Source organism: Schistocerca cancellata, chromosome 5 (assembly GCF_023864275.1).
Source record: "Schistocerca cancellata isolate TAMUIC-IGC-003103 chromosome 5, iqSchCanc2.1, whole genome shotgun sequence".
NCBI lineage: Eukaryota > Metazoa > Arthropoda > Insecta > Orthoptera > Acrididae > Schistocerca > Schistocerca cancellata.
The window spans coordinates 23,519,982-23,808,339 of NC_064630.1; the positions used below are offsets into that span (position 1 = coordinate 23,519,982).

At 40.2% G+C, this 288,358-nt stretch overlaps 1 protein-coding gene across 1 annotated transcript; it reads left to right on the top strand.

The window, feature by feature from the left end:
- The first annotated feature begins 87,761 nt into the window (after nucleotides 1-87,761).
- LOC126188337 (kinesin-like protein KIF17) lies at nucleotides 87,762-210,160 on the top strand. Its single transcript, XM_049929934.1, has 9 exons — nucleotides 87,762-87,872; nucleotides 90,951-91,103; nucleotides 115,277-115,562; nucleotides 129,476-129,730; nucleotides 162,136-162,275; nucleotides 187,257-187,454; nucleotides 194,210-194,221; nucleotides 207,263-207,466; nucleotides 210,035-210,160. The coding sequence occupies exons 1-9, from the start codon at nucleotides 87,801-87,803 to the stop codon at nucleotides 210,158-210,160; spliced, it is 1,446 nt and encodes a 481-aa protein (XP_049785891.1). The 5' UTR covers nucleotides 87,762-87,800.
- Nucleotides 210,161-288,358: the final 78,198 nt, after the last annotated feature.

The window sequence follows — 288,358 nt, forward strand, 5'->3', positions numbered from 1 at the left end:
GATGCCTCTTTAGAACCTGTCTCAGTTCTTCCTTTTGATTAGCTGAAATTTTATCGATTTCCTGCAATTTAGCTTCTATTTTGTCCAAAATAATTGCTTCTTCTTCTTCGTCTATGTTTAGCTTACTTTTACTAAGATTGACACCTTCGTCCCAATATCTCCTATTTTTCAGAACTCGTATAGGCAGCTCCCAAGTTTCATCATTAGTTACTACATGTTTATCAATAAAAGGTACTGTAATTACTCCGGTTATCGGCAAGACCATTTTTAACTGGCTTCTTTCAAAGTCAACAACACTCTGATATTTCGACAAGAAATCTATGCCACTCAAAACCTCAATACTGAGATTGTTTACAACTAAGCAGGGATGATCAATTAAATTACCATTAATGTTAAAGGGCAGCAAAGCTTCTTACTTTACCGTTTTTGACACTTTGCCAGTAGCACCAATTATTCTTTCTGAGTCCTGATACCCTCATTACTGTAATCTTGTCTTTACCAGGTAACGCATCAAAGAAGGACTGAGATATCGCACTCACCTCACTTCCACTGTCTAAGAGGACAACGTACATTGATACCCAACATATTCACTATTATTATAGGGTGGCTTATTCTAGTTTGTACAGGTGGTTCCTCAAACTCATCCAATAGCTCCTTTTGGATTTGTCTCCAACTAAAGTGATCGACACCTGTCTTCATTACATGTAGGTCAAAGTGTGTAGGGGTTTCCTGAATTACATTTTCAGCTGCCTTTTCTAGTCTATTAATTTGAAATCGAAACACCGCACGACTTCATTACATTTAGTTTGCTGAACATGACCCAAATTACTGTAGTCTGAGCGATTCTGCGCCTCCAGACCGGGCATAACATTAGTTACAGCTAAACCACTTTCACTATTATCGTCGGGTTCCTTCTCAAGTGACAACTGGTCACAGCTACTGGGTTCATCGACCCCTAACAGGCTACCCTCTACATTCTCACTTACCTCCTGTCCTAAATCTATTAGTACAGTATCAACATCCTGCACAGGCACTTTAGATAAGAGCACATCATCCTCATCGTAAATATAAGCATGAATTTCTTCTGCTTCTATACCTGACAATTCAGTATTTTGTAGCTCCTCCCTACCGTTACACTGCTGCGCCTTCTCGTTCTCTTCCCACTTAGAAAGCGTCTCTAACACGGTATCTATCAAATACTGTGAGTGATCTAATATTTCTGCTGTATCCTTAGATGCTACCGACCCTTCATCCACATGTTCAGTCTGAGTATTCTGATCTGTCTTACCAATTACTGTAATTACTGGCTTAGGAAAAGTAACCGCCTGGTGAGCGCCAGTGTCCTCATAGACGGGAACTAGTTTTTCTGCCTCGGCCTACTACTGTTTCCTTTATTTTCATTATAGTTAACTGGCACAGCATTGCTTTCCGCACTGTTGTTTACCTGCATAATTTTGTTCGGAACAAAATTACTATCATTTGGATGCCATTGTTGGTTCTGATAATTATTTCTCCAATTCCTACCTCTCTTAGGATGGCGAACACCTACTGTTCTGATGTTTACATTGCCATTCTGCTCGTTCTTAAAATTACTACTAGTGTTATTACCATTTCTGTTATTACGTGCTTGCTCCTCATTGGCAGCAACACGCTCTACACGTTCCAAATACTCAATGAAACGATCAAGATTGTCTCTAGGGGAAGATATAATTCTAGTTTGCCAATACCATGGCAGTTTGGCTTCAAGGCCTAGTATTATCATTTCAGGTTTCAGCTTTTCGGCCAAATGTGACAAACGTGAGATCCATGACCTGGCAAACTAATAGATTCCTTGCCTGCATTGAAGCGTTTTCCACTCCAAAATTCTCTCAACACTTCATTTTGCTTATTACTAGACCAATACTCATTAATGAAAGCTGTTTTAAATTCCGCTAATGTTTTACACTTCAACATAACATCAGCTGACCAACGCATGGCGTCACCTGCTAAATGGCTTCTAATAAATGAGATTTTCTCTCGTTCAGACCAAGCTGGTGGAATCACATCTTCAAAATCGTTCCATAAATCTAGCGGGTGGATATTTTTATCTGGATCGAACCGCAAGAACTGCCGACACCCGATAAAAGCGGCATTTGCAGCTACAACAAGTTGCATACTACCATTACCAGAAGTTACTGAAGCTACTTTACTCTCAATGTTAGCAATGTTAGCACTAATATTTTCTACTCTCATTTCAACATTATCTACTCTTTGCACAATATGAGTAGTATCAGTTTTGATTGAATCTACTTCTGCTTGACACATGTTTACTTTTATATTAACATCTTTAAACCTATCTGTGCACAGTTCAGATTCCGCCTCGATCTTTTCTGTTAACTTGTGCTCCAGCTTCGCATCTTCCATTTGGAAGTCTTTGCGAACCTCAGCAACTTCGGATTTTACTGTTTTATACATTTCAGAAAATTGTTGAGCAACCTTTTTCTTAATATCCTCATGGTTGTAATCAATTTTATAATTCAAACTGTCCAAATCCTCTTTCAACTTATTGCAACCAGCCTTGAAGGTATCGTCCATTACCTCCAATCGTTTATTAAAATTAGTTTGGCTGGCCACAATCCTGTTATTTATCTCAATTCTTTAGATTTTAATTCAGCATTACTGCTTTTGACCTGAGTTATTTCAGACTTTAATTCAGCATTACTGGTAGCTATTGCTTGTAATATAACATTTAAATCAATAGCCCCAGTATCTTTGGGTTGATCACTAGCTGGTTTCTTATCACACTCAGGTGACGAAAAACTAGCTCCAACACCAGAATCATCAAAACTAAATGAAACTTATGATTGATTAGTCATATCTAACTTCTCCTGTTTAAACTCTACCACCTCTGATGACTGTTTCGTTTTTAATTCATAAGATAAACTATCATCTAATAAATTAACAATTTCTGCTTTCTGCTTTACTACAGGGATCTCTATTATTGAATCATTGCCCCTTCTCACACTACTGTCAGGAGACATTACTTCATATTTCACTATAACATTACTATTTTCATGCATTTTTACACTTGAATCGTTGTCTGGATTTACAGTTCCCTCAACAGACATAGGTTCTGATTTAAGTTTAACCTCAGTTTCTACTGGCAGTTCCATTTCCGACAGTTTTTTAGTGCAGGTTAGTAAAATTTTTAACAGTTTTTCGCTTAACTTAGTTCCTTCTGCACGACGTATGGTGTTGCCGGCGCGGCGTACCAGGATTACTGATGCGACGCAGCGTGTTGAACTGCAGACGGCACTCCAACGGCTGCTGTGTGTTTGCGTGGCCCGCAACTGCAGGCGCGGTTCCGGTTGCTCCGGCGGACGACTGCGGTGAGGCGAAACTGGCTTCTCACGATACCGGCAGCGCTGCTAGACGCAGTGCCAGCTCCGTCAATCCAGATGCGTTGTTAATCCAATTGCGTCGTCCACATGCACACGTAACACTATCACTGTTCTATTACTCAGTTGCGTGTCGCATTTCACTCCCGAATCCGAATATTTAAAAAAAAATCACTTTCACTTTTACTCAGTTTCTTTCCCGGCCGATGCACCAGTAGTGGGGCGGCTGGTTGGAAATTAATTGTTATTTAAACGTTCCTATTATTTATGCTGTCTTTTTGCCGTTCTCAACACTGGCTCTCTAAATACAGTATTGGCACCCAGAAAGTGATTAGCAAAACGTGAAGCCTGTAATTAGAATTCCTAGTGCCCACTTCATCTGAGAAATACACTTATAGCTACAGCTTATAGCTCTGAGGAATTAGGAGATTGTCTGGGATTCATAATCAAAAACGATCGTGAAAAAACGTTCGATATATTCTGAAAGTCACAGATGAAAAAAAAAAAAAAAGAATTCCACACAATCCAACTAACAGAGCAGTTAAGAGTCTAATGCGCTGATACAACTATAACTGTTCAAATTAAATGTTTAAGTGAATGCTCGCCATAATTTGATGATAATATTCATCAAACGCCACGCTAAATAATGGTAGAATGTCTGTCCCGCAGCAGCACGTGAAAATACGACATACGCAAACGCGCAGCGTTCTTATATACACTCCTGGAAATGGAGAGAAGAACACATTGACACCGGTGTGTCAGACCCACCATACTTGCTCCGGACACTGCGAGAGGGCTGTACAAGCAATGATCACACGCACGGCACAGCGGACACACCAGGAACCGCGGTGTTGGCCGTCGAATGGCGCTAGCTGCGCAGCATTTGTGCACCGCCGCCGTCAGTGTCAGCCAGTTTGCCGTGGCATACGGAGCTCCATCGCAGTCTTTAACACTGGTAGCATGCCGCGACAGCGTGGACGTGAACCGTATGTGCAGTTGACGGACTTTGAGCGAGGGCGTATAGTGGGCATGCGGGAGGCCGGGTGGACGTACCGCCGAATTGCTCAACACGTGGGGCGTGAGGTCTCCACAGTACATCGATGTTGTCGCCAGTGGTCGGCGGAAGGTGCACGTGCCCGTCGACCTGGGACCGGACCGCAGCGACGCACGGATGCACGCCAAGACCGTAGGATCCTACGCAGTGCTGTAGGGGACCGCACCGCCACTTCCCAGCAAATTAGGGACACTGTTCCTCCTGGGGTATCGGCGAGGACCATTCGCAACCGTCTCCATGAAGCTGGGCTACGGTCCCGCACACCGTTAGGCCGTCTTCCGCTCACGCCCCAACATCGTGCAGCCTGCCTCCAGCGGTGTCGCGACAGGCGTGAATGGAGGGACGAATGGAGACGTGTCGTCTTCAGCGATGAGAGTCGCTTCTGCCTTGGTGCCAATGATGGTCGTATGCGTGTTTGGCGCCGTGCAGGTGAGCGCCACAATCAGGACTGCATACGACCGAGGCACACAGGGCCAACACCCGGCATCATGGTGTGGGAAGCGATCTCCTACACTGGCCGTACACCACTGGTGATCGTCGAGGCGACACTGAATAGTGCACGGTACATCCAAACCGTCATCGAACCCATCGTTCTACCATTCCTAGACCGGCAAGGGAACTTGCTGTTCCAACAGGACAATGCACGTCCGCATGTATCCCGTGCCACCCAACATGCTCTAGAAGGTGTAAGTCAACTACCCTGGCCAGCAAGATCTCCGGATCTGTCCCCCATTGAGCATGTTTGGGACTGGATGAAGCGTCGTCTCACGCGGTCTGCACGTCCAGCACGAACGCTGGTCCAACTGAGGCGCCAGGTGGAAATGGCATGGCAAGCCGTTCCACAGGACTACATCCAGCATCTCTACGATCGTCTCTATGGGAGAATAGCAGCCTGCATTGGTGCGAAAGGTGGATATACACTGTACTAGTGCCGACATTGTGCATGCTCTGTTGCCTGTGTCTATGTGCCTGTGGTTCTGTCAGTGTGATCATGTGATGTATCTGACCCCAGGAATGTGTCAATAAAGTTTCCCCTTCCTGGGACAATGAATTCACGGTGTTCTTATTTCAATTTCCAGGAGTGTATAAAGCCGCGGTGCGGACGGCTAAGGGAACGCCTGATCAAATCGGCTCTACCGACTAGCTGCTGGGCTAGTAATGCACCACTTTAAGTTATTGAATAAATCATCGCTTCCTTTGCTGATGGCCGATGAAGCTCTCAATTTAAATGTGCAATCAGCACACGGGTAAGTAATCATAATAAAAGTCTGACGTGGCTAAGTCAATTATTTTGGGTGAGAGAATTAATTTAATTACACTACACGTAGTAGACGAGCTCTGAATTTGCCCTTTGTAGTTACGCTATCGCTATAGTTATATAGTTATTCAATTGAAACTTCTCACATATTTATGATTATAGCTGATCTCCATTCTACTTAAATATAAACATGCTAGCCTTATTTATTAGCCTACTTAATCTATCTTGCTTCCTTAATTTTTAAGACAAAAACCAGAAAATATTGAATTTCAACTAAAATCTAAATTTGTGAGAGCCAAAGTACTGTTCCTACTAAATTATTATGAAAAAGGAATCTAAATATAAAATTTTAAGTCTCTAGCTCTTTTCTGTTGCGCCAATGATTTTTACAGAAAAACGTCCAAATTTCGAAAATGGTTAAAGTTATAGAACTGACATTCAACACATATTGATTTAGTATTACTCCTGACATGCTAGAACCGTTTCAGGTTATTTACTTGATTTTTAAAGTATTGTGCAACATTTATGACGTCAGAGCTAGGCTGGCACACAATGGAAAGACTGATGAGAAGGCGTGAGTAGGCTGCTTCCCTACACCCTTTTGACATGCAGGGTCCACGGATTCATGAGGTTGTCTTCATAGCCGTACACGTCCATCCGCTCGATACAATTTGGAAACGAGACTCGTCCGACCAGGAAACTGTTTCCAGTCATAGTCCGATGTTCGAGTTGACGGGCCCAGGTGAGATGTAAAGCTTTGTTTCGTGCAGCCATCAAGGGTACACGAGTGGGCCTTCGGCTCCGAAAGCCCATATCGATGATATTTCTTTGAGTGGTTCGCACGCTGACACTTATTGATGGGCCAGCATTGAAACCAGCAGCAAGTTGCGGAAGGGTTGCACTTCTGTCATGCTGAACGATTCTTTTCAGTTGTCGTTGGCCCCGTTCTTGCAGGATCTTTTTTCGGCCGCAGCGATGTCGGGGATCTGATGTTTTGCCGGATTTCTGACATCCACGAACACTCGTGAAATTGTCGGGCAGGAAATTTCCCATTTCATGGGTACCTCAGAGATGCTGTGTCCCAGTACTCGTGTTTCGACTATAACACCACGTTCAAACTCACTTAAATCTTGATTACCTGCCATTGTAGCAGCAGTAACCGATCTAACAACTGCGCCAGACACTTGCTCTCTTGTAGAGGGGTTGCCGACCGCAGCCCGTATTCTACCTGTTTACATATCTCTGCATTTGAATATGCACGCCTATGTCAGTTTCTTTGGCGCTTCAGTACATATGGCACTTATTCTCAGACTTCTTGCAAACTTTCGTTTTGTTTATTTCATTGTTTTGGAGTCATATTCATATTTAAATATAAGATTTTGCCGCCCGAAAAACCTGCCAACCTGGGCGGTGGTACGTTCGCTCCTCCTCTACCCCCCCCTCCCCCCCCCCCCTTCCACGCCTTTTTCACATAGCCGGCCATAGCCATAACTGAGATGTTCAGCTTCATAAGACTGTTGGGAAGCCATCTGAAGTGATTTGCGGTATATGAAACAGAGCTGAGCACTTCAGAAATGTTGAATTCCGACAATCATTCACTGACTCACACTGCAGGATCAGAAGAAAAGTTCTCAATCACTGACATCACAGCTTCAGTGCTTACTTTAGAAAATCAGATTTCAGTCCACGTTGCCCAACTTGTTCCCGCTGGCTTCAGGAACAGCCTAGACGCTAAGGACAGGTAAAGAAAATCATCTTCGTTACTGATACCAGTATATTTACTTTTGGGAATTGGTATCTGCTACTCGTTGCAATGCATGAGCCGTACATGTAACATGTTCTAAGTTTGGATAAAATACGAGGTTTGTTCGCGCGTATAGTCCCGTAGTTCGCGCGGACGCCGCAACAAGCCACCGCGCCACTTGCCGGCATCCTTCCCCTTCACACTCATGGAGGTACTCCTTATACCTCCATGTTCACACTGATGCAAGTTGCAGCTCTGTAGCTGACGTGTACGCATCGCTGTGCTACTTTATAATGTTCACGATTATTGAATCGCCCGCCGCGTGTGTGATACGGTCAGTGATACGTTTTTCGACCGCGAGAAGCCTATCAGTTGCAGAAATTCATCGTCAGTTAACAGAAGTTTATGGCTCGAATGCAATGAGCGAAGGTAAAGTGCGTCAATGGGTTAGAGAGTTTAAAAATGGCCGTCAAAACGTCCATGGCGAAGAACGCTCAGGCCCGCCCTCTGTGATCACTGATGATTTGGTGGCTGCAGTCGAAACAAAGATTCGTGAGGACAGAAGATTCACAATTTCCACTCTTTCTTTGGAATTTCCACAAGTTTTAAGATCGGTTTTGTGCAAAATTGTATCTGAAAACCTAAACTTTAAGAAACTGTGTTCTCGGTGGGTACCCAGACTCCTCACAGAGGACCACAAAGGGAAGAGATTTGCCACTTCATTGGACTTTTTGATTCGTTACGAGGAAGAAGGGGATGACATGTTGAGTCAAATTGTCACTGGAGATGAAACATGGGTATCCCATATCACTCCCGAAAGCAAGCGACAATCGATGCAATGGCGACACACAACCTCACCCGTCAAGGTCAAAGCCAAACAGACGCTGTCAAAGCGCAAGATTATGGCAACTGTGTTCTGGGACCGGTGCGGTGTTCTGTTAATGGACTTTATGCCACGAGGAACGACAATCAACTCAGATGCCTACTGTGCAACTCTAAAGAAGCTCCGCAGAGCAATTCAAAACAAAAGGCATGGCATACTGACAAAAGGAGTTTTGCTCCTGCACGATAACGCTAGGCCTCACACCTCTCAAAAGACTCGAGATTTGATTGATTCTTTTGGCTGGGAAGTTTTGGACCATGCACCATACAGCCCCGACCTTGCTCCTAGCGATTTTCACCTTTTCCGGTACCTGAAACATCACCTTGGCGGGCAGCGCTTCAATGACGATGATGAAGTGAAAGCGGCCGTGAACTCTCGGCTGTCGGAGCAGGCGGCCGAATTCTTTGAAGAGGGAATTAAAAACTTAGTTGTACGGTATGACAAGTGCTTAAATAAACAAGGCAACTATGTATAAAAATAGGTAAAAGTGTGTAGAATCAGAAAATAAAAGTTTTTTTACAAAAGTATTTGTATCTTTTTAAAAAAATAAAAACGGCACTTACTTAAAAAACAACCCTCGTACGTTCTGTGACCTCCTCGCTTTCAACAAGTGTGGAGTTTGCAATGCATGAGCCGTACATGTAACATGTATTAAGCTTGGAAGAAATACATCAAGCGATTTCCCCATTTTCAACATGTATGGACATGTATCTGTGTACATTACAGGACCCTCTCTTCCTTTACGCAATGGACCATAGTCCATCTATGGCAATTGTGCAACTATTTGTTGCTTCCAAAGGTTTACAATAAATTAAATAGGGTTTAGATGAAGCCTCAGAGTGCAACTTGCCCTCAGATTAGTAATGACATGGCCTGTAACGCCCGTCGTCTCATCAGCAGAAATCTATGTACATGGTTTGTCAACGTCAGTCCTGATTTTTTTCTAATATGTCAACTAGCAAGAACCCAGGTAATCCATTTTGAGAGTGGACTCATCAGGAATGTTGCAGTTGCAGTATTTCTATAAGAAGTTTGTTGAGGGTATGTTCCCTGCAACCAATGCAAAACACAGTTTTTGTTGTTTTTTTTATTTTTTCTATAATTCGCTATTAGATGATGCGGCTGTCCCTGCAAGTCGAACCTGCTTCTCCGAAGAAATCCGTTGTTTACTGCTAATATGTAGATTGCTTTAAAAATGTAGTTTAGTTTGAGGTTTCATCGTACATCCTATACATTTATGACAAGTTTGGCAGAGGACTATTTTGCCGTCAGTCGTTGAAACACTGTCAATAGAAAGCCATGGTTTCGGCTTTGATCAAAACCACGACGCAACCGGCGCCATGGTTAACTTAAATGCAGCTGACTGTTACACAGCGTGAAGTGCTTGAGAACAAGAAAGGAAAACGTATAAAAAGACTCATTGTTGTCTGTATTGAACTACTGCAATTTAGTTTTGAGTACAAGGGGACTGACGACAGTATGGGAAACACAATAATAAAACTTATTTTATTCCGTTCATGTAATGTAAGGAAAATATCTGGGACTTGTAAAAATGTATAATAATTTAGAATAATATTAAAAAATGCTGTATTATGTACTATTTGCGTGAAATACGTATTATACGTCAAAATATGTAAAAATATCTAATTTAAAACTTTGAAATAAAATTCCTTTCTCTGTAATTCGTTGACACTTTAGTTTTTCTTAAAGCTACATACTATAAAGGAACGGAATATCTAATTATATTAAATCCGGGTTCTAGTCATGACCAATGAATAAGGCGTGTAATAACCAGCGAAATGTATACTTTGTCTATATGTGTTTCATTATATTGTGTATAGAGTAGAAGTGGCCGTTCTACACCTGTATTCTACCAACTAAAGTGAAGAGCATGGCAGAGTGTACTTCCCACCGTACCACTTATTACAGCTTCTTCACTTTCCATTCATATCTGAAGCGCTGGGAAAATGACTGGTTAAAAGCCTCTATACGCACTGTAATTATTATCGTCTTCGCAACCCGCACGAGAGCGATAGGTGCGGTTGTGGTATACTCCTATACTGATAATTTAAAGCATGTTCTTGAAACTTCGTAAGTAGGCTTCCTCGGAATAGTTTTCGTCTATATTCAGTTTGTTCAATGTCTCCCACAGGCCAAACAAACCTGTGATAGTTGGTGCTGTCCTTCTCTGCGTACGTTCAATATACCATGTTAGTCCTATTTGGGATAGGTTCCATACGCTTGAGCGCTGTTCTAGAATAGGTCACAAAGGAGCTTTGTAAGAAATCTTCTTTGTAGACTCATTGCATTTTCCAGTGAACCGAAGTCTGCCAGCTGCTTTAACTACAAACAAGCTTATGTCATCGTTGTGTTCTATACCCCTACAAACTGTTATACCCTGGTATAATCTGTTGACTGATTCCAATTGTTACTCATTGATAATTAGTCACATGATTAGGGTTGCCATCCGTATTGGGGCCGTCACCGTTGTGAACATTCTTGTCCCGAGAGGACACAATTTTGTCCCGATATTGCAAAATACTGTTAGACGTTTGGCTCAAATACTGAAGTAACACCATCTTTAAGCCAAAATGTAAGTGCACCCTCATTTTGTTTTATTTATGTCAACAAGTTTATGTTGACAAGGCCATCTCAGAGATGGCGTTGCGTATCACGTATCGACGATGCAAGCAACTTCTAAATCTAGCGCCATCACTGGAGAAAATGCCAGACTTCTCCAATAGCATGGGGCTGGAAGAATCGGCCAGTTCACATTTTAATAGCGATCTGATAAGATTTTTCCTTCTAAACATAATATGAACAACGAGTGCAGGTTTGTAATGTCTGAAGTGTTTACCGCGGGTTGGAAAGAGAAAGTATCACTTTTCGGATGGTACACAAGAGAGTGGTCTTTTGTCAACAAAGGACGCACGGATCGCGAAGCGTTGTGTGAGATTTGTAGCTGTTTCACCTCAGTAACTCATAGAGGTAAGGCAGATGTGAGGCATCACATTTCTACGAAGAATCATACAAATAGATTCACGGTATCGACATCAAAGCGTATTTTCATATTCACTATTAAAGGAAATACCCAGGAAGAACTGTTCGTTGCTGTTGCAGAGCAACTGTGTCGTGAAACAGAATGCCGCCATGTTTCCTGACTCCAAAGGCGCCAAAAGCAGTATACAGCCAGGACCAAAGTTACAGCGATTTTTAAAAATATTCTCGCACCACACTGCGTATCCGAATGCATAAAACAATTGCAAGAAGTTTCATTTTACGGCATAGGACCGACACATCGAACCACAAGTCTGAGAAGATGCTTCCTTTAGTTGTTCAATACTTTACTGAAACTGACGGAATCCAATAGAAGCTGTTGAAGTTTTATTCGCTGAATTACGAAACATTGGAGACAATTCCAAAGTTTTGTCTAGACACTTTAAGACAATTGCAAATTCCCTTACATAAATTAACCGCCTTTTTCTGGAGACAAGACCAATACCAACTTCGGAGGACTTCGTCGAAGGGGCCAGCGAAATGTGTTTCACCAAATTAAAGAATAACTAGAAGTAATATAGAAGGAACTGGATGCCCTGCCCATATTCTCCTCTGTACTATATCACGCACTGCTGGAGTCTTAAGTGTTAACACTCGAATAATCGTCATAAAAATATTTAATTATTTTACAGAAACCGGCAGAGAAATTAAATTTCTTGTATGCAACTGGTTGCTTATTATTTCATTATATACGACTACAGTTGCTGAAGATGGATAAAGTAATAAAATTATTTTTTAAAATACACAGTAAGGACAGAGAAGCTGAAAGATTTCTGCTTATACGTTGATGGCAGTTCTCAGACTCTTCTACCTCACTCAAAAACTAGGCGGCTGTCGTTAGTGCCGGCAGTTGAGAAAATCTTCAGCTCTGAATTCTGTTAAAACAATTTTTTACGCCTAAGACATGCCACCTATAATAATTTCAGATTTTTTCAGTAAGTCGGATCAGTGAAATTTACTTCATGTTTCTGCTATCAAACTTGGCTCTGTTTGAAAAAAAAAAATAGAAAAAGCATGGAGAAGAGTAAGGTCTCGATATTGGAAATAAGAAATATATTAAGGGACACCATAAGTTGTCTGAATGAAAGGAAGACTGCTCATTTTATTGGCATGCGAACCAAGGTGAATTTAAACAAATTAAATAATGAGAACCCTAACCAAGAAATAATTAATTTGATATCGAAATCTGATGGAGAGACAATGGATTTCTACAGCATAGCGTTTGACTACTTAGAGAAATGGGCTATTTCCTTTAACAAATATCAAGTATTTGATTCATGACGCTATCTGGAAGCCCAGATCGGATGGTTTCAATAAATTATGGTGTTGTGGCATTGCGAAATGATTTCCTAATACTTCAAAGTACAAGGATCCCGAAAAACATTGAATTTCGACCTATAAGAGGCAGCAAATTTGCGATTTATCTCAATCTGAAATATCTTGCAAGGGTGAAATTCTTCCGTTCTATTTTTTGGTACGATTTCTTAAGTCTGCATTCCTCCTTAGGAAAAATAAAATGGCAATCGCATATAATCATTATCCACATTATATAGTGCTGAAATTTCCTACCATAACTAAAGCTTTGACCTGTGACGCAATGGTGCTATGACTTCATGTTTTGGTGTGTTTTTAACTGAATGTCTGTGTAGCCTTACATTCTATCGCTCGCAATCTCGTTGGTTAATACAGAAAGTAATTTGTTAGTCTTTGCGCGGGATTTGAAATTGCTTGTCAAGTATTAGTAGCATCGTGAATTATGAGGCAAGTGCGGGGCCAAGTACTGCTCATATTGAAGATGTGGGAAGTAGTGGTAATGGGGAACAATATATTCTTCATGTTCGTTTCACTATTGTGAAATTGGCTGATGAACTGAGGGAGCCAATGAATGGCATGAGTTTTGCCAGACACAGTACAATTTAATTTCATGCTATTATGCGAGGGTAACTCAATTTAGTTATAGTTTTGTTTATTTTGGTAGTACTGTCGTTTTACGTTGATGACGCATGCTTTGTTTATTTGTTGTTATATCTTTGCAATTTTCAAAGTGCTAGGTGTTATGTGTCGACAGAAGTGCCGACACAGTGTTATTTTGAGGGGGCCGTTATGCACGCTATAAGCTCACCCAGAATATCGTGAAGTCTGAAACAGGATGCTCAATGAATGCTAATAAGAAAAGAACGTAATGTCTGTTTACTTAACTTTAATCCATCCTTTTGGTATACATCGTTTATGGTGAATACAAGTAAGACTCTCTCCAGATATGGTTAACTGCGCCTTGCTAGGTCGTAGCTATGGACTTAGCTGAAGGCTATTCTAACTGTCTCTCGGCAAATGAGAGGAAGGCTTCGTACGTCTAGTCGCTAGCAATGTCGTCCGTACAACTGGGGCGAGTGCTAGTCCGTCTTTTTAGACCTGCCATGTGGTGGCGCTAGGTCTGCAAGTACTGACGGTGGCGACACGCGGGTCCAACATGTACTAATGGACCGCGGCCGATTTAAGCTACCACCTAGCAAGTGTGGTGTCTGGCGGTGACACCACATTCCTCCCCCGCAAATCGGCGAACGGTCGTGTTATAAGGCTTCCGCCCGCCGTGGGGAGGGCCCCATGTTGACGTATGCGATGAGGTGGGGAGCCTAACAACAGGCGAGGCTGTGCCACCCGCACCCGGCCATTCGGTCCGAGGGGAGCTAGGAAACGCCTGGAAACCTACTCCAGGGTGCACGTCAACATGCGGCGTATGCGCCCGTAATGAGACAGGAGGGGCCGAAGGCTCGACCTCCATTGCGTCGGGGCATCCGACGCGCGATGACGCCATGTGGTCCGGAGAGGGCAAGTGTTCCATGGCGGAGGACAGCTGGTCACGGGAAGCGATCGGCGGCGCGTGACCCAGGGAGGCGGTTGGCGGCTGCAGCGAAGCGTCCACTGCGGGCGGCGCCGGCGGCGGCTGCTGCGGCGACGGCGGCTGCGCGACGCCATGAGGCAAAATGGAAGGCATCGTCGGTAACACCTGGGGATGAGGCGAGCCAGTAGATGGGTCCCCAGGGCGCTGACCGGACGGCTCCGTCGCTGAAAGCAGACGGGGAGCGGCAGAACCCAGGCGACGACAGAGGCGCAGCTGATTGAGATGCCGACGCACCTCACCAGAGGCCCCCATAACCAAATACATCGCGCGGCCGAGACAGCGAAGAATGCGCCCTGCGAGCCAACGCCGTGAACCGCGATTGTTGCGATAGAATACAACGTCGCCTGGAGCAAAAGCAGGAGTCTGCCGCTGCACAGGAACCTGATGCGGCGGATGCAGCAAAGACATGAAGGTTCGATGAGGACGACCGTGAAGCAACTCAGCCGGCGAGCGACCATCGCGGGGCTGAGAGCGATACGAAGACAAAAAGAGCAACAACGCGTCCTCCCGAGAATGCGACTCTCTCAACTTCAACATCGGTGACTTGAAAGTCCGGACCAAACGTTCAGCGGCACCGTTTGACTGAGGCGAAAACGGCGCGGATGTCAGATGTTGAATACCATTGGCCTTGCAGAATGACTGAAATTCTGCGGACATGAATTGTGGACCATTGTCGGAAACAATAGTCTGTGGAAGACCTTCAATGCAAAAGATAGCGGACAACGCTTGGATGGTGGCAGATGACGTCGTGGAAGACATCCGGACAACAAAAGGAAAATTACTGAAGGAATCGACAACAACCAACCATCGAGCATTCCAGAATGGACCAGCAAAATCTATGTGTAAGCGTTGCCAAGGGGAAGTGGCTTTCGGCCATGCAAAGAATTTCCGCGGTGGCGCGGATTGTTGTTCGGCACACGCCATGCAAGAAGAACACATAGTCGTAATCGCAGCATCGATTCCGAACCAAGTACAGTGCTGACGAGCAAGTTGTTTCGTACGCACTATACCCCAATGTCCTTGGTGGAGAAGCTTTAAGACAAAGGACTGTAACGAACGTGGGACCACGACCCTAGACTGATCATTATCAGAACGCAACAACAAAACACCACGTCGTACCAAAAGTCTCTCCTTGTGAGCAAAAAATCGGCGAACCATCGGATCCTCGATCCGCGACTTCGACAAGGGCCATTGCGTAGCAACAAAACGCAAAACGGGAGCAAGGACAGGGTCAGCAGCTGTGGCTGTAGCTACACGACGAAAATCAATCGGAAACGATTCGACCACGTCATCGGTTTCCGCATCAATGAACATGCAAGCAAGTTCGGAAGAATCGAATGCTTTATCCTCGGCAACAGGCAAACGGGACAACGCATCTGCGTTTCCGTGCTTAGCAGTGGACCGATACAAGATATCGTAGCGGTACTGCGAGAGGAAAATAGACCAGCGAATGAACTTCTGCGCTGTACGTGGAGGTACAGGCTTGTTCGGATGAAAAAGCGATGTCAAAGGTTTGTGGTCTGTGATGATGGTAAAGTGACGACCATACAAGAAATCGTGAAACTTTGTAACACCAAACACGAGAGCCAAAGCTTCTTTCTCTATCTGGGAATAATTTCTTTGCGCTGACGAGAGCAATTTGGACGCAAAGGCAATAGGGCGATCATGCGAACCATCTTTGTGCGCAAGCACAGCACCGATCCCGAAATCCGAGGGATCTACCATCAACAAAAGAGGTTTCTGGGGATCGAATGGCGTAAGGCAAGTATTTGAAAGCAACGCCGATTTCAATTGGCGAAAGGCGCGTTCGCATTCCGTCGACCAGACGAACGGAACACCTTTACGGCGTAAGCGATGAAGTGGAGCTGAAATGGAAGAGGCATGAGGAAGAAATTTATGATAATAATTAACTTTTCCCAACACTCTCTGTAGCTGCTTCAAATTTTGCGGTGAAGGCAAGTCCTGTATGGCACGGAGGTGCTCTGGACTCGGATGTATGCCTTGGGCATTAATTACATGTCCCAGATATGGCAAGTCACGAGCAAAAAACACACATTTGTCCTTCCTCAAGCGAAGACCATTTTGTCGCAAGACCTGAAATAATGTTCGGAGATTTTGTAAATGTTCTGCTTCTGTCTGTCCTGAGATCACTATATCGTCCAGATAGTTTGCTGCAGTAGGGACCGACGCACAAATAGTTTGTAAATATTGCTGAAACAATGCAGGGGCGGATGCACACCCGAATGGCAGTCGTTTGAATCTGTACAGTCCAAGATGCGTGTTAACCACCAATACGCGCTGGGACTCTTCGTCCACCGGTATTTGCAAGTACGCATCTGCTAGGTCCAACTTTGAAAAATATTTTCCCGGGCACAGTTTGTCAAAAAGATCTTCCGGGCGGGGCAAAGGAAAAGTAGCAGTCACTAGTTGTGGATTCACTGTTGCCTTGAAGTCCACGCAAAGTCTCAATTTTCCGGAAGGTTTTTCCAAAATTACTAAGGGTGAGGCCCAGAGAGAAGCCTGCACACGTTCAATGACACCTTGGGATTCTAAATCGTGTAATGTTCTTGCGACCTCGTCACGCAATGCATGGGGAACATTGCGCGCTCTGAAAAATTTCGGTTGCGCGTTGACTTTTAGTTCCAAATGTGCTTCATAGTTCTTAGCGCAACCAAGGCCCGGTGCAAAAATGTCTGCAAATTCCTCACATAGACGAGAAACACGGGCTGAAGGCACAGTCTGGTTCACTGATAGGACCTGATTTACGATAGACAAGTTAAACAATTGAAATAAATCTAAACCAAACAAGTTCACTGCAGCAGAAGAACGAAGAACGTAAAATGACACAAGTTTTGTTTGTCCCTTGTATGTTGCAAGAAGGCTGCACTGTCCTAACACAGGGATATGCTGTCCTGAATAACTAGTTAGCTGAACTTTTGCGGCACGCAACGGAGGTGCGCCCAGTTGTTTGTACGTGGCGTGATTGAGCAATGAAACTGCAGCTCCGGTATCGAGCTGGAATGGTATCACTTGTCCGGCAAAGTCCAACTCTACAAAAAGTTTATTGTCCTGCTGACGACAAGAGCGACTGTTGTGTGCAACTTGAACAGACACTGGGACAGAATCACGTGCGACGTGACGGGATAGCCGTCGACGTCGACGCACACGTTTTGTGGGACGAACACAGTCACTATTAGAGAGAGGAACACTGGGCGGAGTGGCATTAACTACATGAATGTCCATGGGCGAATGTTCCCGAGCCCGAGTGTCCTTTGTTTGATTCCGGCGCGAAGCAAAGGGCCTGGAATGGTTAATAGTGTCCGATCGAAGCTTTTTCTGGCAAACACTTTGAACATGTCCTTTCTTATTACAGAAAAAGCAAATAGCTTGGCGTGACGGGCAATTCTCACGCGAATGTCTAGTGGCACACCGCAGGCATGATTTCAGCACTGCATGCGCTTGCTTTCGCGGGACACGTAGTGGTGCGGACGGGCGCGAAGGCTGTTTACAGTTCCTTGCAGCGCGCCCGGCGGGCCGGTTAATGCGACACACAGCTGGCGAAGTTTCAAATGATGCCTGAGCAAAGTCAAGTGTGTCTTGCCTGTCCAATATGTCTATCACTTGTTGAAGGGAGGGATTGACTAGTTTCAAAATCTGTTCCCTTATGCGAACATCAGAAACGTTCTGTGCTATTGCATCACGCACCATTGTATCTGAATAAGGAAGGCCACAGTCACATTCAAATGCGCAGTCCCTAGTAAGGCCTTGCAAAGTTGCAACCCACTCCCGATTAGTTTGACCGGCCGTACGTTTTGTACGAAAGAACGTATACCTTTTTGCAACGACACTGACTGTTTCTTTGAAATAGGCATCTAAAGCCGACACAATTTCTTCGTAGGACAGAGTTGCTACGTCGCGTCGGGGAAACAATTTCACTATCACACGGTAGGTGGACACACCTACACACAAAAGCAAAAACGGCTGCCGCTCATTACCTTGAATTCTGTAGGCGGCGAGATGAAATCCAAACTGGCGAGACCATTCCGGCCAGCTCTCCTGAGTTTGGTCAAACTGGCGAAACTGCGGTGCAACTGCATGTTGTGGCTGCGGGAGCGATGAAGCGGCGGCTGCCGCATCGGTTTGAATGGCACGTTGACCCTGGACGAGCTGTCCAAGGGCATCCGATAACGCCTGCGTCTGCTGATTCTGCAAGCGATAAAATTCGGACAGTACATCTGGAGAGTGTGGCGAAGCCATGACACAAGCAAATCAAACCAGAGCAAAGCAAGGAAAAAAAGAACAATCCGTTAATCCGCGTCGCCAATGTTATGTGTCGACAGAAGTGCCGACACAGTGTTATTTTGAGGGGGCCGTTATGCACGCTATAAGCTCACCCAGAATATCGTGAAGTCTGAAACAGGATGCTCAATGAATGCTAATAAGAAAAGAACGTAATGTCTGTTTACTTAACTTTAATCCATCCTTTTGGTATACATCGTTTATGGTGAATACAAGTAAGACTCTCTCCAGATATGGTTAACTGCGCCTTGCTAGGTCGTAGCTATGGACTTAGCTGAAGGCTATTCTAACTGTCTCTCGGCAAATGAGAGGAAGGCTTCGTACGTCTAGTCGCTAGCAATGTCGTCCGTACAACTGGGGCGAGTGCTAGTCCGTCTTTTTAGACCTGCCATGTGGTGGCGCTAGGTCTGCAAGTACTGACGGTGGCGACACGCGGGTCCAACATGTACTAATGGACCGCGGCCGATTTAAGCTACCACCTAGCAAGTGTGGTGTCTGGCGGTGACACCACACTAGGATAGTTTCGTTATCGCTGCCGTGCTCTTAATCATGGCTGCCCCGCTGTCTTTTTGCACCAAAGAAGAGCAACGTTCAGTGATCGTTTTTTTGTGGTCGGAAGGCGTATCAGGGGCCGAAATGCATCGAAGACTTTCGGTACAGTACGGGAACTGTGTTTTGCCACAACGGAGTGTCTACGAATGAATTGAAAAATTCCGAAATGGTCGCACAAGTGTTGCGCACGATGAAAGCGCCCGACGATCGGTTACCGCCACAAATGAAGAAACCATTGAGCGTTCACGTGAAATGATTATCTTAGACAGACCCATATTCAAGAAAGGTAGTAGGAATAATCCACTAAATTACAGGAACACATCGTTAACGTCGATATGCAGCAGGATTTTAGAACATACACTCCTGGAAATTGAAATAAGAACACCGTGAATTCATTGTCCCAGGAAGGGGAAACTTTATTGACACATTCCTGGGGTCAGATACATCACATGATCACACTGACAGAACCACAGGCACATAGACACAGGCAACAGAGCATGCACAATGTCGGCACTAGTACAGTGTATATCCACCTTTCGCAGCAATGCAGGCTGCTATTCTCCCATGGAGACGATCGTAGAGATGCTGGATGTAGTCCTGTGGAACGGCTTGCCATGCCATTTCCACCTGGCGCCTCAGTTGGACCAGCGTTCGTGCTGGACGTGCAGACCGCGTGAGACGACGCTCCATCCAGTCCCAAACATGCTCAATGGGGGACAGATCCGGAGATCTTGCTGGCCAGGGTAGTTGACTTACACCTTCTAGAGCACGTTGGGTGGCACGGGATACATGCGGACGTGCATTGTCCTGTTGGAACAGCAAGTTCCCTTGCCGGTCTAGGAATGGTAGAACGATGGGTTCGATGACGGTTTGGATGTACCGTGCACTATTCAGTGTCCCCTCGACGATCACCAGTTGTGTACGGCCAGTGTAGGAGATCGCTCCCCACACCATGATGCCGGGTGTTGGCCCTGTGTGCCTCGGTCGTATGCAGTCCTGATTGTGGCGCTCACCTGCACGGCGCCAAACACGCATACGACCATCATTGGCACCAAGGCAGAAGCGACTCTCATCGCTGAATACGACACGTCTCCATTCGTCCCTCCATTCACGCCTGTCGCGACACCACTGGAGGCGGACTGCACGATGTTGGGGCGTGAGCGGAAGACGGCCTAACGGTGTGCGGGACCGTAGCCCAGCTTCGTGGAGACGGTTGCGAATGGTCCTCGCCGATACCCCAGGAGCAACAGTGTCCCTAATTTGCTGGGAAGTGGCGGTGCGGTCCCCTACGGCACTGCGTAGGATCCTACGGTCTTGGCGTGCATCCGTGCGTCGCTGCGGTCCGGTCCCAGGTCGACGGGCACGTGCACCTTCCGCCGACCACTGGCGACAACATCGATGTACTGTGGAGACCTCACGCCCCTCGTGTTGAGCAATTCGGCGGTACGTCCACCCGGCCTCCCGCATGCCCACTATACGCCCTCGCTCAAAGTCCGTCAACTGCACATACGGTTCACGTCCACGCTGTCGCGGCATGCTACGAGTGTTAAAGACTGCGATGGAGCTCCATATGCCACGGCAAACTGGCTGACACTGACGGCGGCGGTGCACAAATGCTGCGCAGCTAGCGCCATTCGACGGCCAACACCGCGGTTCCTGGTGTGTCCGCTGTGCCGTGCGTGTGATCATTGCTTGTGCAGCCCTCTCGCAGTGTCCGGAGCAAGTATGGTGGGTCTGACACACCGGTGTCAATGTGTTCTTTTTCCATTTCCAGGAGTGTATTATGTTCGAACATTATGAATTACCTCGAAGAAAACGGTCTTTTGACACACAGTCAACATGGGTTTAGAAAACATCGTTCCCGTGAAACACAACTTGCTCTTTATTCTCATGAAGTGTTGAGTGCTATTGACAAGCGATTTCAGATTGATTCCGTATTTCTGGATTTCCGGAAGGCTTTTGACACTGTACCACATAAGTGGCTCGTAGTGAAATTGCGTGTTTATGCGATATCGTCTCAGTTATGTGACTGGATTTGTGATTTCCTGTCAGAGAGTTCAAATGGCTCTGAGCACTATGGGACTTAACTGCTGAGGTCATCAGTCCCCTAGAACTTAGAACTACTTAAACCTAACTAACCTAGGGACATCACACACATCCATGCCCGAGGCAGGATTCGAACCTGCGACCGTAGCGGTCACGTGGTTCCAGACTGCAGCGCCTAGAACCGCACGGCCACACCGGCCGGCTCTGTCAGAGAGGTCACAGTTCGTAGTAATTGACGGAAAGTCATGGAGTAAAACAGAAGTGATTTCTGGCGTTCCCCAAGGTAGTGTTATAGGCCCTTTGCTGTTCCTTTTCTATATAAACGATTTTGGAGACAATCTGAGCAGCCGTCTTCGGTTGTTTGAAGATGACGCTGTCGTTTATCGATTAATAAAGTCATCAGAAGATCAAAACAAACTGCAAAACGATTTAGAAAAGATATCTGAATGGTGCGAAAAGTGGTAGTTGACCCTAAATAACGAAAAGTGTGAGGTCATCCACGTGAGTGCTAAAAGTAACTCGTTAAACTTCGGTTACACGATAAATCAGTCTAATTTAAAAGCCGTAAATTCAACTAAATACCTAGTTATTACAATTACGAACAACTTAAATCGGAAGGAACACATAGAAAATGTTGTGGGGAAGGCTAACCAAAGACTGCGTTTTATTGGCAGGACACTTACAAAATGTAACAGACCTACTAAGAAGACTGTCTACACTACGCTTGTCCGTCCTCTCTTAGAATACTGCTGCGCGGTGTGGGATCCTTACCAGATAGGACTGGCGGAGTACATCGAAAAAGTTCAAAGAAAGGCAGCAGGTTTTGTATTATCGCGAAATATGGGAGAGTGTGTCACAAAAATGATACAGGATTTGGTCTGGAAATCATTAAAAGAAAGGTGTTTTTCGTTGCGACGGAATCTTCTCACGAAATTCCAATCACCAACTTTCTCCTCCGAATGCGAAAATATTTTGTTGACAGCGATCACCACGATAAACTAAGGGAAATCAGAGCTCGTACGGAAAGATATAGGTGTTCATTCTTTCCGCGCTCTATACCAGATTGGAACAATAGAGAATTGTGAAGGTGGTTCGATGAACTCTCTGCCAGGCATTTGAATGTGATTTTCAGAGTATCCATGTAGATGTAAATGTAGACGATAAACTATTGACAAAGTGGCACATCGTCTGCAAATTAGTCACGTTTCTGCCTACAAAATCATCCACAACAGACTTGGGTTTCATAAAGTTTGTGCAGGATGGCTCCTAAAACAGCTCACTCAGTTGCATAAACAAACGCTCTTGGACATGTGCGAAAAAACATTTGGATCGCTATAGTAACGAAGGGGATAACTTCTTAGACAGGATCATTACTGGTGACGAAACATGGATCCATCATTACGAGCCGGAGAGTATAATGGCAGAGTATGGAATGGAAACATCCGAATTCGCCGTGCAAGAAAAAGTTCAAGACCCAACCGTCCGCAGGAAAGCTAATGCTTACGGTTTTTTGGGACGCACAAGGTCCAGTACTGGAACATTATGGGGAAAGGAGCACAACAATAAGCAGTGTGCGTTACAGTGAGATGCTTACTGTCAGGCTAAAGCATGCAGTTCGAAGTAGACTTGGCCGCTGTTTCTATGTATCGATACAGTGTATCGATACGTGGAACTGTTTCAGTGTTTCGGAACGGCTACGGTTCATTGTTTCGAAACAGTGGTGTTTCATTCCACCCCTGTCTCGGATAACCGGACCAGATTCGGTCTCGAGCCAGACACAGAAACTGTATCATTGTTTCAAAATAAGGCTGTTTCAGTCCACCAGTGCTTGGAACGGACTAATTGTATAGAAACAGTGATGTTTCATTCCCCTCTGTGTCGGACGAGATTCGGGCTCGGCACAGGTACTGAAACACATTTAACATACCACTTCGTGAAACACTTTCAAGAGTGTCAAAATCTTTTTGACAAGCAATAGCATGAAGCTTAAGATATCCGAAAATAAAGCTTCGTTTCTAGCTGACTGTCCTATTACGAAATGGCGTAACATCTGCTTTATAAACACTAACCAAGCAATAAAACAACGCATACTATTCACATTCAAAATAATAAATATGTGAAAATCATTCAGTTAAATTACACTTTTTGATAACATACGCTTCTCTGTGCATGTACAGTAATCATATTAAGAAACGTAAGCAAGCCTACAACATTTTGAATGAAAAAAGGCGTAGAGTGACAGTTATTAGACATAAATTTGATGTAGGTATAATTGCAAGCAATCTGTTTGACATATCACTGATAGTGTAATGGTGAACGGGAAGGACTAGGAAATATGGTGAATTTTTAGTAACGGTTCGAAAAACCTTGAAAGACAAAATTTTTTTTGTTATTTTTGTTATTTATTCGAATTATTTGGCATTATTTGTGAGCCTATAGTCACTGTGCCTATTATCCACAATGATCCCCTTTGTGTGCATGCAAATTAGCAGGATGGGTATATTACCCATACTAACGGAATGTGGGAATCCCAGTAGCATATCCGTTGTTTCTGCAGTTTGCTCCCACCTCCAGTTCCGTTCGTGGTGGTTCTTCTGTCTTCAGCTATGGCTGTCCTCAGCCAATTGAAAAGTATGAAAGTCACACGACACGAAAGCAGCACATTTGCTGCAGAAATACGAAACTGCCAAGACGCCTAAGTGATAATTTCATACTTTCTGCGATATGATTAGCGCTCTCGCAACTCATTTGTGTTTATGTGGACATACTTATACAGTAGACAGTCAAGATGTTAAATGTGTAGGTTTATTAGATTACAAAACACAAACTGTTTCACTGTTTCGAAACAGCGTATCGAAACATTACATTGTACTGTTTCACTTGTTTCGAAACAGTTACATGTTTCAGTTTGCCCATCTCTAGTTCGAAGCAAACGCCGAGGATTGCTGTCAAAAGGTGTTGCGTTATTGCACGACAATGCCCGTCCGCATACTGCTGTCCACACTGTTGCAACGCTCCAGAAACTCAAATTTGAAGGATCCTCCATATAGTCCCGATCTTGGCCGTTCTGGCTATCACTTGTTTGCTTATATGGATATGGTGCCTGTTCTTTCGGACATGGCATGCAGCCGTCTAGAACGAAATTAGAATTATATATTAATACCTTCAGGTGCTGACGGGCGGTGATATATATCAACGCAGACAGGTGAAAATGTGTGCCCCGACCGGGATTCGAACCTGGGATCTCCTGCTTACATGGCAGACGCTCTATCCACCTGTCACCGAGCGCACATAGTATAGCTTGACCGCAGGGACTATCTCGCGCACGCCTCCCGCGAGACCCACATTCTCACTTTATATGTCCACACACACTACATCCGTAGTGTCCTTGCCCAACACACTCATTACTCGTGGAAGACATTCTTACCAAGTCCCGTAAGAGTTCGGGTCAATATGTTTGCATCCGTACAGAAGAGGGAGGTCATGGCCGTTACTGCCAGAACTACATGCTTATATGGATATGGTGTCTATTCTTTCAGACATGTCCGAAACGCAAGGAGACTATGTCGAAAAATGATGTTCTTGTAAGTTTACTATTTGATTACAATAAAATTTTATAACTACTTTGCGGATCCTAATTGACTTACCCTCGTAAGTGTAGTGCTTGTGGTAACGACATGACATTTTCCAAGGTTTCCAAGACACACACGAGCGATTTGTTTATGTGGCGATGTGCAAAAGATCGTGTGTGGCAGTCTGTTCGTTAGAGGGACGTGGTTTGAGAAACCAAGGCTTCCCGTGAAAAGTATTTTATTACTTCCTTACTTTTTTCGTTTAAGACCTCCTATTTGGCTTGTTGCTCGTGAGACAGAACCAGACCGTAAAACTGTTACAGACTGGCATTCGTTTTGCCGGGAAGTTTGTTCAGATTTGGTTATGAAAAGGCGCAAAATTGGTGGGCCGTGGAAATTGAAGAATCGCAATTTCCGAGAGAGTGGTTACCTCGTGATAGAACAGCTTAATGTTATGATAATGGACTGGTTCAGTGGGAGGTATGGATTATGATTGAATGTAACAATTTTGACGTGATTTGGCAAAGTCAACGAATCTTACAGCGGAAAAACTGTCTGTGTGACACACTGATCTGTAACAAAATCTGAGGTCTAGGTTACATTGAGATGCAACAGTTTGGTTTTGAATTGGCAAAGCCAACTAATCTGGCAGCGAAAATATTTCTGTGGTGATACAATGGTCTGTAGCGTAGCCCGAGGTCTAGGTTAGGTTGGAATGCAACAGTTTGGTTGTGAGTCGGCGAAACCAACGAATCTGACAGCGGAAAAGATTTCTGTGGCGACAGGCTGATCTGTAGTGTAGCCTGAGGTCTGTGTTAGGTTATAATTCAACAGTTTTCTCGTTAAAGCCAAGAAAACTAGATGTCGTAAGAGACTCATCTGTAGTGTAGCAAGAGATCGCTGTTAGGTGTAACGTGTAAATTTCGTTGAGGTGTTGAAGGAAACGAATGTCAACACGAATGTAAGGTGCTTGATTGATCTGTATCGTATGTCGTGATATATGATGCTCTTCGCAATATCCTAATTCTACACTCATGCTCATAAAGCAAGGATAATTGTAGAATGTGGCGCCACACAACGTGGCACCACACAAAACTGGCGCTAATAGCATAGGCACATAGGGAACACACACGAAAAGATCTGTAAGTCCACAGTATTGGCGATAAGTTGAGAAAACCGTCCCGAAACACATGTGCTACAAAACGCCACTGTTTCCTGCGGATGTACCCCGACATCAATATAGGGTATGATCACCATGCACACGTACACAGGCCTCACAACGGGTTGGCATACTCTGGATCAGGTGGCCGAGCAGCTGCTGGGGTATAGCCTCCCATTCTTTCACCAGTGCCTGTCGGAGCTCCTGAAGTGTCGTAGGGGTTTGAAGACGTGCAGCGATTCGTCGACCGAGAGCATCCCAGACGTGCTCGATGGGGTTTAGGTCTGGAGAAGAGGCAAGCCACTCCATTCACCTCATATCTTCCGTTTCAAGTTATTCCTCCACGATGGTGGGACCCACTGCACCCCTGAAAAGGCGGACATGCTGGTGAAAAATGACGTCCCGATGCACGTGACCTGTTGCAGTTCCTCTGTCAAACACATGCAGGTGTGTACGTGCACGAATCATAATCCCACCCCACACCATCAAACCACGATGTCCATACGGGTCCCTTTCAAGGACGTTAAGGGGTTCGTATCTGGTTCCTGGTTCACGCCAGATGGAAACCCGGCGAGAATCACTGTTCAGACTATACCTCGACTCGTCCGTGAACATAAACTGGGACCACTGTTCCAATGACCATGTACTGTGTTCTTGACACCAGGCCTTACGGGCTCTCCTGTGACCAGGGGTCAGTGGAATGCACCTTGCAGGTCTCCGGGCGAATAAACCATCTCTGTTCAGTCGTCTATAGACTGTGTGTCTGGAGACAACTGTTCCAGTGGCTGCGCTAAGGTCCCGAGCAAGGCTACCTGCAGTACGCCGTGGCTGTCTGCGGGAACTGATGGTGAGATATCGGTCTTCTTGTGGTATTGTACGCTGTGGACGTCCCGTACAGTAGCGCCTGGACACGTTTCCTGTCTACTGGAATCGCCGTTATCTTGAGATCACACTTTAGGTCGGGACACACACGTCCGGGCCGTGTCAGGGCCGAGCGTGGGACGAGTGACGGCCGTGCTCGGTCCGTTCCTGCAGGGGCCACACATGACCGGGGCACGTCCGTGTCTTTGTTGTTCCTTGTAGTGACTGGGACGCGGTGATCCGTGTTTCTGTTTGTGAAAGCTGTAAAACATGTTCACTAATTTTTGTAATAGTGAATTAGGACATATAGCACTTGCCTTAGACGAAGAGGAAAAAGAACGAAGGTAAACACGAAGAAGAAAATTATGGATCCACAATGCCTGGAAAACAAGACCAGTACAGGGAGAGTTTCGAACATTATTTTCTCATTTCATAGATGATGAGACTAAGTTTTATGAATATTTTAGGATGACGCAGTACACCTTCTGTGAACTTTTAAGAAACTAGAAGAAAGACTGAGAAAAAACGACACTTTCTGGAGAGTATCAGTTTCACCCAAAGAACGACTGGCTGTTTTTTTAAGGTAGGTTAAAGAAAAGTACACAGAACACAAATAAATAAGACGTTTTAGGGACAGCACTTTTATTTTATTACTTTAGTAATTGAAAGATAAATACATAAGTTAGTAAATAATACAGTTAAATTTCTACTACCCTAAGAAAAACAAATGAGGACTATTCAGTGAATTAGTTTCTGAAACTGATGAGGATGCAGGGGAACTTGGAGGATGATGGCTTTGGTTATTTATATACGAATTGTGGGAATCCCTTTGCAGATCCAAAAGCTGCTGTGTAGGTTGTGTTGACTCGTTTTCCACAGGTGAAGGATATGGTGTTGAAACAGATTTTGCTGAGGAATTGGAGGATGATGGAGTGAATTGATGGACTGATACGTCATTCGTGAGTTGCTTCAGTTCAAAGTCTTGTACAATTGAAAAAATCCTACTTTTAGCTTGACGAAAAAGTAGTCATGCAACGATTTTAGGGCTGGTGCTATACCAGCCAAAAAAGCATCAACTGGGTTTTGTATTTCTCTCTGTTTTTCAGCTCTTTTTTCTGCCAAAATGTAAGCCATGAGCTGGATTGATGCAGATTCTTGTGGTTTAACCTCACGCCGAAATTTTCGTTTTAGTGGTGGTTTCATAAACGTGTTCTTATATGAAGTGACGGACGAATGAGCTGAGGACGTCTGGGAATGCCGAGTGCGCTCTATCAAATTCTCTGTTTCACTACCCTGTGTTTTAATGATCCATTCTTCATCTACAATGTCTTCTTGTGTAGACTCTTTTTCGTTTTCAACAATAGACTGTTCCTCTTGGGAATCTGGATTTGATTCTTGTTTATGCTCATTATTGTCTTGCGTGTAAGGATCATTAGAAACTGTTTCTCGTTCTACCATGTAAGGTAGCAGGAACTTTAAGAGATCTTTATACTTATATTTATGTTGATGAACAGCAGCTTGTCCTGAAACAGTTTTCCTTTTCTGCAGGGTCTTCCTTAGTTGGTCACGAACAGATGCCCATTTTTTTTTTTTTTTTGCCTTCTTCTATTCCACCCGTAGAAAAAAATATTTTAAATCGCGTATTTATATTACAAGGTTTAAAATGCTGCAAATATTTTATAGATTATAAAGTATTTCTCATCTTATACAGTTCAATTTTTTTCAGGTTCCTTGCTACAGGAGATTCCTTTAAAACTATTTCCTTCAGCTGCAGGTTGGGAAAATCCACAGTTGGAGCTATCGTCCATGACACCTCTAGAGCAGTTATCGATTTATTGTTAGAAGAGGTGATGCCTGTGCCGAATGAAGAAAAATGGAATGCTATAGCTGAGGAGTTTTGGACAAAATGGCAGTTTCTAAACTGCACTGGATCTTTAGATGTAAAGCACGTAACAATACAGAACATGTTTTTTGCTCGAGTATCATGTCGTTTTTGGAAACTCAGAATCTACTATGTAGGAATCAACATGGATTCCGGAAACAGCGATCGTGTGAGACCCAACTCGCTTTATTTATCCATGAGACCCAGAAAATATTAGATACTGGCTCCCAGGTAGATGCTATTTTTCTTGACTTCCGGAAGGCGTTCGATACAGTTCCGCACTGTCGCCTGATAAACAAAGTAAGAGCCTACGGAATATCAGACCAGCTGTGTGGCTGGATTGAAGAGTTTTTAGCAAACAGAACACAGCATGTTGTTATCAACGGAGAGACGTCTACAGACGTTAAAGTAACCTCTGGCGTGCCACAGGGGAGTGTTATGGGACCATTGCTTTTCACAATATATATAAATGACCTAGTAGATAGTGTCGGAAGTTACATGCGGCTTTTCGCGGATGATGCTGTAGTATACAGAGAAGTTGCAGCATTAGAAACTTGTAGCGAAATGCAGGAAGATCTGCAGCGGATAGGCACTTGGTGCAGGGAGTGGCAACTGACCCTTAACATAGACAAATGTAATGTATTGCGAGTACATAGAAAGAAGGATCCTTTATTGTATGATTATATGATAGCGGAACAAACACTGGTAGCAGTTACTTCTGTAAAATATCTGGGAGTATGCGTGCGGAACGATTTGAAGTGGAATGGTCATATAAAATTAATTGTTGGTAAGGCGGGTACCAGATTGAGATTCATTGGGAGAGTCCTTAGAAAATGTAGTCCATCAACAAAGGAGGTGGCTTACAAAACACTCGTTCGACCTATACTTGAGTATTGCTCATCAGTGTGGGATCCGTACCAGATCGGGTTGACGGAGGAGATAGAGAAGATCCAAAGAAGAGCGGCGCGTTTCGTCACAGGGTTATTTGGTAACCGTGATAGCGTTACGGAGATGTTTAACAAACTCAAGTGGCAGACTCTGCTAGAGAGGCGCTCTGCATCGCGGTGTAGCTTGCTCTCCAGGTTTCGAGAGGGTGCGTTTCTGGATGAGGTATCGAATATATTTTTCCCCCTACTTATACCTCGCGAGGAGATCACGAATGTAAAATTAGAGAGATTAGAGCGCGCACGGAGGCTTTCAGACAGTCGTTATCTCGCGAACCATACGCGACTGGAACAGGAAAGGGAGGTAATGACAGTGGCACGTAAAGTGCCCTCCGCCACACACCGTTGGGTGGCTTGCGGAGTATAAATGTAGATGTAGATGTACAGCCTCCAAACAACTCAGGAAGTCTCTATTGGAATTACAAAAAACTATATTCCATTGTGCTTCTTGCTCTGGTTGACCCATGTTATAATTTTATTGCAATAGACGTGGGAGCGTACGGAAAAAACTCTGATGGAGGCATTCTAGCAAATTCAAACCTTGGAAAGTCATTGGGAAACAATACGCTTAGCGTTCCAAAGAGTAAAACTTTACCCGGAACTGAGGTTGAACTTACAATGGTAATTGTAGGCGATGAAGCTTTTCCTCTCAAAACATACTTGATGCGGCCATATCCTGGCAGGAACTTAACAAATGACAAGCCTATATTTAATTATTGTTTGAGTCGGGCAAGAAGAATATCCGAAAATGCATTCGCTATATTGCAACAGAAATTTCGAATATTTAGAAGAATTCTTCAGGGAGATCCTAATAACCTTACAATGATTGTGACGGCTGCGTGTGTACTGTACAACTTTATTCGAAAAATGGAAGGTTATAGGGTGCCCGAACAGAGGATGGATCAAAAGGAAACTGCTGAGGGATCCGGAAGGTCATCAAATCTTCGAAACCTACCTCGAATTCGTGGGAGATCTACAGATGCTGCATTTGCTGTACGAGAACAACTCAAAAAATTCCTGAATTCTCCACAAGGGACTGTGGAATGGCAAGAACATGTCGCCTTGGCTATGTAACGATGACATAAACCAAACATCTGTTTGTAAAATAAAAAGTAAATTAATATCTTTCGGGTATTAAAACTTGTACAGTTTTTATATTACCTTTGGCTTGTAGATGTGTTGCAATTGTCTTCCAAACTCTGTCTTTGTACTCGATATTCCCGTAGTTTTCACTTCCCTGATCGTAAGGAACAGGAAACTTACGAACTTCTTCTATTAGTCGTTCCACATCCATGTCTTATGCACAGAACAGTCTTGCGCAGTTGCACAGCTCACAAGACAGTTCTACCGTCAGGCCGTGTGCGTCACGTGAGAAATTAAACACGGCGAATCCCGCCCGGCCCGGCCCCGGCCCGTTGACGTTCCCCGTGCACGGCCCGGTCAAGTGGGGCCCGCCAGGCTACATTTGTTTTAATGATGTATTTCGTTGTCCGGGTGACGGCCGATACTCGGACGTGTCTCGGCACGGACACGGTCCGGACATGTGTGCCCGACCTTTTGTGGCACACGGAGGGCCCGTGCTACGACGTGCTGTGTTTGACCAGCCTCCAGTCGCCCTACTATTCTACCCCTCATAACGTCATCAATATGTGTTCTTTGAGCCATTTTCAACACACAGTCACTATTATCACGTCTGAAAACGTCTGCACACTTACTCGCTGCACCGTACTCTGACATGCACCAGCACACCTCTGCGTATGTGGACTACTGCCAGCGCCACCGTGCGATGACTGCAGGTCAAATGCACCGCATGGTCATACCCCGAGGTGATTTAAACCGGCAAACCTCCCGCCAGGGCGATGTTTCACCATGTATCAGCATTATCCTTAGTTCATGAGCATGAGTGTATTTACGATTTCGCCGAATATTTGGACTATGTGGTTCAATTATGAGTTATTGGTGGAAAACTGCAGCTGATATGATTTATGAATGAGTGCTATTGTCATTGGCTGACAACATACTAAAGATTTAAGATCATCCGTTTGTCCGTTGTGATAGTTGTTTGGCTTAGTTCCCAACATTATTCGATTTACGTGTAACTATTTATTAGAAATATTTCGCTATTTCCAAGTATAATATGAGCTTCGGTTATTTGGGAAGCGAATGTTATGTCCGAGAATCTTGAGAGCCATTGTCAACAGTACCAGACTTCGGATAGGTTCGCTGAGCTTGTAAGTGTTTATCTAGTTTACTTTTTATATGATAATTTTCGCTCCTTCGTTTGATTGCATTTTTTCAATAACTTGGGCTGTATTTTGTGAAAATTAATGTGTATTTTTTATTTTGGTAGTTTCTGGCATTTTAAGATACCGGCAGCTACAGTTCTCGGTTAGCCGACCGGGGTGGCTGAGCGGTTCTAGGCGCTACAGTCTGGAACCGCGCGACCGCTACGGTCGCAGGTTCGAATCCTGCCTCGGGCATGGATGTGTGTGATGTCCTTAGGTCAGTTAGGTTTAAGTAGTTCTAAGTTCTAGGGGACTGATGACGTCAGAAGTTAAGTCCCATAGTGCTCAGAGCCATTTGAACCATTTCAACAGTTCTCGGTTATCAATCGATTTAGTGTCCAACAGTCCGTCTACAGTATTTGTTAACTCGTAATGAAATGATTTTTTCATTTCTTTCCACTTTATATTAGCGCCTACTCGATTCTTTTTTCGTTCCAAAATCTGCTTCTTTCATTACAATATGCGTAATCTCAAGTATCTGTTTTGTGACATTGTCAATTGTTTTTTAACTCACTGTTTCTGTCTACTACGTTGCAGAAATCCACATTGATATGACGTCATACTGGACTTAATATTTACGACGTCTGTCGCATGGTTTTTACGTCACTCGCCAAGGCCTGCGACTCATATCGAAGATGCTGGAATTGTGTGAAAAATATATTTCGCGTGACACGGCGGCAGAGTGCATCATATGAAATATAATAGACCTCTCTGGTGCTACTGTACGCTCTGAGTTTTATGTGTAATATAATGTTCCTTGGTTGTTGTGTTCGATGTATTTTACCTGGAAGTGCAAATATAGTTACTGGCACTAAATGTCTTTTTCTCACTATTACATATTCAACTGTTTCGACTCTTAATAGAAGATGCGTCTTAATCCATCTAAAATACGGAAAGTGGCCATCTATAAAAATACTACTCCGTGAATGAAAATTGCTCGAAACATGTCACAGATTAAGTGGAAGCACACAACCTAATTTCTCGCGCTTTTATCATGTAAGCATATGGCCATATAACTGCTTTTTTTATCACACTATGTTTTTCAACACAAAACTATCACGGTAGCCATAATTTATGGTACTTACCCACCAGAAATAACGTTTTTTCTCAGATGTATTTCGATTTCCATCCATAGTAATAATAATTATTCGCCATTGCTGTAACTAATGAATAAACGTGTAAAAACAGGGCAGATGCGCGTAATATTAAAGCTTCAGTCTTAGCGCAAAATGTAAACGGACATGATACCGCGTTCGAAACACCGCACGTAACAATCCCAGTTTGATGTTTAAGCCATGCACAGTACACATTGCTCACACCAGAGATTTTGTTACTCTGTGACATTACTCTGTGGTCGTTTGAAGGTACTCCTTGGTTGTTACTGATGTCAGTTGTTCCTTACACAACGCTCATAACAGCATTATGGTAAGTACAGCTGTAACAGTAATTTTCATCTTTTGATCCTTCAAAGAATAACTGGGAGAGAAATGCAATATTATTTCTCGGTTATGTAAACCTAAGCCCTAAGTGTTTTCCGTTTTTTATCATCTTAAGCCGTAGTAAACAACGTAATTCATAGTGCACAGTTTGCGCACTAGAGTGTTATCTAATTAAAATATTTTGCATCTTCATACAGTTTTTCTCAATTTAAATATCTTCGCCTGTAATCAGCCAAACTTTTATTTTTGCTATCGCCATGAGACTGAGTTGCACTACTACGCTTGAAATCTGAAATACAGCAATGACAATCTTCCATTATTTTGTTTGTTAGCCCAGACCTCTTATATATAGCTTACATTTCTTTGATTTTGTCTTCATTTCTGTACCGTTACTATTGCATTTCGATTTGCTTTGCAAATTTTCCTGGTGCAGTGTATTTAAAGGTACGTGTCTATACGCAACTCGGACTCTTCGAACAGTTTATGTCACATCAAGGGAAATCTGATTCTGTTCAATCTTTAGATCGGGCTGCAATCTAGTGACCTTTGTCGGTACTATGACAACGACCTGTGTTCACGTTTTTAATGCACTTCGGATTTTAATAATCAGAATAACTGTGAAACGCGAACTGAAATATTCTCTAGGGCGCAGGTCACGCATAACAACAACTAATAAATATATAAAAGACTAAAATTATGTTTCGCTCGTCGCGCGATCTACTGACATCTGATGATACTATCTTTAAGACGGGTTTTGGTGTTACAATTCATTCTCGTGATAAAAGATAGTCAGTTTATTACGATATATTTCGTTTGTTCGATATTTAATTCTTGATTAATTTTCTTGACTGTTTAGTTTGAATGTTGCCGTCTTGTTTTTATACTGATCTGGTTAAGGTTTTACCTGTTTTTTAATATGTGAACAGGGATTCAATTGCCCGTCTGTAAGCTACTGGGTAAATGATTGCCCTCTCTCAGAAACAAATAAAATATTGTACTGATTTCAGTCAAGTTATATTTTTTAGAGAACAGAATTTTCGTCTCTGTGTGCTACCTGTACTTAAAATATCTGCATAGATATTTTTTTACATAACCATACATATCGATACTGTATAAGAAATCGTAAATTTGTTGAAACACAATAGTTTGTGCAGTGGTAGGATTTAGTGTTCTTTCCTCCGGTGTTTCACGAAATGGTCATTTCCAAGAATGATTGCCTATCGAACGCGTGGGCTCCTAACGATATATATCGAACTTGTGACTCCCATGTCAACCATACGATTGTGGTGGCGCGAATTATGGTAAACATGTGGTGCGTTGCCAGGGGGACATATTTTATCGTTTCCGGTGTGAATAGCAATAAGCGAAAGCGTTGCAGTTTCGAGTGCCGAGAGCTTCACATGACGTAATCTAATTCCTCGTTTATACAGCGTGGAAAGTTATATTTCTTCCGAAATCTGTATTTCTACAACTTGAGGTTGCCTGGAAAAATTGATCCTACTGATACTCTCCTGCTAACTATGACAGACATAGCAAAGAGTGTACCTAGGTTATGGGAAAAAGAATTGCTGCTGGCAGCTTACACAACACGAGCAATAGTGCACGAGTAAGACGTGGTTGACGAGTAAAGTAAGTAAAGTTACTACTCGTACTTTAATTTGTTATTAAGAATAACTTAATAAACGTTAGTCTGTCGTCGTTGCTCTAGTCGATATCCATAACTCACGCCACCGGTGTTGTGTGGTCGACATCGAGTCGCACGTTCGATAAATATCGTTCGAGCCCACGCGTTAGATATGCAATCATTCTTGGAAATTACCCATGAAATTGTCGAATCTTAACCACAGCCGTAGCTTGTTGTAGGGCTGTAGTTCTTGCGTTCATTGTAGAGCTAGTTCATAGTTTCTTGCGTATCCCTTGCAAATGTCGCGTGATTGTTCCAAAGAATCTAACTGTCGTAGGGTTGTTCGAACAAGCTCGATAACACAGTCTACACTGTGCTCGATAATGTATCGAACGCTGCGGCATATAGGCCCGTCCACACGCAACGATCTGTCTGTGCGCATCACATCTGCGCAGACAGATCGTTGCGTGTGGACAGAAGATTTGCACCGACCTGAGGTGTGTGCAAACCTGGAAGTTGGAGGTTTGAGCGAAACCTCTCAAATCTGTGGGTTCAAACCACATCTGCGCAGACAAGTTGGAGCGTGTGGACAGGAGATCGCCGCAAATCTGGCGCGAAAAAGCTATTTGCTCAGTCTAGTGTTTGTATTTGTGCGCACAGGGCATTAAAATGGCTGATATTCGTCAGTGTTCTCGAGAGTTTGTTAGGGAATTCATTGAAATATATAGAAACCACCATGTTTGTGGAAGATTAAAAGTTAAGAAGATAGTGACCGAGACAAAAAGACAGCACTATACAATGCTCTAATTGAAAAATTGCGGGCAGTTGACGCCATGGCTAACAGAGAAACAGTAATAAAAAAAAAATTCGTTGCGAACTGTTTACCGAAAAAGAGTTATCCAAAGTTCAGTAATCTAGAAGATCTGGTGTAGGAGTGGATCAAGTATACCAGCCAACGTTATGGTATTTTGATCTGCTTGGCTTTCTTAAGGTTCGCCCTGCAAATCTCGCAGTAAATTTACGTGAGAAAACTGCTTTCGCTTTAGCAGCCACTGTCTACACCATTTTGACCGCTTTCTCTGTTTCCTGCTGTTGGTCTGAATGTTTTTTGCAACACAAGAGAACTTCCTCCATGTCTATATTTCAAAATAACTGAATTAAAATTTTGACGTTTACGGGGAGCGTAGTCGCTTGCCACTGATACTTCTTTTCTACACCGACAGATGGCGGGCGAGTAGTAGATTGGGGTTTGTGTCCTGTGAACACACCACATTTGCAGCGGTCTTTCGCATGTACAGACATCTGCGCCGATGTCTGCGCAGACAGATCGTTGCGTGTGGACCGGGCTTATCGGGAAATCTCGAGCCTGTTTGGATGCATGCCCTTTCTAAAGGCCTGCATAGAGCTTATTACAGTGGTAACTGTGAAAGTTAATTTGATGGTGCCCCTAATGGTAAATGCGTTAAATTAAAGAAACTATTATATCGCTCTAGGGACACCTAAAGGACAGATTCGGGATTCTTGTGCATCCATGAAGCACATGATATTCTTCAGGTCTATATACTCACAAATTTCGTACAACATTCATACAAAACGAAAAGCATGTATTACCTCAAGTTTTACTAGCTTAAATCTGCAATCTTGTTCATGCATCTTCTAATGAGTTAGTGTTGTGAAACAATCAGGGTGTTCCACCAACTATCTTCTGGATAACTGGGTATTGCATCCAAGTTGATTTGTAGGCACTTATGCAGTTTAGCAGGTACGGAAAAAATTTTTCATTTTTTTAAAAAATTTGATCGATTATAGTCAAATTTGATACGCTGATTACGAATACGATATTTATTTTCGCCCCAGTCAATTATTTACATCAAAAAAATTGTTTTAAATTTTTTTTAAATTTTTTTATTTTTCAGTATTTTGTCGATATAGTGAATTCTGATGCGCTGATTTCGAATATAACATCCATTTTCATTTTCCCTTGACCGTCGGCGATATCTTCTGCCCGATAAGCGCGGCGCTGCCGATGACGCAACATTGCGTAATACACTAAATAATCAGTATTTTCAAATCATAGGCGGCCGCTGCCGCGGCCGCATTCCAAAAAAAAAAAACTCCCAACCTAACCTCAAGTGGGCTACGCTACAGATCACTTTATTTATGAAAATACAAAGTACAATCACCAACAAACTTTACATATTCACCCACAAAGCTCTCCAAGCCAGATACATTTGGAATGAAAAATTTTTTCCGTACCTGCTAAACTGCATAAATTGATCTGTAGCGTAGCCCACTTGAGGTTAGGTTGGGAGTTTTTTTTTTGGAATGCGGCCGCGGCAGCGACCGCCTATGATTTGAAAATACTGATTAGTTAGTGTATTACGCAATGTTTCGTCATCGGCAGCGCCGCGCTTATCGGGCAGAAGATATCGCCGACGGTCAAGGGAAAATGAAAATGGATGTTATATTCGAAATCAGCGCATCAGAATTCACTATATCGACAAAATATTGAAAAATAAAAAAATTAAAAAAAATTTAAAACAATTTTTTTGATGTAAATAATTGACTGGGGCGAAAATAAATATCGTATTCGTAATCAGCGTATTAAATTTGACTATAATCGATCAAATTTTGAAAAAAATTGATAAATTTTTTAAAATTTTTTTTATTTTTCAATATTTTGTCGATATAGTGAATTCTGATGCGCTGATTTCGAATATAACATCCATTTTCATTTAATGAGTTGATGATGAGAATATGCTGCTCATAATTTTAAACGAAAATAAGTAGAAATAAAAACAAAACGGATTAGTTTACAGCTTTGGGATACGCTAGGCAAAGGTTTAAACTAAAAAAAGGTTTAAACTGAAACAAATACACTGGTAGTCTGTCGTGTCGAATTCGTTGCTTTGAACACGATTTGCTAGTCGACAATATTCTGAAAGGTTCATTTGAATATGGCAAATAGATTTCCAAATCTTACGGAATTTCGCCTCAAAAATTTATTCGAAATATCGGCCACTAATGGGAAGGCGATTAACTGGGCTCAACAACACGGGTTGTTGAAAAGTGTGATGATTTGTGATGGCAACTGCGTGGGATACAACGAAATGCGATTAGAAAACAATAATTCTATGGATGGTGTCATCTGGCGTTGTTCAGCAGGTCGAGTTTGTAGGAAACAAGCATCAATTCGAAAATTTTCATTCTTTTCGGGAAGCCATATTGAAGTTTCCAAGATCTTGCAACTTATCTGTGGACTTATGATGTACATAAGCAGGACTTTTTACAGAGGGAGTTGGAAATCGGAAGTGCCCATACGATTGTTGATTGGAAACAATTTTGTAGGGACATTTGTCACGAATATTTTTTGCTCAATCCGATCGTTCTGGGAGGCAGAGGTCATATTGTGGAGATCGACGAAAGTTGTTTTGTTCGTCGCAAGTACGAACGTGGTCATCGCGTTAGAGAACAATGGGTTTTTGGTGGTTTCGATGTGGAAAAAAAGGAAAGTTTCATGGTGACTGTAGACAGACGCGATGCTGGCACTTTGTTGCCTATTTTGCAACAGTTCGTGCTCCCTGGTACTACTGTTGTCTCAGATTTGTGGGCAGCATACAAGACAGTGGGTAATCTGGGATATCAGCATTTGACTGTAAACCATTCGATTAATTTCGTTGACCCCCTTACTCACGCTACATCCAATCACGTAGAATCTGTTTGGCAGAAAGCCAAGGAAGAAAACAAACGCAGGTTCGGTACCCATCGTACTATGCTAGATAACTATTTGGCAGAATTTTTGTGGCGTCAGCGTTTTCAAAAGGATGCATTTCATAACTTGGTTGAGCACGTTCGTTTAGTGTATCCCGAAGCAGCACAGTGATTACGTTTTATTTTTATTTTGCTAAATTTAGTTAAAAGTTTGTTAATTTTGCACTGGCGTTTGATGAGCAAGAGTATTGATTGTGGTTAATTAGTAAAAATACGTACCTACCGTTCCGTTAAAATGAACGTATACTGAAATCGACAAAATATTGAAAAATAAAAAAAATAAAAAAATTTTAAAAAATTTAATACAATTTTTTTGATGTAAATAATTGACTGGGGCGAAAATAAATATCGTATTCGTAATCAGCGTATCAAATTTGACTATAATCGATAAAATTTTGAAAAAAAATGAAAAATTTTTTCCGTACCTGCTAAACTGCATAAGTGCCGATTTGTATCTGTCCAAGGACAAACCACTTTACAAACATGAACGAAAAGCTGTTAATCAACAATGGCCAAATTCACAGCACTTGCCCAAGGCAACTAGAAACAAGCACCTGCCACTGAAAACGCGTGAGTTGTCGGTTCTGCACCCAGAGCATGGAAAATTTCAACGATTATCAGTTTCTCTAGTAATTCCTTTGAACTGTGGGTCACGATATTCACGCGACACATTAGATACGAAATACATGAAAAGTAAGCCCTGCTTTGCTGCAGGTCCACTATGCAGCTGTCAAGGGCGCCAAAGAATTGATACCAGAAAAAAAATTGGGCGGAAATCCAGGAGTTTATTAGCTTATGCAGCTTCCTTTCCATCATAATCAAAAAGACATGTCTTTTGACCATGCAAGCATCATTCAACAGCGACTAAATTTGCTGATATGTAGGACATAAAAATATAGCATCCATGTCCAAAACCTTTCATATAAATAAAAAAATAATTTTCATTTTTTGCATTCCTAAGTGTTCCTTAAATTCGAATCAAAATGTGTTCACTTCCAGTACTTAACCCTGATTTCGTTAAAGCTTACTTAGCAGTTACATACATGATTATTGATTGTTGTTGCCGGTGGATTAGTGGTCAGGGTGTCAGTCTCTCATACCTAAATTCACGGTTTCTAATCTGTTTGACGTCAGTAACTGTTCTCCTCTTTTTCTTTTTTCTATTCACACTCAAAACTTTTATTACACGCCGTGTAATACGAAGTACATCCTCTAAATGAACCGTGGACTATTGTTTCAACCACTCATTGCCCTAATTAAAACTTGATTTAGCGCTGAACCGTTAGCAGTCGGTACAAGCGTGGAAACTGATCATTGTACTTTCCCGTGGTAGCTGGAGGTTATTCAACATTTGTATTTTTGTTACTTGACTTCCCACATGTTAACCATTTGCTAATTCGTTATTGCTCAACTATTTTTGCACGATGTTATTATACCCAATTTTTATGCATTATAATTGTTGTATTAGCTATCAGACAAAGTTAAGGTTTTTTTAGGTATGTGGGAAGATGACTATAACAAATATGGTCTGGTTGAGGTGGAAGGGCTACAAGAAAGATCATTATGATTTTACGTACTAAATTCACATCCTAACATGCCGCCTCGACATCAGCATCAGTTCATTATCAGTTTGTAGGAAGCCAGAACATGCAGTGAGTTTTGATGAGTAGTAAGTGATCCCAGAGCCATTTGCTGTGAAATCTCTAAACTATTTGCCGTCTGCCACTATTGTCGTTGCAACTGAAAATGCAATATGGCTCATTGTAAGGCCTTCCAGGATTAATGAAAAATGGCATACAACCTGTCGGCTTTGACCAATAATTTCACAAGTTACCAGAGATGATGTATCGCACAGATTTAACAGCAAAGCCGAATGTTGAGAAACAAAGGATTGCAGGACAGAGGAAACTGAAAGTAGACATAGATTACGCATATTCATACACTGAAGAGCCAAAGAAACTGGTACACCTGCCTAATACTGTGTAGGGCCCCCATGAGCACGCAGAAGTGCCACAACACGACGTGGCATGGACTCGACTAATGTCTGAAGTAGTGCTGGAGGGAACTGACACCATGATTCCTGCAGGGCTGTACATAAATCTGTAAAAGAACGAGAGGGTGGAGATTTCTTCTGAACAGCACTTTGTAAGGCGTCCCAGATATGTGTGGCGAGTCTGGTGGCCAGCGGAAGTGTTTAAACTCAGAAGAGTGTTCCTGGAGCCACTCTCTAGTAATTTTGGACGTGTGGGGTGTTGCATTGTCCTGCTGGAATTGCCCAAGTCCGTCGGAATGCACAATGGACACGAATGCATGCAGGTGATCAGACAGGATGCTTACGTATGTGTCACCTCTCAGATTCGTATCTAGACGTGTCAGAGGTCCCATATTGCTCCAGCTGCACATGCCCCACACCACTACATAGCCTCCACTAGCTTGAATAATCCCCTGCTGACATCAAGGGTCCATGGGGTTAATGAGGATGTCTCCATACCCGCACACATCCATCTGCTCAATACAATTTCAAAAAGTCTGACCAGGCAACATGTTTCCAGTCGTCAACAGTCCAATGCTGGTGTTGACAGGCGCAGGGTGAGGCGTAAAGCTTTTTGTCGTGCAGTCATGAAGGATAGAACTCAATGGAGTGACTGCATATCCAAAGACCTTCAGAGAGTAGGACGGCTGGAAGAATGGCAGAAAGGAACTGAAGACAGGCTGAAGTGTAGGCAATCTTCTCTCAAAGCAGTGTGTGGTCCATTGGGCCTGATCTCATAAAGGGGTGGAGGGGGGGGGGAGGAAGTCATGAAGGGTACATGAGTAAGCCTTCAGCTCTGAAAGCCCATTTTGAAGATGTTTCATTGAATGCTTCGCATGCTGACACTTGTTGATGGCCCAGCATTGAAATCTGCAGCAATTTGCAGAAGGGTTGCACTTCTGTCATGTTGTACAATTCTCTTCAGTCGCCTTTGGTCCCGTTCTCGCAGAATCTTTTTTCGGTGCAGCAATGTTGGAGATTTGATGTTTTACAAGATTCCTAATATTCACAGTACACTTGTGAAATGCTCGTATAGGAAAATTCCGTTTCATTGCTACCTCGGAGATGCCATGTCCCATCACTCATGCTTCGACCATAACACTAGGTTCAAACTCACTCACATCTTGATAACCTGCCATTGTAGCAGCATCAACCAATCTAACAACTGCAGCCGTTGTTCAGTTGACCTGTGGGGTTAAAACAGGATACTAGTGTTAGCAAAGGCGAAAAACTCGACATACGTAAAATTTGTATCCCTATTATCGGTTGAATTATATAGGTCGACTGAAGAATAGGATACTAGTATTAGTCCCGGCGAAAAATAGCAATATTAATAAGATTTGTATCCCGTACTTCAGTTGAGCTGTATAGGTAGGGTGACGAGATGCGATTGTTTAAAAAGGAGGACAAAGAGCTTCAAAAAGGAGGACAAAGGAAGAAAAAAGAGGACACATCAAACAGGTCAACTGCAGCTTTGGACAAGTCACGTGACTCGGGAATTACCGGTAAAACTAGTAGTTAATTGTTACTGATGGTCAGGCGGTGGTTAACTGAGCAATACAAAAAAAATTAAAAACATTGATTGTGGTGACAGTGTGGCGCCAATTGTTTTGTTATGTCAACAAAAAATGCAAGACCATTCACCTCCCTTCATTCGACGCACCGCTACCAACATCTACAATTCAAGCAGCAGCTGACGACATGTAAACTGCACTTTAACTTTCCGAATACAAATAAATTGAATGACTATGAAACAATGAAATAAAACCATGACAGTTAATCTGTCGAGTTATTTCTTACCTTTATTGGCCACTGAGACGTACGTTCCAGCTCCACATATCTTACATTCCGCTTCAAATTCATTTCTCCCTTTCTTGAAAGCTGGATGTTTGCAGGAAAGGACATCAGAAAATGTCCACTTTCGTTTAGGCATAGCCAAATATCGCTTAAAAATTACACTCACAAATCACACTTGCACTACAGGAAGCAAAGTGAAGATACGAAACGAAAATTTTAAATAATCGATATTTGCATTCGCTTATAGGTGGATCAACGATAACATCAACGGTCCTTGTGTCGCCTACTAACATCGTGCGTGTTTATCACGAAGGCTGTGCCAATCGTTATTTAAGTATTTAAGAAAGCCCGCATCTCGTGGTCGTGCGGTAGCGTTCTCGCTTCCCACGCCCGGGTTCCCGGGTTCGATTCCCAGCGGGGTGAGGGATTTTCTCTGCCTCGTGATGGCTGGGTGTTGTGTGCTGTCCTTAGGTTAGTTAGGTTTAAGTAGTTCTAAGTTCTAGGGGACTGATGACTATAGATGTTAAGTTCCATAGTGCTCAGAGCCATTTGAACCATTTTATTTAAGAAAACAGCAATAGAGCGCGACGAATTGTAAATTTTGCTGTATTACGCTCAACTTTCCGAAAAAGCCAGACACTGTAAAAATCCGCTCGGACCATGGACAAAGAGCTAAAAAGGAGGACATGTCAGGATTAATCCGGACGTCTGGTCACCCTATGTATAGGTGAAATCTTATGTATGTTGCTGCTACCTTCATATTTCAACTGAGGTACAAGATGCCGCTGTTAAGTATGTCGCTTTTTTCGTCTTTGCTAGTACTAGTATCCTGTACTTCAGTTGACCTATATAGGTGAACTTAAGTACAGGATACAAAGTTTTTATATGACAGTCTTTTTGCCTTCCATAGTGCTAGTATGGACTGAAAAATATCGTAGTAATACTAGTGCTAGTGAAAGCGAAAAAAAAGCGACAATTGTAAAATTTGTATTCCGTACTGTTGACGAATCCTTCAAGTCTTCCATATTCATAGGAAAAGATAAAGTCATACCTACAAACGAAGATCCAGAATGAAAGACAGTTCTTCCAAAATATTTCAGTCTCACTAAGAATGAAAATAAATACCGAATCAATTGGAATGAACAAATGATTTAACCTCTTGAAGGATGAATTTTTTTAATAATTTCCATTTTGACAATTATTTTTAATACAATATTTGAGATGTAAGGAAGTCATTACAAATATATTTTTTCCACAAATGCTTCAATTTACTGTACAACAATGAAAATAGGAAAGTGCCACATTTGTGTACATGGTGCATAGCTGGTTACATGAGAGCAAACATGGTGAAAACATAAAGAAACCAAAAAATGTGATAAATAATTGCAAAATTCAAGTAACAAGAAATTGTTCACATCATGTATTGCGGAAGAACTCTATACATTCTGGACAAACAGGAACCTTTCATTTTTTGCAAATGTAGCTTGTTCTTCTTTTTCAGTTTTTATCCCTGCACCTAGGAGGGTTCTTACATTCCTTTTTTTTTAGGGTAATGGGCTATTCTATCCAGTCTTATATCTGCAGAACATCCAGTGCGTTGCCTTTCCTTCATGTGAGCATGGCAGCGGTGTTTGATGATCTGCCACACTTCCTTTGCAGGCTTCCAAGCTCTATAAGTGTTGTAGCAACTGATGCCTTGAACTCCACAAAAGAAATATTCCCTTCATTGTCTCTTTTGTAAAGAATCCATGTATTTACTAGTGCCACATTATAAAAGTGGAAAAATATTCTCAAATAAAACTTCTTGCACTTCATTGTATGATGGTAGTGTGCAACCATCTGGTCAGTCATGTCTACTCTGCCCATGAATTTGTTGTAGATGCTACAACGTATGGCCCCTCTATATCATGTGAGCATGGTTCTTCACTTCCTATCTTTTGACAGAATCAGTTGGTGTCCCTCCAGCAAAGGTAGATGCCATGTGGACAATGTTCCTATCCACCCATCGCACAACTGTAATATTGTCATTAGAAGTAGCCATAGACATTGAACCTCGACCTGATTTCATTAGAGCTTTGCTGTTGGTCAATTTACTCACTGCACCCTACCGTCTGTTCGACCTTATGGTTTCCAATACATGAATTTTCTTTTGCTTCGGATACGGAAGCAATGGGATTGTTGTGAATAAATTGTCAAGAATGATCTTGTGATTCTTTCCTGCTAACCCCTGGCACAATTTTATAACAGTGTTCGCAATAGGACCAATGTTAGGAGTCAGTGTGTTATTCTGTTCCTGCCTTTTCCCTGGTAAATCTCAAAAAATGTCACGTATCCATCTCAGCTAGAGCACACCCATGCCTTGAATCCCCACTTTTTGGGTTTAGACTTAATTACTGTTTTGCCCTGCTCCTGCCCTTGAAGGAGATAATCATTTCATCTATAGATTGATATTCAGTACAAGTTACTGTCCATGAAAATGTCTCTTTCAGTATGTCCAAAATGGGTTTCACCTTCACAAAGCATGTCAGTGTTGTTTTCGGGGATTTCGTCTTTGTCCACAAAATGTAAATACATTTTTATTTTTTCAAATCTCTTTAGTGACATGATGTCAGCAATAAGACCCATTCTCAAAGCTGAGTTACTTGACCAGTACCTACAACAGTTTGGGTACTTTATATATGTCATAATAAAATTAATAGCAAAGAGGCAATGAATTTTACTTACTGAGACAGAGAAATTCCATTCACCATTTGAAAAAGCATACTGTGTTGCCTCTCTATCACATCCAGTGCTTCAGGAGTGAACATGTTGCAGTAGTAAAAATATGGTGTCTTTTCTACTGAAGAATCACTATTACTTTTGTAAACGCCACAAAATGCAGGAATGTTACCAACAAAGTCATTGTTCTTGTTTGGATACAATATAATACAGGAAGATGTTAGAGAATTCGAAACTGTGGAACTTGTAGTTGCAGTATTGGTCAACACTGTTATTGACTGAATTGACAGATTAGTTTGAATGGAATAAATTTATTTATGAAAATACACAGTACAGTCTCCAACAAACTTTACATATTCACATACTCCTTTACCTTTAACCCAAATGAATACAGACACATTAACAGATATTTTTCTCTTATTACGAGTATACAAAGACAATGCTGAAGTAGACATATAAGCTGATTTACCAAAGTCTTTATTTGCTAGTTCTGCCATATGCTAGGTGCGATAGGAAATAATGTCTCTATCAACAAAACTTTCAAGTCCACCAACACTAGGTACACCACTACCACCTCGTACAACAGCTACAGTAAGCCAACCATTACCATGTGAAAATGTATCATTAAGATCAATACTAAAATTAAGTCTGCAACCACAGAAAACACACGGTCCGTCGACAAGTGCCTGGGCAGCAACACTCTTAACTGGTATGCGATTCTTCTTGTCTCCAGCTGTTGTGGCGAACTCGATGTTCTCGATGGTTTTATACACTGTTTGTTTGGAACGACGACGAATTCTCCTCCTCGTTCCAAACAAACAGTGTATAAAACCATCGAGAACATCGAGTTCGCCACAACAGCTGGAGACAAGAAGAATCGCATACCAGTTAAGAGTGTTGCTGCCCAGGCACTTGTCGACGGACCGTGTGTTTTCTGTGGTTGCAGACTTAATTTTAGTATTGATCTTAATGATACATTTTCACATGGTAATGGTTGGCTTACTGTAGCTGTTGTACGAGGTGGTAGTGGTGTACCTAGTGTTGGTGGACTTGAAAGTTTTGTTGATAGAGACATTATTTCCTATCGCACCTAGCATATGGCAGAACTAGCAAATAAAGACTTTGGTAAATCAGCTTATATGTCTACTTCAGCATTGTCTTTGTATACTCGTAATAAGAGAAAAATATATGTTAATGAGTCTGTATTCATTTGGGTTAAAGGTAAAGGAGTATGTGAATATGTAAAGTTTGTTGGAGACTGTACTGTGTATTTTCATAAATAAATTTATTGTCATGCAAACTGATCTGTAGCGTAGCTGAGAACCGGATAAGGGTACATCTAGAACCGGCGGCTCAAGGATGCAACAGTTTTGTTATGTAATCACTCTGATCGCCTGACCTTGTGACGTCACGCAGCCGGCTGACGCAATTGTGGCGGTGCGCCAGCGGACGGGAGCACAATCTCCATTAGCTACGATGTCATCACCAACAACAATATCATCATCAGAATTGTCATCAGGAATATCACTGCCTTCATGACTTGTAATTACATCCAAATCAGAACTATCATCAACAGAATCTAAAATGAGTAAAATTTCGCCTGGGCTCAATGTTTTCCTATGAGTCATTTCTAATAATGTTGGAAGAGAAACTGTAAAATAAATGAAAGTAACAAAGTGACAAAAATGGTATTTTATGACCGATACACTGGTGGTTACGTTGTATTTCAGGTTATGTCACCTATTGCACTGTGTCCACAAATGTGTAGTTTGTAAACAGTCGATTTATACAAAATAGTTACCAGATCTCACTGTTTCAACAGTCACATTATAATAATAAATGTTCAAAGCACACAATAAAAAATTGTAGACGAAAAATTCCACTGTAAAAAAGTGTAAATTATGATTTCAAATGCATGTACTGAACAACAGGCAGCCGCTGACTATCCACAGATATAAAAACATTTCTCACCATAACAGTCAAAGATAATGAACTATGGACAGGCTAGCCAACTTATGGGAACACGATGGCCACAAATGTAACCACTGCCCATTACAGGACCTCATTTTCTTCAATATATTCAGCATAAGGTTAATGGCCACATATGAACCAATATCCCTGAAGAGGTTAAATTAATACAAGCGACGAAAATCGTACACAATGTCTAGCATTATCTTTTAAAAACACATTCATTTATTTCAATTTACAGTGATGACACCTCGCCATAGACAATAATTTATTATCTACAGCTCGAAAATAAATACATTAATATCTATGGATTAACTATGACGTTATCGCTCAAAGCTAATGGGTTGTATCCCATTCTTCAGTTGACCTGAGCTTCCAAAAACACTGTACATTGAAATACCAATATTTCCTTACGTGTTATCAATAACAAAATGTTCTTAAAACGTGGATACAGAAATTGTTTGTAAGATACCTCTCTGGCAAATAGTAGAATAGACCAACGAATTTATTGTTGGTGTGTACCATCTTTTCATTGATTTCAAATCTGCATATGAGACAATAAATTGGGCTAAACTTTATGAGGCACTGTGGAAATTTCGGGTGCCTAGGAAGTTGGCGCTTTTGACAGCGATCACCGCAAGGCGCCACCAGTGTACTGTGTGAGTGCAGTCTAGGCTATCAATGCAGTTTTCCACATGCACTGGTCTAGGACAAGGGGACGGGCTTTCCTGCCTGCTCCCCTATCTGGCACTTGAAAGTGTGGTACGTGAATCGGGTATCCACACAAGGGGTACTATCTACTACAAGTCTGTACAACTGCTGGGATATGCAGATGATTTGGACCTAATGAGTAGAACATATAGAGATCTACGAAGTACATTCTCAGCTCTAAAACTGAGTGTAGAGAAGATGGGCTTGAAAATTAATGAAGGAATGATCAGAGCTACTTGCATGATGCGGCATTTTTTCACGTATCTCGGTGTTTATGACGTTACATCTCCTGAACTATGTGTTGTACCATTGCATTATTTTGTAGGCGCATTTAGCGGCATATGTGGACACTGTCCGAAAAATTCATTACGAATAGAGTTGGTAGCACACAAGTAATAAATTTAAACGTCTTACACGATACTGCAGACTTTCACATATGTGATTGTTTAAGACAGGTAGGTGGTCCTTACCACAACAGATATTGTTGTGTGACAGTAAGGGGGTATATGTACCAAATGTGTTTGAAATCGGTCCAGTAACTTACGAAACGCGGAACATACACAGTGCACAGTCTTACATGACCAGAAAAAGGCTTCGATCATTGCTGTTCACAAAGAAGGTAAAAGCTCGAGAGCAAATAATTACAAACCAATATCGCTGATGCCCGCCCGTTGCAGGCTCCTAGAGCATATACTACGCTCAAGCATTATGACATTTCTGGGGAGGGAAACAAGCTCCTCTCAATGAATTTTGGAAAAACCTCTCGTGAGCAAAACGTGTTGCTTCTTTGTGCACGATACCTTGCAGACAGTAGATAGTGATGAACAGCAGATGTCGTCTTCCTAGATTTCTGGAAGGTACCGCATTTTCAACTCCTAACTAAGCTGCTATCACATGGAAAATCTTCGCAAACATGTAACTGACTCGAGTAATATTAGAGAAATAAAACCCAGTACGTTATAGAGGACTACATTCGGTGAGCCTCAAAGGACGTTTGATATTGTCAGTCTATGTATAGGCCGTAAGACTGAAACGTCCCCTTTGAACATTTATACATGACTGTGCTTCAACTGACACACAATATTTTTTAGCGCAACGCAATCTGACTTTCAGAAATCCCTACAAAGGAATGGCTGTGACTAACATTAACCTGTACCTTTCACAAATCACTTACCTCACCAAAAATCTTCGTTACTCGAACTATTGCAATACAGTGAGCGCCACTACTGCCAGCTAAATAAAAGATTCAAACTACGGAAGTCACTAACTACTGATAGGCATAGTTAGCAAATGAAAGATTTTAATAGAGAACAAACAATGTATTTACCTTAATAGTGTTGAAAAAGCATAATATACATAGCAGTTCACAATATCCAGTATAACAAATTTCAAAACTCCGCCATCTCTCTCCCCACATCCACCACTGCTGGCGGGTCACCTCCAACTGCGCAACGCTACGCGCTGTTTACATCCAGCTGCCGCTGCCCAACACTACAATGGCAGACAACAATGCAAACTAGCTAGCCACAGACTGCACACAGCACAGCTAGTGATTTTCATATAGAGCGCTACGTAACGTTGCCAATAAGAAAACATAAACAGCCTACTTACATAAAGAAAACATAAACAGCCTACTTAAAGCCTACTTACATAAAGAAAACATAAACAGCCTACTTACATAGCCCCCATGCTCCCCACAAAAAATTTTACAAATTGTTTTGGGCAGTGGCCAATAATGATTTGAAAAAATTTTTCATAATTACAATAACAAAGATATCAAATGCACACACTTATTTATACAATGTTGGTCAAAAGCTAAAATTTTCTTACAGTCCATAAAGACAGTCCAGATTGTTCATCACAGTAAAATTTCAGTGGTTTTTTTTCAAAGTCTGAACAGTAAAAGACAATGCACACGGAAGTAGTGGATTTCCATGCAGTCTTTAAGAAGTAGTGTTGTCCTTCGAACTGAAAGACAGTGCTGACTCTTGACGTGCTGACAGGTAATGGGCCACAACAGAGCAAACCCACAGCAGAGTCATTCGACGTTTTGAAGAAGATTGGTAGGTAGGTCATCACAGAGTAGACCCACAGTAGTCCTGGTAGAGAATATGGTATTGGTGGGCCACCAGAGGTGCAGACCCACTGCAGTCCTTGTAGAAATAATGGTATTAGTGGGCCATCAAAGATGCAGACCCACTGTAGTCCTTGTAGAGATGGCCAGCAGCCATCTGTTGTGACTGTGCAGGTGCACAATCACCATTGAAGAGTCTTGCAGTTAATATAGCAAGTCCATAACCACCACTTGTGCACTCACAAAGTTTTTGGAACTGTCCTTAGAACCAGCAATGCTGTTATCCAGTCCCTTGCTGAATTATTAACACACGTGCAAACACTAACAGTCCCTAAAAAGCTTCAATGTCGTCTTTGCAACGTCCTGCCAAAATAATATGCCGTAAATGTTCAGGTAATTTGATTAAGCAAATGCGTATGAGTTCTGAGGGGCTGTATGGGTTTGAAGGTACTGATTCTTGTGCAACATGTCTTCAAAATATTTCACAAGACTGGAAAATTCAGATTGTTCGAAATGTTTCATCATTATGATGCTATGTTTTACTCGGTCTTGTGTAGCTTGAGACCAATATGCTGAGAGGAACGCATGGTAAAATTCTCCTTCACTGTGACAATCGTGAATGACCGATCGCATTCTTACAGCTGGTTCATTCTCCAAGTAGCCACACACAAATTCTAACCTGTGCTCCAATGACCAGTTGGAAGGAAAAAAATGAGAGAATTGATGGAACCACGCTTGTGGATGATTGTCGTTGGCAGAATTCTTTAACGTTTTGAATTTACGTGTATTAATGAACAGCTTATAGTCAAAATCATCATGTCGGCGAGTAGCATATCGGTCATTGTTACATCGTGTCGGCGGTTCCATCTCAAAATCCGGTGCACCTTGCCTATTTCTTTCATAATTTCCGAAATGTCCTGTGTTATTATTTTGTGGTTGTTTCGTATTTCTATGTCCCTCTTCCCGTACTGGAGCGTGAGTGTCCTCTGAAATATGTAATTCTTGTATTACCTGCGTCAACTGATCTTGTACTTCCCGGATTTCTCTTTTGTACTGTGTATTGATTTGATTTTGATTTTGTTTGAATTTTCTAATTTGTTCATACTCTTCTGTGTCAGTGAAGGCTACAGGTCTTGTGTCATTCAGATCATCATCTACCTTTGTAGATAAGTTAGTGAACTGATCCGAAAGTTCGGCTACTTTCTCTGATAGTGTACTTATTTCCTCAGTGTGTTTTTCTGAACTAAGTTTCAGAGTGTCCATTTGTGTTGAAATCGTATCTACTGTGTCCTTTAAGTTTTCTTGAGTTTTTGCAAGTTGCGTAACCGAATCGGTAGATGCAACTGAGTCAATTTTAGCTTGCAAGGTGTCGTGATTTTCATGAACAATAGTTTGGAGTTCTTTTATGGCTGCTTCGTGATTCTGTAATGCATTTTCATGACGCGAAAAAATAGGTTGGAAATGCTCACAAATTTGTGTTTTTACATCATTACAGACTTTTTGACATTTCGATTCAATGTTATGTAACTCAGCAGTTAAATCTTCACGTGTTTGTTCGAGAGTTTGTTCCAATGAGTCTAACTATTGAAGCTTTTGCTGTGTTTGTCTCTGATTTTGTTCCATTGTGTGTAACTGTTGCTGTGTTTGTCTCTGGTGTTGTTCCATTGTGTCTAACTTTTGCTGTGTTTGTTTCTGATTTTGTTCCATCTGTTGCATTAATTGCAATAATAATGTATTAGTGTCTGGAATCTGTTTCTCTACGCTTTTTGGCAGTGCATTTTCACCGGCAACATTCACATTTTGACAAGCAGAAAATGTGTCTTGACTCATTTGCGAAAACGGTGAGGACCCAAAACCTAAGTCTACAGTATTTGCAATATTGTGTTCTGTCATTTTGGATTCCTGAGGCGAGCTGTTGCCGACCGATCGATCGATAACGCTTCCCTGTTCACTAATTGTTTCACCGTCTACACCATTGTTTGCAGCCCGCTCCATTTCCCTATGTACAATTACCAAATTACTACTTTGAACATTAGTTAATCATGGTGTCTACGACCCGGGACAACCGGGAGATCCGGGAAAAACCCGGGATTTTTTTCATCCGGGAGAAAACCGGGAAAAACCCGGGATATTTTTAGAATTCCGGGAATTTTTCATTGTTTTAGTTTTCAGTTAAATTTGTGTAATTTTGACTAGTAAGAACCGACACACTAACAAGGGATATTACTGTATCCCGCTACTGCAGAATAATACTTCAACAATAAAACATAAACGAGAGAAAGAAACGAAAATAAATTGCAAAGGAAATGCGCCATATACAACGACGACACAAGTGATCATGCAAGCGTCTGCCGATTGAAAATGTGGCAGAGGCTTTAGGAAGACTATGCAGTGCTTCATAACAACAAATTGTCTCCAATGAGCGTGAAGTCGCAACTGGTTACATTCGATTTGTTTTAGCAGTTAACGCGCGGGCTCATGCGCATGCGCAGTAGAGTCACGTTTGAGTAGTAGATTCATATTCTTGAGGGGGGAAAAAAACTTGTTTCACAAAGCACCTAGCATCCAGTGCACATTTGCCTATCAATTAGTCATATGATTTGGAAACGCTTTTCTGTTGGTATTTGAACACATTTTAAGTTGATTTCTGAATGAATCATAAGCTGACTTTTGAATGCATGCATAGTGTACGTGATGTCTCTGTCAGGAGAATCCTCGTCGGATCTAGAAATAAACTTACCACAGACAAAAGGGGACGGGGCTATACGAGCTGAGTGGAGTAAAGCCGAATGGATGAATGGCAATCGCTGTCTGATTATGTGGCTGATTGGGTGTGGGAGTGGTCAGCGTTGTTATAATTACTAGCGAAATCCATAGATTCATACTATCAGAATGGAAATAAACGACTGACAGGAATAACAGGTGAGAAAGATTATGTATTATCTTCTCGGTGTGTCCAAGAAAATGAAGTTTTGACAGAAAATGTTTGGCCAGATCGCTACACAAGTATAAGGACCAGTAGTACAGTCCCCGGCTACCAGCCGCTTAAGTTCTATTATGGAAGTAACGCGGAAAACGTGTTGTACGAACACGTAACAACGAATAACCGGAGAATAATTGCGGGAGAACTAAACCAGTGATTCTGGTAGAGTTAGTGAAGTTAATCGGCGAACAAATTTTGACAGTGGCAGCAATAGCTACAGAATTGGTGATGACAGGATTGTTTGTTAGAACGAGGACGGAGAAGAAACGAGGACATCACGCAAATTATGGAAGAATAAGAAGATTCCAAATTTATATAAAAATTTCGTAATACTAGAGAAGCTGGTGCATATGAATGAAACGTGAAACTATTTCCTAACATAAAGCTTTTTGCTTGTAGTAGGCCTAATAGGCATTTGATATTGAAACTTATTGGATTATATTCTGTCGTGTTATAAAAATGACCATTTGTGCCAAAACAGTCTCGTTTATTTGGTGTGTTATAAAATTGCTGCCGTATTAGAAAGGCCTATTTTGTTTTATCTAGCAGACAGTGACAAAATAGACGTAATCAGATCGAGAAACCACACCAGTCTTGGGTATTGTTTGTATTAACAGCTTATTCAGTATTAGATAACTACATTTCGATTTTCCATGTAGCAAAACGTTTGACAAACTTTGATGAGGTAAAAGATTCTTTCACAGAAAGGAAAACACGCCATGTAAAGCTGATTAGAGAGAAAAAAATGCTAGGAGCAAAGGTTTGAAGAAATGTGTAATTTCTTGCTTATCTCTTGTCAGTACTGGTTTTATATATCCTATATTTAATTTTATGACACACAAAACAGCAAGTTGTTAACTAATGGGCAATGAAGAATTCAGATTTTCCGAAGAGTTCTTGTTCTCTCGATTACAAATAATCCCATCCGCTATTAATTGCGAGATTGTTTTTTAAGAGGCTGCCAAACCGGCCGACTGGGAGCAGGAGAGGCACCACAGGACATTTCAATTTCCACTCTCCTGAATATAGTTTGGACGTGTAGTAGAAAAATGCTTTATGAAGAGGCATGGAACTGCACTTGGGCGTACTTACGACCAAATTATATGTCTTACATTTCTTCGAATACATACGTTTTATGCTTCAGACTTTTCAGAAAGATGTGCGCTACAAGATGAACATATTTTGAAAATTCGAATTTTTTTAGTATTGACCCGGTTCGCAAATGTCGTAGATCCGGGGCTGATGCGCAGAGCAGTCTGAGCTGTAGTGGACAGCCTCCACGTGAGCCGTGTTTACGTTCAGTGATTTTGCTGTTTCCCCTTCGTTTACTCTCACGTCAAATGAAAACAAAACGGATATCCGTGGCCGGGAGCTATCAAGTGAATTAAAACACATTCACATAATTACTAAAGGCTGAAATATGTCATTAGTCTCAGATTTTTTTTTTTCCACCTTTCTGACAGTCAAGCATTAATCGCCTTGCGGAACAATGAAGTTATTTTTGTCTGTTTGCTAAAGAAATTTGACTTTTGCTAATCTTTTCCGCAGAGGCAGTCAGTGTATCTGAAACGAAATGTTTAATTCCACAGTACTGGGTAGTTTCAACTGTTCGCTGCATTTCAAGTGCACGTTTTCATTTTCTAGCACGTATGGCATTATGCCATAATAAAGAACCAAACATGATATAATACAGTACTGGTGCTCCAAGAAAATTTACATCCTGAAAACCACACTTAAAAGCTTAATATCCGGTCGGGGTCTACGGTACTTCATTGGGAATCTGGACATACGAGTGTGCCTTTAAGTATGCACTTTAAATGTGCACATTTTAATATGGTTCACGAAATTCCGATGCTCTTGCAGTATCATCTTTCATTGATGATCTTTTACACGTACGTACATACGGGCTTCCTACGTCATGATATCTACCCAAGCGCGGTGTCGCCTGTTACCTGAGCTCTCTGGCAACTGCTGAAACGAACCTATTTGTAACAGGTCGCGGGAAAATGTTACGATTGGTGGTTTGAAAAGTGTTACTTTCAAAGTAAATATCCTTTTACGTAAGTTGAACTGCGTACAAGAATGGACCGTGAATTTATTAAATCACAAAGCGTTTGACTCTCAGTTAAAAATCAGGTGTCAGATGACGAGCCATTTAGAAGCATTTCGAACCCTCGAACCCTGAAGATCAGATATTTATGTCATTATTAAAAATTTTGCAGGTGCATTTGTATGATCTCTCTTAAAGTGTAACGCGCGCAAAAAAGGTCAACAGTATATGCGAAAGCTTAGCTTCTCTTGCAGCTTGAGACCAATATTTTATGTGAAAGCTTTGCTTTTCTTGTAACAACACTATGTATATTAACTTAAACTATTAACTTTCCCTGTTTGGCGCGCTACTTAACATTGATGTTGCTATTGGCTGACTAAATCACGTGTCCTATGCTCTGAATATCCTCTGTCATCGGCTGGCGAGATCACGTGACATGAGTTACGAACGGCTTACAAAAGCGCATCGAAATCTCGGTGTCAGTGGTTCGGAAAGTAACATGCGGTGTTTGGTGGATTTTCTAATGTATGTTTTCGTAATACGAAAATACGCAGCGTACATGTTGCTGCACATCAAAGATATTTCCAAAACGTGTCTTTTTCTCTGAGTTTCGTTTTCTAAAGTGCCGGGAAATTGTACGCCCGTGTACAAAACCATAACCATTCAAAGGAGTGATAGGGGAAAATATACTGTCATCCGGGAGAAAGTGTGTTTTTAACCGGGAAATCCGGGAAAAATCCGGGAATTTTTTTTCCTTGTCCACGTAGACACCCTGTTAATTCATTACTCGGTGGCGCTAACACACTGCTTTCAGCTTCACTGTCATTTCTCAGTTTACTTTGGAGCCTAGTATTACGTTTTTCACACGTCATTATTGTCACAATATTTCACACGATAACACAGAAAAACACAATTTGAAGAGCAAAAATAAGAGAACACATTAACATAGCACTGAAAATAATATCTAGTTAATTGCAGCTGCGAAATACTTGGTGCAAATCTACATGCATGCCACAACTGTTTTACTGTACAACAATGAAAGGCTGCAACTACAAAGGAGATTCTCTCTACAATTACGCGCTAGCAATAAACAAAATCTACACTAATTACACAAACTACAAGAAAAAATTAGAAGATTCCAGTGAGGTATCCTGGCAGGGTCGCCATATGAAACGTCCCCTTTGAACATTTATACATGACTGTGCTTAAACTGACACACAATATTTTTTAGCGCAACGCAGTCTGACTTTCAGAAATCCCTACAAAGGAATGGCCGTGACTAACATTAACCTGTACCTTTCACAAATCACTTACCTCACCAAAAATCTTCGTTACTCGAACTACTGCAATACAGCGAGCGCCACTACTGCCAGCTAAATAAAAGATTCAAACTACGGAGTCACTAACTACTGATAGGCATAGTTAGCAAATGAAAGATTTTAATAGAGAACAAACAATGTACACTCCTGGAAATGGAAAACAGAACACATTGACACCGGTGTGTCAGACCCACCATACTTGCTCCGGACACTGCAAGAGGGCTGTACAAGCAATGATCACACGCACGGCACAGCGGACGCACCAGGAACCGCGGTGTTGGCCATCGAATGGCGCTAGCTGCGCAGCATTTGTGCACCGCCGCCGTCAGTGTCAGCCAGTTTGCCGTGGCATACGGAGCTCCATCGCAGCCTTTAACACTGGTAGCATGCCGCGACAGCGTGGACGTGAACCGTATGTGCAGTTGACGGACTTTGAGCGAGGGCGTATAGTGGGCATGCGGGAGGCCGGGTGGACGTACCGCCGAATTGCTCAACACGTGGGGCGTGAGGTCTCCACAGTACATCGATGTTGTCGCCAGTGGTCGGCGGAAGGTGCACGTGCCCGTCGACCTGGGACCGGACCGCAGCGACGCACGGATGCACGCCAAGACCGTAGGATCCTACGCAGTGCCGTAGGGGACCGCACCGCCACTTCCCAGCAAATTAGGGACACTGTTGCTCCTGGGGTATCGGCGAGGACCATTCGCAACCGTCTCCATGGGCTACGGTCCCGCACACCGTTAGGCCGTCTTCCGCTCACGCCCCAACATCATGCAGCCCGCCTCCAGTGGTGTCGCGACAAGCGTGAATGGAAGGACGAATGGAGACGTGTCGTCTTCAGCGATGAGAGTCGCTTCTGCCTTGGTGCCAATGATGGTCGTATGCGTGTTTGGCGCCGTGCAGGTGAGCGCCACAATCAGGACTGCATACGACCGAGGCACACAGGGCCAACACCCGGCATCATGATGTGGGGAGCGATCTCCTACACTGGCCGTACACCACTGGTGATCGTCGAGGGGACACTGAATAGTGCACGGTACATCCAAACCGTCATCGAACCCATCGTTCTACCATTCCTAGACCGGCAAGGGAACTTGCTGTTCCAACAGGACAATGCACGTCCGCATGTATCCCGTGCCACCCAACGTGCTCTAGAAGGTGTAAGTCAACTACCCTGGCCAGCAAGATCTCCGGATCTGTCCCCCATTGAGCATGTTTGGGACTGGATGAAGCGTCGTCTCACGCGGTCTGCACGTCCAGCACGAACGCTGGTCCAACTGAGGCGCCAGGTGGAAATGGCATGGCAAGTCGTTCCACAGGACTACATCCAGCATCTCTACGATCGTCTCCATGGGAGAATAGCAGCCTGCATTGCTGCGAAAGGTGGATATACACTGTACTAGTGCCGACATTGTGCATGTTCTGTTGCCTGTGTCGATGTGCCTGTGGTTCTGTCAGTGTGATCATGTGATGTATCTGACCCCAGGAATGTGTCAATAAAGTTTCCCCTTCCTGGGACAATGAATTCACGGTGTTCTTATTTCAATTTCCAGGAGTGTATTTACCTTAACAGCGTTGAAAAAGCATAATATACATAGCAGTTCATAATATCCAGTATAAGAAATTTCAAAACTCCGCCATCTCTCTCCCCACATCCACCACTGCTGGCGGGTCACCTCCAACTGCGCAACGCTACGCGCTGTTTACATCCAGCTGCCGCTGCCCAGCACTACAATGGCAGACAACAATGCAAACTAGCTAGCCACAGACTGCACACAGCACAGCCAGTAATTTTCATATAGAGCGCTACGTAATGTTGCCAATAAGAAAACATAAACAGCCTACTTACATAAAGAAAACATAAACAGCCTACTTACAAGACTTATCAGATAAAATCAGTAGCACTACCAGATGGTTCGCTGGCGATACACGAAGGTATCATCGTTGAACGATCGCAAGAAAGTACCTTCTACTTCGACGAAATTGCCAATGGGTGTAATGATTGGCAGTTCTTTTTAAATGTAGTTAATGCGAGATAATGCCTATAACAAATAGAAAGAACACAATAGAAACATTAGTGTTGAACACCTCGAGCATATAGTAAGTATTTAGGCTAATATTAAGAAGCTACAATGATATAGGACGATCACATAAAATCAGTGCAGTATTACGGGAGACGAATGAGAGACTTAGATTTGCTGGAACGATTTTGGGATGATGCAATGCATCTGAAAACAAACTCGTATTCGAGACGATAGTGCGGCCAGTTCTGGAGTATTGCTTCTGCGTTCGTAGTGCTTATCAAGCAGGGCTAACATCAGAGTGGCAGTGCTAGGATCGTGCCGGGTATGATTGTAGACCATACGAAAGTGTAACAGGTATGTTCAGGGAATGTGAACGGGATTCTTTGTGAAAAAAAAGCTATGCAGTTCTTACGAAACCCTGCTAGGTAAATTTAGAGAATCACAGTTCGAGAAAGACATTGTGCTGCTACCATAGTAGCTTTCGTGGGGGGGTCATGGCAGTAAGATAAAAGATACTATAGCGCATCCGGTTACATTTGGACAGTCGTTTTTCCATCGCTCAAGACGTAAGTGAAGCAGGACGAAAAATCAATGATACTGACACAAAGCGCTCTCCGTTGCACACTTTACAATGACTTGCGGAGTATGTATGTATATATAGATGGACAGCACTAATGGTGGGGCAGGACCTCCTCTCCCTCGATCCCCACACCCACAGAAGTAGTAGTATTAGTTCCGTACCAGTAAAAGTGCACTTATGGTGTCGGCGGATTTTTCCGTTGAATTATGTTGTTGGTGAGGGTTCGCACGATGAATGATGGATAGTCAACGGTATGAATTATCAGTAGGATGAAGCATATGAGAATCTCGTTCATAATTTCCTTTGCTTCGTAAATGAAGTTTACTCATATTATATTTCACTCGCAGCAATTTAAAACCAGCTGATGTTTTGTTTCACTTGCAGAAATTTAAGCTGGTTCACAGAGGTTCCTATCTAACCAAAACCTCGGAAATCGTGAGATACTTGGATAAAACAGCCACAAATTCGTGATAAGCAAGACTATAAATGTAATTTCTGCTCGCTTCAGTCACAACAATTTAAGCTCTGTTATTACGTCACAACCTTACCACAAACTCGGAAATCATGTCGTATTCGAAAAAAAAGGTCAGAGATTTGTGATAACCAATATTATAAGATTGAGTTGTTCTCCCATATACTATCATCTGATTGTTTACGACCAACGATTACGAGTTGCTCAGATATACTCGTAGTAATGATCAAGGGTTTGTTTGACTCACGCAAGAACGTCAAAGGAGTACAAAAAACCGTAAACTGGCAAATCACTAAAGACAGTCGCCAATTGTCCCTCGAAAACCTACGTAGCAAAGGTCCTATGACCTTTTATTATGCGAGAAACAGACGGCAGACCCCTAAGCACCAGTCCCGTAAAACCGCGAGGGCAAGACAGGCTAATTATAGCGAGCAGTGTAACTGGGCTGTAGGACCCTGCTCAGTGCCCTGGGGTCCGATAATAGGAGACCCCTGGCGCCCGAAAGGAAGACACGGAAATAACAAGAAATGATTAAAACTGAAAGAAATATGGATGAGTCAGAAAAATCGGATAAGTCAAGTGACATGTTTTTCTGTGTTAAAATAATCAAAACCGGTTCCGGAAATCTTTTAGAGGTAGAGATACGCGAATCTTTGACATCCTTTACTCAGGTCAAAGACGAATTTGCATTACAACTCGTACATTAATTAATTACATCCGTAGAACGACAGGGGCTAGACGTTAGCAAATGTGGCGCCCAGGGACTTGACAGAATTGGCGACTTCAACATATATTTGTGAAATTTAGACTCAAAGGATGATCTACACAACACACTTGGCGTAGATGAAAAATGAAATATAGGTTATAAGCTTCGAAAAAAATTCCAAAAAGTTAATGCATTTATGTGGTTAATGCTTCTAAATTCTGCGCTACGAATAGAATCACCAAATTATTCAAAATAAGCATCAGTGGACATGGAGGGTTACAGGGTTAAATCATATTACAAACTGAACTGTAAAATTCTAAGGAAATTCGTCATAGATTTATAATTCAGGCATTTTCCCGTCTACAACAATGTAATTACAGTTGGAGTAGAAGCTCAAATTGGGGAAGGAAAGGGTCAGGACCGGCGAAAGGCACGTGCGAAACGTGCGGCCGCACTTTCTGAGGGGCGGCAAATCTGCCGCCCCCGCCCCTTATACATTCATGCCCAAGAGGGGATGAGGGGATTCGAAACCAAACCTCCGAGGGAGCGGCTTCGGGAACTGTGGCATGGCACCTCGACTACCTGCCGGCCTATCGAACAAGGTGATGCCACTGTGGCAGCACCGTCGTGTTTACGCCGGAGGAACAGGGAGGGGGAAGCAGTCTGGCGTACATGCCAGTATTCTTTTAAGTGGAGCGCTGGCAGCGTGTTACACGCCGTGCGTTTACTCACAACTAATTTTGCAGAAGACGAAATCTAATTTGGAAATTCGAATGCAACGTCCGATACTACGGTAACATGTTAAGCCTGAAGCAATTTTGCTGAGCCCTTCAATGGTAGTTTCCGAGTGTTTTATTGTTCCCCCATTATGGAAAAAAATGGTTGAACATTACTAGAGTCAAACATGTCCAACACCTACAGTGGCTAGAAGTATTCAGAATGGGTAAATACGCTGAAAGCAATTACGAGGGATAAAGACATTGCGAATAAGCCTGGCATAAGTTGGGCTTCGACGTATTTTTGAAAATTTTTGCTATCCGTTTCTTAGTGATAGTCGGACGTTTTGGTTTTTGAGCCATGAAACACCTGTCTCCGCCTGCATGAAGAACAATTAAACTCTGACCGGCACTTTTGTTTGACAATACTACTCACACACTGACTTAGCCACATTTATTTACTGTATAATGCGTGTGAATCCATGTTTCATCTTAGTAAAATACTGGTAGCTTTGATTCTGATGAAAACCTGAGAAAGTATGATCTTTCAGCAACAATGCCCTCTCGTCTGCACAAAACAAAACTTTTATTTTGACACCTTCTAAAACGAAAATCCATAGACAGAACATTGCTTTTAATCTAAGGGTTTCCATGCTAGCTTTGAAGCTCATTTCTGTTTGACAAAAGTTGCGCAGTTTTCGCAAAGTTCGTATTTCTTTGTATTGTTCGTAATGCCATAGAAAGTGCTGCCTGATAATACATTTATCCATATCATCGGTCACATACCTATTGTGCACTTCTTGCTTCTTCTACTTGGGTGCTGGTTTAACCGTGGCCTCGCTGTACCTCGTCACGTGACCTAGTTCCTGACACTGCCGCGTCACTTCGCCTTTCCAGGCAATAGGTATTGTTGCGTTCTCTACAACGAAAACTACAGAATTCGTTTCGGTAGTTGGCCGAGGGGGGTCTACTATTATTCTTCTATTATTTTTTAAATATAGTAACCACATCTTTGGATGAGAAATTCAATCAACTGAAATCTCATTCTGATTATTTTGATTTTCTCTATGGCATCGGTGATCTAAAGAATGCACCTCCTGACAGCCTGGACACAAGGTGTAGAAACCTCGCAGCGATTTTGCAAGATCATGAGTCAAGCAACATTGATGGACTGGAGTTGAGGGAATAACTAAAAGTGCTTTCAACATTGTTGAAACATGGAATAGGTCCAAAAGAGACTCTGAAGTTTATAGGAAGACATAATTTTTGCCCTAATGTTAACATTGCTCTGAGGATTCTCCTAACACTCCCAGTGACAGTTGCGGGTGGAGAGAGGAGTTTCTCAAAACTGAAATTGATAAAGACATACCTCCGATCAACGATGAGCCAAACTCGTTTGAATGATCTTGCAACAATATCGATTGAGCACGAGCTTGCAGAGGACTTAAATTACACAGATCGTGTGAAAGAGTTTGCACAAGCAAAAGCCAGAAGGTTCGATTTTTTTAAAATTTTTATATTATGATCAGTGTCTTGGTTATTTACTGTGGTGTTTCTTAATTTGTTCAACATTAAATAGTTATTGTAAATATTTTTGTTCAAACCAAATTATCGTTAATTGTAAATATATTTTGTTTCCCCTTGAATACATTGTCGTTCACAACCATAGAAAAATGTTTATTTACGTTAACTGCAAGTTCATGCCGCGCGGGATTAGCCGGTCGGTCTAAGGTGCTGCAGTCATGGACTGTGTGGCTGGTCCCGGCAGAGGTTCGAGTCCTCCCTCGGGCATGGGTGTGTGTGTTTGTCCTTAGGATAATTTAGGTTAAGTAGTGTGTAAGCTTAGGGACTGATGACCTTAGCAGTTAAGTCCCATAAGATTTCACAGATATTTGAACATTTTTATAAAGTCACAAGGCTTATTAAAATTAGCTAGAATTCTTCAATCAGGTTTGACTTCATTTTTGAGCTAGTGCCCTCTGACTGTTTTTTTTTTTTTTTTTTAAATCTGTAGAGAATGTCACCAATCAGTCGCAATTTTTGTTTTTATTTTCCAGATCTACATAGATTTCGGGCACAGTGTGGCTATTCTCAATGCTTTGACTTATGTTTACATCCATACCGTCATGCACAACGTAACTGTCAACATGATGGTTTAGATGTAAGCACATACTGAAAGCTTTGAGACTGGCCATTCAGTGGCAGAAACCTAGGTAGATCTGAAAATCTGAAAAGTAAAAACAAAAATTGCGATTGATTGCTGATATTTCCTACAGATTAGTTTACATAAAGTTCCACAAACGTTAAAAATAGCGTTGGTGGGGGGGGGGGGGGGCGGCGGCAATTTAGCAGCTCGCACAAGGCGGCACTTGTGCTTGCGCCGGCCATGGAAAGGGTAATATGTCGGGCGTGGTCTTTCAAAGAAATCATCTCACCCTTGGCCTTAGCGATTTTCGGTAATTGCGGAAAACCTAAATATAGTTTGTGAAATGGGACTTTGAACAGCCATTCTACGGGATATGATTAACATCCAACCATTACATGCATTCTGGAGCAAAAAATACATTGAACCATCCTGGCAGATTAAAATTGTGCAGCAGACTGAAAATTTCATTCCGAAAAAATACCCTATTTCAGCAACAACATAAACGTTATTTCTGTGGTAAAGACTTTGTCAGTAAAATGGAATCAGGAAACTGAGGACATTTTTAAGGCTAATAATGAACTAATCAAAGATAGTCTGAAAATTGTGGATACTATCAATAATATTTTTCTAATGTAAGCAGCAGATAATTCAAGTCTGAACACTTACTTGTTGGATAGACTAGTTACCACTCAAAAACATACAAAAATGTAATACAGCCACTCATTCGTCGTTCTCTGGGTGTATATAAGTAGGAGCCACGCCAGTTTCACTTGTCAGACAGAGCTCTGACGACGATGACAAATGTAGTCATCCAGAGCTTGGTATTTTACCCGAATTTGTCACGGCAAGTTCACTGAGAACGTTTTCTCCAAAGACTGTATCGCCATACCAAACCAAATTTAATACACTCATGTTTAGAAAAAAACAGAACAGGTTGAATGACTAGAGAGAGGACGTTCATATTCACAGGACATGTACATTAGAATTTTCTGCAGAAATGATTAGCATTTCAGTCACCATGATTAGTATGAGCTCTGATAACTTGTTCCATGCGTGATGGCATCGATGTGTATAAGGCGCGAATGGCATTATCCATGCTGCGTTCACTGGTTGCAAAGTTCATCTGTGGTGGTTGGAAATGCGTCATAGATTCAGATTCAGATTCTTTATTAGTCATTCAGCATTATTACATGCAATAGACTTCGTCAGTTCACTTAACCTATTAATTTTATAAAATAAATTTTTACATATTTAAGTTGATATTGGGCATTTCTAAAAATTCTTCTAATGAATAGAATGGATTAGTTAACAAGAAGTTATGAACATTGTCTTTAAATAATTTGTCAGGCTTGATTGACCCATTTTTAGACAATTTGTTATATATTTTAATTGCCATATACTTATGACTATTGTTAGTTTTAGCTAATCTATTTTGTGGCAACAGCAGAGAAGTACACGTTCTTGTATAGTAGCCATGCCTTTCATTTGTTACACTTAAATTAGGTAGTTCAGCAAGTATGTAGTTAACACTGTCAAGAATATATAAATTAATTACTGTTAAAATTCTATATTTAATGAACAATGGTTTACAATGTGCTCTATTATCTACCTTAGCCATTACTCTGATTGCTTTCTTTTGGATCACCATAATTTCATTTATTTTATTGCTGTTTCCCCAGAGAATTAACCCATACCTTAAAACAGATTGAAAAAAGGCAAAGTACGCTGTCCTTACATACTCAAATGTCACACAACACATCAGTCTCTTCAACAAATATATAACTCTTGACAACCTAACCACTATGTGATCAACATGAGAGTTCCATGTTAGACTGTTGTCAAGTACAATACCTAAAAACTTTGCCTTTTGTTTTTCTATTTTTGTAGTCTTTGATAGACTGAACCACATATTCTGGGTCTTTTCCTCATTTAATAGCAGACCATTGGCATTAAACCATGATGTTGCATTTTCTTTTGCCAATTTCCTATCACTTACAAGGTTATCAAGTACATGGTTTACAGATAGAAAAGTTGTGTCATCTGCATACATATATGTCTTTACATCTATATTTCCTGGTAAGTCATTTATGTGTACAAGGAAAAGAAGTGGTCCCAATTTAGATCCCTGTGGCACACCGTGATGAACCTCGAGTATGTTTGACAGATGACTTCCTGAACTCACCACCTGCTTCCTTTTATTGAGGTATGATTTGATGAGTTTTAAACTTTTATCACATATTCCATAGTACTCAAGTTCAGAGAGCAGAAGTGAGTGGTCAACACAGTCAAAAGCTTTGCTCAGATCACATAAGGTAACCTGTGCGTGCGCATGGTCCTCAAATGCTGCTAGAATGTCTCTGACTAAGAGGTCTATGGCATGCATAGCTGACCTTCCTTTTCTGTAACCAAACTGTGATGCACTTAACATACCATTTAGTTCTAGGTACTCATACATCTGCTTATATATTATGCCTTCAAAGACTTTTCCTAGTACTGGAATTAGTCAAATTGGTCTGTAGTTTGCAGGATCTGATTTGACACCCTTCTTAAAGACTGGAGTTACCTTGGATAGTTTGAGAGGATCAGGAAAAAACCCTTCTATGAGACACAGGTTTATAGAATATGTTAATGGTGCTGCAATGTAATGTATGATTTCTTTCAATAGATTGTTTGACATATTAAAAATATCTGTACTGAATGAATTTTTCATTTCTTTGACTATTTTAAGAACTTCATGTTGGCATACCTCTTTGAAGTGTTTCAATGATGATCTGGCCCTATTATGATTTAGGTTTGCTCTCTTCAGATAATCTAGACATGTTACATTGGGTTTACTGATCAGCTTTTTGATATCATCAGCACAGCTTACAAAATATTTATTGAATGTATCTACTGGTATTGGGACTGTCTTGTCAAAGTTTCTGACTTCACCTTTAACAGTATTAATTACTGACCAGGCTGTTTTGCATTGGTTTCTACTATTTTTTATGAAATTTGTGTTGTATCTTAGTTTCGCCAATTGCAACTGTTTCTTATACAGTTTCTTAGTGATTTTTCGAGATCCTTAATTTCATTAGAATTGTTTACTTTGGCAAGGCGCTTCAACAGCAGTAGCTTATTTTTTAGATTCTCCAGTTCTTTGGTGTACCAAAATTTACCCTTTCTTGTTTTATGGTATTTCTTTTGAACAAGATGGGCTTTTAAAATACCTGATAAGTAATTGTGGAATGTTTCATAAACTGTTTGGGCACTGGAATCACAGTTTTGAAATAATTTGTCCCAGTTTGTTATGCTCAGCTGGTGTGTTAGTTTTATGAGATTGTGTTTTGTTAATATTAAGATATTAGATTTTGTTAACTTTTGTGCAGCCTTGCTCTCATCCCCTTTTATAAAATGTCTTAACTCGACTGTTAACATGGAGTGGTCTCAGAAAACAAATTCCTTTACCTTGGTGGAGTACATATCACGTGCACAGTTGACAAAAGCATTATCCAAGCACGCTTGTAGTCTTGTTGGTTCTGAATTTACATGATGGAAGTTGTGCTGCCTTAGCATATTCAGTAACTTATTTACACTGGGTTTGTTACATGTTACATCAAAGCCTGAATTAAAGTCTTCCCCAATTACAGTTACATACTGTTTCCATTTCGTTATGTAGCAGAGTACACTGTCTAAATTATCTAAAAAAGTTTTATCATCTGAGTCAGGGGAATGGTAGATACATACTATGATAAGTTTCATTATATCACATATGATCCCGGTAGTTTCAAAGTGTTTCTCTACACATACCCAACTAAGATCTAGTTCTCTACACTCTATTTCATTTGAAACATAGATAACAGTACCACTATTACGGTACTGAGATCTGCAAAAACTGTTTCCATATTTATAACTTTCTGGTACATAGTATTGTATTTGTTCTGGTTTAAGCCAATGTTCTGATAGACATAAGAAAGAATACTTATTTTGTGGCAATGACTCCTCCAGAATTTCAACTTTATTTTCAAGACCCTGAATGTTTAAAAATAGGATGTTGTTGTGACTTATCTGTGAGTTAGCAGGCTGGTTTTTCACATTTTTATTTTCTTCTTGGCTTGAAACCATAAAAAATTATCACTGAATGACACAGATGTATTTTTCCTTTGGCTCCTCCTTAAGCGTTGCTGTGTTGCTGCTCCAGTCGTTGTTGGTTCTGCTGCTGTTGCTGCTTCTGCTGATAATGATGGTGCTGCTGCTGTTTCACTTATTTCTGGTGTTTGTTGTTCCATAACTGCTGTGCCTTTCTGTGAATTATTAACATTTGGAGTGTTCACTTGCATTAATAAAATTTCACATTTGTCTTGGAGAGGTGTAGCTTCACTGACAGCTGATTTCACATTGGAGTCTACAGGATACACACACTTCCTGTCCATGAGAGGTATGACTTTTCTATCACCACACGGCACATTTGAGATTTTATTTACAAGTTCTAAAATTTTTGTTACTATTACGTTTTTTCCAAGTACATTTAGATGGGAACCATGTGTTGTATGAAATCTTTTCCCTAAATTGCTGATGTTCACAAATGTTACATTTTCAAACCGCTTGCAAATATTTTGCATCTCTTTATTTGCAGTTTCAATTTCTTTATTTACACAGGACCATTCTATCAAGTCGTAACGGTGTGGCACTGAAAAAACAATAACATTTGTTCCTCTCAGCTCATACAATTTTCTTTTTAGCGAGATTAAGAGATCGTTTTTTTCGTTCCTAGCTATATCATTTGATCCCGCCAGGAAGATGGAAAAGTCCTTTTTGCTCAATGAGGAAATTTTTTCTTGACTCATTGACGTAGCAGCACTGAATTTTGCTCCTGGTTGTATTGTACACTTAAAACTAAAATTCTGACTACTTGTACGCCGAAAATTCAGCGGCTGTATTTCGTCCTTGGCTGTCGGCATACAGTTCAATTTTACCGGTACTTGCTGTTCCGAGATTACCTGTTTTCTGCCTATCTTTGCAGTAAGCGAAGTCTTGTTTGGCACTATTTATTATGTCTTTTTTGCTAACACATGTCGATATTGTCTCAGTAGAGCAGCTTAGAGGTGGAAGATTTTTCGTGAGCACTTTCGCATATGATCTTTTACTTAACTGCTGCTGAAATATTCCATGTTTTACCTTATTCACAAAGTCGTTTGGTTTTCCACATGGTACACTCGCACTGTTAACTTCACTTTCACAATCCGTAGTCGAAAGAGCTTGAGAGTAATTTTCGTTCACTATATTTATGTTTCTTTTGCCGTTTTCTGTATCTTGTATTATCTGTTTGCGTCTTTTGTACTTCACTTCCGTCCAATTCTCCGACATATTCGTATTTTCATGGCGCGAGTTTTTCATGTTCCGTTCACTTTTTTGTTCTTTAAGTTTCTTGATATCCATCTTCAAGGAACTGATAATAAATTGTAAACTAGACACCCATTTGCTGAGCTTTGTAATTTCATCCTTACAACTGTCACAATTTTTCTTTTTCACGGCAAAATTCACACTTTTTCTCGTGCACGCACAACGAATTTTTACACTAGCCGCCATCTTGAATGTAGATAGCGCTGCACCTGTCGTTTCTCCATATCCCACACGTTTTCGGATGGTGTCAAGTCTGATAATCTGGCGAGCCAGATCAAAAGGCTAACATCCTGTTATACCAAGAACGCACGTGTTCGTGCAGTAACAAGTGGCTGTGCATTGTCTTGCTGAAAAATATGGTCTGGGGTGTTGTGTAGCAAGGGTAAGGCCATGGGATGCAGGATGTCATTCACGTAGGTCACACAGCTCACAGTGTCCTGGACAGGCACCAACTGTGATTTATGGTTGTACCCAATAGCAACCCACACCAGAACAATTGAGTTGGCACTGTGTGTCTTCTGTGAATGCAGTCACTATGATGCCGCTCCCCCCTGTGTGCAGTGAACCAAAATGCGTCCATCGTTTTCGAACAAACAGAACCTGAATTTGTCTAGAAATATCTCATGCCATCCCTGGCCCCAGTGACGCCGTTCCATACTCCATTGCCACCTAGCATGTTTCTGCACATTCGTCAGTGGTAGGTGGAGTAGTGGACATCACACACGTAATCCATGCCTAAATAAACAACTATGTATTGTCGCCTCTGATAGTGTACAATGTATTACACTGTTGCACCAGAGCTGAGGAGGACACAGATCTGTCCTGAAAAGCCATTCAGATGAGGTTTCGATCTTCTTGGGATGGTGGGGGGATTACCTGGTTCGTGCGACCTGACCTATCTTGTCTTGTTCTACGGCCTTCATGAACCATTCTGCACATACCTGTCGCATTGCCAAAACCCTTAGTCCCAAACAAGCAGTAATTTCCCAGATGAATGCATCACATTCTCTCATGCCTATAAGGTGTCCTCTTTCAGACTCACTGATTTGACGGCACAATATGCACATATGTCTGCAAGACATCATGCACATCTGTTCAAGTCACACTGATCCAGTAACTTCAGTTCGTAGCGACAATGAGAGCTGCACATGCTACTCTGTCCTCTGCAATCTTCTTCATCTCCAAGTAACTAATGCTCCCTACATCCTTCTGAATCTGCTTAGTGTATTCATCTCTTGGGCTCCCTCTACGATTTTTACCCTCCACGCTGCCCTCCAATACTAAATTGGTGATCTCTTAATGCCTCAGAACATGACCTACCAAGCGATCCCTTCTTCTAGTCAAGCTGTGCCACAAATTCCTCTTCTCCCCAATTCTATCCAGTACCTCCTCATTAGTTACATGATCTACTCATCTAATCTTCAGCATTCTTCTGTAGCACCACATTTCGAAAGCTTCTATTCTCTTCTTGTCTAAACTACTTATTGTCCATGTTCCACATCCATACATGGCTACACTCCATACAAATACTTCCTGATAAATCTGTATTCAAAGTTAACAAATGCCTCTTCTTCAGAAACGCTTTTCTTACCGTTGCCAGCCTACATTTTATATCCGCCACACACCGTTAGATAATTAATTATTCAATAAGCATCTGATGCAAATGCACTGTTTAATTTTCTGAGTCAGTCATTCTCTTGGGTAACACTTATATGTTTCTACAGAGTGATACAATGAAAGTTTGTTTTATTATTGTTTAATGAAACAGCACTTTAGCTCATATAATGTAAGTTTACATTATTGTCGCTTAATTGAAATGAAGTTAAATTGTGCTCTTGCTCATACTTGTTTACTTTATTAACATAAAAACAGCTATTGATCTTTTGTAACCACAGATAAACAGACAGGATGGAGTATCTCAAAATTTCTTCCTCTGTTTATTTTTTTCATGGAGTGAATAATTCTGTTACATATTACATTTTATGGAATAAATGTAATCTTACAACTTATCTACTCAAAAAATGATATTGTTAACTTTCTTTTGCTATGTTGTTGAATTTCCTGAATATTGGCAATGCTTGAGCTTCCAAACAGAAGCAACAACCATTGATACTAATTTACATTATTTTCTCCAGCGTCTCCAGTTTGATTCAAGTGTGGTTCAAAGTCTTATTCTTAATCAATGTCTTAGCAACAAAATTAGTTTTGAAGTTAAATATGTTTGATGGTGAAGAAGATCCTTCAAAGACTCCTCCACGAAAAAAATTTTGAATCTCAGTCCAAACATAACCAAATTATCTTAAAAAATGGGAAGATATGTTTTCATAGGTAAAGTCAGGCCCAGACTAGAGCCAAGGATTTTGTACTTTGTGTAGTACACATGATAGTATTTCACACAGTGGAAAATGTGACCTGAGGCAACTTGCACAGTACAAGAGACATCCAAGCTCAAATAAGCTACTAAGCTATTATGTTAACTTAATCAGTAAAGACTGAGCTCGGTTTAGTGTATCATGCAGTGAAAGTGTTGTGACTCGCCGATTATTCAAAGTGCCGCCGCGCAATTACGCACGTCCTCTACGTGCGGCGCTATCTGCCAGTCATGCAGCAGCTGCGCCACCTAAGCGGCCAGCCGAGCAGCGGCCGCTAGACTGAGACTCAGTGTTAGTGATGGGCTAAACTGCGATTTTCCGATATCAGTGATTTCTGTGAATGCTACTTTTCAGTATCTGTTATTCTTAACTGTGATTTGTCGCAGTTAAGAGTCGCAGTTAAGGAACCTAAGTCGCGTATCCCTCCGCCACTGCTATTTCTGCGATTTCTGCTACTTCCGCGATTTCTGCGACTTCTGCTACTTCTGCGATTTCTGTGACTTCTGCTACTTCTGCGATTTCTGTGACTCCTGCGATTTTTGCGACTTACCACCGTATGAAGAAGCTACATCTGTCCACACAGAAAATTGCATCTCAACAAACCTGTCATTGGTAAGTATGTTTTACGTTTGTTCTTCCGTTGGCTTTAATCCTGTATTAAAGAAACAACTGTGAAAATATTAATAGTGTAATTAATATGTAAGTAGCCATACAGTACCGTAAAAGTTCGTGTTTAGAAAATGAATTCTAACATATTGTTATGTTCTCAGGTACCCGAACTACATTTCAGTCACTCAGTAAAGTGATACCTCAAAATATCATTGTCAGCAGATCTGGAGAAATTGCCACTGCGTCTTTAGACCGTTTTCGTCAGACGAGAGCTTAGTTTCTAACTGTTTCGATGGACTTAATTACTTAAGTGAGATCGTTCTTGCAAATGTGATATATACCCCATTGAGTGGCTTTCATTACAGCAAATATTAGCAATCTACTCTGTCAATTATATTGCTTGTAATTAGTGACAGCAAACATTGTTTAATAATCCTTGTGATTTTGCAGACACAGTTTTGGTTGCTGTACGTATCTATTCACATCAAGGCTGTTGGGAGAGACTCGTGAAGATTCAAGAGAGCTCTTAGAGGATTTGCAGTTTAAAAGTGACATTATTGCGAAATAAGTGTGCAGATGAGTGATTAAACTGTGTTTTATCGAAATTGTTGTGCGATTTTAAAGGAATAATAAATGTTAAATACAGTGAGCGAATAATGAAAATCTCATTTTCCACATGTTAAGCTGTCCTATACCCGTAATTTTCCGCCACATATTTATTGGTAAACACTTGTTGGAGAGTGACATGCCGCCCGACCCCCCCCCCCCCCCCCCCCCCCTCTTTCTCCACAATCTTGGTGTGACACCGACCTGTAACATATCCCGAAGTCTACAATATGCATTTTGAGGCTGTTGATACGAAAGTGGGAAGTACAGATCTTACAGTTAAATCAGGAATGGCTTAAGTGAATTACTTGAAAGTAACACAGGAAAAGCTTACTTATGTAGGTGGTAGTAGTGTCGGCAAAAAGTTCTTGTGTGTGAAGTTTCCATGTAGAACACCAGGTGTAAAACTTTTCTGAGTCTTGAACTGTGTCGGAACAAAAGTGAGGCATTCATCTGACACAATAATACTGCTTTTATTTCACTACACTTATACAGGTGTCTGAGTTCTGCTGTGTTAACATTGCAAAGTCCTGTAGGCATGTGGAGTATTAACCAAAACTGTCATATTGGAAGCAGAATCAAACACATTTGTTACGTTACTTGATATTTTCAGGAGAAAAAGGCAATGTTGCTTCTTATTCATTCAGAGTCACAGCTGTGTTTGACCAACCATAACTGATGCTGAATGTGCATGTCGTCATATAATATGAAGGGCTTATTTCAATAGTGGTACAAGTCCATTACCTCCACTTTTCTGTCTATAATGCTTCTGAAATTAATGATCCAAACAAACATAAATAAAGGTTCATCTCTAGCAAGAAGCCATATGCTTGAATATTTCTGGTATCTCAACAGCAGATTTTTCAGCACTCAATTAACTTTACTACTCTGTATCTCAAAATGAACAAAAGTGAACTTGTACCACTATTGAAATAAGCCCTTCATATTCAGTATTATGCACACAGTCACACACAGCGCGTCGATCTCGTGAGGCACAAGGCTCTCGTAACGAAGTACGTTCGTCGGTCAACAGATGGCACTAGGAAAAGAATGTTAACTGCGCTCTTTAGTTGCTACTTGCGACTCTTAGTTGCGATTTGTCACAGAAATCGCAGTTTGACTCGGTAGCGAATAGCATAGTATGAACTTTGCTCAACAGATGGCACTGCTAACTGCGCTTTTTAGTTGCTACTTGCGACTCTTAGTTGCGACTTGTCACGGAAATCGCAGTTAGACTCGATAGCGTGTCGCAGAGATGAGCGTAGTACGAACTTTGGCCAAAAGATGGCACTGTTAACTGCGCTTTTTAGTTGCTACTTGCGACTCTTAGTTGCGACTTGTCACGGAAATCGCAGTTAGACTCGATAGCGTGTCGCAGAGATGAGCGTAGTACGGACTTTGGCCAACAGATGGCACAGTTAACTGCGCTTTCTAGTTGCTACTTGCGACTTCTAGCCGCGATTTGTCACTGAAATCGCAGAAAGCAGTATGGAATTCGGCCAACAGATGGCTCACGGCGTTGAATGTGAAATGCTACTTGCGACTGCTAACTGTGACTGAAATCGCAGTTAGATTTTGTAAAGTTGTTATTGAGATATCTGTGACTTCTCAATCACTGTGATTTCTAACAGATACGCGATTTCCTACCCACCACTACTCAGTGTTTAACCGAATGCCGACTTGTACACAGGTCAACTTACTCAGTGACTTATATATGTTGTTGTGTTGTCCGAAATATGTGTTGAATTTGAAGATTTAACAATTGGCGACGAGGATGGGATTTTTCCTTTTCACCGTTGACTCACAGGGTTCCATGGCTACTATCGAGCAGCTCTTGAAAAATCTCCTTCAACAGCAAACACTTCTAACAGCGGCGATTCGCGATTTCGTCGCGGCGTCAAATGCGGGGCGTTTCTCGTCGTTGGCTGTACCTCCTTTTCCACCTTACGACGAGACGGCGGAAGACTGGTCTGATTATGAAAAACGTCTTCGACAGCACTTCTTGGCATTTCACGTCACGGACGAACAACCATGTAAGTCTCTGTTCCTTTCCTGGATTTCACCTCAAATGTATCGGTTGTTGTCGCAATTGGCTCCTTTGAAGGATCCTGCGTCTTTGTCCTTTGCTGAAATGTGCTCCCTTCTGTCTGCCTATTTTCAAAAACAAACGCATGTGGTAGCCTCTCGTGTTGCCTTTTATCGTTGTCAAAAACAACCAAATCAGTCCTATCGCGCTTGGGCTGCTGAACTTCACGGCCTCAGTCGAAAGTGTCAATTTGTTACTGACGTTCACAAAGAATCCTATGCCGATTCCATGGTACGGGATGCTATTATCCGGTCGGCGCCCGACAAAGAAGTTCGGCAACGTGCCCTTCAGTTGGCGAATCCGACTCTAGATGAAGTTCTCTCCATTGCGCAGTCTTTTGAAATTTCTCGCGCCGCTGGGGCACAAATAGAGGCGTGGGGTGACGTCGGGGAAATACAACCTTTGTGCGCTGTTGAGGACGCGTGCGGCGCGTCCCCGCCGGCCGACGTGGCCGCAGTACGCTCCCACGCGCAGCCTCGGCCTAGCCGTAAACAACCCGCTAAGAAACTGCAGCAAAATCCTCGGCAACTTCCTTCATGTCCGCGGTGTTTTACGAAACATTCACGCGAGGATTGTCCCCAACGTTGGGCTGTGTGTCACAATTGCAAAAAGAAAGGTCATGTGTCTTCCGTTTGTAAATCCGACCGCATACATGATGTTCATGAACATGACGCTGATTCTGATTCTGTGTTGTCTGTCAATTGCACTTCTTCCCTTTCAGGGAAGTTATTCCTCACTGTCCAAATCCTTCGTCGAGATGTTCGCATGAAAGTGGATACCGGTTCTGCTGCCACTATAATTAATTCTCAGACGTATCTTCAGCTTGGTTCTCCACTCCTGTCCCCTGTCACTCGGCAATTACGGACGTACAATAAACAGAAGATTTCTCTCTTGGGACAGTTTAATGCTGAGGTATCTTACAAATCCGTCGTTCGCACTGTTCCCATATTTGTGGTCGACCAGAGCAACGCAGAAAATCTTTTTGGTTTCGATGTCTTTCGCGTTTTTTGGGTTCTCCATAGATGACTGTCAATATTGTCTCTGACGCTATTCCTTATGCTCAACTGGATTCCTTGTCGACGACATTTTCGTCCCTTTTTTCGCCTGGGATAGGCCGTGCAACCGACTTTGAAGCTCATATCACGCTCAAACCCACTGCTCGGCCTAAGTTTTTTCGGGCTTGGCCCATTCCTGTGGCCCTTCGTGATCGGGTAAAACGGATCGTCTCACTGCTTCAGGGGTCTTGCTTCCTGTCACTTCCAGTGAGTGGTCCTCTCCTGTCGTTGTAGTTGCTAAGCCCAATGGTGATATTCGTCTCTGTGGCGATTTCGAAGCCACTGTAAATGCCCAATGCCTCATCGACACTTACCCTATGCCCCGTCCTGAAGAACTGTTAACTAAACTCGCTGGAGGACAGTATTTTTCTAAAATTGACCTGTCGGAAGCTTATCATCAACTACCTCTCGACGCTGCTTCCCGGCAGTTTCTGGTCCTTAACACGCCTTTCGGCCTCTATAAATACCAACGCTTGCCATTCTGGGTGGCTAGCGCCCCTGCTCTCTTTCAGCGATTCTTGGAACAATTATTGCTCCCTGTCCCGGGGTGTATCAATTACATGGACAACATTGTTGTCACTGGCTCCACCACTGAAGAACATCTTCAAAATCTCCGCACACTTTTTCATGTCTTACAGACTGCCGGTCTAAAGTGTAATCTTCAGAAATCACAATTTTTTCAGGCATCTATCACGTACTTGGGGTTTCAACTCTCTCGGGATGGTATTCGTCCGCTTCAACACACTGTTGCTGTGATCGATGCCCTTCCTCGCCCTACATCTGTTAAGGAACTGCAGGCCTTCTTGGGGAAAATAGCATACTATCACAAGTTTTTACCGTCTGCGGCGTCGGTGGGTCAGCCGTTGCATCGCCTGTTGCATAGAAACGTGCCTTTTCACTGGTCCGCGTCATGTGACACGGCTTTCCGGAAATTAAAGACTATGCTGAAACAGGCCCTGTGCCTGGCTACTTATCGACCTGGCCAACATCTTGTTCTTGCCACAGAAGACTCTCAATATTGGGTTGGGGCAGTCCTTGCGCACCGTTTTTTCTGACAGTTCGGAACAACCCATTGCTTATGCCTCCAAAACGCTCACGGATGCCCAACAAAAGTATTCTCAAATTGAGAAAGAAGCTTTCGCCATCATTTATGCTCTTCATAAGTTTGGTGTTTTTCTCTATGGCTCAAAATTTCATCTTGTTACGGATCACAAACCACTTGTTTCCCTGTTTCATCCATCAACGTCACTTCCCGACAAGGCTGCACACCGCCTCCAGCGTTGGGCTCTTTACTTGTCCCGTTTCAGTTATGAGATTCATTTCTGGCCAACGGCTCAACATGTGAATGCTGATGCTTTCTCGCCTTCCCATGGGTCCTGATCAGGCATTCTATAGGGACTAACTTTTGTGTTTCCACCTGGATGTTGCCGAGCAGCGGGTTGTGGACGGGTTCCCCATCACTGCGGACAGGCTGGTGCTGCTACGGGTTCTGACCCTACCCTCTCCCGGGTTTTATGCTGTATTCAGAAGGGTTGGCCAGATCGCCCGTCTGCTAAGACTTCTGATCCGTTGCGGAACTACTACACTTTGTGCTACCGCCTCACGGCTAGGGATGGTGTTATCCTCCTCTCCACTGACAATGCTTCGCCGCGTGTTGTGGTATCTGCATCTTTGCGTGCTTCGGTCATGCGCCTACTTTACCAGGGGCACTGGGGTGTGTCTCGCACAAAATCTCTGGCGCGCCGTCATGTGTACTGGCCTGGCATTGACTCTGAAATTGCACACATGGTCGCTGCCTGCGGCCCTTGTGCGTCACAGGCCGCTGCCCCGAAGTCATCATTGTCACCGTGGCCTTCACCTGAGAAGCCCTGGGAGCGCATTCGTGCTGACTTTGCGGGACCCTTTTTAGGTACTTATTGGCTCCTCGTAATTGATGCCTACTCTAACTTTCCTTTCATTGTCCGTTGCACGTCGCCTACCACCACGGCAACAACCAGTGCTCTCGCCCGCATTTTTTCTTTGGAAGGCCTCCCCTCTACTCTTGTTACTGATAATGGTCCGCAATTTGCCTCTTCCGACTTTGCGGATTTTTGTGCTCGTCATGGCGTTACACATGTCACGGCCCCGCCGTTCCATCCCCAATCCAACAGTGAGGCTGAACGACTGGTCCGCACATTTAAGGCTCAGATGCGGAAACTTCTGACTTCTTCTTCTGCTGCTGATGATGCGCTTCTCCAGTTCCTGGCATCTTACCGTTTCACCCCCATGGGTGATCACAGCCCGGCTGAGCTCTTACATGGCCGACAGCCCCGCACACTACATCTTCTGCGGCCTCCCACCTCACAGCCACGGGTGCCTTCACTTGGCCGGTTCACCTCGTCTGGGTACGGGGATATGGCAGGCGGCCAAAATGGAGCCCGGGCCACATCTTACGACACCGTGGCAGACGCCTGTATGAAATCCAGATGGACACGGGTGTTGCAGTGCGTCATTCGGACCAGCTTCGGCCTCGGGTGCCAGCAACGCCTGTTCCGAATGCTGCCACACCACCTTTGGCTCTACCTGACGCTCGGGATCTTGGCATCTCTCAATACTCACAACACAGCCCTTTCACCGTCATCGCGATGCCAGCACCAGAACGGATGCCACCAGGAGACGTGCCCATGCGGGAATTGGAGGACCATCCTCTGTCAGAGTAAATCTACTCGCCTCCTCCTCCAACGGACGCCGACACATCGCCCATGTCTCCTGTCATATTAACTGGACTTGCCGCAATGGGCAGATTGGTGCATGGGGCCCCAGCAGATTCGACCCCTACGTCTCCTGTCATCTCGACCCGTTATCATCGGGGACACTTCCATCCGTACGGGAAGCCTCCTCCTCGAGACTTTACGGCGAGTCAAACAACGCCTATGGACATTAGCCATCTCCAGGACACCTCCATCAAGAGCAGTGCAACAATTTCAAAGGGGGGAAAAGTGTTGTGACTCGCCGATTATTCAAAGTGCCGCCGCGCAATTACGCATGTCCTCTACGTGCGGCGCTGTCTGCCAGCCATGCAGCAGCTGCGCCACCTAAGCAGCCAGCCGAGCAGCAGTCGTTACACTGAGACTCAGTGTTTAACCGAATGCCGACTTGTACACAGGTCAACTTACTCAGTGACTTATATGTGTTGTTTTGTTGTGCGAAATATGTTAAATTTGAAGATTTAACAGAAACATAACCTAAATTATTCACGTCTGGGCTGTGGAAACAAAACTTGTTTCCCATATTTTTAGTATTCTGCAATTGCTTTCAAACTTTCATATGGACCCACCAAAGCTGAAATGATGTTCTTGCTCCTCAAAGTGTTAACAAGTTTGTGAATATTTTAAGGTGCCTAGAAAAGACTTCAACAATTTTCATTGGCAGTCGATGCATCAAATAAAAGCCACCAAAAAATGTTCTCAGTTTGTGTCAGGTACTTCGATGCAAAGGGAGTGCAGAATAAACTTCTAGATTTGGTAGAAAATGCTGAGGAAACATCAATGACAATTACTGATTTGGTACAACATAGCTTAGGAAACCACAATTTGGATGTGAATTATGTGTTCTTCTTACTGTGGAGAATGCCAATGTGAAATTTGGAAAAACACATTCCATGTATTAATCGCTAAGAAACAAAATCTGTAATTTATTGTAAGCTAATTATTCTAATTATGCTGTGCATAGCACAATTAAGTTTGCAATTGACAGTTTAGATATTGATGTTTACAATCTAGTCTTAAAGGTATATAATTACTTCTCTATCTCAGCCAAAACAAGAGGGAATTAAAATCATTCTTTGAATTTGTGAATCTGGAGTGTGTAACACTGAAAATGCATATAAAATACTTTCTGCACCATCCAAAATTTTTTCCGTTTAAAATCCATTGATAACTTATACTGTACTTATGATTCTGAAGCTGTGAGCTGCATTATAGAAACTCTGTTTAGTAATAAATTGATGTAATAGTGTATTTATTTCTGACTGTATATAATTGATTGTAATTATAATGAAAATATTGTAAATTGCTGGGTAATAGCCAAGGGAACTTTATTTAATGTATCAATAGCAATGACAGTGGAGGCATGTCTGATTCGTTAACCCACAAGTACAGGGCTATTACAAATGATTGAAGCGATTTCATAAATTCACTGTAGCTCCATTCATTGACTTATGGTCACGACACACTACAGATACGTAGAAAAACTCATAAAGTTTTGTTCGGCTGAAGCCGCACTTCAGGTTTCTGCCGTCAGAGCGGTCGAGAGCGCAGTGAGACAAAATGGCGACAGGAGCCGAGAAAGCGTATGTCGTGCTTGAAATGCACTCACATCAGTCAGTCATAACAGTGCAACGACACTTCAGGACGAAGTTCAACAAAGATCCACCAACTGCTAACTCCATTCGGCGATGGTATGCGCAGTTTAAAGCTTCTGGATGCCTCTGTAAGAGGAAATCAACGGGTCGGCCTGCAGTGAGCGAAGAACAGTTGAATGCGTGCGGGCAAGTTTCACGAGTAGCCCCTGGAATATTGGCTCATGCCACAACTGGAGACCGACAGCGCCGACTTCATCATTCAACAGGATGGTGCTCCACCACACTTCCATCATGATTTTCGACATTTCTTAAACAGGAGATTGGAAAACCGATGGATCGGTCGTGGTGGAGATCATGATCAGCAATCCATGTCATGGCCTCCACGCTCTCCCGACTTAACCCCATGCAATTTCTTTCTGTGGGGTTATGTGAAAGATTCAGTGTTTAAACCTCCTCTACCAAGAAACGTGCCAGAACTGCGAGCTCGCATCAACGATGCTTTCAAGCTCATTGATGGGGACATGCTGCGCCGACTGTGGCAGGAACTTGATTATCGGCTTGATGTCTGCCGAATCACTAAAGGGGCACATATCGAACATTTGTGAATGCCTAAAAAAACTTTTTGAGTTTTTGTATGTGTGCGCAAAGCATTGTGAAAATATCTCAAATAATAAAGTTATTGTAGAGCTGTGAAATCGCTTCAATCATTTGTAATAACCCTGTATTGAGAGCACAGTAGAGTGGACAGGTGTAGGAAGCTGCAGTTCTAACTATTGTCTGTCCCGTAATTATCCATGGCTCTGGAGACGACTCGGGGTTCTCAGACAGCAGCAGCAGCAGCAGCAACAGCGGCAGCTCAGCATTGTCGTCGGCTACTTTCTTCATTGACTGCACAGCTACAATATCATAATACTGTCAAGTGACAGATATAGTAATGCAGTCGATTTTCTTTCACAAAGTATGACTGACTCGGGGTTCTCAGACAGCAGCAGCAGCAGCAGCAACAGCGGCAGCTCAGCATTGTCGTCGGCTACTTTCTTCATTGACTGCACAGCTACAATATCATAATACTGTCAAGTGACAGATATAGTAATGCAGTCGATTTTCTTTCACAAAGTATGACTGACTTGAATAATCACTTGTAATAGTTACAATTTGTAGGTCACCTGTGTTGTCATTGTCTTCAGATGTTATTACCAAGCAGGGCCCTTTCCATGCAATCACGGAGTGTTGTAAGAATATGAAAATTGATCAAATATTCACTGCCAGTTTTGTGTGTTTCCAAATGAACAGTTTCAGTCTAAATTTTCTTCCTCAGTAACTGTTTATTCTGGTATTGCAAAACAGAGGCTACTTAAAGTAATATAAAATTTCATGGCAAAACTTATAACTAAAGATACAGCACAAATTAAGAGTTTGCAATTTCGTTTATTATGTATTTCGCTTAGCGAGTGACATCTGTTGGCTTATGTATTGTGTTGTTATTTTAAAGTAAAATCAGTTGCTCATTTGCTTAAAGTAAATTCGATTCAATGTTTCGATAATCAAAAGTAAATTGCGTGCCTATTTCTAAATTTTGCTTTATGTTACACTGAGGATAATGAAAGTCCTTTTTTTATGTAACAAAGTTTAAGTTAAGCCAGTCATTCATTTAACCAGTAACTCCATTTAATTTTACTTTCAAAATTTAATATTTCAGAATAAGTAACTGCAGACTCAGTGCTTTCTGATTCATTTATTTTCTTGTGAACTGAACTGTTGTGCTGTGGAAAAGTATGTTGCCACTCCAATGATTATTTGCTTAAGTTTCTTTCCCATTACCTATCTCAAGATTCTGGAGATTCATTGCCCTAATGGCTGGTAACCAATTAATTATCCGCTTTTTAGATAATCAGTGATTTCTTTGTCTTATCGGTAATTTTTGTAGTAAACATTACATGGTACCCTTTTTCCCCCTGTGCAGTTCGTGAGCAATTGCACTATTCTCCACCCATTTCAAAATTATCATCAGTATTTAGCTTCAGTTTAGAATAGATTCTTCCTTCAGAGGAGTCTGTTTTACACTGTCCTCCAACTAACTGGCGTTCGTTTCCTTTGGAAACGACAGCCTTACCCATTGACAAATTTCATTAGGCATATGTGATCACGATCAGTTATATCACAATCTAGTAGGCTGATTAGGAAGTGGGAGGATACAAGTGGACTGAAAGTTTGAGTCATGTGCTGAGTAGGTGACTTTCATTAACACCAGCCATTTCTGGACTCCTTCAGGATTGGGAAGCACTTGAAACTTACTTCAATAGTATTCCTTACTGTCCAAAATTACTGTTTAATGATTTTATGAAAGATGACTCAAGAGAAGCAGCATTACATGAACTCTACTTTCGTTTGTTTAATTTGGGAGTCAGCTGGAAATGCTAGCTAAGGCAGGTAGATAGGTATGCCTTTAATGTATTAGAGACACACAAACAAATGAGACTTCTTAATTCTAAAATTCAGCAGAGAAGGAAATACAGCACTACACTGCCTTCTGTTTGACCTACTTTTTATCTTCTTTTCTGCTCCCCTCTTCCACTCCTGCCCTCCCTCTAACCTATTGACTGCACTTAGCTGCCCTACCCTCTCTCCACCATGTTCTTGTTTTCTCCCACAAACAGCACTTTACCATCCATCACCCCTACCCTGCTATGTCTCCCTCCCTGCCCGAACTTCCTCCTTATCCCCACTACCCAGATTGCTTCTCCCATCATACTCTGTTTGCTTGCAGTCTGGTCTCAGCAGCCAGTGACAGTGATCATGTACATATGACTTGTGTTCGAGAGAGAGAGAGAGAGAGAGAGAGAGAGAGAGAGAGAGAGAAAATGAGCAAAAAGGTATGATATGAAAGATGACAGCTCCCGATATGTCCCTTGCAACACTTTCTCTGCAGGAAGGGGCTAAGTTCAAAGATTAGGAAAAGGCTGTAGAACTGTTTTAACTAAGAGAAAATATTTGCTTAGATGACCTATATAAAAAGTTCAGCAGTTCTATTTATTAAGTAATAATTTTAAGAATAATAATTGCAATGGGAATTTTCTGGTACAGCACAAGAGGTGCATCAATAGTGAGTTTGCTTGGGAGCATGTTTCTTAGCTAATTTATGTATGAGGATGCACACTCCAGATAGTCAGACTCATGATTTTTCGTGTAAACAAAAAATCTGTAACATATAGTGTTAGATTATTAGATGATATTTTTTCTAGCCTTGAAGTTATTTACCTCCTCTTCTTCTTTGAAGAGAATGTCATGATGTCCAGCTTGCTCTGCTTAAGTTTCTTGCTTGTCCAAAGCATTAAAGGTACTGGTGATACAGATACATAGACCAGATGAAATAAAGAACTAATAATGACATTGGCTTATTACTATAAGAACTAATGTATTTCACACTATTAGCAAACTAAACAGAAATTCACATCCTCTCTTTATCATGGATGGGAAAAGACAGACAGTACAAGATTGATGAAACATCTGATAGCATTTTTTTTACAAAACATAAGAAAATTAATGTTCATTTCTTAGTATCTGCACAGGCTTGATTGCTGTGGGCATACTGCATTTTAATCTTTGCCATAAACTACTTAGGTGAATTAGTGGATAAAAATAAACAGAGAAAAATAAAACATATACCCGTATAGATAAACCAGCATAAGTCCCAATACACAGTCATAGAGATTACCTTAGCAGCAGTGTGAACAAACATAATGATTATGTTGCAAAATGGCTTAAGTTCTTTTTTTTCAGTACCTGAGTTAGATGTACCAAATATTTCTAAAGTGTTAGTATTTTTGTTCAGGATCTCTGACTCCAATGCCTTCTTGGAGTGAACAGTAAGTGGTGTGGCACAAGAAACAGATATTCAACAGATGTAATCAGGATGGAACTCAGGTGATGGTGAACTATGAAAACTTGGCCTGTTTAGATTTTTTAAATTTGCAAAGAGTGATAATCAATTACTAACAAGTGCCAAAAGATCAGTGAAATACAATTATAATCAATTCAAGATTAGATGACTAGCACTTGAAAATGATAAATATGTACTTTTTACATTCTTTAGGCATGTACTCCCACACTATTAATATTTTGTGCATGCTATTAAATATGTGGAAAGGCTATGTAATTTTTTGTGTAATCTAATGTGTAAGGAGTGACCAGAAAGTTTTGTGTTCAAAGACCGTACAGTGCAGAATCGGTATGCTAATTGGGCAAAATTTCTGTGAGCATTTAGGCAATCATTCCACCAATGCACCAGGTTGAAGTTACCTGCTTGGTAAAACACTGAGTCCTGCTACATGAAGGAGTCCACAACTATCTGCTACACCATCCTTATTCAACAGGAATCGTAAACCCTTTTAAGGAATTGAAGGTGTGATAATTACATGAGGAGAGATCAGGACTATAGGGCAGGTGCTTGAATGTCTCCTACTTGATTTAGGATTGATGAGGCTGATTGACTGGCATCTTGTGTCGAACTGTCTAGTCAATATGGGCTCAAAAGTGCATACCTTTAGAGCTGTGAGCACCTCCAGTGTCACTTCTGTGAAACACATATTCATTTTAGAGCAAATGTTTACTGGACTTTTTTTCTTGCTTTGATACATACTACTTCCTCCCAAAATATGGAAAGCAAATAGGAGAGATGGGTTTCACAGTATCGAAGATGAAGAAGTGCTCATATATCTGAAGGTATGTATTTTAGAATTATTGTTTATTGTTTCTTTCTTCTTTTGGTGGGCAATATCACCTCTCGAAATATTTGACACTTTTTTTTTTTTTTTTTTTTTTTTTTATCACTCTGTATAGGGTAAGATACAAGCTGGCGACTTAAAAAGAATATTAGAATTTAGAAAAGAGAAGTGAAGTGTATACAAAAAATACAACCCAGATAGTGCTTTAGTACACTATAATGTTATGACAGTGTACTCACTGTATATATGGAATACAATGGCAACAAGAGCATATGATAAATATCTCCTAAATACAGACTTACATGACCATGCAACAAGAGGAAAGGAAAATTATTACACAAGACAATGAAAGTTCAAACCAAGTGGGCAAAACGTTTTTTAACAAGTTAGTGAACTCAATTGAGGAAGAAAAGGAATTAATTTTTTTGAATTGTTTCAAGTTGTATCTTGCAGAGAAGTGTACACAAATCAGCCAGAGCATTATGACCACTGACCTACTATCAATATAAACCCATCCAAGGGAAAGCATCACCACCTGGTGATGAATGACTGCTAGTTAGACACACACACAGTGCATGTAATTTTGGTGGGCGTGCTGTCTATCTGTAGAATTGGGAAGATGCATGATCTATCTGAGTTTGATCAAGGGCAATTTGTGATGGCCCAGAGGCTTGGGATGAGCATTTCAAAAACTGCATGACTCGTCGGGTATTTGAGGAGTGCTGTGGTGAGTGTCTTCAAAATATGGTGAAACCAAGATGAAACCACATCCAGAAGTCATCGGATTAGACAGCCACCCCTCATTACTGATGTCAGATGTGATAGGCTGAGTAGACTGGTCAAATGGACAATTCATGAACTATGGCAGAAATAACATCAGACTTTGATGCTGGGCTGAGTACAGGTATATCTGAACACACAGTGCGCCAAACACTCTTTAACGATGAGCGTCCGCAGCTAAGACTCATGCATGTGCCAATGTTAGCACCACAACATTCGCAACTACAACTGAAATCAGCATGTGACCATCGGCACTAGAATTGGCGCAGTGGCAGAGCTTTGGATGATCTGATCAATACACAATACCTTCTTCATCATGCCGATGAGAGGGTGCAAATCTGTTGTCTTCCAGGGGAACTGCTCCTTGACATCTGTAATGTGGGAAAGAGACAAGCCGGCGGCAGCTCTGTTATCTTCTGTGAAACATTCACATGGGCATCCATGGGTCCAGTGGAGCTTGTGCAAGGCATCATGATGGCCAAGGAGCTATGTACACAGGTTGCAGATCACGTACACTCCTTCATGACAATCATGTTCCCCGATGGCAGTGGCATTTTCTAACAAAATAATCTACAGCTACATCTACATAGATTCTCCGCAAGCCAGTGTATGGTGCGTGATGAGGATTAGCCTGTACCACCACTAGCGATTTCCTTTTTTGTTCCACTCACAAATAGAGTGAAGGAAAAACAACTACCTATATGTTTCTGCATGGGCGCTAATTTCTCGAATCTAAATCTTGATGCTCCTTACGTGCAATGAACAAGCGAACAAGTGCACCATATCATGAGATCAAGAGTGTGGTGGAGTGTTTGAAGGAACACAGTGACAAGTTCCAATTGATGTGCTGGCTCCACAACTTGCCAGATCTGAATCCGATTATACACATCTGGGATGTGGTTTAACATGGCATCAGAGCTTATCACCCACCTCCCTGGAATTTACAGGAATTTAGTGACTTATGTGTGCTAGCTCCCTCCAGTGATCTACCAAGGTCTCATTGTTTCTATGCCATGATGCATTGCCGCTGTTATCCATGCCAGAGGTGGACGCGCTAGCTATTACATAGGTGGTCATAATGGTCTGTCTGATCAGTGTATATAAACAAGCTGTGTGAGTATTGAAAAGAATATTGATGTTATATTGTAACAGAAAATATGTAATAACCTTTTATGCGTCTGTAAAGTGTAATCTTATTTCCTTTAATGTACATTAATTGCACATACTCTTTACTTAAGTTTGATTTAATTTAAGATGGTAAATGCAGTTAGAACAGATACATTATATCTGCCTTACTCTATTGTCTACAAAATTGTATGGTGTACCCAAGAGGCCTACTCTCAGTTGAAATTTATTGGCTATAGTCCATGGGCAAAGCATAAATAAATTAATTTTAAGACCTTAATATCCCTCGTAACCACATTTTATTTCATTTATGAGCCAGGTCCAAAAGAATAACAAAACTGAATATGCGCTACTCCTTTCAGAGTTAAGTCATATTGTAATCTCCTGTGAAAAGGAAACACTTGCTGTAGTTACAATAACTAGGTATCTCCATAAAAGACACTTAATGCAAACCTAAATTCTCCATCAATAGGTGCTATAGTGCACATAAGCACTATGTGTACTCTGCTGTGTCTGGAATAGACCTGTTTGAGTTCAAAGAAGGGCAGCACATTTTGTGTTATCACGAAATAGGGGAGAGAGTGTCACTGAAATGATACAGGATTTAGGATGGACATCATTAAAACAAAAGCATTTTTCGTTGTGGAGGAATATTCTCACAAAATTCCGATTTCTCTTCTGAAAAATTATTTTTTATTGCCGACCTACATAGGGAGAAATGATCACCATGATAATATAAGGAAAATCAGAGCTCATACAGAAAGATATAGGTGTTCGTTCTTTCCGCGTGCTATATGAGTTTGGAATATAGAGAATTGTGAATGTGGTTCGATGAACTCTTTGCCAGGCACTTAAATGTGATTTGCAGAGTATCCATGTAGGTGTAGATGTAGATGTAGATGAGGAAAGTTAGTCCTGCATTGCTCTGCAGCTGTTGTGATAGATGGTTTTTCGAGGTTGTGGTAACTGGGGGCATGTGGTAGGTGTAAAATAATGAGATAAATAAGAATTTCTCTATTAATAAATACTCTGTTCATGGGATTCCATGATTATGTAATTTACATTAGTGCTGTAACAATATGATATTTGGTAACTTTAAATCATTCTGTTGTATTGCACTGAAGTAAAATGTATGTAATTAACTTCTTTCCACATCCCATAACCTTCCTTCTGTGGTTCAGATTATGTAAACAGAATAAGTAAATGTAGCATGGCAGCTTCAAATACAACATACATTTGCATTTGAAAATGTTAATGTCATCTCCCAACAACCAGGGAAAATTCCTTAATGAGCACAGTGCATAGCACTTTTTTAAAATTGGGTTGCATGCATGTCAGAAGAAATCTGGACTTACATGTATACCTTGAACTGCCTTTGTGGGTGCTACTTACTAAAACAGCTTAAACAACTCAAGCTTTTTTCTATACTTGAAATTAAGTAACAGTATTTAAAAAATTAGGCTGCTATATTTACAGGTCTCATTGTCTTACTGTTGCAATTATGATGAAATGTCAAATGATATTACAAAACTATTTATCATTCATAATACTGACGTTATATGTGATATCTAAAACACAGTTTCGCCAGGCAACAATATCTCAATTGCTGTATATTTCACAGGGTCTTCTCACAAATAAACCAAATACTGGTGTCTCTATCAGTAAGTTGACAACCTGCTGAAATAATCACCAGTGAAGTGAAGAGTGCAGAAGGATGTCTGAAAGGGTGAAAGTCATTGTTCGATGTCGACCACTCAGTAGGAAGGAGAATGAAGAAGGATGCAAGGTAAACATACTAGAATGAAAGTGAATACTTATTATTGGAACAGAAGCCATTGGGTAGTGTCAGTAATATGCTGCTTCAGTCTGTCTCTGTTATTTATTTACATATAGTGAAGAAAGACACAGCTGCTTGCAAGAAAGCAGCTCATTGTCGATTTTAGCAGAAGCTCGTATAGGATGCACAACTGATACGAAGTGCTGTCGCAAAATGTATATGTCTTTCAATCCATGTTGTTTTGTGAATGCCAGTAAAACAATATAAAGGCTTAAGTTTAAGACTGATCTGTCATTGGGGCCATTACAAGAAAAGCCCTAACTCAGTTGACTATGATTGACAAGGATATATACTATAAGTTGGTAATGCTGTCTTGAGATCCACATAAAAAGGGTTGAAAAACAGTGCTGCATTAAAATATGGGTGGCTCAATAGAGCATTGGATACAGCACAAGCACAAATATTACACAGATAGGATGCCATCCACTGTCATCAGTATTACAGCCATATTTGATTACTTTAACTTGTTTATGACAGCAAAACTAACAAGAACTGTCTGAAAAAATTATCAGACTGCACTGTTTCATGTGATATTACATGTAACAGCAGGACATCTGTTTGGATGAAATAATTATTGAGCAACTTCCCTGAAATTTGAAGTGGAAGACCTAACAGGGCTTTTCTATCAATGCTGTCAAATTGGCCACTTGACAAAACTAACACCTTAGATACTTCCCCATCCCGAAGACTCAATTCTGGCATATACACCGTGACGTTGTTGGACCCCTGCCAGAGTCAGAAGGATTTCGTTACCTCGTATCAGTGCTTAACAGGATGTCACTGTGGATTGAAGCTGTACCTATCTGTGACATCACAACCAAGATAGCTGCTAATGCATTCATCAAGATGTGGGTTGCCTGCTTCGGCACACTAAATGCTGCTGAACAGGGCTGTCAATTGGAGTCAGCCTTCTTCAGTGCCCTGTGTTCCATCTGTGGGGTCACTCATGCAGACTGCCAAGTGTCATCTGCGAAGCCCCCTTATCCAGGCCCATACAGGATGGTCAAACATGGTCCACAGACATTCGACATTCTAGAGTGTGGCCAGCCTATTACTGTCTCACTCATCCAACTTAAACTTGCGTGGGTGCTACAGGACACCTGTATCTCAACACAACCAGATTCCAGCGTGCTGGTCAGTGGGAATGATGACCAATACTCATCACCGATGTCAACCCCATCATCAAATTTGACCAGAGATGGACAAGACTTCACTGAGCTTCCATTGTCAACCCCAAATTTTTGTAGCACCATGTGAGTTGCCCCCACAACACCTGACATGGTACCACTTCTACAGCATCATCACATCATACAACAGTATGAGAAATGGCCTGATTGGGGCTTGCACACACACTTGCCACAGCACGATAGGTCATGTGCATCTATGTACTACTTCATCGAGAAACAGTCCGGCTATGTCTTGTTCACAAACCTGTCATGGCATGACTACTCACATGCATGCCTATGTCTGTGGACTCACACTTCCCCCCTCCCCGTAATCTGTACTGTGGGGATATTGACTTCCCACAGTACTCCATTCTGTAGGGATATTGACCTCTACACAAGACTCAAACACCTCTGATTGATGCAGAGTGGACAATATTTAGACAGAGTGAAAGGAAAGACAGTGAGTCCTTGGTTAATGTATGAGTCAGATGTGTGTAAAGTTGCTCTCATGAATAAAGTTATGTAATGTAAACTACACCTTATATGATTGGAAGTAGTTCCTACCATACTGTGGCTGCCTCTTCCTATAAACATATACATGAGGTCTTTCATGTAACTTCATAAAAAAATAGAAAGAAATCCATGGGATTGGCCAAGAACAGAACACAGTGTTCTCATGTTGTAAGCTCTCTACTAGTAAGTGGCTATCACAGTTTAATTAATTTTTTGTCAATGAGACTATTTAATCAGTAGCAGAACATGCATCCATGTTCATATTTGCTTCTAACAATGACTACATGTCCTAACCAATATGATCACAGTTTAAGTATGTATTATTAATGATTGTGAAAGAGTGAATAACTATTCAAGTCAAGTCTCTCAACACTTTTGTAATTTTTTATCAAATATCAGACGCTGTGATTTCTAGCTCTAACATGCACACTGTAAAAATCACAATTTTACCTTTCATACAAATAAGTCCATTATCAACAATAATTCTTCCAGTTGTTTTAAATAATCAGTGTAACATATGTTCTGTGTAAATGACTCGCAATATCACTTCATATCACTCCTATTAACGAACTGTGTTGTATTCACTTTCATTTCTTCAACACAACCACACATCATGCATCCATACTCTGACTCAAGACTTGACAGACTTCTTACATTTCATTCTAACAATGTCTATCATCCACATTACCTCTGACACAGTTCAAAGAGAATAATCAACAGAAAATGGAAATGAGAGTTTGGTGTCATTGGCCAGGAGGCCCCTTGCGAGGCAGGTCCATCTGCCTTGGTGCAGTTCTTATTACATTTGACGCCACATTCGGTGACCTGCGGGCTGGATGGGGATGAAATGATGAGGAAGACAACACAACACCCAGTCCCTGAGTGGAGAAATTCTCCAACCCAGCTGGGAATCGAACCCGGGCCCGTAGGACGGCAATCCGTCATGCTGACCTCTCAGCTATAGGGGTGGACATAATCAACAGAAGAAAGGGTACACCACTGTGGCTAAGGTGTGCAGTATGTCTACAGTGTTCAGTACAGTGAATCCAGTAGTTTGAAAATTGATGATTTAAAAATGTGTGAACCTCCTCACCCTAATGTTTGTGTGTGTGTGTGTGTGTGTGTGTGTGTGTGTGTGTGTGTGTGTGTGTTGGGGGGGGGGGGGGGCAGGTGTTACCTCTGTGTGTGTGTGTGTGTGTGTGTGTGTGTTGGGGGGGCAGGTGTAACCTCAGCTTTTGTTTAAATGAAGAGTCATGTCAAATGTATTACTTCACCTGTGCCTTAATGATTTGAACTTACATTGTAAATATGTTATTTGGATGTTAAAATTTATTGTGTATATTTACAGCCCATTATATCTATGGATTCCAGTTATCATTCATGTTCTATACGGAATCCTAGTGATATTGCTCCTCCAAAGACATTCACTTTTGATGGAACATACAACTTCTCTTCAACAACAGAACAAATATACAATGAAGCAGCATTTCCACTTGTACAGGTAAGTGTTATACATCTATATGAATTTAATACCACAAGCTACTTATAAGATAAATTATTTGTGGGAAAAATATATGAATTTAGTGCCACAAGCTATTTACCTTCTAAATTATTTATGAAAAATGACAGAGACAGAATGGCATAGCAGTACATACCTTTATGATGTGAAGTTTCAAAATTGCCATTAAAGGTGAATAAAATTATTTTTAGCTTTTCAGACTGTTAGCACATTCTTCAAGGAGGAAAGAGATATAAGGTGAAGAAGGTTAGAAAGAAGGTATGGGTCGCTGAGACAGCAGGATGAGATGACCCACCTGTTGTGAAGATGAGGGGAAGCAAAGATGAATATTTCTTGAAGAAATACAGCAACCAGCCAATTTTTCATATAGCTTTGTTTTATGTAAGAATGTGTTTTGGGCTTACAGCCATCATCAACTTGCATAATACATTTAGATTTTCACCAGTACAACTTTTTTGGCCAGTATTTAGAATGCCACAGTTGCCTTTCATTCTGTAATTTATGGTTTCCAACTTAATATCCATCGCACAAACACCTAGTTCACCAGTGCATCACAGCATTCACCACCTGACCAACTAATGCAGGAGAGAGCTTTGATGCACACTAGCTTATTACAAGAAGGGGGATAAAGAGATACCATCAAACTATCAACCAGTTTCACTTTTACTGACTGTTTCAAAAATATTTGAAAATGTTGTGTTCAAGCATCTCCTTAAATATCTGACTGCAAATAATATATTTTCCAAGTCACAGATTTGGTTCCTTAACGGTTCATGATATAGAGCTGGGTATTTGCACGTACAGTGAGGATGTACTTAATTTGTTCGATAACAAATTAGAGGCTACTGGCATTTACTGTGACCTGTCAAAAGCCTTTGACTGTGTGAATCACAGCATTCCTGTAAGTAAATTAGAATGTTATAGTGTCACTGGCTGTGCTGCAAAATGATCCAAGGAAACATGAAACAGATGATGTCATTGCAAAATACCTGTGAAGTAAGCAATCAGTCTACATCTGGTTGGGAATGATTTACATGTGGTGTTGCTCAAAGTTCCATCTTGTGTGTGCTGCATTTTCTTTTGTACATTAATGACCTCTAGTCCGCTACATCACCAGATGCTATGTTGATTTTGTTTACAGATGATACAAACACTGTAATAAACAGCAAGTCAAGTACAGATTTAGAAATGGCTGCTAATCAAATTTTCACAGACATTAATAAATGGTTTAAAGCTAATTGACTGTCATTAAACTTTGAAAAGACTAACTATATTCAGTTCAGAACCTGTAGCAGATTTCCTTCAAGCATGTGTAAAACATATGAAGACATGCAGATAGAATAGGTTGACAGTGTTGAATTTCTAGGACTACAACTTTATAATTAATGTAGCTGGGAAGAGCATATCACACAATTGATGAAGTGCCTAAACAAGTCTGTATTTCCACTATAATGATGTCAGATGTAGGTGATGTAAATATAAAAAAAAACTTATTTTCCTTCTATTATGTCATATGGGATCATAGTCTGGGGTACCTTGTTAAACTGAGCAAATGTTTTCAAGTGCAAAGTGTGTAATAAAACTCATCTGTGGTGTAAATTCAAGAACATCATGTGGAAACCTGTTCAAGGAACTGTATATTCTAATTACTACTTCTCAGTACATTTATTCCTAAATGAAATTTGTTGCAAATAATATGTCTGTATATCCGACCAATAGATCAATACACAGTATCACTACTAGGAATAAGAACAATCTACATAAAGACCTAAAAAACACTTACCTTGGTCCAAAAAAGGGTCCAATATTTGGGAACACACATATTCAATAAATTGCCAGCAACCATTAAAAACTAGGTTTCAGGTAAAGCACAGTTTAAACAGAGTTTGAAAGACTTTTTAGTAGGCAACTCTTTCTACTCTATAGAAGAATATCTTAACAGATACTGTTAGACCAGTTCCAGTAAAAATGACTGTTGGATTTCAGTTTTGGCAGCACTTGGTCACAACTATCAAGATAAGGTATTTTTTGTATAATAAATTTATTTAATGTTCATTGTGATATTTCATTCTGATAGTGTATCAGTTCTGTAAATATTAGCAGTTCCAGTTTACGTAATGTATTCATATATCTTGACAATCTCCGGACAGACTTTCTGGGAAGTGAGTATTGTACTCAAGTGTTCCACGGTTTTTTATGTTCTACTTTCTAATGTGTTCCATAGTATGAAAGTCATCTCATTTTTGAGTCTGTGGATCAAAAACTGAATGTGATCTAATGTAAGCTAAGCAGTAGTGTGAAAGATGTGAGTGAAGATGCAGTTGACTGTGGTACACAGTGAAGGAAACAGAAAGTCTTAAACTGTGACCACCTTGGCTGAACACTACCATACTGACATATCAGTATTTCCATGTCTGTGGGATATGTTGCTTAAAATTTCATCCCTATGCAAGCTTGTTTTCAGTACCGAAAAAAAAGTCTTCCTATCAATGGAAACTGTTGTGAGTACGTAATGGCTATTGAGTGTGTCTAACATTACTGGAACTTTTCAGGCAGAGGTCACAACACAGGATGTCAGAAGACATTTGCTGCTTAACACCATCTTCCAGACTTTGAGAAAGCCTGAAACCTGGCATGAGGGAAGACATGGTAGCATCATAATGACAGTTGGCTGTAGTGCATTGACTGCAGATGACTGGTGATTAGATGGACATTGGACAGCAATGGGACAAGAAGAGTGGGCTCAAGTCCTTCCAGAAGCACTGCAGTGTGGTAGTATTGTAGGAGTGTTCCACTGGCTCTGATGAACAAACAGATGGCAACAGCTAAAATCCAAGCAGAGGTTATGGGCAGGGTGCCACCATGAGCTGGTGGGAACAGATTACAGAACATTGTCATGGGAAGATTTATACCTGCATACCAAACTCTGTCTACTTGTAAAAAGTGATAAATTTTTGTTATAAAAATTTTACGAAGAGGATAGGAGTTTTGTCCAATGCCTTTCAGCTGATGTGACAACAACCGATGGTTTTACGCAGGAATAGGCTGAATCTTCAACAACAAAGACACCCTGCCAGTCAGATCACACCACAGGATCACCTTCCTTATGAGACTGAAGGCTCCCGGAGCTGCTACTGAAAATGTCTCTTCTGTTCCAAGCCAACCACCTAGAGCAGACACTAAATGGTTTAGTATTCTTCCTTTGGCATTTCCCCTCTCCTCCAAGATTGGTCTGGGCCTTCTGGAGCTACCTTCTCTCATCCCCTTGACAGTCCTCATCATGCGATCCCTATGAGCAAATAAACTGATAATATTTCCTTTTCTGAACATGAGTACATTATATTAATTACAAGCCCACACTGCTTTCCTATTGTAACTAAACCCGCAAGTGGGTGTACACAGCATTCATCATGATCTGGACAAATATGCGTTTCAGGTATGTTAAGAAACTCTCCCAAATAATGTTTACAGGTTGTTTGCTTCCCTGTTACAATGAGTACAAGAATGTATTTGTGCCCATGGGGGTCACACATTATACTGGTGTTCATGATGAGGCCTCAGTTCCAAACTGAATGAAGGTTTAATCACTTAATATGTTATGTGATGTACACATCCACAAAGTTTAATAAACTTCAAACTGTAGTTTCGTAGTGAATGACTAATTGCCACAATGTATGTAGAATGTTGGTAGAGAAATTCTGGTATGTGGAGGACATACACTGACAAACCAAAATATTATGACTACCTGTTTAATATCATGTTCATCAACCTTTGGAAAGCAACACAGCAGTGATTTTGCATTACATGGATTCAGTAAGTCTTTGGCAGACTTCCAGAGGTTTCTGGCACCAGATGTCTTTTGACAGGCGCTGAAATTCCTGTAAATGATGGGCTAGTTTTTAGTGGGTATGGAACTGACACCTCAGATATATTTCATTAGAATCAGAGTAAACTAGTGACCTATATATCAGCATGAGTTCACCATCATACTCCTTAAATCACTGTAGCATGATTATGACATTTTTATATGGGTAGCTACTCTTCCAGAAGATACCATTGCTGTCATTTAGGGCATCAAGCATGAAAGGATGCAGATGGTCTGCAATAATATCTATGTACTCAACAGCTATCATAGTGCCTTTGATTATGACTACTGGTTCCATGAAAGCCCAGGTGAACATCCCCCATAGTAGAACATTACCTCCATCAGCCTGTGTCAGGGGATGGTGCATGTTTCAAGCAGCTATACAGCTGGAAAATGGTGAATCTGGACATGACCATCAACCTGGAATAGGATTACTTATCTGACCAGGTGACGTGTTTCCATGTACAGCTGGAAAATGGTGAATCTGGACATGACCATCAACCTGGAATAGGATTACTTATCTGACCAGGTGACGTGTTTCCATTAATCAAGGGCAAAATTTCTGTGATAATATGCCCACTGCAGTCATAACTGATGATGCCACTGGATCAATGTGGGAATGCAAGGGGGTCATCTACTGCTAAGCCCAATATTCAACAATATGCACTGAATGGTGTCTCTGGAACACTTGTGCTTGCATGAGCACTGTACTCTGTCATTACAGCTGCCATAGAGCACCACCTGCACTCCTTTATGAAGTGGGCAAGCCTTCAACCTCCACATTATGTGATGTTCCTTAGAGTTCCAACACCTTGTCACATACTTGTGTGTTTTTTTTTTTTTTTTTTTTTTTTTGTTTTTTTTTTTTGTTTGTATTTCAACCACTTTCAGTATATGCTCACAAGAATTGCACATGAACAACCAACCAGCTTTGCTGTTTCTGAGATTTTCATTCCCACGTGATGGACAATAACAATCCGCTCTTTGTTGAAATCACTTGTGCCAGTGGATATCCTCATTTGTGGCCTGTATTATTGCTAGGATGATTCATCATTCATCTGTCCTCTACTTCTGTACTTTTCTTACAGCCAAACAGCAGATCATTGGTCCCATCAGATTAGGGAAGGAACCATCCTGGCATTTGGCTGAAGCAATATAGAGAAATCATGGAAAACCTAAATCAGGATGGCTGGACACGGATTTGAACCATCATCATCTCGAATGGAGCCCAATGTGCTAACCCTGCGCCACCTCGCTCGGTGAAGTGAGTAGGCCAAAGAAAGATATGCAGCTTAACATTCATCATCATAATATAGCTTAGGAGAGCAAATTCATTTGCATCAACAGTGTAGGCAGTTACTTGCTGTGTCAACGATGCAGGTGTATACAGGTGGCAACTAGTTCTACATGCCATCAGCACTTCTATCCGAGCTCTTTTGTGTAAACTTCCACTGATTGTTGTCTTCACCAGGCATGTTTTAGGTTTAATGTTAGAATCAATCTCTGTAACATGCTTCTTGAAAATATTTTTAGGAAGGTAACTTTGACCATAAGTAGTTGTCTCCCTGAGTGAGGTTCATCTTCAACTTTTCTAGGGCTTCCTAAAATGGTTTGTGCCAGCGAAAAACCTGTGCTCTTGATAAGGAATGTTCCCAAGAGATCAGTTTCAACTTTTCAAAGGTGACACTTGCAGATTCCCCAAGTTTAACAGAAAAAGTGGATTGCATAACATTTCTCTAAATCAGGTTACCTTGCATTCAGAAGGCTGTTGCATGCAGCGACTGTTATATTGACTTGTAAATAATAGATTTCAGCTGTCAGTCGTCCTTTTGAAATTTTATTGGCAGATCTAGATTTCAGCTAGAAACTAGCCATTCTCAATGCACTATCATTTTTGATCAATGCATTTAATACCTGTTAGTCAGGCTTCATCCACAGTTCATTGAATGCTAATGTGTTGATGTGCATGATAGTGCATTGAGAATGGCTAGTTTCTAGCTGAAATTTAGATCTGACAATAAAATTTCAGAAGAAAGACTGATAGCTGAAATCTATTATTTACATTCCTCTAAATTCCACTGTTCTATTTTTGTAACACAGAAAAGAAACCTGTTCCATTTTCATAACACACAAGGGAAACATGACCTCACTGATGGCTGTACTGAGCTGAAATTTGGACTGAGCATCTGGAAGATTTGAAAACACCTATCTGTATAAGCTGAACAACATGGTATTGACAGATTAGTCACAGTGTTATCAGTCTCATTACTGTACTCACATGCCTTGTACATCTCAAATTCTCAATCAGTTATTAAAATACATTTAAATGATATAGTAAGAAACAAAAATTATAACCACCACTTTTGTTGTGACTAGACAAAACTAGAATTGTCCGGCCACAACTGAGGGTTCTTCAATTGCTCGGAGAGGTGGCACATTAAACTGAACACATGAAATATTAATTCTCTCCATTACATAAATGAATGACACAGACCTTTGCCATGGTAATACTGGATAATTTACAACCATCATGGAGTAATAATGCATCACATGATGCACTAAGCAACAATCTGTTCTTTTGAGAAGGTTCAATATTCAACATTTACAATAGTACAAGTTCATCTGAAACTTTAACTGTCACTGCCCTTCACAGTGATGTTGACTGCTGTAGCTGATGTTTTGAACTGAGGGCCAGCTCTTGCCTACTCAAGACTATATTGACCTCAGTGTGAGGTGCTGAATTTTATGGGTGAGCATCACTCCAATCCCATAAGATGATGTAACAACAGCTAATGTGATAGGCTTAGCTGGAGTCAAAGTGAATCTATGACTTAACAATGCCTCTTTCAGTTACTGACATGTGTTATGGCATTCTTTGGACCACACACCACCACCAAAACAGCAATATGCACAGAGTTTGGAATAAATTTTATATAATAGGCATGCTTCCCCATGACTGATTGTAGCTCTTTGATGTTATGGGTCACCAGCAGATCACTAATCACAGCCAAGTGCAATGTAGTTGGATGTATACCCTGTGCATTTATTAGTGACCTAAATAGTTCACTTCTACCGGAAAGAAATAGCTCCTCTCCTTGTTGGACGTTAAGCCAGCAGCAGAAAGAACTTGAAACAAACAGTCTCAATGCCCAAACTGTGATGACAGTCTCGCCTAAATAGTTTGTACAGGAAGGGACTATCACTGTTAACTGATCCAGGAGCCAAATTGTAGGAGCTGAAGCACTTCCAAACGATAGTCTTTGAAACTTTAACAAACCTAAGTGACTGTTTATCACAAAGTATTGCTTAGACTGTTCTTCCAGCGGTAACTGTACATATGCCTCATGTAAATCTATTTTCGAGAAGTATCTGCCCTGTCTATCAGTTCCTGTGGACATGGAAGAGGAAAAGAATCCACTGCTGTTTGTGGGTTTGCTGCTGCCTTAAAGTTCGCACACAGATGTAAACCATCTGAAGGTTTCTTCAGAATGACCAAGGGTGATGCCCACTGGCTTGCAGAAAAGGGGTGGACAACCCTGTTGTCTTGCCATCTTTGCAATTCCTGAGCAGGTTCCTCATGTAATGCATGGGAGGCATGTCATGCATGAATAAATTGCAACTGCATACTGTCCTTCACAGTTCTGTGCACTTCAAAGTCTTTATCCTTCACTGTTCCTGGGTCAAGTAGTTCCTTGTACTTACTATACAAACCAAAAAACTTAGTGTGAGGCACAGAAACACTAATTCAAGCATATTGTTCTGAATGCATGTACTGAACAAAAGAGATAAATTGAATCCAAAAATACACTCCTGGAAATGGAAAAAAGAACACATTGACACCGGTGTGTCAGACCCACCATACTTGCTCTGGACACTGCGAGAGGGCTGTACAAGCAATGATCACACACACGGCACAGCGGACACACCAGGAACCGCGGTGTTGGCCGTCGAATGGCGCTAGCTGCGCAGCATTTGTGCACCGCCGCCGTCAGTGTCAGCCAGTTTGCCGTGGCATACGGAGCTCCATCGCAGTCTTTAACACTGGTAGCATGCCGCGACAGCGTGGACGTGAACCATATGTGCAGTTGACGGACTCTGAGCGAGGGCGTATAGTGGGCATGCGGGAGGCTGGGTGGACGTACCGCCGAATTGCTCAACACGTGGGGCGTGAGGTCTCCACAGTACATCGATGTTGTCGCCAGTGGTCGGCGGAAGGTGCACGTGCCCGTCGACCTGGGACTGGACCGCAGCAACGCACGGATGCACGCCAAGACCGTAGGATCCTACGCAGTGCCGTAGGGGACCGCACCGCCACTTCCCTGCAAATTAGGGACACTGTTGCTCCTGGGGTATCGGCGAGGACCATTCGCAACTGTCTCCATGAAGCTGGGCTACGGTCCCGCACACCGTTAGGCCGTCTTCTGCTCACGCCCCAACATCGTGCAGCCCGCCTCCAGTGGTGTCGCGACAGGCGTGAATGGAGGGACGAATGGAGACGTGTCGTCTTCAGCGATGAGAGTCGCTTCTGCCTTGGTGCCAATGATGGTCGTATGCGTGTTTGGCGGCGTGCAGGTGAGCGCCACAATCAGGACTGCATACGACCAAGGCACACAGGGCCAACACCCGGCATCATGGTGTGGGGAGCGATCTCCTACACTGGCCGTACACCACTGGTGATCGTCGAGGGGACACTGAATAGTGCACGGTACATCCAAACCGTCATCGAAGCCATCGTTCTACCATTCCTAGACTGGCAAGGGAAATTGCTGTTCCAACAGGACAATGCACATCCGCATGTATCCGGTGCCACCCAACGTGCTCTAGAAGGTGTAAGTCAACTACCCTGGCCAGCAAGATCTCCGGATCTGTCCCCCATTGAGCATGTTTGGGACTGGATGAAGCGTCGTCTCACGCGGTCTGCACGTCCAGCACGAACGCTGGTCCAACTGAGGCGCCAGGTAGAAATGGCATGGCAAGCCGTTCCACAGGACTACATCCAGCATCTCTACGATCGTCTCCATGGGAGAATAGCAGCCTGCATTGCTGCGAAAGGTGGATATACACTGTACTAGTGCCGACATTGTGCATGCTCTGTTGCCTGTGTCTATGTGCCTGTGGTTCTGTCAGTGTGATCATGTGATGTATCTGACCCCAGGAATGTGTCAATAAAGTTTCCCCTTCCTGGGACAATGAATTCACGGTGTTCTTATTTCAATTTCCAGGAGTGTATTTACACTGTTTTTAGATTTGAGTACATGAAAAGAAACACACTTTGTCACTCCCTGGAGAGTTGCTGACAAACTACACATGCCAAGGACTGGAATTTCTTGTCCATTGTAGGCAGACAAAATAGAATTAGGCTGCTGTAGTGGTGGGCTACCGATTCTGTCATGTGTGTCATTATTTATCAGGAAAATGGAAGCTCCAGTGACGAACTGCAGCTTAATTGATCTATTTTACACTTTTAAATGAACAAAAAGTTTGTGCACCTTCCTGAGTATAACAGTGAAAGAATTCTGTGATGTGGGAGTACTTGGTTAAGCTCACGTTTGAGTGAGTGGCATAACCTGTACTTGTGTGCACTTGTTGACAGTGTTGTTGTGGCTGCCATATGCTAGCATTCACGGTGGCTGTCACATTTCCCTTGCCTCCACTGTAAACATACAGTCTGAATGTGACCTTCACTACCACATTGAAAGCAGTTAGCATGGACAATCCTCCCGATCATACCTCTTAAAACACCGAGGACACAACTTTCTCCCAGAAGTTTGTTACACATGCTGTGTGCAATGAGACCGAAAGTTCTTACTTCTACTGTTCTTACTGTTTGTCAGAGACCTATTCTTAATTACTTGAACACTACGCCATACTGGAAACTGAGCGTCTGGTTCACTACAAACAAAAGAAATGCATGGAGTCTCAAAATCAACCTCTGTTGGGTCCTCAGTTATTTGAGATTCCACAATAGACAGTACTGTTTTTAAATCAGGGTCAGGCAGTTTCAGAATCACACCATAGACTTGTGGACCTAAGATATTCTGCATAACAGCATCGTGTAACATTATGCTGCTATAGTTAATTCCACATGAACATTTAAACTTGCAGTGCTTGGTGAGACCTTTGAGTGCTGCTGTCCACTATTTGACTGTCTGAGCAGGCTGCTACCTAAGATAAAAAATTTAAATTGTGCTCCTGCTACATGGATATGACTGGAAAAATATTCATCTAGCAATTTCACATACTCGTCATATGGGACTTTCTCAGGAACAGTTTCGACACAGAGTTTCACACAGAGGTGGTATTCCCTGGGACCAACGGTGAACAAAAAGTAACCATTGGGCTTCATACTTGTCATAGTATGGGTAGTGAAGTATGCTTCTAATTGTGCCCTGTAGTACAACCATTCTTCAGCCTGACTGGTATGGGCAAAATTATGGAACAGTTATTGGTTGTGGTGCAGCTTGTTTTTTGAGTTGGAATATCAATAATCCAACAGTGAGCAGCAGGCATTCTATCTGTGCACCTGAGACTGTGCAAATTCAGTTAGCAACATCTCCTGTGACAGCTCAGACATGTTGAAATATAGTAGGATGCACACTAATGGAACTGACTAGAAGCAGTGCAATTAAATTTAGAAAAAAGACCTGTGCAACAGACAGGCAGCTGTCATGGAATATGAGCTGATTACACACAGATCATCATTGCCACTTGTTGTGACCAGACAAAACCACAATCATTTGGCCACAACTGTGGGTTCTTTGATTGCTTCATGAGATGGTATACCAGACTACAACACATGAAATATTAGTTCACTTTGTTATATAAATGAAGTTGAAGATAGAGATGGGCAATAGGTTTCTGTCTGTGGCAGTACATCTGGGGTTGTTGATTGCCAGTACAATATAGGATGTAAGGAGACAAGCATATTGAAATGATAGGATTGAAGTAAGGTTTTGTTTAAGAGGAATGTTCAGTATCTATGTTGTGTAAACATGTGGGTAAGGAAATATCACATGCATATTTAAAAAATCTACTGACCATATGACAGCAGACAAAAATGCATAAAAGATATGCATATGCACAAACTTTTTGAACCAGTGGCTCCTTCTTCTGGCAGAAAGGTTGAAGGGAAAGGAAAGTGGATGAAGGAAAAGGACTAGTGAGGCTCAGGAAATGGGAACAGAGTAGAAAGTTGCTGAGAATATGACCCAGGCAAGATGGTATGGATAAAGGAGTTGCTCTTGTAACATTTTCCACGCTGTCACGTAACTCACATTCTTAGTTTCTGCTATTTCTCTGGTACTGATGTGATTATTGTCCTTAACATGATGAAGTAGCTGATCTCCTAAACCATATGTTCTAACACCATTTGGTCTCCCACAAAGAAATGACCTTTCCTCAACAGAGCCTGTCTCCACAAGGAGATAATGTATTCTTTGAAATAGAACCAAGCTGAAATTTAAAAAAATGAAAAGATAGAAACAAAGTAAACATATAACAGCAAAAAAGTGTCTGTAACTAAGAAACAAAATTTACCATATGTATATATGAATTTTTTTGCTTATATCTAAGTTGTGTACCCATTCCCCAGAGTTTTACCACATATTAGTTAATAACCAACATAAGGTACATGAACAATGTCAGATACTAAGTAATCACTGTGAAGGACACAGAGGCGCCACATACTCATTTGAGATAGTGTTGTCAGCACCTGACAAAGCTTGAAGGAATTCTCACTGTAGGTCATAGTTTCCCCAGCTGGTCGAATTGTGCAATATCCAGATGTGACAGTGGCCTGACATTTCCAACATGGGAATGTGTGGACAGGTACACTAATCATCAAGTTTCTGATTGACCATGTCTGACCAAAACAAGGGAGAGTCATCGAATTGTGCACATAGCTCATCGTAACCCCTTCACATATGCTCCTTACTTCCAATAACATCTAATGGACTTATAGCAGCATTCAGGTTAAGGAACTACCGTATTTACTCGAATCTAAGCCGCACTTTTTTTCCGGTTTTTGTAATCCAAAAAACAGCCTGCGGCTTAGAATCGAGTGCAAAGCAAGCGGAAGTTCTGAAAAATGTTGGTAGGTGCCGCCACAACTAACTTCTGCCCTCGAATATATGTAGCGCCACAAAGGCATGCTTTGTAGGCACAAAGATAAATACTGGCGCCAAAACCTCTGCGTCAGTAAATAAATTTAAAAAAAAAAGGTGGAAGACGAGCTTTTTTTTCTCCGCCCCGAGTTTCGACCACTGCATTTTCATACATTATCCAACGAAATAAATACAAATTCCGTATTGTTCATCTTCGAATGTAGTATAATTTCAATGTACTACGAAAATCCGACTGGCAAGGCTGTTTGGGATGTTTTTCAATATGGCCAACTCTACGTTCTGAATTTTTTCCTACCTGTGAGAAGAGATGGTTGCTAATAGTAACCTGATGAAATGTGAATCACAAGCAGTATTCTCTTCACCATTCACCATAAGAATAACACGAATATAAACATTTTGCCATGTGTTCTTCCGTGTTTGTTGCTATCTCATTTAAATCCTGTCTGCCTAATAAACTACGAAACTAGAGTGAGACAACAGCAATCGCGGAAGAATACACTTACCGTGTCATGTTTATATTCATATTATTCTTAGCCTCATAGTGATACAGTCAGAAATGAACCACGGCAACTGACTTAGATTTTTAAATCTGAGATGACTCTAATTTCTGTGCAGAATTTGATGTACTAAAGAAGCGGCCGCAAAGATTTTCAAACGGAGAAAAATTTTCGCCTAACTCTCGTTCAGAACATGTTCTATCATACGCAGCCTATTATTTGGTTCTTGTTGATCATTCTCAAAGAAAGCAGCAGTGTAAGTAACAACAAATAGCAGTCTCTTGACATTGCTTCGCTAATGAGACGATTCGCCTCTTTTTAGTTGTAAGCGGCGGTAGCGCGCACAAAAGCAAGCCATGCCGCGAACGGCGACAGGCCGTAAACACGCACTATCAGAATGCAACAAACAATGCATGACACAGTACAGTGATGCATTTTCAGCTTAGAGTGACGTAAACACCTATAACAGAGAAAACGGCACTTATCATATCAAACAAAATAAGCAATCGATTCAAACCAGACAAAGCACGTGAAAAAGAAAGGGTACCCGTATAAATACGGACGGAGCGCCTGACGCATAGCAATGGCTACCTGGTAAATCTTACGACTCGAACCAAACTACTGTAGCTGTATCGTCATTCATTCGACCTAAATTGTGTCTCATATTACAATGGACCAACTTTGTCTCGATTTGGAGGTGCGGCCTAAAACTTTTCTCTCCCCTTGAATTTAGAGTCTCAAATTTCAGGTGCGGCTTAGATTCGGGAAATCTTTTTTTCCTTTGTTTCGAGTCTCATTTTTCAGGTGCGGCTTAGATTCGAGTGCGGCTTAGATTCGGGTAAATATGGTACTGTCCCATGTGTAGGCTGCATGCAACATTATTGACAAGTATGACAGCAGCCATGGGAGAGCTCCCTTTCTTACAATACGTGGTATTACTCCTGATGTCATGGTATGAGGAAGCATCAGGAATGACTTCAGGTCAGGGCTTGTGACTGATGGAGCCTTGATGCCACAACAACATGCCATAGACATCCTGCATCCCCATGTATTAATCATGCAACAGCATTATGGCGCCATTTTTCAACAGGACAATGCTCGTCCATACATTGCACATGACTGTATAAACTATCTGCTTGATGTTGAAATACTTCCGAGGCCAGCAACAACCCCAGGTCAGAACACATGTGGGACCAGCTCAGATGCCAACTCTGTCCCAGTGCCAATATCGAGGATATCAACAACCAGTTACAGTACTTGTGGGTCAGTCATTGCATGAATCCAGGTCAGAGGATGTGATAACTGTACTTGTACTGCCGAGTTCTTTGTAAATTTGACTCGATTTTAATATCACTGAAGTACCATAATTAGAAACCGGATTATATGGATTTACATGATGCATATGCATTTGCATATTTGGCTCCTTTCCATCGGTTATTGCACATTTTAACTGAAAACTAGTGACAATGCATACTTTTGCTCTATGTTTACAGTATTTTAAAAATTTAGGTGGGCGGTCTCTAGCTCGATCTAATTTTGTTGTCTCACATATTGCTCACGACCTAGAACTGTGTGCAGTCACTAATGGAGAGGCCACTGTGGAGCAAAATCATTACAGAAGAGGAACAGGAACAGGCAGACAGTCAATGCTCCTGCGCCCACACCCCTGGTTAATCCCCTCTGCTGTCGTACCGAATTTATCGGCAACACAAATTAAACTATGCAAGGTATTAGTCACACCTCCATTGTTTCAGTTTAGCCTCCTACACACATCAAAAAAAGTTTTGCATCACCTCAGTTCCATGAGTTCCAGAACCTGTACAGAAAATTGGAATAGAGATCAACATAAACATCATTCCCACCCTTTTTATTGCTCATGAAAACCACAAGTTGCATGTTGTATCACCATACAGTGAGACCTTCAGAGGTGGTAGTCAAGATTGCTGTACACACCAGTATCTCTAATACTCAGTAGCATGTCCTCTTGCATTGATGCATACTTGTATTTGTCGTGGCATACTGTCCACAAGTTCACTGGGGCACTGTTGGTCCAGATTGTCCTACTCCCCAACGGCAGTTTGGCGTAGATCCCTCAGAGTGGCCAGTGGGTCACATCATCCATAAGCAGTCCTTTTCAATCTATCCCAGGCATGTTCGATAGGGTTCATGGCTGGAGAACATGCTGGCGACACTAGTTGAGCAATGTCGTTATTGTGACAGAAGTCATTCACAAGATCTGCACGATGGAGGTGCGAATTGTCATCCATGAAGATGAATGCAATATGCTGCTGATATGGTTGCACTATCGGTCGGAGGATGGCACTCACATATTGTACAGCCGTTACGGTGCCTTCCATGACCATCAGGGGAGCACATAATGCCACCCCAAAATAGCAGGGAACCTCCACCTTGCTGCACTCGCTGGACAGTGTGTCTAAGGCGTTCAGCCTGACAGGAATGCCTGGCAAACATGTCTCAGACGATTGTATGGTTGAAGGCATATGCGACACTCATTGGTGAAGAGAACGTGATGCCAATTCTGAGCGATCCATTTGGCATGTTGTTTGGCCCTTCTGTACCACGCTGCATGGTGTTGTGGTTTCAACGATGGACCTTGCCATGAATGTCAGGAGTGAAGTGTCACATCATACAGCCTATTGTGCACAGTTTGAATCGTAACATGACACTGTGTGACTGCCGAAAAGCATTATTCAACATGGTGATGTTGCTGTCAGGATTCCTTCGAGCCATAATCCACAGTTAGTGGTCATTTACTGCAATAGTTGTCCTTGGGTGGCCTGAGCAAGCAAGGCATGCTGTCGACAGTTCCTGTCTCTCTGTATCTCCTCCATGTCCGAACAACATGACTTTGGCTCACTCTGAGACGCCTGGACACTTCCCTTGTTGAGAGCCCTTCCTGGCACTAAGTAACAATGCGGATGCTATTGAACCACAGTATTGATCATCTAGGCATGGTTGAACTACAGACAACACGAGCTGTGTATCTCCTTCCTGGTGGAATGACTGGAACTGATTGGATGTCGGGCCCCCTCCATCTAATAGGCGCTGCTCATGCATAGTTGTTTACATCTTTGGGCGGATTTCGTGACATCTCCGAACAGTCAAAGGGACTGTGTCTGTGGTACAATATCCCCAGTCAACATCTGTCTTCAGTAGTTCTGGGAACTGGGGTGATGCAAAACTTTTTTTGATGTTTGTTTTACTTGTATATAATTGAACATGTTTACGACATTTAGTGTGTAATGTGTTGTGTGCCATGCCGCCCAAAAAAAGAAACATTGTTTCGTGGATAGCTGACCATCCTGGAATATTTACATATAATGGAACCGTTTTATATTGTCAAGTTTGTGAGAAAATTGTTTCTTGCACAAAAAAAAAAAAAACGTTTCAAATAGACCAGCATGTCAAGACAAATCTTCATATTGCAGGAATGCAGAAGAAAGGACCATGACAACTTCTGATGACAGCAAGTTGCAGTAGCTGGGATTTGTCCAAAGGTAACCAAAAAAGTCAGTTTAACATGGATCTATGTGAAGCATAGACCACAATCTATTGGTTATGAACTGCAGATTGAAACTGAAGAAACTGCAAAAAGGTGGGAATTTAAGGAGATGGGACCTGGATAAACTGAAAGAACCAGAGGTTGTAGAGAGTTTCAGGGAGAGCATTAGGGAACAATTGACTGGAATGGGGGAAAGAAATACAGTAGAAGAAGAATGGGTAGCTCTGAGGGATGAAGTGGTGAAGGCAGCAGAGGATCAAGTAGGTAAAAAGATGCGGGCTAATAGAAATCCTTGGGTAACAGAAGAAATATTGAATTTAATTGATGAAAGGAGAAAATATAAAAATGCAGTAAATGAAGCAGGCAAAAAGGAATACAAACGTCTCAAAAATGAAATCGACAGGAAGTGCAAAATGGCTAAGCAGGGATGGCTAGAGGACAAATGTAAGGATGTAGAGGCTTGTCTCACTAGGGGTAAGATAGATACTGCCTACAGGAAAATTAAAGAGACCTTTGGAGAGAAGAGAACCACTTGTATGAATATCAAGAGCTCAGATGGCAACCCAGTTCTAAGCAAAGAAGGGAAAGCAGAAAGGTGGAAGGAGTATATAGAGGGTTTATACAAGGGCGATGTACTTGAGGACAATATTATGGAAATGGAAGAGGATGTAGATGAAGATGAAATGGGAGATAAGATACTGCGTGAAGAGTTTGACAGAGCACTGAAAGACCTGAGTCAAAACAAGGCCCCGGGAGTAGACAACATTCCATTAGAACTACTGATGGCCTCGGGAGAGCCAGTCATGACAAAACTCTACCATCTGGTGAGCACGATGTATGAGACAGGCGAAATACCCTCAGACTTTAAGAAGAATATAATAATTCCAATCCCAAAGAAAGCAGGTGTTGACAGATGTGAAAGTTACCGAACTATCAGTTTAATAAGTCACAGCTGCAAAATACTAACGCGAATTCTTTACAGATGAATGGAAAAACTGGTAGAAGCCGACCTCGGGGAAGATCAGTTTGGATTCCGTAGAAATGTTGGAACACGTGAGGCAATACTGACCTTACGACTTATCTTGGAAGAAAGATTAAGAAAAGGCAAACCTACATTTCTAGCATTTCTAGACTTAGAGAAAGCTTTTGACAATGTTGACTGGAATACCCTCTTTCAAATTCTGAAGGTGGCAGGGGTAAAATACAGGGAGCGAAAGGCTATTTACAATTTGTACAGAAACCAGATGGCAGTTATAAGAGTCGAGGCGTATGAAAGGGAAGCAGTGGTTGGGAAAGGAGTGAGACAGGGTTGTAGCCTCTCCCCGATGTTATTCAATCTGTATATTGAGCAAGCAGTAAAGGAAACAAAAGAAAAATTCGGAGTAGGTATTAAAATTCATGGAGAAGAAGTAAAAACTTTGAGGTTCGCCGATGACATTGTAATTCTGTCAGAGACAGCAAAGGACTTGGAAGAGCAGTTGAACGGAATGGACAGTGTCTTGAAAGGAGGATATAAGATGAACATCAACAAAAGCAAAACGAGGATAATGGAATGTAGTCAAATTAAGTCGGGTGATGCTGAGGGAATTAGATTAGGAAATGAGACACTTAAAGTAGTAAAGGAGTTTTGCTATTTAGGGAGTAAAATAACCGATGATGGTCGAAGTAGAGAGGATATAAAATGTAGACTGGCAATGGCAAGGAAAGCGTTTCTCAAGAAGAGAAATTTGTTAACATCGAATATAGATTTAGGTGTCAGGAAGTCGTTTCTGAAAGTATTTGTATGGAGTGTAGCCATGTATGGAAGTGAGACATGGACGATAACTAGTTTGGACAAGAAGAGAATAGAAGCTTTCAAAATGTGGTGCTACAGAAGAATGCTGAAGATAAGGTGGGTAGATCACGTAACTAATGAGGAGGTATTGAATAGGATTGGGGAAAAGAGAAGTTTGTGGCACAACTTGACTAGAAGTAGGGATCGGTTGGTAGGCCATGTTCTGAGGCATCGAGGGATCACAAATTTAGCATTGGAGGGCAGCGTGGAGGGTAAAAATCGTAGAGGGAGACCAAGAGATCAATACACTAAGCAGATTCAGAAGGATGTAGGTTGCAGTAGGTACTGGGAGATGAAGAAGCTTGCACAGGATAGAGTAGCATGGAGAGCTGCATCAAACCTGTCTCAGGACTGAAGACCACAACGACAACAACGACTATGTGAAGCATTCATTGCAAACAATATTCCTCATCACAAACTTACAAACCCTATCCTCAAAGGCTTCCTGCGCAAATATTGCTTAAATCAAAGTATACCAGATGAATCGACATTGCGTAAAAATTACTTACTGAAAATTTACATAAATGTTCTGGGAGAAATAAACAATGAACTCAAGGACAGCATTATCTGGATTGCAGTTGACAAAACTACAGACACTTCTTATTTAGAAGCCTGTAAAGAATTTGAAAAAGTAAATCATTGTACGATTGCTAGATTTGTGAATGAGGGTATTATAAAAATTTTCCCAGGCTCTTCTGCAGACAAAAGGGTGTTTGTGTTTATTTCAGATACTGCTCCATATATGACCAAAGGAGGAAAAGCCATCCGAGTATTTTATCCCAATTTGATTCATGTGACGTGCTTTGCTCATGGAGTACATCGCCTTGCTGAAAAAGTACATTCTACATTTGTGAATATAAATAAACTGATTTCATCCACAAAGAAAGTGTTTCTAAAGGCTCCTGCTCGCATCAAGACCTACAAAGAAAAACTACCAAATATGCCTTTACTTCCTTAACCAGTGGTAACTCATTGCGGTACGTGTGTCGAAGCTGTGTTGTTTTACAATGAACATTTCAAGGCCATTAGAGGGGTAGTAAACGACTTTGATAGTGCAGAGGCTTTGGCAGTTTGCCAGTGCAAGGAAGCTTTCAATGCTTCCAGTATTGAAAAGGACATTGCTGTGATTAGCACTCATTTTTCCCATATACCTGCAAGTATTAAAAAGCTTGAAACTCAAGGTTTGGTGTTGAATGAATCTATACAGTTAATGAATAAAATTATTCTAGTGAACTCCTCATTGCTGGAGGTATTTCCAAGAAAACTTAAAGAAAAGTTTGAAAACATTTTAAACAATTACCCAGACTTTGAACACTTGTGCCAAATTAACAGTTATATTAATGGGACAGGTGAACTTCTACCAGAAACAATAAGTGCCTACATAGCACCCATATTCAAATACTGACCAGTTACCTCAGTTGATGTAGAACAGCCCTTTTCTGATTATAAAGTTGTTTTGAGTCATCGAAGACACAATCTACTACTGAACATTTGGAACCATACTTGGTCGTTTATGTTTACAGTAGCAGAAAAAGGTAAAATAAATCGTAAATGAGGCTTTGGTCCAATTGTATTAATTAAAAGTTAATGCTGTTCAAAAAAATCCATGGTTGTATGCTGTTTTTTAAATAAAATATTATAGAGTTCATGAGTGTACCTCTTTGCATGCATTATATCTTGAAGTTGGTCCTGTACATATAGATTTTTTTGCTGTGACTCACTCACATCGTATCCACTTGTTGCTGACAAAAATAGAAAAGAAGGAACAATTCTTGAAACATGGTATGCATCCCCATTTTGCAGATTTTTAGGCAACAATCCCAGAAAGCCCCCCCCCCCCCCCTTCCTAACCTCTACCAGAAAGTATTCAGAAAATATCAGCATCCTAAATGTACCGATTTTTCACATGGCTGGTGCACTTCCTCATAATTAAATGCACAGGTTCGACTTTGAGATATAATGCACACAATAACTAACATGTTCTTTTATTATTTGATCTTGCACCATTTTCAAACATTATTTAAGCATTTTCCATGCATATTTGCATGAGTAGTTTAAGGTTTTTATGATGCATATAATCTGGTCTCTAATCATCACATTCACTCTCTGCCCTTGAGGTTTCATTTGATTTCCTCCTTCCACTCCGATTCTTAACCTTTTTTGTCAGGTAGTGTACATTACATTGATGTTGGAGAGAGAGAGAGAGAGTGGGGGGAGAGAGAGAGAGGGGGGGGGAGTCAGATACGTTACTGCCTTTCATAATGTTTGTGTACAGAAGAATGACAAAGGAAGCTACAATTTTGTGGAATTCTTCCTTTCCTGCAGTCATGAGGCTGAAATGACAGCTTTAATTTCAACCTAATAATACTCAGGAGGGGTAAGTCAAACAGTTTAGTGTGACAACTAGAAAACCAATACAGCAGACACATGTATAGAACTTTGCATCCAGCATAATGACTGGGAATACAATAAACCCAAACACCACCCAGTAGTTACAGCTTATGTATCTTCATACAAGCTTTTCCATCAGTGCAAAATGCAGAAAAATTCTAAATTACTGTTTTAGTGTGCCTAAAACGTTACACTGATTGTCAGAAATCATGTATGAATTTCAGGGTTGTGATTTTACAGTAAGAATACAGTAGTACAGAGGTGTTATCCATGTTCTTCACATAAAAGACCTGCTATAGTCTTTAGGTGCACTTCAGTAATGAGACATACCATATAAAGATCCTGAAGACTAGCTTGAGCCTTTACCTCAACAGGTGGGGTTAGCTCTAAATATAGCAGTGGTGGTGGGAGTGTAACAGTATGACTGAAACATGACTGTGCTTGCATAGTGAGATTGTACAAAAAAATTGGGCTGAATATACTATAATGGAGCCTATAAAAAGTTCTGAAATAGCAGTTTGATGTTTTGTTGTTGTTGGGAGAAGAATCAGTACTGCAGCCTCCCCGTTGCTCATTGTAGGGCAGCAATTAGAGGCACTGATTTGTGATATATAGGGTGCAATACACCTTCAATTGATATTTTCTGAAAATGTTTGTAATTTGATATTTAACTGTTGTGGAATATTCTGAGATCTTATTTTTAATTTAATATTGCTATGATTTCAGAATATTCATGTGTTGTGCATAAATACAAGCACTCCTCTTTCAGCAAGCAATTCAGCTCCATCTATGCTTGGTGCTAAGTTTGTGTAAAAAATTGGTCTTCAAACACTGGAAGGTCCGGAGTAACAACAATATAATGAAAAGGATAGATTGCTACTCACCATACAGAGGAGACACTGAGTTGCAGGCAGGCACCTTGAAAAGAGTCATACACATTTTAGCTTTCAGCCAAAAGGCATTCATCTGAAGTAGAAAATACACATGCCATCACACTACCACAACTCTCACACAGCCAACTACTGTCTCTGGCCATTGATGGGAGACTTTGACCAACTTCACCTGATGGGAGAAGTAATCAGGTTGGTTGTGATTAAGAGAAGGGTGGGCGACAGCAGGGTAAGGGTGGGGGAAGGTAAAATGCTGCTTATTGGAGGATGTATAGACATGGTGGGGATAGTGTAGTGCAACTAGGGGTAGTCATGAGGTTTGAGGGAGGAAGGGGGGTTTGGAGGGGAAGCAGAGAAGCAGAGGAGGGAAAAAAAGATTAGTGGGTGTCTTGGTCGAATAGAAAACTGTTTAGCTTTGAGTGGGAGTAGGGAAGGGCATAGGTGTGTGAAGCGTGGAGACTAACAGAGGTTGCGACCAGGGGGTTAAGGGAACATAGGATATGTTGCAGGGAGAGTTCACACCTGCACAATTCAGGAAAGCTAGTTTTGGTAGGATCCAGATGGCATAGTTTGTGAAGCAATCATTGTCACAAGAATGTAGTGTTGGTCAGCATGCTCAGCAGCAAGGTGGTCCAGCTATCTCTTGGCCACAGTCTGTCAGTGAACATTCATGCTGACAGTCAGCTTGTTGTTTGTCATGCCCACATAGAACACAGTACAGTGGCTGCAGCTTAGTTTAACACAGCACATTGGCAGCAGCTTAGTTTGTAGATCACATGACCGCTTTCACAGGTACCCCAGCCGTTGATGGGATAGGTGATGCCTGTGGGTAAACTGGAGTAGATGGTGGTCAGAGGATGGCCTCTTGCACCTAACTCTTTTACTGGGATATGAGTCATGAGGCAAGGGGTTGGGGTGGAGGGGTGAAGTAGGGATGGATGAGGATATTGTGTATGTTTGGTGTGCTGCAGAATACCAATGTGTGGAAGGTGGGAAAGATAGTGGGTAGGATATTCCTTATTTCAGGGCACAACAAGAGGTAGTCAAAACCCTTCCAAAGAATATGATTCAGTTGCTCCATTTCTTGGTGGTTCTGATTCGTTAGGGGAGTGCTCTGACTGTATGGTGGTACATTAGGAGGTGATAGGTGACTGTAGAGATAAGGCGTGGGAGATCTTTTTATGCACAAGTCTGGAAGGATAATTTCAGTATGTGAAGACCTCGATGAGACTCTTGGTATATTTGGAGAGGGACTGTTTGCCACTACAGATGTGATGGCAATGGGTGGCTAAATTGTGTGGAAGGAACTTGTTGGTATGGAATGTGTGGCAGCTTTTGAAGTGGAGGTATTGCCGGTGGTTGGTAGGTTTAATATAGATGGTGGTACTGATGTATCCATCTTTGTGGTTCAGGTCAACATGGAGGAGGAAGGTGGCTTGTTGGGATTAGGCGGAGTGAATGGGAGAGGAGGTGTTCAGGTTCTGGAAGAATATGGATAGGGTACCCTCACCCTCAGTCCAGATCATGAAGATATCATCAATTAATCTGAACAACAAGTTTGTTTGTGTGGTCATCCTAAAAATGGGCTTTTATTTACAAAACAAGTATAATCTGATCAAGGTGAGGGGTTCAGGATTCTGCGTGATTAGGAAGGATTCCTGTAGACAGCCCATGAATACAATGGTGTCATGCTTTTGCCCATTTGTATCCCATGGATTTGTTTGTAAGTGATGCCTTCAAAGGTGACGCAATTGCTCATGGTGATGGGAATGGGGTTGTAGGTCTGGAATCAGTTGGGTGTTGGGAAAGCTAGCATTCAATAACAATTAAGGGTATTAGCGTAGAGAGAGGTGGCATCAACAGTGATGAGCAGGTGTTGTGTGGTAAAGGAGCAGGAACAGTGGAGCTTCAGTGGAGGAAATGTTAGCTGCCTTTTAAGTAAGAGTGTAGGTGATATGCTGAAGGTGCTGGTCTAATAGCAGAGATTCTCTCAGTGGAAGCACAGTAACTGGCCACAAAGGGATGTTCTGGGTGATTGGGTTTATGGATTTTAGGAAGTGTGTAGAAGATAGGAGTATGGGAAGTGGTAGTGGTGAGGAGAGAGAGAGAGACTGAGGGGAGAGGTTCTGGGATGGGCCTAAGGATTTGAGGAGAGCCTGCTGTATTTCTGGAAAGGGATCACTGTGGCAGGGATTGTATGTGGATGCATCTGACAGCTGGTGAAGTCCTTTTGCAAGGCAATCCCCATGGTTCACAACCACAGCACTGGAGCCTTTCTCAGCAGGTAGCATTATAAAGTCAGGATCAATTTTTATTGTGGTTCTTTGTGCAGGTGTAAGGTTAGCTAGCTTCCCTGTTAACGAATTTGGGGAACAATAATCAGGTAAGGTTTGAGGTTAAGAAATCCGGGAATGTTAACAGGGGTGATTTGGGGGTGATGGGGATAGATTACAGTTGGATGGAGAAGTGATCTGAGTCAGGTATGGTTAAATAGGCTTTGGGGGTTGAGCCTGATTGGTAGGGTTGATGGTGAAAATGTGCTCTGTTGTATGGACCAGAAGAAGGAGAGTAGGTCTTAGCAAGTCCAACATATCTGAATTTGGGAGTGAGGCAAAAGGTAAGGTCTTTGCAATGGACTGATGCTTCTGTGGGACTTCGGCTTTTAGAGGAAAGGTTCATGTCTGTGTTTCAGGTCTGTTTAGGTTCTGGATTCTGTATGGTTGTGGGGGAGAGTTTCTGAGTGTGTGGTAAAGGAGGTAGGTCTGCGAGGCAGAGTTTGTTAGCTATGAGGGGAGATTTTGAGGGTATTCTAGAGGTGGTGGATGGTGGTAGTCCTGGATTTGATTTTGAAACTGTCAGGTTTATCTGAGACACAGATACATAACACACCTCAGGATTGGATTTTGTTTTAAAAAATGCAAATTGCTTTAGCTGTTTTTACGTAATTATAAATGGTTCTCTCCTCATGATAACACAGCAGAATGATGTGTGTTTACTGTTTTGAATGTAATCCATTTTGTCTGTTCTCACAGGATGTGTTAAATGGATACAACAGCACAATATTTGCTTATGGTCAGACTGGATGTGGAAAAAGTTTCACTATGCAAGGATCCTACGATAACTATTCTGAACGCGGTGTCACACCACGGGCCATAGAGCAAATTTTTGAAGAAATAGCTCTTGCTGAGAATACAAAATATCTTGTTCTTGTCTCTCACTTAGAGATTTATAATGATGAAATAAGAGATTTGCTTGGAAGTGGCAGAAAAAATAAGCTTGAGCTCAAAGAACATTCAGAGCATGGAGTATTTGTTCAAGGTAATAAAGGAAATACTAAATATCAGTGTTTGACATTATACAAAGAGCATTCAAAAAGTTTTGCACAGTCATCTCTAACTTTTTTATTTTTTTGCAGGAGGAGAATGAAATCTTTTGTGAACATACTTGGAACACTTAGCTATAAGTTGGTTTATAAAAGTATTTTCTTTCATTTAGAGGTGAGCCATAATGGACTGTGAAGTGGATGTCAGGTTGCAACAATGGTCAGTGATGGAGTTCCTCTTCAAGACCGACGATGACTCTGCCACAACGATTCACAGGAAGTTGTTCCCTGTTTATGGGGAGGACACAGTGGATTGCAGCAGTATCCAGCAGTGGTTGCAGAGGTTTAAAGAAGGTGATTTCTCTCCACTGAACAATCCACGATGTGGTAGACCATCGACGGCAGTAAGTGATGTGAATAGAGAGACCATTGATCAAATAATCTAAAATGACAGACATGCGACGACATGACAGCTTGCTGAAATGACTCATTTGTCATTGGGGTAGTGTGGTATCACTGGTACAGTCACTAGGGTACAGAAAAATCTGTGCACCTTGGGTGCCTAGATTATTGACAAGAGAAATGAAAATGATGCGGAAGAATGAGTGCAAGGGTCTCATGAAGGCCTTTACTGAAGAGTGGAAACAGTGTTTTTATGGTGCCATTACCCAGGATGAAACATGATTGTTTTTGTCTGAACCTGAGAGCAAAACCCAATCAATGGAGTGGCGTCATCTGGGTTCCGTCGGAAGAAAAAACCAAGGCTTTCACGAACATCAGGCCGAAAGATGATGGTCTCCTCCTTCTGGGATCAGTGTGGTGTAATTTTCATTGACTTTTTGGAACCTGGCTGCACAATTAACCAGGACCATTACTGTTTGTCATTGGACAATCTGTGATGTGCCATCAAGGCCCACAGACCACAGCTTCAGGGTCAGCTCATCAGACTACACCATGACAATGCCAAACCCCATACAGCCCTTATGACGTAGGAGAAAATCAAGAAAATGGGTTGGAAAATTGTTCCTCATCCTCCCTGCAGTCCATACTTAGCCCTGTCTGATTTGTACCTCTTTGGTCCTCTGAAGACCCACCTGCACGGTAAAACTTTTGATATTGAGAAAAACCTTATTTCGTGTGGCAAGTGATGGTGTAAAAGTCAACCCCCAGAATTTCACCAAAGTGCATTTACATCATGGAAAGAACATTGGGCCAGATGCGTCACAGCTGATGGAGGCTACATTGAGTAGGCTAAATGTATAGCTAAATGTTCCAAGTATATTCACAAAAAATTTTGTTCTCTTCCTGCAAAAAATAAAAAAAATTAGAGATGACTGTGCAAAACTTTTTGACCACTCTTTATACTATCTGTATGTTAATGTTCAGAATCGCATCAGTTCAAAATTAAAATAAAGAATATTACTTTTCTTAAGCATATTGATATTAGATAACAGCCAATGTATTTGTTGTAATTTGTATAAGTTTCTTTCTCTTACCACCACTACACACCTTTCTCATATTGCAACTATACATTGAAACCAGTGTATAGCAGCTTATGACATTGTGTCTGCTTGATTGTTTCATTATTAATGTCTTTCAAGTATATGAATAGTCATTTTGTGGTTAATACCTCTTCATTACCATTTCTGCTGGAGTATCAACTTACTCAGGTCTATAAGGCATGTTGAGAAAGTAAGTGTACTGTGACCATAACAGGCTGTGTTTCTTTGTTCTTGAGGGTTGGAAACACTGTGTGGTAGAGGGGAATTCCTTGACCTGAGTAAGTGTCACAGAAATACGGTAATATGTAAACTCATATTGTAGTGTCCAGTTGCGTGAAAGATGTTGGTAAGAGATCCCTCCAAGTGCGAGCCACCTGTTGTGATCCGCTTCCTATTCATGGTAGGAATAACAGGTACTGGAATTTTTTCATGAATCAAATAGTTTACAGCAAAGGCGTTATGAACAGAAAAAAATTTGTTTAAGTAGTGAAGGGAGTTTGGTGGAGGCAAAACAAATATTCATAACGAACAGAGGAGTGGAAGGCCTTCCATTTTGATTGAGGAGTTGGTGCAAAAAATCGAGTAAACTGTTGGTGAAGAGCACCATGATTGACAGTGGATGAAATTTCTGTGATGTTTCTGCAACTCTCCAGAATTCTCTTGTATGAAACACTCACGGAAACACTAGGATAATGGAAACTGTGTGCAAGATTGGGCACAAAACAGCTGACACAGCAGCACAAGAAAAATTGAGTCAGTAGTGCCTGCATGTTTCTTGAGCTATTTGAGTTGGAAGATGAGAATTTTCTGAGCTCTGTTGTGACTGGAGATGAAACTTGTGTGGCTCATTACATGCCTGAGACAAAAAAAGTGTCATCACAGTGGCATCACACCAATTCCCCATCTGCCAAAAAATTCAAATCCACAATTTTGGGCAAAAAAATCATGGCCTCAGTGTTTTGGGGCCAAAACAGGTTTGTTTTGGCCAAATTTCTGTCTCATGGGGAGACCCACAACACATGATGATATTGTGAGACACTCAAAAATCTCAAAATGAATATTCAGAACAAAGGAAGGGAATGCTGACAAGAGGAGTGTGCATGTTGCATGACATTGTCTGTCCTCACACAGCACTAGCCACCAAGGTACTATTGGATTCCCTGATGTGGTTACGGGGACTACGAAGCCTGAAACAATGAAAATCTCCTGATGCAGAATAATACAAACTGTGTTTCAAAAAACGATAATGACACATCCTGTGAAAACAATGCAATGAAAATAAGAAATATTGCTGCCTAGAGATGAATATGTGTAACTTATTCATGAAGAAAACTGTGACTCAAACTAATCCCAAGAAATGATCGATGCCACAAGGAAGTACACCATTTGTGGAGAGATACAAATACGAGATCCCTGTGAAATGGGCATTTCACGTCACGTGAATTAAAACAAAGTGCAGACTCAGTAGCCATAAATACTATGCATAAATGGACAAGTGAAATGTTCAAGAACAAAAGAGGAAGACTTTATAGCATCAAAAGTGTAGTTGAAAATGAATTTCTCATAATTAGGGAGGACATTTTGAAAAATGTCACAGTGACAATCTGTGAAATTGATGTCCGCCTAACTTCTTTATAAACATTGAGAATTAAAGAGAAAACTTCAAAAAAGAAGTGAACAAAAATAATAAAGGCATTTTCATCCATGTTGGGATGCAGTGTACAAGGAATGGGGTGAAACTGCATTAGGTGTTCCACAGGACCTTCTGTTCTTGATCTATGTGTATGACCTTCCTTCTTATCTGAAACAAGAAGCTAAACTGACACTGTTTGCTGATGATACAAGCATCATTATTAGTCCAGTAAAAGAAGCTCTAATAGAAAATGATACAAGTGATGTGTTTGGAAAAGCTATTAATTGGTTTTCTGCAAATGGGCTTGTCTGAACTTTGTAAAAACATGGTAAATCCAATTTTCTGCTGCTAGGAGTACAGTTCCTTCAATAAATATAACACACCAGCAGAAGTCAGTAACCAGGGTAGAGCATTCTAAGTTTTTGGGTGTACATATAGATGAGATGCTTAATTACAAAATTCATATTTTTGGCTCTCCTAAAGCAACTAGGTTCAGCAACTTTGGCAGTCAGAATAATTGCCAATTTTGAGGAGATAGAAATTAGTAAGCTGATGTACTTTGCTTAGTTTCACATACTTTGCTTAGTTTCACTCTCTGATGTCATATGGAGTAATAATTTGGGGTAACTCAACACATAGGCAAAAAATATTCACATTGATACAGGAACCATTGGTATAACAGTTGTAAATTGTTGCAACTGTGTTGGAAAAGTATCAGAGCTCCAAGCACTAATAGAAAGCACTGATGCTCAAATCGTCATAGGCACTGAAAGCTGGGTAAAGCCAAAGATAAGTTCAGTCAAAATTTTTGCAAATTACCTAACATTGTTCTGAAAGGATAGGCTAAACACAGTTGGCATCTACATCTACATTTATACTCCGCAAGCCACCCAATGGTGTGTGGCGGAGGGAGGGCACTTTACATGCCACTATCATTACCTCCCTTTTCTGTTCCAGTCACATATGGTTCGCGGGAAGGACGACTGTCTGAAAGCCTCCGTGCGCGCTTGAATCTCTCTAATTTTACATTCGTGATCTCCTCGGGAGGTATAAGTAGGGGGAAGCAATATATTCGATACCTCATCCAGAAACGCACCCTCTCGAAACCTGGCGAGCAAGATACACCGCAATGCAGAGCACCTCTCTTGCAGAGTCTGCCACTTGAGTTTGCTGAAGATCTCCGTAATGCTATCACGGTTACCAAATAACCCTGTGACGAAATGCACCGCTCTTCTTTGGATCTTCTCTATCTCTTCCGTCAACCCGATCTGGTACGGATCCCACACTGATGAGCAATACTCAAGTATAGGTCGAAGGAGTGTTTTGTAAGCCACCTCCTTTGTTGATGGACTACATTTTCTAAGGACTCTCCCAATGAATGTCAACCTGGTACCCGCCTTACCAACAATTAATTTTATATGATCGTTCCACTTCAAATCGTTCCACATGCATACTCCCAGATATTTTACAGAAGTAACTCCTACCAGTGTTTGTTCCGCTATCATGTAATCATACAATAAAGGATCCCTCTTTCTATGTATTCGTAATACATTACATTTGTCTATGTTAAGGGTCAGTTGCCACTCCCTGCACCAAGTGCCTATCCGCTGCAGATCTTCCTGCATTTCGCTACAATTTTCTAATACTGCAACTTCTCTGTATACTACAGCATCATGTGCGAAAAGCCGCATGGAACTTCTGACACTATCTACTAGGTCATTTATATATATTGTGAAAAGTAATGGTCCCATAACACTCACCTGTGGCACACCAGAGGTTACTTTAACGTCTGTAGACGTCTCTCCATTGATAACAACATGCTGTGTTCTATTTGCTAAAAATTCTTCAATCCAGCCACACAGCTGGTCTGATATTCCGTAGGCTCTTACTTTGTTTATCAGGCGACAGTGTGGAACTGTATCGAATGCCTTCCGGAAGTCAAGGAAAATAGCATCTACCTGGGAGCCTGTATCTAATATTTTCTGGGTCTCATGAACAAATAAAGCGAGTTGGGTCTCACATGATCGCTGTACCCAGAATCCATGTTGATTCCTACAGAGTACATTCTGGGTTTCCAAAAACGACATGATACTTGAGCAAAAAACATGTTCTAAAATTCTACAACAGATTGATGTCAGAGATATAGGTCTATAGTTTTGCACATCTGCTCGACGACCCTTCTTGAAGACTGGGACTACCTGTGTTCTTTTCCAATCATTTGGAACCTTCCGCTCCTCTAGAGACTTGCGGTACACGGCTGTTAGAAGGGGGGCAAGTTCTTTTGCATACTTTGTGTAGAATCAAATTGGTATCCCGTCAGGTCCAGTGGTTTCCTCTGTTGAGTGATTCCAGTTGCTTTTCTATTCCTTGGACACTTATTTCAATGTCAGCCATTTTTTCATTTGTGCGAGGATTTAGAGAAGGAACTGCAGTGCGGTATTCCTCTGTGAAACAGCTTTGGAAAAAGGTGTTTAGTATTTCAGCTTTACACGTGTCATCCTCTGTTTCAATGCCATCATCATCCCACAGTGTCTGGATATGCTGTTTCGAGCCACTTATTGATTTAACATAAGACCAGAACTTCCTAGGATTTTCTGTCAAGTCGGTACATAGAATTTTACTTCCGAATTCACTGAACGCTTCACGCATAGCCCTCCTTACACTAACTTTGACATCATTTAGCTTCTGTTTGTCTGAGAGGTTTTGGCTGCGTTTAAAGTTGCAGTGAAGCTCTCTTTGCTTTCGCAGTAGTTTCCTAACTTTGTTGTTGAACCACAGTGGGATTTTCCCGTCCCTCACAGTTTTACTCAGCACGCACCTGTCTAAAACGCATTTTACGATTGCCTTGAACTTTTTCCATAAACACTCAACATTGTCAGTGTCGGAACAGAAATTTTCGTTTTGATCTGTTAGGTAGTCTGACGTCTGCCTTCTATTACTCTTGCTAAACAGATAAACTTTCCTCCCTTTTTTTATATATTCCTATTAACTTCCATATTCAGAGATGCTGCAACGGCCTTATGATCACTGATTCCCTGTTCTGCACTTACAGAGTCAAAAAGTTCGGGTCTGCTTGTTATCAGTAGGTCCAAGATGTTATCTCCACGAGTTGGTTCTCTGTTTAATTGCTCGAGGTAATTTTCGGATAGTGTACTCAGTATAATGTCACTCGATGCTCTGTCCCTACCACACGTCCTAAACATCTGAGTGTCCCAGTCTATATCTGGTAAATTGAAATCTCCACCTAAGACTATAACATGCTGAGAAAATTTATGTGAAATGTATTCCAAATTTTCTCTCAGTTGTTCTGACACTAATGCTGCTGAGTCGGGAGGTCGGTAAAAGGAGCCAATTATTAACCTAGCTCAGTTGTTGAGTGTAACCTCCACCCATAATAATTCACAGGAACTATCCACTTCTACTTCACTACAGGATAAACTACTACTAACAGCGACAAACACGCCACCACCGGCCGCATGCAATCTATCCTTTCTAAACACTGCCTGAGCCTTTGTAAAAATTTCGGCAGAATTTATCTCTGGCTTCAGCCAGCTTTCTGTACCTATAACGATTTCAGCTTCGGTGCTTTCTATCAGCGCTTGAAGTTCCGGTACTTTACCAACGCAGCTTCGACAGTTTACAATTACAATACCGATTGCTGCTTGGTCCCTGCATGTCCTGACTTTGCCCCGCACCCTTTGAGGCTGTTGCCCTTTCTGTACTTCCCCGAGGCCATCTAACCTAAAAAACCGCCCAGTCCACACCACACAACCCATCCCCTGCTACCCGTGTAGCCGCTTGATGCGTGTAGTGGACTCCTGACCTATCCAACAGAACCCGAAACCCCATCACCCTATGACGCAAGTCGAGGAATCTGCAGCCCACACGGTCGCAGAACTGTCTGTCTCTGATTCAGACCCTCCACTCGGCTCTGTACCAAAGGTCCGCAGTCAGTCCTGTCGACGATGCTGCAGATGGTGAGCTCTGCTTTCAACCCGCTAGCGAGACTGGCAGTCTTCACCAAATCAGATAGCCGCCGGAAGCCAGAGAGGATTTCCTCCAATCCATAGCGACACACATCATTGGTGCTGACATGAGCGACCATCTGCAGATGGGTGCACCCTGTACCCTTCATGGCATCCGGAAGGACCCTTTCCACATCTGGAATGACTCCCCCTGGTATGCACACGAAGTGCACATTGGTGTGTTTGTTGCTGTTAGAAGTTACCTTGTTGTGAAATTGAAGTAGATAGTTCATGTGAGTATTCGCAGAGGTCATTCTTGGCAACCAGAATAAAATAATAATTGGATCTTTTTACCAACTTCTCAATTCAGATGATACAATCGCTGAAAGGATCAAAGAAAACTTGAGTTTGATTTCAAACACATATTCGACTCATACAGTTATAATTGGTGGTGACTTAAATTTACCCTCTGTATATTGGCAAAAATACCTGTTTAAATCTGAAGGTATGCATAAAACATCATCTGAAATTGTGCTAAAAGCATTCTCTGAAAATTATTTCGAGTAGTTAGTTCATGAGCCCAAGCAAATAGTAAATGGTTGTGAAAACACACTTGAACCCTTAGTAACAAATAATCCTGAGCTAATAATGGAAATCAAAATGGATACAGGGGTCAGTGAACACAGGGTTGTCACAGCAAGATTGAATGCTGTAAACCTCAAAACCTCCAAAAATAAACAAAAAGTATACCCATTCAAAAAAGCGAATAAAAATTCGCATGATGCCTTCCTGAGAGACAATCTCCACTCCTTCCAAATTAACAGTATAAGTGTTGACCAGATGTGGTTTGAATTCAAAGAATTGAGAGATTTGTACCAAATATATTAATAAACACTGGAGCTGCTCCTTCTTGATACACAAAATGGGTCAGAATATTGTTGCAGAAACAATGAAAAAAACATGCCAAATTTAAAGAGACACAAAATTTCCAAGATTAGTGATCTTGTATAGAAGCTAAAAATTTAGCGCGGACTTAATGCGAGATACATATAACAGTTTCCACAACAAAACTTTGTCTCGAAACCCGGCAGACAGTCCAAAGAGATACAAGTCATATGTGAAGTATGTTAGCGGCAAGAAACAATCAATGCCTTCTCTGCACAATAGCAATGGAGATACTATCAAAGACAGTGCTGTCAAAGCAGAGTTACTAAACACAGCCTTCTGAAATGCCTTCACAAAAGGAGACTAAATAAGTATTCCAGAATTTGAATCAAGAACAGCTGCCAACATGAGATACGTAGAAGTAAATACCCTCAGAGTAGTGAAGCAACTTAAATCACTTAATAAAAGCAAGTCTTCTGGTCCAGACTGTATGCCAATTAGAGTATGCTGATGCAATAGCTCCATATGTAGATTAGATTAGATTAGTACTTGTTCCATACATCATGAATACGACACTTCGTAATGATGTGGAACGTGTCTGGTTAATAAAAGGTGTCTATACAAGATATTACATTACACAAAATATTACGGGAAACATTCCACGTGGGAAAAATATATCTAAAAACGAAGATGATGTGACTTACCAAACGAAAGTGCTGGCAGGTTGATAGACACACAAACAAACACAAACATACACACAAAATTCAAGCTTTCGCAACCAACGGTTGCTTCATCAGGAAAGAGGGAAGGAGAGGGAAAGACGGCCAGCACCGTGTGGCTAAACATGCCTTGATGCATGGCCAGAACATCTTGGCACAGTGTTACACCGTCCGGGTTATCTGGATACTTCCCACTAACACCAACCTGTCAGAACTCCGGAGATGGGAACTTGCCCTTCAGTATACCCTCTCTTCTCATTACCTGCCAGGCCTCAACCTCCGCTAATTTCAAGTTGCCGCCGCTCATACCTCACCTGTCATTCAACAACATCTTTGCCTCTGTACTTCCACCTCGACTGACATCTCTGCCCAAACTCTTTGCCTTTACAAATGTCTGCTTGTGTTTGTGTGTGTGCGGATGGATATGTGTGTGTGTGCAAGTGTATACCAGAAGTTTCAATAAAACAAATATTGAAATATTCTACGAGAAACTAAGTAAAGTTAAGTGGTCTCTTGGGGATGGTGATTCAACAAATGAAAACCTTAGTACATTCTTAAACAGTTTTCTTGGAGTATTTAATGAAATGTTACCACCAAGATCATATTGCAATAAAACATCAAGTAAGATAAGAAGAATCACACCAGAAATAAAAATTTACAGTGAGAGAAAAAGGAAGCTACACAGTCAGTTGAAATACAACATATCCTGATTTTGTAACATGTTAGGAACTATAAAACTATTAAAAAAAACTTGCTGTTAAAGCTTTAAAACAAATGGAAAATAATAAATTCATGCTGGGGCAAGAAATAAAACACGGGCAGTTGTGACGAATCAAGCTGGGATCTTTTTATTTCCTCTCTTGTTTTGCCATCTTACTCCTTAAATTTATTTTTTCATTTTAACTAATTACTAATTAATCTGCATTTTCATAAAAGAGAAAGGTTGGCCCTCAGTTTTAAAGAATGTAGCACCAGATCTAATTTTGTGCTTAGTTTTACATATGTAATTGATTTTCTAATTTATTTTGACTATTTATAGTTAATATAATTCATTATAGGGTAAAATCAGTAATTGTTCTGTGACTTAAATTCTGTTGTTGACTTACACACAAATATAAATTATGTAATAATGATAAACATTTGGAAAAAGAATCACTAGGAATCTTAAAGTATTTATTTGGCTCTGTTCGAAAACATGTTAGCAAAGCCAGCTCTTAATTAATTCCAAAGTCATTACCAGTGTCTTCAAAAGTCTTCTACATTAGCATGACTACCACCAAATTATCAATTAGGATGAATGGGCATAGGCAAAGGATATATACTAGCAACTCACAATATCCTGTTGCAGAGCATGCTCTACAACATGACATTCATGACCTTGGCACCTGTTTCACCACACGCGCCATCTGGATTCTTCCCCCAGACACCAGTTTCTCAGAACTCTGCAGGTGGAAACTAGCACTACAACATGTCCTAGGTTCTCGCCTCACACCTGCCCTTAATTTACGTTAATTTTTTCTGTCTCAGCTTTTCTTCACTGTGACTACTCTTTGCTTCACTCCGTTTTAATTTACCACATCTTTCATTGTCTTTCTCGTCTATTTTTTACCACCCCCTCCCACCTCTGTTACGTACAATGCACTTAGCTTCTCAATCTTATTAACTGATGCACAATGTTTTAGTAGTAATCTCTGTCTTGGGTCTTACGCTGTCTTCCACCTTTAAGCTGTCACGTTTCCAAACCTTGCCCGATGCAGTCTCCAACAATCAGTCTTTCCTTCTCATCTTGTATGGTAAGTCTCCTCTGACCCGCTGTTCTGGGTGACTTTCCCATAATCTATCCCTTTTTCCTAGACCTCTCCAGGCCTTTTTTTCACCCTTCTTCCTCCCCCTTCAACTCTTCTGCCTGAAGAAGGAGCCACTGGTTCCAAAAGGTTGCCAATCACAAGTCTTTTATGTGTGTGTTCTGCTGCTGCTTGGTGAGTAGATTTTTTATCTATCCAATTAAATAATTTTATCAGTAATTGATAGCTTAATATGATTTATTTCTTTAGTTAAACATTTCATTCTTGATAATGTATCCTTCTTGTTTCGTCTGAATGTCAGCATCATGTTCTAAAGCTTATTAAAAGCTGGTAACATTTTTACCCGGTATTGTAATAAGTGAATAGCAACCGAATTTCTCATTTGCAACCCAGTTAGTAAATCATTACAGTCTCTCATAGTCAAATAAAATGTTGATCTGGGTTTGGAATCAAAAAACATTTTTGAAGGACGACTTTTCCACTTTTGAATGTTACCTGTACCTAAAAAGCAGCCTTATATATCTACATGATTATCCATACATTTATAAGGACTTTTATTGTAAACTTGTTCAGATACAAGAAGAAGTTGTCAGATGGCAGATTTTGGTGCTATTTCCTGCTGTGTTTCACAAAACTGTCAAATTTTTAAGCAGAGCAATAGACCGTTGTAGTGGATACTTCATAGTTTCTTGTATATCCCTTGCGTTAATACCATGTGAGTCAAATGTCATGTGATTCTTCAAGCAATGGCCATACTGTATCAAGTGCTTCAGCATACTAGGACTTCTTGAACCTGTTCAAAGGTGAGTACCATTTGCCGAGTCCTGCCCTTCCAAATTCTTCAAAATATATCTGCATGTGACCTCAATAATCAAAGCTTTATCAAAAAATATAAGCTGAGCCCTGTACCTTATTAAACAATGTAAAAATGTTAACCTTGGCAGTAATAGTTTAATCTGCAAATATGACAACACACTTTCCAGAAACCATTCATTCAATTTGAATCTGGCAGAGACAGTTGTTTACCACTGCTGCTATTTTACTCAATATCTCCATATATTCTTATATTAGCTAGATTATAAATAACTCAAATCAGAGCTTCTTTCTGTGTACATTGTCTTGGTCATTTGAGTGTCTGATTACTTTTAGGAAACCATTTATTTATTTATCCATCTTTAAGCATTTACATGCAATCAATGTCCTAATGAGTAATGTACAATTTACATATTAAGAAATATAACTATTTTGAGGTATCACACAAAGCTAAAGTATACATTTTAAAAGAACATACATAATAAAGGAATACATTTGATACATAAAGATATCCCACATAACTAAAGTTTGCATTTTAAAGAATGTGCATAATAAAAGAATACATTTCATACATAAGAATTTCTCCACATGTTTAACAGTTAAATGTGGAACTACAGAGACAAAAAAAGCTTAGGAAGAGGTACGAACAGAGTTGCAAGTTGTTTTGTAAGTCAGGTCTATTTTTGAAGAGTTTTCAAATTATTTAACACTATAAAAAGCTTTGTCTTTCAGCCATTTTTTAGTCTTACTTTTAAATATATTAAGAGAGACACAATGTGCCTGCACAGGTAATGTGTTGAAAAGCCTTATTCCCATGTATTCGTAACTGTCTTGTGTTTTCTTGAGTCGAGTTGTTGGTATGTCTACCTTAAATGTTGGACGAGTGTTATGATTATGAACGGACTGCCTAAGGTTGTAACTGTTAAAGTTTTTTTATGTAGAAAAGGCAGCTGTATATAAAAAGAGAAGGGACTGTCATTATCTGTAATTCTTTGAAGTATGACCTACATGATATGTTATTTTTGGTAATCCCAGAGATGCTCCTGATGGCTTTCTTCTGCCAAATAAATATTTTCCTGGACCCTGGAGAATTACCCCATAGAAGAATACCATAGCTAATATAGCAGTGAAAGAATGCATAATAGCAATTAATCAGCAGGCTTTCAGAAACACAGGTGCGTAATTTTTTCAGTAGATAGATAACTCGCGAAAGCGTTCGAGATATGTTGTATTGTGACTCTGCCAGGTTAATTTCGTATCTACGTATATGCCAAGAAGTTTGGTAGAAGTTTACTCAAATCAGCATTGGATAAGCTGAAGGATATATTTACAGTCTTTTCATAGTTAATAGCTAACTCATTGGCTTCGAACCACATATTGGATCATCTGAGAAAATCTTTACTTTGCTCCTTCAGTTTATTTATGTCCTCCCCTGAATTGATGAAAGTTGTATCACCTGTGTAAAGCACAGATTTGCATGGCATATTGCTGGGCAGGTTATTTATAAATATTATAAACAGTAATGGCCCAAGCACTGATCCTTGGGGAACACCTCTAGTGACATTCAGTAACTGTGACTTTTGACCATTGTAGCTTACAGTTTGCTTTCTGTTACTGAGATATGATTTAATGAGGGAGAGTTCCAGATACCTAATGCCGTAACACCTTAGTTTTTCCAGCAGTATTGTGTGGTTTACAGAATCAAATGCTTTGTTTAAGTCCACTAGTGTGGCTTCAGCAGATAATTTGGATTCAAAAGAAGATTGCACAATAGAAACAACATTTTCAACAGCATTAATTGTTGATAACTGGGCCCTAAAACCATATTGAGACTTAGTCAGTATATTGTTTTTTGACAAATAAATGTTAATTTGCTTTTGTATACAGTATTAGATTATTTTTGGAAAAATAGGTATCAGAGAAATTGGATGATAATTATTAGTGCAGGATTTATCACCCTTTTTGTGTAATGGAATTATTACTGTCTTCTTTAGACATTCTGGAAAAATACCACTGTCAAATATCCAGTTTATGAGTGTGCAGAGAGGGAATGATATCAAGTCAATTATTTTTTTAATCACAAAATTTGAGAGACCATAAATATCTTCTGATCTGGAGTCACTTAACTTTGCCAATGATTTAATTACATCACTTATTTCCACATGTACCCAATTACAGGTTGGCACGGTATTAGCAAAGTTTTGTAAAAACTGGTTTATATAAGTAGATTGTGAATTTGATTTTGAACTCTACTTATGAGAAGATGAGGGATTAAGGTTTGCTGCATTGATAAAAAAGAGGTTAAATTCATCTGGGGTCACATTAACACCAGTTGTAACTTTTACACTATGACTACCTGTACCTAATTCTGGTTTAATGAACCTCCACACAGCCTTACACTTATTATAGATGATGCAAGCATGACTCTTTATGCAGTTCCTTCATGAACAAATAATCATGTCTCTGTTGGATGTGGGATAATGATCAACAGCTGATCTGACAACAGAGCGAGTATGGGATACTTATGTATGTGGAGGCAATGAGATTGTTTTATGGCATTCTTTGTCTTGTTCTCTTTATATTTCAGGTATATCTCTTCATTCAGTTCAAGGTGTACATGATTGTGAGAAACTCATGCAAAAAGGTATCAACAATAGGATAACAGCAGAAACACAAATGAATTATGATTCTTCACGCTCGCATTCAGTCTTTACTATACATGTAGAAATCGTCCCTGTTAATACATCAGAAATTGATGGAATGCAAATGAAATTTCAAAACATACGAAAGGGAAAGTTAAATTTGGTAGACTTAGCTGGAAGTGAGCGTCAAGGTAAAGCAGGTAGGTGCAAAATGAGTTGAACTCTATATGTAGAATGTGAGTAGAATGTAGAATGTTGTTTATTCATCCATAACGTACAGTTACAAATCAAAGATTTTTGTACTGGAGACATGTCAGATTACTTTTAAAAAAATAAGGTTACAATAATTAACATATTCAAGCAGGCATTACTGAATTTTTAGACATGAACAATTTAACAAGAACATATATAACACTTATGGTCATTTTGCAGCTTGCAATACAATTTACACAATATATTAACAATTTATTATACAATACATAACCTTTATTGTTTCTTTTCTTTTCAAATTGCCAAACTGTTCTGCAAGAATTCTTCACTTGAATAATAACATTTATATAAGACTCATGGTCATTTTGCAGCTTGCAATACAATTTACACAATATATTAACAATTTATTATACAATAGATAACCTTTATTGTTTCCTTTCTTTTCAAATTTCCAAACTGTCCTGCAAGAATTCTTCAATTGAATAATAACATTTTTCCTCTAGTGTATTAAATAGCAATCTTTTTAGTGGGTCAAACTCTTTTCCTCTAGTGTATTAAATAACAATCTTTTTAGTGGGGTCGAACTCCATATTTAACAGATTTGTGTTATTAAATTTATTGTAAATTTTTAATCCCGTGTACAATGGTGTTTGAGCATGAAGTTTTAAATTATGAGAGGGAAATTTGAAACTGGGTCTGCAACAAATACTGCAATTGTGGCTGAAATGAAAATTGTCAAGTGAGTTTTAATTTTTATATATGAAAATAAAAATTTTGTAGATGTACAGAGATCGAATGATTAGTATTTTTAATTTTTTAAATAATGGGCAACATGATGTTTTTTTCACACTAAACAATTGTTTCTTATGATTGTCTTTTGAAGTTCAAGTAATCTTGAGCTGCTCATGGAGTTTTCCCAGAAAATTATTCCATATCGAATACTAGGCTCAAAGTACCTGTAGTAGACTATCTTCCTGGTGTCCGAGTGTGTGGAACCAGACAAGACATTCATCATATAAGCTAGGCTGTTTAGTTTGTTTCTTAAGAAGTCAACATGTCAACATGTGCCTTCCAATTTAAATTTTTGTCAATATTTAGACCTAGAAATTTTACATTACTTGCTTCAGTCAATTCCTGATCACCATGCACTATTTTTATGAGAGATGCTGACGATGTTTTAGCACAGAACTGCACAAATTATGTTTTTGTGACACTGTGTTTTAATCCATTGTGCTGAAACCATAATTCTAGGTTTCCCATTATATTTTCCACAGTATCATGAATTTGCTCTAAATTGTCATTTTCAATTAGAACTGAGGTGTCATCAGTGAATAAAACAGAGTGAACATCAATGCTTAAAGGTAGATCATTTCTTAACAGTTGAAAAAGATAAGGTCTTAAAATTGAGCCCTTAGGGGCCTCTGTACAAATCTTTTTCCAGCCCAAGAATGACTTTTTTCAATTTGAATTTAGAATAACGCTCTGTTTTCTTTCTGAAAAATAAGATTTGAACCACTGTAGTGCCCTTCCACAGTCCCATATCTTTCTAACTTGTGCAGAAGTAGTAAGTGATTGACATAGCTAAAGGCTTTGGTCAAATCACAAAAAATGCCTGTGACCTTTTCACCCTTGTCTAAAGCAGAGCTTATCTTTTCAGTGAATTCCCTGATAGCATTTATTGTATTTTTCCCCTTTTGAAACCCAAATTGATTTTTAGCTATAATATTGTTTTCTGTTGTTCATGGTTCCGGTGGTTCATGGTGTGGGTTCCTGTAGTCATGTCCTAGTTCATGAACCACGGGCAACGTATGAGTGGCCAAGTAAGTGGTCCCGACAGTCGGGATACCAGTTACTTTGGAATAAGGCTGGGCATCTCGGACATATTCTGAGTCGTGGTCACCTTTGTGCTCATACGGCAAAGACTACCAAATCCACCGGTTAGTCCCTCAGCCATTAGGGGTAAAACCCAATGGGACTCGGGGCAAGTAAGGCTAGCAACCTGCTTCCCTGGTACTTTAAATATGATGCTGGCTACAATCAGAGCAAAATGCCTCGGACCTTTGGAGGTGACAGAGTCCCACCTCTAACTGACAAACCAGGGACTCCTAAGATACGACTTGGCAAACAAATGGTAATGAGATGGGGAGTTATTAATATCAATGGGGGCTACTCTGGGAAGAAGGTAGAGCTGGCAGAGGCTGCAAGTAAGATGGGGCTGGACGTTTTAGCTGTTAGTGACATTCGGGTAAGGGGTGAGAAAGAAGAGGAAGTGGGAGAATACAAGGTCTACCTGTCAGGAGTCAAAGCAGGAATAGCACAATGGGGTGTAGGGCTTTACATCAGGAAAGAAATGGAACCCAGCGTAGTTGCAATAAGGTATGTAAACGAGCGACTGATGTGGATAGATTTGACAGTGTCTAGCAAGAAAATTAGGATTGTGTCAGTATATTCGCATTGTGAAGGGACAGATCAAGATAAGATGGATAGCTTTTATGAGGCACTCAGTGATGTAGTTGTTAGAGTAAAGGACAAGGACAGTGTTCTGCTCATGAGTGATTTTAACGCCAGGATTGGAAATCGAACAGAAGGGTATGAAAAGGTTATGGGTAAATTTGGAGAGGATATGGAGGCCAACAGGAATGGGAAACAACTCTTGGATTTCTGTGCCAGTATGGGCTTAGTAATCACAAACTCCTTTTTTAAACATAAGAACATTCACCGGTATACTTGGGAAGGCAGGGGAACCAGATCTGTCATTGACTATACAATAACAGATCAGGAATTCAGGAAGGTTGTGAGGGACACACGTCTATTCAGGGGATTCTTTGATGACTCTGATCATTATTTAATCTGCAGTGAAATTGGGATTGTGAGGCCGAAAGTGCAGGAGGTCAGGTCCATATGTAGGAGGATAAGAGTGGAGAAACTTCAGGATAAGGAAATCAGGCACAAGTACATAACAGCGATCTCAGAAAGGTACCAGTTAGTTGAATGTAGTCAGTTACAGTCATTGGAAAAGGAATGGACAAGGTACAGGGACACAGTACTAGAAGTGACTAAAGAATGTCTTGGAACAGTAGTGTGTAAAAGTAGGATGAAGCAAACAGCTTGGTGGAATGATACAGTCAAGGCAGCCTGTAAAAGGAAAAAGAAGGCGTACCAAAAATGGCTACATACCAGAACCCAAGTAGACAGAGAAAGTTATGTTGAAGAAAGAAACAAAGCCAAACAGATAATTGCAGCATCCAAGAAGAAATCGTGGGAAGACTTTGGAAACAGGTTGGAGACTATGGGTCAAGCTGCTGGAAAACCATTCTGGAGTATAATTAGCAGTCTTCGAAAGGGAGGAAAGAAGGAAATAACAAGTATTTTGGACAGGTCAGGAAAACTGCTGGTGAATCCTGTGGATGCCTTGGGCAGATGGAGGGAATATTTTGAAGAGTTGCTCAATGCAGGTGAAAATGCGATCAGTAATGTTTCAGACTTCAAGGTAGAATGGGATAGGAATTATGATGGAAATAGGATCACATTTGAGGAAGTGGAGAAAATGGTCAATAGATTGCAGTGCAATAAAGCGGCTGGGGTGGATGAAATTAAGTCGGAACTCATCAAATACAGTGGAATGTCAGGTCTTAAATGGCTACACAGGATAATTTAAATGGCCTGGGAGTCGGGACAGGTTCCATCAGACGCGACAAAAGCAGTAATCACACCAATCTTTAAACATGGAAACAGAAAAGATTGTAACAACTACAGATGTATCTCTTTAATCAGCGTTGTGGGTAAAATCTTCTCAGGTATTGTTGAAAGGAAAGTGCGAGTATTAGTTGAGGACCAATTGGATGAAAATCAGTGTGGGTTTAGGCCTCTTAGAGGTTGTCAGGACCAGATCTTTACCTTACGGCAAATAATGGAGAAGTGTTATGAGTGGAACAGGGAATTGTATCTATGCTTTATAGATCTAGAAATGGCATATGACCGGGTTCCTAGGAGGAAGTTATTGTCTGTTCTACAAGATTATGGAATAGGAGGCAAACTTTTGCAAGCAATTACAGGTCTTTACATGGATAGTCAGGCAGCAGTTAGAGTTGACGGTAAATTGAGTTCATGGCTCAGAGTAGTTTTAGGGGTAAGACAAGGCTGCAACCTGTCTCCACTGTTGTTCATATTATTTATGGCTCATATGTTGAAAACAATAGACGGGCTGGGTGAGATTAAGATATGTGAACACAAAATAAGCAGTCTTGCATATGCGGATGACTTAGTTGTGATGGCAGATTCGATTGAAAGTTTGCAAAGTAATATTTCAGAGCTAGATCAGAAATGTAAGGACTATGGTATGAAGATTAGCATCTCCAAAACGAAAGTAATGTCAGTGGGAAAGAAATATAAACGGATTGAGTGCCAAATAGGAGCAACAAAGTTAGAACAGGTGGACGGTTTCAAGTACTTAGGATGCACATTCTCACAGGATGGCAACATAGTGAAAGAACTGGAAGCAAGGTGTAGCAAAGCTAATGCAGTGAGCACTCAGCTACGATCTACTATCTTCTGCAAGAAGGAAGTCAGTACCAAGACTAAGTTATCTGTGCACCGTTCAATCTTTCGACCAACTTTATTGTATGGGAGCGAAAGCTGGGTGGATTCAGGTTACCTTATCAACAAGGTTGAGGTTACGGATATGAAAGTAGCTAGGATGATTGCAGGTACTAGAAGATGGGAACAATGGTAGGAGGATGTCCACAATGAGGAAATCAAAGAAAAACTGGGAATGAAGTCTATAGATGTAGCAGTCAGGGCGAACAGGCTTAGATGGTGGGGTCATGTTACACGCATGGGAGAAGCAAGGTTACCCAAGAAACTCATGGATTCAGCAGTAGAGGGTAGGAGGAGTCGGGGCAGACCGAGGAGAAGGTATCTGGATTCGGTTAAGAATGATTTTGAAGTAATAGGTTTAACATCAGAAGAGGCACCAATGTTAGCACTGAATAGGGGATCATGGAGGAACTGTATAAGGGGGGCTATGCTCCAGACTGAACGCTGAAAGGAATAATCAGTCTTAAATGATGATGATGATGATGATGATGATGATGATGATGATGATATTGTTTTCTATAAGAAAGTTTTCAGTCCCTTCTATCACCTTAGCAAAAACTGGCAGCAGGGAGATAGGGGCGTAGTTTCCCATGTCATCTGCTGAGCCTTCTTGAACAGTTGTCTTATTTCAGCATTTTTTAACACATCTGGGAAATATCCTTTCTCAAATGACTGATTAATAATTTTAAATTATGGATGAAAAGTGACATTATAAAGAGTCTTGACTACAGTGGTTGGAACTTCATCCCACCCAGCTAATTTCTTGTTTTTCAAAGACACTATAGCATCTTCTAAATCTTTTGGGGTAATTCTTTTGAATATTTTCAGGCCTGCATTTTGTTTTATATTTTCAAAGTTGACATCTACCTTGTTCTCATGTGTTGTGATATCTACTTCTGGTTTTGCCACACTTATGAAAAAATCATTGAAACAGTTTGACATTTGAAAAGGATCTATAATTATATAATTTTTAATTTTAATTTGAACAATTTCTTGGCACTTGTTCTTTACTCCCAAAGCTGATTTAATGACACCACAAACTGTCTTTGATTTGTTTTCATGTTTACTAATACACATGTTGTTAGGCAGTTTTGGTTTATTTTATTTGCCACTCTTTGTCGCTAGGCTTGAGGGAGGAAAGTTTCATTGAAAACATCTAGGAAACAGTTTATGAATGTTTTGAAATTTTTTTTTCACTTGACACACAGTTATCTACAGGACAGTTTATGGTTCTTAGTTCGTTAGAAAATATATTTCCATTCTCTTTGCTAAAGTTCCTTTTAAAACATGTTTTCACATATTTTGATTTCTCTATTTTTGGGAACTCTATGAGCAGTGTTGCATGATCTGATATCCCTAAATCTAAACAGAATTTATTTCCATCCTCAAACTTATAATTTGTCAGAATATTGTCAATACATGTTTCAGAGTGGCTATTTGTGGCTATTTCTTCTAGTACATTCAGTGAAATTTAAATTAAAAGCATATTTCTGAGTCAGAAAAATTTACAGTGTCATGATTATTATTTAATACATTTATATTTAAGTCTGCCTCAATTACAATTTTTTTCTATGTCTTTCTGAAGCCTTTCTAATAAACATTGAAATCTGGATAAAAATAATTTTGTTACAGCACTTCCAGGAATTCTGCACAGAGATACAATTGCAGTATTTAAATCAATTAGCTCCACAGCACAACTTTCAAAATCACCCTCCTCATTCAAACAGTTGAACTCAGTTCTCTCTTTAAAATTTATTGAGTCATTTGGAAGGCTGCAGCAGCCCCCACGAGATCTGCTACCTCTACGAAAACTACTGGCAAATGTAAAATGTTCAATTTTGTTTGGAATCCCTATACTGTCTTTTGTCAGCCAATGTTCATTTAAACATACAGTTTTTAAATTTGAACATTCTGAAAGTAAAACTTGAAGTTCAACAATTTTAGAATAACTTTGGTTACAAAAATCTGAGGCTATACCATTTTATTCCAATGCATTAGAAAATGTTTGTTGCTGTTTTGAATGCTTTTAAGTAAATCATTTGTTGGAATATATCTATATATTTTTTTTATTTTCAGTTGATTCTTTTGTTTTAACATCCCTTCCTCCACGCTTTGTCAGTTTTCCTGATTTTTGATGATTTTGCAAACGTCCAAAAACATTTTACTCAGAGTCACTGAGCCTAGCATATTTAGATGTACACCATCTATACCCAGACATTTGTTACTTATAAATTTGTTTGGGTTTATAAATACCACACCATGTTTATCACACTGATCACTAATTCCATCATTTATCTTATCTATGTAAGAATCACTCACTGATCTCCTGTGCAAAATACCATTTATTACCAGTATTGATTTAATATACAAAGATTTATCAGTATGAATCAGGTTTCGACATTCACTAATGATTTTGGCCTCACTGCTCTGTTGAACACAGTTTGTCCCAACATGCATGAATATGCCCTTGAAATTTGATTTCACTTTGACATCATTTTGGTTAGAAGCAATGTTTTTTTAAATGGTTGTTTAGTTGATCCAGCCTAATGCTAAAATTGTGTTAAATTCTGAACAATATTATTGTAGTGACAGTGAGTGTCTGGTCACCCGTGCTAAAAGTAAAACATTAACTAAAAAATCAGAAACAAGCATTGATTGATATCTATATTATCTACTATATTTGTAAAAACAGTCCGTGAAAAATAATCATGCACTGGGGTGCTGTGGGATTCAATTAAATCTTCCACTGCAGCACTTGTTATGGAGGACTGGATTTGGTTAGATGTAGGCAGCTTTTCATTCCAATAGATACATAATGATCAGATCCTCCAAAGCAGATGTGCTAATGTACTATCCAGAGAAATGGGTCTCATGACTGTAGAATAAGTAAAAAAATTTAAAACATTGATGATAGGCACAACAAAAAGACATTTGAGCTTTTGACCAAAAGGTCTTCTTCTAAAGTAAAAAACACACACAAGCACATCTCGCACATACATGACAGCAGTTGTGCTTAACTTGAGAAGCAGTCTGTTGCTGATGGGGGTAAGGAGGAGGCTGGGTGGAGAGGCATAGCAGGGTAGGTGTGGGGCACAGTGTAGTGGTGCTTGTGGAAGCATGCAGGGATGTAGTGGTGAGAGGATAAAGCTGATAGATGCAGTGGATAAGTTTAGGTGGAAGGGGAGGGGGAGTGGAAATGTAGATGAGTAGAGGAGGGTAGAAAGACTAGCTGGTGTGTCGGTGGAATAGAAGGCAGTGTAGGCTGGAATGGGTACTGGGAAGAGGGTAGGTAGGTGGAGGACAGGCACTAGCAAAACTTGAGGGCAGGGGGTTAACAGGAACATAAGATACACTCCTGGAAATGGAAAAAAGAACACATTGACACCGGTGTGTCAGACCCACCATACTTGCTCCGGACACTGCGAGAGGGCTGTACAAGCAATGATCACACGCACGGCACAGCGGACACACCAGGAACAGCGGTGTTGGCCGTCGAATGGCGCTAGCTGCGCAGCATTTGTGCACCGCCGCCGTTAGTGTCAGCCAGTTTGCCATGGCATACGGAGCTTCATCGCAGTCTTTAACACTGGTAGCATGCCGCGACAGCGTGGACGTGAACCGTATGTGCAGTTGACGGACTTTGAGCGAGGGCGTATAGTGGGCATGCGGGAGGCCGGGTGGACGTACCACTGAATTGCTCAACACGTGGGGCGTGAGGTCTCCACAGTACATCAATGTTGTCGCCAGTGGTCGGCGGAAGGTGCACGTGCCCGTCGACCTGAGACCGGACCACAGCGACGCACGGATGCACGCCAAGACCGTAGGATCCTACGCAGTGCCATAGGGGACCGCACCGCCACTTCCCAGCAAATTAGGGACACTGTTGCTCCTGGGGTATCAGCGAGGACCATTCGCAACCGTCTCCATGATGCTGGGCTACGGTCCCGCACACCGTTAGGCCGTCTTCCGCTCACGCCCCAACATCGTGCAGCCCGCCTCCAGTGGTGTCACGACAGGCATGAATGGAGGGACGAATGGAGACGTGTCTTCTTCAGCGATGAGAGTCGCTTCTGCCTCGGTGCCAATGATGGTCGTATGCGTGTTTGGCGCCGTGCAGGTGAGCGCCACAATCAGGACTGCATACGACCGAGGCACACAGGGCCAACACCCGGCATCATGGTGTGGGGAGCGATCTCCTACACTGGCCGTACACCTTTGGTGATCGTCGAGGGGACACTGAATAGTGCACGGTACATCCAAACCGTCATCGAACCCATCGTTCTACCATTCCTAGACCGGCAAGGGAACTTGCTGTTCCAACAGGACAATGCACATCCGCATGTATCCCGTGCCACCCAACGTGCTCTAGAAGGTGTAAGTCAACTACCCTGGCCAGCAAGATCTCCGGATCTGTCCCCCATTGAGCATGTTTGGGACTGGATGAAGCGTCGTCTCACATGGTCTGCACGTCCAGCACGAACGCTGGTCCAACTGAGGCGCCAGGTGGAAATGGCATGGCAAGCCGTTCCACAGGACTACATCCAGCATCTCTACAATCGTCTCCATGGGAGAATAGCAGCCTGCATTGCTGCGAAAGGTGGATATACACTGTACTAGTGCTGACATTGTGCATGCTCTGTTGCCTGTGTCTATGTGCCTGTGGTTCTGTCAGTGTGATCATGTGATGTATCTGACCCCAGGAATGTGTCAATAAAGTTTCCCCTTCCTGGGACAATGAATTCACGGTGTTCTTATTTCAATTTCCAGGAGTGTATTTAGATCTGCAGAAGTAATTAGCTAGTTTGTAGTCCTTTATTGCAACATTACATATTTTACTTTCAGTTAGTCCATGTTCATTGATGCATGATATGTCTGGTCCTACTTCACTCAGGAGTACTTCTGCTTCTAATTTGTTGTTACCAAAGTATTGAATATTTTGATGAAGTACTTTTATGTAATTTTTCTTTTGTTGGTTTACGTGTTGTGAGCCGTATTCTGAGGCAAGTTCTTTAGCATCGTCTTTTTTTGTATGGTGCTTATCTTTTTCTTTCCCATCTAGAGTGTATGATTTTTCACCCCCTTCAGGCCTTAGTTTCCCTTGCTTCTAATGATTTTGCAGACATCTACAAAAATTCTGCTAAATGTTACAGATCCCAGTCTATTTAAATGCAAAAAATGCTTCACTAGTGAGTTTTCACATAGGAATTTGTTTGGGTCTATAAAAACTGTCCCAAAATGATCACATTGTTCTTTAAGAGCACAGCTTATTTTGGCAGTATATTTTTCACTCACTGACCTTCTGTTTATGATTCTGCTAAGTATCAGTTGAGATCCTGCATACATATTTCTTGCAGAATGAATCATGTTTTTTGTTTCATTTGCCATTTCTTTCTCACTACTGCTCCTTAACGAATTCGTTCCAACATGTATAAACACCCCTTTATAATTATCTCTGGTTTCAGAATCTGCTTCTGTAGTAGATTGTCTTGCATTTACCATATTTTTAAAATGTTTACCAAGTTGTTGCATTCTGATTCCAGGTCGTACGTTGATCTTGCAATTGGGGACAGCGATATTCTGTAGCGGCGAATCACCAATTATTAAAAAGTCATTTTCCTTTTGTTGCATATCTGTCACCTTGTTTTTGCTTTTGCTGTATGTAACCACCTTCCATTTATACATCTTCTGGTTTTTGGCTTACTAAGTTTACCGAGACATCAATGGGACACTTGAAATGTTGTTGTTTTTAAAGTCTGATCATTCATTCGTATTTTCATGATCTTCTTGCTTTTCTGTTTGATGGTTTTTACACTCACAGGACTTCTTTTCTTGTATTAATCTATCATTTTCTTTCTTGATGGTCAAAAGTTTGGTTTTTAATGCCTCAACGTCACTTTGTAGTAACTTTATAATTTCGTTTTTTGTATCAGCTGCACTTACAAGATCATCTGTTTCGTCATGTAAACAACCGTGACATGTCCACGGAAAATCATCACTGACAAATTTTAGATTTACTTTCGCACACTTTTCGTGTAACCAGTAGTTGCATTTGTTATACCGAATACCCTTCATCACACGCTTTTCACATTCTCTACATGAAAAACTGTGCATTTTTTACCTTTTTAACGAGAGAGAAGCGTCACCACACTTTCATATTGGCACAAGTCATTAATGTATATTAGGAACAGCAGAGGACCCAAGACCGAACCTTGTGGCACCCCATTCTTGATTGTTCCCCAGTTTGAGAAATCGCCAGTTTTTTTGCATATTATGTGTACTGCTTATTTCAAATTTCTGCACTCTTCCAATTAGGTGTGATTTAAACCATTTGAGAACAGTTCCATTCATACCACAGTACTTGAACTTATCTAGAAGTATTCCATGATTTACACAATCAAAAGCCTTTGAGAGATCACAAAAAATCGCAACGGGTGACTTCCAGTTACTCAGAGCATTTAATATTTCATTAGTGAAAGTATATACGGCATTTTCTGTTGAAAAACCTTTCTGGAAACCAAACTGACATTTTGTTAACACTTTATTTTTACAAAGGTATGAAGCTACTGTACAATACATTACTTTTTCAAGAATTTTGGATAAGGCAGTCAGAAGAGAGATTGGGAGGTAGTTTTTGACATCAGACATACCCCCTTTTTTATGCAGTGGTTTAACAGTGGCATCTTTCAGTCTATCTGGGAAAATAACATGCTTCAGAGAGTTATTACATATGTGGCTAAGAATCTCGCTTATCTCTTGGGAACAAGCTTTTACTATCCTGCTGGAAATGCTATCAATTCCATGTGAGCTTTTATTCTTGAGAGAGTTTATTATCTTCTTAATTTCAGAAAGATAGGTGGGTGGAATTTCAATTGTACCAAATTGTGTGGGTAAGGCCTCTTTCATTAACTGCCTTGCTTCTTCTAATGAACATTTAGATCCTATTTTCTCTACAACATTTAAAAAATCATTATTCAAAATGTTTTCGACTTCCAGCTTGTTGTTTGTCAAGTTTCCATTTGCTTTGATGGTTTCCCCTGTTAGTCTGATTTGGTATGTATCTGACACAAACTATTGATCAATTGGAATGAAAGTAAATTTAATCTAATCTATAAGATAGGAACCAGTTCCACTTATGGCCCATTGATATTATAATCTTAGGGCAAAACCTGTCTGCATTCGTAAAGTGCTATATTTTACATTTCTGTACAAAATTTAACAACATTTGCTCCACTTTGAAATCTTATCATTTTCTAAATGGGTATTTGTGCTGCTTTTTTCCAATAGTACTTCATTATACAGTGTGAGTCACTAACTATTGCCACCTTAGAATAACTCCGAAAGTTTGGTAGTAGCTGAAAAGTTTGTGGGACAAATGTTGCATAAGACAGTGGGGTCATAATATGACATTGGTTTTTTGTTGCTAGTTGGGGTCGCATCAGAGATATGAATATCAACTCTGTTTTTTTTAAATGGGATGCTATAGTTTGGTGCTTGTTTTCTGATAGCAGCTATTGAGATGAATCCAATGATGTGTAACAGTAAGGTCTTTGAAGGTCAATGGTCACAAAGGTGGAATGAATGTCCATTTACAGAAGGTGTTCAAAGTATCAGTGCAGTGGTGCAATCTTCTTATCATGGATTGTGTGGTATTCCTTGGCACTTACCAAAGCAAATGCTCTGACAATTCTCTCTCATACATTGTGCAAATATTAAATATTTGCCGAATATGATATCTCCATCTAACGTGCCATTAACATGTAAACACCATACAACAGTTTCTCAATACAACACTAATAGGGTTGGGTTGTTTGGGGGAAGAAACCAAACAGCTAGGTCTTCGGTCTCATTGGATTAGGGAAGGACAGGGAAGGAAGTCGGCCATACCCTTTCAAAGGAACCATTCTGGCATTTGCCTGGAGCAATTTAGGGAAATCACAGAAAACCTAAATCAGGATGGCTTGACGCGGGATTGAACTGTCGTCCTCCCTAATGTGAGTCCAGTGTGCTAACCACTGTTCACCTTGCTCGGTCAACACTAATAGGAATGGTATGACTAGTATCATCGAGTCAAGCGAATTTGAATGATGTATTCCTCCAAAGAACAAGCTGATTTGCTTCTCATTTACAGAGAATGCCAATGAAATTCAGTGAGAGCTAGAAACTTATACGCTGAAAGATATCCTCAACATAATCACCATACATATTGTACTTTTAAATATGTGTATGATAAACTGAGAACAACTGGATCTTTAACACATCAGAAACATATCTGGCAAAGGAAAGTTTCTAACGAGGAAATGGAAATTGGTACTCTTGCCACTGTGATTCAAGATCTTTACGTTAGTTCGCGTCAAATTGCAAAGGAAGCTGGCATGAGCCAGAGTAGATTTGTTCATGTTCTGCATCACCATAAATATCATCCTTACCATATCAGTCTCCACCAAGAATTAACTGTTACGGATTGTATGCATTGCTTTGAATTCTGCTGATGGGCTCAACTAGAGATGCAGACAGATGACACATTTATTAATTTGATTTTATTTACTGATGAGGCTACTTTTCACAAACCATGGAAATGTTAATTTCCATAACATGGATTATTGGGCAACTGAAAATTCATGTTGGCTGTGGCAAGTTGCACACCAAAACTGTGGTCAGTGAATGTATGGCGTGAGACTCTGGAGGACAGAATTATAGGCTGCTATTTCATCGAAGGAAATCTTAATGGTAGGAAGTACATCACATTCGTGCAAGAAACATTAGGTCGGTTATTGGAAGAAATGCCATTAGGAGCAAGGAACAGAATGTGGTATCAACATGATAGGTGTCCAGCACATTTTTTGCTGATGGCTATAAATGAGTTGCAGAGACAATTCCCAAATCATTGAATTGGACACGGAGAAGATGTGTCATGGCAGGCTCATTCAGCAGACCTGATGCCTCTCGATTTTTTCTTGTGGGGATTTGTAAAAGACGTTGTTTATAAAGACATTCCAACTACACCTGAAGATATGTGAGAGAATTATCAGAGCATGTGATCTGATAAGTGCCAGTATGATCAGGAATAGCACTCAATCCATGATAAGAAATTTCAGAACTGCATTGACATCAATGGTCATCACTTATCCCCATCCTCTGTGTAATTCACAATATAATCATACACACACTCAACATATGCCATTATGATCATGTACCGCACAGAAGATGGCATTCCGATCCATGGACAACCATGCCACCATTGATGTCAGGGCACCTATCAAGCAGGGTAGTGTTTTCAAGGTGGTCAGACATCCAAAATCGCTCTGTACAGAGTCACCGATGGTGGAGTATGGCAAAGAGAAGATGCCTACAGACACTCTGTTGTGGAGGGAAGAATGGAAGCAGGAGAGTCGCAAACTGACATGGCCTAATGGCTTAATGTGAGTCATTCTGTGGTTTCTTGGATGAAGTGACAGTTTACAGAGACCAAAACAGTACCGTGGAGACCAGGACAGGGCTGACCAAGTGTAACATCAGAAAGAGTGGACCATTTTTTGGCTGTAAGGGCATGACAGTACCACCTTATTACTGCACTGCAACTGGCATATTGAGGTAAAAGGTGTATAGAAAGCTTCAGGAGAGTGGCCTTTATTGTTGGAGACTGTGGGCTTTCAAAGATTAAAATGATGTGGTGTGATGGCCCTCAACTATGTACCCTCAGACTCAGACGTGAAGTATTGTCACGTAGAAGAAGGTGGAAGTAGATGAATGACGAAATCTAACTTCACTTAATGAGGGTTTATTCAGCACTTGCACATACAAGAGCGCAGAGTGAATTGCCTTCGGCCAGAACACATACAGTATATAAACAGCTACAGAACATTCCAGTACAATGATTCTTGCCATTTGTGGATACTTCTAGAATGTACTCGAACTGAATATAGAAATTAAAATTTTATGGTTGTGGTGATTTTTGAACTCACTACCCTCCGTGCAACAGCCTCGTGTCATAACCACCACACTACAGCAACTGTGCTACTCAGCTTTTTCTGTGACAATATTAAAACTTTTGGCTGGTTTCATTGTCTAGAGGTTGGATACGTAGTTGCTGCATTACAAGCCAAATACTGCTGAGTCCACAGCATACAATATGAATATACACATGAATCAAATGGCCGAAGGTTCCTATCACTCAGCAATTGCGAAGTTTGAATGTAACGCAGATATTTATAAATGAAATTTTTATTAAAAATGAAATTCCTCCAGCTGTACTTAAGATTTTTTATTTACTTCACTACTAGTTTCAGTGTTGCGTCAACACCATCTTCAGACCTGTAAACTTTGCTGAAATCAGTTGTGTGTGGCTCAGTCTAGGAGTCTGTCATGAGATCAACACAATAATAATCAAATAAATATATAGCAAAGGAATGGAAACAAAAGGTAGGCCAATAGCCTAATGTCTCGTGTGCTTTCTAAAACACAGTAAATATTTAACCAACTTCTTCATGAATAGTATATATCAGATATAAACAAAGACATAGACGAATAAATATATTTATAAGCATGCTGCTAACATTTTTTCATGTAACTGTGGAGTACTTATGGCCTGATGCAATTAATAGTAATCGGCCACTTTGACTTCCAATAACTCATGTACTATTCATGTTACATGCCTGTAATTCATATCAGTTGAGGTTTACACTAAAAGCTTTCTAAAGACATGTTGATCAACAAAATTGGATGAACCATTTAGATTTTGGAAATTCGTTGCTGGGTGTTACTTGTATAATTTACAGTCACATACTGAACTTTAAACTAATAAAGTTATTGAAAATCTGATTACACCATCAGAATTATTGTGCAAATAATGGTAATGTACATGTTTCTTTTTAAGGTATCATGATTCCTCTGGCTATTATTAATTTCTACATGAACTGTGAAATGTCTGCTATTATGGTTTCACAAAGTCCGCCATCTTTGGCTCTCCTGGCATACAAATCTTCTTCATTGACACAAAGCACATTTCTCGTCACAGCGTCAACATGGAATTACCAGCCATGCGGTCAGCCTGGACCACATACTTGGGCTACCCCTCTTGCCATGGCTAATGTTCGGCACCATGAAGCCGCTGATGAGCCGTGACCCAGTGAGAGGCCCCCATATGGCCACACCAACTCCAAACTTAGAATATTTTCATGGCGCCACAACTTGCCCATTACCTCACACACTTCCACTTATTAACATTCTGGCTTACCAGAATGTTCAGAAGTAGCAGATGCACTAAAAGAAAAAGCCAAACAAACACTAAACAGTGTATGTGAGTGGGCATCCAATAATAAACTAACACTAAGTCTTAAAAAAAACAAATGCTGTTAACTTCTATGTCTGCAAAAACCACACTATAACAACTTTAAGTTAAACAATGAAACTATAGAATGTGTAGACTACACAAAATTTCTTGGTATGCATGTTGACAGTCAGTTAAAGTGGGAAGAACATATTAAAATACTTAGTAACAGAATCGCTACAGCATGCTATGCTCTTAGAATTCTGACTGCTGTGTGTGATACTACATGTGTCAGATCTGTATATTTTTCTTATATCCACTCTGTTATTACCTATGGAATAATATTTTGGGGAGTCAACAGTAAAAATATTCAAATAGTTTTCAAATTACAGAAAAGAGCAATTCGTATAATAACCAAGAGTGGCAGTAGGGCTCACTGCCTTGAACATTTCCAAAAGCTGGAAATCCTTACTGTCCCCTGTGAATACATTTTTCAAAGTGTTATGTATGTAAAAAAAAAATATTGACTGCTATATGAAAAATTCTTTAGTACACAGCTATGAAACTAGAAACCAATACAATCTGCATCTAGAGAGGAAAAATAAAGTTAAAACTCAGCAGAGCTTGTTGTACAATGCTGTTAAATTATATAATAAATTACCCCAAAAAATAAAAGAGATTGACACAATCGGACAGTTCAAAACAAAACTAAAATTTTTTTTATTAAATAAAAGTTATTACGCAGTAATGGACTATCTGAATTAAAACATGTAGTGTAATTAAAGTAGCCTGCATTGTAATACATGAGGAAATAATTATAATATGAAATCAAAATTGTACAGTACTATAAGAAAATTACAAATTACGCAAGGATATAAAACTAATTTAAGATACCTCAAAAATGTGTGTAAATACAAATTTTATATGTATAATTGTAGGTATATTGTATTGTATATGATTTTGCTGACGAAATCCACACAATGTAAATTGTTACATGGATTAATAAAGAAATCAATCAATAAAAAAAAAAGCACCCTTCAGTTCATACAAGTACATATAAAACAGATTACAAAGAACAGAATTAAATGATTAAAATGCCGGGCCAATAGTGTTAACAAAATTTTTGTAATGGTGTGGGAGCTGTGTCAATCTTGAAATAAACTTAACAAACCATGAACAAAACAGCATATTAAATAAATGCCTGCATTTCAGTTATGCATAAACAATTTTTGGACGAGAAATAAAAATTTTTAACTGCACTTTCACTTATGTGTGATTTTTTAAGCACTTCTTGTGCCACTCACTCAGTGCTAAGGCGCTTCTTGCATTAATTTTTCCGTTGCACTACACACGCTCACATGGATTTTAACATGAAGTATTGATCAACTCACATCAGTCTTTTGACCATGTGCCTCGCAGAAATCACGTCTGCCTCTGAATTCTGAGCTCCCCCGTTTATCATGACAAATTTGTCTGCAACAAAAACAAAAAGTAGAAACCCGACAACAAATCATTTCCCAAACCCAGCCAGGATCCTTTCTAAAAATTCCCTCTAGTAAACAATGATACTTTAGGAACAAAGTTACCAGGCAAATCACTGAATCACAGTAAGCTCAAATTTCCACAAGTGATATTTGATTGACTTTAATAAATCCTTTCTACCTCCATGCACCAAAAATGCATGCACATACAATTACAATTTTAATACCCTTCAAATTGACCAATAAATTCTTGGCCACACTCTTATACAAAGCATGAATCAATACTTATTTTACTTAAATCCACGAGGTCATTGACCTCCACGCACCCTCAGTGCCTAAATTTCCCCCTCATGCATATGTAGAGTGCCACAAGAAACTAACAAAATACTAATGAATTCCCAAGTAAAACCTATAAAATTATCCCTCCAAAATTACTGTCACTAATTACAAATTAGAACAGCTTTTCATTTCTCTCCTTTCTCTATACTCTTGACTGCATCAATCACTTCCTTAATTCTGTTATGCATATCGACTTCCTCACTCCAACCCTCAGTGACTATGGTATAAGCAATCAGATTTTCACCTGTTAAAAGTATTTTAAATTTTACTTGCCTTTTTTCATTCTGAAATTAAAATTCTAGGCATTTCAACACACAATTAAGTGAAGTATTGGATTTGCACAGGAAGTCAGTTCCTAAAATTACCTCCTTTACTAGACTACTCACTATAAAAATTCTATCTCAAATTTATTTTCTCCACATTTAAATTCTAAAAGTACACTCCTGGAAATTGAAATAAGAACACCGTGAATTCATTGTCCCAGGAAGGGGAAACTTTATTGACGCATTCCTGGGGTCAGATACATCACATGATCACACGGACAGAACCACAGGCACATAGACACAGGCAACAGAGCATGCACAATGTCGGCACTAGTACAGTGTATATCCACCTTTCGCAGCAATGCAGGCTGCTATTCTCCCATGGAGACGATCGTAGAGATGCTGGATGTAGTCCTGTGGAACGGCTTGCCATGCCATTTCCACCTGGCGCCTCAGTTGGACCAGCGTTCGTGCTGGACGTGCAGACCATGTGAGACGACGCTTCATCCAGTCCCAAACATGCTCAATGGGGGACAGATCCGGAGATCTTGCTGGCCAGGGTAGTTGACTTACACCTTCTAGAGCACGTTGGGTGGCACGGGATACATGCGGACGTGCATTGTCCTGTTGGAACAGCAAGTTCCCTTGTCGGTCTAGGAATGGTAGAACGATGGGTTTGATGACGGTTTGGATGTACCGTGCACTATTCAGTGTCCCCTGTCCCCTCGACGATCACCAGTGGTGTACGGGCAGTGTAGGAGATCGCTCCCCACACCATGATGCCGGGTGTTGGTCCTGTGTGCCTCGGTCGTATGCAGTCCTGATTGTGGCGCTCACCTGCACAGCGCGAAACACGCATGGAAAAAAGAACACATTGACACCGGTGTGTCAGACCCACCATACTTGCTCCGGACACTGCGAGAGGGCTGTACAAGCAATGATCACACGCACGGCACAGCGGACACACCAGGAACCGCGATGTTGGCCGTCGAATGGGGCTAGCTGCGCAGCATTTGTGCACCGCCGCCGTCAGTGTCAGCCAGTTTGCCGTGGCATACGGAGCTCCATCGCAGTCTTTAACACTGGTAGCATGCCGCGACAGTGTGGATGTGAACCGTATGTGCAGTTGACGGACTTTGAGCGAGGGCGTATAGTGGGCATGCGGGAGGCCGGGTGGACGTACCACTGAATTGCTCAACACGTGGGGCGTGAGGTCTCCACAGTACATCGATGTTGTCGCCAGTGGTCGGCGGAAGGTGCACGTGCCCGTCGACCTGGGACCGGACCGCAGCGATGCACGGATGCACGCCAAGACCGTAGGATCCTACGCAGTGCCGTAGGGGACCGCACCGCCACTTCCCAGCAAATTAGGGACACTGTTGCTCCTGGGGTATCGGCGAGGACCATTCGCAACCGTCTCCATGAAGCTGGGCTACGGTCCCGCACACCGTTAGGCCGTCTTCCGCTCATGCCCCAACATCGTGCAGCCCGCCTCCAGTGGTGTCGCGACAGGCGTGAATGGAGGGACGAATGGAGACGTGTCGTCTTCAGCGATGAGAGTCGCTTCTGCCTTGGTGCCAATGATGGTCGTATGCGTGTTTGGCGCTGTGCAGGTGAGCGCCACAATCAGGACTGCATACGACCGAGGCACACAGGGCCAACACCCGGCATCATGGTGTGGGGAGTGATCTCCTACGCTGGCCGTACACCACTGGTGATCGTCGAGGCGACACTGAATAGTGCACGGTACATCCAAACCGTCATCGAACCCATCGTTCTACCATTCCTAGACCGGCAAGGGAACTTGCTGTTCCAACAGGACAATGCACGTCTGCATGTATCCCGTGCCACCCAACGTGCTCTAGAAGGTGTAAGTCAACTACCCTGGCCAGCAAGATCTCCGGATCTGTCCCCCTTTGAGCATGTTTGGGACTGGATGAAGCGTCGCCTCACGCGGTCTGCACGTCCAGCACAAACGCTGGTCCAACTGAGGCGCCAGGTGGAAATGGCATGGCAAGCCGTTCCACAGGACTACATCCAGCATCTCTACGATCGTCTCCATGGGAGAATAGCAGCTTGCATTCCTGCGAAAGGTGGATATACACTGTACTAGTGCCGACATTGTGCATGCTCTGTTGCCTGTGTCTATGTGCCTGTGGTTCTGTCAGTGTGATCATGTGATGTATCTGACCCCAGGAATGTGTCAATAAAGTTTCCCCTTCCTGGGACAATGAATTCACGGTGTTCTTATTTCAATTTCCAGGAGCGTATTTGTTGTCTTATTGGCTTACTCATACCATCAACTGCCATTTTAATGTAAACCCTAGTGACTGGGAAGATTACTAGTTTCGTATTTTTGATCATGTTCATAAAACTTTCCGACACCGCTGACACATTACTACCTGAATCTAGAAGTGCCTCTACCATTTCTTTGCGAACTTTAATTTCAGTAATTGGCTGTACACTTACCATTTCTCCCTTAATAAATCATTCTCTATATCTCGTCCCTTCTCTTCCAATTCTACCATACACACATCCTGACCTATCCATCCCTCACTCTCATGGTTATCCCAAAATAATTCATTAAATATTTCCTTTGCCCCAAGTTCATTCCTTCCCATTTCTAAACCCCTAGAAATTTCCTAGATATGCGGCAATAATGACCGTAATGTTCTACCATACCTACGCCAATCAGTCACACTAAAATCACACTCCTCCTTCATATACCAGTTCATATGAACTTCATTACACAAACTATTCCCATCCACATTATTTTCTTCAGCCCTCTCTAAATTTTCTGTTAGTTCTTTCACACCTTTTGCCAATTCGCTACCTATGGCAGGCACAACTTTACTGCTTTTCCCCTCCAAAATATTGACACTTGCAGCTTCAACAAAATTACACATCAGTTCACTGTCAAACACTTTATCTTCCTGAAATAATACGTTGATGCCCAAGCCAACATCACCATAAGTATTCATCTCAGCAACCTTATCTGCTGATATGCTATTTAAATCACTACATAAATTCACATCAGAAACCTTACTTTCTTTTGTCAACAAATTAACTTTACGTGAATGATACACAACTTTATCCTCCACTGCTACATTGCACAAATTGCTGCTATCTTGTCGTACAATTTTGGGACTTCCAGACTTGCTACATTCCACTGTGATTGGACAAAAATCAGCACACACTGCCATTTCTGCACACTTTTCATTCAGATTAGCCCCCGATCCTATTTTACATACATTCTCACATTCATACTCTGACAAATGTTTTAGATCCTCCCATTCATCAATAAGTTTTGTTTTGCCTTCATTCGTGACTAGAAATGCGTAAATTCCTTCCTCCAAAGGATCAATATCATTAGGTTTTACACCATTACATAAATTACCGTTGCTCTCTTCCTTTAAACAGAAATCATCTACCTCTGCTGATACCTTTATAACTTCAGCTACTGGCGAGACCAATGCCAAGCCTCCCTTAGTAACATTGGTGCTTTCCGCTGAAACACAATCACCCTCACTTGCAGCTGGCAAGACCAAAGTTAAGTTGCCTTCATTAACATCAGTGCTTTTTGCCACTCACAAATACTTGCTACTACAACATCTTCCTTACTGCAATTGCTACTGTTTGCCAATACCTCTTCAGAACTCTCTACACAATTTGCTTTCACAAATTTCATCTCCTCTTTAACTTATTTTTGAACCACTGAATCTTTCCATTCATCACCATTCATGCACTCATCTATTACACATTCATAACTTAAATCATTCACTGCAAATTTATTCCCATTAACGTTACTTAAATATCTTACAAATCTATGCTTCTGCCATTCGCACCTGCTTTTATTGAAAGAGCTACCTATATAGCCTTCCTCTTTCACCTACTCCATATTACATATTTGTTGCCTTTCTCCAAACGTTATCAACATTTCTACCATTACCATTATCTCCTGTCCTTTTCATCACCTGTTCAGATCACCATCCCTGGACCTGAGATGTGGCAAACATCAGTTTCCGACAGGTTGTTATACTGATGCACTTCGCGCAAATTTCCCCCGTCAAAGCTGCGTCCTTTAGTTGGGTGCTGTTCACAGAAGTTATCACTCCCATTCATTTTCCAACCATTCTGCTTATTCCAGCTACTATCTCCCTGATAATTCCTTTGATTTCTCTCATGATTATTATTTTGGTGATGATTATTTGGATTCCCATTTTGATAACAAATACTCGGTTTGCTCTGAGGTTCCAACTTCAAAGCCCTCTCTAATTTTTCTAGAAATGCTATAAATTCATCCATGGGATCACATGGACTATGGACACGATCCCACTGCAAATTTTTGAGTAATCGCCTTTTTAATGTTGTGATTTCCATTAAAACCCCCAACTGATGATTCACGTGCATAAGCTTGACAAGTTTGCACTTGCAAAAATCTCTCATCATCCCATTACCGCACCTGTAACATGGCCCATTTAAAAATTCATTTTGGATCTGCGTCTGTTTCGCCTCGCTCCAAAATTTTTCAAACTCTTTGTATGATTCGCACGAATTACATCTGACATTTGCCCAAGACTGTGGGTCTCCCTGCAAATGCCATTTAATGTATTTTATTTTCACTTCATCCGACATGCTGTGAACAAAAGCATTCCTAGATGCAGCCAAGAAATTTACTGGGTGATATCTTCTGTCATCTGTGTAACATTTCACAGATCTGGTATTTGCCCAAGGGATATTTATAACCAGTGTGGCCTGTTGGGAGGCTAACAAATTTAAATCAATTTTTATCTGTTGCATTTGTTTTTTAAATTCATTTGCACTAGTGATACTGGACTCTATTTTATCTTTAATTTTTCCCACTTCATTCTCCCCCTCACCTACATGATTGGTAATGTCACTAATTGCCAAATTTACATCACTTTTATAAGCATCTTGCACTTTTATACAATTGCTTACCTTGTCCCCAAGTTCCACCTGTATCTTACACATTTTTACCAAGATCTTTTCAACTGATTTGATTTTAGATTTTACTATTACAACTTCATCTGTAATTTTCCCCATATTCACTTGGACTCATTTTAATTTATCATCAATTGCTTTTCAAGGCTACCTGTAATTTTTTCAATTTCCTCTTTCACAGGGGAACCTATTTCAGTTCACATTGCACCCATATCAGTCTGAATTGTATTTGTAACTGTTTGCAATGTGCCCATATCTGTTTGAATTGTACTGATATTGTTTGCCATTGTATTCATATTATTTACCAATCTGTGAGCTGAGACATCATATCTCCCTCATATTCATTCCCCTTGCCTGAGTTCCTACTTGTTACACTTTTGCACTCTCATTTCAGATTAACTGGCTCACTTCCATTTTCAGAATAACACATACTAGGTGACTGTTTTATATTCGCGAGATCTGTAAGTGAAGCTTGAACTTCAGAGTTAAACACTATATCACTATTTGCGCAGGCACTTATCTGATCTGATATGGTTGCATTTGCCAAGGTGATGCCATCAGTTGTAGTGGAAGTTGACACTGAAGACTGCCCTGGAGTACTTGAAGAAGCTGCTGTTGTTCTGCTGTCGAAATGCATTTGACACTGGAGACGTCGCCTGATGTAAATGTAGCTGCTACCATTTACCGCATGTTCCAGCCGTCTCCAATACCACTGTCCATCAAACATGCTAACCGCTACTGTTCCCCACACTTGACTTATTTAGACTCTGAGCCCCCATGCAAATTGCCTTAATGTGGTAGATTAGGACCTCTATTTCACTATTTCCAGAAATCTATTTGCGGAAAAACCGATCTCACACTGTGTTTTGTGAGAAGTTCATTCTACAGATCTCTACTGGTTTTTCAAAGGTTTTTACACTTTGCATAGTATGCTGAATAACAGAGAGCAAAGGAATTACCACTTTGCAGGAGACAAATCCCGGACGAGCCCCGAATTGCAGGCTTTCAAAAATTAAAATAATGTGGTGTGATGACCCTCAACTATTTACCATCAGATTCGGAGTTGAAATATTAAATGTTTTGGCTGGTTTTGTTGTCTAGGTGCTGGGATATGTAGATGCCACATTACAAGCCAAATACTGCTGAGTTCACAGTATACGATATGAATATACACGTGAATCAAATGGTTGAAGGTTCCTATCACTTGGCAATTGTGAAGTTTGAATGTAACACAGGTATTTATAAATGAAAGAGTGCAATTAAATAAAATCTGAAGGTACTATTTTTAACAGCTTTAAATGATCAGCACAATAGTAGAAGTACCTTTAAGAATGCTATTTGTTACTGTAAAACACTTATTAGTGTCAATGGTCCAGCAATTAAATAAAATATAAGTTAAATAACAGGGGAACAATAGATTCCTACTTCACGTAAGTAGTTATGAGCAACAACATAGCTCATGAGATATTCACTTCTAAACGCATACTATGTCTTCACTGCAGAAGCCACGGAAATCTCACAAGTGTACAAGTCGGCACTACGAAATATTTCTATCTCCCATGACTACGTGCAAACTGCTCCACTCTCCAAGCCTTTCCCACAACTGCCTATCACTGCTTCCTGTCTAGCACTCCCCTGTCCAGCACTTCCATCCAGTCTCCCCATTAACGAGCGCTGTGATTGGCTAGAGCACTCCCTCCGTGTCTTCAAGCCAACACACACTCACAGACATATTGAAATACATATAAAAAACTGGATTTACATGTAAATAACTTGAAATTAAATAAATATTCCTATGGCTGGATCATAAACATGCTCTAACAAACATTATTAAAAACATAAACAAATCAAATAAACATATATCAAAGGAATGGAAACAAAATGTAGGCCAGTAGCCTAATGTCCCTGTGATTTCTAAAACACAGTAAATATTTAACCAACTTCTTCATGAATAGTACATATCAGACAGAAACAAAGACATAGATGAATAAATATATTTATAAGCATGCTGCTACCTATTTTTATGTAACTGTGGAGTACTTACGGCCTGATGCGGTTAATAGTAATCGGCCACTTTGACCTCCAATAACTCATGTACTATTCAAGTTATATGCCTGTAATTCATACCAATTTAGGTGTACACTTAAAACTTGCTAAAGACATGTCGATCAACAAAAGCAGATGAACTGTTCAGATTTTGGAAATTCGTTGCTGGGTGTTACTTGCGTGTTCATATTGACCGTGTAACATAATATCTGTGAACTCTAAGTTAACTTTACTTTAGTTAGTTCTTTGTTATACTTCATTCAGTATGGACACAGTGTCAAATGTAAATATATACAAACTACAACATATATGGGAATGAAGTTTTCTAGATCCCGATTACCGATCCTGTTCCCATAGTGGTGACCTCGCACTTCGTTCGTGTTTCGCGTCTTCTGGGCCAGTGTTTATGCAACAGGTTATATGCACTCTGCAATGACCTTACCAAACAATGCCTTGTTCGAAGATGTGGAAGCACAACTCTGCTCACCGAGTTTCATCGTTTCTTTGTCAACGCCGTATTCATCATTTACGCACAGTGATTCGTGTTCTCATTCAACGCTGTGTGCTAACCTCATTAGTTTACAACAGTCAACAACTACGCACTTAGAATGAACAATGGACTCAAGCTGCGTGTCACCGGATTATTCCCATCTGATACTGAAACGTGAACTGAACAATATTTCAAATTGTTTTTCTTCAAAACAATTGTTTCTAGAACAAAGTGATCTCCATTCGAACACGTGTTTAGCCACCCACCAGCATGCTACATCAGTTACTGTTGGTCCGTGTGCAACATCGCCATTACTACAAACCATGCTGGATCTGTTCCATGCACATGGTGTTCCAGTAGTGTCTAATTTACATGCACAATTCAGTGTTTCGCATAACATGGACCCCTTACCTCACCTCAGTGGCCCGCCACATGCTCTACAGGCATGTTATGCATCAGATAGTTTCCATGCGGGTAGCACTCCCAAGCTCCCCCCCTCCCCCACACACTTACTGCCCCCCCTCCCCCTTCACTTGCGGGGGTCCCCGTTTCCGGTCGCTCAACTTCAACTGCCTGCCACTCCCACAGAACCGCCTGTGTCTACCGTGCTGGTCTCTCGCCCTGATCTGGAAGAGGGTCGTTTCCAACCAGCACTCATCACTCATGGTCCAGTTTCCAGGCCCCCGCATGTGCTGTCCATCTGCCTGTTTCCACGGTACAGTCTGTGCCTGCCGCACCGTGTTTTTGTGACACACAGTCAACTATGCTGGCTGCTGCTACTACGGATTCGCTCGCCTGGTTTGAAACCGGGCCCACTGCGCCAGCCTCTGACTTAACCTCAGTTCAGCTGCTACCCCAGGAGACACCGAAGCTGCTGTCATCACCCCCTCCTGCACGCCTGCCAAAGCTACCGCCCTTATACGAGGACAACCCAGCATTATGGTTCACACTTGTCGAGCATCTGTTCGAGTTACATCATGTGTCTGATGGCAACTCAAAGTTTCTCTGCCTCGTCACACACCTACACGACCACTCAGATTTGATTTGTGACCTGCTCCTTTCACTGCCACCTGCACCAAAATACGAGTTTGCAAAGAAGACTATAATGGATCGACTTGCCTGCTCACCACAAGAGTTAATAATCAAGATTCTCTACGAGGAGCCCTTGGGGGAATGCACCTCCTCACAACTTTGGCGTCGCCTTCAATTACTCATGAACAAGCATACCATGCCTGATGCCATGCTATGGGCTGTGTGGTCTGCCAAACTACCTAACAATCTACAGATCCATCTGTTACCACATTTGTTTGAGTCCATCGGCTCCTGCCTCACCTTTTCTGCTGGTACCACAAAGTGTTCTGTGATGACACCAAGAAGTGCAGGTTGCCATGCCGACACTCAAACACCGACCACAGGAGCTAAGAGATGCAGAGTCCTGCAGGGAACCTAACAGGCGTCCTCTTACATTACGCTCCATTCACTCATCCACATCAGGTCTAGCTTTTATGGTCGACACTGGTGCTGATGTGTCGATCATACCTACTTTGATGGCTCCACCCGCTTCTTCACAGATGAAGTCACTTCTACGAGCTGACAACGTGTTGATGTTAACCTACCTCACGCTTAGTAAAGGTTACGGTGACCCCATCTCCTTTTCTACGTTTTCTGTGGATGTTCTACATTGCTGACATTGATGAACCGATCCTCAGTATGGATTTTTTGTCTCATTACGAACTATCTCCAAACGTCATACGTGGTTCAGTGCTGCACCATCCTACAAACACTCACATACTGTGCACCTACACCTATGTCCAACACTCTGTTTCCACCGCAACATACGATATCATACAAGAGTGCTCCGCCCTCGCGGAAAACATTTGGACCTGCATTACTGACCTACTATCAGAATATTACTCGGCGATGCAACTCCGCCAGGACAATGAGATGCTGAAACAATGCATCACGTCGACTTAACAGCAAGCTCGTCATGGGGCGTACCTCGCTTCTGCAACTGCAGTCCCTGGCGATGCCACCTAAACAATATTGCTTGACCGAGCCTAGCTCGAACTCTCACCAGGTTAGACCACAAACTTTACTTGTGTGTGACGTTCCAACCCTCCCTCGTTTCATCCAGTGCTGTATGTTTGAAACAGTGCTGCTAATAACAGTCGCGCATGTGTTGTGACCACGCCCACCTTTCGGACAGCTACCACATGTGTTGATAAACATTCCCCCTCTCTCACTCAACGGCCAGATGACTCAGCGGCCATTGTGGCCCCACGTGCGATGCCAGCAATTCTCTTGCCCGCACCGGTTGTCCATTGCAAGGTTAACAGCGAACAGTTGCCGCCCATTCCCCTTTGCTCGGACTGCGCACGCACCCACCCCCTCCAGACAAGTGAATACCATACTCCCATAAGAGGCATGTGACTTTCGTGCTACCTTTCCCCACTTGTGCTAATGGCTACGCCTCATCGTGCCCTACTCGTCTGAGGGCTCAGTGCCAGGACGTTAACCAATATCATGTGCAGTTCTCAGTTTCTTTCGCCACTGATGGAACGACACACAAGATAGTTACCACTGCCAGCCCTCCTATTAGGCATAAGGTCCGGCGCCTCAACCCTATCAGGTTGCACGCAACATGGCAGCACGTTAATGAACTTTTGGCGGCAGGTATTCTGCAACCTTCACACAGCAACTGGTCTTCACCAATCCACCTCATCTCCAAACACGATAGATCTTTTCGAATGTGCAGTGATTACAGATGCTTAAATGCTCGTACCATCATGGACAATTAACCAGTGCTGAACATCAATGACTTCACTTATATGTTATCTAGCACCACAATTTTCAGTGTTATTCACTGTAAATGCTCCTACCACCAGATTCCTGTGGTGCCGGAAGACATTCCTAAGATGGCTATTATCATGCCGCTCGGTTTATTCCAATACCACTTCATGGTGTATGGCCTAAAGAATGCGGCGCAAATGAGGCAACATTTCATTGACTCTATCTTGTGAGAGTTCGAGTTTTCAGCAGCTCAGCGGAGGAACATGATAATCATCTGTCTACAGTCCTCCAGACCTTGAACTCCAATGGTGTCGAGGTCAACAAAGACAAGTTTCAGTTTCACCAGGCGACAAACTCCTTCTCAGGTTACACCATCCCCGCTGATGGAATACAGCCTCCCAAATCTTGTGTACAGGCTATCACGTCTCTGCTGCCCCCAGCTACTTACAAAGAGCTAAGCCATTTCTTTGGCACCATTGAGTACTATCATTGCTATCTGCCTTCTGCTGCCACTGTTCAGGCACCTATCAGGCAAACAAACTTCCGGTATCAAACCCATCTCTTGGACTGCTATGATGATAGAGGCCTTCAAGGCTCTGAAGACTTGTTTAGCTCACACTGTGACACTCGCCCACCCCGACCCCTGGGCCAGTGACATCGCGGTGGGGGCAGTGTTGCAACTATGCAAGGGCGACATGGTTTCTCCCCTTCATTTCTTCTCCAAGAAACTGTCTATGGCTCAGAGAAAATATTCTGCATTCAATAGAGAACTCCTTGCTGTTTACGAGGCAATCAAAAATTTCTCCCTGACATCGAGGGACGTTCGTTTATCGTCTTCACTGATCACAAACCACTGCCAGAAGTGTTCTGCAACCCACCTGAGGACCCACCACCTCAATGTTACCACCACTTTGACCTGGTTTCTCAATTCACAACGGATGTCCGTTACATCAAGTGTGCAGATAACGTCACTGCGGATTTCTTCTTGTGGATCAGTGCTGTTCCCCGCATCATTGGTCTTTCTGATCTGGCCTCCCTCCAAGCTTCAGACAAAGATTCTCAGACTCTAATATGAGACCCACAAACATCACTTGTTTTCACAAAGGCTAAATTTCCTGGCATTTCCGACGGGGTGTGGTGTGATTCTTTGACCAGCACCCTATGCCCTTTGCTCCCACCCTGGCTGTGCCAACAGGTTTTCGATGCCCTGCATAACCTAGCCCACCCAATTGTTCGAGTCAGCACACATATCATGTCAGAATGTTTTATTTGGCAGAATACCAAATGGGACTGTCAAACTTGGGCACACAGCTGCATTGCTTGCCAGCACAAGAAGATCAGTTGCCACACCTTCCCACCTCTTGGCAATTTTGACATTCCCGCAGGACAATTCCATCACGTACATATTGATATGATCGGGCATCTGTGTCCTTCTGAGGGCCATAGATACATCTTATCAACTATCGACTGTTTTTCTCGCTGGGTCGAGGCTGTCCCTCTTCCTAACATTACAGCCGAGATGGTAGCCAAGGCTTTCATTGGCTCATGGATCGCTCATTTTAGATGCCTGACAACTATCACCACCAATCAGGGTTGACAGTTCAAATCCTCCCTTTTCATCATCCTCTGCCTGTCACCCACAAAGCAATGGGTTGGTGGAGAGATGGCACCGCACCCTCAAGACGGCCCTTTGATGCCATGATTGCCTCTGGTCGGAAGCTCTCCCATGGGTGCTACTTGGTCTACGCTCGACCTATAAACCTGGCCTACAGGGGACTGTATCTGAATTTGTTTTCGGCGAGAATCCGGTCCTACCGAAGGAACTTATTCTTTCCCAGGTTAGCGAGGATTTTGCACCCTTGCCAAATTTCATTAGCCTGATGTGCACGCATTTTCATTAAACGCGTTTGCATCCGCCCATCAGTCACTTACCGCCCGAGACATATGTTCCCACCGCGCTCTCCGACTGCTCCCACGTCATACTGCGTGATGATGCAGTTAGGCAGCTTCTTCAGCCTCCTTATCTTGGCCCCTATAAGGTCCTGTGGTGGGGAGACATGACATTTGATATCATGATTAAAGACCACTCACAGAAAGTTTCTCTGCATTGCCTGAAACCAGTTTTCATCAACCCTAATGGTCTCACACCACTGCAGTTGGACTCTGCAGACAATCCATCCTTGATCAAGAATGAAGACATGCTCCCATCAACCTCACCTCACACCTCTTCCGCCGAAGAATATTCGCCACAGTTCACTGGTTTCCTGACCTCACCACCTGTTTCACCCTGCATAGGTTTCGCGCCCTCACCTCCAACATTGGGACACACACACACCTACTATAAGTTTGTTCTGCAACGTGCCTCCGCAATGAGTGAACGACACTTCTGTAGTGACGTTCGATTACCATGTGCTCATTCTTTTGAGAGATACTGAGGTCCTGCCATCGAGCAGTCCCTTACATGTTAAAATTGCTCACAACCTCACACTCCCATTTTATAGTAGATAATTATAAAAAATAACTTTTGAAATTTTGAAATATTCTGTATTTATTATAAATAGATAATTAGCTTTTTCTACCACATAGTGTATTTATGATAAGGTAAGCATGTTTTTGAAATACAATAAAAAATTGCATTTAGTGGGCAAATAAATTTTGTGAACAATTACAGCACAACATCAACTAACAGAAATATACGAAGTTATTATTATGTTATGGACAAATTAGAAAGATAGAAGGTTTAGCAAATGCACCAATGCATAGTGTAACTACACAAATTAAAAAAAGTTTGCGTTTCGCAACATTGCCACCATAATACTCTAATTTACTTAGGAGAATGCTGTGGTTCACACAGTCAAAGGCTTTTGACAGGTCACAGAAAATGTCAGTAACCTGTAATTTATTATCTAATGAATTAAGTACATTCTCACTGTAAGTGAAAATAGCTTTCTCTTTATCAGAGCCCTTCAGAAATCCAAACTGTGACTTGGACAATATATAATTTACCATCAGATGCTTAAGGAGATGCATGAACACAATCTTTCAAATATTTTTGAGAAAGCCGGCAAAAGTGAAATTGGTTGATAGTTTGATGGTATCTCTTTATCCCCCTTCTTGTAAAGAGGCTTAACTTCAGCATATTTTAGCCAGTCTGGAAATGTTGCACCGATAAGAGATTGATTACACAAATAACTTCAGATAGAACTTAACTCACATGAGCACTCTTTGATTAACTCTATGGTTCTAACTGATGTGGCTTCACACTTCCTTTGGTCATTCAGCACTGAATTAATGACTGAATTGATGCACTATGGACTACTATCCACACATACAATCAACAATAGTTCACAAAACCATTGTCATCAATGCATTATTTCTCATGGCATATGGCGATTATGCTGGTTGTGCTGTTACTTGAGTGATACCCATGGTACACTCTGGACAGAGCAACACTTAAAATAGTTATCACTAATTTGTTAAAAAACAAACAATGGAAAATTTAGCTTGGAATATCAACAATATAAGGAAAAGGATCCATTGCTACTTATCGTAAAGTTGACAAGCTCAGTTGCGGATGGGCATAATGAAAAGACTCTTACATACTTTGCTTTTGGTCATAGTACTCTTCAGAAAAGTAAACACACACATTCATTCACAAAAGCAAGCACACCTCACACACACATGATCACCATCTTTGGCAGCTCATACTGGAATGCTTGTTAAAAAATAAGTGGTGTGAAAAAGCCTTAACTTTTAGCCACATCGGAGAAGAAGAGTGATATCTTTATATACAACACTAGAGGAAAAATTACCTTTTATCCCATTATTTAAGTTGTCAGTGTCTCAGAAAGGAGTTCAGTATGCAGCAATAAAATTTTTTGATCATATGCCTAACATCTTCAAAAGTGTGACAAGTACTGCAGCATGTATTAAATCTAACTTAAAATCTTTTCTCTTTGACAACTCCTTTTATTCCATTGATGAATTTCTATTTAAACATTGATATGATGGGAGGGTGAGTGTGGGAGCACACTCGACTTGCATGGGGGTAAGTTTCATGTCATTTGTACTGGAATTATTCATTTTCTGTTATGTCATTATTTAGTTTCTCATATTTCACTTTGCTTAAGTACATTAATACAGCTACTTTTCTTTGTTGCAGGAACAACAGGTGACAGACTGAAGGAAGCTACAAAAATAAATCTTTCATTGTCAGCTCTAGGAAATGTGATATCATCATTGGTAGATGGAAAATCAAAGTATATACCATATCGCGATTCAAAATTAACAAGGTTATTGCAAGTAAGGAAATTCAACTTATCATGCAGGCAAGATGACATGTTTTAGTGTTATAGTAGAAGGCCATAAATGAAAAATTTAACATTTGATCCTGGATATAAATTTGTTATACTATCGTTGACAGCAGCAGCATAGTGGTGTAGATCAAATTCCATGGTTACAGTACATATCTGAGAAATAAGAAGGCTTTTCACTGTTTGACTTATGAACTTTTATCAGAAAATTATTTCAAGATATTTTGAGATAAGTATATATCTATCCATGCTATTTGAGATACAAATAGTCCAATACAGTCTACACTTTCCTTCAAAAAAAGTTACCTGAAACAACTCACTACAGTACAAACTAAGAAAATTGTAAGCAACTTGTGGCCTTTATGAGTCATTATATAAAATTACACCACACAACATCTGGCAAAAAATGTAAAACACCCAGAAGACATGATAGGACATCAGTGTCACTATGTACACATACACGCCATCAGCTGGTATGTAAATGATGAGAATTGCTATTCTCTGTGGCAGGTAGAATGGCTATTAGAGTGCCTTAGTGTTGTTCATGTTAAGTGTTGTTGTAGGCATGATAGGGCACATAAGAGGCACAGACAATATCTTAGGTCAAGTGACCACTGTGATGGACATGAAGATGCTGCATACTCATGTAAGATAGTATCGTCATTACCTGACAAGTTTGAAACAGACTTGATTAAGGGAAACAGACTTCATTAAGGGTCTTCATATGGTTCACTGCTAGTTTGTGCAATATCCAGATTTGTGGGACATTTGGATGTGACAGTGGCCTAATGCTGGACCACATGGGAATATGAAGTAAGCATAGTTGTCAAAGTTCTGTCAGTGACATCTGACCCCTGCAATGGATGATCACCATATTGTGCACCAAGCACATCATAATCCCATCTCATCTGCATCTGCCAGTGAGAACAAGTATTAGACTCTCTGAAACATTTTATACCATCCCATATTATTGGTTAGAGACTGGTAGCAGCTGGACTAGAGTTACTATCCTATTTGTGTAATAGTGATACCATGATAGCAGACAACGCAGTGGCTGTGCTGGAACAATGCTGTGACTTGGATCCATAGAGTGCTGCTAAATGGCATCTCATTGTGTTTGGTACAAATCATTGTTCTGCACTGCCCCAGATGACCATTATTGGCAAGTATGGCAGTGACCTGTGGAGAGATCCTATTCTTTGGAGAGGTACAGTGAGGATACTCTTGGTGCTACAGAGTGGGGAGCTATTGGGTGTGACTTCAGATAATAAGTGGTGCTGGTTGAGGGCACACTGAGGGAACAACATGGATGTACTGCATTCTCTTGTGTAGTGTGGTGCAATTTTCAATGGGACAATGCTCATTCACACATGGCACATGTCTCTACGAATTGTCTGTGTGAGGCTGAGGTTCTCCTGTAGCCAGTAAGATCCTCAAATCTGTCTCTGATGAAACGTGTGTGTGACCATCTTGGGTGGCATCTCCATTCCAGTGGCAGTTTAAGGATATGAAGGACCACTTGCAACAGTTGTGGGCCAGCTTGCCTCAGGAGAGGATAGAATGGCTTTATGACACCGTAGCCAACTGAATTAGTTCATACATCCAGCCCATAATGCATGAAGCAAAATCATACTGATAAATTCGAACTTATTGCCAAGTTCTTTGAAAATTTGACTAATTTTTGTAATGGCTGCAGTGACATTACATACTCCATCAACCCATGAAGTGTCATTTTGTTTCCTCCTCCCCTTCAGAGTGTTTCACTTTGAGGTGTTTTTCTTATTGTGGGTTGACTTTAAATGTTTGATATATTCCCAGATGCGAAGTCCTTAATCATTTCCATGTAATAACAGTTACCTTCTTTTCTGAATTTTCCAGCCACTATCTTGTTTTCTCTTGATTTTGTGGTCCTTGTATGCACAGCCACGTATGTAACCACTGACTTCATTTCCAATTGCAGGGAGATGAGGGCTATAAGAGAGCTTCTGCTATAAGAGAGCTTCTACATTTAAATAACTCACTATGAAATCACAAAACATTGTTTCCACAATTCTTTATATTGAAATAAGTAATCAACTCACAATTGATAATTAACAAAGCTTTTCAGATAATATGTTTATACATTATGCTTCAGTGCTTCACTGAAACCATATGTTCACTCTTAACTCCAGATAGCATGGCGTAGAGTCTATATAACAGCATTAATTTTTCTTTAGTGCTTGACCATTGTTGTCAGGCCCCTTTTTTCTTTGGAGTCCACAGCAACCCCAACGCATGACGACAAAGTGCAAGTGACACTTCATTGGCCAGTCCAAATTATGCATCCATTGTCACTTTCTGCAGTGTGCCTGCATTTTTCTTTCTGACATCTGCACATAAATTCCAACAAACATGCAAAGCGTTTTTGGTCTAGTTAAAGGAAAGTGAGAGTGAGGCCATGCTTTATAGCAACATGCATCCCTACAGATTGACCCATTGAGGTGAAAGATGTTGTGTGGAATAACATACACAGCAAGAGACAGAGTCACTTATTTTATAAGCAAGCCGTAGATTAATTTCACTTTTATTTTGAGGTCTCATGTTACCTAAATTCATTGCATTTCTTTCAACATCAGATTGATGCACACAGTCATCATCAATTTTCTTACATTAGTCACCAGGGCGTAAACCCATTTGGTTTCTGACTGTGTAAAGATTTCTGTCTTTTTACTTCAGAAAGACAGTATCATACAATTAAACTTAGTTAAACAAGAGACAGTTTCTCTTTCATCTGTAGATTCACCTAACCTCATGTATAGGTTCCCTTTTTCCTAGGTAAACCTACACTCTTATCCCTCTATCTCTCTACAAATCTAGATATCTGGATACACCTCACCTTCATGCTTACAACCATATGCCTAATCTCTGAGGATATGGCTTTTATAATTTCTAATATTGAAGATTTCTCCTCCACACAGTGATCTTATCCAAAATCTGTGTAAAATATTAATTTCTTACTGCCCTCTTTTCTCTGATCACTCCTATTTCTCAACCTGTTATTACTTATGTGTTACAAATGCACCTCTGAAAAAAATTCATCTTACCTTGCTTTCCATGTTTACAAATCTCAGAATTGTTCTTGTTCAACATGCATTAGAGAAGGGAAAGTCTACGAGACTGAGTCCTGCTAATTCCATATGCCTTAACTACTTTGGAGATCACTTCCCTGCTTTCATTTAGTATACTTTCTTAGTTTTATATTTCTATATTTGCTGCATTCTCATCTAAGTGTCTGGTCAGATACACTGAATGTGCTGCATTGCTTTCATAAGGTAAGTGCTCCTTCATTGTGTATATATATCCATATACATAGATATGTAATTAAAGAAAGTCGTTTAGGTCCTTCCTTCCTTAGATCTCTTCCATAGGTAAACCTACCCTCTCATCCTCCTACCTCTCTACAAATTGGGATACACTCCACCTTCATGCTTACAATCTTATACCTAGTCTCTGACCTCTGACCATAGGGATTTTACCATTTCTAATGTTGAAGATATCTCCTCTGCAAAGTGTTCTCACCCAAAAGCTATATAAAATTTTAGTTTCTTACTTTCTCTCATCAATCCTACTTCTCAACCTATTAATGTTTATGCATTACAGAAGTTTCTCTAATACCTTAGCTTATATTAATATGTCACTTTGTAATTTCTTCAGCACTTGTACCTCCTTTTGTTCTTTCTTCTCCTACCCCCCCCCCTCCACCCCCCACCCCCCGACCATTCTGTCCAGGTCAGATGACATCACTAACTTCAGCTCCAACCATTCACCTTACTGGAGGAAACTGAACATATTAATGAAAGCAATAATTAGTCTGTGTTTCTGTGTCAAGTTTGTTGTGATCTCTCGGCTTTACCTGTGGAACCAGGGTGTCATTTCCACTATACAGTGCAGATAAGAGAAGGGTTACAGTGATAGGAATGTATGTACATGGTAAGAGAGAGGATAGACTTGGTGCTCCTAATGAAGAAGAAAGAAAAGAAAGTGTAGGATTGAGAAGAAAAAGACAATAGACCCCAAAGACAGATTTTGATCCCACCCCCACCCAAGGTTCCCCTTCTGCTAGTGTTCTAGACTGTGATGCTGAAGAGAGAAGATGGTTGGTATTCCCTACAGAATAGACTGTCACAACTTCACTATTGCAGATCCCAAAAATTGTTCCTAACCCACCCCTATGGATAAGCAGTAGAGATCTGATAGTCATCATTTAATTGTTGTCATTTGTCTTAATGTCTTTGTCAATCACATTTGTGGATCTTAACAATCGTATGAGTACTTTGTGATTTTAGGAGGAAAGGTACATGATTTGAGGGGTGATAGTATTAGTAATTCTGAACAAAAATCTTCATATGGATGTATGCCCTATTCCAAATGGTTTCCAAGATGGAGCACATTTGAATCATTTTTGTAAGTTTTTCTTGAATAACTATCTTGGAAACCATTTGGAACAGAGCATACATCCATATGAATTTTTTTGTTCAGAATCACCAATACTACCACCCTCAAAGCATGTACCTTGCCTCCTGACTCACCCTGTATATCCCACATGTGACTGGTACTTCTGTACTTAGAAATATGTTACTCATTCCAGTAGACAACCTCCCCTATAAAACGTATATAAAATCCAACCTATTACTTATATGGATGGTAAAAAATACGAATTCCTCTATATCAAATATATAAAAGTATTGGGGTCATTTTTATTAAGATTATAGAAATAAATACCTAATTTTATTGTACTCTAGCATTTTCTTCAATTTTTAAAGTAAATCTTTACCTTCCTGCAACGAATAACAAAGATTATGCTATATTTATGTTTTCAAAGTACAGATATCTCTGCACAGTTTTAATAAATACCCATCATGTTGCCTAAATCTCTCTAAAATAGTAGGAGAAGGTTGACAGATCTCAGAATAGTTAAAGAGGAAGAAATTGTCTCATAGAAAACTAAAATGGAAAGAAATGAAGTAATTAACTCAGAACCTGGTTGCCATCACCCCATCTAATCTGCAAGAGGGCAGATTATCATGGAGACTTTAACATTTTTACTCTATCAATGTTATAAAGTACTTTTTTGCATCCCATTCTGGGATTGATCAGAAATACTGCTTTGGGCTGTGGTATCCCTATTGTTTTGAAAGGCCCAGCATATTTTGGGAAAAACTTATTTTTTTGTTTCTTTATATTTGAACTCTGACAATATTCTCTTCTTAGTACCAAATCATTTACATTAAATTATGGTATTTGTGCTCTTTAATTGTATTTGTGTACTCTTAACACTGCCTGCCTATTCAAATTGTCATTTACTATCTTAGTAAACTTCCTCAGGATCTATGTTTTTTGATAATGGCCATTTAAATAGCTATAGCAAAGGTTCTCTGATAAAATTCTTATTTAATAGTTCAACAGGGGACAATCTTATTGACATATGAGGTAGTTTGTTCAGTATTTCATAGAACTCTGGAATCATCTGAATCCAAGTTGTATGTTCATCAGAGCAATATGTTCTACATAAATGAGCAATTTCCTTCATAGACGCTTAATACATTTGCACACGCAAAAATGTCTGTATCCCTTATGTAAGAATTGTGTTAATTCATTTTCTGGGGTTTGTGGAATACATAGCTTCCACTGTGCATTAATAGTACATAACTTCCAAAATAGTGCTTGTTCCCTCATCATCCAAATAGATTTATCTTCTACCAACATTGGCATTTCTTCACATTTTTGTAACTTTTTCTTACAATAAACACCTGTTCTTCTATCTTGTTTTATTTTTAATGCTTACTGTCTTACTCCATCATTTATATAACTTAATTGTCAAGAAGTTAATACTGAATAGTACTCCCAGTCCTTTAGTTCTTGTTAAGTCATTCATACCCTAAGATAGTCATGATGATGCATCTAGTTCTGTATTTTCTGAACCATTTATGTATTTAATTTCTATCTGGTCTCCTTGTAGGAATAATCCCCATCACATTAATTTGTCGTGCAATAACCAACTTTCCATATGGAAAGATAATGCCTGATGATCTGAATATATTATGATCTTGGACGCCCAAATGAGTGTATCAGACTTATTTTACACCCCTTACAATAGCTAACAATTCCTTTTCTGTCACTGTGATGATGATGATGATGTTTGGTTTGTGGGGCACTCAACTGTGTGGTTATCAGCGCCCGTACAATTTCCCAACCTTTGCTCATTCCAATTTCGCCACTTTCCTGGATGATGATGAAATGATGAGGACAACACAAACACCCAGTCATCTCGAGGCAGGTGAAAATCCCTGACCCCGCCGGGAATCGAACCCGGGACCCCGTGCTCGGGAAGCGAGAACGCTACCGCGAGACCACGAGCGGCGGACGTTTTCTTTTTTTTTTTTTTTTTTTTCTGTCACTGTATAATTTAGTTCATGTTCACCAAGACATCTGCAAGAGAACACTGTTGTTCTGTGATCTCCTAACTCAGGATTCCATTCAACCTGGAACAGTTCACACACAATACCATATTCAGAAGCACTACTGGATGTGATAAAACTGGTGCATTTACCAACGCCTGCTTAATATTACTGAATGCTTTTGATGCTCCTACATCCCTATCCACTTTGTTGTTTGTTTCAGAAATGATGATAACCTGGGATTGTTCATTGGTTGGCCTTGTAGTATAGTGATGATAGAATCCAACTAATCCCAGAAATGATCATAACTGTTTTAAATTTCATGGTTCCAGACTGTCTTTGACAGCCTCTATTCTTTTGGGATCTGGTCTTATTCCCTTCTCTCTACTAAATGTCCTATAAATTACAGTTCTTCCCTTCTGAAATGCGATTTTGCCAACTTCATTGTGATACCCTTTTTCTGAAACTCTTCTAACATTTTAGTTAATAATTTACAATGTTCTTCCCACATCCTTGATACTATTAACACATCGTCTACATAAATAATTAATTCTTGTAGCAATTCTTTACCATGTTCCACAACTAGTGCTCTTATGAACACTGATACTGAAATATTTAACACAAAGAGTAACACTTTAAATTTATAAGTATTTCCATCAAAAAGGAACACAGCATACTTTTGTGAATTTTCATGTAATTTAACCTGCAAATAATTGGCAGTCTAATCAACTAAACTAAAATACCTTCCTTGTTCAAATTTCATTAACAAATCATCAGTAGGTACATTTCTGTCTCTTTCTGACTCTACATGTTTGTTTAAAACCTGTGCATCTAACACTAATTGCACTCCTCCCACTGCTTTCTTTACTACAAGTAAATGAAATGATTGTATGGCATTGGTGGCTGGGAGACCCCATGCAGGGTGTTCGGCTGCCGAATTAACTACAAGCAATGGGTTGTTATAAGCACTTACCCTATTTTCTACCATTTTCTGTATTTCCTCATACACTGCTGGTATTAAACTTATGGAAACTGTGTGGGTAAGGTTAAAAAAAAAAAGTTCCTAATTTTTGATCTTAAACTAACAAACATTATTGCTAATCACTCCTGGTTTTTCAGAAAATACATTCTTGTATTTCTTTAAGATCATATGTAAATATATAAATTGTGTTGTTGTTCTTCAGCTAATATGTTGGATTCCTGATATTTAATCTTTATTTGTTCCTGACACCCTTCCAGATTTTCTGTTTCTTCTCCATCATTCACAAACTGAGCAGTGGCAACTAGTAATAAATCCCTGTTCGTTAACAACTTATTTATTCTGAGCAGTGTAATGTGATTAGAGCCTTCCTTGGCCCAATATAACACTTTGTCATCGAAGTCAGGTTTTACTTATATTTTAATAGCTGATCTAGGCCTAACAATATTTGTAGGTTCACCTTGGATACTACTAATTAAATTCAACATCACTGATCTCTAATTAGAGCTGAGTTTCTTCTCTGATTTGCTTTCCTTTACTACCAACTATTCCTGTGGTATAGACTCCTGTCAGTGGTAATATAGGGCATTTATTTTTCTTTGTGAGAGTGTGCAGGTATTCTTGAGAAATTAATGAAATTTTGCTCCCTGAGTCTATGTAAATATCTACATCTATATGTAATGCCTTTTCCCTGATTATTGGTTTTAATTACACCTCCTCTTCTACATTATCTTCTTGTAGTAACCATTCTCTTGTATGTGTTTATGAGTGAATGCAATTAATTTTTCAGTGCATGGTCTTATGATAGTTTTGTTACATCCTAAATTTTCGCTCATGTCCCAGGATGTTGCCCATTTTTGATACTGTTATTGGATAATTATTTGCATCTCTGCTTTGTTTAACCTCAGATGCATTCTGTTTTACTGCAGTGTCAATGGTGCTTTGGTCATGATTACAGAAACCTGTGAATTGTTTATTTTGCTGTTATTTCTCTTTCTATTGTGATCTTTATTTGGTCTCATATCTATCCAACAAAAATTACTCTCTTTTTTCCTGGAAAATTTAAATTCATAGCATTCTCCCTCATGTCCTGTATTTCCATTTCCTGTATTCTAATTTTCTGTATGATTGAAATGGCCTCTTTCTTTATTCAGATTAACCAAACCTTCTACAAATTCTTCTACCCACCATATAATATTTCTTTTTGTGCGAATTAAGGCGATCTCCTTACCGGCACTTGAACGAAATGTTTCTCGTCTAATGGGGTATCTGAACACTTAGCTCTAGTCAGATACCTTGATACACTTCTTATATGTACCCCATAAACCACTATAGAATTTAGGACCTAATAACTATAGTGTCAATTTTTTTGTGAACTTTTGGACCAGTATTTTCTCTTAAATTTTTCCTGAAAATATTCCCATGATTTAAATTCCTCTGAATGAGCTGTTCACCATTCTACTGCATCAGCTAGTAAATGTCCTAGTGTAACTTTTTTCTTTTATCATCCCATTTCTGAGGCATAGATCAAGAAAATACTCTTAAGGAGTACTTTGGATGTACTTCTCCTTCTGGCTTACACTTTGGAAACTGCTTAGCGTCACTAATTCCACTTCCTCTTTGTAATTATTCTAATAATTCTGGAGATAATCCCAAGTTAGATTTAGCTATTTTTCTTCTACATTCCTGTTTAGTGTTTCCTAATTCCTTCCATAATTTCTGTAACTCACTCTTATAATTAATATCACAGTCAGCTAGTAGTGTCTACTTTTTTGTGTCCTTTTTAGGTTATATTTCTTCTAGATGCTTCTCCAAATTAGTTAAAGTATATGGATCACTAGCAATTTCAATAAGTTTTTTAGTCACTTATAATATTTCTACCCTATCTTGCGTCTCTGAGATTTGATTGCATATGGTTTCGTAATTACTCGAAGATGATTTCTCTAACTGTGTCATCTTATCATTTACATCATTAAACTGTATTTTCACTTCTTGTCTAACTATATCACAATGCCTGACTATTTTCAGTTCAAACTCCTTATGTAAAGTTGCTTAAGGTTTCCTCTAATTTGGAAATTTTATCTATTTTTGTGGCTAAATTGTCTAACTTTTTTATTAATTTGAGATAGTTCATGAGGTTTATCTGCATGACTTTTACTGTTTTGAGATAGTTCCTCCAGTTTTTCAGATGCTTTAAGTTTATCTAGAATTTCCACTAAAGCCATGATATACATATTTTTAAATTACTGTACAACTTAAAGTGTGAATCACACTAAAAACTTTGGTTATTTATTAACATATTTCCACCATAATCCAATGTTTGTCAGTGTCAATCACAGTCAATTATTGCAAATTAAGTAATTACACACAGATTCTGGAGGCAGTACACTGTACAGATCACCTAATTTGACGTACCACCTGCTGTAGAGCTCTCCTGATGTTGTCTTATGTGTGGCACAGTCTCAGACTGTTGCTGTATAGCCGTTGCTGTACACAGCTGCACTGCCGCCGACTGCGAAGTGATGAAGTGTTGTTGCCGGAAGCTGTCACAGCACCCATTGCCGTTGAAATTGCTCACCAAAAATCTTCTCTGTAGTTGGCTTATCTTCTCATGGTTTATGTGCCAAGAACATACTCCAACACATGAATAATATTCGTTGTTGACCTGGTTGCTATGGCCAACTGGTATTCCTTTTGTTAAAGATCATGGTTACCTAAATTGTTTGGATTTAATTAAAGTTACAGTCCCTTTGGTTTGAATAATGTTGCTGTCATTTCTACCATTACAGTGTATTTGCGTATGATACAGTTGTTGATAGCTTATTTACTCCAGTCACCCTAGGCGATGACATACATCTTCCCATTTCTCATAAAATATTAGTTTTATTTCTTGTTATGCCTCTTTTACTTTATTTCCTTGTCCTGTAAGGTTACCTCATGAGGTGAGAAACTTAACATCAGGATTGATGATCATGAAGTAGATGAAGTTAAGGAATTCTGCTACCTAGGCAGTAAAATAACCAATGACGGACGGAGCAAGGAGGACATCAAAAGCAGACTAGCAATGGCAAAAAGAGCATTCCTGGCCAAGAGATGTCTACTAATATCACATATCGGCCTCAATTTGAGGAAGATCAGGTTCTGAGCACTATGGGACTTAACATCTATGGTCATCAGTCCCCTAGAACTTAGAACTACTTAAACATAACTAACCTAAGGACATCACACAACACCCAGTCATCACGAGGCAGAGAAAATACCTGACCCCGCCGGGAATTTGAGGAAGAAATTTCTGAGAATGCATGTCTTGAGCACAGCATTGTGTGGTAGTGAAACATGGGCTGTGGGAAAACCAGAACAGAAGAGAATTGAAGCATTTGCAATGTGGTGCTACAGATGAATATTGAAAATTAGGTAGGCTGATAAGGTAAGAAATGAGGAGGTTCTGCACAGAACTGGAGAGGAAAGGAATATGTGGAAGACACTGACAAGGAGAAGGGACAGGATGATAGGACATCTGTAAAGACATGAGGGAATGACTTCCATAGTACTAAAGTGAACTGTAGATGGCAAAAACTGTTGAAGAAGATGACAGAGATTCAAATACATCCAGCAAATAATTGAGGACTTAAGGTTGCAAGTGCTGTTCTGAGATGAAGAGGTTGGCTCAGGAGAGGAATTTGTGGTGGACCGCATCAAACCAGTCAGAAGACTGATGACTCAAACAAAAAAAAAAAGGTTCTGCAAAAGTAGAATACCATTATGTAGCAGTGACAGTTTCCTCCTCCTTCATATAAATGTACAATCTCTTAGGTGTAAAATCAATGAATTACAATACTGGTTCGATAACATCAACTGCAGTGTTCTATGCATCAATGAACACTGGATGAAAGACACTGAAATAGACTTGTGTGTTCCTCTTGGATATTTGTTAGTTACAAGCTACTGCTGAAAAAGTATTACACATGGTGGGGTCTCAATATATGTCAAAAGTAACCTTGAATTGCATTACTCAGTTATAGACCTTAGTAGAATATGCCTTGAAGCTACAATAGAAGTAGCTGGTGTGATAAAGCACGAACAGAAAACTGTAATTGTCTCAATCTATTGAATCCCAGGCTCTGATGAGATAGTATTTATAGAAAAAATTAATACTTTAATGTTGCTGTTGTCAAAATATAAACAGCATAGAATTGTAATTGTAGGTGATATTAACATAGATATAAGGGCAAAGAGAAAAAATGTAATTCATATGATTAACACTCTGAAGTCATTAAACTATTACTGTCTCAATGAAAAACCCACTAGACTGAACGCATGCCTTGATAACATAATTAGAAATGTACAAAGAGACTCCATACAATGTGATGTAATAGAATTAGGAATATCAGATCACACAGAGCTATGGCTTCAAATAGAAAAGTCAGCCTTCAGTTCTACAGAGAGAGAAGTGACATATAGAATTCTTCTAGGTGAATCCAATGTAAACAAAATGATAAACCAGTTAAAAGAAATGGATTGGACTCATGTAATGGATAACAAGAAAACGATTAATAAATGTTTTCCATTTTCCTGACAGAGATCAAGCATATAGTAGAAATAACATACCCCTTGGTAACCAAAAGGTACCAGAGTAATATTACTCATAAGCAACAAAATAATAACAAGCGGTACACCCCACAACTTACCAAACTCAGAATACTACTGATGATTATGAAAGACAAATCTCATAACAGTGATAGGGACTAGGGAAATTACACTAAAATGAGAAACCTTTACAGATTAGAAATAAAAAATGCTAAGTGCTGTGCAAATGATGAATATATTTTAAATTCTAAAAATAAATGTAAAGCTGCCTGGACTGTCATTAAAAGGGAAATTAATAAAACCAATAAAGAAAGGAGTATCCCTATTGACTGCAATATTCTAAATGAATATTTGTAAATAGTGTCACCCATCAATTCTGCCTCTGATGCAGAAGCATTGCTCACTTCTGCAAAACAGACAAGAAGTGAGAAGTTCACTTGGACCAAAATCACATTAAATGATATTCATAAGTCAACAAACAAATTAAGTAATTCCAAAACAGAAGACTACTATGGACTCAGTAATCTCATCATAAAATGTATAGCAAAAGAAATTAAAATGCCACTTCTCTTACTATCAAACAGAGTACTTGATGATGGAATATTCCCCGACTGCCTGAAGCTCACAGTTACATTGCCTGTGTATAAAAAAGGTGAAAGAACCCTCCCAAATAACTACAGACCCATTTCAATAGTACCAATCATATCCAAGTTAGTAGAAAATTTTGTGCATAAACAGATATACAGGTATTTTGAAACCAACAAAATTTTAAATGAACAACAGTTTGGCTTCAGGTCACACCTATCAACTGTAAAAGCAGTAGAAGCTTTGGTGAGCAATGTTTATGAAGGGTATGGAAAAAGGGTATCAATGTCTGGAACACTTATTGACCTAAGTAAGGCATTTGACTCTGTGTCACATGACACACTCATCAAAAAGTTAAAATACTATGGCATTGAAGATGATACACTCCGTCTATTCAAATTTTATCTAATCAATAGGTTACAACTTGTACAAGCAAATAAGCAGAGGTCAGAAATACTCCCTATAGAAAGAGGAATACCCCAAGGCTCTGTTCTTGGACCTTTCCTGTTCATTGTCTATGTTAATGACTTCTCGAATTACATACCGTGTAAGAACATACTATATGCTGACGATATGACATTAATAAGTACAGGAGATAACTTACAGAGTGTACTGGACAAAAATAGAGAAATGATGCAAATGGCTAATTACTGGTGTCAGGCAAACCAGCTGCACAAAAATCAAACAAAAACAGAAGAAATAATATTTAATCTCAAAGTAACTAAAATTGAAAACAAAACAGTGAAATTACTTGGACTAATCATAGACCAAAAGCTCTCATGGGAAGGACACACCAATTATCTATGTAGTAAACTAGCACGAGTACTTTTCTTATTGTATAAATTAAGAAACAGTGTGAGCAAGTAATTGCTACTCCACTCATACTATGCTTTTTTTCATTCCCAACTGCAATATGGAATATTGCTTTGAGGTAACTCCCCAGGGGCTGAATGTATTTTCAGATGGCAGAAGAAAGCAATCAGGTGGGTGGAAGGGATAGCACCCAAAGAGTCCTGCAGAAATTATTTTAAATATCTTGGCATCATGACAGTGCCATGCACGTACATTTACAACTGTTTAAAATATGCCAGAGAAAATCTGAAAAAATTGAACATGAGATGTGACGTGCATGCACACAGTACAAGAAACAGTCACCTGCTGGACTTGCCTTCCACAAGTCTTGCTGTAGTCCATATTAACTATAAGTACTTAAGCATAAAATTTCTCAGTAAGTTACCATACTCAGCTCGTACAGTACCACTAAATAAATATAAGAATACATTGCAAACCTGGCTAAAAAACAACGAATTCTATACAACTGAACAATTCTTAGAAACTAATTATCAAAATATATGTTTTACCTAGGTTATGAAGAAAATGTTTTGATATTATATGAGCTAGTTGTTTACTGTGATTCTTTCCTTATGTGTGTATTTAATTATTGTATAAAACATTGTTTTACATAATGCTGAAGAAAAGGTCTTTAGTTCCTTTTCTCCCCTTTCTGTAACTATTTGAATATTGTACTGAAACTAAAACTCTCTGAAATCTTTGACAAAGCCAATTGTATGAAAGATACTGAAAGGCTAGTAAAAATATTCTATTCTATTCTTCAATGTCAATTTTTGAAATTTCTTGGTTACAGGCTTTAACACCTAACTCAGATTTAATTACTGACCACACAGCCTTTGTCTTACTTTTATGATTTAAAATTAGCCTGTTATTTTCCAGTTGTTTTGCTGCTCTGACAACTCTTTTAAATATGGTTGTATAGAGTCTAACATATTTAATGAAATCAATATCTTTATTATATTTTAGTTCTCTATGCACTTGCCTTTTCCTTACGCTGGAAATTTTTATGCCCTGGGTAAAACACTTTATTTGTTATTTTATTGCTGCACAGTCTAGGTGGAAATGTTTCATTAAAGACAGCAAGAAAACTATTTATGAATTTCTCAAAGTTTTCGTGACTTGAGTTACAATGATCAAAAGCCATTTTTTCTCTTTTAGTTTCTCACTAAGTGTTAGAAAGTTTTTTTTGCTAAAGTTCCTGCTCGTATGGGTTCTCATACGTGAAATGTTCCTGTCTGTCTGTGGCAGGCAAATGAAAAATGCATGTTGTTGTTGTTGTGGTCTTCAGTCCTGAGACTGGTTTGATGCAGCTCTCCATGCTACTCTATCCTGAGCAAGCTTCTTCATCTCCCAGTACCTACTGCAACCTACATCCTTCTGAATCTGCTTAGTGTATTCATCTCTTGGTCTCCCCCTACGATTTTTACCCTCCACACTGCCCTCCAATAATAAATTGGTGATCCCTTGATGCCTCAGAACATGTCCTACCAACCGATCCCTTCTTCTGGTCAAGTTGTGCCACAAACTTCTCTTCTCCCCAATCCTATTCAATACTTCCTCATTAGCTATGTGATCTACCCATCTAATCTTCAGCATTCTTCTGTAGCACCACATTTCGAAAGCTTCTATTCTCTTCTTTTCCAAACTATTTACCATCCATGTTTCACTTCCATACATGGCTACACTCCATACAAATACTTTCAGAAATGACTTCCTGACACTTAAATCTATACTCGATGTTAACAAATTTCTCTTCTTCAGAAATGCTTTCCTTGCCATTGCCAGTCTACATTTTATATCCTCTCTACTTCGACCATCATCAGTTATTTTGCTCCCCAAATAGCAAAACTCCTATACTACTTTAAGTGTCTCATTTCCTAATCTAATACCCTCAACATCACCCGACTTAATTCGACTACATTCCATTATCCTCGTTTTGCTTTTGTTGATGTTCATCTTATATCCTCCCTTCAAGACACCATCCATTCCGTTCAACTGCTCTTCCAAGTCCTTTGCTGTCTCTGACAGAATTACAATTTCATCGGCGAACCTCAACGTTTTTATTTCTTCTCCATGGATTTTAATACCTACTCCGAATTTTTCTTTTGTTTCCTTTACTGCTTGCTCAATATACAGATTGAATAACATCGGGGAGAGGCTAGAACCCTGTCTTACTCCCTTCCCAACCACTGCTTCCCTTTCATGTCCCTCGACTCTTATAACTGCCATCTGGTTTCTGTACAAATTGTAAATAGCCTTTCTCTCCCTGTATTTTACCCCTGCCACCTTTAGAATTTGAAAGAGAGTATTCCAGTCAACATTGTCAAAAGCTTTCTCTAAGTCTACAAATGCTAGAAACGTAGGTTTGCCTTTCCTTAATCTTTGTTCTAAGATAAGTCGTAAGGTCAGTATTGCCTCACGAGTTCCAGTATTTCTACGGAATCCAAACTGATCTTCCCCAAGGTCGGCTTCTACTAGTTTTTCCATTCGTCTGTAAAGAATTCATGTTAGTATTTTGCAGCTGTGGCTTATTAAACTGATTGTTCGGTAATTTTCACATCTGTCAACACCTGCTTTCTTTGGGATTGGAATTACTATGTTCTTCTTGAAGTCTGAGGGTATTTCGTCTGTTTCATACATCTTGCTCACCATATAGTAGAGTTTTGTCAGGACTGGCTCTCCCAAGGCCGTCAGTAGTTCTACTGGAATGTTGTCTACTCCGGGGGCCTTGTTTCGACTCAGGTCTTTCAGTGCTCTGTGAAAAATGCATAATGATCTGCAATACCTAGATCTAGACAAAATTTATACACATCTTCATATACATAATTAGTTAGAACATTGGCAATACATGTTGCTGATTGCCCATTGTCTCCGACAGTTTCAAGGAAATTCAATTTGAAATCATGTTTCTTTACTAAGTAACTGAATCTTGAAGAATGGCTACTATCACAGGTGAGGTCAATATTAAAATCAGCAGCTATTAACCAGTTTTTTTTCTTTTTTTCTCTACAAAAGTCTTCTAGCATAATTTGATGCTTAGATAAAAATAGGACTATGTTGATGTCCCTGGCATTCTGTGTTTTGAGATTATTATAACATTTGCTTGTGAGTCCACTATTTCTACACAACAGCTCTCAAACACACATTCTTCATTTAAGTAATTAAAACAGTTTCTGGTCTCATAACTTATATCACTATGTAGAAGAATACATGAGCCTCCACGTGACTTGTTTCTTCTGCAAAAGCTACTTGCTAATCTGAAGTTCCCTATCTTGTTTAGAATTTTAATTGTGTCCTCAGTAAACCAGTGCTCATTTAAACAAATAACTCTAATATTTGCACATTCTGATGGTATGATTTCCAGTTCATCCACTTTGGAGGTTTTTTTTTTTGAAGCATCAGTGTTTAAACCATTTATATTCCAGTGGATAACATACCTGCTTTGACTATTAGTTATGAGCTTTAGCACATTTCTTGCCGGATGATAATGGTTTGGTTCTGTCTTTCTTAATGCTACACAAGTTTTTTCACCCCCAACAGCACTTATCAGTTTGCTTTAATTTTGGTGACCTGGCAAGTATCTATGAACATCTTAATGAATATTTTTGAGCCCAACCTATTCAGATGTAGACCATCTTTGACAAGACACTTTGCACTTATAATTTTGTTGGATCAATGAAAACGACTCCTAGTTTATTGCACTGTTCTTTAATATTGCCGTTTATTCTCTGCACATAGCTGTCACTCACCAATCTCTTGTACACAGTCCCACTTATTATTATTCTGGAATTCAAGTACAGTCTTCTGGCCATTCAGATGAGGTTCATTGTGTGGTTTACAATTTCTTCCTCACTGTTGTTTCAAAGCGAATTTATTCACATGGGGATAAAAATACCTTCTGGATTTCTGCTATGATTATTTGCTGCGTTTCCTCATGAGCTTAAGACGTTGTTAAGGTGTGTATGCAATTGATGTGTCCTGATTCCAGTTTGAATGTTGATTTTGGAGTTTGGAACAACTATGTTTTTCAACAATGAGTCACCTATAATTATATTATAATAATTATTATAATGCTTCTTTCAGTTTTTTTTTGTACATTACGCTGGTCCACTTACAGGGTGTTTCAAAAATGACCGGTATATTTGAAACGGCAATAAAAACTAAACGAGCAGTGATAGAAATACACCGTTTGTTGCAATATGCTTGGGACAACAGTACATTTTCAGGCGGACAAACTTTCGAAATTACAGTAGTTACAATTTTCAACAACAGATGGCGCTGCAAGTGATGTGAAAGATATAGAAGACAACGCAGTCTGTGGGTGCGCCATTCTGTACGTCGTCTTTCTGCTGTAAGTGTGTGCTGTTCACAACGTGCAAGTGTGCTGTAGACAACATGGTTTATTTCTTAGAACAGAGGATTTTTCTGGTGTTGGAATTCCACCACCTAGAACACAGTGTTGTTGCAACAAGACAAAGTTTTCAACGGAGGTTTAATGTAACCAAAGGACCAAAAAGCGATACAATAAAGGATCTGTTTGAAAAATTTCAACGGACTGGGAACGTGACGGATGAACGTGCTGGAAAGGTAGGGCGACCGCGTACGGCAACCACAGAGGGCAACGCGCAGCTAGTGCAGCAGGTGATCCAACAGCGGCCTCGGGTTTCCATTCGCCGTGTTGCAGCTGCGGTTCAAATGACGCCAACATCCACGTATTGTCTCATGCGCCAGAATACAAAATTCAAACGCGGCAACTCCTCAGCGCCGCTACCATTGCTGCACGAGAGACATTTGCTAACGATATAGTGCACAGCATTGATGACGGCGATATGCATGTGGGCAGCATTTGGTTTACTGACGAAGCTTATTTTTACCTGGACGGCTTTGTCAATAAACAGAACTGGCGCATATGGGGAACTGAAAAGCCCCATGTTGCAGTCCCATCGTCCCTGCATCCTCAAAAAGTACTGGTCTGGGCCGCCATTTCTTCCAAAGGAATCATTGGCCCATTTTTCAGATCCAAAACGATTACTGCATCACGCTATCTGGACATTCTTCGTGAATTTGTTGCGGTACAAACTGCCTTAGACGACACTGCGAACACCTCGTGGTTTATGCAAGATGGTGCCCGGCCACATCGCATGGCCGACGTCTTTAATTTCCTGAATGAATATTTCGATGATTGTGTGATTGCTTTGGGCTATCCGAAACATACAGGAGGCGGCGTGGATTGGCCTCCCTATTCGCCAGACATGAACCCCTGTGACTTCTTTCTGTGGGGACACTTGAAAGACCAGGTGTACCGCCAGAATCCAGAAACAATTGAACAGCTGAAGCAGTACATCTCATCTGCATGTGAAGCCATTCCGCCAGACACGTTGTCAAAGATTTCGGGTAATTTCATTCAGAGACTACGCCATATTATTGCTACGCATGGTGGATATGTGGAAAATATCGTACTATAGAGTTTCCCAGACCGCAGCGCCATCTGTTGTTGAAAATTGTAACTACTGTAACTTCGAAAGTTTGTCTGCCTGAAAATGTACTGTTGTCCCAAGCATATTGCAACAAACGGTGTATTTCTATCGCTGCTCGTTTAGTTTTTATTGCCGTTTCAAATATACCGGTCATTTTTGAAACACCCTGTATATTTGTTTGGTTCTTCCATATCTTCCATATAGCAATTAAAAGGAAATTAAAAGAATTTCTGAATGGCAACTCCTTCTACTCATTAGACAAATTTTTGGATATAGTAAGTGGGTAATATACCCCCCCCCCCCCAACCCCCCTCCCCCCCCCCCCAAAAAAAAAAAAAAGAAAAAAAGATTAAGTGTCATGTAATATTTTGTGTACTGCAATATCTTGTATAGACACCTTTTATTAACCTGATATGTTCCACATCATTACGAATTGTTGTATTCATGATCTATGGAACAAATACTAATCTAATCTAATCAGTTTCTTTTTCTTTCGCAATGGCACCTGAATTTTTTTGTGGTTTGTCAGTTGTATCGCTCCGCGTATTTGCCGAAGTAGGTCCATCTGATACTGGAGTTTTTTCACATACACAACACTTTGTTTCAATGCAATATTTTCTTGCTTTAGCATCGTCAGTTCTGCTTTCAGAGCATCAGTGTCACTTTGAAGAAGACGAATAATTTTGTCCTTAGAACTTAGGGCAGATGTTAATCGTGCATTTTTGTCATTTATACAGTCTAGGCATGTCCACTGAATAACATTCATAAATTTCAAACACATATTTGCGCACTTCTCGTGTAACCAAAAGTTGCACTTAATGCACTGAATTCCTTTGACTACACATTTTTTACACCTTCTGCATGAAGAACCATTTATTTTCAATTGATTTTGGAGCATCCTATCACCACACAATCCTACCAGCACCATCTTTACATGATGATAGACAATAGTTAGCAAGATAACTTGCAATGTGTAGCATTCATGCTCCTTCTGTTTCTGTTCTACAACTTTGGTGTCCTCCAGATGTTAAGGTGTTTAAAATTTCGAAGAATGAAACATACTCAAAGTCATTCGGACATCACTGACAATTTCTTGCAATGCAATTAACCCATGTGTAAATCACTGGCTCTCTCTGTTAGTCTAGTCTTCTTCATAAGGTTCAGTCACCTCAAATTTAATAAAAAGTAGTTGCTGACATCTAGCCGGAATTCTAAAGTCTACTAGGCTCAACATAGATGCCGCTGCAAAATGACATGCCAACTATTGGTGACTAAGTTTTAATAAAATAGTTTATTGACCCATTGATCTCCCACAAAACTGCTGACTGCTGAACAACATGAGTTATTATGTTGAAATGATAAAATGGCTCAAGCCCCAAGAATGGATTGTAACTTCATTTTATAAATTAATTACTTTGAAAACACAATGGTTCACAGTCCTAAATGCCTTTAAGTGAAGAAATTTAAATGAAGTTCCCACAAATCTATGAGAGACTAAGTCAAACACTACAAAATAATATGATTCTATGCTGAAATATTTCTAAGTCCCACGCAATGCAAAATATTTCAAACACCTAACAAATGTGGCTTTATCACCACTCATATCCATGTACATACTACTTCCTTCAACACCTTGACATCCAAACTGAGTCTGCCACCTTTCCATACTGAGTGACCATGAGGAATGTGGCCACTGAGTTTCTAAAGACTTGGTCACCCCCTCCAGAAAACTGTCACCATTTTCCAGCTCTCAGCATCCCCACCCACATAAAGTATGCACATTAATATCTCATAAGGATGTCATGTGATGACCAGTCCTTTTACACTATTTTTGATACATAAGTTTCATTGAATTCTCATTGCACTATTAGCTGTGTGCTAAAATTCTACCCTACACACATATAAAATAATAATTTTTGGGTACCATAGTTTGCCCTTAAATCAAAGTTTTGTGCTTGCAATGGTGAGAATTGTTTATTCTCATTGTACCTTTACTACTTATGGTACAACTATAAATGATGCATTTCTGTAGGATATTATTAGAATTTGTATATCATCAATAAAATTTAAATTGTGGGAAAAATTATGCAAATTTAACATAAAACAATAAAAATTGACACAAAAAATAATAAATCTTAAATAGGGGGGGGGGGGGTGTTATCATTGTCCACATGTACTGTCATGCTGATTTCAATTGATTTTGCAATTTAATTATTAAAGTTATTGAACATGCAACTACATAGCTACGTAGATGTGTCTTATCAAGAGCTACAAACTGAGTGCTGGATCTCTTTTGTGGTTTGAACAGTATATCAGTTATAAATTATTTAGTGAATTATTTGTATTCAACCCTGTTTGTATCTGTATCTCCTCTCATATAACATTTCCAGTCATATCTGTGTACCATTGGATTCATAATCATACTCTGTTTCCTTTCCTACCTTGTGCTCACCTGTAATCAGCACGGTTCATGCTGCTCGTGCACAAATAAGTACAAAGAAGTTTGGAAGTTTCAACAGCTACCAGATGCTGACACCATGCTCAGCCCTTGAAAAGCCCACATGGAGCCATGTCACGTGCACTGTGCACCACCACCCAGCCTCGGCACAGCTGCTGGTTGAGTGGTGGTGTGAACTCTGCCCATGTTCACTGCATGCGCACAACTTAAACACTGCACTCAAACAGAATCCTATTACACGGATATGACTTTGTGCATTACACCTCCAACATGAATGTTGTTAACTGCTGGTATACAAATCTTTGTAACAGATTTACTTATGATGATCTCCTTCTTGAAATTCAAAATGACTGTTTACAATAATACAATATTTTACAGTATTATACTGAATCTTATTAATAACTACTTCCTTACATAATCTTGACAGAACTATTAAGATTCGAGACAGGGTGGTAAAGAAGTGCTGACCCTCTCCTGAACAATGATTTTCTTCTGCATACTTTAATCCAACTTGTTTATATACATTTGGATTGGAAAATACTGGTAACCTTAACGATATCCAGAATGTCACTCTATTATAATGAATGTGGTGAATATAGAAATGGCCTGGGAAATGCCAGCCAACTATGCAACAGATTCCAGGCGCTTCAACAATGTTTCAGTGTAACAACTGTAAGTAGGTAGCAGTGGTATAATGGACCACAATACTGTTCAGGAGGTGCTGGGGGTGGATACAGCCTAGATTAGAGAGTGCAGTTTTTCTAGAGATCCTGGCTACAATTTCCCAGGAGAAGATGTTCTCTATCAGAGTGTCCACAGAAGAGGATCTACATAGTGATACAAAGTGTTATTCATCTAGACAGCCAAGCAGCTTTGAAATCTCCATAAGCCCCTGCAACAAGAAGAAAGATCATTACAGGATACCGTGAATCCCTTGTGAGGGTGGAGGAAAGCAACAGGGCAATTCTGTTACGGTTCCTGTCACTTGGATATTATTGGTAATGAGAGATATCCAGGGAGGAGTGATGACTTCATTGTTGGACTAGAACCTGTCAATCACCACAAACGTGATAGTAAACTCTAAACTACGTAGCTGGATCATAAGGCAGCACTTAGGATATTGAATTAAGATTCAAAAACAAAACATGGTAAACTAATGATGCAGAAAACATGTTTTAGAAGAAGTTCTTCAATCCTGGTCTCAACAAAGGGCAGAGTAAACTCATTGTAGGTCCAATGTCTTACCATGGGAACTTCAGGAATCACCTGCACAGTATGAATGGAAAAAAAGAAGCTACTAAGTGCAAACTGTGTGGTTTGGGAGATGAAACTGCGCCATATTTATTCTTCCAATGTGAAGCACTGGAGACCGAAAGAAACAAGACATTTGGGTCATTAATATGTGAAGAGATTGTATCTAACAAAATTCTAGTAAAAGATCTGCTACTACTCTTCAAGAACACTGCCTAGCTGGATTAGAATGACACTGAACTTAGTTTCAGTGTGGGCAATAGGGAGCTAAGATCACTGTTGTTTTGTCCCCCTGATTAAATCAAATCAGTGTTCATTTTTTAAAGACTAATCAATTATTGGAGATGTTTGGTGGGCTGTTATGTTTTATACTGTCTGAATCACTTCCCTGTTCTTTCATTTTTTAATGTTAACTGATTTTCAGATGTAGCAAAAAGGTACAGTCAAATTTTCTGAAGACATTACTCGCACACGGAAGAAGAAAATATGTTATAAGAACATGGTCATGTAAACATTTAATTTCCACATTAGAACTCACAAAGAAACAGAATATGTCACCAAATCACATGTAACTCTTTCTTACACAAAATGTTAAAATATTTTCCATAATCTCAGATGCACTGGTGTAGTGTTTTTGCATGTTTTCACAGCCTTCCATGATGTAGGCAAAAAGTCTCTCTTCATTTGTACCAGAATTCAAGAAACAAAAGTTTCAGATTCTCTAACAAATTTAAGTCTAGTGGGTTCATGGAATACGTTATGTGGAAGCCTGTATACGTTGACACAGAAATGAGGATGATACTCTATTGTGCCTAAAATACTTTTTTTGACATCACAGGTAAAGGCACATCATCCAGCACATCAAGTAGCATGTTCTTTAAGAAAGCAACATATGTTCATCTGTGGGTGGAAGAAGATGAGGCCCTAACAGAAAGTCACCAACAGTGCTGCCCCAAACACTGACAAAAAACCTGCATTGATAACCCACTTCAATCTGCAAATCATGCAACTAACCTCTGTGATGTACAGAACTCAGTCAGAGGTGAAATCAGTACCCAGAACACTGAGATATAACAGATCACTTATGAACAAATAACCTTTTCCTGCAGTTCTGGTTACTGCTCTATGAGGGAACAAAGCAGAATTAGTACTAAGGAAAAGTCAGTTTATTTTAATGTGTTCCAATCATTGTATGAGGATGGAACATCACATAAATTGTTTGGTTGAGAGAGCAGCAGTTAAATGTGACTCTGGTAAGAATTATTGTATGAAACTGACCTCTGATTTTAAAAACAATTTATGAGTAGGGAACTCAGATCAGATATTTAGTTATGGCTGTTTTTCTTGGTCCAACAGTTATTAAATGAAGGGCCAACAATAGCTGCTGCTAGTGTTATACATTCACATAATTACAGCTAGTTTCACACAGAGCTCAGTGTACCTGTATGCACATACACTTTACTAACACACATTTGCGGTAGATGAGTGATCCTGTTATCATCAACAGTGTATTGTTTCTTCTAAAAACTAAACAGACAGATAGAGGTCACATTTAATTTTGGCATGATTCTGCAGTACTACTGCAACTAATGAAGTTAAAAACAGAAAATGGGTGGCATATTAGAAGGTGAAGGAGTTTTCATCCTTCTGTGTGTCTTTCAATTGCAAGTAGCAGATGTCAGCATCCCATACTACCCAAGATGATGAGTGGTTCTTCAACTGTTCTATTGTTGGGACACCTTTATTCTATTATCTTGTGTGATATGCATAATAACTGGCACAGCCACGATCATGTGCTAATTGGTTCGTCACGTGAGCATTTGCATTCTTTTACACTACACTGTTCAGGAACCAAATCCATGATGGACAATAGGAAACCATTATGTGCTTGCTGTGTCCCTAATATTACTTTAAACAGTTTATGCTACATTTAGGTAAATCCAAGATTTACAACTTAACCAGACATTACTATGGGGGCATACTGAAAACTTCATGTAAGAAAGAGTTTCATACTTCGTATTCTAACATTATAGTGTTGTGTGCTTCCCATAATTAACACAGTATGAAAGTTGTTGAAGGTGATTTCTTACATGGAAATAAATTGTTTCTAGACCCATATCTATAGACCATATTTTCTCCTCCAATATGTGAAGAACATTTTCTGAAAATTTGGGCGTTCCTCTCTCCCTAGTGTATGGAGTAACACTTGTGTCTATGCATATACATGAATGTGTTCTTTATTCAGCAGTACTTCTCAGAGAACTGTTAATCCTCTATTTGTAAAAATGTAATGTAAATATATTTGCAATTTGCTACTGTAAATCTGTTGTTGATCATTTTTCAGGATTCACTAGGTGGCAACACAAAGACCCTTATGATTGCATGCCTTTCACCAGCTGATAGTAATTATGAAGAAAGTTTGAGCACATTGCGTTATGCTAACAGAGCAAAAAATATCAAGAATAAGCCCCATATCAATGAAGATGCAAAAGATGCACTTCTGAGAGAGTATGAACAGGAAATACAAAGATTGAAAAACCTTGTAGAAACATCTTGCTCTACTCGTGCTTGGTTGTCAGGTACTTCATTCTTAATAGCTTTCTAGCTTTGTCTTTCTTACTAGTTTTATGTCCCAAAGAAATACACAGAAGTGTGTTATAATGAAATTAGTAAAGTTCATTGGTATTTTTACACAACTGAAGGTGACTGCATAAAAGCTTCCTGGATGCCATTCATTTCCATACCTACCAGATATGTGGGATTTTACAACAGGGTAAGGCACTTGTTGTCAGAGCAAGTAATATTTGAAAGTGGTTGGATGGACATTGTAGAGCACTTCTTTCTTTTTAGATATATTTTTCCCACGTGGAATGTTTCCCTCTAAGATGATGAGACTTACCAAACAAAAGTGCTGGCAGGTCGATAGACACACAAACAAACACAAACAGACACACAAAATTCAAGCTTTTGCAACCAACGGTTGCCTCATCAGGAAAGAGGGAAGGAGAGAGAAAGATGAAAGGATTTGGGTTTTAAGGGAGAGAGTAAGGAGTCATTCCAATCCCGGGAGCAGAAAGACTTACCTTAGGGGGAAAAAAGGACAGGTATACACTCGCACACACACACACATCCATCCGCATATACACAGACACAAGCAGACATTTGTAAAGGCAAAGAGTTTGGGGCAGAGATGTCAGTCGAGGCGGAAGTACAGAGGCAAAGATGTTGTTGAAAGACAGGTGAGGTATGAGCGGCGGCAAATTGAAATTAGAAATTAGCGGAGATTGAGGCCTGGCGGATAGCGAGAAGAGAGGATATGCTGAAGGGCAAGTTCCCATCTCCGGAGTTCTGACAGGTTGGTGTTAGTGGGAAGTATCCAGATAACCCGGACGGTGTAACACTGTGCCAAGATGTGCTGGCCGTGCACCAAGGCATGTTTAGCCACAGGGTGATCCTCATTACCAACAAACACTGTCTGCCTGTGTCCATTCATGCGAATGGACAGATTGTTGCTGGTCATTCCCATATAGAACGTTTCACAGTGTAGGCAGGTCAGTTGGTAAATCATGTGGGTGCTTTCACACGTGTCTCTGCCTTTGATCGTGTACACCTTCCGGGTTACAGGACTGGAGTAGGTGGTGGTGGGAGGGTGCATGGGACAGGTTTTACACCGGGGGCGGTTACAAGGGTAGGAGGCAGAGTGTGGTTCGGGGATTTCATAGGGATGAACTAAGAGGTTACGAAGGTTAGGTGGGCGGCGGAAAGATACTCTAGGTGGAGTGGGGAGGATTTCATAAAGGATGGATCTCATTTCAGGGCAGGATTTGAGGAAGTCGTATCCCTGTTGGAGAGCCACATTCAGAATCTGATCCAGTCCTGGAAAGTATCCTGTCACAAGTGGGACACTTTTGGGGTTCTTCTGTGGAAGGTTCCGGGTTTGAGGAGATGAGGAAGTGGCTCTGGTTATTTGCTTCTGTACCAGGTCGGGAGGGTAGTTACGGGATGCAAAAGCTGTTTTCAGGTTGTTGGTGTAATGGTTCAAGGATTCTGGACTGGAGCAGATTCGTTTGCCACGAAGACCTAGGCTGTAGAGAAGGGAACGTTTTATGTGGAATGGGTGGCAGCTGTCATAATGGAGGTACTGTTGCTTGTTGGTGGGTTTGATGTGGACAGAGGTGTGAAGCTGGCCATTGGGCAGGTGGAGGTCAACGTCAAGGAAAGTGGCATGGGATTTATAGTAGGACCAGGTGAATCTGATGGAACCAAAGGAGTTGAGGTTGGAGAGGAAATTCTGGAGTTCTTCTTCACTGTGAGTCCAGATCATGAAAATGTCATCAATAAATCTGTACCAAACTTTGGGTTGGCAGGCCTGGGTAACCAAGAAGGCTTCCTCTAAGCAATCCATGAATAGGTTGGCGTATGAGGGGGCCATCCTGGTACCCATGGCTGTTCCCTTTAATTGTTGGTATGTCTGGCCTTCGAAAGTGAAGAAGTTGTGCGTCAGGATGAAGCTGGCTAAGGTAATGAGGAAAGAGGTTTTAGGTAGGGTGGCAGGTGATCGGCGTGAAAGGAAGTGCTCCATCACAGCGAGGCCCTGGACATGCAGAATATTTGTGTATAAGGAAGTGGCATCAATGGTTACAAGGATGGTTTCCGGGGGTAACAGACTGGGTAGGGATTCCAGGCATTTGAGAAAGTGGTTGGTGTCTTTGATGAAGGATGGGAGACTGCATATAATAGGTTGAAGGTGTTGATCTACGTAGGCAGAGATTCGTTCTGTGGGGGCTTGGTAACCAGCTACAATGGGACAGCCAGGATGATTGGGTTTGTGAATTTTAAGAAGAAGGTAGAAGGTAGTGGTGCGGGGTGTTGGTGGGGTCAGGAGGTTGATGGAGTCAGGTGAAAGGTTTTGTAGGGGGCCTAAGGTTCTGAGGATTCCTTGAAGCTCTGCCTGGACATCAGGAATGGGATTACCTTGGCAAACTTTGTAAGTAGTGTTGTCTGAAAGCTGACACAGTCCCTTAGCCACATACTCCCGACGATCAAGTACCACAGTCGTGGAACCCTTGTCCGCCGGAAGAAAGACGATGGATTGGTCAGCCTTCAGATCACGGATAGCCTGGGCTTCAGCAGTGGTGATGTTGGGAGTAGGATTAAAGTTTTTTAAGAAGGATTGAGAGGCAAGGCTAGAAGTCAGAAATTCCTGGAAGGTTAGGAGAGGGTGATTTTGAGGAAGAGGAGGTGGGTCCCGCTGTGACGGAGGACGGAACTGTTCTAGGCAGGGTTCAATTTGTATAGTGTCTTGGGAAGTTGGATCATTAGGAGTAGGATTAGGATTATTTTTCTTCATTTACATCTACATCTACATTTATACTCTGCAAGCCACCCAACGGTGCGTGGCAGAGGGCACTTTACGTGCCACTGTCATTACCTCCCTTTCCTGTTCCAGTCACGTATGGTTCGCGGGAAGAACGACTGTCTGAAGGCCTCTGTGCGCGCTCTAATCTCTCTAATTTTACATTCGTGATCTCCTTGGGAGGTATAAGTAGGGGGAAGCAATATATTCGATACCTCATCCAGAAACGCACCCTCTCGAAACCTGGCGAGCAAGCTACACTGCGATGCAGAGCGCCTCTCTTGCAGAGTCTGCCACTTGAGTTTGTTAAACATCTCCGTAACGCTATCACGGTTACCAAATAACCCTGTCACGAAACGCGCCGCTCTTCTTTGAATCTTCTCTATCTCCTCCGTCAACCCGATCTGGTACGGATCCCACACTGACGAGCAATACTCAAGTATAGGCCGAACGAGTGTTTTGTAAGCCACCTCCTTTGTTGATGGACTACATTTTCTAAGGACTCTCCCAATGAATCTCAACCTGGTACCCGCCTTACCAACAATTAATTTTATATGATCATTCCACTTCAAATCATTCTGCACGCATACTCCCAGATATTTTACAGAAGTAACTGCTACCAGTGTTTGTTCCGCTATCATATAATCATACAATAAAGGATCCTTCTTTCTATGTATTCGCAATACATTACATTTGTCTATGTTAAGGGTCAGTTGCCACTCCCTGCACCAAGTGCCTATCCACTGCAGATCTTCCTGCATTTCGCTACAATTTTCTTCTTCATGGCAAAGTGATATTTCCAGCAGAGAGTACGAGTGTAGGACAATAAATCTTTGACCAGGGCTGTTTGGTTGAATCTGTGAGTAGGGCTGAAGGTGAGGCCTTTGGATAGGACAGAGGTTTCGGATTGGGAGAGAGGTTTTGAGGAAAGGTTAACTACTGAATTGGGGTGTTGTGGTTCCAGATTGTGTTGATTGGAATTTTGAGGTTTTGGAGGGAGTGGAGCTGGAAGTGGGAGATTGAGTAGATGGGAGAGACTGGGTTTGTGTGCAATGAGAGGAGGTTGAGGTTTGCTGGAAAGGTTGTGAAGGGTGAGTGAGTTGCCTTTCCGGAGGTGGGAAACCAGGAGATTGGATAGTTTTTTAAGGTGGAGGGTGGCATGCTGTTCTAATTTGCGGTTGGCCTGTAGGAGGATGCTCTGAACAGCCGGTGTGGATGTGGGAAGGAAAGATTGAGGACTTTTATTGAGGATAGGAGTTGATGGGTGTGTTGATTGGCTGAGTGGATGTGTAGGTGAAGGATTAGGTGGGTGAGGGCAATGGATTGTTCAGTTTGGAACTGGTATAGGGACTGATGGAAAGAAGATGGGAACTTTAAGTGTGAGGCCTTTGGGGGTGATGCCAAATGTCAGACAAGCCTGAGAAAATAAAATATGGGAGTGTAATCTGGCTAGAGCGAAGGCATGTTTGCGGAGGGAATGTAAATAAAACTTAATGGGGTCATTGTGGAGGTGTTGTGAGGGTGACATGGTACTAGAAGGTGGAAAGTGTAACACGAGGCTGAAATGAAAATGAAAATAAATATAAAATTATATGGGGAGAGATAAAGGTGAACTAGAAAGCAAATGGAGATCTGGTGTGAAAAAAGGCGAAAAAGGGTTGGTTAGAGCTGGGCTATGTTGATCCTGTGGTGAACTTGTGTAGGTAGATAACGATGTGCATAAAGGTTAGGTGGTTGTGTTGCCGCCAAAACACGTTAAAGGGTGGAGAAATTCGGGAAAATTTCGAAAAACTACGTGAGGATGTATTAAAAGGAGTGGTTTGGTGGTGGCAGATTATGGAAATGAGGCTGACAATTGTCTGATGAAGAAATAATGACGTTAAAACCTGTGGGAAGCGGCTAAAAATGATCGGTGATGTGAGAAAAACGGAAATGGAAATAAAGCAAAAGTTATTAAAACTAGCCGAAAAGGTTGTTTAATAGCTGAAAGGAACTGTTTGTGAACTAGAAACGGTGGATTTTATAGCAGCGGTAGTGTTGAAAGCGGAAAATTTTGTTTTGGTTATGGTTTGAAAGTGCGTTACGTATTATTGAGTATATGTAGGCAGGATAAAATTGTATGGTAGATTACGGTAAAAAGGAGAAGGTGAATACAAAGTGAAACTACTTGCACAAACAGAAAGAGAAAGTAACATGACAGAAAAGATTTCAAAGTACAACAGTGACAATAAGAAACGTAATTGTTGGGTTCAAATTAATGATATGAATATAATAGAGGTAAACATTCCACGTGGGAAAAATATATCTAAAACCAAAGATGATGTAACTTACCAAACGAAAGTGTTGGTATATTGATATAGATACATTTTATTATTTATTTAGCGTATGGCTAATACAGAGATATCATGGAATTACATATACATGTGTACATATTGACACACAAGAAACTTAAGTTAGTCTTTACAACTGAATATCCAGTCCTTCAATCCAGCGCACTGCATCTGGAGTTGCTAGCAGGAAGTCCTCTTTTGCGCCGTGATTGGCTCGAATCCTGCATTCACTGACAATGTGGTGAACAGTCTGGTATGGAGCCCCGCATTCACAAGCTCGATCAGGCAGCTTCTTCCACTTAAAGAGAGCATCCCTGCATCGCCCATGGCTGGTACGGATTCTGTTGAGAGTAGACCAGGTCTTGCGTGGTAAGTCGAATCCACTTGGAAGTTTAGCACCTGAGAAGATGTTATGCAGGTGCACATCTGTCACTGCTTCCCACCGATCTTTTCATTCTTCAAGAGGTTTGAAATTCTTAGCAACCATGTCAGCAGCATCGCACAGAGTTGGATGACATGATTTCAGTCTCTTGCGATTTAAAAGTGGCAGGTCGCTATGCACAGGTAGGTTAGAATTCCTGGAGAACTTGTGGAATTCTCTCATAAGGGCAGTACATCTGCATAGATCAGGAGGCGTTATACCGGTTAACAGTGGAAGCCAATAAACTGGAGTAAATCTGATTGTGCCAGATATTATGTGCATTGTCATATTCAGCTGGGTATCAACAAGCCTTGTATGATGACTATTCATCCAAAGAGGTGCACAATACTCAGCACTTGAGTATACCAAGCCCAGAGCTGAAGTTCGCAGGGTGGTTGCTGAAGATCCCCAGGTAGTTCCGCATAGCTTATGGAGGATGTTGTTTCGAGTCCTCAGCTTTTGAGCTAAGTTAAGAAGGTGTTGTTTGAAGCATAGTGTACGATCCAGGATGACACCAAGATATTTTGGGCTCCAATTGTGACGAAGAATTCTGCCTCTGAAACTTACTTCCAGTTTTACGTTCGCCAACTGGTTATTTAGATGGAAGCAACGCACTTCTGTTTTAGTCATACTGGGTTGGAGTCTCCAGATTTTGAAGTAATTGTCTAATGCAGACAGGTCATTGGCTAAAATCTCTACTGTTGTCTTCATTTCCTGGTGTTTGATGGCTAGAGCCAGGTCATTGGCATAGCAGTATTTTCTGGACAAAGTGTCAGGTAGATCAGATAGATATAGGTTGAACGGTAAGGGTGACAGAACTGATCCTTGAGGCAATCCGTTGTTCAGCTTCCTCTCCTTACTTATGTTGCTTCCAGTGATTACCTGGAACTTCCGATCACTTAGCATGCTGTTAATCAGTCGAGCCATTGTTCTGCAGGGTATGATGCGGAGAAATTTGTAGATAAGGCCTTCCCTCCACACAGTGTCGAAGGCGGCAGTTAGATCAACAAATGCCACAGATGTTTTCTGCTTCATTTGGTATCCTGACTCTAGGAAGGATGTGAGAGACAGTACTTGGTCGCAGCAGCTACGCCCTGGTCTGAAGCCTGCCTGATCAACTGGAACGTTCTCTTAAGATAGCGCTACTTATTCTGTTATATATTAGCCTTTCAAAAAGCTTGTAGCAGCAGCTGAGTAGGGAAATGGGGCGATAGTTTTCTACCTTGTTGCTGGGTTTTCCAGGTTTCAGAACAGATATTATCTTCACCTTTTTAAACTCAGATGGAAGTTGACCAGTCAGCAGGATGTCAGCGAAGAATTCTGCCAGCCATTTCTTAGCTTTTCCTCCCATATGGATCAGGAATTCTGGATGGATACCATCGAATCCAGGTGCCTTAAGAGGTTTGAGGTCCTTCAGTCCAGAGTCAATGTCTGAAACTGTGAAGGGATGGGTATACTCAGATGAGGGAGATGCCTTCTTTTTCAGGTCACGTATCTGTCGTCTGATATGTCTTGTATGTTTCTTGTCAGGAGGTACTCTTGAGGTAGTAATGATGTGGGAAGCAATTTGGTCTGGTGTTACTTCAGAATTTTTTCTGCATGCTGGTGCACTTCCTCCCAGTTTTCTCAGAAGACTCCATGCTTTCCTGCTCGAGTGGGTAAGGTCCATAGTTTTGACTGTTTCTGCCCATTTCTGCCTCCGAGACATGTCCAAGCTGGGTCACCACTTTGCTGGAAGTATTGGTACAGTGTTTCACTTTCCTCATTCGATCCTGGAACATATTCTTTTCGGTATCCTCTTGGCATACACTTTTTAGCTGTTGCTTTTACTCCACCAATGAAGTGTTGATGGTTATTATGTGATGGAGGTATCCATCGAATGGTGTTATCCAGTTCCGTTGAAAACTTCATCCAGTCGGCTTTCTGGAAATTCCATCAAGCATGCGGAGTTGATCGTATGACAGGAACAGTGCAGCTGACCTGAAAGTGCCTAGATCTTTGGCATCAAACACTAGATGAAGATTATTCTCTTCGATCCTTTCTGCAAGCATGCTCCCATTTTCATCATTTTGAGAGTACTTCCAAAGTTGATGGTGATTATTGAAGTCTCCTATGTAAATTGCAGGATGTTCTGCTGTGTGTAGGAAAAAATTGGGCCATGTTGTTTTGGGTGGTTTGTAAACATTTGTAATAGTAATGCCGTGCAATTGTATGACAACTGTATGTATATCTGCCTCCGTACTTACAGAAATCAGTGAAGCTTTGTTTATGTTGTTACGGACATACGTAGCAATTCCATACACCTTGTGGTAAGTTACACCAAGTGCAGAATATCCAAGAATTTGACCTCGGATTCGGAATATTTCTTTGCTGGAAACACGAGTTTCTTGAAGGGCGACGACATCGATATTGTTGTCCAGCAAAAATTTTGACAGGTAGTCACACTTTGCCCTGCTAATGCTTTCGATATTCAGTTGAAGGAGTCTGATAGTTGGTCCAATGTTTCTTGTTAATGAGCTCTGAAAAGAACTGTTTCTGCTATTTAATTGATATGTCATTGCCAGGAGATCCTATGGATAGTCTGACTGCCTGTAATCACTGTTGCTCAATTAGCACCACCCAGGAGGCACGTGTAGGGTATTTTAAGGTTAAACCTATGGACGTGAGCAACACTACCTCAAACAAACAAACACAAGCACACACAAAATTCAAGCTTTCGCAACCAACGGTTGCTTCATCAGGGAAGAGGGAAGGAGAGGGAAAGACGAAAGGATGTGGGTTTTAAGGGAGAGGGTAAGGAGTCATTCCAATCCCGGGAGCGGAAAGACCTACCTTCGGGGGGAAAAAGGACAGGTATACACACACACACACACACACACACACACACACACACACACACACACACACATATCCATCCGCACATATGTCTGCTTGTGTCTGTACATGTGCGGATGCGTATGTGTGTGTGTGTGTGTGTGTGTGTGTGTGTGTGTGTGTGTGTGTGTGTGTGTGCGTGCGAGTGTATACCTGTCCTTTTCAAGGTTTCTATGGTTTTCAACAACACTGGATCTTCCCTCTGTTCAGCAGCAGCACCATTTAATGCTGTGATGACTGAGGTTTTGTCCACGCTGCTGAGTTGAATGACAAGATTTCTTGAAAAGCATTTTGTGTGACTGCATCCATTTTTGTACACAACCGTGATGTCATACTCCTGAAGCCTCAGTAACCATCTTGCCAGTCGAGCCTACAGATCCTTCAAGTTAATGAGCCAGCATACAGATTTGTAGTCCATCAGAGCAGTGAATTGTTTGCCAAATAAATATGGTTGATTGTAGAGTAGTTCATACCAGACTTGGATAATACTCTGGAAGCTTAAGTTATAACATATTCAATACCTGCCTTGATTTGCACTAGAACTTAATCTATCCCATAACCGCTAGTGTCAGTGTGAATTTCTGTCTCAGCATCCTCATCGTACAATGCTATGACAGCGGAAGATGTTAGATTCTCTTTAAGGACAAGGAAAAATCTTTCTTGTACTTTTCCCTACAGTAGTTCTTGCAAGGAACTTGCTTTTCCACAGAGGTCATATACTAGCACATTATAAGAAAACTTGTCACGATATGAATGTGCCAAAGAGTCAGAAAATCTGTGAAGGCTTTTATTTTCTTTGGATTGGGACAGACTCCATTGCCATGCAATACAAACTCCAAAATTTGTATTTCTTAGACAGAAAAGAGGCACATTTCAGATCCACGAAGTGCCTGCAGTGTGAACTTACTTGAACACATAAGCTCAGATGTAGCTGGAGTATTACATAGTCAAAAAGCACAACTTTGAACTCATGGAGGCCTTAATGAGCTTGAAGGCAGCCTTTTCCTGGTTGTCAGCCTTGTCAGTGTTGATTTCCCTGTAACCTGTTGCATGTACATAGTTGAGAAATGCTGTGCTCATTTCAAGCAGTCTAGGGTGTCATCAATACCTGGCAATGGGAGAAATCTTTTTCTATGATTTCATTCTCAGCCAACAGTTGTCAGCACAGAAGGGTGATATGCCACGGTACCTTCTTCACAAGAATAACAGTAGAGGATCAAGGACTTTTTAAAGGTTCACTGATGTCATACTGCAGCATTTTCTTGACTTCCTCCAAGGTTATCCATCATTCATTCAGACAGCAATATGCAATATGAACATTGGCTAATAGGTGGATGATCCCCAGAGTTGATATAGTGTCTTTATCAGGAGCTCCTTAGTCTTCTCTGTTTGAAAGCATCCAAAAATTGGCAGAGAACAGCTAGCACTCACCATGATGTTCCTCAGTCAGGTGAGATCCTATTGATGGTTTGTAGTGACAGCAGAATATGATTTTTTATTAATGGTGTTAAGCTGACATTCCTGGACCAGATCAGCTGTCCCTATACACATACTGTTTGCATGAGTTGTGGCTGCTAATGACAGTTAGTGATCCAAGTTCTCCTTGATGACCTGTATGATTGTCACTGGCATGTAGATTTCTTTTGTGAGCCTGTGTAGCTTTTTGCAATTGACAAAAGCTTCACTGTTTAATTGAGCATCCTAGACTGACAACTGGGACTCATCTTGTTGATAATTTTGTGATAACAGTGTCTTCAAGATTAGATTAGATTAATATTTGTTTCATAAATCACAAATACCACACTATTTGCCAATGATATGAGTATACTAATAACAGATACTGATACAGAGGACCACAACCAAAAAATTAAACCCCTTATGTTGTCACTCAGCAAATGGTTCAATGAGAACAAACTGATTATAAATATACAGAAAACAACATACATCAACTTCAGACTCTCATCCCAAAAACAAGAAATGCCAGATGTGATTCTGAATAACCAAGAGCTTATGTGTGTAGACTCTATCAAGTTTCTTGGCATATGGCTTGAAGAAAATCTTAAGTGAGAGACTCACACAAATTATATCTCAAAAAAGCTATCAACTGTGTGTTACATTTTAAGGATACTCAAAAAATCTGTCACAAAATCTGTTCTCATACATGTTATTATGCTTACTTCCATTCTACATTACAGTATGGAATCATATTTTGGGGGAACTCACCTGGAGGTAGATATATTTTCAAAATGCAAAAAAAGGCAATACGCATAATACGTAATCTAAGACATAACGAATCATGCAGACAACATTTCAAAACAAATGGCATTATGACACTGCCCTCTGCTTACATTTATATCGTCTCATTTGTCAAGTCATACCTGTTAAACAATGACTGCACACTAAAATTCAATGGAGATATTCATAACTATGCAACAATGCAGCAATCTGACCTACATATGATTCAGTCTAGAACTACCTGCTGCCACTAGAACTACCTGCTACCAAAAAAGTGTTTTAAATGTTGGGATACAAATGTATAATAATTTACCAAATGAAATAAAAGCAACAAAGAACCCAAGTGCCTTCACACATAAGTTAAAAAAATATCTCTTGGACCATTGCTTTTATGCAGTTGATCATTTTTTTGAAAGGGGTTAAAATTGTAAACAATTTTATAATAAATGTTCAATTAGGTCTGAAAATTATATACTGTGCATGTCTATGAAATATACTGGATTATTATATACTGTGCATATCCATGAAATACACTGGACTACTTTACTATTACATTTGTATTGGCTGTTTGTATTTTACCATACAACATTTGTATTTAGTGTTTTGTTAAAGATAGCTAACTTCCTCATTACAAAATAATGTAAAATTAATTTATTAAAAATTACTTGCAAATATGTTCTCTTGACCTGTCCAATATCGTATGTACAACCTTACAATTCTATGATTTGTATTAACTGTTTTGTTTAAGATAGATAATTTCCTTGCTACAAAATAATGTAAAAATCAATTTGTTAATGTTACTTGTAAATAGCTCTCTTGACCTGTCCAATATCATATGTACAGCTGTACAATACTATGATTGCCTGGATCAATAAAAATACAATACAATACAACACAACACTTTGTAATGATGCACAATCTGTCAGTTTTACTAAAGGTTTCTTTACATACATAATTCAGTTTGTTTTAATAATTGTTAAATTAGTAATTTATATGTAAAAATTCATCTATTGAGTAGAAAAAGTTGTCTTTTAATTTGTTTTAAATGCTGATTGGCTATCTATCAGACTTTTGATGCTATTTGGTAAAGACTTTAGTGGCAGCATAATTCACCTCTTTCTGTGCCAATGTTAGGTTTAAACAAGAATAATGCAGAACAGATCAGCCTTTCTCCTAGTGTTGTAGCTATGTACATTGCTGTTGCTTTTGAATGGGAGGTGTTATTAACAACAAATTTCGTAAGTGAAGGAGAGAGGGAGAGAGAGAGAGAGAGAGAGATCATCTTGGATGGGCTCCAGCTATTATTCTGATTAAACACATTTGTGCAATGAGTACTTTTTCCATAAAGATGAATCACCCAAAATATTATGCCAGTGAATGAAAATGACCATAGTGAGCTAATTTATTGCTATGTTTATTTCCAAAATTTGCAATAACCCTAATAGCATAAGTTGCTGAACTCAGATGTTTCAGCAGATCATCAATGTATTTCCTCCAATGCAATTTCTTATCAATCCATATAACCAAAAATTTTAAATATTCTGCCTTAACTAGAGACTTCTGTTCAAACTCTATAGTTATTAATGATGTTATGCCATTTACTGTTAGATCTGTATGTCAAATTTTAATTGGGTTAATTGGCAGAAAACCACTTAATAATTTTTGAATTATTTGCGGTTTCCTCAGCTAATTCTTGTTTGTTGGATGTGACTACTACACTTGTATCATCACCAAAAATAACTGGCTTTGCATCTTCATGGATTTAGTGTGGCAAGTCATGCTATGATTTGTATTGACTGTTTTGTTTAAGATAGATAATTTCCTCACTACAAAGTAATGTAAAAATCAATGTGTAAAAATTACTTGTAAATATGCTGTCTTGACCTGTCCAATATCATATGTACAACTGTACAATACTATGATTGCCTGGATCAATACAATACAATAATATATATATATAAGAACAATAAGTGACCTAAGACTGAATCCTGTGGGACCTCATTCTTGATACTTCCCCAGTTTGAGGAACCTGCTATTTTTTTGTGCATTATGTGAACTGTTTATTTGAAAGCTCTGCACTCTTCCAGTTAAATATGAATTAAACCATTTGTGCACTGTTCCACGCATATCATCATACTTATCTAGAAGATTCCATAATTTACTCAATCAAAAGCCTTTGAGAGATCACAAAAAAAAAAAATCCCTGAAGGTGATGTTCAGTTGTTCAGTGCATTTAATATTTGATTAGTGAAGAATATACTACATTTTATGTTGAAACATCTTTCTCAAAACCAAACTGATACTTTGTTAGTACTTCATTTTTACAAATATGTGAAGCTACTCTTGAATACATTACTTTTTCAAGAATTTTGGATAAAGCTATCAGAAGTGAGACTGAGCAGTAGTTGTTGACATCACACCTGCCCAAATTTTTATGCAATGATTTAAAAATAGCATATTTCAGTCTATGAGCAGAAGTGCTCTGTCTCAGTGAGCTACTACATTTGTGGCTTAGAGTCCTATTTATCCACTGTGAAAAAGCTTTTAGTTGTCTGATGGAAATACCATCAATTCCTTATGAGTTTTCACATTTAACTGAGTTTATTATTTTCCTAATTTCAAAATGAGAGGTGGGTAGAATTCCAATTTTCTTTCATATATAGCCTTGTATTTTCTAATTAACATATTGGGACACATTTGAACAAAATTTTCCCTGGATTATATGTAGGTCAAGAAAGTGCTGTTGATTTCAGATCCTGAAATCTTTCATACACTACTACATGTAGTGAGTGTTGAAGGACTAACTTAAGGGACATATTCCTGCTACTCTTCATGTGCTAGAAGAAAGTGTAGAAGGTCTTGTATGCAAGCATCACATGAAATACGAGGGCAGTTCAATAAGTAATGCAACACATTTATTTTCTCGGCAAATTTTGGTTGAAAAAACTGGAAATTTCTTGTGGAATATTTTCAAACATTCCCGCTTCATCTCATATAGTTTCATTGACCTCCGACAGGTGGCAGCACTGTACGGAGCTGTTAAAATGGCGTCTGTAACGGATGTGCGTTTCAAACAAAGGGCAGTGATCGAGTTTCTTTTGGCGGAAAACCAGGGCATCTCAGATATTCATAGGTGCTTGCAGAATGTCTACGGTGATCTGGCAGTGGACAAAAGCATGGTGAGTCGTTGGGCAAAGCATGTGTCATCATCGCCGCAAGGTCAAACAAGACTGTCTTATCTCCCTCGTGCGGGCCTGCCGTGCACAGCTGTGACTCCTGCAATGGCGGAGCGTGCGAACACACTCGTTTGAGATGATCGACGGATCACCATCAAACAACTCAGTGCTCAACTTGACATCTCTGTTGGTAGTGCTGTCACAATTGTTCACCAGTTGGGATATTCAAAGGTTTGTTCCCGCTGGGCCACTCGTTGTCTAACCGAACACCATAAAGAGCAAAGGAGAACCATCAGTGCGGAATTGCTTGCTCGTCATGTGGCTGAGGGTGACAATTTCTTGTCAAAGATTGTTACAGGCGATGAAACATGGGTTCATCACTTCGAACCTGAAACAAAACGGCAATCAATGGAGTGGCGCCACACCCCCTCCCCTACCAAGAAAAAGTTTAAAGCCATACCCTCAGCCGGTAAAGTCATGGTTACAGTCTTCTGGGACGCTGAAGGGGTTATTCTGTTCGATGTCCTTCCCCATGGTCAAACGATCAACTCTGAAGTGTACTGTGCTACTCTTCAGAAATTGAAGAAACGACTTCAGCGTGTTTGTAGGCACAAAAATCTGAACGAACTTCTCCTTCTTCATGACAACGCAAGACCTCACTCAAGTCTTTGCACCCGAGAGGAGCTCACAAAACTTCAGTGGACTGTTCTTCCTCATGCACCCTACAGCCCCGATCTCGCACCGTCAGATTTCCATATGTTTGGCCCAATGAAGGACGCAATCCGTGGGAGGCACTACGCGAATGATGAAGAAGTTATTGATGCAGTACGACGTTGGCTCCGACATCGACCAGTGGAATGGTACCGTGCAGGCATACAGGCCCTCATTTCAAGGTGGCGTAAGGCCGTAGCATTGAATGGAGATTACGCTGAAAAATAGTGTTGTGTAGCTAAAAGATTGGGGATAACTTGGTGTATTTCAATGCTGAATAAAACAACCCCTGTTTCAGAAAAAAAAGTGTTGCATTACTTATTGAACTGCCCTCGTAATTCATAGCCATAATTTTAGTAACATCATTATTCCAGAATGAGATTTTCACTCTGCAGCGGAGTGTGCACTGATATGAAACTTCCTGACAGATTAAAACTGTGTGCCCGACCGAGACTCGAACTCGGGACCTTTGCCTTTCGCGGGCAAGTGCTCTACCATCTGAGCTGCCGAAGCACAACTCACGCCTGGTACTCACAGCTTTACTTCTGCCAGTAACATCACTGTTACTTAGTTCCTGAAGAATGTCATTTCGTTCACCCACTATAATATAAGGATGCAATTGACTTGCCGTAGAATTGTTAGGTCGGGGCTTTCGTGTGATGGGTGCTGTAGTTTTTTCAATGTGGGTGACTGTAGTGGCGTGGGAATAGGGGAAGTAAATGAGACTCATCAGTGGTTTTGTAGGATTTGTAGTAGAGATAGGAAGATACTAGAACAGGAGGGGAAAATTGCTGCCCTTCAGGCTGAGTTAGACAAGGCCAGGGGAGATCTTGACAGGTTAAGGAGGGAGAAGGGTAAAGAGAGGTGGGAAGTGGCAACAAGCAACAGGAGGAACAGGCCTAGAACTTTGTCTGACAGCTTTATGGTGAATGTGGAAAATAGATTTGACCTGTTGCTTCAGTTAGAAGCTGGTGAGCCTCAAGCAGTTGCAGGTGTAGACAGGGCACAACAAACTTTCAGCAGCAAATTGAAAAGTAAGAATGTAGGGAAATCAGTAAAGAGAAAGAAAGTGTTGTTGTTAGGTAGTTCCCATGGAAGAGGTGTTGGCAAACTTTTGCAGGATGAACTAGGATCAGAATACCAGGTCACCAATTTTTTTAAACCTAGTGCTGGTCTGGAGCAGGTGACAGAGAATTTAGGATTACTTTGCAAAGATTTCACTAAGGAAGACACCGTGGTTATAGTGGGTGGGGCAGGTAACAGTATTGACAGAGATCCTGGGTACAGTATAGAGTGTGACCTGGCGAAGATTGCTTCAGCATCGAAGCATGCTAGTGTTGAGTTTGTATCTGTTCCTGGGCGCCATGACCGACCTCATTTGAATTCTTCTGTCAAGAGAGTTAATTTGGAGCTGGAACGGCTGCTCATGTCGGGTGCGGGGTCACACATTGGTGTGGTTCATGTTGATTCTCTCAGTAGGTGGGATTATACTAGGCATGGCCTTCACCTCAACAGGAAGGGGAAGGGTAAATTGGCTGGGGAAATAGCAGGAAAGTTAAAGGGGGGAGGCACTGTCATGAGTGGTAAAATACCAGTGGTTATAGGATTCAGAAAAGACCCTTTTTTAGGGTAGGGAGGACAGAAAGAAAGCAAATTTTAAGAGAGGTTAGAACTGAGACAACCTTCAGTTTGAGAAAGAAATCAAAAAACATAATTCCAGCTTATTACATCAGCATAAACAGCTATTGGTTAAGAATTTTCAACTGTCAGCAGATACTTTAACTCCACCCAATTTTAACTCAGTCAATGTGAAATGTCAGCTATCTTTATTGCATCAAAATATTCGAGGACTGAGAAATAAAATTAATGAATTAACTATCTGCAAAGATGAATTAGAGTCTTCAAACCCAGCTGACATAATCTGCCTCTCTGAACATCATGTGACCACTGGTATAGAACTTTTAAGTGTTACAGGGTTTAGGTTAGCATCTCACTTTCGTAGATCAGGAATGGAGAAAGGAGGAGTTGCCACATTCATCAGGAACTGTCATAAATATAAGAACATAGACATTCAAAAATTTTGCCTAGAACAGCATATGGAAGCATGTGCAACAGAATTAGATTTTCACAAAAAATCCTTCATAATATTAAGTGTATATCGAGCACTTGCAGGTAACTTTAACCTGTTTGTAAACCACCTTGAAGCTGTACTGGCCCATTTAACAACCAAAAACAAAGAAATAGTGGTTGCTGGTGATTTCAATGTAGATTTCCTTAAAGACTTCCCCAATAAGAACTTATTTGAGTTAGTAACACTATCATTCAACTTAATTCCCACAGTAAAGTTCCCCACTAGGATAGCCACTTGCTCACAAACAGCCATTGATAATATATTTATAGAAAAGTCCAATGAACAAAATTATATTACAAAACCAATAGTCAATGGCCTCTCCGACCATGACATGCAGTTCCTTCTGTTAAATGTTAATACTGAACAGGATATAAAATCTGTTAATTCTGAGCTCAAGAGGGTAATCAGTAAGCCAAAAATTGATTATTTTAGGACACTCCTCAGAGACATTCACTGGACTGATGTTTACAGTGCTCATGGCATGAATGAAAAATATAACATTTTTGCTAATAAAGTGTTTACCTTATTCGAACACTGCTTTCCCCCAAAACTTACCAAGGTTAGAGCAAAGTCTACAAAGAAGCCATGGATTACTCGAGGAATAGGAGTATCTTGTAAAACAAAAAGAAAACTTTATCTGTCAATCCAAAACATTTCCAATGTTGATGCTATAGCTCATTATAAGAAATACTGCAAAATATTGAAGACTGTAATATGGTTGTCAAAGCAATTATATTACAAGGAAAAGATAGTCATATCAGATAACAAAATAAAGACAATATGGGATATAGTGAAGGAGGAGACCGGTAGAACCAGACATGAAGAGGAACAAATAGCATTAAGAGTAAATGATACATTGGTGACAGATGTGTATAGTGTTGCAGAACTTTTTAACAAACATTTTATAACTGTTACTGAAAAGATGGGGTTGTCAGGTTCGGTAGATGCTGCTATGGATTACCTTAGACCAGACATTTCAAGTAACTTCCATAATATGAATTTGACCCTCACTACCTCAACAGAAATAATGTCCATCATAAAATCTTTAAAATCAAAAACATCTAGTGGGTATGATGAAATATCAACAAAGTTAATTAAAGAATGTGATTCTGAGCTAAGTAACATATTAAGCTATCTGTGTAACCAGTCATTTATCAGCGGAATATTTCCTGAATGGCTGAAATATGCTGAAGTTAAGCCACTGTTTAAGAAGGGAGATAAAGAAATAGCATCAAATTTCCGTCCAATTTCACTGTTGCCAGCATTCTCAAAAATTTTCTAAAAAGTAATGTACAGTCGTCTTTATAACCATCTTATCTCAAATAACATACTGTCAAAGTCACAGTTTGGATTTCTAAAAGGTTCTGATATTGAGAAGGCTATCTACACTTACAGTGAAAATGTGCTTAATTCATTAGACAAAAAATTGCAGGCAACTGGTATATTTTGTGATCTGTCAAAGGCATTTGACTGTGTAAATCACAATATTCTTTTAAGTAAACTAGAATATTATAGTGTAACAGGAAATGCTGCAAAATGGTTCAAATCTTATATCTTTGGCAGGAAACAAAGGGTGTTATTAGGAAAGAGACATGTATCAAGCTCTCAGGCATCATCCAAATGGGAACTAATTACATGTGGGGTCCCACAAGGTTCCATTTTGGGGCCCTTACTTTTTATTGTGTATATCAATGACCTTTCATCAGTAACATTACCAGATGCCAAGTTTGTTTTCTTTGCCGATGATACAAACATTGCAATTAATAGCAAATCAAGTGTAGTCTTAGAAAGATCAGCCAATAAAATATTTGTGGACATTAATCACTGGTTCCTAGCCAATTCTTTGTCACTAAACTTTGAAAAAACACACTACATGCAGTTCAGAACTTGTAAGGGGTGTCCCAAGAGTATATGTCTACATACGATGACAAGAAGATAGAAGAAGTGGACAGTGTTAAATTCTTGGGATTACAGCTTGATAATAGTTTCAACTGGGAGGAGCACACCACAGAACTGCTGAAGCATCTTAACAAATCTCTGTTCGCAATGCGAATTTTGTCAGACATAGGGGATATAAAAATGAAAAAGCTGGCATACTGTGCTTACTTTCATTCCATGACATCATATGGGATTATTTTTTGGTGTAATTCATGAAACCAAGCTAAAGTTTTCCAGGCACAAAAATGTGCAATACGACTTATATGTGGTGTGAACTCAAGAACATCCTGCAGAAGCCTGTTTAGGGAACTAGGGATACTAACTACTGCTTCCCAATATATTTATTCCTTAATGAAATTTGTCATTAAAAATATATCACTTTTTCAAACCAACAGCTCAATTCATGGAATCAATACTAGGAATAAGAGTAATCTTCACAAGGATTTAAAGTCACTTAGTCTAGTACAAAAAGGTGTGCATTATTCAGGAACACACATTTCCAATAACTTGCCAGCAGCCATAAAAAGCTTAACAACCAATGAAATTCAGTTTAAGAGAAGCCTAAAGGATTTATTGGTGGCCAACTCCTTCTACTCCATTGATGAATTTCTTAGTAAAACCAACTGATTTGTATATAAGTACAACATAACTTCTGCACAATTTCAGTGTAGTAATGTGTTATTGAAAATTTGTGTGTCTTTGTGTGTGTGTGTGTGTGTGTGTGTGTGTGTGTGTGTGTGTGTGTGTGTGTGTCTGTAAATATAATCTAACTTCTGCACCATTTCAGTGCAGTAATGTGTTCATTGTAAATAAGTAATACAGTAGTTGTATTACATGTTTATTACCTTATAAATAAATAAAAATTTTTTTTATTTTAAATTCAGTGCATTAGTATTTGTAAAATGACTCTTAGTGTTCATTAAAAAATAACGATCATTCCACTTGGGACCTGTGGAATGGTACATTAGCTTATTTGTTTTAGTTGTAAATATTTGTCATGTATTGTTGTTTTTCTGACAAGTTCCACATCCTGGAGGACCTCCTCACTACGGATCAATTGTAATGAGAGTAAATCTAATCTAATCTAAAAATAACTAATCATTTTGTTCCCAGATGTTAACAGTCATAGTGTGAATATAGTTTTGGACTCCTGTATTTTGATTTTTGTACCTTATAAGGTCAATTTTCAAATTATAAATTATTTTGATTTTGAAGCAGATGAACAAATTGAAGAAGAGAAAGAAAAGTTGCGTGTTGAGTATGAACAAAAGCTAAATAAGATGAGACAAGACTGGGAAGTTGAACATGTCTCTAAGTGCAAGCTGGAAATAGAGATGCAAAATTTAAGAAACAATTTGGAATCAAAGAGATACAATACTAAGGTATGCAACGAACCTGTGTAATTCTAAAAATATGCTCGTTCTTGTAAGTTAATTGTTTAACATAAAATAACATAAAGAAGTCTACATTTTACAGTATGATTGGATACATTAATTACTGCCTTCAGTTGTCCTGTCTGCTTTGGGATAATAGAACAAACAAATACTGGTAGTAGCAACAATTATGAAAAGGATAGATTGCTACTCTCCATAATGATGACATGCTGAGTTGCAGATATGCACTATGAAAAGACTATTACACACTGAGCAAGTCCAGTCACCTTTGGAATAAGTGACAAACAATTACTGGTAATAGCAACAATTATGAAAAGGATAGGTTGTCACTCATCATAAATATGACACGCTGAGTTGCAGACAGGCACTATGAAAAGACTGTTACCCACTAAGTATTTCGCCAAAGCCTGCTTTCAAAAAGAAAACATACACATTCACACAAGCAGGCACACTTCATGCATACATAACTGCTGTCTCTGGCCACTCTGGCCAGGGTGCAAGTGTTCCATTGAACAAAAGCAACAATCTGGAGTGGGGCAGGGAAAGGGGATTTATAGTAGCAGGGTGCAGATGGGAGGAGAGAAGAGCATGCTGGGACTACAAGGCAACAGGTTAAGGCTGCCAGGTGAAGTGTCAGAACGCTGTGGGGAGGGGAAGAAAGGATAGTGGATGATGGAAAAGGAGAGGAGCAGAGAGCGGTAAATGCTGGTGGGTGCATTGACAGAGAGTGGCGTATTAGGAGGATAAGGGTGTGTGAATTGAGAGTAGGTGACAGGATAAGGGGTGGAAACTGCTGGGTAGAGGGTGTGGGGTAGTAGGTTATTGTAGGTTGAGACCAGGATAATTTGAGGCATGGAGAATGTGTTGTAAACATAACTACCATTTGCATAATTCAGAAAAGCTGGCAGTGGAGGGGAAGATCCAGATTTCTTGAAGCAGTCACTGAAATCAAGCATGTCATGTTCAGCTTCATTTTGTCCTGCAGGGTGAACCACTTTGTTCTTGGTCACAGTTTGATGGTGGCCATTCGTCCTGGTTGACAGATGGTCAGTAGTCATACCAGCATAAAAAACTGGAATGACCGCAGCAAAGCTGGTATATGATGTGGCTGCTTTCACAGCTGGATCAGACTCTGATAGAATAGGATAAGCCTGTAACAGGACAGGAATAGGAAGTGCTGGATGGATGGAGCCAATTAAAACTGGACTATGGTGCAATGGAAGAGAGTCATTTGCTCAGATGAGCCTTGAATTGAATTGAATTGAATGAAATTTTATTGCCGTTTAGCTATTACAGCAATTGACAAAGTCAAGCTACATATATACAGGTTATACAGCATATATACGGGGGTTGAAGATCAATATGTCACTATTGGTTTCTCATAAAATACAATATTTAAAATCAAATAATATGAAAACATTGCATCATAAATTACTCAGTTGAAGAAATTATGCTCTACTCTCCAAACCGATACCACTATGATATTTTACAGTCATAAAATTCCTGAAGTGAGTAGCAAGGATTTGCAGCTAACCAACTGAATAATTTGTCTTTAAATAAATCAAATGGAGCTTCTACCCATTCTACTGGCAGTTTGTTAAACATCTTCATACCCACCACTTCATAGCTGTTCAGTGACTTGGATAATCTATAGAAGGTATGTCAGGATGGCTACTATTTCTGGTTCCATGAGAATGTACATCTCTTCTATGCTGGTATTCTGATAAGTTGCTCTTTATATGCAATAGGGCAGTGTAAATATACATGTTTATAACAGTTAATATTTTTAAGTTGATAAACAGTGGTTTCCAGTGGGCCAGTTTATCACTGTTTGTGATAATTCAAATTTCTTTCTTCTGGAGGTATGAGCTGTTGCCCCATATTAAAAGCCCATAAGATGTAATGCTTTGAAAAAAAGCAAAGTAGGCCGATCTTACATAGACCTCAGATACATGTTTTTTTTTTAATTCCTTAACAAATACATCACTCTAGACAGCCTTGCACTAATGTATTTAATATGTGGCTCCAAAGTCAATTTACTATCTATAACAATACCTAAGAACTTAACACTATCCATGAAGTCTCTTAAACTAAATACAATCTTTTGAGTTTTACTCTCATTAAAAAGGAACCCATTAGCTCAAAACCAGACTGATGCTTGTGATATAGTGTCATCTGCCACAGTTTGGAGCATATCCATGTCTGAGCTGATACTGAAAAAAGTGGTATCATCTGCATAGAGAATGGAGTGAGTATTTATGTAAGATGGTAAATCGTTTGTCATTAGGATAAATAGCAGAGGTCCTAATACTGAGCCATGTACACATTGCACTTAACTTTAGCTAGCTGTGATCTCTGTTTACCAATACAAACAATTTGTTTACAGTTGCCAAGGAAAGATTCGAAAATGTCAACTTCACTGTTTGTGATTCCACAATAAAGTAGTTTGTTGAGGAGTGAAATATGTTCCACACAGTTGAAGGCTTTACTAAGATCACAAAATGTAGCCTGAGCAAAATTTTTTCCTTCATAAGCATTAAGCACTTCTTTAATCAGGGAGTCAATGGCATGGACGGTGGATTTGCCCTTCCTAAAGCCAAATTGCACCGCAGCAATAATGTTATTACATGTCAGATAATCACACAACTGGGAGTTGATGATGGATTCCAAAACTTTAGATAAAGTAGGTGTCAGAGATATTGGACGATAGCTAGATGGGTAATTTTTGTCTCCTTTCTTGTAAATGGGCACTACCCTGGATAATTTTAATACATCTAGGAATACTCTTTCAATTAGACATCTGTTTATACATTTAGTAAGAGGATATACTAAGTGCCCAATTTTTTTTAACATATTACAAGAAATACCATATATATCTTCACTATCAGAGGGCCTAAAATTATTTACAGTAGTTAAAACAATATCTGGTGTGACCTCTGTTAAAAGGAATTTATCTTTCAGAGTGTAGTCTACATTATGATATCTAATGAGATCAGCTACAGTTTCTTGTTGCCTCCCATTGCTTTCCCTATTTTGGTTAACAGATTTTATACAGTAGTTATTAAATTCATCTGCTGAAATTTCTACCTCAGCTTTCTGCTTGCTTTTGGCCAATGAATTTATTATAGTCCATGCTTTTTTGCATTTATTTTTTGATGACTCAATGCTGACTAGGTTACGTTGTTTCTTGTCATCATTTAAAGCATGCTTGTATTCCTTTTGTGCTCTTGAGTACCTTTGTTTAGCCATATCAGTTTTCTGAAGTCTGTAAGAATCTCTATACAACAATAACCTCCTTTCATATTGGCTAGTTGAGCGGTACACCATGGATTCTTATCCCTATGTCTATTACTGTTACTTTTAGGGCTAACTTTACATTTGTGGTTGAGGGCAGTTGGTCTCGAATATATTTATGAAAGAATGAAAAAAATCTGTCGAACAATGTACTGGCAGAGCCCTGGGCATTATTGTTAAACATATGTGAGCAGTCATAATTACTGAGTGAGACCATGAAATTAGACAATTTTTCTTGTGTTATTGGTCTTGTGATGACTATTTTAGGCTCTTTAAACTCCTTATTGTCCATATTAGACCTATCTGTGCCTATTTTTATCCAAACTGAGTCATGGTCTGAGATATCGAAGACAGCTGCATCTGAAGACAGTAACTCTCTACTGACATTTGTAAGTATGTTGTCGAGATAAGCGGACTGTCTTGTGGGTTTGCAGTTTGTAAAAATAAAGTTGAATTGTCATAACAGGTTTTTAAATTCATTTACACTGTGCATGTCTTTGTTCACATCAAATGCGGCATTGATGTCACCACCAATCACTATACTATATTTCTTCCACTGAGGACTAAGAAAGAAATTTAGTAAAGTCTCAAGTTTTTCTAAAAATATTAGTGGACTTCCGTCTGGTGATCTATAAAGAGATACAATAGCAATTTTTAAATGATCCAGATATACACCTGTGGCTTCAAAATGTATCTCACTGCACAGAAATCCTAGATCTAATTCATTACTACAATTTATTAATTCTTTCTTAATGTGAATTGATACACCCCCATGAATGTGCTGCTCTCTGCTGAAACTGTTTGCTAAGTGGAAATCATCTGGTACATGAGAAGATATTTTGTTTCCTTTACACCAGTGCTCACTTAAGCATAATGCATCAAATAAGTTCTCATTTGCAAATTCGTTTAAAATTACATGTTTTCCACTTATACTTTCAATATTGAGATGACCTATCTTGAGAGACAAAGTTGGTGAGTAATTCTTTTTATGAGGGCAACCGTCATTATTGCTATATCTCTCTCTAGTGTTACCGACATTTATAATATTATTCTTATCTTTAATCTGGTCATCCAGTGTGAATCTAGGCAAACCTGTTAGTCTCTAAAAAAGAGTTTTCTCTAATTCTAAGTGGTATTGACTCAGAGCTATCGATTTTTGCTATGCCTAATTCATTGGCTACTTTTATGATTTCATTACTCACATACTTCTTTCCGAGTTGATTCAGACGGAGACCATGAGCAGTGTGGAATCATGTACCTAAGTTAGTTATGGTTACAAAACAGACATTTTAAAAGTATTTACAAATTTTCTTAATTTCTACATTTACTCTTCTCACTTCAACATTCACACAAGACCAGGATGGAATTTCATGCTGACATGGTATTGAAAAGATGAGGAATTTCGTATTTTGTAGTTCCTGCAGTTTCTTCTTTTCTCGCTACGTTATTTGATCCAGCAGAAAAACTGCCAGTTCCATAGCTTCTGCTGATGAAGAACCTGCTACAACATCTTTAAATTTTGTGCTAGGTTTTATTGTGGCTTGAATTGTTTTCAACTATATCCCTTAATTTCCTTCCTTGACTATCTGCATATAAATGTATTTTCACAGGCCTAGGTCTGCAACTGCGGCTTTCTTTCTTGGGGTTTTCGGTTTCATCAATTCTATTGACAGTTGATGTATTATTTTTACTGCATGCATTATTCACTTCACTTCTATTGACAGTTGATGTAACATTGTTGCTACACCTATTACTCACTTCACTTTCATTAACCTTACTTGTGTTAAGCACCTTGACTTGTGAGTCTACTTTAATGTTTTTTCCTGTAGCATCAACATGCTCAAGGACACTAAATCTGTTTTCCAAGGGTGGAAGGTTTACACAGTCTCTAGTGTGTTTTGCAACATAAACAGCCTGCAATTGTCTTTGTAGGCAGTCTACTGGCCTACAATGATTGCTTGGTTCTGTGTACGGGATGCTAACCTCTTCTTCATTCGATGATTGAGAATGTTCTGTATGAGCTCCAAGAACATCATCGTTACTGTCTACCTCGAGCACTTCAAATCTGTTTGTTAGTGGGATATTTGCAGCCCTTCTTAGTATATCGGTAGGCCTACATGTATTACACTTCCACATTTTCGTAAATTTCTCATTTCCTTTCAATGAGCAGTCCACCTTTGTGCATCGAAAGTGAAATTTTGTTTCACATTTTACACATGCTATACCACTTTTGGCGGTTTTCCCGCAATTTTTACAGTTGGTAACATATTTGTTACTGCTGGTTCTAGTATCATAATCAATTACAAGATCACTGTTTGTTTTACACTCACATTGATTGTTATTGGTATATTTGTATTTCTTCTAACAACATAGCAATAACTTCAACTTTGCAGTTGCTCTTCAGTAGTGCTTTGTCTAGGTCATATTCATTACACCTTCTGCAACACCATAGTTTTTGTCTTGGATCTGCCTTTACACACGTGAAATGGTATACAGTTTTACAGTTTATGCATGTTATGCACTTCACAGGGCATGATTTGCAGTAGCAAAGTCTTTGTATTGGCTCTCGCGATTCATAAGACGAGATACTAGCTCCATGTGCGATTTCAGTTTCGCGATTTTGGACCACCTCATCTCTTCCTTCAAAAACTTTTTTAATAACAAAACATGTGATACACATATCATCATGATATACATCAAAGTTTTTACATATTAAAGAATTTTTAACGTTTATGTTGAGTTTATTCTGGTAATTAACACAACCACAATTTACACTTAGCGCCATCTTGTTTCACACTGTTTCCTACTTCTAGCTGAGTTTACATCCCAAGAGTGAAACATGACAAGGATTTAGGCAGTTGTGTCATGGTATTCCATGGGACTAATGGTTACTCTGCAAGGTTGCATAACTGCCAAGGATTATGTGACTATTTTGGCTGATCATGTACATCCCGTGGTACAGTGTTTTGTCTCCAGTGGTAGTGCTGTGTTCCAAACCAATGGGGCCTATGTTCATATAGCTCGCATCATGCAGGACTCGTTTTGTAAGCATGTGGTTCAATGGTTGCTCTCACCTAGCCAGCACAGTCACCAGATCTCAATGTTATTGAAACATTGTAGTCTACTTTGGAGTATTTGTTGATGAATGCTATCCACTTCAATCAATGTTACCTCATATTGCCACTTTTTTGCAGGAGGAATGCTATAAGATTCTCCTGGAAACCTTACAGGACCTGTATTTATCCGTTCCAAGATAAATGGAAGCTGTTCAGAATGCAAATGGTTTTTCTATACCATATTAGGCATGATAGTGTGTTTGCTTTTGCTGTGTCCATATTTTTGTCCACACACTGTATCTTAAAAAATAAGGTGAACATAGCTCACTCTTCTTAATCCCATGTTTCTGTAAACATTTCTCTTTGTGAATTTGTGTTACACGACCTTCCTTTCACAGTTCACTTGGACAATGAGTAAATCTAATAATCATACAATCCTTGAAATAAAATACAAAATTACTGCTGTTTGGCATTAATTATTTGAAGTGTGAGATAGTGAGTAATGCCAGCAATGTCCCCTAGTATCTTACTTTTCCAGTCTGATAGTTAGGGATATTACACACAACAAAAAAAGTTTTGCATCACTTCAGTTCTGAGAGTTGTATAACGGGAAAATTGTATAACGGGAGAAGGATTCATTATGATTAGGAATGCAGGGCAAACCAATACCGACAATGGCAGTTCAGATATATATGCCAACATTGCAAGCTGAAGATGAAGAGACAGAGAAAGTATTTGAGGATATTGAATGGGTAATTCAGTACATAAAGGGAGACAAAAATCTAAGTCATGGGGGACTGGAATGCAGTTGTAGGGGAAAGAGTAGAAGAAAGGGTTATGAGAGAATATGGGTGTGGTACCACGAATGAGAGAGGAGAAAGGCTAATTAAAATCTGTAGTAAATTTCAGCTAGTAACAGTGAATACTCTATTCAAGAATCACAAGAGGAGGAGGCATACTTGGAAAAGGCTGGGAGATAAGAGAAAATTTCAGTTAGATTACATCATGGTCAGACAGAGATTCTGAAATCAGATACTACATTGTACATCTACGTCTACATGATTACTCTGCTATTCACAATAAAGTGCCTGGCAGAGGGTTCAATGAACCCCTTAAAGCTGTCTCTCTACGGTTCCACTCTCGAATGGCACGCAGAGAAATGAGCACTTCAATGTGTCTGTGCGAGCTCTGATTTCTCTTATTTTATCGTGATGATCATTTCTCCCTATAAAGGTGGGTGCCAACAAAATGTTTTTGCAATTGGACTAGAAAATTGGTGATTGAAGTTTCATGAGAAGATCCCATCACAATGAAAAATGCCTTTGTTTTAATGACTGCCACTCCAATTCACGTATAATGTCTGTGGCACTATCTCCCCTAATTCACTATAATACAAAACAAGCTGCCCTCCTTTGAACTTTTTTGATGTCACCATCAGTCCCACATGAAGCAGATCCCACTCTGCACGGCAATACTCCAGAATAGTATGGACAAGTACTGTAAGCAGTCTCTTTAGTAGACCTGTTGCACCTTCTAAGTGTTCTGCCAATGTATCAGAGTCTTTGGTTTGCTCTACCCACAACATTATCTATGTGATAGTTCCAGTTTAGGTTATTCATAATTGTTATCCCTAAGTATTTAGTTGAATTTACAGCCTTCAGATTTGTTTGACTTATCGCATAATCAAAATTTTGTAGATTTCTTTTAGTACTCATATGAATAACTTCACACTTTTCTCTATTCAGGGTCAATTGCCACTTTTTGCACCATACAGATATCTGATCTAAATCATTTTGCAATTTGTTTTGATCATCTGATGACTTACAAGATGACAGCATCACCTGCAAACAATCTATGAGGGCTACTAAAATTGTCTACTATGTCATTAATATGTGTCAGGAACAATAGATGGCTTATTACACTTCTTGGGGAATGCCAGACATTACTTCTGTTTTACTCAATGACTTTCCATCTATTACTATGAACAGTGACCTTTCTGACAGGAAATCACGAATCCAGTCACACAACTGATGTGATATTCCATAGCCATGCAGTTTGATTAGAAGACACTTGTTAGGAGAGGTGTCGAAAGCCTTATGGAAATCCAAAAATATGTAATCAATTTGACATACCTTGTCGATAGCACTTACTTCATGAGTATAAAGAACTAGTTGCGCTTCACAAGAATGATATTTTTTGAATCTGTGTTGACTATGTGTCAATAAAACATTTTCTTTGAGGTAATTTATAGTGTTCCAAAACACTGCTGCAAATTGATGTTAGTGATATGGGCCTGTAATTCTTTGGATTACTCCTAGTTCCCTTTTTGGGTATTGGAGTGACTTGAGTGATTTTTGAGTCTTTAGGTACAGATTTTTCTATGAGTGAGCAGTTGTATATAATTGCTAAATATGGAGCTATTGTATCAGCATAGTCTGAAAGAACGTGACTGGTATACAGTCTAGACCGAAGGCCTTTATTAAGTGATTTAAGCTTCTTTGCTACACCAATCATATCTACTTCTGTGTTTCTCATCTTGGCAGTTGTTCTCCATTGGAATTCAGAAATATATACTTCATCTTCTTTGCTGAAGGAGTTTCGGAAACCCGTGTTTAATAACTCTGCTTTAGTTCAAATGGTTAAAAAATGGTTCAAATGGCTCTGAGCACTATGGGACTCAACTGCTGTGGTCATAAGTCCCCTAGAACTTAGAACTACTTAAACCTAACTAACCTAAGGACAGCACGCAACACCCAGCCATCACGAGGCAGAGAAAATCCCTGACCCTGCCGGGAATCGAACCCGGGAACCCGGGCGTGGGAAGCGAGAACGCTACCCCACGACCACGAGATGCGGGCAACTCTGCTTTAGTGTCACTGTCACCAGTGACATTACTGTCGTTGTCACACAGTGAAGGTATTGATTGCATCTTGCCACTGGTGTGCTTTATGTATGACCGGAATCTTCTTGGGTTTTCTGCCAGATTCTGTGACAGAGTTTCATTGTGGAAATTACACTACTGGCCATTAAAATTGCTACACCACGAAGATGACGTGCTACAGGCGCGAAATTTAACCGACAGGAAGAAGAGGCTGTGATATGCTAATAATTAGCTTTTCAGAACATTCACACAATGTTCGCGTCGTTGGTGACACCTACAACGTGCTGACATGAGGAAAGTTTCCAACCGATTTCTCATACACAAAGAGCAGTTCACCGGCGTTGCCTGGTGAAATGTTGTTGTGATGCCTCGTGTAAGGAGGAGAACTGCGTATCATCACGATTCCGAATTTGATAAAGGTCGGATTGTAGCCTATCGCGACTGCGGTTTATCGTATCGCAACATTGCTGCTCGCATTGGTTGAGATCCAATGACTGTTAGCAGAATATGGAATTGGTGGGTTCAGGAGGGAAATACGGAACACCATGCTGGATCCCAATGGCCTCGTATCACTAGCAGTCGAGATGACAGGCATCTTATCTGCATGGCTGTAACGGATCGTGCAGCCACATCTTGATCCCTGAGTCAACACATGGGGACGTTTGCAAGACAACAACCATCTGCACCAACAGTTCGACGACGTTTGCAGCATCATGGACTATCAGCTCGGAGACCATGGCTGCGGTTACCGTTGATGCTGCATCACAGACAGGAGCGCCTGCGATGGTGTACTCAACGATGAACCTGGGAGCACGAATGGCAAAACATCATTTTTTTGGATGAATCCAGGTTCTGTTTACAGCATCATGAGGGTCGCATCTGTGTTTGGCAACATCGCGGTAAACGCACATTGGAAGCGTGTATTCGTCATCGCCATACTGGCATTATCACCAGGTGTGAAGGTGTGGGTGCCATTGGTTACATGTCTCGGTCACCTCTTGTTCGCATTGACTGCACTATGAACAGTGGACGTTACATTTCAGATGTGTTACGACCCGTGGCTCTACCCTTCATTCGATCCCTGCGAAACCCTACATTTCAGAAGGATAATTCACGACCGCATGTTGCAGGTCCTGTAAGGGCCTTTCTGGATACAGAAAACATTCGACTGCTACCCTGACCAGCACATTCTCCAGATCTCTCACCAATTGAAAACGTCTGGTCAATGGTGGCCGAGCAACTGGCTCGTCACAATACACCAGTCACTGCTCTTGATGAACTGTGGTATCGTGTTGAGGCTGCATGGGCAGCTGTTCCTGTACACACCATCCAAGCTCTGTTTGACTCAATGCCCAGGCGTTTCAAGGCCTTTATTACGGCCAGAGGTGTTTGTGCTGGGTACTGATTTCACAAGGTCTATGCACCCAAATTGCGTGAAAATGTAATCACCTGTGAGTTCTAGTGTAATATATTTGTCCAATGAATATCTGTTTATCATCTTCATTTCTTCTTGGTGTAGCAATTTTAATGGCCAGTAGTGTATTAAAAGCATCTCGCATTGGAGCACCCACTATATTTCAAACTTCTGCAAAACTTTGCCAATCTTGGGGATTTTGCATTCTTTTACATTTGGCATGCTTTTTTCATTGCTTCTGCAACAGCAATCTGACTCATTTTGTGTACCATGGGGGATGAGTACCATCACTTATTAATTTATTTGGTATATATTTCTCAATTGCTGTCAATACTATCTGTTTGAAATAATTCCACATCTTTTCTACACTTACATGACCAGATCAGGAGTGTACACTGTCTCTTAAAAAGGCATTAAGAGCAATTTTATCAGCTTTTTAAATAGATGTACTTGGAGTTTCTTTTTTATGGCTGTGGATGTTACAGTATTCAGCCTAGCAGCAACTGCCTTGTGGTCATTAATACCTAGATCCATCATGATACTCCCTATTTGTCTCGGTTTATTTGTTGCTAAGAGGTCAAGTATGCTTTTGCATCCATTTATGCATTGAGTGGGCTCATGAACTAATTATTCAAAATAATTTTCTGAGAAAACATTCAGTGCAATTTTGGATGACGTGTTATGCCTTCCATCAGCTTTAAATATATAATTTTTCCAGCATATCCAGGGCAGATTGAAGTCACCACCAACTATAATTGTATGAGTGCTTGTAAGGCATACCCAGGAGCCAATATAGACTCAGATTGCAATGTAGTAGTGATGAAGAGTAGGCTGAAGTTTAAGAGATTATACAACAAGGATGAATATGCAAAGAAGTGCCATATCGAAGTACTAAGGAATGAAGAGATATTGGAATATGGAATGGCTCAGAAGGCAGTACAGTTGAAAAGGAATGGACATGTTTAAAAATTGCAGTCACAGAAGTTCAAATGAAAACCATCAGTACAGGTATTTCAGGAATACAGAAATACAAGTAACTGAGGAATGAAATAAATAAGAAGTGAAGGAAAGCTAATATGAAAAGGCTGCATGAGAAATGTGAGAAATCGAAAAAGAAATGACTGTTGGAAGGACTGACTCAGCATATAAAAAAGTCAAAACCATCTTCAATTAAATTAAAAGCAAGAGTGTGTGATGGTACACCCGCTTTATTTCTTCATTTGTTGTCCTTGGTGTTGACGTACTGCGTTATGATACTGGCTGAAAAATGGGATGTGGAAGTAGAACACTGACTACTTTAAATGATGTAGGTGACAGTTGCACAGTTGTGTTTCACAACTGTTTACTTTCACTGTTCACAACCCCCCATATACACATTTAATATGGCCAGTGCACTATTGTTTAACTTTCGATAAGCCTCATTAATAGGTTGCAGGTGAATGTACACATACTGCTACAATAGTTTACTGCTGAACATCTGCAAGCATTAAAAACCTAACCACACAGTTCACAAGTCTTGCAGAATATTGAGGCACATATTGAACAGGCACTGTCATTGTTTTTACACATGGCCTAATTGTGTTACACTTGTTTCACAGATGCATTGTTGTTGTTCTAACAAATGCAGGTTTCTTGTCTGAAACTCAGCTGTGGACTGACTGTCTCAGGACCAAAAATTGGGCCCTTATATATCCTCACAATAATAGGTACTGAAACTATACAGTGTTCAAAGTTAAATTTCCAGAATTTACAAAAAAAGTTTAACTCATTCGATTATCTGAATACATAAAAAAATTGGTTATTTTTAAGTTTCTTCTACTACAAGAGTTAGGATGAATTATTTGTTTAAATCCTGAAATTAACAAATACAGTTATGCAAAGAATACTTTTGACAAAACTGAAAATTACTTGGGAATTAATTAAGAGCTGGCTTTGCTAACATGTTTTTGAATAGAGCCAAATAGATCCTTTAAGAATACTACTAGTTGTTTCTCCAAACTTGTATAATTAGTACAGAAATTACATTTGTTTTTATGTCAACAATAGAATTTAAGGTACAAAACAATTACTGATTTCACCCTATAACAAAAGATACCAACTAGGAATTGTCAGAATAAATAGAATTTAAGTTACTAAACAATTACTGATTTCACCCTATAACAAAAGATACTAACTAGGAATCGTCAGAATAAATTTAAAAAATCAAAAACTAAGCACAAAACTAGATCTGGTGTTATATTCTTTAAAACTGAGGATGAATCTTTTTCTTTTATGAAAATGCAGATTATACTCATGTATGTTAATGGTAATTTATTGAAAAATTAAACTTGAATTCTAAGGAGGTAGATGGCAAAACAAGAGGGTAAGTAAAACTATCCCAGCTTGCTCTATCACATCACCCCCTCATTGGATTGACTAGATAGATATTGCAAATAGCTAACTGGGCAATTCAGTGACCACAAGTGACTCCAGACAGTGGATTAAAAATCTGCACATAAAAAAATATTACATAAGAAATCTCATCAAAACTATAGTACGTATGTTTTTCAAATTCCTACTTATATGAACTGGCCATATGAAAATCCTCAAACAAAATATTTACATACAGTGTGTTGTACAATTGCACAAAATATCTACAAGCTATACTTTTAATAAAATTTAGTCATCTACATCATAAGCGATGTCCTTTTTGGGTAAACAAAGGTTACATTCTGAGATACATATCACTTGATACAAGTTCTGTCTTGCTTCAAATATTGCACAGAAAATTTCACTTGGTCAATGTTTAATATTTTTCACAAGCACTTTCACACTTTTAATGATTTTTAACACACTTTCTCACCAAGCTGTCCATGCCTTCAACAGATCCAAGTGTCAGTTAGCAAGGAAATGCACTGCTATCAGTTCCCTCAGATGTGGTTCTCCTCCACCACAGTAAATGACAAAATCAAACCAAATATCCTACTTTAGTACACTTACTTTTACTTCTAACTAAGTCCATGCAAAAAAAAAAAAAATGTTTTACACTAATGGCAGATGATAGTCATTACATCATAAATAGATACATTACTTAGTTCTTATAACATTACAATAATTAGCACTAAATTTGACTATAGTACAAAAGGTACTAGAAAACTTTTAAATCAAGTGCACATTACACTACAAAACATACCCCAAGTCATAACTGTCTGAAACTGGTTAAACTTGAAAGATTTGGGTTTCTTTTCAATTTGCAAAATAGCAAAAACTCAAGATGTGCAGTAGCATAAATTTACTAATCATTATGTCATGAAAAATGAATAGAATCACCATTACATAGCTTAATTACTATTGAAATCAAAATTAAGGGGATGGAAGTTGTACCAAATCATTGTCCCACTTCTCTATTCCACTCTGAGCACTAATCTCATTCAATCAGAAAATTTAATCCTCATAAAATCACAAAATGTTACCAAATAGTTGACCTGTCAGAATATTCACACCAGTTTTGCATGGCAGTTATCAGTGAATCAGAAAAATTGCTGTTCTTCATCCCAGTATTACAACTTTAAGCTCATAATTCCTCAGAACACAAATAGAAGTTTTCAGATAACCCATAGATTCAATGATGCAGCATTACCAGTACCGGTATACGACTTTTATCTCACTAAAATATTGCTCTTCCTGTTAATCTCTCATTCTCAGTGCCAGTGTCATGAACTGCACAATATACACAGTACCCAATATTGCCTAGTTCACAATTAGATCATCAATACAGTTACACTAAATTTGTTTGCATACAGTTATATTTTTCATTACTCAAGCATGTCTGTCAGCTCCATTATTTTACTTACCCTTCTCACTTAGTCAACCAGTCTAGTGAATTCTCAAAAAATATCCCTATTGCAGAGACAGGTTCCCTAACCATTAATACCCTAATATTATTCATTATTTTATTATTGCTTCATTAACTAATAAATAAACACCCACTCTGCTTATCTAATGCACAACTGATTCTACTGAAAAACACTCCACAGTAACAGATCCTTATGCTAAGTCAAACTTAAATCTCATTACTGATCAGACAATATTATCACTTAGAAAAACTATTATTCCATGTATTCCATAAAATTGCTTAAGATTCTAGGCTGAAGGGTGATAACATACAAATTTTGCTTATTCTTTCCACACATTACTCCAGGCAACTATATCTAAAGTTGTAATTCCTTAATGTTAGTTAAGGCTGCACCATGACACACTTCTATAGGTAGATAGTTATCTCAATATACTGACTACACTGCACACAGATGCTTCAATTATACCACAATTAATGTTAACACCTGGTATCTGAGATGATTTTTACTGCATATTGCCTCTGCTGCTGCACGAATGAGATGATTAGTTCAGATGTTAATTATATTTTTGAGATAATCTGCACTTTTTCCTCCACATATGCTGACACCTTTATTTTCATTTTATTTTACCTCTTTGTTTGACAATGGTACCAATTTACTTTATTCCATTCTCTTGTGATTCCATTTCTTATAACTAACACCACATAAAATATACTATACTAAAGTATCCTTCTGTACAAAATCACATGAAAAGTCAAAGATAGAATGTTTGTGATTCACTTATAAACTGCAGATAGGATAGTAGAAGAGTTTGACTGCCTCAGGAAACATGAAAAATGAGGCAGACAGCTGGGGTAAGCGTTATCACCACATAATGAATCCAACACAAATTGTTGAACCTCCTGCTTGCTTGTAGGTCTTACTTCTGGTTAAATGCACATTATAGTAAGTTCCTTCTCTCTTTTTACAGGATAAACATTGCTACATACCCCCTCCATCATTCAACATCTCACTAGAATTAGAAATTACACTCATCTTACTCCTATCATTTACATTACCCTTACCTGTGATTACAGCACATTTATATACAAGTGGCTCTTCATCACTACCTGCCCTAGTGTGAGCCAATCTAGTTTAAATGGTTTGATACATAATTAAAATCATCTTCTGCATTTCTGTCACTTGAATTTCTCTTTTCATTTCTGAGATCTTTCTGGCTATCCTCCACCCAACCATTTCTTGAATTTCTACTGTAATTAGTCCTGTTCATCCTATTTACCTGAAATTCTCTTCCTGACTGAGTATTGTCATCAAAAATCCTCGTTAAATCTTCCACTTAGTGCTTCACCCTCTTCACTTTACCAACATAATTCAAGAAATCACTAATATTACCCCTAGGGGCAGGTACAAGCATTTCTCGAACTTCTTGAGGCAACTTAGTTTCTAAACCCATCATTATTGATTCACAACATAGCTCTTTGTCCAAATATTTCAATTTGTTTAACCAAAGCTGACAGAAACCTCTCACACTACCCTTCCTAGGGTCAAATATCTCTCCTCCCCAAAATTCACTCAAAATTCTCTGTTGCTTCTCTTTGGACAAATATTCATCTACAAATGCTTTTGAGAAATATTTGCCACCAAGTATCAGCTATCTGAATTGCCCATCTCTTTGTCATTCCATGTTTCAGGCAGATCATTAAGTTTTCTAATGAAATCCAGTGGATGCACTTCCCCATACGGCTCAAAATCATTAAATTTCTTACAACTAACAAGTGAAGGACTGTTTGGGTCACTACATACTCTATGCTTTTGATTTTGTACCTCTTCCATATTTTTCTCCATTTCAGCCAATTTGGAATCTACATTTTTATTTACGTTTACCAGTTTTTCATCTACCACTACTGCACACTTGGTTTCTACCTCTGTTTCTAAACCATTTTTAATCTGATTGATGTGGTTCTCAAGTTTAAACGTGTTTTCATCACAAAATATCATGGCAGCTTTGATTTCATCTTTACACTGTTTTTCAGAAGCCTCCACCCTCCTACTATAGTCATCATAAAGCTTCTTTCTCTCTTCTACACATTTACTACTCATCAATGTTAATTTCCCATTGGTGTTATGTACTACTGTCTTTATCTTTTCATCACAATCTTTAGCCACCACTGCAACCTTTTTATTTAATTCTTAAAGATTAGAGCTGACTGCCTTAATCTCTTTTTTAATTTTTATCTTCAATTCATCCTTTAAGTTAACCATGCCAGTTCTAAAGCTATCAGTTTTCTTTTCCACCCTATTAATGTCTTTTTTCATACTACTAATGTCTTCTTCCATACTACTAATGTCTTCTTTCACACATATATTACTCAAACTACACATAATTTGCATTAACATCACTTCCACTTTTCCGTTGAAATATAGTATCCCGGCTGAGACACAAAGTTGAAAATATGGTCACTATTTTTTATTTACTTAAATTTGACATATTTCGTGATAGTACCTTTTCTGTTAGATGTATACAAGGCGATATTAGTCTTGGCTTCAGTTGTCCAAGAAGTATGATTCCACAATGCATCTTTGTCGGCTGCAGAAATGACCTGGTTCAATGTGTTTGCCACATTTTTGGTGTTTCAAAAACCATTTCTTCAAATGTAGTTTCTTCTTATAGTCATCATCATCATCATCATCATTTAAGACTGATTATGCCTTTCAGCGTTCAGTCTGGAGCATAGCCCCCCTTATACAGTTCCTCCATGATCCCCTATTCAGTGCTAGCATTGGTGCCTCTTCTGATGTTAAACCTATTACTTCAAAATCATTCTTAACCAAATCCAGGTACCTTCTCCTCGGTCTGCCCTGACTCCTCCTACCCTCTACTGCTGAATCCATGAGTCTCTTGGGTAACCTTGCTTCTCCCATGCGTGTAACATGACCCCACCATCTAAGCCTGTTCGCCCTGACTGCTACATCTATAGAGTTCATTCCCAGTTTTTCTTTGATTTCCTCATTTTGGACACCCTCCTGCCATTGTTCCCATCTACTAGTACCTGCAATCATCCTAGCTACTTTCATATCCGTAACCTCAACCTTGTTGATAAGGTAACCTGAATCCACCCAGCTTTCGCTCCCATACAACAAAGTTGGTGGAAAGATTGAACGGTGCACAGATAACTTAGTCTTGGTACTGACTTCCTTCTTGCAGAAGAGAGTAGATCATAGCTAAGCGCTCACTGCATTAGCTTTGCTACACCTCGCTTCCAGTTCTTTCACTATGTTGCCATCCTGTGAGAATATGCATCCTAAGTACTTGAAACGGTCCACCTGTTCTAACTTTGTTCCTCCTATTTGGCACTCAATCCGTTTATATTTCTTTCCCACTGACATTACTTTCGTTTTGGAGATGCTAATCTTCATACCATAGTCCTTACATTTCTGATCTAGCTCTGAAATATTACTTTGCAAACTTTCAATCGAGTCTGCCATCACAACTAATTCATCCGCATATGCAAGACTGCTTATTTTGTGTTCACATATCTTAATCTCACCCAGCCAGTCTATTGTTTTCAACATATGATCCATAAATAATATGAACAACAGTGGAGACAGGTTGCAGCCTTGTCTTACCCCTGAAACTACTCTGAACCATGAACTCAATTTACCGTCAACTCTAACTGCTGCCTGACTATCCATGCAAAGACCTTTAATTGCTTGCAAACGTTTGCCTCCTATTCCATAATCTTGTAGAACAGACAATAACTTCCTCCTAGGAACCCGGTCATATGCCTTTTCTAGATCTATAAAGCATAGATACAATTCCCTGTTCCACTCATAACACTTCTCCATTATTTGCCGTAAGCTAAAGATCTGGTCCTGACAACCTCTACGAGGCCTAAACCCACACTGATTTTCATCCAATTGGTCCTCAACTAATACTCGCACTTTCCTTTCAACAATACCTGAGAAGATTTTACCCACAACGCTGATTAAAGAGATACCTCTGTAGTTGTTACAATCTTTTCTGTTTCCATGTTTAAAGATTGGTGTGATTACTGCTTTTGTCCAGTCTGATGGAACCTGTCCCGACTCCCAGGCCATTTCAGTTATCCTGTGTAGCCATTTAAGACCTGACATTCCACTGTATTTGATGAGTTCCGACTTAATTTCATCCACCCCAGCCACTTTATTGCACTGCAATCTATTGACCATTTTTTCCACTTCCTCAAATGTGATCCTATTTCCATCATCATTCCTATCCCATTCTACCTCGAAATCTGAAACATTACTGATCGCATTTTCACCTACATTGAGCAACTCTTCAAAATATTCCCTCAATCTGCCCAAGGCATCCACAGGATTCACCAGCAGTTTTCCTGACCTGTCCAAAATACTTGTCATTTCCTTCTTACCTCCCTTTCGAAGACTGCTAATTACACTCCAGAATGGTTTTCCAGCAGCTTGACACAAGGTCTCCAACCTGTTTCCAAAGTCTTCCCACAATTTCTTCTTGGATGCTGCAATTATCTGTTTGGCTTTGTTTCTTTCTTCAACATAACTTTCTCTGTCTACCTGGGTTCTGGTATGTAGCCATTTTTGATACGCCTTCTTTTTCCTTTTACAGGCTGCCTTGACTGCAGCATTCCACCAAGCTGTTTGCTTCATCCTACTTTTACACACTACTGTTCCAAGACATTCTTTAGCCACTTCTAGTACTGTGTCCCTGTACCTTGTCCATTCCTTTTCCAATGACTGTAACTGACTACATTCAACTAACTGGTACCTTTCTGAGATCGCTGTTATGTACTTGTGCCTGATTTCCTTATCATGAAGTTTCTCCAGTCTTATCCTCCTACATATGGACCTCGCCTCCTGCACTTTCGGCCTCACAATCCCAATTTCACTGCAGATTAGATAATGATCAGTGTCATCAAAGAATCCCCTGAATACACGTGTGTCCCTCACAGCCTTCCTGAATTCCTGATCTGTTATTATATGGTCAATGACAGATCTGGTTCCCCTGCCTTCCCAAGTATACTGGTGAATGTTCTTATGTTTAAAAAAGGAGTTTGTGATTACTAAGCCCATACTGGCACAGAAATCCAAGAGTTGTTTCCCGTTCCTGTTGGCCTCCATATCCTCTCCAAATTTACCCATAACCTTCTCATACCCTTCTGTTCGATTTCCAATCCTGGCGTTAAAATCACCCATGAGCAGAACACTGTCCTTGTCCTTTACTCTAACAACTACATCACTGAGTGCCTCATAAAAACTATCCATCTTATCTTGATCTGTCCCTTCACAATGCGAATATACTGACACAATCCTAATTTTCTTGCTAGATACTGTCAAATCTATCCACATCAGTCATTCGTTTACATACCTTATTGCAACTACACTGGGTTCCATTTCTTTCCTGATGTAAAGCCCTACACCCCATTGTGCTATTCCTGCTTTGACTCCTGACAGGTAGACCTTGTATTCTCCCACTTCCTCTTCTTTCTCACCCCTTACCCGAATGTCACTAACAGCTAAAACGTCCAGCCCCATCTTACTTGCAGCCTCTGCCAGCTCTACCTTCTTCCCAGAGTAACCCCCACTGATATTAATAGCTCCCTATCTCATTACAATTTGTTTGCCAAGTCGTATCTTAGGAGTCCCTGGTTTGTCAGTTAGAGGTGGGACTCCGTCACCTCCAAAGGTCCGAGGCATTTTGCTCTGATTGTTGCCAGCATCATTTTTAAAGTACCAGGGAAGCAGGTTGCTAGCCTTACTTGCCCCGAGTCCCATTGGGTTTTACCCCTAACGGCTGAGGGACTAGCCGGTGGATTTGGTAGTCTTTGCCGTATGAGCACAAAGGTGACCACGACTCAGAATATGTCCGAGATGCCCAGCCTTATTCCAAAGTAACTGGTATCCTGACTGTCGGGACCACTTACTTGGCCACTCATACGTTGCCCATGGTTCATGAACTAGGACATGACTACAGGAACCCACACCATGAACCATAAAATATATAAAAAAAAATAGTAACATAATTCAAAATTATTTATGACAGCGACCTGCACATTCTTCTTCCATCAACACACAGTCACACACCACAAGAGTTAACTGCCGACTGACTATAGTCAAAGACGACTCCAGCGTCAAAGATACACTCCTGGAAATTGAAATAAGAACACCGTGAATTCATTGTCCCAGGAAGGGGAAACTTTATTGACACATTCCTGGGGTCAGATACATCACATGATCACAATGACAGAACCACAGGCACATAGACATAGGCAACAGAGCATGCACAATTTCGGCACTAGTACAGTGTATATCCACCTTTCGCAGCAATGCAGGCTGCTATTCTCCCATGGAGACGATCGTAGAGATGCTGGATGTAGTCCTGTGGAACGGCTTGCCATGCCATTTCCACCTGGCGCCTCAGTTGGACCAGCGTTCGTGCTGGACGTGCAGACCGCGTGAGACGACGCTTCATCCAGTCCCAAACATGCTCAATGGGGGACAGATCCGGAGATCTTGCTGGCCAGGGTAGTTGACTTACACCTTCTTGAGCACGTTGGGTGGCACGGGATACATGCGGACGTGCATTGTCCTGTTGGAACAGCAAGTTCCCTTGCCGGTCTAGGAATGGTAGAACGATGGGTTCGATGACGGTTTGGATGTACCGTGCACTATTCAGTGTCCCCTCGACGATCACCAGTGGTGTACGGCCAGTGTAGGAGATCGCTCCCCACACCATGATGCCGGGTGTTGGCCCTGTGTGCCTCGGTCGTATGCAGTCCTGATTGTGGCGCTCACCTGCACGGCGCCAAACACGCATACGACCATCATTGGCACCAAGGCAGAAGCGACTCTCATCGCTGAAGACGACACGTCTCCATTCGTCCCTCCATTCACGCCTGTCGCGACACCACTGGAGGCGGGCTGCACGATGTTGGGGCGTGAGCGGAAGACGGCCTAACGGTGTGCGGGACCGTAGCCCAGCTTCATGGAGACAGTTGCGAATGGTCCTCGCTGATACCCCAGGAGCAACAGTGTCCCTAATTTGCTGGGAAGTGGCGGTGCGGTCCCCTACGGCACTGCATAGGATCCTACGGTCTTGGCGTGCATCCGTGCGTCGCTGCGGTCCGGTCCCAGGTCGACGGGCATGTGCACCTTCCGCCGACCACTGGCGACAACATCAATGTACTGTGGGGACCTCACGCCCCACGTGTTGAGCAATTCGGCGGTACGTCCACCCGGCCTCCCGCATGCCCACTATACGCCCTCGCTCAAAGTCCGTCAACTGCACATACGGTTCACGTCCACGCTGTCGCGGCATGCTACCAGTGTTAAAGACTGCGATGGAGCTCCGTATGCCACGGCAAACTGGCTGACACTGACGGCAGCGGTGCACAAATGCTGCGCAGCTAGCGCCATTCGACGGCCAACACCGCGGTTCCTGGTGTGTCCGCTGTGCCGTGCGTGTGATCATTGCTTGTACAGCCCTCTCGCAGTGTCCGGAGCAAGTATGGTGGGTCTGACACACCGGTGTCAATGTGTTCTTTTTTCCATTTCCAGGAGTGTATTTTACACAACACACAAGCTTCCACTTGTAATCAGAGTCTTTGCTATTCTTCGATACATTTACTAATAGTAATCAATATTCTTTCACTCTCAAAAATATAAGTAAATTAACATATAATAAGGCAAATTATAATAAAAATTCTGACAAAAAATATAAGAAAACATTTACAATTTGGTATCGACAAATATGGTAAAAAAAATAACATATCTCCCAGATCCATTACAACTGCTCCCCAGGGCTTTTGTTGTTATGAACATATACAACAAAATCCTGACCACACTCAGTAATGGATCTGTATTACAAAATTAGTACATTAATGATGCAGTCTGATAACCTCCTCCAAATTTGAACTCTTTGAATCTGTGGACTTGTTACTGGCTGTTGTTGCAATGATATTTCCCCATCAATCTCATACACAAAAAATTCAAGTAAAGAAATTATTTGACATGACAAATATACATGGTATAAAACATACATGAGAAATATTCTAACATACAGCATACAGATTGAAAATAATAGAAAGGTAAAACTCATTTCCTAGAATAAGATTTCTACAACCATTTCTTTGGTCACACTGTGCCAACTGGCTCTTGAACATATATAGTGTAGTGCCTTTTTTATATATATATTTTTTTTACTTCCGATTTTTTTATTTTATTTTTTTACTCATGTTTTTTTGTTTTGTATATTTTTTTGCTTATGATTTTCTTTTTAAATTTTTTTTAACTCATGTTTTTTTTTTGTTCTGTATTTTTCTTTGCTTATAATTTTCTTTTTTTAGTACAGCTAAAGATACATCAGTATTATCTAAATTTTTTGCAATTATTTATGTACACTTGCCTCTCTACTACAATATTACTACAAGTCACATTCTTGTGAAGAGTACTTTCGCTCCCCACAACATCAGTATAAACAACAATAAATTGGTCATATATCATGAGGCTTTATCTAAAATTGGTTTTGAAACTTATACGTTTGCATGCATGTCCTCACATGCAAGCCTTCACCAACAGGGAAGACTTAGCTTCCAAAAATTAGAAAAATTCAGAAATGCTCACTAGGGAGACTTTTTTTTTGTAAAAAAGTAAAAATAAATCTTTCTCTCATTTTTTGTTACAACAGTGGTTTTTCATCAGTTTAAAGTAACATGTGACTTCAAATTATTAATTTATACATGAAAATATACATACTTGGTTGTACAGGTAGTTTTTTGTTCTAACAAGAATATTCCAGTGGAGGACTTTTGTTTTAAATGATAATTGGTTATTTAAATTTTGAAATTATGATTTCTGTTTATACAGTTTTACTCCACCATCTTTTTTCGAAACTTCTATTAGAGGATTATTATATGCACTGATACTCCTTTCTATTATATTACATCCTTCCATCTTTTTCAGCTCTTTCTCAACAGCAGGTCTTTTTGATATTGCAATACTGTATGGTTTTATGAAAAATGGTTCATGAGGTTTTACCTGAAGCTCACACTGAAAACCCTTTACCCTACCAGGTATGTCACTGAAAACATCACTGTATTCCCACAGCAGATTTTCAAACTGTTGTTTTTGCTCCCCAGATAAATTGTGTGTTTCTGAAATTTTCAAATTTACTAAATTCCCAAATTCAACTTCATCAGTATCAAATCTATGAGTTTCAATATTCTCCAATCTATTTTCTTTTAGTAAATTGATACTGTCAAAATTTCCATTACTCTGATCACCAAGTGTGTTCACAAAATTTGTCTGAATGTATTCCCTTTCACTAGTTTCTATCAAAAGTTTTCTTCCAACCCAATCAAATGCTGTATTTACTTTTACTATCCAATTCATACCCAAAAGAAAATCCTCATTAAATTCTTGAATTACAAAACATCCATATGTGAACAACTTGCCTTCAATTAAAAATGTCACTAAAGCCTGGCTTTTTACCAATTTACTGCTCTTCCTAGTAGCACCTTTTATCTTTACCCCAACAACTGGCATTTCAACAAAATCTTTACCCACTTTCAATTTCTTGCTTAACCTTTCAGATATTCCCGAGATCTCACTTCCTGTATCAATTAAACATTTACCAATCCATGACCCCCCCATGAACCATGGACCTTGCCGTTGGTGGGGAGGCTTGCGTGCCTCAGCGATACAGATGGCCGTACCGTAGGTGCAACCACAACGGAGGGGTATCTGTTGAGAGGCCAGACAAACATGTGGTACCTGAAGAGGGGCAGCAGCCTTTTCAGTAGTTGCAGGGGCAACAGTCTGGATGATTGACTGATCTGGCCTTGTAACATTAACCAAAACGGCCTTGCTGTGCTGGTACTGCGAACGGCTGAAAGCAAGGGGAAACTACGGCCGTAATTTTTTCCCGAGGACATGCAGCTCTACTGTATGATTAAATGATGATGGCGTCCTCTTGGGTAAAATATTCCGGAGGTAAAATAGTCCCCCATTCAGATCTCCGGGCGGGGACTACTCAGGAGGACGTCGTTACCAGGAGAAAGAAAACTGGCATTCTACGGATCGGAGCGTGGAATGTCAGATCCCTTAATTGGGCAGGTAGGTTAGAAAATTTAAAAAGGGAAATGGATAGGTTAAAGTTAGATATAGTGGGAATTAGTGAAGTTCGGTGGCAGGAGGAACAAGACTTTTGGTCCGGTGATTACAGGGTTATAAATACAAAATCAAATAGGGGTAATGCAGGAGTAGGTTTAATAATGAATAAAAAAATAGGAGTGCGGGTTAGCTACTACAAACAGCATAGTGAACGCATTATTGTGGCCAAGACAGACACAAAGCCCATGCCTACTACAGTAGTACAAGTTTATATGCCAACTACCTCTGCAGATGATGAAGAAATAGATGAAATGTATGACGAGATAAAAGAAATTATTCAGGTAGTGAAGGGAGACGAAAATTTAATAGTCATGGGTGACTGGAATTCGTCAGTAGGAAAAGGGAGAGAAGGAAACATAGTAGGTGAATATGGATTGGGGGGAAGGAATGAAAGAGGAAGCCGCCTTGTAGAATTTTGCACAGAGCATAACTTAATCATAGCCAACACTTGGTTCAAGAATCATAAAAGAAGGTTGTATACCTGGAAGAATCCTGGAGATACTAAAAGGTATCAGATAGATTATATAATGGTAAGACAGAGATTTAGGAACCAGGTTTTAAATTGTAAGACATTTCCTGGGGCAGATGTGGATTCTGACCACAATCTATTGGTTATGAACTGCAGATTGAAACTGAAGAAACTGCAAAAAGGAGGGAATTTAAGGAGATGGGACCTGGATAAACTGAAAGAACCAGAGGTTGTACAGAGTTTCAGGGAGAGCATAAGGGAACAATTGACAGGAATGGGGGAAAGAAATACAGTAGAAGAAGAATGGTTAGCTCTGAGGGATGAAGTAGTGAAGACAGCAGAGGATCAAGTAGGTAAAAAGACGAGGGCTAATAGAAATCCTTGGGTAACAGAAGAAATATTGAATTTAATTGATGAAAGGAGAAAATATAAAAATGCAGTAAATGAAGCAGGCAAAAAGGAATACAAACGTCTCAAAAATGAGATCGACAGGAAGTGCAAAATGGCTAAGCAGGGATGGCTAGAGGACAAATGTAAGGATGTAGAGGCTTGTCTCACTAGGGGTAAGATAGATACTGCCTACAGGAAAATTATAGAGACCTTTGGAGAGAAGAGAACCACTTGTATGAATATCAAGAGCTCAGATGGCAACCCAGTTCTAAGCAAAGAAGGGAAGGCAGAAAGGTGGAAGGAGTATATAGAGGGTTTATACAAGGGTGATGTACTTGAGGACAATATTATGGAAATGGAAGAGGATGTAGATGAAGACGAAATGGGAGATAAGATACTGCGTGAAGAGTTTGATAGAGCACTGAAAGACCTGAGTTGAAACAAGGCCCCAGGAGTAGACAACATTCCATTTGAACTACTGATGGCCTCGGGAGAGCCAGTCATGAAAAAACTCTACCATCTGGTGAGCACGATGTATGAGACAGGCGAAATACCCTCAGACTTCAAGAAGAATATAATAATTCCAATCCCAAAGAAAGCAGGTGTTGACAGATGTGAAAATTACCGAACTATCAGTTTAATAAGTCACAGCTGCAAAATAATAATGCGAATTCTTTACAGACGAATGGAAAAACTGGTAGAAGCCAACCTCGGGGAAGATCAGTTTTGATTCCGTAGAAATGTTGGAACACGTGAGGCAATACTGACCTTACGACTTATCTTAGAAGAAAGATTAAGAAAAGGCAAACCTACGTTTCTAGCATTTGTAGACTTAGAGAAAGCTTTTGACAATGTTAACTGGAATACTCTCTTTCAAATTCTGAAGGTGGCAGGGGTAAACTACAGGGAGCGAAAGGCTTTTTACAGTATGTACAGAAACCAGATGGCAGTTATAAGAGTCGAGGGGCATGAAAGGGAAGCAGTGGTTGGGAAAGGAGTAAGACAGGGTTGTAGCCTCTCCCCAATGTTATTCAATCTGTATATTGAGCAAGCAGTAAAGGAAACAAAAGAAAAATTCGGAGTAGGTATTAAAATTCATGGAGAAGAAGTAAAAACTTTGAGGTTCGCCGATGACATTGTAATTCTGTCAGAGACAGCAAAGGACTTGGAAGAGCAGTTGAACGGAATGGACAGTGTCTTGAAAGGAGGATATACGATGAACATCAACAAAAGCAAAACGAGGATAATGGAATGTAGTCAAATTAAGTCAGGTGATGCTGAGGGAATTAGATTAGGAAATGAGACACTTAAAGTAGTAAAGGAGTTTTGCTATTTAGGGAGTAAAATAACCGATGATGGTCGAAATAGAGAGGATATAAAATGTAGACTGGCAGTGGCAAGGAAAGCGTTTCTCAAGAAGAGGAATTTGTTAACATCGAGTATAGATTTAAGTGTCAGAAAGTCGTTTCTGAAAGTATTTGTATGGAGTGTAGCCATGTATGGAAGTGAAACATGGACGATAACTAGTTTGGACAAGAAGAGAATAGAAGCTTTCGAAATGTGGTGCTACAGAAGAATGCTGAAGATAAGGTGGGTAGATCACGTAACTAATGAGGAGGTATTGAATAGGATTGGGGGAGAAGAGAAGTTTGTGGCACAACTTGACTAGAAGAAGGGATCGGTTGGTAGGACATGTTTTGAGGCATCAAGGGATCACAAATTTAGCATTGGAGGGCAGTGTGGAGGGTAAAAATCGTAGGGGGAGACCAAGAGATGAATACACTAAGCAGATTCAGAAGGATGTAGGTTGCAGTAGATACTGGGAGATGAAGCAGCCTGCACAGGATACAGGAGCATGGAGAGCTGCATCAAACCAGTCTCAGGACTGAAGACCACAACAACAACAACACTCCATGACCCAATTTGAACTTTTATATAAGGACTGCAAAATTGATCACTTTTCTCAGAACCTGTATCCTCATGTAATAAATCACGTTCAATTTCCCCAAACCTATACTTATCAGAATCATATGGTATATCATTACATGTATTACTTGTCACAGTTATAAAATTTGCACAAGATACAAAATTGTCATTAGTACACTCTATTATCTCAAATAGCCAAGAATTTGGGTCTAGTGTAGCAGGGGATACAACCCGTCAGCTTTGAACAATGACGTCACAAGTCGCCAGAGAGCATGTATTACAAAGATGAAAGAGCTGAGGAGAATGTTGAGAAACAAAGGAATGCGAGAGAGATAAACTTTATTTCACATATGTAAGGGCCAGTAGTATTTTCACGTTAACGATATCGCGTGTTTGTATCTTAGTATTTCTCCGCAAAATACAATGGAAAGAAATGAATGAAATTACTAGCAAAGAATACATCACGTTACATGTATGTCAGTTGTATCTCGAAAGTTTTTCGAACTATATTGCTTAAGTGCAGTACGGGATACAAGTTCAGCGTAGTCGATTTCTTAGTTTCAACTAGCATTGCTGTCCTGTTGTTCACTTGAACTATGTATCCCCTGCTTCACTAAACCGCAAATGAAACCCGATACAAATTAAAAGCTCATTCGAAGTGTGTTGCTTAAGTACAGTCCGGAATACGAGTTTGTCGTAAGGCGATTTCTTCATTTTCACTAGCATTACTGTCCTGTTCTTCACCTGAGCGATGTATCCTCCGCTTCAGTAAACCCTAAGTGGAACACGGGATACAAATTGTAGATGTGCTGTTTATTTCGTCTCCGCTATTACTAACATAAAGTAGGATCAGTTTATTCTATCTCTTGAGATTTTTTTTTTAAAGCCAAAAAACACTTACCAGCTACTGAAGCATCTGTATCTTAGGATCAGTTTATTCTATCTCGTGAGATTTCTTTAAAAAAAAAAAAAGCCAAAAAACACTTCTCAGCTACTGAAGCATCTGTATCTAATATCAAGCGATCGCTTTTAGATTCACATTCAATTATTTTAATGATAGTGCTTATTAGAACACAGAACTGCTTTATTATCTATGCCTCGAAGTGAAGACATTACTATCTATGACTAAGGAATGACGTCATTGTTCAAAGCCAACAGGTTGTATCCCCTGCTTCACTAGACCCAAGAATTTTCATCCAAATCACATTCTATGCTATTGAAGTACTTATCCTTCAGCTTTTCAAAAATAAAATATCTCATCTTTTTCCACCACTCAGGACATATAGTTTCACATACGTTAATAAGCATCTTTCTAAAGTTCTTGTCAAAAGAAATAGTTTCACTGTTCAGCCATAGATTCATAAGAAATGTGTGTGTGTCATTAGTATCTGTAAAAGTTTCACTTAGGCTAGAAGTTATACATGTGTCATCATTATTTGTGTAGTCAGATTCTTTACCAACAACATCAAAATTCACACTTTCACATACACCCAGTTTGTGAGCCTTATTCATCCTGGTAACATCCCTGGGAATTTCTATAATATTGTCACTATTTAATCCATTTTCAACCATGTGTATACCCAACTCCCTATTTAAACTAATGAAATACCTTTCCTCAACATTATCATCAATACCATTACCATCATTATCAACTTTATGATCAACATCATTATCATTATACATATTCAGGTCATACACATTCAAATTATCCCCTAAAATATTATTTCCCCTTTCTAAAGTTACCAGATCCCTTTCACCAATATTTTCATTCTCACAGCATGCATTCTCTCTTTCATTCACACACATCTCTGAAGTGCTACAAATTACTTCATCTGACAAAGTGTTGTTCTTTTCTGCCCAATTGTAAAACTCTGTCAAATTAAATGAATCACAATTACTTTTATCTACTGCATGTTCTTGTGTACTGAAAATTTTATCTTTATCAATATCATTATTATTTTCCTCTTGAAATTTTTTCAATAAGTAACAACTAATAACCTCATGTGATAGCTTAGGTTTGGAACTGTCATGTTTGGGTTTATGATAGTCACATCCATTGGTCCTTTCATCGTGCTCACCTTCTGCCTCAACCTAGCGGACCTTCAAGGGGGCGTCTACTCATTTTTTATTTCCTGAATTACAACTTGTTCCTACTTGAACTGCTGATTGTGGTTCTGCCAATGTCTCTGTTCAACATTTCTGTTCCCATTCCTATGCCAAACATTACCTGATTGTTGGCAGTTTCTATTGTACTGATCTCTAGCAAAATTTCTGTGATTTTGATCCCTAAAATGTTCTCTATTTTGTTGATTATTTCTGCGAAAATGTTGTTCTTGTTTTGGATAAAAATTATGGTCCTTCTTTTGAAAATTGTTAGATCCCCCTGAATTTTGACTGTCACCATGATAATTGTTTTGTTCCCTTTTTTGAAAGTTGTCATTTCCCCAATTTTGATCATTATGTTTCTGAGTAAACCCACTGTGTGTTCTTGTTGTTACCCTATCCAACTTTTCAATGTAATTGAGAAACTGCTCTACATTACTATCAGGACAATGAACTAAAATCAACTGCATTGCTGATGGCAATCTTCTCTTTAAGGTATCAATTTTGATCAAGTCATCCAAAGGTTTTGTTAAATGAATAAATTTTTGAAGTTCACTTTTGCAAAATTGTTTCATGCTCCCATCTGATTCTCTATAGTTTCTCCCATTCAAAAATTCACTTTTGATTCTAGTTTGTTTAAAATCATCCCAAAAATTTTCCAGAAATTTTGATTCAAATTCTGAAAAGGTCATCCCCAAAGTTACGATCTGGTTTGCCCAAGTCAAAGCTTCCCCTTCCAAGAATTATTTCACAAATTTAATTTTCATATCATCTGGTGAGTGAGGTAAAAAACAATCCTTACAATACTGTATAAAATCAATGGGATGTAAGGGTCCATCTACAGAAAAGTGCTTCACTGGAATATTAGATACAAGATTGCATATGTTGACATTGTGATTTTTGCTTTGAAATTCAATGTCAAAACTTTCAAGTTTTTCACTAAGTTCTCTGACAGATTTTTTGTTTTCTAAATCATTGCACTCTACTTTTTTTTCTAGAGTAACCAAACGATTGTCAGTTTCTTGTTGTACATTTTTTACTAAAACTTTTGTGTTCTCATCCAAATTTTTAATTTCCCCTTTTATCTCATTAAAATCAATTAAAGTTCTTTCCCTATCTGCCAGTAACTCAGTTTTTACAGTATTAATTTCATCACTCAATTTAGCATCAATTTCATTTACTTTTGCTCCCACAGATTCAATTTTTTCCTCAACACTGCCAACTCTGTTCGAAAGATCACCCACTTGGGTATTGACTGCTTGGACTTGCAACAAAATGTTATCAATTTTTTCATCTCAGTAAGTCTTATTGTCGTCAACTGATTGTTTAATTTCTTTCATGAAATTTACAAGAAAACTTTTTAAATCAAATTGATCGGTTCTTTCTGTTTCATTTGACCTGTCCTGATTTTCGAAGTCTATTAAATTACTACTTTCTACTTTAGGCACAATACTCTCGAAAATCTCATAAGTCATTGTGAAGAAAAAAATGTATACCCAACAATACAAAACAAGATAAAAATATTGTTTTAACAAAATACGAGGGTTTCCTGACTGATAGGTTGCCATGGTTCTGTAGATAAAGCTGCCTGTATAATGAAAAATAATTTTCCAGAGCCTTTCAGCCAAATAAGTGTGCCTCCCATTACTGCCAATGAAATCAAAAAAATCATACAGTCTTTGAAAAATAAACATTCTGCTGGTATCGACGATATTTCAAGCAAGCTGTTGAAGGCTTGCTGTAGTGAAGTGACCGAAGTTTTAGCTCACATCTGCAACACATCCATGCAACAAGGAGTGTTTCCAGACAGAATGAAATACGCTGTTGTCAGGCCCCTGTACAAAGCAGGGGATGCTACAAATGTGTCAAACTATCACCCTATCTCTCTATTAACAATATTTTCAAAAGTCCTAGAAAAAGCTCTGTACAACAGGCTTGTGGCACACCTTGGTGACCTGAACATCATTAACAGTCAGCAGTTTGGTTTTCAAACGGGAGTTTCAATAGATAACGCAATTTTCTCATTCACAAATGATGTTCTAGAGTCTATAAACAGAAAGAGGCTGCCAATTGGTGTCCTATGCGACCTATCAAAGGCGTTCGACTGTGTAGATCACCAGATACTCCTCAAGAAGGCCTGTCATTATGGAATTACAGGACCTGTAGGAAACTGGTTAAAATCGTACCTCGAAAATAGGAAGCAGAAGATTATTCTAGATGTTTCAGATAGTGTATCACAATATATAGTGGAGTCTGAGTGGGGAATTGTGCAGCAGGGAGTGCCACAGGGATCAGTGCTTGGGCCCTTGCTGTTCCTCATATATGTTAATGACCTGCCTTTATCCATCAATAAGCAGTGTAAATTTACAATGTTCGCTGATGATACGAGCATTGTGGTGGATAATGTGTCAACTACTGACTTAGAATCTGAGGTCAATGATATCCTTAAAGAAGTTCTGGGTTGGTTTAGTATTAACTCCCTTTCAATAAACCTGAAAAAAACCAATTTTATCCAGTTCCAGACAACCCACAAAAACCCAAAAGAAATAGTTATCACACAGAATGATCAGATGATAAAGCAAGTGTACTTATCAAAATTCCTAGGCGTATACGTGGACAGTAGGCTGAACTGGGAACATCACGTTCTACAAACACTAAAACGGCTGACGTCGGCAACATTTGCTTTACGAATTTTGTCACGCTTCAATGACATTACCATCTCAAAGTCAGCTTACTTTGGCTATTTTCATTCAGTCATGTGTTATGGCATCATCTTCTGGGGCAATACACCTGCCGCAAAGAAAATCCTCACAGCACAAAAAAGAGCAATAAGAATCATTTGTGGTGTACCCCCACGAACCTCATGTCGAAATCTTTTTAAACGACTTGAAATACTGACAGCAACATCTCAGTACATATATTCACTGATGTGCTTCGTAATAAATAACCCCACTCTGTATGAAACAAATTGCCTACATCATGAACATAACACCAGAAGAAAAGAGGATTTCCACTGTGAGTTAAAGAACTTGACACTTATTCAGAAAGGGGTAAAGTACGCTGGAACGAAAATTTTCAATTCCCTACCCAACAGCATCAAAAGTATAAGGAGTAGTACATCAGTATTTAAACGTAGCTTGAAAAATTATTTACTTGAGACCTCACTTTATTCACTAGAGGAATTCTTTCAGAGAAATAAGTAAAACCCAGATTGGAAAGATGATTTTAAATTTTTTGACACTGTTTACTGTTAAACTGATGTAATAATGCCCTATTATAAAAATTCCTGTTTTTCTCATTTCCATTTTTGGGTCACTTTTAAACCCAAAGTGGGAAGTTTTGATTACTGTTCAAGGTTAAAATAGATGAAATAATGCCCTATATATGAAACTGCTATCTTCACATTTATGTTGACTAGTTTTTAAGCTAATAAGTATGACTTTTGTGCACTGTTATTAATACTATAACAATGTCTTTATTCTATGTATTTTATTATGTACATTGACACGTTCCACATCTGAGTGACTTGCTCACATGTACAGATCTATGGAACAAGTATATAAATAAATAAATATCTGGAGCACTTTTCTACTGTTGCAAATCCACGTTTTCCATCCATGTGATTGTTGACCAAAATTCTTCAAATTACTTGTTCTGTCGAAAATTATATTTTTCGCCGAAACATTTCTTCTCCAAAACTGGGTCTAGTGAAGCAGGGGATACAACCCGTTGGCTTTGAACAATGACGTCATTCCTTAGTCATAGATAGTAATGTCTTCACTTCGAGGCACAGATAATAAAGCAGTTCTGTGTTCTAATAAGCACTATCATTAAAATAATTGAATGTGAATCTAAAAGCGATCGCTTGATATTAGATACAGATGCTTCAGTAGCTGATAAGTGTTTTTTGGCTTTTCTTTTAAAAAAAAAATCTCACGAGATAGAATAAACTGAGCCTAAGATACAGATGCTTCAGTAGCTGATAAGTGTTTTTTGGGTTTAAAAAAAAAAAAAAAAAAAAATCTCACAAGATAGAATAAAATGATCCTACTTTATTAAGCAATCAATAAAAAAACTAAACTAAAACATAACAGCAAAAGACAAGTGAAACACAAAAGTTAAATAAACAATCAAAACATATAAAATGAAACAGGTTGCAAATGTAACGTACGTGTATTTCCACCTATTCGTAAGTAGGATCAGTTTATTCTATCTTGTGAGACTTTTTTTTAAAAAAGCCAAAAAACATTTATCAGCTACTGAAGCATCTGTATCTTCTAATGGGTGCGGGAGTTCTGACTCACACCCACCCACCTCCCCAGGAGTCGGAACTCCCACACCCATTAGAAGATACAGATGCTTCAGTAGCTGAGAAGTGTTTTTTGGCTTTTTTAAAAAAACAATCTCACGAGATAGAATAAACTGATCCTAAGATACAGATGCTTCAGTAGCTGATAAGTGTTTTTTGGCTTTAAAAAAAAAAATCTCACGAGATAGAATAAACTGATCCTACTTTATGTTAGTAATAGCAGAGACGAAATAAACAGCACATCTACAATTTGTATCCCGTGTTCCACTTAGGGTTTACTGAAGTGGAGGATACATCGTTCAGGTGAAGAACATGACAGTAATGCTAGTGAAAACGAAGAAATCGCCTTACGACAAACTCGTATTTCGGACTGTACTTAAGCAACACACTTCGAATGAGCTTTTAATTTGTATCAGGTTTCATTTGTGGTTTAGTGAAGCAGGGGATACATAGTTCAAGTGAACAACAGGACAGCAATGCTAGTTGAAACTAAGAAATCGACTACGCTGAACTTGTATCCCGTACTGCACTTAAGCAATATAGTTCGAAAGACTTTCGAGATACAACTGACATACATGTAACGTGATGTATTCTTTGCTAGTAATTTCATTCATTTCTTTCCATTGTATTTTGCGGAGAAATACTAAGATACAAACACGCGATATCGTTAACGTGAAAATACTACTGGCCCTTACATATGTGAAATAAAGTTTATCTCTCTCGCATTCCTTTGTTTCTCAACATTCTCCTCAGCTCTTTCATCTTTGTAATACATGCTCTCTGGTGACTTGTGACGTCATTGTTCAAAGCCGACGGGTTGTATCCCCTGCTACACTAGACCCGTAAAAGTTTTGGGGGTCTAATGTATTTTTAAATTAAGGCATAAAAGCACCTACAGCAGAGTCACCATCATCTTTGCCACACTCCTTCTCTAAAAGCTTCTTACTGATGACTGACTTTGCTTCTTGGTGATGAACTTTGCTGCATGCCGTGTCTTGGTAAGTCCGAACTAGTCTAATGATTTCAAATCCTTTACAGTATGACAGCCTGGGATGCTGATAAGATGGGTTAGAACACTTATTATTCCCATCTTTCCATCATTAAATGTTAGTATAGCATCATTGATTCTCTGTTTCAGTGTATTTAAACCTGCAAACACACTTTTGGGTATTCATGTCCAGACTATTGAAAGACTTGTGGCGTCAATGAGGTCGACACCAGAATCAATCTGAGTATCGTCTTTGAATTAAGCTAAACATTATCTGTGTGCAGTGCTGCCATGTTAGTTCTGTGTAAGCCTTGCTTGTGTAGAGAGGCGAAACCGACCCGAACTACCTCCTCAATGGTGACCCCGAGTTCCAACGTCTTCCATTTTCGCCGTTTTACTGTGTCCGTGGCCTCCGCATCAGTTATTTTCACATGTATTACATCAACACAACATTCAAACAATGACTTCGGCCCAACACCTAACGCCAGATTTTTGTGATCGACATGCATCGTGTTACAGGAGATGTACACCTGCCAGGACTGCAACACGATGCCTCTCACTCGTCGATTATGCCGATTTCGCCAGATGTTTTTGAGCCTGCAACAATAAGTGGGGTTAGGAGTGTGCATGACTGGGCTATTAAACGCCTTTGTTCCCGCCACATAGCCGGAATCATGCACACTCCTAACCTCACTTATTGTTGCAGGCATGAAAACGTCCAGCGAAATCGACATAATCGTCAAGTGAGAGACATTGTGTTGCAGTCCTGGTGAGTGTACATCACCCGCAACATGATCCATGTCATTCACAAAATCTGGCGTTAGGTGTTGGGCTGAAGCCATTGTTCGAATGTTGGGTTGATGTGTAATACACGCGAAAATAACCAACGTGGAGGCCGCGGACACAGTAAAACAGTGAAAACAGAGGCCATTACCACTGGGGTCACCAGTGACTTCTGGGACACTTCGCTGGCTCAGCTCCCGTCGGATCTGCCGAGTGGCTCTGAACACTACGACCATGCCTCACATGCACCGCCCGCCACACATTGTAAACAAACCACCTCCCATGCCGCTGGCAACATTGCCGTCATCACCAATGGCACGGTTGAGAAGCTTTGCATCACGCCAGGCCCCCCCGATCTCCAGTAAACCACATCGACTTTGTCCCGAGCGCCTCTCCGACCTTGAAAAGCAGATTTATGAACTTCTAAGCTCCGGCGTCATCGAACCCTCTGCCAGTAGCTGGTCTATGCCCATACAAATGACACCGAAGAAAGATGGGTCCTGGCACATGTGCGGAGACCACTGTCGACTAAACGCATGAACAATTATGGACATCTACCCCATACCCAACATTGCCGACTTTACCAGTTCCCTCACCGGTGCGACCACGTTCTCTGTCATTGATTGCAAATGGGCCTACCACCAGATCCCCACGTCTTCTGAAGACATCGAGAAGACAGAAATCACCACCCCGATTGAGTTATATCAGTTTTGAATCATGCCCTTCGGTCTGAAAAACACAACCCAGACCTGGCAATGCTTCATCAACAAAGTGCTATTTGAACTAAAATTCTGTTTTGCATACCTTGATGACATTCTTGTGTTCAGCTCCTCTGTTGTTGATAACATTCGACATGTGCAAACTGTTATGAACACTCTCGCGGCAGCAGGCATCGAGACCAACCAGGACAAATTGCAGCTACATCAACCCGCTGTCACTTTTCTTGATTTTCGGGTCTCTGCCGACGGCATTTCACCACCCCCTAAGAAAGTACAAACAATAGAAAACCTACTCAGACCTTCGTCATTTAAAGAGCTCCGGTGCTTTCTGGGGATGGTTAATTATCATCACCACTATCTACTTCGGGCTATGGAGATTAATGCTCCACTGACGGATGCCTTGGCAGGCACCAACACTTCTGGATCTCGGCCCGTTCCATGGACCCCTGCTATGACTGCCTCTTTCATTGCCCTCAAAAATCTTCTTTCCGACGCCTGCACCATCGTGCATCCTCATCCCAATGCGCAGCTTTTCATCACCACAGACACGAGCGATACTGCCATCGGCGCTGTCCTTAGCCAGTCAGTCGATGGCCAAACTTCACCTCTGCAGTCCTTCTCACGCAAGCTCACCAATGAACAACGGAAATATTGCACATTTGACAGGGAGTTGCTCGCAGTCTATGAAGTGATCAAGCATTTTAAGACTGACGTTGAGGGACGCCCTTTCTATGTTTTAACAGACCACAAACCTTTGGCTGCAGCCATTACAAACCCGCCAGCTGACCCGCCTCCTCACTGCTTCAGATACATGGACTTCATATCTCAGTTCACCACTGATGTCAGACACATAAAGGGTGCTGACAATATAGTTGCTGATTTCCTTTCACGTGTCAATGCCATTCATTTGCTGTTAGACCTCTCTGAATTGCCTATCCTCCAACCTGCTGACGAGGAAACACAAAACCTGATTTCAGGCTCTACCTCTTCACTACACTTCGTCCGCACCACCTTCCCTGGCATTTCTGGTGAGATCTGGTGTGACAAAAGTATGGGCACATTACACCCACTCATCCCAACCATGCTCTGTGAGCTATCTTCAACACTCTGCATAATTTAGTCCACCCCGGTGTTCGTGCCTCCACCCGCCTCGTAGCAGAGCGCTTTGTGTGGAGAAATGTCAACAAAGACTGCCAGCAATGGGCACGCTCTTGTGTTGCGTGCCAATGCTACAAAGTACACAAGCACACTTCACCCCCCATCGGCGCCTTTTCGATCCCTCCTGGGCGTTTCTAGCATATTCATATTGACATTTTAGGCCCTCTCCCCCCCCCCCCCTAATGGCTTTTGTATGTTCTCTCGTCTATCAACTGAACAACTCGCTGTGTCGAGGCAGTCCCCCTCCCCAATATCACAGCAGAAACTGTTGCTCGAGCTTTCGTTGAGTCATGGGTATCGCATTTCGGATGTCCAGCTATCATCACCTCTGACCACAGCAGACAATTTGAGTCGGCCCTGTTCAGCGAGATTTGTAACATTTGCGGCGTCCGGCACATCCATACCACAGCATATCACCTCCAAAGTAACAGGCTAGTTGAGTGCTGGCACCACACTTTCAAGGCGGCTCTTCGATGCCACGACTCTCTATGGATGGAGGCCCTTCCACTTGTGTACCGAGTCCTCCAGCGCTCAGCCAACACCTATGACATCCAGATAAAAGATTCAGCTGTTACAGTCTCTCTCAACAGACTTAAGCCTGCTCATGTTGAGCCTGCTTCTACCCCCCTTCAGGCCACAACCACGCCACTCAGTCTCATGGCTCACGATGCTCCAACCACTCCCTCCACGTCGGACTTACTCACTCCGTCAAGTGACTTCCAGCTCCAACCATCGAGCTCTTCTCCGACCTCGCCCTCTACTCCAGTCTCACGCACTCCATCAAGTGACCACATGCTCCCCACGTCGAGCTTACCTATGATCACACCCTCACCGCTGGGCCCTTCGCCGGTTCCTTCGACCTCTCACCCGTCGCTTTCCTCACTCTGTCGAGGTTTCCCACGCCCCCCTATCTTGAACGTGCCCTCACGCGAGGTGTTTGTGCCTGTTCCCCTGGACATAATCCACAACATCTCTATAATACTACACGATGATACACTGTTCGTCGTGTGTCTCCCTTCAGCCAGTGCTCATGACACAACCTCCGCCATTCCCTGCCACCTGGTGAAACGTGTTCCCCTCTCGCCCGACGTCCACCTGGACATGATTCGTGTGTTCGCCACGCCCTCCAGAGATATCGTCGTAGTCGCTCCATTCCACCCACAAACCACTGGCCCACCTGTCGCTGCACGAGCAGCGCGCCCAGTACGACGCCCGGCGTGCTTCAACGACTTCCAGGTTCGGTGACCGAGCCTTCCTTCATGACATCTACCGACACAGCTCCCCAACAACGTTGTCAAGCTGACCGTGGTCCGGCTCCCGCAGACCACCCGTGCCAATGCCATCAATGCCATAGGCATCCCCCCCCCCCCCCCCCCCCCGGCCTCTCAAGAGTACTCAGTACACCGTACAGCAGGGGTGGGTTAAGCTGGGAGGGGGGGAGGGCTATGTGGTGCCGATGACGTCGACACCAGAATGGATATGAGATGTGAGTATCGTCTTTGAACTAAGCTAAACATTATCTTTGTGCAGTGCCGCTATGTTAGTTCTGTGTAAGCCTTGCTTGTGTAGAGAGGTGAATAAATGAACTACTATAAAATGGGAGTGTTGTTTGGCGAAACCGACCCGAACTTCCTCCTCAGACTCATTGGGATTCTGAGTCCACCCATGTAGACACTTTTGGGAGAGGTGTGTGTGAGCTACGTTCCTATAAATTCACTTGATGGCTTCCACAACAGCTTCAGGAATAGAGTTCTTGTTTACAAAACACACTCCTGAAACTACAGCCTTCTGAAGTTTATGCCATGGTTCAGGTCTAGATGGGCAAAGTGAATGTATTGGTTTTCTGTCATTTGAGAGATTTTTGGAAGTTTGAAGCCAATACTGCTTTCTTCATACTTTCTAAATCATGTCTGCTATACCTGATGGTCATTCCACAATACTTCTGAGACTGATCCATGGTTTTATCAGTCAGTTGACCCCTCAGTGGTTTACCATCTAATAGTGCAGTGGTGGTGTTGTTGTGGTCTTCAGTCCAGAGACTGGTTTGATGGAGCTCTCCATGATATTCTATCCTGTGCAAGCTTCTTCATCTCCCAGTACCTACTGTAATCTACATCATTCTGACTCTGTTTAGTCTTTTCATCTCTTGGTCTCCCTCTATGATTTTTACCCTCCACGCTGCCCTCCAATACTAAATTGGTGATTCCTCAATGCCTCAGAATATGTCCTACCAACTGATTCCTTCTTCTAGTCAAGTTTTGCGAAAAATTTCTCTTCTCCCCAATTCTATTCAATACCTCCTCATTAGTTATGTGATCTACCCATCTAATCTTCAGCATTTTTCTGTAGCTCCACATTTTGAAAGCTTCTATTCTCTTCTTGTCCAAACTATTTATTGTCCACGTTTCACTTCCATACAAAGCTACACTCCATACAAATACTTTCAGATGAATTCCTGACACTTAAATCTATACTCAATGTTAACAAATTTCTCTTCTTCAGAAACGCTTTCCTTGCCATTGCCAGTTTACATTTTATATCCTCTCTACTTCGACCATCATCAGTTATTTGGTCCCCAAATAGCAAAACTCCTTTACTACTTTAAGTGTCTCATTTCCTAATCTAATTCCCTCAGCATTGCCAGACTTAATTCAACTACAATCCATTATCCTCGTTTTGCTTTTGTTGGTGTTCAACTTATATCCTCCTTTCAAGACACTGTCCATTCCGTTCAAATGCTCTTCCAAGTCCTTTGCTGTCTCTGACAGAATTACAATGTCACCGACAAACCTCAAAGCTTTTATTTCTTCTCCATGGATTTTAATACATACTCCGAAGTTTTCTTTTGTTTCCTTTACTGCTTGCTCAATATACAGATTGAATAGCATCAGGGAGAGGCTACAACCCTGTCTCACTCCCTTCCAAAGCACTCCTTCCCTTTCATGCCCCTTGACTCTTATAACTGCCATCTGGTTTCTGTACAAATTGTAAATAGCCTTTCACTCCCTGTATTTTACCCCTGCCACCTTCAGAATTTGAAACAGAGTATTCCAGTCAACAGTGTCAAAAGCTTTCTCTAAGTCTACAAATGCTAGAAACGTATGTTTGCCTTTCCTTTGTCTTAGTATTTTGCTGTCATGGTGATTAAACTGATAGTTCAGTAATTTTCACATCTGTCAACACCTGCTTTCTTTGGGATTGGAATTATTATATTCTTCTTGAAACTGAGGGTATTTCACCTATCTCATTCATCTTGCTCACTAGGTGGTAGAGTTTTGTTAGGCCTGGCCTTCCCGAGGCTGTCAGTAGTTCTAATGGGATGTTGTCTACTCCTGGGGCCTTGTTTCGACTTAGGTCTTTCAGTGCTCTGTCAAACTCTTCATGCAATCATATCTCCTATTTCATCTTCATCTACATTCTCTTCCATTTCTATAACATGGTCCTCAAGAACATTGCCTTTGTATAGACCCACTATATACTTCTTCCACCTTTCTGCTTTCCCTTCTTTGCTTAGAACTGGGTTTCCATCTGAGCTCTTGATATTCATACAAGTGGTTCTCTTTTCTCAAAAAGTCTCTTTAATTTTCCTGTAGGCAGTATCTATCTTACCCCTAGTGATATACGCCTCTACATCCTTACATTTGTCCTCTAGCCATCCCTGCTTAGCCATTTTGCACTTCTTGTCAATCTCATTTTTGAGACATTTGTATTCCTTTTTGCCTGCTTCATTTACTGCATTTTTGTATTTTCTCCTGTCATCAATTAAATTCATCTCTTCTGTTACCCAAGGATTCTTATAAGTTCTCATCTTTTTACCTACTTGATCCTCTGCTGCTTTGAGTATTTCATCTCTCAAAGCTGCCTATTCTTCTTCTACTGTATTTCTTTCCCCCCATTCTTGTCAATCATTCCCTATTGCTCTCCCTGAAACTCTCTACAACCTCTGGTTCTGTCAGTTTATCCAGATCCCATCTCCTTAAATTCCCACCTTTTTGCAGTTTCTTCAGTTTTAATCCACAGTGCATAACCAACAGATTGTGATCAGAGTCCACATCTGCCTCATGAAATGTCTTACAATTTAAAACCTGGTTCCTAAATCTCTGTCTTACCATTATATAATCTGTCTTAAACCTTCCAGTATCTCCAGGCTTCTTCCATGTATGCAACCTTCTTTCATGATTACTAAGTGTAGTGGTATGAAGAGTTTTATTTAATTTTCTGAGGTGTGTGCCCATCCTCTATTGTGCATGTCCAATGCATTCTAGTTTCTTTAGCTCCATATTTTGCATGGACTTGATTCAACTACACACTTTTAGCCTTTATAATTGCATATAAAGAGGCAGTATAATAAAATTAAAAATAAAATATTTCTAAATGTCATACAAAGATAAGTTATTCACCAGAATGAGATTTTCACTCTGCAGCAGAGTGTGCGCTGGTATGAAACTTCCTGGCACATTAAAACAGTGTGCCAGACCGAGACTCGAACTTGGGACTTTTGCCTTTCGCGGGCAAGTGCTCTACCAAGACTGTGGCTAAGCCATGTCTCCACAATATCCTTTCTTTCAGGAGTGTTAGTAGTGCAAGGTTCGCAGGAGAGCTTCTGTTAAGTTTGGAAGGTAGGAGACGAGGTACTGGCAGAAGTAAAGCTGTGAGGACGGAGCTTGAGTCGTGCTTGGGTAGCTCAGGTGGTACAGCACTTGCTCGCGAAAGGCAAAGGTCCCGAGTTCGAGTCTCAGTCCGGCACACCATTTTAATCTGCCAGGAAGTTTCAAGTTATTCACCATTTTGTGGAGGAAAGAGTGAAGAATATTGAAGGACTTGTTTTGTAAAATGTCATTTTTTCTGCACCTGTAAACTCCCCTTAATACATACATTGCAGAATGTGCAGCATATAAACGGGGTAGTCCATTTAATATAATTTGAAATTCTGGTATCATCTGAGATCAAGTGATATATTTATTTGAACAGTGTGTATGACAAAGCCTTTCATCTCTTTCATTACTCTTTCAGATGTATTGGACTGAGGACCATATTTGGAAATATGTGGTCCAGTCACATTAATATGACTGTCACCTGTGTTCGGCATCAATGTGCAATAACCATCCACAGACATTATTTGGCAGTACTAGCAGTGGAGAGTATATAAAGCATGTCAGAGGGATACAGGGAACAGTACATTCATTGTTGTAATGTGGAAACAAAGTGATATGTCTTGACAGCCAATAGGGTATAATCACTAGCTTCTTGGCCAAGGGTGGAAGCATTTCCAAAATGGTTAATTTTGTAATGGTCCTATCCAAAACTAGCACCAAGGCAACTACGGTGCACCACGGGCCATACATGACTGGGGGGAATGAGGACCACGGAGTTGTGTACAGGTGAATAGGTGTGGAACTGTTGAGCAACTGATTGCTCAGGTGAACACCAATTTGGTTCTACCTGTCTTTGTGTTAAATGCAGTTTTTGCTTACTGAAATTATGTACACTTGCAACACAAAGTGATAAATTAATCAGAAACATACACTAAGTATAAGCATTATTTTAAATGTTTGATATATAAAACAGTATAACATGTCCAATATAATCACCTGGAATTTTTCATAGAATTCTGTGGGCAGTACATGTTTAGATATGATCTTTCAACTTTTTCTTCAGCATAGTTAGATGGAGGAGCAGGGAGTATTGGAAGAAAGCTTCAACCAGTTAACCAGTTCATAGAATTTCGTGGGCGGGGGGGTGGGGGGGGGGGTGTTATTGCAGATGGATTAGGTTCGCCTTTTCTCATACTTTGTCTCCAGTGTAGAATGGGACTCAGAGGTGATACAAGTACATAAGAAAGGAGAGAAACTTGACCTGCTTGATGAACTTGAAATAGCAAACCACCAGGCTAAATCTTAATGTACAAACTGACAAGAATGGAAATGCCTTCTTCAATGGTTTTTTGGATCTTTTTTGAGGTAAGTGATAGTATGATTAAATGTGAATGATTTTGCATACATAACAATTAGTATGGTGTCTGTTCACGTTCTTTCTAACATCTGTGGATTTCGTTGATGGGCAGTTACATTAGTAAATCAAGCAGAGAATCTGCTGTTGCCGTTCTTAAAGTAACATGAGGACTTTATTTATTTTTAAATTTTGAACTTGTGTACTTTTGAAGTGCATGTTTATGTAGGATTAACTTAGACAGCCAGTTAATGCGAGTTTGATTCCCAAAACATGTTGCTGAGGATTACCATCTTAATATTTGTGGTTGTATGCTGACAGTTATCTTAACAACTGCAACCTCAAGTCATTAACATGGACAATATTAGAACACAATAATAGTTCTATAATTACCTCTACAAAAGACACCAGTGATATCCTCTTGAAAAAGTAGTTTAATTATTTTAATTAGATTGATGAAAGGAGTGAAGTAGGAGTAAAGACAAGAAATTTCTTTTTAACTTTATGGTGGTTACTTGATTCCAAAAAGCACACAACTCCACACAGAACAATCAGATTAATTTTACTTGATTTATGCTGTGCTCTCAGCACAATCGTACAAAGACGTGTTCCATAATTTGGATTTTGAGTAAAGAAAAGACATAAAATGTAAAAAGTTTTGGGGAGTGAGATATCGGCTTGCTAAACCCAATCGTGAACCAGAAACAACACATAAACAGAACAGGATCTCCATCACATTAATCATAACTGTGACTTTCAGTCTGCTACTCATTTGACAACATTGTCTAAGCAACCATGCTGCTCCAATATACTGGGTGGCGCACAATGTCACCTGATATGTTTAGTGAATAACACATTTGTTGTTGACGAGATTTGTAATTTATTGATGTAGAAGTAAAGAATACAGTTTGGAAATACAACCTAATGAGTCACATGTTCAATATTACTGCCATTTTGGTTTACAACTTCTTCAAGTCACACATGTGCATTTGTGATGACTGACACAAATCTTCTCGAATGGCACAGCATAACTCCACAATGATGGCCCTAAGTTGCATTGCATTTTTAGGTTTTCTGTGGTACATCTTCTCTTTAAGGAACCCCCAAAGGAAAAAGTCACATGGGTTAACATCTGGGCTGTAGGGTGGCCACATTCCTCCTCCTGCATAACATTCTGGAAATCTGTTTGACAATGCCCTAAGGCCAAGTCTTTCATGTAGGAAATCAAGCACAACATTGGCAGTATGGGGGTGTGCTCCATCCTGCATGAACCATTGCGTCTGCAATGGAAGATATGAGGTCATAAGTTGAGGAAAGAACTGATTTTGTAGCATCGAAGAAGAACGGATCGATGATTCCATAGCTTGACATCGTGACCCACATGTAAACTTTCTCCCAGTAGGTGTCTTTCATGTGGGTTATACGTGGAGGTTTATGTGCCCAGAATTAAATGTTCTGTTTGTTCACAACACCATTCACATAAAAAACAAGCTTCATTAGAAAACCATGAGTTGTGTAGCACTGCCTCTTGGTCTTGCTCAATTCCCCTCCTCACAGACTGCAATCTCCACTCCTTATTCTCACAGTAAGCTTATGCACCACAGACATCTTATATGGATACAAGTGAAGTGTGGATTGAATAACTGTTTGTACAGATCAGTGTGAAATTCCTAACTCGGCACTGGCACTTCTTGTTGATTTACTTGGACTGTGAGTCAAAGTGACTCAGACTGCTTCAATGTTTTACAGCGAACGTATGGTATGTGCATGTGGCTGCTGACACTCCAAAACAGATCCAGTACCTTCAAATTTTTGATGTAATCTGCATATTGTCTGCGGGCTGGGAGCCCACTGTGTGCTGAAATGAGCACAAAACCTTCCCTGTGTCAATGTAATGCTGTTCGTTGCCGCAAACAGTAACACAGTCTTCATCTTTTGTGCAATGGTCAACTGTCCTTTGTCCACCATCACGGCAAAATGAAATGGTGGACTCACAATCCAGATTTAATCCATAATAGTGAAGATCATCCTTTCTTCTAGTGTTGTAGCTATGCACTTCACTGTTATTTTTGAATTGGGATGGGTTATTAATGACAAATATCATAAGTGAATAACATTTCTTAATACAGTGCAGTAGTTTTCATAATGTTTCTCTGTTTCAGGGTCATTACTCCTCCTAGCTATAAGATACATTTCCCTTTTCTGTTTACAAGATATTTTTATCCCTTTAGTATGAAGATTAGGTGGGTAGATCACGTAACTAATGAGGAGGTATTGAATAGGATTGGGGAGAAGAGAAGTTTGTGGCACAATTTGACTAGAAGAAGGGATTGGTTGGTACGACATGTCCTGAGGCATCAAGGGATCACAAATTTAGCATTGGAGGGCAGCATGGAGGGTAAAAATCGTTGAGGGAGACCAAGAGATGAATACACTAAGCAGATTCAGAAGGATGTAGGTTGCAGTAGGTACTGGGAGATGAAGGAGCTTGCACAGGATAGATTAGCATGGAGAGCTGCATCAAACCAGTCTCAGGACTGAAGACCACAACAACAACAACATAGTAAGCTATGGCTTTTTACATTGTTTCTTACAATTATATTTCACTGTTTTCTTAGGGAACCATTTTTCAAATATACTCACAAAGGTATCATGAAATAGGTTAAATTTTAAATTAGCATCACATTGCCTGTACACCTCATCCCAGTCGAACTGTTGCATGCTTTCCCTAAAATTTTGAATTGTTAAATCGTTAACTGAATGCACTATTTTGGAGGGCTGTTTTGCATTACTGTATGGAGCTATATCATATACTATAACTAGCTATGCATCATGACTGGACAGAGCATTCTTAACAGGAAAAGTTATTATTTGATTAAATTTATCTTGATCTATGAAAACATTACTTATCAGTGTGCTGCTTCCATGTGCCACCTGAGTAGGAAAATCAATAACTGACATCAAATTGAAAGAACCAAGTAATACTTCAAGGTCAAGCCTTCTATCTGACTCTTTCAGAAAATTTACATTGAAATCCCTACAAACAATAGTTTGCTTTGCTTTCCTCTGTCTGACAGATGGCACAACACAGAATCCAAGTTTTTCAAAAATAGTTGAAAATTTCCCAATGGGGACCTATACATGGCTACAATTATAAAAGTGAAATTATTTAGTGTAATCTCACATGCACATACTTGTATATGTTGCTCTGTGCAAAATTTTTTAGTTTCCAATTTTTCACACTATGACAGATGTTAACATACACGGCAACTCCTCTCTCCATAGTGTCTCTACTTACATGTGCTGAAAGTTTATATCTGCCTACATTTACCATTTCCATACCTGTGACTATATGATGTTCAGACAGGCATAGTCCTAGTTGCAATAACTTAATATTCTTGATCTCTAGACCGATGTCCAATTATTCCTGTGATGAATACACTCCATGCTCCACCAATGCCTCTTTAACTGTTCACAGTAAATCCAGTGTGGCTTTAATCTTGTCTGGATCACATGGAACACAATCTGTAACAATTACTTATGAAATCTCAACCCTCTTAAAATATATAACATATTAGACAAACAGTCATAAATACTTCATCACAATTCAACAGGACCTGAAACTGCTCTCCACTCCCTACTGATTAAATATTTTCACATTGCAGACATGATGGACTCTCCAGCTTCTCCTGCTCCTGACAATCTCCACGTTTGTTGTACTTTGATGTATAAAATGTCTCACTCTGTGTGGTCCTAAATATACTGGGAAAAACATGTGTATTAATGAATATCATTTGCTGGGTAATTTATGTGGTTTTATCAAGAATTTTTATTCCACAACTATTGACAAAACTCTCCTGTGCTTATCACTCCTCTGGTGTACCTCAGTAACCCTTCTTATATTCCTTAAAGCTAGCTGCAAATCACTCTGTCTTATCCCATGGAAACAATCTTCAGAACCTCAACTGGTGGTAAGGATGTCAAGTCATTAGGTAATTCATTAAAGAGTTCCTCAAATTGTTGAATATAGGAATGCTATAACTTATGGCATGTTCAACAGTGAGTCTGAACAATTTTTCAAGCTCTTTTAACACACATTCAGAGGGACTGGACGGTGGATGATATGGTGGAATGTAAATGTTTTTCATATAGTGATAACATTTCCCAGACTATTTATCTGAACTGTGGACACTGGTAGTGTAGTTTCTGTTGCCTGAGACTGCAGTCATGTGAGTGAGTTGCATTTGCATTAGCGTATGTGTGTTTATTGTTGACAAAGGACATTGGCTGAAAGCTTTACGTGTGAAAATCTTTTTGTTGTGCCTATCTGTGACTCAGCATCTCTGCTATATGGTGAGTAGCAACTTTCCATCTCATAATATTGTTACACTCCATCCTGGATTTGTATTAAGCAATTCGCAGAAAACAAAACCTCTGCTCTTTTATTTAAGGAGTCTACAGAAAACCCAAAAATCCTGTTCTTTTAATCAAACAGTTTATAGAAAATCATAAACCTCCTTTATTTTAATCCTGGCAGGAAAGTCAACAGGTGTATAGTGTCTGTTAAAGTGATGAGACATCAATAGTAGGTGTGGACATTAAAGTTCCATGTGAATTTGTCCTTATAAAAGATGCCCTCTTTAGAAGTGAATAAAGCCAAAGGAAACAAAGTTATCATGCAATCTGGCAATCCTCAGGAATAATTCATCTCAGGGTTACATACATAGCAGAATGGAAATTCTTTTTTCACCTGAAATGATCTACTATTGATTATGGTGACTATTAATGTAACCTTGTCACAGATCGTAATACTGAGATGTCAAAACACATGTTGCCCTGTAACTCTTTAGCACAAACTTACCATCTGTGATCTGAAAATAATTTACTAATGCTATGAAATGCTTAATATTTCAGTAAATTGCCTTGAACAGAAGTGGTTCTGATCAAATTACTTATCAAATTAAAACATGGTAATAGGTCTGTAATCACTTCTCCATAAGGCATCAGCGCTACTGTCTTGCAAAAGTAGTTTAATAATTTTTATTTAAACTGATGAAGGGAATGAAATAGCAATAAAGACATGAAGTTTTCTTTTTAACTTCAGTGTTGTTAGTTCATCACCTAAAGCACAAGGATTTTACACAGAACAATCAGAATTAGATTAAAGTTACATGATTTACATTGTACTCTCAGCACAATAATTCAGTGACCTGCTTCATAAAGTGGATAAAAAAAATGCAAAATCTTTTGGTGAATGAGATACTGGCTTGCTAAACCTATGACAAATCAGAAACAACATGTAAACAGAACAAGAACTGCACCACATTGATTGTAACCACAGTTTCACAGCTGGCTGGTGTGGCGGAGTGGTTCTAGATGCTTCAGTCTAGAACTGCGTGATTGCTACGGTCGCAGGTTCGAAGCCTGCCTTGGGAATGGATGCGTGTGATGTCCTTAGATTAGTTAGGTTCAAGTAGTTCTCAGTTCTAGGGGACTGATGACCTCAAATGTTAAGTCCCGTAGTGCTCATAGCCATTTGAACCACAGTTTCACAACTTTCAATCCTACTCACTTGACAACATTGCCTAAGCAGTCTTAGTGTTCCAATATAGCTCAGTACATTGTAAAATAAAGAAACACATTACCTTGCATTGCAGAACAGATGGATAGAGAGCAGCTGTATGTGCTTGTTATAATTTAATAACATAGACATTCATAAGTTTTGCCTAGAACTGCATATGGAAGCATTTGCAACAGAAATAGAATTTCATAATAAATCATTCCTAATAGTAAATGTATATTGACTACCAGCAGGTAATTTTAATCTGTTGATAAACCACTTTGAAACTCTGTTGCCCTATTTAATAACAAAAAAGAAAGAATTAGTTGTTGCTGATGATTTTAATGTAGATTTTCATGAAAACTCTTCCATTAAGAGCTTATTGCATCAGTAGCATTGCCATTCAACTCAATTCATACTGTTAACTTTCCAACTAGAATAGCTAAGGGCTCAAAGATGGCCATTGATAATATTTGTATAGAAATGTCTAAGGAAGAAAATTATATTATAAAACCAATAATAAGTACTTTCTCAGAACATGACATGCAGTTCCTTTTGCTAAATATTAGTAATGATCAGGGTATAAAATCTACTAAACTTGAGCTCAAGAAGGTAGTCAGTAAGTAATAAATTGTTTGTTTTAGAAAACTCCTCAAAGATATGAACTGGAGTGACGTGTACAATGCTCATAGCATGAATGAGAAGTGCAACACTTTTATTAATAATTCCTTTAATTTATTTTCAAACCATTTTCCTCCAAAACTAACCCAGATTAGCCCAAAGTCTATAAAAAGCCATTGACTACTCAAGGAATAAAGGTATCCTGCAAGACAAAAAGGAAAGTATATCAGTCACAAACAGCTCTGATGCAAATTCAACAGTACAATGAAAATGATAGTTTGCTACTTGTCATATAGCAGAGATTCTGAGTCACAGAAAGGCACAACAAAAAGGCTGTCAGAAAGTTAGCTTTTAGCCAACAAGGTCTTTGTCAAAAATAGACAAAACACACACACACACACACACACACACACACACACACACACACAGGCAAATGAAACTCACACACCGACTGAAAAGATGGGACTGTCACATTCAGTAGATACTACCATGGAATGTGGACACCTTTCATGTTGTGAGTCATTGATATTGTAACCACAGTGGCCTATGTTTTTGTGTTTTATGAAGTGTACAGATTTAAATTTCTGAACTTTAAAGAAAGTGGACAGCATTTTGCAACACAATGAAATGTTATCTGTATCTAAATGGATATTTTTGCAAATTTTTCAAATAGTACTTCATTATAGATGACGGCACCATGTATAAAAAAGCATAAGCAATTTTTAAAATATTTCCATACGAATAACTGATTATTACTTTTAATTGTTATTAACTAAACAAACACTTTTTTTGCTTCTTTTTGTGAAACAAGGCAAACACTGTTTTTGCCTTGTTTCACAAAAAAGGCAAAAAACAGTGTTTGTTTAGTTAATTTACAATGTTTCACCAAGAACACATATCTGATTCAATTAAAATGATGCAATTCTTGTCTTTGAAGTCATTTCCTGCAATGTAAAAATTGCGTCCTTGTTTTGTGCATTTTATGTCCAGAACAGAATCCTGTAAGCAATGAATGAGTGAACAAAGGAATAGTACAGCACAACCAGGCACTGTGTTTTAGATAATGATGATAGGATCTTAAAGTCATAACATCATGATGCCACTCCCTTTGTCAGTATTTTCATGCGTTCATTCATTGTCAACTGCCAATGAATATCCCTGTCTAAAAACTTTGCTATGCAGTCTGTGTATAAAATGACATAGTTATTTTCCCTCTTCAATCTATGAGTCATGATATTTATTTTCTCTGTGTTCAGTATTAACCATCAACACAAGCAGGCATGTGGCACACTTTGCACACCACACGTGTAAAGAATAGCTGTCTTTACGTTACCAAAATAAACATGTATGAACAAAATTATGGTTCACTCATAGTTTAATTAAACAATAATAAAATAAACTAACATTATATGAGCTAAATCACTGTTGTTTAATTAAACAATAATAAAATATACCTTTCATTGCATTACTCTGTTGCCATACAAAAGTGTTACCTCACAGTAATGACCCTCTTGAAGCATTAAAGAGCACACTTCTGTCGGATCCCTGCTGACCACTTATTTGATTACTAATTATCTTGTAGATAACTGCTTCATTGTGGGATTTTGCTGCTAGATAAGAATCTGGGTAATTTTCTTGCATGATCGTAAATTTTTCTCACCTGTTTGCTGTTTATTTTATATTACTGCTGCACACTTGGACGTATGACAACAAAATTTATTACTGTGTTAGCTGAAGCAATAATGAAGGAATAGGTATGGGCTTTCAGTTGTAAAACAACAAAGACATGGTACAAAATAGTGTTATTTGTGAGTGGTACACTTTATACACAGGCATGCCCACTAGAGGGTTAATTTATTACAAACTGCCAAGTTGCAAATATCTATGAAGGTTTCATTTCTCATCAGAGTTAGAACTTCTGGTGTTTTATTAGTGGCTGTTTCATTGCTGTCATCAGCAAAAGGAATTGTTTCTCCATGTATTTTGCTGTTTAGAAAGTCATTGATATATATAGGACATTTCACAGTTCCTATTACAGGCTTGTAGGGGTTAGATAAAATTTGGATAATGAAGCCCTTCCCAGAATACTCCCCTGACAAACACGTGTGTTAATATTTTTGGGGTCTGATAATTGTTTCTCTAAAAATCTCTATCTTTTGCACTCTCTTTTCAAAGTAAAAAAGGAGCCAGTCATCAGCTGCTCCTCTTATACCTGTGACTCTAGTATGTTTAGTAATAATTTAAGGTAAACAGTGTCAAAAATCTTGGGCAGGTGTATAAATAAGTCTGTAACCCAGTCATCCCCACCAAGAGCTTCAATTACCACTTTTGTGAAATCTGTATGGCAGATATTGTGCTTCTACCACCTCATAAATCAAACTGTGCTTCATTCAGAAATTTATGTCTATTCAAGTAACTCATTAATCTGTCTTTCATGACTGATTCTGTGGTTAGCCTTCATAGCAAACTGCCATAAAATTTATCAAATGGCTTTCACTGTATGTAAGTATGTGTAGATATGCTGCTTCTTTGCTATATTGTTATAATGGTAATCTCAGTATAAGGTGCTTATGTGAATCTGCATGTATTTCAAAGGAATATAAGCTGTAGCTTTGATCAAGTATCTCATATTAATATACTTATTATATTAATACATTTCAGCAGTTTACTCCATATTTGTTTTTATTCCAGGAACACTTTATTGAGTTACATTACTTCCCTGATGAGCACTGTCCAGAGGAAACCAGGTAATTTCATAACAGAATCATAAAAATTGTCCAAACAGATCATGATCCAATCATGTACAGGGTATCTAAAATATGGCCAGATGTGAGTAGGACTCATGCACTGAGGGTTCTATACAAACTTAATTATGTATATAGACAGTTCATCCATGCCAAAAATCAAGAATCTCGATGATTTTTGTCTGTTATTGACATTCATGCTGGCGAGATATCGGTCCAGGGAATTCCAAGGCTCTTAATTTTTATTTTGAACTTGAATAAGAAATGACAAAAGAAATATTTTTTATGTAAGATAGTTTAAAATTAACAATTTTCATTTTTTTTCTTTTCTTGTATTGTGAAATATTTCCTCTTGCCTAATTTCTTGATTCTAGGTCAACAGGAAGGCTGCAACAGTGAGTTTGCAAATATCAAAATATGTGACATAAATGGCTTTTGATTGCATTGACCTACATGCTTCAAATTTTCACACCATTGACCATAGATCTTAGTATATGACATACATTTTGACTTAACGTAAATGGATAGATAAAAAATCTACTCACCGAGCAGCAGCAGGGTAACACACACACAAAAGGTTTTGAATTTTACAAGCTTTTTGAGCCAGTGGCTCCTTATTAGAGCATAAGTGTTGAAAGGGAAGGAAGAGGGGTGAAGGAAAAGGACTGAAGAGGTTTAGGGAAAGAGGTACAGTTCAGAAAAGTCACCCAGAATCCTGGATCAGGGGAGACTTATCGGACAGGATGAGACGGAAAGACTGATTGTTGGGGACTGCATCAGATGAGTTTTGAAAGCCTGAGAGCTTAAAGGTGGAAGGCAGGGTAATATGCAAAACAAAGATTGCTACTAAAAAAAACTTGAATGAGTTGATAAGAGTGAAAAGCTAAGTTCATTGCATGTAACAGAGATGGGCGGAGGGGATGGTGAAAAACAGACAAGCCAGAAAACGAAAGACTTACAAAAGTAAAATTGAGTGAAGAAAGGAGTAGTTATTGTAAAGAAATGCTGAGACAGAGGAATTAATGTAAGGTGGGTGGCGAGAACCAAGGACATGGTGCAGTGCTAATTCCCACCTGCGGAGTTATGAGAAACTGGTGACTGTGGGAAGAATACAGATGGCCCAGGTTGTGAAACAGGCACTAAGATCATGACTGGCATGTTGGACAGCAGGCTCTGCAACAGAATATTGTGTGTTGCCTGTATACACCCTCTGTCTATGCCCATTCATCCTGACTGATAACTGGGTGGTAGTCATGACGATGCAAAAGGCTGAGCAGTGTTTACATAACAGCTGTTATATGACATGTGTCATTTCACATGTGGCTCTCTGTTTGATAGTATATGTTTTGCCAGTTACAGGGCTGCATTAGGTGGTGGTAGGAGGGGTGCGTAGGGCAAGCCTTGCAGCAGTGATGGTCACAGGGGTAGGAGCCAAAGGGTGGGGAGATGGATGCCGAATAAGCATAGGGTCTGACAATGATACTGAAGAGATTGGGAGGGCAACAAATGTCCATTCAAGGTGTGGTTGGCAAAATCTCAGACAGAATGGATCTCACTTCAGTGCACGATTTTAAGAAATTGTGGCCTTGACGATGTAGCTGATTGATACATTCAAGACCTATATAATACTGGGTGATAAGTGGTGTGCTCTGAAGTTGTTTTTTGGAGTGATTAGCAGTACCAGGATTGGATGTGATGGCCCAGTAAATCTGCTTTTGAACTAGGCTGTTGGGATAATTATGTCCAGTGAAAGCTGAAGTGAGAGTGGTGGTCTATTGCTGTAAGGAGTCTGCATCTGAACAAATATGTTTGCCTCGAATGCCAAGGCTGTATGGGAGGGAATGTTTGACATCGAAAGGATGGCAACTGCCAGAATTAAGTACTGTTGTTTGTTAGTCGCTTTGATGTCGACAGAAGTGTGTAGCTGGCCTTCAGTGAGGATATCAATGTCAAGAAAAATGGCATGGGATTCGGAATAGGACCATATGAAATTTAATTGGGAAAGGTATTTAGAGATTCCAGGAATTTGAACAGGTCAGGCTCACCATGAGTTCACATGGCAATGATGTCATCAATGTATCTAAACCAAACCATGGCTGAAGGCTTACGGAAAACCCCTCCATGCAACTCATGAAAAGGTTGGCGCAGGAAGGAGTCATCCTGGTTTCCATGGCCTGTTCTGTTTGTATACCTGCCCCTCAAAGGCAAAGTAATTGTTGGTAAGTATGAAGTTGATTAAGGTGAGCAAGAAGGATGTCATAGTTTTGGAATCAGGTGGGCATTGACTGGGGAAGTGTTCAGCAGCAGACAGACCATGTACATGGGGGATGTTGGTATAGAGGGAGAGGGCATCAGTGGTGACAACCAATATGTGTGGTGAGAGTAGTATGGGCACAGATTTCAGATGATCTAGGAAATGGTTGGTATCTTTAAAATATGAGGGAGGTCTTTGTACTATGGATTGCAGGTGTTGATCAACTAAGGCAGATATACACTCCTGGAAACGGAAAAAAGAACACATTGACACCGGTGTGTCAGACCCACCATACTTGCTCCGGACACTGCGAGTGGGCTGTACAAGCAATGATCACACGCACGGCACAGCGGACACACCAGGAACCGCGGTGTTGGCCGTCGAAAGGCGCTAGCTGCGCAGCATTTGTGCACCGCCGCCGTCAGTGTCAGCCAGTTTGCCGTGGCATATGGAGCTCCATCGCAGTCTTTAACACTGGTAGAATGCCGCGACAGCGTGGACGTGAACCGTATGTGCAGTTGACGGACTTTCAGCGAGGGCGTATAGTGGGCATGCGGGAGGCCGGGTGGACGTACCACCGAATTGCTCAACACGTGGGGCGTGAGGTCTCCACAGTACATCGATGTTGTCGCCAGTGGTCGGCGGAAGGTGCATGTGCCCGTCGACCTGGGACCGGACCGCAGCAACGCACGGATGGACACCAAGACCGTAGGATCCTACGCAGTGCCGTAGGGGACCGCACCGCCACTTCCCAGCAAATTAGGGACACTGTTGCTCCTGGGGTATCGGCGAGGACCATTCGCAACCGTCTCCATGAAGCTGGGCTACGGTCCCGCGCACCGTTAGGCCGTCTTCCGCTCACGCCCCAACATCGTGCAGCCCACCTCCAGTGGTGTCGCGACAGGCGTGAATGGAGGGACGAATGGAGACGTGTCGTCTTCAGCGATGAGAGTCGCTTCTGCCTTGGTGCCAATGATGGTCGTATGCGTGTTTGGCGCCGTGCAGGTGAGCGCCACAATCAGGACTGCATACGACTGAGGCACACAGTGCCAACACCCGGCATCATGGTGTGGGGAGCGATCTCCTACACTGGCCGTACACCACTGGTGATCGTCGAGGGGACACTGAATAGTGCACGGTACATCCAAACCGTCATCGAACCCATCGTTCTACCATTCCTAGACCGGCAAGGGAACTTGCTGTTCCAACAGGACCATGCCTGTCCGCATGTATCCCGTGCCACCCAACGTGCTCTAGAAGGTGTAAGTCAACTACCCTGGCCAGCAAGATCTCCGGATCTGTCCCCCATTGAGCATGTTTGGGACTGGATGAAGCGTCGTCTCACGCGGTCTGCACGTCCAGCACGAACGCTGGTCCAACTGAGGCGCCAGGTGGAAATGGCATGGCAAGCCGTTCCACAGGACTACATCCAGCATCTCTACGATCGTCTCCATGGGAGAATAGCAGCCTGCATTGCTGCGAAAGGTGGATATACACTGTACTAGTGCCGACATTGTGCATGCTCTGTTGCCTGTGTCTATGTGCCTGTGGTTCTGTCAGTGTGATCATGTGATGTATCTGACCCCAAGAATGTGTCAATAAAGTTTCCCCTTCCTGGGACAATGAATTCACGGTGTTCTTATTTCAATTTCCAGGAGTGTACATTTGGTAGATGCTTTGAAGCCAGCAGCTATAGAATGGCCAGGATGACTGGGTTTGTGGATTCTAGGAAGAAGGTAAAAGGTGGGGTGTGTGGTTTGGATTGAGGTGTAAGTACTCGTCAGGGGCCTGAGATTCTTAGGAGGGACTTCATGTCAGTTTGAATCACAGGGATGGGATCTTGATGGCAGATGCTGTATGTAGAGGTGTTAGACAGCTGATGCAGACCTTCATTAATGTACTCCTGTTGGACAAGTACCACTATAGTAGATCCTTTTGCTGCTGGGAGGATAATGATGGAGTCATCAGCTTTTAGGGAATATGAAGCCTGGAGTTCTGTGCAGGACAGGTAAGTATCATGTATGGACATGAGGAAACGTTATGAAGCAGTGCTGGATGTGAGAAATTCTTGGAAGACTTGTAAAGGATGATTCTGAGGTAGTGGTGGTGGATCAAGTTGGGATCATAGTCAGAACTGTTCAAGACAGGGTTCAATGTCAGGTTTGCTATTGGAAAGGTTTTGGGATTGAGCTGCAAAATGATATTTCCTTTTGACAGTATGTGTAAAGGAAAGTAGGTCGTTCACCAAAGCAGCATTGTTAAATGCAGGTTTGTGGCTGAAAGTGAGATCCAAGGATAATATAGATAATTTGGGGGAAGGGGAAAGTGCTTTGGATGAGAGACTGAAAACACTATAATGTGTTATAAATTTTAACTTGATTCATCAACCTGTTTGCAAGGAAATTGGTTTTTAACAGATGGACAGACAGACAGGCAGACAGACAGATGTCCAGCAAAGTGATTCTACAAGGGTTTCATTTTTACTGATTGAGCTACAGCATCCTAAAAGTGACCATGTTCATGAAAGAGAGAGTATCTATCCAAACTAGAGAAAATGTCCTGTAAACATATGTCTGAAATCAAATACTTGTTGAGATGTGTATACTTGTGTCAAGAATGGTCAGTATTCAGTGGTGTAGGTTGGTTTCCTCTTGATGTTCATTAGTGATTTGTTATTGATTTTGTTCATACATGTCCTTAGTTCTCTGTTTGTGGTGCTCTTGTCAATGATAATATTTCCAACTGTTTTCTGCATGTCATTTCATACATTTTCTTTTGATGTTGTGCCAGCACCAGAAGAAGATTAGTAATTCTGTAGAGTTTGAAGATATAAACAGTGAAATTTGTCCTCATTAGTGCAAAACATTATTCTTGGAGAAAGATAATGGATGTACTTAATGCATGGTGGAACACTACCCCCTTTCTTATGCCTTCTATGAATGTACCAAACATAAATATTTGAGTAGAAAGGTTTACAGACACCTTGGTGAAGAATTCCATACTTTATTGCCACTGTTATGTACCAAACAGATACAAGATGCTTTACCTACTCAAGAGACAAGTAGGAACTGATGAACAAAGATCATGATTTTTTGATTACAGATAAAACATGTTCACAGTTGCTGCAGTTGATATGATAGGCAGAGTCAATCCTGACCAATCTACATTGCCACAGTCATCCTCCCCCCCCCCCCCCCCCCCCCCCGATCCCCACAGCCCTTGTAGTATGGAGCACTGCCAGCGGATGGGATGACAGTCCACTTGCATACATAGTCTAATAGAAATGACTGGGAGGAAGGGGGAAAACAGGGGATGGGTTTGCGATAGCACAGGGATGGGGAGGATCACCATCAGCAATGTGTGTGACATGTGGATGCATCTCCAGTCCTGATGTTGAAGCTGTCATATTGGCATGAAGATCCACTTTTGAAGGGTTTGGAGAGGGGAAGGTTGAGACAAGGGGGGGGGGGGGGGGGTGTAAAGGTCACTGTCATCCTCTGCAGTTAGCATACGAGAAGGTTTGAGATGGTAGATCAATATTTTGTGGGTTTATCTTTCACTAGCATTGAGAAGCTTTGTTCCCCCTGTTGGAGTGCTTTGAATGAACAGCATGAACTATGTCACTATGTAGCAGTACATGGGGGAAACTGCTTAGCTTTTTGTGGACGAAGATTGGCCATAGTGTGTCAGCATGAGGCAGGGATGTGAGAGTGTTGTTAATGTGGTGCTGGATGTTCTGTACCAATGAAGGCAGTTCAGCAGGCATTAATGGTGGTTAAGGCAGGAGAAAATCTGATGGGAGTGTGAGGCATTCACTGCACAGCACCTCCACAAGCAATGACTTCAGGTCATCTTTATATGCTGCCCGGGCTCGTAGCAGAACCCAGTGTAGAGTGTCTGTCCATTGGGTGTCATGGAACATCAAAGCGGCCTTGAATGTCTGATGACATTTTTTGATTAACCCCTTGCTCTGTGGGTGTTAGAACATTGTGTGAAATCCTTGCATGCTGCTTAGTTTGCACAACTCAGCAGAGAAGAGAGATTCAAATTATTGTCCCTGGTCAGTTATGACAGATATCAGGTAACCAAAATGGGAAACCCATACGTTAACGAAAGTTGATGCCATTTTTTTTTACTATTATCTTGTGTAAAGGGATTGCTTCTTCCCAATAGGTGAGGCAGTTGATGGCCAAAAAAATGTACCCTTTGGACTTGGGTATAATGCTGAATAGATCCAAATGTATGTTTTGAAAATGTCCTTTCAGTACAGTGAAGATGCCTTGTGGGGGAAATGCATGCCATCAGGTCTTGCTATGCTGGCATGGAATACAGTCACCCATTTCATACCGTCTGCTTCAACCCTCAGCCAAACCAAATATTCTGTAATGAGCCACCTGGCAAGCTGTTACAGGCTGTGTAGGGTGTCATAAACAGATTTTGTAAATGGCATGAGGATCAGTGGACATGGCCTGCCCTGTGATGTGTCACATCTTAATTTGATGTGAGAGACAGGTAACATTATTTGTACAAGCTGTAGATCTATCTTGGGGTTGTCTGAGAGTCCACATAAATGATTGTCTTGTTCTTGTGGTTTGCTAGGTCCTCATAGTTCATTAATGTACAGGTCACATGGATATGGGACATTTAGTTTATGTTCACGCACTGGCTGACTGTTGAGAACTGTGCTGTGAGGTACCCAATGCAGAGGGGTGATACGTCAAGATTAGGGTTGCAAACTGTGTGTAACAAGGAGGAGTAGTCAATGAAAAGTGTGAGAAGGTGACCCACATTGTTCTACATGAAATGCTTTACTGCCTCATAGAGCATGAGTAGTTCATGGTCATATGTCAACAGTAACCTTTGGGGTCTCATTAGTATGTGTGAGGGAGATCATAAGGATTTGTGAACGCTATTAACTGTTTTCCATAGGATGGTACCAATGGTGGTGTCGCTAGTGTTCACAGTGGTTGACAGTTGGGTCATTGCAGAGAGATGGGCCAAGATTATGGTCCTCTGTAGTGATTGTCTTCATAGGTTGTGACATTTCTTCTGACCATGGAATAGTTCAGTTGCCTTTGGTATTGTTTTGAGAAAGGGCATTGGTGAGGGTTGCCTGAATTTCAGCTGCCTGTAGGATTTCCACCAGAAGAAATTAATATTCTTAGAAATCTATGTAGCTCATTGTAAGTAGTGGGTCTGGGAGTGAGTTATATGAGTTCTGTCCTCTCTTCTGTTGGCCTGCTCCTTCTGATGAAATGGAATGCCCCAGGAATGTCAAGCTCTGCTAAGTGCCATTTTTTGGTGTTGATAATAATGTTTCAATGCTTTAGAGCATGGGAAACCAGTCAGATGTAGTCTTTGTGCTGTTTTGGTAGAGTAAAAAATATCAGTATGTCATCCAGATATGGGAAACAGAATGGGAAATTGTGAAGGGCTGCGTTAATGAATCTGTGTCATGTCTGAACCATGTTTTTTAATCCAAATGGCATATACAGATATTTAAATAACATGAAAGGGGTGATAATGGTTGTTTTAACAATGTCTTTGACCTCCATTGGTATTTGTAAATATGACATGCAGGAATGTCCACGTGAGGTTTTGACCACTGAGGGCGTCAATGTTACAGGTGACAATTTTGTAAGACACAATGATCAATGTGTTAGTCACTTGTAGTGTAGGTGCAGAGTCAGGGCCATGAGGGAAGAGGATGGTATGTGGAATCGTACAGATCCCAAATACACCAAAAAGTGCACATAGAGTAGGGAATGGGTGGGATGAACTGGTTTGGTTCATCAGGTATATAGTGTGGTGAACTTGGGTAGTGCTATGGCCTCTGATGCTTAATTAAGGTCACAGGTGGCATTTGGATATTGGCAGTGCTGGGAACACTAGTTTGTGGCAGTGCCAACTTAGGTGTGAGACAAGCACCACGGCACAAACTGTTGGCTGTATCCTGTGGTGCCAGTGGTGTCACGCCATCTTTTTTTGTCTCAGCCAGGTTTGATGACATGCTGTTATGGCATCAGTCATCGTTGGATAGTTCTGGTAGCATTTGGTCATGGCTTGTTGTGTAGGGGGGAAGATGTCCACCACTGCTCTGAGTGTGACATGTCAGGTAACCTCAGGTGAGTTCGGTACCACTCAGTGATGATGTGCTGGAGAGGAGGGCAAGATGGCCGCTGCTGCTCCACGCATGGCATGTCGGGTAACCTCAGGAGGCATTGCTGTCATTCGGTGGCCATCTGCCATTTCAATGTGTGATATGGCTGCCTGCAACGTGTAGTTTGCTGGTTACTGGGTGGTGAGGACAGGCATTACATAAGGTGTATACATGATCTGCCAACTGTTATTTATGTTCAGTGGAAGTCCTTTGTTGCATATTAGTACAGCTTGAATCTCATGTGGCAGTCTGCTCAACCATACAGCTCACAGTGCAATGGCAGAAATTAATGAGTGATCCACCAAGTTCCATAGAAGACACCACAGCTGCGATAGCAGTCGTCCATTAAATTGGTTTTTGTAGATGGCTTGAAGTACTTGTTGTTCAGGGCTCTCGTGTAGTCTTAGAATCAAAGCTGTTTTGGCTGCCTAGAGCTTGTTAAATTTCAGTGGAGACAGTATGATGTCACTAATTGTGCTAGTATATTCACTGAAACAAGACAAAATTGAGTACAGTATGATGTCACTAATTGTGCTAGTATATTCACTGAAACGAGACAAAATTGAGTACTTTGATGTGTTGTCAAACGTGTTGTGTGCAGGGGAAACAGATTCAGCAATAGCAAACCAGTTAAGAAGCTGATCTGCTAAGACTGGAGGCAGTTTTGGAGGTATAGGTGGCACTGTCAAAGTGTTGTAGGAAAGGTGTCCTTAGGGCATTAATTGATTAGGTCTGTCGTTAGCAGCATGCGGAAACCTATCGATTGTCCACAGCACGTAGGGAGCTGGATATGTTCTGTGTGTCTTGGCCGGCTGAGCATTGCTGATAGGCAGAGTTGGATTTGTTAACTGAGAAGCCAACATGGTAGCACAAGTCTTGGTCAGGGGTTGAACAAGTGTTGTTGCATGTGAACACTTGGGTCCTGCAGGAGGGTGGGGTCACTTTTATGCGTTGATCCGGTCATTGTTCTGTAGGAGGCAATTTGATCAGATTTGTTGAGGCATGTGACGAATGGTGCCATGTGGGGATGAGAGTTTTGAGTGCAGACATAGGGGAGTGGAAAATTTTACTTTCACTCTAACTTTCTGGTTTTATATGCCCCAAATTATTCGTTGCACCATGTGATCCATGGAGAACACTGTCGATCACAATGGAAGGTCCAAAAAGTCACTGTTGATCACTGGTATCCATTGCCTTGGACACAACTTGCGCGTCCATTAAGTACACAGAGAATGTATTGCGGTCTGAGGTCAATATTCTGGTAACCTGGGTAGCAGGGTGTTGAGTAGAGTGATGTACAGACACCTTGGCAAAGAATTCCACACTTTTTTGCCACTGTTATACACTGAACAGATACAGAACACATTACCATGTTGCATGCTACTCTAGAGACAAGTGGGAACTATGAACAAAACTCATAATTTTCGATTATGGATAAAACATGTTTTTAGTTGCAGCTGTTTCTCAAGGCTATGGGTTGTAAGGCGTGACCGGGCGGCCTCCAATGCATTAGTAATCCCAGCCTTTGGGATTCATTGGTTGAGCTGACATCACATCTGCATTATTTCAACTTACTTCAACTTCACAAATACAATAGCTTACATCACAAAGTGTTTTACTCTCATTTAAAACTGAACCGTGGACGCGAATTGCGGAATTGTTGGCTGCTCGCAGTGGCATGGCGGGCGTCAGTGTCGAAGATGGGGCGCTCGACTTAGGAATGATGCAAGCATCGGTGCCCGTGTCCACAAGGAAATAGAGTGTGCTCATCCTGTCGTGGATGTACAGTCTGTCGGCATGGTGGCAGTGGGGATGGTCAGTCGATAATGTTTTTGGCGCACTAAACTGCCGGTGCAAGCCGTGGCACCTGTTCTGACTCGCACTTCCCGTTTGGATAGTTGAAGGGTGCGCGACAAGAACGCGCAGCATCGCCGAACATGATATGATACCAGCATAGTGGATATGCTGGGTATTATGCCTGAGCCAGCGAGCCGGCAACGTCACGTGGCGTGTTCTGTTGCACCGGCGTGGAGGAGGGCGGGGCAACCGGTCGAGGAACCGTAACAAGTACGGCCGTCTGGCCACCAGGGGGCTCCATCAGCTGTTGCTGTGAGCTGCGCGCCCGGCCTCTGCCGACCAGCCGGTGAAAAGTAGTAGACATGACAGCAGTGTCGCCAACATTCGGAGTGTCGGAAAAACAGGAGGACGCGACCTGTCGATGTTTGATGATGGAATATGCCTGCTCCGCCAGTCGTAGGTTTTTCTCCAGAGCAGTGTTTTGGTAAGCCAACAGGTGTAGTTGGAGGTCTGGTGCTAATTTCACAAGACACAATGCCCAGAGTGTGAGGTCGGGGAGTTGCTCCTTGCCCACTTGGGCCCTTAAGTGGGGCGAAAGTTGTAAAGGCATACGGTCCCCTATTGGCACATCATGAATTATGTAGTGGGTGGCTTCTGCTGGAGGGTGCGATAAGCATTCGATGATGTGAGCTCTTGCAATGGCATATTTGTGCTGGCTGAGAGCAATAGGTCACTGACAAGGTCCGGTTAGTTGTGGAGGTGGGTAATTAAACAAATGAAACATGCGTCATCTCCCCACACTCCGTGAATGTCCAGAATATTGTCCACTAACCCAAACCATGATATAGCCTCGTCCTTCTGCAGTTGCGGCAGCTTTGGAAACCGCCCTACAGGTGACTGCTGTGGCGTTTGGGAAGATGGCGATGGGGGGGCAGCGGAGGCCCGGAAACTGGTGTAGGGTTGAGTATCTGTACTGTAGCGCAATTAGGCCTCTGACCACACGACTTACACAGTGCTGGAGCAAACGCGGTAAGCATGGGCGTCGCAGCTGCTGCAAATGCGGTTGCATGCTGTTGGTATGTCAGGAACATAGCAGTATGTGCTTCGGGCGAAAGTACCTGGTCGTGTGTTGGGCTGGTATGTAACATATTCATACGGGATGTTGCTGAGCACTGTGGTGAGTGAAGTTCTTGTTTCACCTGCTGTATGGAGTCTAGAAACTGCCATGCATTTGGATGCACTGCAACATGTGTGGGCCATGGTACGTGCACTGTACTAGTGGGGTTATATTGTGCACATGGGTTTAACACTGAAGTCAGAGCCGTCAATGGCTGAATTACCGGCAATTCGTCCATGAATGAAATTGTAGGCAAACTCATGGCGAGCTCCGGGTCACAAATCACGTGGTGGTTCATTGGTGCGTAATGGTGGCAGGAGGAAAGATGAGAAATGTGCGTACTTTGGTCGTATCGAAAAAGTCCAGGGTCACCACTATGGGAATCAGGTCGCTTAGCTTCCGTAATAACCTGAACACCACTTGTATGAAACTTGTATTTATTCTAACTGTACAATTACACATATACACACATAAAAAAACCTGGCGAGTGTCTCCGGTTGAAACGTAAACACACACTGTACAAAGGCGAGCGCCAAGACCCGCGTCTTAAGAGCGTGTTAGTGCGCAGAGATACCACTCTGCTCCATTCCAGTGGTCGATGATCACCACAAGTTCTATAATTTAAACTTATTGAGATCGCTGGTCTCCTCCACAGATCCAAGAGATCTTATTTCAGATATTAGTTTGTTAATAGCCTCTTTTTAACACTTTCTTAAACATATTGTGCGTAATGTTTTTGTATTCCTTGTTTCTACAGGCAATACCCGGAGATTATTTTAGGTTTATACAGTAACAGAAAAAAAAGTTGCACCCCTAAGAATGAATTGTGCAATATAAACAACAGTTGGCAGACAAGTTCCTGCATCTGAAAGATGATGTCTATTCAGATTTCACACTAGTCACAAAAGAGGGGCACTAGTAGCACCACTGTGAGGATGAAAATCAAGTTTGTTTTAAATACACACTGTAACAGTCATGAGCATTAATTATCTTTGAGGTTGAACATAGTGAGTTTGTATTAGTCAAGAACCCCTTTAACGGAACAAGAATGCTGTTATCAATACCTCACTGAGTCTGAACGAGGTTATGTAACAGGACTACAAAAAGCTGGATGTTCCTTCTTTGATATTGCAGAAAGACCTGGCAGGAATGTTGCCACAACATATGATTGCTGGCAGCAGTGGCCATGAGAACATATGGTCACAAGAATGCTTTTCTCTTGAATGCGACATGGTACTACCAAGAGGGAGGACCATCATGTTTGGCGTATGGCTCTGACACATTGTACTGCATCTGCAGCAGCAATTTTAGCAGCAGTTGGCATCAGGGTGACACAACACAGTGTTACAAATCAGTTATGTCAAGAAAAGCTCCACACCAGACATCTGTAGCATACATTCCCCTAAGTATTAAGATGGCGGCTAGTGTTAAAGCAAATCGTGTATCTCCGGAAAAAAAAAAGTAAAATTTGATGGAAAAAAGAAATCGTGTATGAGTTGTAAGGACGAGATATCAAAGCTAAATGAACGTATAAAAAGTGTACAATTCATAATCGGTACTCTAAAACAGGATATAAAAGAACTTCAATCGGGAAAATACGGGAAGCAAGAAGACACGGCCTCCACAGGAAAATGGGAATCAGTGACCGAAGAAAACTCTATCCAGGAAGATAAATCTCAAAGAAGCAGTGTAACTTTAATACAAAAAAACAGTGTGCAAAAATCGAGTGTAGTAAATCATGGAATACAGCCATCTGAAGAAAAACTGTTGCAAGGAACTGAAAGTAAACAAAAACGTGTGCAAACAAACAACTCTAGCATGGTAGCGGAAAAGCATGTAAACAGATCAAACTTTCCTCAAAATCGTGAACTTCCAAACATACCGGTAGTGAAAAGTAAACTGTCAAATTCTCAAAGAAAGTTATTGACTGATTCTAATATCATGTGCAAAAACAGATTCAGTGTGCTATCAGAAATAATGAACAGACAAAGTGAAGCAAATATACAAACAAAAGTTTCAGAACCAAAAACAACAAACGAAAACAGTCAATGTAAAAAACAAGATGCTGGCATTATTTATTTATTTTCTGATAGTCATGGAAAAGACTGGCAAAGATCATGAACGAAAAACTAATAAATGAAAGTGTTATTGGATTTGTGAAGCCAGGTGCTCCACTGTGAGAAGTTACTCAGCATATTGACACACACAGTAACCATGGAAATTGTAACTCTTGCATTATTTTAGCTGGCACAAATGATGTCTACAAGAACGAGGCAAAATTCGCTTTGCGATCTTTAAGGGAAACATTGGCAAAAGTTATGGACATGAAAGTTTTCGTAATAAGCATCCCTATGAGACATGACCTCATCAAAACATCGTGTGTGAATGCAGAAATGGAAGCAACTAACCGAAAGTTCGAGATTAATATGTAAGCTCTTCAGCAATGTGACATATATTAATGCAGACAGTCAAAAAAGAGAAGTTTTCACTACCCATGGATTGCATAGAAACATGAAATGGAAAGTAGCACTGTGCGATGCAATCATGGAACAATTAAACCGAAATCAGCCAGGCTCCAATTGTAGCAGCAGCAGCAATGGAATAACCAATTTCAAATGAAGAGCATATTACTCCAATGACTTCAGGAAGTGTTGAAGCGGCAAGAAGAGGATTCCCATCTAGCCTAGTTGCAGTTCCTCAAATTACAACTCGAAAAATTACAGCAGAAACGCCATCACACTACTAGTCAACTCGCCCAACACGAAACAGGAAAGAAACACGTTTTTTATGGCAAGTGATTCCAGAGAAATGTTGATTTCATCTTCTAAAACATCAGTCTGGAAAGAAAACTTCAATTGTAAAAGTGTTAAAAATGATATGTCATGTGCAGCTGTCGAACATAAGGTAGGCCAAAACAACCTAGTAAATAAGTCATCGTCGAAATTTATGCTCCTGCACCAAAATGTACAATCCTTATCAAATAAAGTTAGTGAGATAGAAATATTGTTATCAGATGAACTAAAAGAAGTGTCTGTTATATGTGTTAGTGAGCACTGGTTATCCGAAAATATGTTACATCGCACAAGGATAGAGGGCTTTACCCTTTCATCTTTTTTTTGTAGGAAAACCTCCATGCATGGAGGAACATGCATATATGTTAGAGAGGACGTCAAACATGAAAATTTAAAGTTCACTAACCAGCTAGGGGAAGAGCAAAACTTCGAAATTTCTGCTACACAACTGAAAAATTTAAATATAATTGTTATTTGCATATATAGCCCAGATGGAAACGTAACTACTTTCATTGAAAATCTTGAGAAGGCACTTAACAGTATAAAAATAGTTAGTAAAACAACCATCATATGTGGTGACTTTAATATAGATTTCAACAAGAACTCAAAAGACAGATTAAACCTTGAGACCTTATTAAAAACCTACAATATACATACGACTATCAAATCCCCCACCAGAGTCACCAAATCGTCAAGCAGTGCTATAGATCAGATACTAATAAATACAGATAAATATTTATATAAATCTGGAAATATGAATACAGGTTTCAGTGATCATTATGCACAGTTTATTGACTGCAGGAAATATTGAACAACAAATGACAAGAAAAGGTAGAAATTTTAGCAAGCACAACCTAGAACACTTCAGGCACTTACTGAAAAAAGAAACATGGAATGATATAGACAACTATGAGGACACATGTAAAAAGTTTGACATGTTCATGGAAATATTCTCCCATTATTTCAATATTTCTTTTCCAGTTAAAAACCAAACATTAAAAACTAAAAAAAGAAATGTTACATGGCTGACGAAAGGCATTAAAATATCATGTGCTGAAAAGAGGAGACTTTATGAAATCTCAAAAACACAAAATGTTACAGAAGAACTTCTGGCGCATTTCAAGAATTATAAGAGAGTGCTTCACAAAGTCATAAAAGAAGCTAAAAAAAACAACAAATGATCACCATATAAAAATGGCCAGGAACAAAATGAAAGCCATGTGGAAGATAGTCAGAGAACAAGTAGGAAATGAGACCTCCCAAAATGTAAATCTCCAGGTACTCCAAGATGACAAAAAAAAAAAAAAAATACAAATCCAGAAGAAGTAGCCAATTCTTTTAATACATACTTTGCAAATATTAGTGAAAAATTACTATCTGACATAAAATCTTCAAATAAAAATCCTGCTACAACACCATCAAATCAAAATAGAAACTGCAACTCCCTATTTCTTACTCCAACCAACCCTAAGGAAATTATACTATCAATTAGAGAGTTAAAAACAAAATTTTGAACAGGTGTGGATGAGATTCCAGATTATGTCATTAAAAATGTGGGAGACCTCACTGCAATACCATTAGCCCACATTTTCAACAGTTCATTAACAATTGGAGTCTTTTCTTCCTGCTTAAAGACAGTGAAACTAAAACCACTGTTCAAAAAGGGTAAGAAAGAAGACATAGCCAATTATAGACCTATTGCCATGCTATCTACATTTTCGAAAATACTAGAAAAATTTTTTCGTAAGAGGTTGCTAGATTTTCTAGAAAAGTGCAAAATATTATCCACAACCCAACATGGCTTCTGGAAAGGCCGATCAACAGAAACAGTAATATATGAATTTCTGGGTGAAGTACTCAAAAAAATTGATAGTGGACAAAAATTAACTGGCATATGCCTTGATCTGTCTAAGCCTTTTGACATCATAGACCACACTCTATTGCTGCAGAAACTTGAAAGAATTGGTATCAAAGGTATGCCGAACAGCTGGCTTAGATCATATCTTACTGTCCGCAAGCAAGTAATAAAAATACATTTTCGCAAAGAAAATAAATCAACAAGACACTATTCTGATTATAAAGCAGTAAAATATGGAGTATTGCAGGGCTCGGTACTGGGCCCCATCCTATTTTTGACACATATAAATGACCTAACATCAACCAACCAGTACCATAGCACTATCCAGTTTGCAGATGACACAAGCATATTAGTCAGCGGGAAGACTGCAGAGATACTACAGACAAGACTGTCTGAGGCATTAACAAATGTTGTAAACTGGTTCAACCAAAACAAACTAACAATAAATAAAAGTAAAACAGTAGCATTAAATTTTCATAATGTCAAGAGAAACATTGAAGAGGATATAAGAATTCAGATGTCAGACACGGATATTGCAAGTGTGCCTAATACAAAATTTCTGGGGGTCTGGCTACAGGATAATCTTAGATGGGAAACTCACATTGACAACATATTAAAGAAGCTAAGTACCATGTGTTATTTAATGAGAGTGCTAGAAAACTGCTGTCATAAGGACAGTCTAATGACAGTTTACTATTTTAATATACATTCTGTCCTAAAATATGGGATCACTTTTTGGGGTAACTCGCCATCCTGCCTAAAACTCTTCAGGATAAAAAAAAGAATAGTGAGAATCATGGCTGGAATAAAAAGGAACAAACCATGTAGACCATGGATTCTTCCCCTTCCATGTATTTTCCTATTTGAAAGTGCAATGTTTATAAAGAAATATACAATAACAAATCCTAGTATCCTCCCCAAAAATCAAAATGTTCATTATCATAATACAAGACAGAAAACTGACTTTCATGTATTCCATACAAAAACCAGTTTGTGCCAAAAAGGAACATTACACCATGGAAAAATTATCTACAATAAATTGCCAAGAGAAATTAAAGTAAAGACTGATGTAAAAAATTTTAAAGCAGCATTAAAAGAATATCTGTACACACTTTACTTTTATAGTGTGGAAGAGTTCCTTCAAAATCCTCGAGAGTCTAAGTGATGATTATGCAAATACTGTAACCATTAATATTGGCCTATAAATACATTCAAATGTAATTCTCAAGTTTCTAATGGGGTTCAAGTATAAGTTGTATACCGACTTGCCCAGTATATGAAGTAAAATTCTATGAATGTAATTCTCTAGTGTACATGTCAATTCATAGTGTAGAAGAGTTCCTCAAAAATCCTTAGAGCTTAAGTGAGGATCATGCAAATACTGTAATCATTAATATTGGCTTATACATGTATTCAGTTGTAAACTTCAAGTTTCTAATGTGGTTTAATTATAACTTACACATTGACTTGCCCAGTATATGAAGTGCTGTAAAATTTTGTGAAGATAATTTTCTAGTTTCTGAAGTGTTTTAATTGTAAGATATACTTTGATCTGTCCAATATCTGATGTGCTGTACTGTACATGTAAGATTTACTGGAGCAATAAATACAATACAATACAATACAATACCCCAAACCTACCATTTGTGACTTCAGTGGAGTCAAATGAGAACTCATTGAAGGGCAGGGTGGGGGCCCATTGTGTTTTCTGATGAAAGCTGGTTCTGCCTCTGTCCCAGTTATCTGCAGTTTATAGTGGAATTCCCATTGCACTCTTAATGTTACCACCCTTGCTTTCAATTTAACTGAATGTTGTTTTGACCTTTCTAAATGCTGAGTCAGTCCTTATGCCAATAATTTCTTTTTGATTTCTCCTTGTTTTGCATATGGCCATTAGCTTCCCTTCATTTCCTATTCATTTCATTCCTAAATGGCTTGTATTTCTGTATTGCTGAATTTCCCTGAACATTTTTGTACTACCTCCTTTCATCAATCAACTAAAGCATTTCTTCTCTTATTCATGATTTCTTTGCAGTTACCTTTCTGTACCTATGTTTTCTTTCCACCCTCTGTGATTGCCCTTTTTAGACATGTCCATTTCTTTTTAGTGTAACTGCCAGTTGAGCTATTCCTTATCACAGTTTCTACGGACACAGAGAACTTCAAACGAATCTCTTCATTCCTTTGTACTTCTGTATCCCACATTTTTGCAAACTGATACTTTCTGACTAGTCTCTTAAACTTCAGCCTACTCTCTGTCACTCCTAAATTGTGATCTGGGTCTATATTGGCTTCTGTGTATACCTTACAATGCAGTATCTGATTTTGGTATCTCTGCCTAATTGTAATGTGATCTAACTGAAACCTTCCCGTATCTTCTGGCCTTTTCCAAGTATACATCTTCTTCTATCACATCATCAGACAATTCTTCCTGCTCATAGAGGCCTCCAATACATTTTTTTCCATTTATCAGATCGACTGCTTCATCTTTTGGTGTTCGCTATGCCTTCATTCCCCATAGAGTGTGTCACTGGGGCAGCAGCCCATGAGGTGTACTAATATAGTCTTTATGGGTTGGCATAATGTACACAGAATGCCCTGTGAGCCCATCCAGATATGGCACACAGCCATTCTTCTCCCACTCCATAGTAAACCTGATAGGTTTGTAAATGGAGTTATAGTGCTCCAAAAACTCTCAATTTATTCTCACTGTGAGGCCACATTATGAAGACATCATCTGTGTGTCTCCACAACATTGTCAGTTTTAAAACTGCCAAGTTAGGTGCTTTTCTTCAAAATTCTCCATAGATAAATCAGTGAGTGACAGTGACAACATCAGACTGTTCAAGTAACTGGTTATCAAATAAAACTTAATTGGAGGATGGCACATGCTTAAATAATACTGTTATGTGTTACTCAAACCTGCTATCAATAAGAGAAGGAGAATCGAGAATAGGCACCTCAGTAAACAAGGACGTAAGGTAAAAGGTAACTAATAAATCAGACTTGTTAGTTCCTAAGTTTTTACAAATCACAACATATTTTTTGTTTGTATTAGCTGGGAATCCTGTCAACCAAAATAGGCACAAACCAATATTGTCAGTGGAAAAAAAATAGTTGTAATTCTTGCTTATGTGTCTTTATGAGGCCATAGAGACAGTAATTTTCCATTGCTATAATATGACCTATCTGATCGATGACTTCACTGTCAGATCTGCAGCTGTAACACATATGACGTGGATTGACATATTCATTTTTTTTTTAAATATTCTTTGCCTACAGAAGTTACAAGAAACCTTCAGCAATGTACCTCTTGAGTCTGACTCTAGTGCTTTCCTATAAACTTACTTTCAAATAATATGACAAAAGATATGCTTAGTATGATTTTAAGAGATCTGACTAACTGAAATATTTGAAAGACAAATATTATACGGCTAAAATATGTTGGATTAACATAATTTTGTTAACTGTTATCATTTTAAATATTTTATTTCAAGAATTCAATACTAGAAATTAGTTATACGTAGAATCCTGAAAAATAAAATTCTCAGATCATTATTGTTCATTGTTTAACAATGGCCTTAATAATTGCTTATTGCATTCTTTTGCTAAATTGTAAAAAAAGTTTGTCTTTTTTTAGTGGGCATTGTTCCAGGAATGCTGCATATGGTGATATCTTATGCAGGTAAGTTTGGAAGCCTCTTTTTTTAAATAGTTTTGGTGAAGTTTTTCTGAAAATTTTTACAAGTAATACTTCACAGCATACTTTTCACTCTTTAGTTGCAGAGCATGAAACACAATCACTTATCACTTAGGTATTGAATTTTCATAACTTGGAATTTTTCTGATCATGCATAACATTTTTGTCATTATCTGTGTTCTTTGCTTTGGATCAGCAAACAAATAAATATTTATGTACAGTGTCTACACTATTTACTGTGGACTGATGATGTATGAAAATGTTTTCAGCTGTCTTTTATTTCACACCTTTTGATAACACCACTGTTATCCAATGTTTCATTTTATTCTGTATATTTTGGAACACACAAAAGCACACAGTTTACGTTCTTTTTTTATACAGCTTTTGTTTTGTGAGAGATCAGAGATCTGTATGTTTAGTTGAACTAAGAATAGCTGTTAATTATTCCACTACTATAGTGACTAGATAAACATACTCACTCTAAAGTTGTGTTCTTGTTTTGATTTTGCTTTTTCGCACTGCAAAAATTCACATTTTAGTTACATAAATTGTTTTATTATTATGTTAAATTTTTGTGCTAGTGCATGTTAGCACAGCCACAAAATATTCTACCTTTTATTACTTCTCTGTGTAGTTTCTACTGCTAGAATGAATATACTGCTTTAGTTGATAGGTTCCATCAGTTTGTTGTAAGTACTCAGTTTGAACATCATTTTGGCAGTCTTCCAGCTAATTTTGGATGTTCCCATGATGTTGACTTTGTTATTAATGGAAGCACAAAGTCACAAGTAACAGCCTAGAAACTCTACTAGCTCCTTCTCTTTTTCTTCCCTTAAGTATGCCCTTGTCAGGTATTTCACAAGCAGACAATATTCTACTCAGCCATTCCACAAGTAGATTTCATGTGCCATTTACTCCAACCCTCCTTCCCTCGCTTCCTCCCCCCCCCCCTCCCCCCCCTCTCTCTCTCTCTGACAACTCTTTTTTTTATGAATGATTTCATTGGCAGATAGGTCTGATGAGAGAGAAAGTATTTTGGGCAACTGGGAGGGGTTTAGGATGTGTCAGACAACATGAGGATATTTTAGTATTTGTTTCTTTAAAGCCCAGAAATCTTATACTGTGTAACCACAAAGATATGGTGCTGATACCTTTTAGCACACTGTATTTGCAAACAACATCAGATGTTTAGAATGGCAGCAATAATCTAACATTTATATTAAGCATCTAAACAGATTAAAATGTACATGAAAACTCAGTGTGCAGAATACAGTAGTGGCTATAATAACAAGAGTGACAAAAGACTAAGCATCTATTTTAATACACAAAAATTGAGCAGATACATGGTAATATCTTAATATAGCATGTTACATATCAGTGCAAGCATGTTACATCTACATAAATCTATGAAACAGTGAGAAACAGAAATTTTGCCTTAAGCAGGAGGTGAGTGTATAAAGTAATTATTAGCACTGCTAAACACACTGTTAGGGAGAAGATAAGGTCAAGTATTTAATGCAATTTTGTCTTCAGGTACTCATCAACAAAATAAAAAGTATGTTTCATTAGTAAATCCTTAACTTTCTTCCTAAAGCTATTGTTTTTGTTTCTTATTGATGGGGGTACTTTGCTGGAAAGTGTGCTACCCGTATTTCTCACCTTCTTGCGGTTTCTGCTTAATCCATGCCTAACCAGATGAATGTTTGCTTTTGTTCTTGTGTCACAGCTGTGGATATCCCATTTGTAAAGAGATCATGGTTTTTTTTTGACAAAAAATCTCTCTATAAATACAGGGGACTGGCAATATATTAAGCTCTTATATGAATCAAACAATGGAAAATCCAAGATGGAATGTAACAATACCAGAGAAGGAAAGTTGCTACTCAGCATATAGCGGAGATGCTGAGTCATGATAGGCACAACAAAAAGATTCACACAAGCTCTTATATATGAAGTGTGCAACCCGTACCACTTTCCTGTACTTAGTTGTAATGAGGAGATTATCTGCAAGCTTGCTTCCCATGTATTGATTCTTCTCATAACAGATTTGTAGGCTAGTTTTCTATGAGATTTTGTGAAGCTTCTCCAGTGCAAGTTTGGCGTCTTCTCTATTGTTCGTTAGAATTCCAAGATCGCCTGTGAAAGCCAGACAGTTCACATTGATTCTCTGCTGTTTTTTTTAATACCACGTTGGATTCCCTTTTTTGCTTTTCCCATGTCTTCAATTTTTTCAGAACCACGTTAAATACACTATGTGATCAAAAGTATCCTGACACCCCCAAAAACATATGTTTTTCACATTAGGTGCATTGTACTGCCACTTACTGCAAGGTACTCCATATCAGTGACCTAAGTAGTCATTAGACATCGTGAGAGAGCAGAATGGGGTGCTTTGTGGAACTCATGGACTTCGAACATGGTCTGGTGATTGGGTGTCGCTTGTGTCAAACATCTGTATGCAACATTTCCTCACTCCCAAACATCTCTAGGTCCATTGTTTCCGAAACTTGAAGGGACACATACAGCACAAAAGCATACAGGCCAACCTCATCTGTTGACTGACAGAGACCACTGACAGTTGAAGAGGGTCATAATGTATATAGGCACACATCTATCCAGACCATCACACAGGAATTCCAAACTGCATCAGGATCCACTGCAAGTACTATGACAGTTAGGCGGGAGGTGAGAAAACTTGTATTTCATGATTGAGCAGCTGCTCATAAGCCACACATCACACCAGTAAACGCCAAATGACGCCTCACTTGGTGTTAGGGGCATAAATATTGGACAATTGAACATTGGAAAAATGTGGTGTGCAGTGACAAATCACAGTACACAATGAGCCAATCCGATGGCAGGTTATGGGTATGGCGAATGCCCGGTAAACATCATCTGCCAGTGTGTGTAGTGCCAACAGTAAAATTCGGAGGCAGTGGTGTTATGGTGTGGTTGTATTTTTGACGGAGGGCGTTTGCACCACTTGTCATTTTGTGTGGCACTATCACAGCACAGGCCTTCATTGATGTTTTAAGCACCTTCTGGCTTCCAACTGTTGAAGAGCAATTCGGGGATGGCGACTGCATATTTCAACATGGTCGAGCACCTGTTCATAATGCATGGCCTGTGGCAGAGTGGTACACAACAATAACATCCCTGTAACGAGCTGGCCTGCACAGAGTCCTGACCTGACACCTTGGGATGTTTTGGAATGCCGACTTCATGCCAGGCTTCACCATCCAACATTGATACCTCTCCTCCATGCAGTACTCTGTGAAGAATGGGCTGCCATTTACCAAGAAACCTTCCAGCACCTGATTGAATGTATGCCTGCGGGAGTGGAAGCTGTCATCAATGCTAAGGGTGGGCCAACACCATATTGAAGTCTAGCATTACCAATGGAGGGTGCCATGAACTTGTAAGTCATTTTCAGCCAGGTGTCCAGATACTTTTGATCACATAGTGTAGAAGGGGGGAGAAGCCATCTCCTTGGCAAACACCTATGTGAATATGAAATGCTTCTGATGTTTTTCCTGTGAATTTAACTTCGAGGTTGCACCTGTTGATGCCTGTTGGATAATTGATCTTGTTTTTCTGTCACTCTTGAATTCCTCTAAAGTGTGAAATAATGCTTGCCTATCTATTGAATAAGAAGTCTTTTTAAAATTAACAAAAGTTACCACTGTATTTCTACACCTTCTCATCTGAAACATTGTCTTTTGGTACCATATCTGTTCAATGTAAGATTGACCTTTGCGAAATCCTGCCTGACACTCTCCTATTAATTGGTCCACCTGTTCTTCTAGTCAACTTAACAGAGCTTTGAAATAATTTTGCATACTACAGGCAGCAGTGAATTTCCCCTGTAGTTATTTGAATTGGTTTTGATTCCTTTTTTTGTGGAGAGGATGAATTAATGCACATTTCCGCTCTGCAGGTATTTGTTCAGTTTCCCAAATGTTTGATATAATTCTGTGAGTTGCTTGTGTGAGATTATTGTCTTTTAATTTCCATATTTCTGCTGTGACTCTGTCTTCCCCAGGAGACTTGTTTATTTATTTATTTATTATTTTTCCCGTAGATCAAATCAGTACAATAGCTTGTACAACTGATATGGGATAAGTCAATACAAATATACAGTTTACAGGAGTCTAAAATAGTAAACAAGAATACAGAGGAAAGATTATTTTACATTACCTACAAAATTATGTTACTTAAAGTTACAGCTTTACAGAGAATTGTTACATGATGTGACAAAACTGACTTAACAACATTCAGCTTTGATACTTGTTCTTCAAATAATTGTTATTTCCTTTACCTCTTTAAGACATGGTGGTTTTGAATCAGGATTGGATTTTCTATTTTCTTTATTTTATTTTATTTTTTCCTAAACTCTAGCTGTTCTATCAGCATATCAGAGACTCACAGTTGAGAAGTGAATGAAAATACCTAGCTAAAATCTTACAATTATTTCTTGTGTTGATTTCCAGTTATTCAAAAAGCCAGCAAAAGAACAGATTAGATACCTCATCAGGTTTTCTCTGGAAATTTTGTAAAAATTTCTGGCATTATTCTTGATAAACACTTGTTCAATTTCCTTGAGCCACTTTACATAATATCTACATTTTTCTCTTTGTATTGCCTCAGATGAACTTTTTTGTATTCTCAAAAATTCCTGCCATTTTTCTGGAGTTTTGTTGCTACTGAAAGTTTTCCATGTTTATATTTTCTCTTATATTTCTTCATCACATGTGCTGTTCCGCCACCTGCGTTTTCTCTTTCTTGCGAGTTTGCCTAATCTCATAGTGTTTGTCAGTGCTTCTGCGAGTTCCTTCCAATTTGTTGAGTTTGATCACCTAATTTCCTGAAGTCTGGATAACTTCTTCTGCATTTTCTGGCTGAGCTCACTTTTGACTGTGTATGCTCTAACTATTTATGCTACTAACATAGGATGGAGCAGTGCATAAAAAGAGGTCTGTTGTTTCTGTTAGTGCTTGCAAAATAATGATAAATGTTACAGTACTGCAGTGGGGAGAAGGAAAATGTAAGATTTATCAAGTTTCAGATATTCTGGATTAATTCTAAATATTTTATTCATTTGTGTTTTCTTCCCCTATTTCGTTGAAATCTAATCTTTATTCGCAGCAAATGGCAGACTGACTCAAAAAATCCCTTTCTCATTCATACATTGAGTATTTCTTTGGTTTTTGTATTGAATATAGCAACATGATCTATCTGAAACTCACCCAAAGTTGAGTTTGATGATTTCCATGTTGTAAGTTTGTTTGCAGGTTTAAGGAATTGCATGGACATGATTTTAAGATCAAAATTTTTGCAGACATTAATTAGTCTCTCACCATTTGTATTTGCTTCCTTGTGCGCCATGTGAATTCCTGTTGTTTTCCTTAATTTTTTCTCTTTTGCCAAATTGTCCATTGAAATCTCCTAACAGAATGTTCACATGATGTGTAGGGATTTTATTTGAGGTTTCTCCAGTTCCCAGAAGTCATCTGTTATCTATAGATTCTTGTATTGTAGTCATTTGTGGGAGCTTCCACATTTATCAGTGTGTATGCCTTGTTTTCTGATTTCATTGAGGTTGTGGAGATTCTGTCTGATATTGAGTGGAATTTTATTACTGAATCTATAATTGATTTGTGCATTGTGCACACAAAAGCTGTGCCAAATTGTTTGTTCAGCTGGACTGCAGGTTTTTCTTTGTAGATTCTGAAGTGAATAAAAATGATTTTCATTGGTAAATCATGTTCCTTGAATCACAAGGATTTTTATGTGAAATGTTTCCATCATGTTTGTGAACTGTTTCAGTTTACCTTCTTTGGAGAGAAGGAAAGTTTTAAGAGTTCCTATGAAGTTTGTCTGGTTCGATCTTAGAGGTTTTGAGAACCACCAACTCCTCTGTGAGTGATGTTCCTGGTCCCCCAGAATCTGATGACCAGGAAAATTCGATTTAGAGACTGATTCCTGGAATAGTGGAATTCCTACCTTTTGTCCCATCATGCTTATTCAACTTGTTTTGTAGTGATCTTCTGTGAAGGTCACATGGTTATGACTTGATTTCTGAGATCCAGAACAGATGCTGACCACTAACTACTGGATTTCAGGACAGATGCTAATGGATTTGGGCTGCCTCTTCCACCATTTCCACCATAATACTGATGATCTTCATCTCCACCATCACTGCCATTGGGATCTTCACCATTACCCTGCCAAGGGTCCCTCACGAGGTACTATCACCCGGACTAGGCGAACCAAGGTTTTTTAATGAGGTGTTATTCCTCCCCCTCCTCTTTTCTCAACCATAATTGGGATCAGATATGGCACAGTTATATATTCTCTTTCCTTTACAGCTACCCATTATAGTGTAATTTCATGAGTGGAACAGTAACAGTACAGTCCACATATCTGCCAAAATTCTAATTTCTTTCAATCAAAAACTTTTTCCAATAAAAATTATCGTTTTATTTTTTAAAATTACACTACAAGATGTCAAATTAATGATAACTGGGACTTCTCTCAAGAAATTCACTGCAGAGTTGAACAGGCCATAAGTTATTTCCAGATAATGAATAAAGTTATAACTGGCTGGGAAATAAGTATTACATTTCACACTCAACTGCCATGATGCTATGTGTTCAGCACCCTAGTCTATGGAGTTGAGTCATAGACACATACAACAGTATTAGGTAAGAAATCGGATGCATTTGAAATGTGGGTGTATTGAAGCATGTTAAGGACACAATGGACAGATAAAGTCAGAAATTTTACAGTACTGTGGCTTGTGAACGAAGGTTTAGAAATTATCAATACTATCAACACAAGAAAACTTGAATATGTTGGTCATACAATGCACTAAAAAAAATAAAACCTGTTGCAGCTAATACATCAAGAAAATACTGATTTCAGATGTTGTCTAGGACATAGGAAATTATCTTGGCTACAGAACTTAGGTCAGCTGTCTGGACTGAGCATAGAATTGCTGTTCAAAAAGGCTATGGACAAAAATCACATGTCCTTGGAGGACGAGACACTTAAAAGAGGAGATCAGTTTTCTGTACTAGCATAATGTGAGCACCACAGTTTTTTAAGAGCACATCACATTCTGTTTTTTGTCAATCCTTTGTTTTGCAATTCATCACTAGGAATTTAATACTCTTGCCTGTAGGTAGCAAATCGACTGAAAACCTGAGGGCCATGATTAGCTTTGAGGACAACACTGCAGATTATGAAGTTTATTGGAACTCTTTATGCCATGCTGGTGTTCTCATCATTCTCTGACATTTGCTGGAATGATTCATGTATGATTTTGGAGCTCAGACGGTAGCCACTGTTTGTTCCAAAGTGTGGTACAGTTGTTGCATCCTGTTTGTTCAGTGACTGACAGGATAGCCTCTTCAGCACGTTGAACAAGGTCCACATGACTACACACTGAGTGTGCCTGGTCTCCTTCCCACACCTTGCTGCCATTTTCCTAAGGGGTACCATTATTTTCCATATGTCTAAACTGCCTCCTCTTGACACAGTAGGTTTCTTAACTGGTGAAGTGAGTCTCACTGGCTCTGTTTTGGTTTCACTGGAAGACAATAACTCAAAGTTGTTGGTTAGGGGGATCAGTAAACACCTGGAGTCCTCCCTGATCCCCTACACGAGGTGCCTTGCCCTACCCCCTACATGCCACTAACACCTAGTGGAGATCAGTGACAGATCCCATACTTCCTGTAGAGGAGACAGGTTCCATAGGAGAGGATACTGCTTGAGGTACCTTTCATATCTCTGGTGCATGAATCTTGGGAGATCTCCCATCACATCCCTTCACAACAGCTTCCAATTGTTTAATAATAGTCAGGGGGATTTCCAGCTGCTTACAAAAGTCAACTATTTCATCCTGTGTTTGAGAACCGAATTTATAATGGGCTAGCATTGTGGCTGGTGCAGAGTTTTACAGAACAGTAAACATATAAACAACTAACTTTAAAACAGGCTTGGTGATTCTATCTTTAAATCTGGATCTGTTAAGCTAAACTGTTTAAGACTGCAAGCTTATTGAAGTCGTCTGCAATACTTTGTTGCTCTCTTGTTTATTGCCTAAATGAAATAGATGAGGAATAATTCTTAAATAGTTTTGCCACTTCCCAAACTGAAAATTTCAAAATAAAGTGAAACTAAATCGGTAGTCCTCAAATTAAACAGCTGTGCTTCTGTGCAAACTGGTCAGGCAGTAATAGCATACTTGTCTTAGAGTAACTCATGTCTAACTCAGCAGGTACTTACTGTTTTTAAGGACTGTTGAATGTATTTTTTTTTTTAACCATCCTAATTTTACTAGCAGTTCCAGGAAAATAACAGGTTCAGTCTGGATAACTTCTTCTGCATTTTCTGCCTGAGGTCACTTTTGACTGTGTATGCTCTAACTATTCATGCAACTAACATAGGATGGAGCAGTGCATCTTTTTCCTTCTCCCCACTGCAGCACTGTAACATTTATCATTATTTTGCAAGCACTAACGGAAACAACAGACCTCTTTTTATGGATAAGTGTCATCATAGGTGATGGCACACAGGTGATAGCAAGCTGTGTGAAGGTTAAGTCATAGTCTATTGCCGATTTTTAAATATAATAACAGCTGTTATTCACAAATTGCATTTTCAATGGGTTCTTCAATGAAATATTATTACAGCACTCAGTGATGTTGCTCATTTAAGTTTGATAGTAAACAGAATTGGCTCTGTATCAGTCTGAAATTTTCTATCAATTATTCCATCCCAGCATCCCCTGCGAGAAGTGCCAAGCTACATTGGACATGT

Excerpts from the sequence above, each read along its gene's own strand:
- LOC126188337 (XM_049929934.1), top strand. The coding sequence starts at position 87,801 with ATGTCTGAAAGGGTGAAAGTCATTGTTCGATGTCGACCACTCAGTAGG. Across the intron at positions 91,104-115,276 it reads CAGCATTTCCACTTGTACAG|GATGTGTTAAATGGATACAA; the intron begins GTAAGTGTTATA and ends CTGTTCTCACAG. Across the intron at positions 207,467-210,034 it reads CAAAGAGATACAATACTAAG|GGAGTCAATGGCATGGACGG; the intron begins GTATGCAACGAA and ends TTCTTTAATCAG.